Source organism: Suncus etruscus, chromosome 14, assembly GCF_024139225.1.
Source record: "Suncus etruscus isolate mSunEtr1 chromosome 14, mSunEtr1.pri.cur, whole genome shotgun sequence".
Lineage (NCBI taxonomy): Eukaryota > Metazoa > Chordata > Mammalia > Eulipotyphla > Soricidae > Suncus > Suncus etruscus.
In genome coordinates, this window is record NC_064861.1 from 39437167 (window position 1) to 39683092 (window position 245926).

General features: G+C 52.8%; 14 protein-coding genes and 2 non-coding genes across 17 annotated transcripts; 11 read left to right on the forward strand and 5 right to left on the reverse strand.

Annotated features, from left to right (window-relative positions):
* Positions 1-3868: 3868 nt before the first annotated feature.
* Positions 3869-25134, forward strand: SPG7 (SPG7 matrix AAA peptidase subunit, paraplegin). Its single transcript, XM_049786293.1, has 17 exons — positions 3869-4050; positions 7311-7413; positions 8783-8878; positions 14943-15184; positions 15360-15499; positions 16131-16233; positions 17212-17337; positions 17454-17616; positions 18031-18204; positions 20832-20956; positions 21613-21715; positions 22083-22193; positions 22851-22966; positions 23211-23367; positions 23979-24148; positions 24254-24331; positions 24701-25134. The coding sequence occupies exons 1-17, from the start codon at positions 3874-3876 to the stop codon at positions 24884-24886; spliced, it is 2370 nt and encodes a 789-aa protein (XP_049642250.1). The 5' UTR covers positions 3869-3873; the 3' UTR covers positions 24887-25134.
* On the reverse strand, positions 19862-20052 carry LOC126028900 (U2 spliceosomal RNA). Its single transcript, XR_007502585.1, has one exon. It is a non-coding gene; the product is annotated as a U2 spliceosomal RNA (small nuclear RNA).
* A 3459-nt stretch (positions 25135-28593) lies between the features above and the next one.
* Positions 28594-29970, forward strand: RPL13 (ribosomal protein L13). Of its 2 annotated transcripts, none has more exons than XM_049786302.1 (6): positions 28594-28640; positions 28830-28950; positions 29024-29165; positions 29354-29527; positions 29649-29705; positions 29796-29970. In XM_049786302.1, exons 2-6 carry the CDS (start codon positions 28847-28849, stop codon positions 29952-29954), a joined length of 636 nt encoding a protein of 211 aa, XP_049642259.1. In that variant the 5' UTR covers positions 28594-28640; positions 28830-28846; the 3' UTR covers positions 29955-29970. The 2 variants fall into 2 exon arrangements, with proteins under 2 accessions (XP_049642259.1, XP_049642260.1); XM_049786303.1 differs by having other exon boundaries at positions 28597-28634; positions 28818-28950.
* LOC126029321 (small nucleolar RNA MBII-202) lies at positions 29216-29299 on the forward strand. The gene has a single exon (XR_007502938.1). It is a non-coding gene; the product is annotated as a small nucleolar RNA MBII-202 (small nucleolar RNA).
* Positions 29971-75288: 45318 nt separating the features above from the next.
* DPEP1 (dipeptidase 1) lies at positions 75289-82297 on the forward strand. Its single transcript, XM_049786307.1, has 11 exons — positions 75289-75573; positions 79040-79192; positions 79934-80066; positions 80169-80303; positions 80529-80677; positions 80755-80824; positions 81177-81353; positions 81477-81561; positions 81661-81736; positions 81864-81999; positions 82071-82297. Exons 2-11 carry the CDS (start codon positions 79089-79091, stop codon positions 82236-82238), a joined length of 1233 nt encoding a protein of 410 aa, XP_049642264.1. The 5' UTR covers positions 75289-75573; positions 79040-79088; the 3' UTR covers positions 82239-82297.
* Positions 82298-85765: 3468 nt separating this feature from the next.
* On the reverse strand, positions 85766-89796 carry CHMP1A (charged multivesicular body protein 1A). The gene is made up of 7 exons (XM_049786304.1): positions 89717-89796; positions 88701-88720; positions 87921-87998; positions 86759-86905; positions 86504-86632; positions 86201-86388; positions 85766-86039 (listed from the first exon to the last, which is right to left on the reverse strand). The coding sequence occupies exons 1-7, from the start codon at positions 89721-89723 to the stop codon at positions 86018-86020; spliced, it is 591 nt and encodes a 196-aa protein (XP_049642261.1). The 5' UTR covers positions 89724-89796; the 3' UTR covers positions 85766-86017.
* Positions 89797-90123: 327 nt separating this feature from the next.
* Positions 90124-92217, forward strand: SPATA33 (spermatogenesis associated 33). The gene is made up of 2 exons (XM_049787388.1): positions 90124-90235; positions 91578-92217. The coding sequence occupies exons 1-2, from the start codon at positions 90124-90126 to the stop codon at positions 91766-91768; spliced, it is 303 nt and encodes a 100-aa protein (XP_049643345.1). The 3' UTR covers positions 91769-92217.
* Positions 92218-94556: 2339 nt separating this feature from the next.
* CDK10 (cyclin dependent kinase 10) lies at positions 94557-99627 on the forward strand. Its single transcript, XM_049786301.1, has 13 exons — positions 94557-94673; positions 96210-96282; positions 96773-96844; positions 97076-97178; positions 97304-97385; positions 97482-97549; positions 98138-98190; positions 98281-98350; positions 98628-98687; positions 98842-98965; positions 99043-99182; positions 99286-99338; positions 99503-99627. Exons 1-13 carry the CDS (start codon positions 94593-94595, stop codon positions 99607-99609), a joined length of 1086 nt encoding a protein of 361 aa, XP_049642258.1. The 5' UTR covers positions 94557-94592; the 3' UTR covers positions 99610-99627.
* A 246-nt stretch (positions 99628-99873) lies between these two features.
* SPATA2L (spermatogenesis associated 2 like) lies at positions 99874-103068 on the reverse strand. Its single transcript, XM_049786300.1, has 2 exons — positions 102673-103068; positions 99874-101346 (listed from the first exon to the last, which is right to left on the reverse strand). Exons 1-2 carry the CDS (start codon positions 102973-102975, stop codon positions 100390-100392), a joined length of 1260 nt encoding a protein of 419 aa, XP_049642257.1. The 5' UTR covers positions 102976-103068; the 3' UTR covers positions 99874-100389.
* A 2645-nt stretch (positions 103069-105713) lies between these two features.
* VPS9D1 (VPS9 domain containing 1) lies at positions 105714-115423 on the reverse strand. The gene is made up of 15 exons (XM_049786296.1): positions 115175-115423; positions 114784-114859; positions 111761-111853; positions 111521-111683; positions 110223-110334; positions 110062-110124; positions 109732-109784; positions 109542-109629; positions 109362-109447; positions 108824-109272; positions 107477-107606; positions 107087-107295; positions 106843-106939; positions 106300-106404; positions 105714-106216 (listed from the first exon to the last, which is right to left on the reverse strand). Exons 1-15 carry the CDS (start codon positions 115271-115273, stop codon positions 106123-106125), a joined length of 1917 nt encoding a protein of 638 aa, XP_049642253.1. The 5' UTR covers positions 115274-115423; the 3' UTR covers positions 105714-106122.
* Positions 115424-115845: 422 nt separating this feature from the next.
* ZNF276 (zinc finger protein 276) lies at positions 115846-125153 on the forward strand. Its single transcript, XM_049787389.1, has 11 exons — positions 115846-116023; positions 119957-120233; positions 120352-120398; positions 120481-120930; positions 121409-121487; positions 122087-122167; positions 123954-124064; positions 124146-124221; positions 124306-124423; positions 124547-124646; positions 124747-125153. Exons 1-11 carry the CDS (start codon positions 115846-115848, stop codon positions 124970-124972), a joined length of 1743 nt encoding a protein of 580 aa, XP_049643346.1. The 3' UTR covers positions 124973-125153.
* FANCA (FA complementation group A) lies at positions 125119-158285 on the reverse strand. The gene is made up of 46 exons (XM_049787390.1): positions 158060-158285; positions 157698-157829; positions 157401-157507; positions 155947-156037; positions 154101-154234; positions 153911-154006; positions 151742-151815; positions 151116-151225; positions 150832-150914; positions 150234-150267; positions 150163-150176; positions 149964-150058; positions 149325-149437; positions 146503-146579; positions 146017-146158; positions 145357-145490; positions 145062-145172; positions 144602-144697; positions 144472-144531; positions 143712-143800; positions 143278-143338; positions 143157-143206; positions 141123-141199; positions 137958-138059; positions 137614-137726; positions 137311-137381; positions 136914-137010; positions 136719-136776; positions 136523-136592; positions 136047-136143; positions 135343-135519; positions 133426-133499; positions 132799-132927; positions 130574-130658; positions 129769-129917; positions 129277-129379; positions 128926-128985; positions 128730-128834; positions 128306-128418; positions 127975-128116; positions 126285-126347; positions 126003-126105; positions 125743-125818; positions 125522-125669; positions 125354-125446; positions 125119-125275 (listed from the first exon to the last, which is right to left on the reverse strand). Exons 1-46 carry the CDS (start codon positions 158283-158285, stop codon positions 125192-125194), a joined length of 4518 nt encoding a protein of 1505 aa, XP_049643347.1. The 3' UTR covers positions 125119-125191.
* An 8386-nt stretch (positions 158286-166671) lies between these two features.
* On the forward strand, positions 166672-192202 carry SPIRE2 (spire type actin nucleation factor 2). Its single transcript, XM_049787391.1, has 15 exons — positions 166672-167039; positions 175806-175849; positions 179208-179573; positions 181732-181812; positions 181900-182064; positions 182912-182998; positions 183086-183194; positions 183426-183595; positions 183952-184278; positions 184757-184882; positions 185503-185637; positions 185713-185780; positions 189041-189068; positions 190960-191075; positions 191343-192202. Exons 1-15 carry the CDS (start codon positions 166763-166765, stop codon positions 191563-191565), a joined length of 2322 nt encoding a protein of 773 aa, XP_049643348.1. The 5' UTR covers positions 166672-166762; the 3' UTR covers positions 191566-192202.
* Positions 192203-194832: 2630 nt separating this feature from the next.
* Positions 194833-213180, forward strand: TCF25 (transcription factor 25). Its single transcript, XM_049786248.1, has 18 exons — positions 194833-195115; positions 199944-200111; positions 200524-200598; positions 201399-201517; positions 202001-202066; positions 202797-202879; positions 204158-204288; positions 204445-204544; positions 204824-204917; positions 205716-205808; positions 205947-206052; positions 207088-207247; positions 209296-209383; positions 209970-210128; positions 210211-210301; positions 210662-210741; positions 212658-212730; positions 212899-213180. Exons 1-18 carry the CDS (start codon positions 194924-194926, stop codon positions 213055-213057), a joined length of 2037 nt encoding a protein of 678 aa, XP_049642205.1. The 5' UTR covers positions 194833-194923; the 3' UTR covers positions 213058-213180.
* A 3055-nt stretch (positions 213181-216235) lies between these two features.
* LOC126028395 (tubulin beta-3 chain) lies at positions 216236-226029 on the forward strand. Its single transcript, XM_049787392.1, has 7 exons — positions 216236-217182; positions 218827-218998; positions 219043-219096; positions 219332-219493; positions 223354-223462; positions 224086-224196; positions 224693-226029. Exons 1-7 carry the CDS (start codon positions 216236-216238, stop codon positions 225766-225768), a joined length of 2631 nt encoding a protein of 876 aa, XP_049643349.1. The 3' UTR covers positions 225769-226029.
* A 7218-nt stretch (positions 226030-233247) lies between these two features.
* On the forward strand, positions 233248-243225 carry DEF8 (differentially expressed in FDCP 8 homolog). Its single transcript, XM_049786257.1, has 12 exons — positions 233248-233286; positions 235414-235547; positions 235957-236054; positions 236626-236775; positions 236997-237138; positions 237672-237836; positions 238782-238909; positions 239009-239122; positions 240083-240163; positions 240762-240902; positions 241019-241128; positions 242036-243225. The coding sequence occupies exons 2-12, from the start codon at positions 235424-235426 to the stop codon at positions 242136-242138; spliced, it is 1356 nt and encodes a 451-aa protein (XP_049642214.1). The 5' UTR covers positions 233248-233286; positions 235414-235423; the 3' UTR covers positions 242139-243225.
* The last annotated feature ends 2701 nt before the right edge of the window (positions 243226-245926 follow it).

The following is a 245926-nucleotide window of genomic DNA, read 5'->3' on the forward strand; positions in this document are numbered from 1 at the left end:
CATGTCCAATCCTTAGCGCCCTATGTGGTCTCCCAAGCCCCAACAGGAGTGATCTCTGAGCACCACTGCCAAAAGAAAACGTTTGAACAATTATGTAAAATAAAATAACTTGGGGCCCAGAGAGAAAGCACAATGGCGTTTGCCTTGCAAGCAGCCGATCCAGGACCAAAGGTGGTTGGTTCGAATCCTGGTGTCCCATATGGTCCCCCGTGCCTGCCAGGAGCTATTTCTGAGCAGACAGCCAGGAGTAACCCCTGAGCACTACCGGGTGTGACCCCCAAAAAAAAACAAAAAAAAAACTTAAAATTAATTTTTATACATATATGTTGGAGGGGGAGGTATTTGGATCACACCCTGCAATGCTCAGGAATTACTCCTAAGGGGCTCTGGGGCCATATGGGATGGTGGCTCAAGTGCAAGCAAATGCCCTATCCACTGTACTATCACTAGGCCCCATCGTTTTTTCTAATTCTGACTTCTTTTTTTGTTTGTTTTTTTGTTTTTGGGTCACACCCGGCAGCACTCAGGGGTTATCCTGACTCTACACAGAAATCGCTCCAGGCAGGTTCAGGGGACCATATGGAATACCGAGATTTGAATCACGGTCCTTCTGCGTCTAAGGCAAACGCCCTACCGCTGTGCTATTTCTCGGGCTCCTAATTCTGACTATTAAGAAATTAGGGACTGGAGCCGGAGCGATAATGCAGCTGCCCTGCACGCAGCTGCCCTAGGACGGACCTCGGTTCAATCCCCAGCGTCCTATATGGTACCCCAAGCTAGGGGCGATTTTTCTTGTTTGGTTTTGGTTTTGGTTTTTGGGTCATACCCGGCGGCGCGCAGCGTTTACTCCTGGCTCTACACTCAGAAATCTCCCCTGGCAGGCTTCGGGGACTATATGGAATGCCGGGATTCGAACCACCATCCTTTTGCATGTAAACAAACGCCTACCTCCATGCTATCTCTCTGGTCCCTAGGGGCTATTTTTTAGCTTATTGCCAGGAGTAACCCCTGAGCGACACCCGGTGTGGCCCAAAAAAACAAAAAAAATTAGGGGATATGGGAACCGGAGCGATAGTGCAGCGGTAGGATGTTTGCCTTGCACGCAGCCAACACAGAACAAACGCTGGTTTGATTCCCAGCATCCCATATGCCCCCCCCCAAGCCTGCCAGGAGCGATTTCTGAGCACAGAGCCAGGAGTAACCCCTGAGTGCTGCCAGGTGTGATCCAAAAACAAAAAGGGGCCAGAATGTGAGGGGACAATGAACCCCAAGAGCATGTCCCCCAAGTTGAGATGATTCCAGAGTGGGGTACAGCATTGGGAGCCGTGGTTTGAGTCAAACCTGGAGGTACTCACTATAACCAGCACCATGCAATGGGTAGGGCTCACTCCCAGCCATGGTCATTGAGACCATTCCTCCTTTCTGCTCTGGGACAGTGTGGGGCCAGGAATCTTTCTTTTGTTTGTTTTTTGTTTTTTGGGCCACACCCGGCGTTGCTCAGGGGTTACTCCTGGCTGTCTGCTCAGAAATAGCTCCTGGCAGGCATAGGGGACCATATGGGACACCGGGATTCAAACCAACCACCTTTGGTCCTGGATCGGTTGCTTGCAAGGCAAATGCCACTGTGCTATCTCTCCGGGCCCGGGGCCAGGAATCTTGTCTGGGATCTAACGGATCTCCTACATGCAAAGCCCTTTGATCTACTCCCCTGTTCTAATGTGTGCTGGGGGTGGAACTGCTGTGGAGAACATACCTGGCGTTTCTCATGGGCCAGTAAATGCTGGAAGTAAACCGAGCCCTCACCTTATCCAGCCCTTTGAGTCATCCCAGTCCTGTCACTGCAGGGACACCACAGTGAGCCAAAAGCAAGATAAGCCCCTTAGGGCTCAAGAGAGTACAGCAAAGTGGGGTGCTTGCCTTACACACAGCTGACTTGGGTTGGATCCCCAGCATTCCATATGGTCTCTAAAGCACCAATACATGCAGCACAGGATAGAACCAAAGTCAGCCACATGATTCTGATAGGAAAAAGGAAACCTAGATCTTTTTTTTTTTGGTTTTTGGGCCAGACCCGTTTGACGCTCAGGGGTTACTCCTGGCTATGTGCTCAGAAATCACCCCTGGCTTGGGGGGACCATATGGGACGCCGGGGGATCGAACCGCGGTCCGTTCCTTGGTAGCGCTTACAAGGCAGACACCTTATCTCCAGCGCCACCTTCCCGGCCCCGGAAACCTAGATCTTAAAACCAAAAATGACCCCAAGATGAAGCCTCTCTTCAGAGTGCAAGTCTTAGCACAACTACACTGTTGACTTTTTCGTTTGTTTTGGGGCTTACTCCTGGCTATGTGCTTGCTCCTGTAGGAATTCAGGGGACCATTCCTGATCCCAGGAATGGAACTGGGTCAGCTGTGTGCAAGGCAGTAATCCTGCCCCCTGTCCAATCTCCACAGCCTGCACCTTAACTAACAGGGAGCCACTGGGTCAGTCAGCAGAGGCAGGGCTCTCTGCTAAGAAGGAAGGTGGGGTGAGGGTTTTGCCTGCTCCACTGGTCTGGCACCATGCATTCATTCAAACCAGGGATTTTCCGATGTCAGCTTGCTGCCACATTACTGCAAGGAGGAGGGGCTAAGAGCCAGGCAGGGGTTTTGCACTCCCACATGGCCTCTCCTGATGCAGCTGCCCTTGCTTCTGCCCCACCTCTGACCTGAGGCCTAGGCATGTCATTGAATCAGCACTGTGAATCCAGTATCTTCCCAGAACCTCTAAAGGATGTGATAGGGTGGGATTGCCTGGACACAGCTACTGCTGGTTTTAATCTCCACGGGTGCCCCAGGGAAACCTGAGGCTACTATTAGCCCCACTTTCCAGATAACTATTATCCCTGTTTTACCAACAGTAAGATTGAGGCTTGAACAAGTTAGTCCCAGGCTCCAGGTCAGAGGCTGAGGGAGAAGCTAGTACTCTGGCTTGAGGCTTTTCCGTGACAGCCACCAGGACTGAGGGTGGGGCTTGGCTACTTCCTGCCAAAATATTCTCCACCCTCTCCAAACTGCAAGAGACTACCCTGGCCACGGGAGTCTTAACCAAACAAGTACAGAGCTAGAGACTGGAGCAGAGGGTCAAGGAAAATCCCGCCTGGGACCTTCTAAGGCACCGAAGCAGGACAGGCCGGCCCACCGCAGCCTCTCATGCAACTCTAAGGCCAGTCTGCTCCCCTACAGTTCCGCAAACAGCACGGTAGCCTGGCTCTCTCGGTGCAGGAAACTCCCACACACATCATCCTTCCTGGGCCACCCTACAGAGCACCAGAAATGAGTCAGCGGGCCCGCAAGGAGAAAAAGGCAGCGACTGCAGGGGAGTCGGCAGTTGCGCCGCAAAGGAGACCGTGGCTGCAGACTGACTGCTGAGACGGCCACAGCCACCTACCCGGAACCCAGGCGTCCACACGCCTGCGGAGCCTTTCGACAGGCGGCCAATAAGGCGGCTTAAGGGGCAGCGGGCAGGGCAGGCGGACTCCTCCCCTGCAGCCAGGAGTCCCGTTGGGGTCGGCCTACGGCTCGGGGCCTTAACACTTGCCTCCTGAGCCTCCCCAGTCGGGCCTGCCGAGCCCAGTTTCCTCGGTGCTGGCCAAGGTTGCAGCACACATCCCGGCAGGGCTCTGGGACACAACCAACCGTTCGGCACTACGGGACTGGGACCAGCAAAGAAGCAACGTTCAGAGCCGACGCTGCAAGTGGCTCGGAGAGGTCCCGACCACGCAGGCGCCCGAGAAGCCCAGGCCCCGCGCAGGCGCCTGAGGAGCTCCGACCGCGCAGGCGCCGGGGCCGGGGAGACCCGAGGCCCGCCCGCTCCGGCGCAGTTCTCTCGCCGACATGGCGGCCGTGCTGCTGCTGCTCCGCGCTCTTCCCAGGGGCGCGGGGCCTGGGCGCCTGCCGGGCCGATGGTGGAGCCGGGGCCTGGGCCGCTCGCCCGGGGCCGAGAGGAAGTGGCTGTATCCAGCCCACAAACCTCCGACTGCTCTTACCGGAGCTGGAGGCCGAGCCCTTCAGGTAACCCCCGACCCGGCTACCCAGCCTTAGAGACCCGGTGCCGAACGCCGGAGCCTCGCTCCCCCACGCTGGGCCCCGGCACCCCCCACCGCCAGAGCACCAGCTTTGTGGACGCTTTTGCTGATGGTGGGGAGAATCCCCACGATTCCCCCACCCCGGGAATCAGAGAACCCTGGTCCCCGAACCTTCTGGTCTGATGCCCGCCCCCGCCCCCCCCCCCCGCTACTCCGGAGCAGCCTTCAGGGTTTTTTGTTTATTTGGGGTCACAGCCAGCGATGCTCAGGGGTTACTATGGCTCTGCACTCAAGAATTATCCCTAGCGGTGCTGGGGGATCGAACTTGGGTAGGGTACCCGCTGTGCTCTTGTCAACCCCAATCTTCATGTGTTAGGTCAGATTACTTATTGGTACTTGTCCACCAATTTATCATGAGGCAATAACCTTTTTCTTTCCCCAAAAAATATTTGGGGGCCACACCCACCAATATTATGGGGTTACTCCTGGCAGTTTCTCAGGGGACCTATGGGATGCTGGGGATTCCCTGGTCAGCCACATGCAAGACTAAAGCTCTACCCACTGTACTATTTCTCTGGCCCCGATTATTTGAATTGTAATTCTAACTATTAACTAATGAAGAATCCCAGTGCTGATTGTATAGCAGATTCTGTGTTTGCTTTTTTGGTTGTGCTGAGAAAGGAAACTGTATTGGAACTTGGAATGGGCTGAGTGGTAGAGTACTTTCCTTGTTCATGGACACCTGGGCCTTGCCTTACACACACAGAAATCTCTCATTTTTGGCCTGACTTTATGTTCATTGTATGAAAACAAGGCTGGAGCAGCAACCTAGAGTTTAGTTTGGGGACCATCTCTTGATGAAGCAGCAGGTGGAGCCTGCAATAGGAATGTCCTTGCCTCATTTTTTTTTAGGGAAGAATGTTTCCTCCATTGATAACGAGACAAATCTGGTCAGTGTTAGTAACTAAAAGGGTCAGTGGGTTGCACTGGCCATGAAGTTCCATTCTTTTGGTTTTTGGGCCATACCCGGTAACGCTCAGGGATTACTCCTGGTGATGTGCTCAGAAGTTGCTCCTGGCTTGGGGGACCATATGGGACACTGGGGGATCGAACCGCGGTCCGTCCAAGGCTAGTGCAGGCAAGGCAGGCACCTTACCTTTAGCGCCACCGCCCAGCCCGAAGTTACATTCTTGACTTCAGGAACGGGCAGGTGGCCTGCTTCTTGCAAAAAGAACAGTAAGGAGGGGGCCCAAGTGGTAAGGCTTCTGCTATGCCGGTGCTAGCCTAGGACAGACTGCAGATTGATCCCCCGGTGTCCCATATGATCCCCCAAGCCAGGAGCGATTTCTGAGCGCATACCAGGAGTAACCCCTGAGCATCACTCGGTGTGGCCAAAAAATAAAAAAATAAACAAAAATAAGAACAGTAAGCAGGGGCTTCTTTCTCCATCGCAGTAGCAAAACAGAAGTCAGCCAAGGAGAAACAAAAAAATTAATCCAAAGTGAAGCACAGGCTAGAGAGAATTCGACCGACCTCAGACCTAGCCTCATCTCCAAAGTTTTGAGTGTCTCCATAGCCACTAGTGTAGTCCTCTGCTGTGGTGCCATGGGCATGGGCAAGCACTGGGGACACACAGCATTTGTGCCCAGCATCTCAAGTATGCATTTCTTTTTTTGTTGGTTTATTTTTATTTTGGGACCATACCTGGCTGCACTCAGGTTATTCCTGGCTCTGCGCTCAGAAATCTTCCTGGCAGGCTCCGGGGAACCATTTGGGATGCCGGGAATGGAACCTGGATCCATCCTGGGTCAGCCTTGTTGTGCTATCACTCTGGCCTCTCAAATGTGAGGAGTGGTCAGTTGCTTTTGATTTTATGCTAAGACTTTGCAGTAGGGCCAGAGAGATAGTATAATGGTAGGACCCTTGCCTTAAATGCTTTCAACTTGGGTTTCACCATAGTATTACATATTATCCCCTAAGCCCGGACAGGAGTGATCCCTGAGTAAAGAGCCAGGAATAAACCCTAAGCATTGCTGGGTGTGGCCTATAAAACATAAACTTAGGGGCAAGAGAGATAGCACAGAGGTAGGGCGTTTGCCTTGCAAGTGGCCAACACAGGACCAATGGTGGTTCGAAACCCAGCATCTCATATGGTCCCCTGAGCCTGCCAGGAGCGATTTCTGAGCACAGAGCCAGGAGTAACCTCTGAGCATTGCCAGGTGTGACCCAAAAACCAAAAAAGCAAACAAACAAGCAACATATAAATTTATAAAACAACTTTGTAGAAATACTCTGGCTGTGGAGGTGACTGTAGCAGAGCAAGTGTCGTGCATTTGTGAGGCCCTAGGTTGATACCTGGATCCACAAAGAAAGTAAAAATCTTAAAAAAAAAAAAAAAAAAAAAAAAAGGGGGGGCCGGGCGGTGGCGCTAAAGGTAAGGTGCCTGCCTTGCCTGCGCTAGCCTTGGACGGACTGCGGTTCGATCCCCCGGTGTCCCATATGGTCCCCCAAGCCAGGAGCAACTTCTGAGCACATAGCCAGGAGTAACCCCTGAGCGTTACCGGGTGTGGCCCAAAAACCAAAAAAAAAAAAAAAGGGGGGGGGTGGGGCTGAGAGAGGATGGAGGTAGAGCGTTTGCCTTACATGCAGAAGAACAGTGGTTCGAATCCCGTCATCCCACATAGTCCCCTGAGCCTGCCAGGAGCGGTTTCTGAGCGAAGAGCCAGGAGTAACCCCTGAGCGCTGCCGGGTGTGACCCAAAAACCAAAAAAAAAAAAAAATTTAAAAATAAGTAAAAATCTTTATTGGGTGCTCAGTAGCTTAGGAGCTACTTAATCTTGACTCAAGGATTATTCAAAGAGCATATGGTGATAGGGGCCAAACATGAGTGTCCTGCTGCAAAGTATGTGCTCAGCATTGAGCCATTTTCCTGGCCCTTTGAACAAAATACATGTATGCAAGATGCTCAGGCCATGACTTAATGTCTCAATGCATTGAACTAAGCATTGCTCTGCTATGCTCTGGTAATGGTAAGGTGACTGACCTGCGTTTTGGTTTTAATTTTGTTTTATTAGGCTTTTGGGCCACAGCCAGTGTTATTCAGGACTTACTTCTGGCTCTATACTCAGGGATCTCTGCTGGCAGGGCTTGGGAGACCCAGGTCAGCCACATGCAAAGCAAGCACCCTATCTGCTATACCATCATTCCGACCATCTGTGTGTGTATGTGTGTGTGCGTTTTCCCCAGAGCCTGCAGCTACAACTCCTGACCCCTACCTTTGAGGGCATCCTCAAGTGGTTGTTGAAGGAGCATCTGTTCCGGAATCCAGTCCAACTGTGGAAACTTTTAGGTATGTACCTGCTGACACCAGTGATGGGCGGCCTTTGTGAATAAGTTAGGAAGCATTGCTGGTTTGATCTGGACAGAAAAACAGAATTGCAGACAGGACTTTAGACGTCCCTTTACTGTGAGCCCATAGATGCTCTTGCAGGAACATAAAGTAAAGGAAGATTGATCAGCCTTCATGACCGTTCTTGCTTATCTTAAATTTCACTTAAATTTGTTCTGGGTCCAGAGCTGTGACTCGGCAGGTGAGCACATCTGGTGTGTGTGAGGTTCTGGGTCACATTCCTGGCACCAGGAAATCAATTTGGGCTGCTCTAGGAAACATCATCCACATTTTCTAGCTGCTTCGGAACGTCAAAGAGGGTGTATGGGGGACCAGGAGGGAGACTGGGAACTATGAGGGGACTATCCAGGGTCTATGAAGGAAACTGGGAACAGGAAGACTACGGAGGCCTATTAATAGTAGAGGATAGTGCAAGCCGATGTTGAGGACTATAGGAGGGACCCTGTGTGGGGACTGTGCGGGGTCGTCTCCCAGGGTTTGGGCTCATTGTGCACTGAATGGCCCCGAGCAGGGCTGCCTCCTCCGACTCTGCACTCAGCCATCTATCCCCTTGGCTGGGAGTTCAGAGTGATTCTCCATCCCTGTGAGCACTACATGGATGCTGCCCCTGAAGCCCATTTCAGAGATACTGTATGTGGCGCATCCTACATATTACAGGAATTGGCTCACAGGGAACTTGTTTTCTGACAGAAGTGCAGTTCAGTGATACCTCTGGGCAGAGACCCTAGGATGGGCCCAGTGCCCCTCCTCCCTGTGTTACTGGTGAGGGCACTGGGGTTTAGCACACAGTGCGGGCATCCAAGGCAGCTCCTCTTGCTCACACAGGCCTCATCCCAGCCTCCTTCAATCGAGAAGCAGTGGCACTGCAGGGACAGGCAGCACCGTCTGGATTCCTATTGCCTATGCCCTATGACATATGCCCATATCCAGGCCCAGAAGGCTGAGGGCCCTGTGGCTCTCAGCACTCAGGCTGGGAATGACAGTAGTACATTTTCCAGAGTATCCATCTGTGTGATTCTGACTATGAGTATGTGTGTGTCTGTTTGTCTGCCTGTGTCCGTGTGTCATCTTTGTGTGTGTTCTCCATTAGTCCAGTCCACAGCATTACACATGCAAGGCAGAATGTGCGGCTCCTGAGCACCTCCCAGCTCTCCTCATCTCCCCACCATCCTCCAGACCCCAGACATGTCCCCACTTTTCACATGCTGGCTCTGGTTTTCACTCAGTGCAATGGAGTTACTCAAGTGTGACTTTTCTTCTCTGGGTCCCTGTAACCGTCTGAGCTTTGGACACTCCCTGTTTCTTCTAGGTAGCACTTACTACTTCAGGGCATCACAGACCAGGACGAAGCAGAAGACAAAGGGTGATGAGAAGGGCAAAGGGAAGAGCCCTGAAGATGATGAAGGTGGGTTTGATGCCGAGGGGGTCTCATCACAGTACCCTGGTGTTGAATTAATTAAATTAATATTTCTTGATGGTGGAGGGATGGTGAGGCCTTTGTCAGCCTGCCTGGCGCCTGCAGCTTCTTTGGCTGGCAGGTCTAAGGGTTCAGGATAATGGCGAGAAAATGACCCACACCAGTCAGATTCAGGAGACATCAGCTTTATTACAAGGCTCTAACCACGAGGTGTATATCTTACATGGCTTCTAAGCTAAACTTTTAAGCAGCCTCCTTCAGCTGCCCTGCATCTATCTTGTCTCTGCTCTCTCCATAATCCTGCCTCCTGCTGAGGCTTCTTGCTGAATCTCCCTCTTTCACCCCTTCCCCAGATCTAAATGACCAACCTCAGACCCCTCTCAGCAGTGGGCTGGTCTGACCCTCAGGTAAGATTAGCATTTAGCCTAGGGAGGGGTGACATCCTGGAGCCATATCAGGAGGGCAAGTCTGGCAGTGGTCATACCTGCTTGTCAATTGGCATGACACCACCTCTCTCTGTCCTAATATTCCTTTATATGTCTCTGTGGTGCCAGGTCAGCTATGTGCAAGGCCATCACCATCTGCTCTCTCTCTTGCTCTCTCTCCTCTCACTTTTCCCCTCTCTCCCTTTTCTCCTCCCCTGCCCACCCCACCCCCCCAAACACCACACCACACCACCATCACCCCCCTAGTGCTGTTAGGAGGCCAGTACCAACTCCAGGCTCCTTCCTCCTTGGCCCTCAGCTCAGAGCTCACCTAGGTCCAGGTACTCTGGATGGGTCTATCTGATTCTCTGGGAAAAGCTGTGCACTAGTGGGTTAGCCTTGCAGGAGGCTTCTCTTGGTCCTGGCCCTTGGGTGTGAGCTCAGCCTGAGGCTAAGGTGGTGATGTGACAACTCAGACAGAACTGCTCTCTGAGAACATTTTAGAACCCAGTGGTCCCCTGCAGAGAGGGGTATAGAAATGGGTCAGGAAGCACTTGCCCCTTCATGCCCAGCATCCTGAGTGCCAGAGCCAACTAACTGCCAGATAGGAGCCCACACTGCCAGGGACCATAGGGATCTAGCAGACAAGATTCTGAGAAGATACTTAAAGCGTTTTGTTTTCTTTTTGAGCCACACCCAGTTGATCTCAGAGGTTACTCCTTGCTCTGCACTTAGAGAAATCGCTCCTGGCTCACTTATGGGATGCCTGAGATCAAACCCAGGTCTTCCTGGGTTACCCACATTGCAAGGCAAATGCCTTAGGGCTGTATTCCAACCCCTACTTCAAGCCTTTTTAGTAGAGATCCCAGGGGCTTTATGTTAAACTCCTAGGTGGGGTTGGGGTGGGGTGGGTTGGCGGGAGAGCTGGGCTTGCGACCTGAGTAAGGTCAGATTGAGGGCCAGGTAAAGAGGAAACAAATGTTCAAAGTAAAAGGTAACCAATTCAAAAGATACAGCCAAAATCTAGAGAAAAGTCATGGCCAGGAGTAGAAATAGCCTGTCATGCATCAAACTTCCTTCAACTGCTAAAACTACAAGACCTTTCTCTACCTCCTGGGAGGGGGTTTTATAGGTCTGTATGGCCAATAGCAGTTGGAGAGGCTCTTAAAAGGGACAATAGCAGTTGAAGCTGTTCTTCCTTTCTTTTTTTTGGGGGGGAGGGGGTCACACCCGGCAGTGCTTAGGGGTTACTCCTGGCTCTATGCTCAGAAATCGCTCCTGACAGGCTCAGAGGACCATATGGGATGCCAGGATTTGAACCACCGTCCTTCTGCATCTAAGGCAAACGCCTTACCGCTGTGCTATCTCTCCGGTCGGAGCTGTTCTTTCTTAAAGGGAGGAGCCCTTCCTTACACAGCCATCACTTAATGTAGGGTAAGATCTCCCCCTTCCTTTTGTATATTTAAAAAAGCTTTTAGCAGGCCAAGAGATAGCACAGAGCTAGGGCATTTTCTTACTTGTAGCCAACCCTGGTCTGGTTTGATTCCCAGCATTCATATGGTCCCCCAGCCTGCCAGGGGCGATTTCTGAGTGCAGAGCCTAGGGTACCCCTCAGCACCGCTGGGAGTGGCCCAACAACAAACCAACCAACCAATCAATCAATCAATCAATAAAGTTAAAAAAATAGTTGAGGGGTCAGACTGATAGCACAGCAGCGGAGCATTTGCCTTGCATGTGGCCAACACAGGAGGGACCCTGATTAGATTCCAGGTATCCCATATGGTCCCCTGAGCCTGCCAGTAGTGATTTCTGAGCACAGAGCCAGGAGTAACCACTGAGTGCCACCAGTATGACCCCAAACAAACAAACTAAAAAAGCTTTTAGGGTATGTAGTTCCATGTAGGTTAGATTCAAAGTGCTGCAGCTAGATGATGTCTTCAGATCTTTGCAGAGTAATCAGGGGATGGCAGGTTTTCTGTAAGGGCCTCAATTGATGATGTAATCAGAGCTGCACAGGAGAATCTAGCAGATTTCAGGATCCTTTTGCAGGTCATGCTTAACTTTCAGTTGTTTCCGTCTAGGGAGGTTTTTCACTCCGTTGTCAAGGAAACAGAAAGGGAAAATAGAAGCTTGTTTAGTAAGTTAGGATATCAACAAGAGCTTACTTACCTATAATTAGATTCCTATTTCTAAGTTGAATGTGGGCGTGAGAACTATCTGAAAGAAAGAAATCTTGCTCAGTGATTGCCTCTACTGCTTTTAGGACAAGGTCCATGGTGGCCTTCAGAATGCACAGTTGGCAGGGCCGAGTGATGGCGTGGAGCAGTAAGGCCCCAAAATCAAAAAAAAAAAAAAAAATCCAGAGAATGCACACTGGGTAGTCCAGAATAGCACAGTGGTAGGACATTTGCCCTGCACCCAGGTTCAGTTCCTGACATCTCATATGGTCAACCCCCTAAGCCTGCCAGGAGTGATTTCTAAGCATAGAACCAGGAGTAACCCCTAAGTGCAGCTGGGTGTGACAAAAATTATCCCCCACTGCTCAATTTGGCTTTAAAAAAAAATTTAACCTTAATTTTGGGGCCAGAGGGATAGGGCGTTTGCTGTGCATACAGCCAACCCAGGACAGACCCAGGATCAATTCCTGGCATCCCATATGGTCCCCCTGAGCCTGCCAGGAGCAATTTCTGAGCTCAAAGCCAGGAGTAACCCCTGAGTACCGCCAGGTGTGCTTCCCCCCCCAAAAAAAAAAAAAAAAAAAAGGAGAATGCACAGTTGGGCAGGCTCTAAATTCTCTCTATTAGTAACGTATTCTCCTAACTTGTTTCTGAACTGAATAAACCTCAAGGACATTTACTTGTGCCCGGTGGGAAATGGAATCAACATTCTAGCATGCTTTGAGGAATCCTATTAAGTCTCTACTCTCCCTTATATATAGCTTGACAGTCCTCATTTGCATTTTCAAGTGCAAGTTGCTTTATCAAATGGTCCTGGACCTCTTTTTCCTTAACTTGCCTCTGTGCCACCTAAGACAGCTTGCCAATATGTTAGGCAAACTGTAAACGTGCTCTTTTTTTTTTTTTTTTTGGTTTTGGGTTTTGGGTTTTGGGTCAAACCCAGCAGCGCTCAGGGTTTATTCTTGGCTCTATGCTCAGAAGTCACTCCTGGCAGGCTCGGGGAACCATGTGGGATGCTGGGATTCAAAACACCGTCCTGCATGCAAGGCAAACGCCCTACCTCCATGCTATCTCTCCAGCCCTAAAACTATTCTCTTTTTTATGGGTCACACCCCGGCGGTGCTCAGGAGTTACTCCTGGCTGTCTGCTCAGAAATAGCTCCTGGCAGGCACGAGGGAACATATGGGACACCGGGATTCGAACCAACCACCTTTGGTCCTGGATCGGCTGCTTGCAAGGCAAACGCCGCTGTGCTATCTCTCCGGGCCCTAAAACTACTCTTTTTTTTTTTTTTTTTTGTGGTTTTTGGGTCACACCCAGCAGTGCTCAGGGGTTATTCCTGGCTCCATGCTCAGAAATTGCTCCTGGCAGACACGGGGGACCGTATGGGACGCCGGGATTCGAACCGATGACCTTCTGCATGAAAGGCAAACGCCTTACCTCCATGCTATCTCTCCGGCCCCAAAAACTACTCTTAAATTCAGATCCACGTCTATTTTTTTCCTACACACATATGGCTATATCCCTGCTCTTAACCCTAGCTAATAGCATTTGGAGAAGCTCTTAAAAGGGGCAGTAGTAGTTGGAACCCTTAAACAGCCTACATTCACTTAATGTAGGGTAAGTTTTTGGGTTTTTTTTGTTTTGTTTTGTTTTTGTTTTTTTTTGGTTTTTGGTTTTTGGGCCACACCCAGCGGTGCTCAGGGGTTACTCCTGGCTATCTGCTCAGAAATAGCTCCTGGCAGGCATGGGGGACCATATGGGACACCGGGATTCGAACCAACCACCTTAGGTTCTGGATCGGCTGCTTGCAAGGCAAACACCGCTGTGCTATCTCTCCAGGCCCAAGTTTTTGGTTTTGTTTGTTTTTGGGCTACACCTGGTGACGCTAAGGGGTTACTCCTGGCTATGTGCTCAGAAATTGCTACTGGCTTGGGGGACCATATGAGGTGCCAGAGATTGAACCCAGGTTTGTCTGGGATCAGCTGCGTGCAAGGTAATGTCTTACCACTGTGCTATCGCTCTGGCCCCTTTGGAGGGTAAGTTCTGAGCACCGTTTCTCTGAGCTTTGAAAATTACTTACAGACTGAACAGTATTTCTCTCATTTTTTTTTTTTTTTTTTTTTTTTTTTTTTTTTTTTTGGTTTTTGGATTTTGGGTCACACCTGGCAGTGCTCAGGGGTTACTCCTGGCTTTGTGCTAAAAAGTTATTCCTGGGGGCTGGAGAGATAGCATGGAGGTAGGGCATTTGCCTTGCATGTAGGACAGTGGTTCAAATCTCAGCATCCCATATGGTCCCCTGAACCTGCCAGGAGCAATTTCTGAGTGTAGAGCCAAGAGTAATCCCTGAGCACTGCGGGGTGTGACCCCCCCCAAAAAAAAGTCATTACTGGCAGGCATGGGGGACCATATGGGATGCCAGGATTTGAACCACCTTTAGTCCTGAATTGACTGTGCAAGGCAAACGCCCTACCTACTGTTATGCTTGCTAGCTCTCCAACCCCTGAACAGTATTTCTTGGTGTTTTGTCTTGCTCTTAAATATTGGGATGATGGGGCCGGGTAGGTGGCGCTGGAGGTAAGGTGTCTGCCTTGCAAGCGCTAGCCAAGGAAGGACCGCGGTTCGATCCCCCGGCGTCCCATATGGTCCCCCCAAGCCAGGGGCGATTTCTGAGCACATAGCCAGGAGTAACCCCTGAGCGTCAAACGGGTGTGGCCCAAAAACCAAAAAAAACAAAAAACAAAACAAAAAAAAAATATTGGGATGATGGGGCCGAAGCGATAGCACAGTGGTAAGACATTTGCCTTGCATGTGGCCAACCCAGGACTGACCCAGATTCGATTCCCAGCATCCCATATGGTCCCCCGAGAGTGCCAGGAACAATTTTTGTGCACAGAACCAGAAGTAACCCCTGAGTACCACCGTGTATGGCCCCTCCAAAAAAACAAAAAACAAACAAAAAATACTGGGCTGATTAGGTTAACTGCTACTCATCCCATCATAGGTTCTAGGTAGTGGTTATAGACACCACAGGGCAGCTCGGCAGGAGGTAAAGGCCAGCCTGCTATTTTTCCTGAGGGTTTATCTGCTGAGAGACCTCAGACCACCTTCCTGTGCTGTGGGGGTGGGAGGGTGATAATCACATGATCTCAAGTGACTGGGAATGTGCTTGTCCTTTGTTTGTTGGTTTGGTTTGGGGCCCACACCAGGTTTTGCTCAAGGGTTACTCCTGGCTATACACTCAGAATTGCTCCTGGCAAGCTCAGGGGACCATATGAGATGCCGGGAATCTAACCCAGGTTTGTCCTGGGTCTTCACATGCAAGGCAAACGCCCAACCACTGCTGCGGATCTCTCCGGCCCCCTCCTATGCTTGTCTTGAGGGCTGGGCAGGAGCTCAGGGAATGGCCAGGACCATGGACCAAGGTCCCTTGTGGCCCTGTCTCTGTAGAAGGGCGTCGTCGCAAGGAGCGGGAGGACCAGATGTACCGGGAGCGGCTGCGCACCCTCTTCATCATTGCTGTTGTCATGAGCCTGCTCAACGCGCTCAGCGGCAGTGGGGGCAACATCTCCTGGAATGACTTCGTGCACGAGATGCTGGCCAAGGGCGAGGTGCAGCGGGTACAGGTGGTGCCCGAGAGCGACGTGGTGGAGGTGTACCTGCACCCTGGAGCTGTGGTGTTTGGACGGCCGGTGAGGAGTGAGCAGGCCTGGTTGGGGGCGGGGCTTGGCTGAAGAGGTGGTGTCTAGCCTGGAGCCTGCCCACCCTCCCCACATACCCACCCAGCAGCCCAGGTCACCTTTTCACTCTATCCTGATCCCTTTCCAACACCTTTGCTCCCTCATTCCTCCTGTTCACGGTGCCCAGCGCCTGGCCTTGACATACAGGATGCAAGTTGCAAACATAGACAAATTTGAGGAGAAGCTTCGAGCCGCTGAGGACGAACTGAACATTGAAGGCAGAGACCGAATCCCTGTGACCTACAAGCGCACCGGTTTCTTTGGAAAGTACGTGGCCACCCTCCGTGGTTACCCCTGGCCACTGCTAACAGACCAGTTAGGGCACATGTGAGGCTGCCAGTCATCCTTTTTGTGGCATGTGGAAGGAGGGATCCTTAGGCTCTTGGGAATTGGGGGAGCAGGAGGGGTGCATGTGAGTGACAGCATACTTACATGACTGACATGACTGCATGTATATTACAGTGCGTGTGTGATGGTGCGTGCATGACAGTGTACACGACCATGCATACGTTTGTGTCCATGACAGTGTATGCATGTCTATATGTGACAGCATGTGCATGACAGTGTATCCTATGACAATACTGCATAACTACATGGCTGCACATGTATGTGTGGCAGCTATGCAGGCTGTGTTCCTACAGTACACTGTACTAATTCTAATGCTCATATGCACTGCAATTGGCACCTGCCTCTGGAAACCTACTGACTCGGCATTCATTTAGGCTCTTGTGATGCTTCTTGCCATGCGGAATTGGGCACTTTTCCAGAAGATTTGGGGGTGGGTACACGAGCACTAAAGGAAGCCGAGGATAAATCCATTAGTCTCCACTGGGCTCCAACCCAGGGACAGCCACTCTGGTTACCCGACTGCACCTCTGAATTGCCTCTCCCCTTGCAGTGCACTTTATGCTGTGGGCATGACTGCTGTGGGCCTGGCCATCCTTTGGTACATTTTCCGCCTCACTGGGATGACTGGACGGGATGGAGGATTCAGTGCTTTTGTAAGTGGTGGGACCCACACTGCCCTCACAAGGTGAGAAAGGGACTTTATTCTGCTGAGCATCTTTGTGCCTCAGTTTGTCCTCTCAGATAAGAGGCTGAAAAATCTTTTATAAAAATTAGTTAGTACACTTATCAAATACTGTCGCACCCCATCTACCACCAGAGAGTTCTCTGAGGCAACAAGACCCCCTAAAAAAGATGATATCATGATGGCAAGAACCATATACAAAACATTGAATTGGGGGCTGGAGCAATAGCATAGCAGGTAGGGTGTTTGCCTTGCACGCGGCTGACTCAGATTCAATCCCCTGAGTGTGGCAGGACTGACACCTGAGTGCTGCAGGGTATGGCCATAAAACAAAACAAAACAATTATGCAAGGCCTAACCTGGGTTTGATCTCTGAGCTCTCTAGGTGTGATCCTTGAGCACTACCAGGGATGACCCAGAGGGAAAACTATTTAATTTTGTTAATTGGGGCACCAGGGTTGGAACCTCACACATGTAAGGCCCATGCTCTGTCACTCATCTCCTTCCTCCTCCCCACGAGCTTATTAGAGGTGGGGAGTTTATTGGGCCTCATCCATCTGTGCTCGGGATGACTCTGGAAACACTTGGGGTTTTTTTGGAGGGAGGGGTGTTTGTTTGTGGGCCGCACCCAGTGACACTCAGGGGTTACTCCTGGCTATGTGCTCAGAAATGGCTCCTGGCTTTGGGGGACCGTATGGGTCACAGGGAATTGAACCCAGGTTCGTCCTAGGTCAGCCACGTGCAAGGCAAATGCTCTACTACAGTGCTATTGCTCTGGCCCCTCCCTGGAAACACTTGGGGCTGTATGTAGAACCAGTCCTTGGCCTCTGCACTGCACCTCCAGCCCCAGGGAATCAGGATAAACAGTTCTTTTGGACTAAGAATGTGGCAGTGGCAGTGCAGCCTTTTGGGCAGTGAAGTATTCATCCAGTCTTTGTGTCCCACCTAGAATCAGCTCAAAATGGCTCGTTTCACCATTGTGGATGGCAAGTCAGGGAAAGGGGTCAGCTTCAAAGACGTGGCAGGAATGCATGAAGCCAAACTGGAAGTGAAAGAGTTTGTGGACTACCTAAAGGTGAGGCAGATTCTGAGTTAGGCCCCCCCTTGCCTCACATACTGGTGCCTGCTCCCTGAAGACCATGCTCCTGACTGGGCTGGTCAGGCTGTATTTTGAGCCTTGTTCTCTTCCAGAGTCCAGACCGCTTCCTACAGCTCGGTGCCAAAGTCCCCAAGGGGGCGCTGCTGCTGGGCCCCCCTGGCTGTGGGAAGACACTACTGGCCAAGGCAGTGGCCACTGAGGCCCAGGTTCCTTTCCTTGCAATGGCCGGCTCCGAATTTGTGGAGGTCATTGGAGGTAGGTGACACTGGGTGCTTGATGGTTGCCTCACACAGTCTGTCCCAGAACCCTAGGCACCTGTCCCCAGATTCGTGGAGTCATGGATATATCTGTGGGTTTCCCTGTGGCTGTATGTCCCTGGATCTGTGGTGTCGTGGATACATCTGTGGGATGTCTCTTTTGGATCCATGTTCTCAGATATTTCTGTGGATCCCTTATCTCGTGGGTCTGTCCCCAGGTCCATGTTCCTGTGGATATATCTGTGGGTCCCTGTGCCCGTGGCTATGTCCCTGGACCTGGGTGCTTGTGGAGCTGCCCTGTGGTTCCCAGAGGTATATCCAGAGGCATTGCTGTTAGTGAAGCACACAGCTGCCTATGCCTATAGAAAGATTCATCCCCTGCTGAGCTGTTCCCATCCCTTGGTGTGTGCAGGCCTTGGTGCTGCCCGTGTGCGGAGCCTCTTCAAGGAAGCCCGTGCCCGTGCCCCCTGCATTGTGTATATCGATGAGATTGACGCTGTGGGCAAGAAGCGTTCCACCACCATGTCAGGCTTCTCCAACACTGAGGAGGAGCAGACGCTCAACCAACTGCTGGTGGAGATGGATGGTCAGTGGCTCCCACTCCTTTGGGCCCTTCCCTACTTCCACCCCAGCATGCTGTATCATTCTCTACACCACGAAGAGTCCCATTGCTAGCCAGTGACTGGGAATGACCCCAGCACTTCAGAGCCAGCCAGTCTTGGTCTATGGGGGCATCTATGGCCCCTCTTGCCCCGAGATGGTGCTGTCCTCTGTCCACACTGACCTGGATGGGGCACCAGGGGGGACCCCACATCCTGTGCTTAGTGCTGGGGGCTGGTGGACAGGTACGCATGCTACACGTCCTCGTCAGGACAAACTGGGGAGTCTCAATGTGACAGTACAGGGTCTTCCTCCAGCCCCCTGTGCTCCTACTCTGTCTCCCCACCAGTCACCTCTGTGCTCCTGGTGTCTGACAGGCTACTCTGAGCTTCCTACACCCTCCCCTGGCCTGTGACTGATTTGGCAGCTGTGCCCTCTCACACGTTGCCGCACCCCTCCTGGGCCACTTCCTGGGCAGACCCATGGCAGCCACGCTCCTGTGTGCTCAGTCTCGTTCTGTGCTCTAGGCCACTTCCGCCAAAGGCTGACTGGGACCCAGCTCAGCACACAGGACCTTTGTGCTTCTGCCCGGCTGCATCTGAGGAACCTTTGTTCTACCCGAGGAGTAGCCTCATTCACTGGACACCCGGGAAGGGACGGGTGTGGGAACTGCCCGTGTGGATGTCATTCTTCCCTCCTAGTCAGCTGAGGCAGCCTCATGCAACCTACCAAGCCCATGGGGCCACTTACTTCACATAGGGGGCTGCCAGGCCAGGCTTGGGAGTGATGATGTCCTTCCGAGCCACAGCCATCTCTCCTCCATGTAGATAGAGGAGTACCTGGGTTGGTTAGAAAAGCCCATCATGAGTCACCCCAGGTTGATATAGTGGTTCAGATAGATGGTCAGCCTGGCCCCCTGGCTGAGAATGACGTCATTGGAGTGTGGCTCACATGCTTGAGATTATTGGGATGTGGCCCATGTGTGTGACATCATCAGGGTGTGGCTCACATGATTGACATTATCTGGAATGACATACATGTGACATCAGGGTTTAGTCCAGTGTGTGACATCAGGGTGTAGCCTCCATGTGTGACATTGTTGGGGTTTGGCCCACGTGTATCAACATGTAGCCAATGTGGCCCCTTGTGTAAGTGACTAATGTGGGGTTCAGTGGCCTCCCTGCTCATTCCTGTGCCGTGGGTTTCCCCCACCTGCCTTGGAGTTTCTCCCCTGTAGCTCCTCATCACTGCATAGGGACACTTGACGACTTGGGGCTCGTGTGCTCGTCACATGGCCCAGACTAGTCCGCAGTTCTGCCTCCCCTGCCTTGAAGTATGTGTTGCATCTATCTCAGTTCCTTGTAACTGTTCAAGGTTTTTGTTGATTTGGTTTGGTTTCTTTTTATTTTTTTTTGGGGGGGGGGTCACACCTGGCCTCGCTCAGGCATTACTCCTGGCTCTATGCTCAGAAATCGCTCCTGGCAGGCTCAGGGTACCATATGGGATGCCAGGATTTGAACCATTGACCTTCTGCATGAAAGGCAAACACCTTACCTCCATGCTATCTCTCCGGTCCCTGGTTTGGTTTCTGAGCCACACCCAGCAGTGCTCAAAACTTACTCCCAGCTCTTTTTTTTTTTTTTTTTTTGTGCACCGTTCCTGGAGGTACTGCAATACCAGGTCGATGCGTGGAATGGACAGAGCAAGCTCCTATTCCAGTTCCTAGTGCCAAAAATCCATTTAATATATTGTCGTTGGATAGATGACATATCAGATATTAAACTGATAAGAACAGATACTACACTTGATCTTAGCCAAAAGGCCAAGAAGCGATACTCCCAGCTCTTATGCTTAGGAATTATTCTTAGCGGGTTTGGGGAGCACCATTTGGAATATAGGAATGAAACTAGGATCAGCTGTGTGCAGGGCAAGCATTCTACCTACTGTCCTGTCACTCTGGCCCCTGTCATTGCTCATAGGCTTCCGAAAGCCTGTTCTCCACGCAGGTGTCCCTGCAACCACAGTGAGTCTAGTCTCTGGTGTCACACCCACTGTAGGCTCCAGCGAGCCACTGGGCTTGTCTGCTGTACTCTGTGATCAGAGATCACAAGAAAGCAGCAGATTGCAGTAAAAGTCTGGCTGCTGGGGCCGGAGTAACATGGAGGTAAGTCATTTGCCTTTCATGCAGAAGGTCATTGGTTCGAATCCCAGCATCCCCCGAGCCTGCCAGGAGCAACTTCTTTTTTTTTTTGGTTTTTGGTTTTTGGGCCACACCCTGTGACGCTCAGGGGTTACTCCTGGCTATGCGCTCAGAAGTTGCTCCTGGCTTCTTGGGGGACCATATGGGACACCGGGGGATCGAACCGCGGTCCGTCCTAGGCTAGCGCAGGCAAGGCAGGCACCTTACCTCCAGCGCCACCGCCCGGCCCAGGAGCAACTTCTGAGCATGGAGCCAGGAGTAACCCCTAAGCACAGCTGGGTGTGACCCAAAAACCAAAAAAAAAAAAAATAATAATAATAATAAATAAATAAATAAAAGTCTGGCTGTTTAGCACCGCTGCCCTCCCTGCTCTCCCTCATAGGGCTGCCCCATTGAGTCTCGTTCCCCCATAGGAATGGGCACTGCGGACCACGTGATTGTGCTGGCTTCCACCAACCGTGCAGACATCCTGGATAATGCGTTGCTACGGCCAGGCCGCCTGGACCGCCACGTATTCATTGACCTCCCCACGCTGCAGGTGCATTCCAGCTGTCGCCCTCAGTTCCACACATCTGGGCTGGTTCCTTACATCGGACCCCAGGAGGGCAATACTGCTTCCACTCTCCTGGCATAACCTATGGCCTTGTGGCATTTCCCTCTGAGCCATCTGGAGTTAGGGTGCTCTACGACTTTGGGAGTTATCAGAAACGGGTTGCAAAGGGATGTCCTCACCCACCTCATCACCTCTTGGCTCTGGTCAGATACTCTGTAGGTAGATGTGGTTCCTTGGGAGGGGTTTGTGCAGTGTTGGGGACCCAAGGTGGCCTCAACCATCACTCATGCTGAGAAGTGGAGTGCAATGACTTCACTGCTCAAAACCTGAGACCTCCTGTATCAACTTTGTTTTGGGGGCCAAACCCAGCGGTACTCAGGTATCACTCCTGGCAGTACCATATGTATGGCTGGGATCCAACAAGGCCAGGCAGGTGCCCTCCCACTACTCTTCCACTACTCTTATCTCTCCAGTCTTTGGGTTCTGGAAGGTCCCACACCAGAAGCAGCTTGGGGCTCCATCGTGAGGCCTCTTCCTACCTGAATTGTGAGGCCAGGTCATAGACACAGGGTACTTCTGGGCCTGATCACAGATGCAGGGTCCTTCCAGCTGTCCCAACACCAAGTCCTTGGCCCCTAAAGGAACGACGGGAAATCTTTGAGCAGCATCTGCAGAGCCTCAAGCTGCTGCGTCCCAGTGGCTTCTACTCACAGCACCTGGCAGAGCTGACACCTGGCTTCAGCGGTATGGGGCCCTAGGGGAACTTACCGGGTACTGGCCCCTCTCAATCACTCTGGCTCTTCAGATGCCTCAATTTCCCATTGCTGAAGGCCCTTTGGGGAGGGTCTTTCTTCACTGTGACAAGTCTCGGCCTCTGTGGCTTCTGTCACTTCAGCAGTGAAAGGGCTAAGACTCGGGGTGCATCTATCTACAGTCAGCGAAGATGGCGACTTGGATAAAAGAGCCACCTGCCCCTTTTCTACATGTGCCCTACCCCAGCACCAAGGGTGCAGGCACCCCTGGGTCCCCAACCCAGCATTGAGGGCACAACAACCCCCGGGTTCCCACCCCAGCACTGAAGCCCTAGAGCCACCCTTGTGATATGTGACAGGAGCTGACATTGCCAACATCTGCAACGAGGCAGCCCTGCATGCAGCACGGGAGGGACACTCGTCTGTGCACACAGCCAACTTTGAGCATGCTGTGGAGCGTGTCATAGCAGGTATGGGGCCCTGAAGAAGTGAGGTGGAGAAGTGGGAGCAGGCCAGAGCCATCCTCACTGTAACTGCAGACATGAGGAAAACCAGAAAAGAGCTTCTGAGCCCCTGTCCTGTCTGCAAAGGGGCTCACTGCCCCCCAGGAGTGCAAGCAGGTGCCAGTCCAGCAGAAACAACAGTACTTTAGCCAGCCATGCAGCCAGTAGAGCCTGGGCACACAGCTATAGTGTCACCCACAGATGGGACTGAACCCAGGATGTAGATGGTCTCTGTGCAGGGCAGCCCCTTTTTGCCAGTGCTCAGCCAACATTGCTCAGAGGGCTCTATGGGCTTTTGCAAACATCTGTGGGTTTCGGGAAGATTCTGTGGCCCTATGTGCTCAGGGCATATGTCCAGGTGGTGTCCACACTGTAGCTTGGGAAGGGTCCTAACAACGCCAGTGTGGGGGAGCACAGTTGCCATCCCCCAACCTAGGGTGCCTATCTCCCTTAGAGGGGCTGCTCTGGTAAGGAACTGAGCTGCTGTGTTTGCCAATCTAACAAGGGAGCCCTAAGAGTCAGGTAGGGCCTGCAGGGTCTCTTGAGAGGCTGCAGCTTCATAGCCTGGTTCTGGTATGGGGAGGGAGGCCCCAGTGTGAGTTCCACCTCTACCTCTTATTTCAGGCTCTGCCAAGAAGAGCCAGATCCTGTCAAAAGAGGAGCAGAAGGTGGTGGCGTTCCATGAGTCTGGTCACGCACTTGTGGGCTGGCTGCTGGAGCACACGGAGGCAGTGATGAAGGTACATCTGCAGTGCCCATGAACCAGTGGCTATCCTAGAACACAAGATACGCCAGGGACAAAGCTCAGAGCCAGAGTTGGTATAGGGCCCACGCCAGTAGCACTTTTCTTGTTAATCTGGAATTTTCTTCTCCAGCACAGGTGCCTTCCTCATGTCCTACGTCCCTATCCCCAGCTCTCTGCTCTCTGCCTCCCCTGAGTAGCAGGAACTAGGCTAACAGCTCCCTGACCCCGCCTGCCCACAGGTATCCATTGCACCTCGCACCAATGCTGCACTTGGCTTTGCCCAAATGCTGCCTCGGGACCAGCACCTCTTTACCAAGGAGCAGCTGTTTGAGCGCATGTGCATGGCATTGGGTGGCCGCGCAGCTGAAGCCATCTCCTTCAACAAGGTCACATCTGGTGAGTAGTCCCTGCCCCACCACACTCTTGATTTGTGGTTCTCAGGATTTACTCTTGGCTCTGTACTTCGGGATCTCTCCTAGCGTAGTTCAAGGGACCCTACTGGATGCCGTGGACTGATCCTCGAGTGACTGTGTGCAAGGCAAACCTTCCCTACTGTACTACTGCTCCAATTCCTTGTCATTCTCACTTTCTATTTTAAGTTTATTTAGATTTTGGGCCATACTTGGGATATGGGACTCCCCTGACTGGGACCCCAGTGGTCACACATGATAGTGCTTGAGGGACCAGGTGACACCTTACCTCACGGCCCCTGCACACACAGTCCTGGACTCAAGGAGAGACAGAGGCAGTGTAGTGACTGGCCCCTGCTCAGCCAAGTTCTCCAGCCAGTGGCTCACCAGGACAAAGTGCTTTCTTCCTTCTTCCAGTACTGGGGTCCCTGTCAGGAACAGAGACCAGTGTCAGGGCAGTGTGTCAGTGACCATGGCAGACGTTGGGGGTCTTTAGTGCCCCATTGTGAACCCCACTGTCAGACCAAGGAGTGGAGGATGTGAACCAGCCCTTGTAAACCAGCCTAAATGTCCAGTGTCTCCTTGCCTCACGCCCAGGAGCTCAGGATGACTTGAGAAAGGTCACCCGCATCGCCTACTCCATGGTGAAGCAGTTTGGGATGGCTTCAAGCATTGGGCCCGTGTCCTTTCCCAATGCTCAGGAGGCTACAACAGCCGGCATCGGACGGCGCCCTTTCAGTCAGGGTCTGCAGCAGATGATGGATCATGTGAGTGCATTGCCCCAACCATCCTGTTCTGGGGCCCATAAAACTCTTCCCCTCCTCCAGCCTCTGTGGCACTGGCCTTGACTTGTCTTTTCTTCCCACTGGCAGGAAGCCAGGCTGCTAGTGGCCCAGGCTTACAGACACACTGAGCAGGTGCTGCAGAATAACCTGGACAAGCTTCAGGCGGTAAGGCCAGCAGCCCTTCCTCCTGCCATTCATGGCACCCACTTAAACATATTCGGAAGACATTCCACCTTCCCTTTCAATCCGGCCAGCCCCCCAGCTCCCCATGTTCCAAGGAGCTATTCAGCTCTGTCCTCCCACATGCAAATACTGTGTCTGACACAGGAAGTGGAAATCGCCCCTCCCCCCCAGCAGAGCTGTGGTAGGGAGGGCCGGAGGGGAGCTTGTGCTGGCAGCTGGGCTGTGCCATCCAGATGGGCAGAGGACTCTGTAGTGGGCAGGCAACCTGTCATGCAGCCAGGCTCTTCATCCCTGCACTCAAAGCACTCTTGTCTGGGCTCTGTGTATACTCACACTGCCTTTCTGTCCTAGCTGGCAAATGCCCTGCTGGAGAAGGAAGTCATCAACTATGAGGACATAGAGGCCCTCGTGGGGCCACCTCCCCATGGCCCCAAGAAGATGATCACGCCTCAGCGCTGGCTGGATGCCGAGAGGGAGAGACAAGATGCCGGGGAGGAGGGGGAGAACCGGCCTGGCCCTGACAGTGCTCCTCTCTGATGCTGTCCATGCCATGCAGTACTCTTCCGAGTCACTGGGCCTTCAAGCACCCTCTGAAACAGGAAGATTCCTGCTGTTCCTGGACACTTACAACTCCCTCTTGTGCCTAAAGGACTTCAGGGAAGGGCCTTCAAGGGCCCTAGCCCACTTGACGTATGCATCCCTGCAGGGGAACATAGGCTGTGTCCCAGAGCCATGAGAACCACCTGGTGTCCTATTTGGGGACTTGGTGTCAAGGGGCTGTGTGGGGCTGTCAAATAAAATCTGATGGAGACTATACTGGGTGATGCCCCTATCTTGAAAGTGCCCTTCTGTCACAACAGGACCTAAGCCTGTCCCTACCTGCTCCTTTGCTGCCACCTCCCTTGGCCACTGGCCCTCAGAGCTGCATTAGGTTTTTTCCAGACTCTTAGGTCACACTTGGTGATGCTTAGGGGTTATTCCTGGCTCTGCTCAGGGATCTTATGGGATGCCAAGGATGAAACTCAGGTTGGCCACATGTATGGCCAGCACCTTAACCACTGTCTTCTAAAGGCCAGAAGTTTTTTCTTTGCGTGGAAATTGTGGGGGAGTAGGGTGCCACATCTGGTGATGCTCACAGTTGTCTGTTGGCTCTACATTACTCCTGGCGCAGGGTCAGGAACCATACAGGATAGAAGGGAATGAAGTTAGGTTGTCCACATTGGAGGCTAGCCCTGCCCACTTCACTATCACTCTGGCCCCAGAAGAGCTGTAATTTCTGGGCTGACTTGAGTCCTGGAACACAATAGTGGGCAAGGTACAATTGGGGTGTACTGCTCTTGGGAGGGGACTAGGTGAGCTCTGGAGCCTCTTCTGCTATTGGCTTAGGGTGCATGGATCCTCCCTACTGTGCATCTTCCAGGTGGATGTGGCCAAGGTCCTCCCTGCCCTTCACTCAATCCAGTGGCCCTTGGCTTCAATCCTCTTCACTCATTTGCCCAATGCCTGACAGGATGTGTCTGAGATAGGTGAGCAGGATATTTGCCCTTGGTCCAGAGCAGCTGAGCTTCCCATACTGGCTGTCGTGTGAGGTTGGGTTCCTCACATGCTGCTGTGCAAGTCTCCACTGCTAACTCCACAGGGATTCATGTACTCAGCACCTCCTGGCACAGTACAGGACACATATATGGGTTGTCTATGTACAGCATCTGGTCTCCCCTGTGGGGGTCGTGAAGTTGAGCTCTTCCTCTGGCAGCAGCTTTGTGGTCTTCCAACGATTGGGCTACCCAACAAATCCAGCACAAAACCACCAGACTCTCTTTCCGGAACGAGCTTCACCATGCAGCCTGAGACTGCACAAAAACTTGCTTATTTTTGCTTTGGGGCAGGTTTGGGCCTCATCTAGTAAGACTCAGGATCACTTCTAGCAGTGCTTGGGGACTCACACATGGCTATCGAGTTCTAAGTTAGGTTGGTCATAGGTAAGGCAACCATCCTACGCCTGAACTATCTCTCCAGGCCCAACAGATGAATTTAAATAAGTAGTTTAATCTTAGAAAGGGTAGATTAAAAAAAAGGGGGGGTAGATTTGGGTGGGAGCTATGGCACAAGGGGTTAAGGCATCTATCTGCCTTGCCCCTGCTAGCCTAGGATGGACCACGGTTCGATCTCCCAGCGTCCCATAAAATTCCCCCAAGCCAGGAACGATTTCTGAGCGCATAGCCAGAAATAACTCCTGAGTGTCACAGGGTGTGCCCCCCCAAAAAAAAAAAGGTAGATATAGGGGGTTTGGGCCACTCCCAGCGGAGTTCAAGGGTACTCTGGGCTCTCCACTCAGAATTTACTCCTGGCAGGCTCAGGGGACCATATGAGATGCTGTGGATTGAACCTAGGCTGGCCACATGCCAGGCAAACACCCTCTCCATTGTACCATCGCTAAGATAAACATTTAGGGCCCGGAGAGATAGTACAGCGGCGTTTGCCTTGCAAGCAGCCAATCCAGGACCAAAGGTGGTTGGTTCAAATCCCGGTGTCCCATATGGTCCCCTGTGCCTGCCAGGAGCTATTTCTGAGCAGACAGCCAGGAGTAACCTCTGAGCACCGCCGGGTGTCACCCAAAAAAAAAAAAAAAGATAAACATTTAATATAGAGGCCAGAGCAATAGCACGGTGGTAGGCCATTTGCCTTGCACGCAGCCACCATGGTCGGATTTAGGTTCTATTTCTGCCATCCCATATGGTCCCTGCACCTGCTAGGAGCGATTTCTGAGCACAGAGCCAGGAGTAATCCCTGAGTGCCGCCAGATGTGACTCAAAAACAACAAAATTTAATGTATATTTGTAAATCAGTATTGGTTCTCTACTACTCTAAACTCCCTAGTACCTGCAATACTTCCTTCCTGTGAATGTACTTGAGATTGAATTTGTGTCTAAACTGGAATTTGATGTGCCCTGAGAGTAAATGTTCACATTATCCCCTTAATCAGAGATCTGAAATGTTCAGGCGGTACTCTGAGCCATGGGCCACCCGGCTACAATCAGCCCATGTTTAGTTATTTGCAGTGTCAGGGATAGATTCCAGGGCCACGCATCTGCAAGGCATACTGAGTACCCAACATGACCCTCAGCCATTAGCATATTCATTTTCTTATTTTTGTTTTCGGGCTACACCCAGCTGTGCTGTGATTCCTAGCAGTGCTCAGGGGCCCAACTATCACTCAAACCCCAAGTATGTTCGTTTTCTACAGTACTGCGAGGGTGTAACTTTTCCTCAAAAGAAACCGTAAACTCATTTTACTGCGATAATATATAGGGAAGGGCGGGTTCTAAGCAGGAATAGGAAACTGCGGAGATCAATGACGTGCCCCTGCAGTTAATGCAGTGATAGAAGTGGGTCTAGGGGCCGGGCGGTGGCGCAAGAGATAAGGTGCCTGCCTTGCCTGCGCTAGCCTTGGACGGACCACAGTTCGATCCCCCGGCGTCCCATATGGTCCCCCAAGCCAGGAGCAACTTCTGAGCGCATAGCCAGGAGTAACCCCTGAGCCCTAAATCCCTATATTATCTCTCCTCTCAGATCCAAAGACTCAAATTTTAATAAAAGGAAACGCAAAGTTGAGTGTCATATTCCAGGTTCATTGGTGTCCTAGGCCGGGTCTCATGGAGGCGAGGCTGGTGCAAACTGTGCGACAGCGGCTGCCCTGCTTGCGGACACCGTAAAGCCTAGCAGAGCCATCCAAGGGGTTCCGCAGGCCCCAGTCCCGGCATTCGCCCCTCGGCAGGCTGGGCCGGGCTGTGCCTTCAGTACAACTAGCTACTCGGGGTTTGGAGGCTGCAAAAAGAAGTTCGGCGTCGGGGGCAGAAACTGCGCAGTCGGGGAGAGAGGGTGGTGGCATGAGAAGGCTACTTCCCGTGCCGTGGTTTTAGGGTGACCGGCCCGGCGGGGTCTTAATTGGGCTGCGCGCCTCATCCTGCAGAAAAATTCCGCAAGGAAGTGCGGCCTGTGGCTAGCCGTGTAGTTGTACGTGAGTTTGGAACCTAGTAGGCCGCAGCGGCCGCCACGTCCTCCGCACACGGCCACGAACATCCCACAGAGCTGCAGAACTGGCTGCCAGCGTGCGGCGCCATGTTCCCCGGGATGCAGGGCCTGCTGGGAGCGTCAGTCACTTCCGTCGAGTCCGGCGCGTCATTGGCCGGGACGCCCGGCGCTTCTCATTGGCCGGGCCCGCTTCATCCCGAGGTGCTTTACGGCCCCAGCTTCCTTTCCGCCGGCCTCTCTTCCCTAGCTGGAGGTGAGCGTTTGCTGTGTCTAGGTTGCCGGCCGCCATCCGCCGCCATCCGCCGCCTCCGGTGTGGCGCGGCAGCCGTCGCACCCATGTCCATGCGGCGGCCTCTTTTCTGCTCCCGAGGGCGGCGGGCGGGACGGTGCGCGGCGCCGTGCCGGGCCTTGACTCTGCTTTTTCCCCGCGACCCAGGCCGGTAGGCAGCAGAAGCAGCAGCAGCCATGGCGCCCAGCCGGAATGGCATGATCCTGAAGCCGCACTTCCACAAGGACTGGCAGCGGCGCGTGGCCACGTGGTTCAACCAGCCTGCGCGGAAGATCCGCAGGTATGCAAGATTGGGGCGGCGAACCTGGGGCCCCGATGTCGGGCCGGGCGCGCTGACGATCCTTTTCCCCCAGGCGCAAAGCTCGGCAGGCCAAGGCGCGGCGTCTGGCCCCGCGGCCTGCGGCCGGCCCGGTGCGACCCATCGTGCGCTGCCCGACCGTGCGCTACCACACCAAAGTGCGCGCCGGCCGGGGCTTCAGCCTGGAGGAGCTGCGGGTGAGTGAATGCAAGGCCGGGGTCGGCTGGGCGGTGGGCGCGCGGCCACGTGATGACAAGTCTCCGGAATCGCTGAGACCGCTGTGCTGAAAGCAGCTTGAACCCTTCCCTCTGACGGCCGCGGCGGGTGCAGTGCCGGAACGGGGCGCGGGGTCCCGGGGCACCCCTGCTCACTCCCTCCCCTGCAGGTGGCCGGCATCCACAAGAAGGTAGCGCGCACGCTCGGTATCTCCGTGGACCCCCGGCGGCGGAACAAGTCCACCGAGTCGCTGCAAGCTAACGTGCAGCGGCTCAAGGAGTATCGCTCCAAGCTCATCCTCTTCCCGCGAAGGCCCGCGGCCCCCAAGAAGGGCGACAGCTCGGTGCGTGGCCGCGGGGAACCTTGTGGGCTATGGGTGTGGGGGTGGAGAGGACCTGGACTCTGCCTGCAGCCAGGAGATGGCCCCCATGGAGCGTTTTGACTGTCCTGTTCTTTTCACACAGGCTGAAGAGCTGAAACTGGCCACGCAGCTGACCGGCCCGGTCATGCCCATCCGCAATGTAAGTGGCTTGTTGAAATGGGTGGGGACAGTGGACGTGGCCTCTGCCCAAATACACGGACTTGTCCTCACCGGGTCTTTTCCCCCACAGGTCTATAAGAAGGAGAAGGCGAGGGTCATCACCGATGAAGAGAAGAAATTCAAGGCCTTCGCCAGCCTGCGCATGGCCCGAGCCAATGCCCGACTCTTTGGCATCCGAGCTAAAAGGGCCAAGGAAGCAGCAGAGCAGGATGTTGAGAAAAAGAAATAAAGTGTGTGTGGTTGTAGCTACCTGGGATGAGCATTATCTTAGTCGATCGATTTTTTTTTTCTTTGCGGTAAAGGATGTAGTGGTGGGGAACTGAACTTGCCTGGGACTGAGATTGGGTTTACTGTGCCACAGAAGCACCTTAACAAGAAGTGCTGGGGCAGGGTTGGAGGCAAGCATCAATACAGAAGCCCCAGGTTGATGTGGGACTCTCCTGGAGATTGGTGTGGGAGGCCTGGGCTGAGTCCAAGCAGCCGGGAATGAGTGGGAAGTTGGATCCTCCTAGTTGTGTGGGGTACTTCTCACTAGTAATTGTTGGGAGTTGGGTGTGAGGCTCTGGAGTCAGCTCATGGGCAGCTATTTTCTGATCAGTTTTGAGTCACACTGGCGATGCTGGGGCCCATGTGCCAGGAATCAAGCCCAGATCAGTTATGCAAGGCAAGTGCCTTAAATGGAGCAGTTCAGCAGAGGATTGTTAAGGTTCAAAGCACATAGTGTCCAAGTCCTAGGTGTCCTTTAGTGCCAGGGCATTTCTGGCACTTAAGCTGATCTGTAAACTATAACTCTGGTAGTTTTGGGTACATGCAGGGGGTTAAAGAAGCATCATGTGCTGTTTAGGGGCTTCCCTTTGGTTCTGGCCTACTGGCACCTTCTGGAAGACAGGATAGACCAAAGTCCCCTCATTGCAGGACTATTGTTTCTACTGCTGTGTGACCCCAGGAGATCGGTAAGAGTCCCCAGTTCCATAGTGCAGCAGAGCTCCTGCCCATCAATCCCATAGAACTTTTCAAAGTACATTTGGACCAGGATGGGGCCAGACCAATAGCACAGCAGCAAGGCATTTTGCTTTGCAGGTAGCTAACCCCAAATGGACCCCGGTTCAATTCCTGGCATCCCATATGGTCCCCTGAGTACTACCAGTGTGAACCAAAAAAAAAAAAGTGGGCCAGGATGGAAATGACAGGTATCTGGTTGGCTACGTGCAAGGCTTTGCCAAGAATATCAAGGCCAGGGCTGGGTCTTGTCCGTCCAGGGTGCAAGTGATGGAGTGTGACCACTGTGTAAATTACCCAGGGATTGACATTAAAGACGAGCCAGAAGTAGACTGGGCCGGCAAGGTGGCACTAGAGGTAAGGTGTCTGCCTTGCAAGCACTAGCGTTGGTTGGACCGCAGTTTGGTCCCCCAAGCCAGGAGCGATTTCTGAGCGCATAGCCAGGAGTAACCCCTGAGCGTCAAAAGGGTGTGGCCCAAAAAAAAAAAAAAACGAAAAAGAGAAGTAGACTGTACCTGACTCCCATCCCAGGGTTTGGTTTTATTTTTTTCTTCCGAAGAACAACATCATCCCATTGTCCCAAGTGCTCCCTTTATAACAATTCCCCCTTTGTCTCATGCCTCCAGAGTTCCAGGTGCTACTGTTCTAACCCAGGACACCCCCTCTCATTGTTCCTGGGGCTGAGACAGGGCTTACTGTGCCACACCAGCACATTGCAGAGGCACTTCAACAGGGGGTGCCCGGGCCAGGGATTGGGGGACAAGCGCCAATACAGAAGCCCCGATTGATGTGGGGAGCACCAAGGGGCTCCTGTATTTTCCTGTAGAAATGAGGCTTGTTCTCTGCACATGCCCATGCCTGGTGGGCAGGTTCCTGTCTTCCTTGCAGAACTCAGCACCTGGATGTGGGCCTGAGCAGGGGCAGGCCCACACAGCCATGACATGTGGGGCCTTGTTCCCCTGAATATCAGACATCAGGTTAGGGGGCAGGTGGATCTCTGCTATCCTATCAAGCCTAAAGACCAAGTCATCTCCAGTAACCCTGGTCATGCAGCTGCACAGTGGTGTAGTCAGGGAGAGAATAATAGAATGGTGGCCCAGCCCTCCACTTAAAACACAGCTGGGTCCAAGTCGTGGTGGGAGATGGAGGACCAGTGAGTTGGAAAGTTGGAGGGACTTGTTTTTTTGGGTTTTTGGTGTGTGTGTGTGTGTGTGTGTCCCCTTGCGCCACCGCAGGTGTGTATGGAGGGTCCCTGTGAACCCCACTGCGTCTGAAGGAGCCTTTCTGCTCTCACCTGTTTTCCTCCCTCTTCCCCTTCCATTTCCACTTACCCTCTCCTCTCCCCTTCCTTACTTTCCCCTTCCCCCATCTTTCCCTCCCACGTCTAATCCCCCATCCCTGCTGCCCCAGTCACTATCATGTCCCCAGAACCCTGGACTTAGACATCTCTTCCATTTCCCTGCTTGGTTGGAAGCTGAAGCTGAAGCTCCACTTGAGCTGGGAGGCCCATTCCCTCATTTGTGTGGTGGGGATGGTGATTGTCCAGCAGGGTGGTGGGGTAGCTGAGGTTCCTGGTAATGTCACCCAAGGGTGCCTTATAGGATGATAGCCGCTACTAGCCCAAGACAAAGGTAGTCCCTCAATTTCCTCCTTAATCCTCTTCCTTTGATATGTAAAGCCTACTGGATAGGTACTTTTGTCTCATAACCTCCCCCCCCATGGAAGAATATTAGTATGATAAAGAAAAGTTGCAGGTCGGAGCAGTGGCGCAACTGACAGGCCATTTGCCTAGCATGTGCTAACCAAGGTGATGCTCAGAGGCTACTCCTGACTTGGCGTTCAGAAATCGCTCCTGGCTTGGGGGACCCCTGAGCACCGCTGGGTGCAGCCAACAAAAAAAAGTGAGATTTATTGTGAGAGCAGGACACTTAACACTAAATTTCTTTTTTGTTTTGTTTTGTTTTTTTGTTTTTTTTGGGGTCACACCTGGCGGTGCTCAGGGGTTACTCCTGGCTGTCTGCTCAGAAGTAGCTCCTGGCAGGCACGGGGGATCATATGGGACACCGGGATTCGAACCAACCACCTTTGGTCCTGGATCAGCTGCTTGCGAGGCAAACGCCGCTGTGCTATCTCTCCAGGCCCTTGAAATATTTTTTATTTGTTTTTTGTTTTGTTTTAGGGTCATACCTGATGGCGCTCAGGGGTTACTCCTAGCTCTGCACTTAGAAATTACTCCTGGAAAAATGGGGGAATCATTACGGGATGCTGGGGGTCAAACCTACATTGGCCGCATGCAAGGCAAATGCCTTATCCACCGTGCTATCATTCCGACCCCTTAAATCTGTTTTTATTTTACTTTATTTTATTGTAGGGCACCCCCAGTGGTGCTCAGAGCTTACTCCTAACAGGCTTGGGAACATGGTTCTAGGAATGGAGTCAGGGCTGGCCTTGTGCAAGAGAAGCATCCTACCTGTACTATCTATTTATGTGTTGTCTGTACATATACTATCTCTCTGGCTCCAGATTTGTAATCTTTTTAATTTTTATTTATTTATTTATTTTATTTTGGGTTTTGGGCCACACCCAGTGGTGCTCAGGGTTACTCCTGGCTCTGCACTCAGAAATCACATGCCTTGCACCCTGCTGATTTAGGACAGATGGTGGTTTGAATCCCAGCATCCCATATGGTCCCCTGTGCTTGCCAGGAGCTTGCCAGGAGCGTCAACGGGTGTGGCCCCAAAACAAAACAAAGGGGCCGGAGAGATAGATTGAGGTAAGGTGCTTGCCTTGCATCCAGAAGGTCAGTGGTTCAAATCCCAGCATCTCATATGGTCCCCCGAGCTTGCCAGCGGCGATATCTGAGTGTAGAACCAGAAGTAACCCCTGAGCACTGCCAGTGTTACCCAAAAGCCAAAAAAGAAAACACAAATGCTTGTAGCATGGCTTTTAGTGCATGTTGTGGTGGGGTTCATGGGTAAGGAGATATGCATGGCCATCTAGCGAAGAGGAGCAGCTGTGCTCCTTCCTCCTTGCTTCTCCATTTCCTGGTCAGTGAACCTTGATGGGATTAAGTTTGATGGGGTCTTCCTCAGCAGTCTCAGGAAGGTATCAGGAAGCCGTCTGGGGACTATATGGGATGCCAGAATTGAACCAGGACTGGTCCTAGGTTAGCCATGTGCAAAGCAAACGCCCTACCGCTGTGTTATCGCTCCAGTCTTCCTTCCCACTTCTTTCCCACTTCTTTTTTTTTTTTTTTTTTTTGGTTTTTTGGGCCACACCCGTTGACGCTCAGAGGTTACTCCTGGCTATGCGCTCAGAAGTCGCTCCTGGCTTGGGGGACCATATGGGACACCGGGGGATCGAACCGCGGTCTGTCCAAGGCTAGCGCAGGTAAGGCAGGCACCTTACCTCCAGCGCCACCGCCCGGCCCCCCACTTCTTTTTTTTTTTTTTTTTGGTTTTTGGGCCACAACAGGTAACGCTCAGGGGTTACTCCTGGCCAAGCACTCAGAAGTCACTCCTGGCTTGGGGGGCCATATGGGATGCCGGGGGATCGAACCGAGGTCCGTCCTAGGCTAGCGCTGGCAGGGCAAATACCTCTAGTGCCACCACGCCGGCCCCATCTTTTATTTCTTTTTTTTTCTTTCTATTTGGGGGGGGGGTTTGGTTCACACCCAGCAATGCTCAGGGGTTACTTCTGGCTCTATGCTCAGAAATCGCTCCTGGTGGGGCTGGAGAGATAGCATGGAGGTAAGGTGTTTGCCTTCCATGCAGCAGGTCGATGGTTCAAATCCCGGCATCCCATATGGTCCCTGAGCCTGCCAGGAGAGATTTCTGAGCGTAGAGCCAAGAGTAACCCCTGAGTGCTTCCGGGTGTGACCCAAAAACCAGAAAGAAAAAAAAAAGAAAAAGAAAAGAAAGAAATCGCGAGGGCCCGGAGAGATAGCACAGCGGTGTTTGCCAGGACCTAAGGTGGTTGGTTCGAATCCCGGTGTCCCATATGGTCCCCCGTGCCTGCCAGGAGCTATTTCTGAGCAGACAGCCAGGAGTGGCCCCTGAGCACAGCCAGGTGTGGCCCAAAACCCAAATAAATAAATAAATAAATAAATAAATAAATAAATAAATAAATAAATAAATAAATAAATAAACAAAAGAAAGAAATCGCTTCTGGCAGACTCAGGAGACCATATGAGATGCTGGGATTTGAGCCACCATCCTTCTGCATGCAAGACAAATGCCTTACCTCCATGCTATCTCTCTGGCCCCTTTAATTTTTATTTTTTTTAAGACTAGTCAAGTGAAGCAGTGGGAGTGGAGAAGGAACAAAGAAATCTGTTACTGGCTGTGATCAATTAATTGTAAATACCACTGCACTTGGACCAGCCACCTTCTTCCCACTTCTAAGCTCAGAGAGTTTCAGCTGCCTGGCATTTCCCCTGTGACTCTGCCTGGTTCCCATTTATCCAATCCCAGGGCACCCTTTGTTGGGGCCACTGCTCAGGGTAACAAGGAGTCTCCAGACCAAGGAACTCATTTGCCCCAGCTGATTCCTGACTGACCGGCTCCAGAACATTCTGTCCCAACCCCCTGAGCTTGTGTCATGAATCACAGCCAGGGTGGTGCTCGCCTTTCAGCAGCCAAAAGGCTCCTCTGGTCCATCCCACCCATCTCACTGCTACTGTCCAGCTGAGCCAGCAGTGCATGGGCAGCCACCACAATACCTTCAGGAACTCCCGGGGCTCAGCACAAATGGGCACACAAGGACACATGGCAGATACACACATAGATAGACACGCAGACACACAGAAGACAGACACACACATAGCAGAAGATATGCAGACACAGCAAGCACAGCAGATAGACATATACACACAGCAGACACATGTGTACACACAGAGCTGTACACACAAAGACACAGCAGACAGACATGCAGACACACAGACACACACGCAAGACTGATACCCTGCTTGCCATGTAAGTGCAGGAGCTGAGAGTAGTCTCTAGGCCCAGTGGGGCTGCACTCAGGACTAGCTGAGTCCTAAATGGCCTTCACTCTTGTTTCTGCTGGTGATTGAACCGGTAGCACCCAGGAAGTAAGTCCCACACTTTTTTAAATTTTGGGCCCCACCTGGTTGTGCTCAGGGGTTACTGCTGGCTCTGTGCTCAGAGCAGGGGAGGTGGAGGATCATACAGGGATGCTGGAGATCAAAACCGGGTATACCCTTCCCACTCTATGCTATCACTCTAGTCCTCACAAGAGGCCCTTTATTAATAAAACACACATTTCAGGGGGCCGAGAGATAGCATACTGGTAGGGCATTTGCCTTACACGCAGCCAATTCAGGAAGTACAGTGGTTTGAATCACGGCATCCCATGTGGTCCCCCGTGCCTGCCAGAAGTGATTTCTGAGCACAGAGCCAGGAATAACCCCCCTGAGCGCTGCCAGGTGTGACCCAAAATCAAAAAATAATAAAAAAAAAATCAAAACACATTTCTGCACTATGGTTTCCAGCACCGCTGCAGACACCCTGCTAACATACCTCATCCCTTCTGGCCAGAGTGTCCTTCTACCAGGGCCACTGCCCCTTCTGTCCTAACCCCTAGCCCCCTCACGACACCCACAGGATACCAGTTTTCCTGTGCTTTCTCACTGAACCCATGTTCTGACCCAGATTGTGGCTCAGAAGAAGATGCTACACCCTTGCTGCTCACACTTGGCAGGAGGGCTGGGAAGTCCACCATCACTATGGATGCCAGGCCCGGTGGGGGAGAGGTAAGGGGCAGAAGTAAGACAGGAGAGGGGAGGGGAGGGGAGGAGAGAGTGGGAGGGAAGGGGAATGAGAAAGAGCGGAGCAAGGAGGGAAGGGAGAGAAGGGGGAGTAAGAGTAGGGAAGAAGGAGGGAGAAGGGTGACCAGAAGAGGGAGAGTGAGAGGAGAAGGTGGGAAGGGGTTGGGGACATGAGGAGGAGGGGAGAGAGAGGGGAGAAAAAACTGGAGGGGGGGTAAAATAGGAAGAGGAGGGGAGTTGGGAAGGGAGGGAGAGGGAGGGGGAGGAAGAAGGATCTGATGGGAAGGGGACTGGGGAAAAGGAGCTAGGAGGGGAAAGGCGAGAAGAAAGGGAAGATGGGGAGGGTGGGGAAGGAGGAAGTGAGAGAGGAGGAGGGAGGAGGGTGACAGCTAGGGGAGATGATGAGAGGAGGAGAGCCTAGGAAGGGGCTGGAGACTCAGGAAGAGAGGAGGGTAATAGGGAGAGAGGGGAGAGGAAACAGAAAGGGAAAGGGGAATGGATGCCAGAGGAGGGGCATAAAGAGGCAGTAAGAGGAGGGAAGTTGTGGGGGAGGGGTGGTCTGTTCATCCTGCTGAACCCAGTTACCTGTTATCCAAGGGTCCCCCCAGGGTCAGAACTGTCTCAGCCTTACCCAGAGACCTGGTGCCATGGCAGGGCAGGGCTCTTTGGACATCTTCCCAGGACCTTTTCCGGGACCTGGGGGTGGGCTCTGCCCTATCCCCAGCCTTCATTGGTGGGCTTGCCCCTCTGCCCCAGGCTCAATGGGGCTGTGTGAACCCCAAGTACAAGCAGAAGAAGCATTACTACAAGAATTCCATTATGGAGCCGGAGCAATAGCGCAGCGGCAGGGTGTTTGCCTTGCATGCAGCCAACCCAGGACCGACCTGGGTTCAGTTTCTGGCATCCCATATGGTCCCCCAAAACCAAAAAAAAAAAAAAAATTTTCAGCATGGTGATCCTGGTCCAGCTGAAGGTAAAAGAAGCCCAGCCTGCAGTGGGGGTCCCTCAGGCTCACCTGTTGTCATCTATGCTGATTCTGCTGTTTGCACAGGGTCTATTCCTTCCTCAACTACATCATGGGCAGCTGCCAGTTCACTGCAAGGTAAGTCCAGAACTGTGTGCAGGAGGGTGGGGTGTTCAGGGGGGAGGGGGGAGGGCAGGAGTGCACAGAGGGGAGAGAGGGGTGAAGTGTACCCGGGAAAGAGGTGAGGTGTGCAGTGGAGAGGGGTGAGGTGCAGGAGAGAGGGGTGGGGTGTACAGGGAAGAGGGAATGGGGGAGGTGTGCAGGGAAGAGAGGGGAAAGAGGAGGGGGTGGGTGTACAGGAAAGCAGAGTTGGGTGTGCGTTTTGGGGCAGATGTGGCCATTTTCAGGGGAGGCTCCTGGCACTAAGGTTTCCCAGGGCTCCTCTCCTAATACAAGATCTGGGTGCCAACAGGGTCCTGAGCAGGGAGGAATTACAGCAACACTTGAGGTGCCCTGACTTTCTGCCCCCCCAACCCTTGGCTCCCATCTCTATGGCTGCCCCAAACCCAGCAGATGCCCAAGCCCCGAGGGACCCCAGACTCACGTGGTGGCCCCACAGGTGGCCTTAGACTTCACAAAGTCCAAAGGGGACCTTCAGAACAGCTTCTCCCTGTACCACCTTCACACTGCCCAGTCCAGGAGTACCTGCAGGCTCTGGTGGGTGTGGGCGAGGTCTGTCAGGACTACAGCAGATGCCATGGCACCCCACCCCGCACACCCCAGGTAGGTTCCCGCACCCCAATGTACCCTCACACATACACTCACATACACACACACACACATACACACATCTCAGACTGCCACAGCCACTCCTGAGGCAGCTGCAGAGGGTCCTGTCCTAGACTAACCCCAAGGCTCCATTCCTTTATGTTGTTGCCTTTGTGTAGTCCCTTTGTGCCATGGGCCATGGTTTAACCCACCTCCTGAAGCCAACAGCTTGGAATCCACCAAGCTTGGCAAACCATGGGGCTCTCCTAACATCCCTGTTCCTCAGTTTCTCCTTGTGGCATAAGAAGGGTCTCACATGAGGAAGAGGAGCCATGGCACTGGGTGGGGGTCTCATGTTAGGCTACGGACCATGGCACTGGGGATCTCATGGTGGGGTGTGGTGCTGGACAGGGGTCTCACTGTGTCAGTTGCTGTATGTCTGACTCAGTGGTTCTGTTTGTAAAGCGACAAGAGGTTCTCTCTTCTGGTATTAGGAGCTTGGACTCCCCCCAATTATGAGATAGGAAGGAGAGCCAGGGAACATCCTATAACCCTCCCTCTGCACCCCTCTTAATTCAGGAGACAGGCAGAAGGAGCCTGTGGGTTAGTGGGAGGAGCCCATAAGGTGTAGTGGGAGGAGCCTTTAGGGCAGTGAAGGAACTTTTTTGGGCCAGGTGAAAGGAGCCTGTAGGGCAACAGAAGCCTAAGTTTTTTTGGGGGGGTGGCCACAGTGGTGATGCTCAGGACTTACTTCTGGTCAGCCACGTGCAAGGCAAATGTCCTACCGCTGTATTATAGGCTCCATGTAGAAGCCACAGGAGGAGCCTTTCGAGGTAGGTGAGGCAGGTGCTCCCTATGAGGTCCTGTGCCCACCAGATATCCCACGACTTTGTTGTCAACATCAGCCCTGACCAAGATGAGTGTGAAGGTGGGGCACCCTGTGGGCAGGGATCACCCCATGTGTCCACAGACATCCAGGGTGTGGTGGACGCCTACTGGAACTGCCTGCCCATGGTCCAGCTCTGTGGCCCCATCAACATGGCCCCCATCATCTCCAAGGTGGCCCGTGCCTCCGCAGGAGAGTACAGCAGGGAGGCCTCAGTAAGTGCTGGGGGCACTCCTGGTGCTGGTCAGAACCAAACAGGGCCTGGAGCAGGGCGGGACCAGGAGCAGGGTGGGCATAGCTGGAAGTGGGGCAGGGCCAGAAGTGCGGAGAAGCTGGGAGAGGGGCTGGACCGAATTCGGGCAGGAAGTATCTGAGAGCTGGAGTGTGTGGCTGGAGGCAGAACTAGGAAAAGAGTAGTAGACAAGGTAGGTATCTCTGGGGCAGAGCTAAGAATAGGGTGGGTGGGACTTGGCCGGGCAAAGTAGGGTGGGCATGGTGGGGGCATGGCTGGCCCTGGGGGTATCCCGCTGATGAGCTAAAGTCTGCTGCTTGCAAGGTGAGTGCTGTTTCCCCTGGTTACCTTGTCCTGTGTTCCCATCTCACACCGGGTGTTGTCACTGAGGAGCTATATTCAAAATGCTTCCAGGCCATATGGATTCTATGCTCCGCTCCCTTGAACCGTGTGACTTGAGCCCCAGAGACCCTCTTCTGCAGACAGGTGTCACACACCTCCTTCTTTTGCTTCAGACCTGGGTCAAACCCCAGCACAGCCTTGAGGAGTTCCAAACCAACCCCCACATTCTCTGCCTATCTAGGAGTAGATTAGGGTTGAGTAGAGGCTGCAGGAGGCTGATAGGGCCCCCATAATGGGCTGAGGGCAGCAAAACTGTTTGGGAGAAACAGGAGGAGAGGGTCTGAACTGGCTTGGATGGGGCTGTGGGGATGAGACAACCCAACCCCACTCAACCGCCCCTGTGCCCAGCAATACTTCCTCCTGCTGATCTTGACAGAGAGCATGGTCACCAACATGACAGGCACATCCTGGGTGCCTCCCATATCCATAATCATTATGGATGTGGGCAACGCAGACTTTACAGACATGCATGTCCTGGAGGCGATGACAGCATCCTACATTCCCCGCGGGTTGAATCCACACTGCAAGACATTGTGCAGTATGTGCCCTTCCAAGAGCTGAAGCACATGAGTGTGGGGCTGGGGAGAAGAGAGTGTCTGGCCCAGAAGGAGGAGGCTGGTCCCTGACACCCAGCTGCTGTCCTGAGGGCTCAGACTTCCTGGTGGCAGAGCATGGCACATGCACAAGTACAGACACTTGCAGACATGGCACATAGATAACAAATGTGGTAACACATGAAGCTATGAGAATACACCCACATACTATCATATACATGTGTATATTTTAATTACAAATCACCACTCATTGCATATGAAATAATGAATCCACATGCACATCACGTGTATGAAACTGCAACGCTATCACACACATGTGACTATGAAGTCATGCATCTACACACTATCACACACATACATATGCATGCCACAATACCATCATTTATGTGTGAAACCACATATGCTGCAACACATGTATATGAAAGTATGCATACATGTTCCCAGGAAGCGCTATTACATGTGTGTGGACTTCATGTATGCCATCATACACATGTGTGAGACAGTGAATCTACACCATCATACGTGTGCACAAAACTATGCACAGACCTCACCCACATGTGCCCTATGAGGCCATGTATACACCCACAAATTATTATATACTTCATACGATGAAATCATGAACCCCCCATTACACATATGTGTATGAAACCATACACTCACACATATATGTGAGCAGATATGCTCCCACGATATGCACAGACACATAGGTATGATCAAGTGCTAAACACATGAACATATTACCCCTTTCTCAACTTCCTGTCTGTTACACCTGGATGGTGAGATCCTCCCACAGCTGGGAGGGGTCTTGATTGGTAATAAAGGGGTTGCCTGAGGGGAAGAGAGGGGCAGACGCAGCAAGGAGAGAGAAAAGACACAGGATGGATGCAGAGGAGCAGGAAGAAGGCTGCTTAGCTTAGAGGCCCTGAAAAAACACATGGCGATTAGGGCCTTGTAATAAAGCTGGATGTCTCCTGAAACTTTATCTGACTGCTGTGGATCATTTCTTTGCCATCACCCTGCTCCTACAGACCCGAGGGCCAAAGGGGCTGCAGGCGCTGGGCTGAGCAGAGAAAGGCCTCACCACCATCCACCACACCAGGACTCATTAATCTATAATTAATACAATAAACATGTAATGTATATGTGCAGGTGCATAAGCAGATGCACGCACTGGGTCTCACACTTACACACTCTGGCACACAAATGTACTGGTGTAAACTTCACACACAGACACACTCTTGCATATTCATGGTCTCACTGCTGCAAGAAAAAGAAACAAAAACAAAAACAAAAAAAACAGCCTCACTGCTGCGTATGGGAATGGAGCCTTGGTTCTGCCTCCTTGGAGTATCCCAGGACCCTTCCCCAATAGTGCCCAGAGTTGCTAACAGGCAGGACTTCAGGTCATGAACCTTCCACCTGAGGCCTCTTCTGAAGACACTAGGTGGAACCATGGGGACAGGGGGGTATTCACACTCATGTAGTGTATGCTGTTGCTCTTACAGGCCATGCTGGCCAAGTATGTGCTGGCTGAGGTGGTGGATTTCTACAGCCACAAAGGGCTGCTGCCGCCTCAGACCCCTGAGGATGCTGGAACCAGGGGAACACAGGTGTCCTCTTCCTGCCTCCCTATAGCTCTGTCCCTTGCCTGGGTCTATTTTTTTTTTTTTTTGTTTGTTTTTTTTGTTTTGGTTTTTGGGCCACACCCGGCATTGCTCAGGGGTTACTCCTGGCTGTCTGCTCAGAAATAGCTCCTGGCAGGCACGGGGGACCATATGGGACACCGGGATTCGAACCAACCACCTTTGGTCCTGGATCGGCTGCTTGCAAGGCAAACGCCGCTGTGCTATCTCTCCGGGCCCTACCTGGGTCTATTCACCCTTATGGCTGTGCTGCCTGCTCAGACCTGGGGGGCAGTGTAAATATATACCTCAGGTGCTATACTTCCGACTCTGACCAAGCAGGTCTAAAGCAGGGTCACCACACAAAATAATCTGAGGATGAAACACATGTAATCTGGCAATCTTCTACCTCTTATGGAGAGCAAGCTGCCTGCCAAAACTGTCGTGTTTTTTTTTTTGGGGGGGGGGCACTCACAGGTTACTCTTAGCTATGCACTCAGAAATTGCTCTTGGCTTTGGGGACCATATGGGACTCCAGGGGATCAAATTGTGGTTAGTCCTAGGTTAGCGTGTATAAGACAGATGCCCTACCACTTGCACTACCGCTCCAGCCCCAAGAATTGTCGTTTTTTTATTAGTACAGAGACCATCCCTGGATGGGTAAGGACAGATAGCTGAGGCTATCCTGAACCAGTCCCACCCAGGTTTGCATGTTTTAGTAAAACAAGACAGTAAACAAATATAAAGAAACCAGGGATGATCTTTGTTTTGGGTAAAACAAGGTGTAATCTAACAAGCCAGGGAAGAGGCTGAAAATGAAGCTGTAGAACCCCTGAGGGGGTCTGTGCTCCAACAAAGAGGGCATAAGTCCACTTGGTTCTGGTTCCCTCTTCACACACCAGTCCCCTCTTTGCCTCTGCTAATAACGTGTCTGCAGTTCTGGCCTCACTGTGTGTCTCTGTCCCTGCCCAGTGTGGCCACACATCCCTCTAGGGAAGAACCCAAGGCTGCTTGCAGGAGGAAGCGCCCCACAGAGGCAAGCCTGGGGGCATTTCTAATTTGTAAGATTTGTCTACATCACAGCTGTGTTCAGGAGGATCAGGGCAGTTTCCTCCAGGCAAGTCTTCAGACTTGGTTGGGTTCTAGAATGGCCTCTCCTCAACCACAGAAAAGTCAGTGTTCTGACCTTTCTGTGCCCACCCAGCTACTTTTCATCCTTTGTCCATCATTCCTTCCTTCCTTCCTTCCTTCCTTCCTTCCTTCCTTCCTTCCTTCCTTCCTTCCTTCCTTCCTTCCTTCCTTCCTTCCTTCCTTCCTTCCTTCCTTCCTTCCTTCCATCCATCCATCTATCCATCCATCCATCCATCCATCCATCCATCCATCCATCCATCCATCCAAGATCTATTCTACTCCAATATATCTTCGCTCCACATCCTTTCCTTCATAGCTGGGGCTAATTTTAACTCCTGATTCATCTCCAGTTAAACAGAGATAATGGGCATCACCATGGTAACGTGGACACTGTAGGATTCAGAGGGGCTGATGGGGTCTGGCTGAAAATGCCTGAGTACTGTCTTCCTTGCTTCCGCTCATGTTGGGACATGTACCAGGGGGGCTCAGCAGTGTATGTGTTGAGTCTGGGATGGGAGACAGGTAAGGGAATGAAGGAGTAAGAAGAGTGAGAGGGGTCAGAGAGATAGCATGGAGGTAGGGCATTTGTCTTGCATGTAAAAGGACGGTGGTTTGAAACACGGCATTCCATATGGTCCCCCAGCCAGCCAGGAGCGATTTCTGAGAGTAGAGCCAGTAACCCCTGAGCACTGCTGGGGTGTGACCCAAAAACAAAACAAAAAAGAGTGAGAGGAGTGCCAGAGCAACAGAATAGCAAGGAAGGTAGTTGCCCTGCATGTGGCCAATTCAGGTTTGGTCCCCCAACATCCTATAGGGTCCCCCCTGAGTACTGTCAGGAGTAAATCCTGATCACCGCTGGGGCTGGGTATGGATCAAATACCCCCCCCCCCAAAAAAAAGCAAAAGGAGGGTCCTGTGCTGTTAGTTGACACCCTGCTATTACCCAAAAAAAGATGTTCTCCGAATTTCCTCTTTCCTTTTCACCTATTCCTTTGATATGTAAAAGTCCTCCCTCCCGAGGTTGAATTTGGACTAGTCATTAAATAAAGAGGATTTGGTTTGGTGTGCAGAGAGATCATGAGACGAGAAGCCAACCAGACTCCATAATTCTCTTCTGACTGGATTGGCTTATTAATTCTTCATGTCTACCCTTCTTCAGACCCATCCACCCGGGGTTGGAAGTACAGTGTGTGGGGTAATTTCACAATGTGGGGTGATTTTACAACTGGTGACTAGAGAATGCCTTTGTTTTGGGTAGTAGCAGAGTATCAACAAACAACATGCCAACACCAGGATGTACCAGGCAAGGGGGCCCAAACAGGCAGATTGGAGCAGCTTCTTCCTGTCCAGTAAACTTCCCCAGTGAGCACCAGAGTGTAGGGTTCCCATGCCATCTGGGCCTGAGGATGGGCAGAGAGAGGCAGGGGCAGTGCCTTGTGGAGGTAGAAGGTCAAGGATCAGCAGTGTGATGGTCATTCACTTCCACAACTAAGCCAGCCTGAGGACCTTTCAGGTCTCTATCCCTGAGTGGTCTGACGTGGGGAGGGGCTGTGGCCTGTCCAGACACCCAGAAGTGGCATGGGCCATGCCGGGGTTAAGCTCCTGTGACCTGTGTGCTACTAGTCACTATCTGGCTGGTGGGTACACCACCCCATGGCTGAAGCCCCTCCGTGCTGTTTCCTGGCTGGAAAGCTGGCTGTTTCCTGGCTCTACCATGCAGTGCACCAGCGGTGCCAGCAGAGGGCAATGAGCCCCTGTGTCTCGCTGGACAGGTCCGTATGGCTGCCACAACAGGACCTGCCTAGCACTACGGTCAGGACAGCAGCACAGTCAGGGGGACCCTTGCTGTCCAGGGTGTGGTCTGGTTGGGAATCCAGTCAGGCCCTACAGACTGCAGATGCTTACCCAGAGGAGACTGTGGCCCACCCGAGGAGAAGGGGGATGGTCTTTCCTGCAATGTGCTCAACCACTAGCCCTGGGCAGCAGGAGTAAGATGATCAATGGCCAGCACCATCCCATCAGGCCAGTCAGTCTAGTCCTGTCAGTCTAGCTAAGGGACCTGGGCCAGCTCCGCTTTTGCTCCCATGTCGCTTGGAGTCTGGGTCTCTGAGATGTGATGCTGGCACCCCTGGCCATCCCCTCCTTCTCCTTGGAATGGGCTCATCTAGGGATCTAGCTGGCTTCCAGGCTGGCTGTAAGAACCTGGGTCCCCACAATTGTCACATACATGGAGCTTGGGCACCCAGTGGCCTACAGAGCCTGGCCTCACCCAGGTGTAGCCAGGGGCTACCTAAGAGCCTGGAGACCCTGAGTCAGAACAGCCACCAGCAAGACACACGTGTCCAGAACCTATACAGAAGCCTATGTTCTTGACCCACAGAAGTGTGGGCATTGCTGACACATGTGACTATTTTCACCCAATGTAGTTCATGTTCTTGACACAATGGTTTTGTGTTCCTGACCTACAGACATGCACAGGCCCATGTCCCTAACATGTGTGGACCTGTGTTTCTCACATGATGACTCTATGTGCATGATACATGTGGGTGAGCCCATGTTCCAGACCTACTGGCCTATGTTCCTCACACGTGTGGGCTTATGTTCTTGCACAGAGACACATGTAGATCTGAGCTCCCACCCATAAGCATGTGGGTTGTATGTTCCCACCCACAGACATACAAGGGCCTGTGAGTCCTGGAAGTCCATGTCCTGCCCTGTCCCACCTAACCTGACCTGCCCTGTTCCCCACCCCACCCCACCTCACTCCATCCTGCTCTGCCCCACTGTCCCTCCCAGGCAGAGGAGCACTTGTTGCAGCTGCTACCCTAGCCACAGCCAGCAGGGCTCCACAACATGTCAGCAGAAAAATGTCCATCTGCAGCTTCAGGAGAGTATGTACAGGTGGGAGAGGAAGTGTGAGCAGGAGAGGAAGTGTGGGCAGGAGAGGAAGTGCAGGGTGGAAGCCACAGCTCAGTGACACTGTGACGATGGAGGTAGCACCAAGCAGCAATGTCTCTTGCCGCTTGCGCTCCCTGGTGAGAAGTGGCGGTACTGCAAGACCAGCCCAAGCCCAGTTCTGGAATGGCCCTTCAGTGGGGGACTGTGCCCAGAAACACTGAGTGGGGTCCTGGAATTCTGAGCTTGATCCTGCATCCTCCACCCAGGCCTGCATATGCAGATAAAAAGCAAGCACTGCACACTGGTGCATCCCTGCAGTGCATGACATGTCACATATATGTATGTGGGTGAAGACATACGTATGACGTGGTGCAATATAATCTGTGCACACACCGGTAACTCTGAGCAAGCATGTAGACCACATGGGCCTGTTGTGAATGTAAATGTTTTGCTCACTCCTAGGTGGAACCTGTCCCCGCTGCTTCCCTTACCCAGTTATATGGCTCTTGCCTGCCCAGTGGCTGCCTTGCTGGGTGTGAAGGTGTCAGCCCAGGGGGGGTGGACATGTGTATTAGTGTAGGTGATAGAGGTTTGTGTGGAGGTCCAGGGCATTCCCTGGGTTGGGACCTCAATGGACCCCTGCTGTGTGCAGAAGGATGGCTGCTAGGGTCCTGTTGGGCTGTGTCTAGTGACTGCAACATGGATCTGGTGGCCACAGGGGTTATGCCCTTCCTGTCCCCTAGGTTGAATCCCAGGGCCATTGTTCTCAAATCAGGAGCACACAGCATTAGGGGCTTCCATGGGGGCCCTTGGAAAAAGCCCACTAGACACCTAGGAGTCCATGTGTGTGCTGGGAGCGGGTCTGCCAGGAGAATTGGATTTCTGAAGAAAGATGGATGGTTTTTGTGATGAGAGCTGGAAGTCTGAGATAAGATGGGGTATATGAGGTAAGTTGGAGGGTCTATGAGGATAGTTGAGGATAGTTGGATCTGTGAGGAGAACTAAGGGTTTTTGAGGACAGTTGGGTGTCTGTGAGGAGAGTTGTTTTTTTGTGAGAAAAAGATGAAAATTTGTGAGGAGAGTTGGATCTGTGAGGAGAGTTAGGGTTCTGTGAAGAGTTGGATCTGTGAGGAGAGCAGGGGGTCTTTACAGAGAGTTGGGGGCCTTTGAGGAGAGTTGGGGATTTGTGAAGAGAGTTCGGTTTCTGTGAGGAAAGATGGTGGTCTGTGAGGAGATTTGGGGGTCTTTGAGGAGAGTTGGGCCTGTGAGGATAGTTTGGGTTCTATGAGGAGAGTTGGGTTTATGAGGAGAGTTGGGGGTCTGTGAAGCGAATTGGGGTATTTATGAGGATAGTTAGATGGTCTGGGAGGAAATTTGGAGCGTCTGTGAGAGAATTGGTGATCAGTGAGGAGAATTAGAGGTGTTGGGAGAGCTGGGGGTTCTGTGAGAAAAGCAGGGGTCCATTTATGGTAGAGATAAATTGTCCTAGCTGGGAAGCCCTCCCCACAATCCTCCCATGCTGAACTGAGGTTCTAACCTGTACAACAGTGTCTGAGGTCAAAGAGGCATTGAAGTGGGGATAGGCTTTAAACTGGCATGTCACAACCTCTGGAGCTGTGTCAGGAGGGTTGAGGACTGTTAGGTTTGTTTCCTATGAAGGGAGAGCCTAGGCTGGGAGAGTACAGGGACAAGGATCTGGCTTTGTGTGGAGCTTACCCTGGCACTACATATGGTTTCATAAACCCACCAGGTGTGATCCTTGATCATTGCTGGGTGTGGCCAGAAAACTGAAGAAGAGGGGCCCGAGAGGTGGCGGTAGAGGTAAGGCATCTGCCTTGCAAGTGCTAGCCTAGGACAAATTGCGGTTTGATCCCCCAGCGTCCCATATGGTCTCCTCAAGCCAGGGACGATTTCTGAGCTCAGAGCCAGGAGTAACCCCTGAGCATCAAACGGTGTGGCCCAACCCCCCCCCCAAAAAACAAGAAAAACTGAAGAAGAAAGCAAACAATAGAAAAAGAGACCTGAGCTGAGCACTAGGCTGCAGGGATGCGGAAGAAGAGGTGAAGGCCTTCCGTGGGATCTGTGCTTAGTCCTTCCTAACAGTATCCTCTCCAGGGTCTTACCTGTTACAGGGTCTCACAGACATACTCAGAGTCATAAAAAGTTTACAAATTCCAAGGAGTTTTATTAGTCGGTTTGTCCCAGACCCAAATCATACAGCCCTGTATCTTTGTCTCACTAGGTCTTATAAAGGGCTTTTAGTGGCACAAGCAGGGAGCTATCTAACTGTTTTAAAGGCAAGGGAGTAATGACCAGCAAAAACAGTCAGTGATGAGAAAGAGAGAGGATAAAAGCATTTACAGTTTCTTATCTGTGGAGTGTCCTTGTGCCACAGGGTGATAGTCCTAGTTTATGACTCCTCAATAGCCCAGAACTTCCTTAACTCAGGGAAACTGAAGTCTTGATGTCTGACCCTCTTCTTCCCAGAAATCCCTCTGTCATGTTAAGGAATCAGCTGCTTATAAAGCAGAGGCCTCCCACCCTGTCCAACCACATCTCCTCTGACCTCCTGTGTGGACATAGCTCCCCTCCCTGGGCACATGCAGCTGCCTTCAGACCTGGGGTTCTGCCACCAGGAGAGGAAGAGCTGATACCTGTGACCCCATCTGCAGCAAGGTGAACTGGGCCTGAATTCCTGCCACTGGGATGGGCTTATGCCTGCTCTGATCCCTGACCCTAAGAGCCCCTGACTCACCCGCCCATTTGCCCCACCTGGAGAGATCCCCAAAGAGCAACATAGAGACCTGCACAGCTGGCCAGTGCACAGATAAGGTTCCAAGTGGCTCTCTGGGAAGAGGGGATGGGGCTCAGGAACAGCGTGGGAGGTGACTGTAGCTGCACAGATATGTAAGTTTTAGCAGGCAAGAAAACTCACACCAGGGGCCGGAGAGATAGCATGGAGGTAAGGCATTTGCCTTTCATGCAGAAGGTCATCAGTTCGAATCCTGGCGTCCCATATGGTCCTCCATGCCTGCCAGGAGCAATTTCTGAGCATAGAGCCAGGAATAACCCTGAGCACTGCCGGGTGTGACCCAAAAACCACACACACACACACACAAAAAGAAAACACACCACAAGCTGCTCACTTACAGGCCAGTCACTCCACCAAGTGGAACCACAAGCCTAGATGATAGCTCACCATTCAGCTAATCTGCCTCCCCTTTATTGAGCTCCAAACAAAGCCTGCTAAAATCCTCATATCTGTGTGGACTAGTTATTGTGGGGTATTACAACCATACCAGCTTCTCCCATCCTCCCCAGATAGGAGGTATGAGGTTTCCCTTTCCTCATTGGGGACTGTGGAATGTTCAACCTGTGCAGCTACAGGTGGACTCTGGGCACCTATTCTGCAGCTACCCCTCCCACATGGGCACATTCACATGCACACAAACATTAATGAGCAAGTGTGTGCTGTTGGCTAACACAGGATACAAATGTGCACATATTATATCGTAAGTGTGCACTATTAGAGATAATGTGTATACTAACATAAATGCATTTGTACATGTATGCCAATAACTATAGATGCACGCATCTACATGAATATAGCTGCACACATATATGTCCATGTGTGAAAACACTAATGCACGCACACATGTGTGTCTACAACACTGTGTGGTTCATGTGTGGTTCACAAACATGGCTGTACATCTACGTGCATACATGTTCATTGGCTTGCGCACAGACCAATAGTGGTGCCTGAGTGGGCTCACAGTGTGCTCACAACTTTTCAAATTAAGTGTATTTGCAGAAAGGTCCTAATGTTTATGTTCAGAGAAGTCTGAAAAAATTTTGCTTTGTTGGGGGGGGATCACACCTGACAGTGCTCAGGGGTTACTCCTGGCTCTGTGCTAAGAAATCACTCCTACCAGGCTTGGGGGGACCATGTGAATCCAACCTGGGTTGGTTGCATGCAAGGCAAATGCCATATCACTGAGCTATTGCTCCGCCCCCCAAAATTCTGTGATATGTATAAGATATAAAAAATATATGGAGGGGCCAGAGAGATGGCATGGAGGTAGGGCATTTGCCTTGCATGCAGAAGATGGTGATTTGAATCCCGGCATCCCATATGGTCCTCCGAGCCTGCCAGAAACGATTTCTGAGCTTGGAGCCAGGAATGACCCTGAGTGCTGCTGGGTGTGACCCCCCAAAAAATATATGAAGAGGGGCCGGCGAGGTGGCGCTAGAGGTAAGGTGTCTGCCTTACAAGCGCTAGCCAAGGAAAGGACCACAATTCGATCCCCCGGTGTCCCATATGGTCCCCCCAAGCCAGGGGCAATTTCTGAGCGCGTAGCCAGGAGTAACCCCTGAGCATCTAACGGGTGTGGCCCGAAAAACCAAAAAAAAAAAAAATATATATATATATATATATGAAGGGAGGAGCCAGATCGGTGGTGCAAGTGGTAGGGAGTTTGCCTTGCACATGCTAACCTAGGATGACCGTGGTTCGATCAGGACCCAGGGACCCAAGAAGACCGCAATAATGGTGAGTGTCTTGACCCTCTGGTGAATAATCACCCTCATGGCCTCCTTGAACTAGACTGAGTTTGCAGAGCCCATTACCAGAACATCAGTGCACATGACTTCTGTTCTGAGTATGGCAGAGGCCCCCTCAGGTGGTACAGAAGCAGGCAGTGAAGGAGAGAGAGCTGAAGACTCTGAATATCAACCCAGGGGCCAAGGTCCATAGCCTTTCTTCTACCACTGGTGCTTTGTGTGAGTAACGTGACCCCCCACCCCAACTTGCAGATGCTTATTGAGGTCACAGATGGGAGAAGCCAAAGAGAAAGCTCCACTGGAGGTGGACCAGCAGCGGGCAGATGAGCAAGTCGCCCCAACCCTGATTCTGGCTCAGGAACTGAAGGCCTTTCCATCCCAGACGACCTCACCAGCCTAACACAGAAGAAGGGGCCGGAGAGATAGTATGGAGGTAAGGCGTTTGCCTTTCATGCAGAAGGTTGGTGGTTCGAACCCCGGCATCCTATATGGTCTCCTGAACCTGCCAGAGGCGATTTCTGAGCACAGAGCCAGGAGTAACCCCTGAGAGCTGCCAGGTGTGACCCAAAACACAAAAACAAAAAACAAAAAAAAACAAAAAACAAAAAAAAAGGAGAAGAAGGTGGATACGGAGAATCCAAGCCTAGCCAAAGTTCAACTGAAGAGAAGGTTTTTCAGAAATCTCCTGAATCTGGGTTATCCTCCTAAAAATTAACTTTGTTTTAGGTTAATCTCTTGATGCTATTTGAATCAGTCACTATATTGCTGGTTAAAATGTATTTTATCTGTATGAATTTTATTTTTTTTACCCTCCACTTATTGTTCTGTTTTATGCCTCACTGCAAACAGAAAATTTTGTATCCAACTTTAGTATTTTAATATTAGTTTGCACAATTCTGGACAAATGCATATATATATCTTTAGAGTTTTAAAAGTTCTCCTTTATCCTAGTGAACATTTCCCAATTGCTATGATGTGTATATTATCTAGCCAATTATTCTCAAATTATGTCTGCAAAAATGTTCTAATGTCCACAGAAGTAGATGGAAAAGAAACTTGGATACTATATATATATATATATATTTGGTTTTTGGGTCACACCTGTGGTACTTAGGGGTTACTCCTGGCTCTGTGCTCAGAAATAGCTTCTGGCGGGCTCAGGGGACCATATGAAATGCCGGGATTCAAACCCCCATCTGATCTGGGTCTGCCACATTTGAACCAACCACCTTAGGTTCTGGGTCAGCTGCTTGCAAGGCAAACACCGCTGTGCTATCTCTCTGGCCCAATACTATAAATTCTTATGACAGTTCTCATTATAAGAATGTTTCGGGGGGGGCCCGGAGAGATAGCTCAGCGGCGTTTGCCTTGCAAGCAGTCGATCCAGGACCAAAGGTGGTTGGTTAGAATCCCGGTGTCCTTGGGCCCGGAGAGATAGCACAGCAGCCTTTGCCTTGCAAGCAGCCGATCCAGGACCAAAGGTGGTTGGTTCAAATCCCGGTGTCCCATATGGTCCCCCGTGCTTGCCAGGAGCAATTTCTGAGCAGATAGCCAGGAGTAACCCCTGAGCACTGCCAGGTGTGGCCCAAAAAAAAAAAAAAAACAAAAAAAACAAACAGAAAAAAAGAATCCCGGTGTCCCATATGGTCCCCTGTGCCTGCCAGGAGCTATTTCTGAGCGCATAGCCAGGAGTAACCCCTGAGCGTCACCGGGTGTGGCCCAAAAACCAAAAACCAAAAAAAAAAAAAAAAAAAAAAAAGAATGTTTCAGCAGGGGCCGGAGAGATTACGTGGAGGTAAGGCTCTGGCCCTGATGCTTTGAGTTCTGATCTGGAGTTCCTACCTCCGTAGAGAAAAGCAGAAAACCTGCCAAGGGCGATTCTGAGCACAGAGCCAGGAGTAACCCCTGAGCGCTGCTGGGTGTGACCCAAAAACCAAAAAAACAAAATAAAAAAAACCAGAAAGGGTGGGCTGGAGCAGTGGCGCAAGTGGTAGGTGTCTGCCTTGCCTGCTCTAGCCTAGAACGGATCAGGGTTTAATCCCCTGGCGTCTCATATGGTCCCCAAGCCAGGAGTGATTTCTGTTTTTTTTTTGTTTTGTTTTGTTTGTTTATTTGTTTTTGGGCCACACCTGGCGGCGCTCAGGGGTTACTCCTGGTTATCTGCTCAGAAATAGCTCCTGGCGGGGCTGGCGAGGTGGCGCTAGAGGTAAGGTGTCTGCCTTGCAAGCGCTAGCCAAGGAAAGGACCACGGTTCAATCCCCCGAGTCCTATATGGTCCCCCCAAGCCAGGGGCAATTTTTGAGCACATAGCCAGGAGTAACCCCTGAGCATCAAATGGGTGTGGCCCCAAAAAAACAAAAAAACAAAACAAAACAAACAAAAAAAAGAAAGAACTCCTGGCAGGCACAGGGGACCACATGGGACACCGGGATTTGAACCAACCACCTTAGGTTCTGGATCAGCTGCTTGCAAGGCAAACGCTGCTGTGCTATCTCTCCGGACCTGCCAGGAGTGATTTCTGAGTGCAGAGCCAAGAGTAATCCCTGAGCGTCACTGGGTGTAGCTGAAAAACCAAAACAAACAAACAAAAAACCCAAACAAAAAAACAGAAAAGGTGGAAATGAAGGTGAACCTAGTTAAAACTTTAAACAAAGGTGTTCCCCCAATTTCCTTTTCCCAGTAACCTTTTTCTTTGATATGTAAAAGCCCACTGGACAGTTACTTTTTATCTGATTTGACCTTCTCCATCTGGGTATTGGGAGTTGGTTTGAATAAAGAAGGCAGTTCTGGCTTTTGGTGGGCACAGAAAGAGCATGTGGCAGAGAAGCCATGAGGCAAGAGCCAGCTGACGCTAATGAATATCTTTTCTGACTGGCTTAGCATTATTTCTCCACTGCTTTTTTGTTTTGTTTTTGTTTTTGTTTTTGTTTTTGGGCCACACCCGACGGTGCTCAGGAGTTACTCCTGGCTGTCTGCTCAGAAATAGCTCCTGGCAGGCACGGGGGACCATATGGGATACCGGGATTCGAACCAACCACCTTTGGTCCTGGATTGGCTGCTTGCAAGGCAAACGCCGCTGTGCTATCTCTCCAGGTCTATTTCTCCACTGCTACCCTGGTTCTTCAGACCCATCTGCCTAAGTGGTTAGAAACAGTGTTTGGGGGCAGTCTCACCACACACAGATTTTGTGTGTGTGTGTGTGTGTGTGTGTGTGTGGTTTTTGGGTCATACCCGGCAGTGCTCAGGGGTAATTCCTGGCTCCATGCTCAGAAATTGCTCCTGGCAGGCACGGGGAACCATATGAGACGCCGCCGGGATTCGAACCGATGACCTTCTGCATGAAAGGCAAATGCCTTACCTTCATGCTATCTCTCCGGCCCCTGGTGTGAGTTTTCTTGCCTGCTAAAACTTACATATCTGTGCAGCTACAGTCACCTCCCACGCTGTTCCTGAGCCCCATCCCCTCCATGCTATCTCTCCGGCCCCCACACACAGATTTTTTACTTTACACACAACAGGTATATTCATATACAGGTGTCTATAATAATGAGGACACGTGTATAGGCACATACCCAGACATGCACTCATGGCCACAAACTCACTGTACACACATGCTGAGACACATGTTTAGATACACCAAACTGATGTCATTTTTTTCCCAAATGTTTGTCAGACAATGTGATTGTGGGATACACACTGGGCTTCAAATAATAGCTTGTTTTGGGGCCAGAGTGGTGGTGCTAGAAGTAAGGCCTTGCAAGCACTAGCTTAGGACGGACTGTGGTTCCATCCCCAAGCCAGGAGCAATTTCTGAGAGCATAGCCAGGAGTAACCCCTGAGTGTCAAACAGGTGTGCCCCCCTTCAAAATAACTTGTTTTTGCTTTTGAGCCATACCCAGCTTGGTCAGGGGTTACTCCTGTCTCTGCACTCAGGGAACATTCCTGGTGGTGCTTGGAGGACCATATGGGATGCTGGGATTCAACCTAGATCGGCTGCATGAAAGGCAAACAGCCTCCCGCTGGGCTATCACTTAGGCTCCATAGCTTTTTTCTGGGGGGGAGGGGAGTTTGGGCCATACCTGGCAGTACTCAGGGGTTACTCCTGACTCTGAGCTTAGAAGTTGCTTCTCACAGGCTTGGGGGACCATATGGGATGCCGGGAATTGAACCCGGATCTATCCTGAGTTGGCCCTGTGCAAGGCCTTACCGTTGTACTATCTCTCCGGTCCCAACCATAGCTTTTTTTTTTTTTTTTTTTAACTTTCCTGGTAAGATACAGGTTTGAGGAATAACCCTGGAATAACTCTGTAGCTGAGCACTGAACCAATCTGGTACATATGAACCAGTTGAATCAGAGTCTGGTCCCCATGAGAAGAGATGGCGCTTCCTCTGTTTGAGGTCAGAGACTCCCAGCCTGCACCCAAAGTGAAGATGAGAGTGTCACAGGGCCCTGGAGAACATCTGGATGGCATTCATGTTGCCTCAGCAGGACATTCAGGGAAAACTGGGTCATTGGGAGAGGACAGCAGGCAGGGGTTAGCCTTGCTGGAAAGTCCTGGGCCCAGGACGCCATTCCAAGGAGGCTGGGGAACATCTGGGTTGCAGCTGTTGAACTCCTTTGGGAGGGATTGTTGGCCATTAGATCTCTGGTTTCTGTCACTCCATGAAACTGAGGAACAGGAGACACTTAGGTCTCTGTGCTTCCACCTACAACACCACAACTTGCAGCCTGGGCTCACCGCCTGCCACCCCCAGTCTCCCCGCTGGGCTTGCAGGAGCTGGACTCTGAGCTTGAAGGCCTGATTCTTGGTTTTTCTCAACATCTGGAGCTCAGACTCCTGCTGCCCTGAAGTCATGGAGAAGATAGCTCCCTGCTTCTCTGTCCTCTGTGCTCGTGGCCAGGAGGTGAGTCTGACGTCCTACCCTTCCCCACAAGGACCCAGAGCCAAGAGCCCCCAGATAAGGAGGCAGCGTTGTCCACTCTATAATTCCCATGCGAGTCAGAAATCACTCCTGGAAGGCTCAGGGGATGCTGGGAATCAAACCAGGTTCATCCCGGGTCAGCCAAGTGCAAGGCAAGCGCCCTTGCACTGACTGTGCTATTGCTCCAACCCTTTTTATTTTCTTATTTCTTTCTTTCCTTCTTTTTCTTTCTTTCTTTCTTTCTTTCTTTCTTCTTTCTTTCTTTCTTTCTTTCTTTCTTTCTTTCTTTCTTCTTCTTTCTTTCTTTCTTTCTTTCTTTCTTTCTTTCTTTCTTTCTTTCTTTCTTTCTTTCTTTCTTTCTTTCTTTCTTTCTTTCCTTTCTTTCTTTCTTTCTTTCTTTCTTTCTTTCTTCTTTCTTTCTTTCTTTCTTTCTTTCTTTCTTTCTTTCTTTCTTTCTTTCTTTCTTTCCTTCCTTCCTTCCTTCCTTTCTGATCCCACCCAGTAGTGCTCAGAGGTTACTTCTGGCTCTGCACTCAGAAATTACTCCTGGCTTGAGGGACGATATGGGACACTGGGGGATTGAACCGCAGTTGGTCCTGGGTTAGCCATGTCCAAGGAAAATGTCCTATCTCTGCTCTGGCCTCATCTCTTCTTCTTCTTCTTCTTCTTCTTCTTCTTCTTCTTCTTCTTCTTCTTCTTCTTCTTCTTCTTCTTCTTCTATCACACACAGAGGTGCTTAATGCTTTCTCCTGGCTCTGTGCTCAGAAATCACTCCTGGCAGTGCTCAGGGGACCATATGGGATGTTGAGCATCAAACCTGGGTCAATCACATACAAAGCAAGTGCCCTCTCCACTGTGCTATCCCTCTGCCCCTTCAGAGCAGCATTTTCTTTTTTTTTTTTTTTTTTTTTTTGGTTTTTGGGCCACACCCGGTGCCGCTCAGGGGTTACTCCTGGCTATGCGCTCAGAAGTCACTCCTGGCTTGGGGGACCATATGGGATGCCGGGGGATCGAACCGCGGTCCGTCCGAGGCTAGCGCAGGCAAGGCAGGCACCTTACCTTTAGCGCCACCGCCCGGCCCCAGAGCAGCATTTTCATAAGCCCTTGTCCTTCTGATCCCTGGGCCTGCCCTCACCTGTCTCCCAGTGGAAGCCACAGACATTTTCTACTCCCCTCCCTAGTGCTCCTTGGGACCCCAACAAGGCATGCAGCTTGCCAGTGCCCTGGACTTGGTGAATAAATCTAGACTTGCTACCTTGCAGTCAGAACCATGTATTTGGGAGTGGCCTTATAGGAAGGAGATTCTTGGGGGGTGGTCCTAATCTGGGATGAGAGCCTCAGCCATGATGGTCCCGGAGACTATAGACAGCCAAAGTCCTCCCCAGCAGGGCTTCAGTTGTGTTTGGGACATGCTAACCTGTTTCCAATCCATCTCCACTTTGGGGATGTGGCGTAGGCAGCATAAGTGACCTGCAGTGTAGCCAGTGTGAATGCAATGTGGTATGGCAGGGTGAGTGCCATGTGACGTGGGTGGTGTAGGGGACTTGCAGTGTAGAGAGCGTGAGTGTCACACACAGTGGACTGTGTGGGGAGGTCCACAGCCCCCCTCAGGACCCACCCTGTGGTGTCATGACTCAGCATCAGACATGTTTTCTCAACAGGACCCTATCTGTGAGCTGTGCATGACCTCAGCCCTTCAGTGCCAGAATGTGAGACACAAGCACTTCAGGCACCCAGAGAATTCCCAGAAGTTATAAATGTCTGTGTTAGTTGGGATGGGGTGGAGCATGAAAGACACACATGTGAGCTCTGGGCTCAGTCCCCAGTAATGCAGATAAACAAAAGCACAGGAAGAGGAATGTGAATGTTCCTCTGGCCACCAGGGACTTTGCAGAGTGGGGTCACTCCAGGGCAGAAATCCCAGTCTCAAGCCTGCTGTTAGTGCCTTACAGACAGGACTGGGGGTTCACCGCCCCCTCTCCTGGGCTCTCACGTAGGTCCTGGGTTGGTAAGTGGTCGCAACCAAACTCAGTCCCAGTGCTGGACTCTGTCTCACTTCCTCAAACTGGATCAGCTGCTCTGGGCCTAGATAGAAGCTTCTCCCTCACCAACCCTTGAGGCATGGGAGTCCTGGGGCCACATCCAATAGCTTGGGGGTTGCAGAAGAGTAGAGAAAGACAGGGGGTCCCCAAAGTGTGGGTCAGAAAGGGCTCAAGCCTGGCCAGGTGGCTCAGCACAAGGGGCAGGTTTCTCCCTCCTGTTTACTCTCATTCTTGGGACCCAGTGCGGGGCACTGCTGAAAATGCAAATGAGTGGGCAGTTGGGACCCCATTCCCAGGGCACAGAGGCCAAAGTCAAAATTACACAGCAGGAAGTGCAGTCTGACAATCCCATCTGAGAACAGAGAGGAGGGAAATTAGACAGAGTACAGGGTAGGGACACCTGGTCACTCCACCACGTGGGATACCATCCCAGGCTGCCCAGTGCCCAACTCACCTCCCAGCACCCTCACACCAGCCACAGGCCCTCCCCCAACATGTGCTCTTCCAGCCCAGGGCCCTACAGGTGACAATCGTAGAGGAGCAAGGCTCTCCAGTCTGTCCCAGATCTAGAGCTGGGCTGGAATTTAGGGGAGCTAACTAGTACCCCAGAGCAGGCACCCACAGAGCCATCCACCCCTCCCACATCCAGGGTGTCCTTGCCAGGAATGAACCCTGGTGAGTAGGTCTGCAGCCAGGGACAAAGAGGAGAAAGTGAGAAGCAAAGGATTCTGGGCAGACAGGCTCTGGCTCTAGCATTCCTTCTGTTTATCTTGGACCCATCTTCCTGGAAGGAACCTCAGACAAACAAGGACAAGCACTTTCTGTCCATGCTGGGATGCCATGCTCAGCTTTTCAATAGCCAACGTCGCTCTTGACTAGTGGATACCCCACATAGGGCATGTCGAGGGGATAGGGCGTTCCCTGGGAGAAGAGCAGATGCAGCAATTCCAGGAGCCCTGTGGAAGCAGCTTTCAGATCAGAGAGTTGTGAACAAATTACCACACACCCAAACTCTCCCCTCAGTCAACTTGACTTAACTTTTTGATTTTCTCAATATCACTTATGCCTGGTGGATGCCAAGCACCCTCATCCCAGTCCCCACCCCACCTGGTGGTGGGTGCCTCTCAGCTGTGTGATGCCTATGAAGTGTCCTGGGCCCCACACCTGATACAAGGACAAGGCAGCACTTCCATACCTGGGTTAGGGGGGCTGCCTAGTAGGGTAGGTACCCTGCCTGGGTAGGGGGCAGGTCCAAGTCTTGCCACAGGGACTAACTGGCAGAGAGCCCTCTTGTGCTGATCTTCAGAGCAAAAATGGGGGCTGGAGCAATGACAGCACAGCAAGTAGATCTTGCATGCAGCCGACCCAGGTTCAATCCCAGCATCCCACATGGTTTCCTGAAACCCTCCAGGAAAAATCCCTGAGACCTTCCAGAAGTAACCTTTGAGCACATCTGAGTGTGGCTCCAAAACAAAAGCAAAAACAAAAATTCCCCCAAACTACTGGGCATGTCTTCCTGCTCTCCCCACAGCACTTAAAGGTCCCCTGCCCCAGTGGAAGATGGCCTGGAATCGCTGATTCTAGGTGAGGCACAGCTGTGTGGGGTGACAGAGCAGACCCTAGGCAGCCGAGTCCTAGCAGACACTGCCCTGCATGAAGGTCCAGGCCGGGGGGTCACCCACGAGTCTCTGTACCAGGGGAGGAGAGTCCTGTACCAGGGCTTCAGTACCCAAAGTCCACTCTGCTCAGTCACTCTGCCCAGCCTGCACCGTGCCCAGCCCCCTCCAGGACCTGATCAGCTGAGCTGGGAACTATCTTGTCAACAAAATCACAGCATGGATGAGTGGTAGTTTCCTGGAGTTTCTCTGGAGAGACACCAGCCACACATCCCACACCTCAGGAACAAAGGTCACACTGCAGGAGCATCAGAGACATCCCAGCAGGGAGGGCACTGGCCTTGCACACAGTGGAACATATGGTCCCCTGAACCCTGCTAGAAGTAATCCCAGAGTACAGAGCCAGGAGTCAGTAGCCCTGAGCTCACTGGGTGTGGCCCTGAAAAACAAACAGAGGCCTGAGTGATAGCACAACGTGGAGGGCGTTTGCTTTGCACAAAGCTAACCTGGATCCCATTCCTAGTATCTCATAGGGTCGTCTGGGCCTGCCAGAAGTAATTTCTGAGCACAGAGCCAGGAGGAACCCCTGAGCATCTCCAAGTGTGTCCTGAAAATCAAAATAAACAAATGAACAAGTCCCATTACTGCTTCCAAGTGGTATGTTCCATAACTGACCAGTCCTGGTCCTGCTGGACCCCATACCAAGAAAAGGTACATGTGATTTCTGGGTTTCCAAACCACAGCAATGAGAGGAGGGCCAGGCCACACCAACAGGCAAGCTTTGGCTCAGTACACTTAGTCCTGGACTCACACAGTGCTCTGAACTACAACCTTGCCTTCCGAGGCTCTCCCCCAGCCCGCAAATGCGCCACTGCTGGGGCGAGAGTGAGAGCACAGTAGGTAGGGCATTTGCTTTGCATGCAGCAGACCCAGGTTCAATTCTCTGCATCCCATATGGTTTTCTGAGCATGCCAGGAATAATTTCTGCACAGTCAGGAGTAATTCCAGAGCACTTCTGAGTGTGGCCCAAAAAACAAATAAACAAATGAAAAGGTTCTACTCCCCACCCACCCACCCATGACATCTATGCTTTAGGACTAGCGGGAATTCCACAAACTTCTTGGTACCCAGAAACCTGCTAACAGCTGACTCAGGGCATAGCTCGCCTTCCCATTGAACAGCCTGGGGTTCACACAGCAACAGGGAAAACACTGTGAGCCCCAGGAATGGACTTCAGGGACCCCATGACCCACTGTCATCTTCTGTGCAGGATGGCACTGGGTTGGCCTGCCCTGCCCTGTATCACAGCTGCCAGCATTCAAGGACATGACCAGGGTTCCTTGCCCGTGAGACCTGCTATAAATGGAGGCCACACCCCAGGTTGGGCAGGGTAGGAGAAGGACCTGTACTTGAGGCAGTGGGTGAGGCTGTTGGAGATGCCAACAGAGATAAACAGGACCCCTGTCTGCCACTGGGTGAGGCCTTCCCTGTTAGAAGGCACAGTCCAAGAACCTCTTGAGGCCACACATGGCACTCAAGCATTGGTGGCAGCAGTGTTTAGTAGTGGGCAGTGGTTGGCAGTGGTGGGCAGTTTTGTCGCAGCAATGAGCAACGAAGGGAAATAGTGGTAGCAGTGGGCAGCAATTGGGCAGTGTTGGATAGCTATAAATGAAGCCAAGCCAGTAAGGTCAAATCCCAAGACAGAAGTCACTGGTGAGGTTGGATCTCAGGTGAGTAAAGCACTCACAAAAAAGCATCTATCAGCCACTTCAGGAGAGTAACTCAGTTTATTGTAGATGGGAAATGGATATTTATTTATTTATTTATTTACTTATTTTTTGGTTTTTGGGCCACACCCATTTGATGCTCAGGGGTTACTCCTGGCTAAGCGCTCAGAAATTGCCCCTGGCTTGGGGGGGCCATATGGGATGCCAGGGGATTGAACCGCAGTCCTTCCTTGACTAGCGCTTGCAAGGCAGACACCTTACCTCTAGCACCACCTCACCGGCCCTGGAAATGGATATTTATATTAGGGGAGAGTAAGATGTGGACTCTGTCAGCCAGTTGGTAGGATGTGAGAGGGATTAATATAAGGTGTGTGCTTTTTTCTGTGTTTGGGGAAGATAAGGTAAAGGGATTAGGGAAAGTAATGTGTTCTCTGGATGTTAAAATAGGGTGTGTATGAGGGGCCAGAGCAATAGCATAGTAGTAGGGTGTCTGCCTTGCATTCGTCCAACCCAGAACAGACCTGGGTTTGATTCCTGGGATCTCATGTGGTTCCCCAAACCTGCCTGGAGCGATTCTGAGCGTTGGAGCCAGGAGTAACGCCTGAGTGCCACGGGGTGTGATCCAAAAAAAACAAAACAAAACAAAACAGGGTGTGTGTTTATGCTGATTAGCTACATCTCCACCTTCTTTTTTTTTTTTTTTTTTTGGTTTGGGCATTTGACGCTCAGGGGTTACTCCTGGCTATGCGCTCAGTAATCGCCCCTGGCTTGTGGGGACCATATGGGACGCTGGGGATCGAACTGCGGTCTGTCCTACGCTAGCGCTTGCAAGGCAGACACCTTACCTCTAGCCCCACCTTCCCAGCCCCATCTCCACCTTCTTTTTTTTTTTTTTTTTTTTTTTTTTTTTTGGTTTTTGGGTCATACCCGGCAATGCTCAGGGGTTATTCCTGGCTCCAGGCTCAGAAATTGCTCCTGGCAGGCACGGGGGACCATATGGGGCGCCGGAATTTGAACCGATGACCTCTTGCATGAAAGGCAAACACCTTACCTCCATGCTATCTCTCCGGCCCCCCATCTCCACCTTCTTAACTTTATAGAACAATACAGAAATAGGGGTAGGAGCGATAGTATAGCAGTAGGGCATTTGCCTTGTATGTGGACAACCTGGGAAGAACCCAGGTTCAATCCTCCTGGAGCGATTTCTGAGCTCAAAGCCAAAAGTAACCCCAGGTGTGACCCCCCCCAAAATAAACTAAAAAAATACCCCCCAAAATGCAGAAATATGAGGTAAAACAAAGTAATTTGTGTCCCAAGGTTCTAAGAAAAAGGTGATATCTCTATCTAAAAGATAAAATATGTGGTAGTTTTGGGGCCGGTGAGGTGGCGCTAGAGGTAAGATGTCTGCCTTGCAAGTGCTAGCCAAGGAAGGACTGTGGTTCGATCCCCCGGCATCCCATATGGCCCCCCCAAGCCAGGGGCAATTTCTGAGTGCTTAGCCAGGAGTAATCCCTGAGCATCAAATGGATGTGGCCCCCCCAAAAAATGTGGTAGTTTTTGGCACAGGTGCAGCAAAAGTTGGGAAAAATAGAAAGAAAAATCTTTTGGCCTAAAAATAGGATGTTCCTACCCATGAATCATCCTGCCATAAGACAAATGACAAGCTCCAGGCATATTAATTTGTCTAACCCCTTCAAAGTCTTTCTTCATGGTGTCAAGAAAATTTCTCTCCAATCACAATAGTTGTAGTCAGGCTTCAGTAATTAAAGATCTTAGTGTTTGCACAGATCCTATATCGAAGTCAGGGTGTTCTGAAGCATCTCCTGCTATCATCTTACTGTTAAGTGGCATGGCAGGGAAATCATCGGCCTTGAAAAACAGTTACTGCTGAGTTCCAAGGTGTTAGGGTAGCATATGAGCTCACCCTGGGGCAAGTAGATTCCAAGGCAGTTTTAGGGCCTGTCCTGGTAGAAGGTGCAGGTGCAGAAAGCCATGCCAGATCCTAAGATGAGACTAAAGGTTCCAGGGTGATTGGCTGATGTCTGAGTGACTAACGCCCACGTCAAGTCACTATGGCAAATGTTCAGGCTGGAAGCTCCCTTGTAACAAAAAAATTTGGAGACCTCATCTCAAGTGGATAGTAACTCCTCTCATATCTAAAATTTCCCCATTTGAAAGAACCCATGAAAAGAGAACAATGCTACAGGATACTATTGGAGCCTAAGGGGAAAATAATAACAAACCAAAAATAATAAAGGGCCAGAGAGATAGCATGGAGGTAAGGCATTTGCCTTTTATGCAGAAGGTCATTGATTTGAATCCCGGCATCCCATATGGTTCCCCGAGCCTGCCAGGAGCAATTTCTGAGCAAGGAGCCAGGAGTAACTCCTGAGCGCTGCCGGGTGTGACCCAAAAAAAAAAAACAAAAAACAAACAAAAAACAAAACTAAAACACACACACAAAAACAATAATAATAACAAACCAAACCAAATTATAATCTAGTTCTATCAGAAACACAAAACTTAAAAAACACTATCTATACTATTTACTGTGAATTCCTACTAGAAAATCCAAAGAGAGGGTCCAGAGAGATAGCATGGAGGTAGGGTGTTTTCCTTGCATGCAGAATAATGGTGGTTTGAATCCCTGCATCCCATATGGTCCCTTGAGCCTGCCTGGAGTGATTTCTGCTCATAGAGCAAGAGTAACCCCTGAGCACTGGTGGGTGTGACCCCAAAACCAAAACCAAAAAAAAAAAAAAAAAAAAAAAAAGCAAAGAAAAAGAAAGAAAATCCAAAGAGAAGGAGGAGGGAAAGAGGGAAACTACATTTATATAATGAAATACACAATAAAGAATTATACATATTGAGAAAATACACTTAAGAAATATACAAAGGGGCCCGGAGAGATAGCACAGCGGCGTTTGCCTTGCAAGCAGCCGATCCAGGACCAAAGGTGGTTGGTTCGAATCCCGGTGTCCCACATGGTCCCCCATGCCTGCCAGGAGCTACTTCTGAGCAGACAGCCAGGAGTAACCCCTGAGCATTGCCGGGTGTGGTCCAAAAATCAAAAAAAAAAAAAAAAAAAGAAATATACAAAGGAGTTATTCATATCTCCTTTAAGTATTACTGGGTTACTCCTGGCTCTGTGCTCAGAAATTGCTCCTGGAAGGCTTGGGGGTCCATATGGAATGCTGAACTAGGGTTCATCCCAGGTCCTTTGTGTGCAAGGCAAACATCCTACCTCTATGCTATCTCTCCACCCCCACCTTTAAGTTTTGTTTTTTTTTTTTTGGGGGGGGGAGGCTCACACCCGGCAGCACTCAGGGGTTACTCCTGGCTCTAAGCTCAGAAATCACTCCTGGCAGGCTCCAGGGACCATATGGGATGTCAGGATTTGAACTACCATTCTTCTGCATGCAAGGCAAATGCCCTACCTCCATGCTATCTCTCTGGCCCCACCTTTAAGTATTTTGAAATAGTCTGAGGGATGCATAAATTCCAGAACACATCTTCAGCCAGCAATGTGGAGTCAAAAATGCCTCACAGCAGTCACAGATCAGGAAATGTCCTAGAGCTGAAGGTCTCCAAAGCCAAAACTAGTTGTGTGCAACAGTTCATGGTGAAGGTAAGTGGGAGAAAAGGTGGTCACTGAGAAAATATAGTAGCAGTTGTGTCATCTTCTTCCCAGGAGAAAGAAATAGCTATATAGAAGAAGGTAGGGACCTTGGAATATTATATTCTATGTCTCAAGAAACCAAGTTTGCTGCGGACCTTTTATCCTGATAAGATAAAGGTCCCTAAGCAAAACTTAGTGGGTTCTTTTTCCACTGGGAATCAAGCGGAAGCACGAAGCGGGAGAATATAAAATATGAATTATGAAATATGAAATAAATGAGACCACACAGAATTACATGGTGAAAACAAGAGGGAGAGGCCAGAGAGAGGCTTTATTCCTTAAATTGGGCCTATATATAGACGGATTTTTGGGCATAGCCAGGGAGAAAGGAAAAAGGGATAAACCAATGAGATCAGAGCTAGAATTAGCATATGAAGAGACAGGTTAAAAGAAACCAGATACCTTTAAGGAAATGGGGGGAGAGAGAAAGATCACAAAAAGCTCAACAGGAGGGCCCGGAGAGATAGCACTGTGGTGTTTGCCTTGCAAGCAGCCAATCCAGGACCAAAGGTGGTTGGTTCGAATCCTGGTGTCCCATATGGTCCCCCGTGCCTGCCAGGAGCTATTTCTGAGCAGACAGACAGGAGTAACCCCTGAGCACCGCCGGGTGTGGCCCAAAAAGACCAAAAAAAAAAAAAATAGCATACAGGGGCCAGCGAGATAGCATGATAGCATGGAGATAAGGCATTTGCCTTGCATGCAGAAGGACAGTGGTTCAAATCCCAGCATCCCATATGGTCCCCCGAGCCTGCCAGGGTGATTTCTGAGGGTAATGCCAGGAGTGACCCCTGAGCGCTGCAGGGTGTGACCCAAAACCACACACACACACACACACACACACACACACACACACACACACACACACACAAAACACCATAAGGCAATTTTGCAATGTACATTTATATTTATCTGTAGATGTCAAAGAAAAGGATAAATCAGCAAAGATTTCAAATGTTCAAAATTCTTGGTACAGATGAGTCATTGAACTGTGGGTTTGAACTGGCCTTAGGAAAAATTTAGCAATAATAGGCTCATTAAAATGCTTGTGTTTCAGGCTCATTAAAATGCTTGTGTTTCTGCCAAGCTTGTTTTGAGACTTTTTTTTTTTTTTTTGGTTTTTCGGCCACACCCGGTGATGCTCAGGGGTTATTTGTGGCTATGTGCTCAGAAATCTCTCCAGGCTTGGGAGACCATATGGGACACCAGGGGATCGAATTGTGGTTCATCCTAGGTTAGTGCACTCAAGGCAGATGCCTTACTGCTATGCGACACTGCTCCGGCCCCATGTTTTGAGACTTTTGAGTCAACAAGATGATCTCTATTTTCTTCTTGATGATTGTCTGCCTATCAGATTTGTTCAAATTCTGATGAAGATCTTTCAGCAGGAATAGAAGTAGTTCATGTGGGTCTTGTTTTTGTCCTGAAAACTTAATATTTAACTTTCCAATGGTTATCTTAAAGTCTTTTGAGTTGATATACCTATTTTGCCTGCACACAAGGCTTTTATGATTTTACAGAACTCTTTTACCACTTTGCCTGTATGTCCCAATAGATTTGACCTATTAATGTCCTCATTGTAATGGATTTGGTAAAAATAAATAATCAACTTTGGAATATTATACACATATTGTCATTCTTTTTTTTGTTCTTGGGCCACACCGAGTGATGCTCAGGGGTTACTCCTGGCTATGCGCTCCTAGCTTGGGGGACCACATGGGATGCTGGGGATCGAACCATGGTCCATCTTAAATCACCCACATGAAAGGCAAAAGCCCTTCCACTGTGCTATTTCTCCAGTCCCCACGCATTGTAATTTTGATTTCATATATCAAGTGATTTCTAAATTATGAAGTCCAGTGAGAGCACTACCAGTTCTCTCATCTATAGAACTTAGGTCCTGGAAATGGTCTTTTCCACTCCTGGTAGTGTCTACCTCAGTGTGTGGTGTCAGCTTATTGTCCCAGTTGGAGTTACAGTTTGTTTCCATCTCTTGTTCTTTCAACTCTGTGTTGGGTCTGGGGGACAGCTTATAGTCTTATCATGCTCTGGTATCTAAATTTTTTTTTTTTTTGGTTTTTGGGCCACACCCGGTGACGCTCAGGGGTTACTCCTGGCTATGCGCTCAGAAGTCGCTCCTGCTTGGGGGACCATATGGGACGCCGGGGGATCGAACCGCGGTCCGTCCTAGGCTAGCGCAGGCAAGGCAGGCACCTTACCTCCAGCGCCACCGCCCGGCCCCTAATTTTTTTTTTATTTCTGAGAAACCTGCTTCTAACAAGGCATAGTGAAACCCAGGGGTTCTTGACAGTGTTGCTATCTTTAGAAACATAGGCATATCCTTTTCTTCAAATGTTGAATGAGGAGATTGCCAACAATCCATTCATTATCCTTTTTTGTTTATTTATTTCAGGGTCACACCCTTTAAGTGGCACTTAAAGGATACTCTTGGCTCTGTGCTCAGAAATTGTCCCTGGCAGGCTCAGGGGACCATATGGGATGCGTGAATCGAACCTGGGTCCATCCCAGGTCGGCCAAGTGCAAGGCAAATGCTCTACAGCTGGGGCCGGGTAGGTGGCGCTGGAGGTAAGGTGTCTGCCTTGCAAGGAAGGACCGCGGTTCGATCCCCCGGCGTCCCATATGGTCCCCCCAAGCCAGGGGCGATTTCTGAGCGCTTAGCCAGGAGTAACCCCTGAGCGTCAAACGGGTGTGACCCAAAAACCAAAAAAAAAAAAAAAATGCCCTACAGCTGTGCTATCACTCTGCTTCCTCATTATTCATTTTTACCCAAATTGGTGAATTAATTGTTTTTTGCACCTGAGCATCTTCTTTAAAGTGTCTTTCTGCAGCCATGTAGGGCTCTCTTTGAGGCAAATTCAGGAAGTATAGTGAAAATAATGTTAAGGATAAAATGTCTATTGATGGCATGCCCCCTTTCCTATATTTTAATAACTGAGTTTTGAGTGTTCTGTGAGTTCTTTCAACTATGGCATGTCCCTATGGATTTAGAGGATTTCAGTGACATGTTTGATTTGCCATTCTTTGCAAAATGATTGAAAAGTTTTACTGGTAAAAAATAAAATAAAATAAAATAAAATAAAATAAAAATTAAAAAAAAAAGAAGTTTTACTGGTATAGGGAGGCATTGTCTGTTTTTTTGGGTTTTGTTTGTTTGTTTGGTTTTTTGCATTGTCTGTTTTTATGGATTGGGAGATGCCCATGACAGAAAAGCATTGTAGCATGAAGCTGCAAGCAGTTTTGGCTCTTTTAAATGTCATTGGTATTCACCAGATAAAGTGTGAATATATATCAACGACCACATGGAGATAGGGTTTCTTTGAAAAGAAATTGACATGTATAATATTCATTTGCCATTTTACATTTTTCTGTAAACATTGGGGATCAGCCCCAGCTACATGTGTTCTTTTATCCAAAGGCTCACAAATGGTACACTTATCGACAATCTGTCTGTCTGTTCTTTATAAAATATGATAGTTTATATGCAGGCTGCAGGCATTTGTATGTAGAATGCATGTTCTTCTGCAGATGACTTAAATTTTGGCATGGCTAAGTAGACTGCAGTCTAATTTTCTTTTTTTTTGTTTTTTTTTTTTGTTTTTTGTTTTTTTGGGTCACACCCGGTGACGCTCAGGGGTTACTCCTGGCTATGCGCTCAAAAGTCGCTCCTGGCTTGGGGGACCATATGGGATGCCGGGGGATCGAACCACGGTCCGTCCAAGGCTAGCGCAGGCAAGGCAGGCACCTTACCTCTAGCGCCACCGCCCGGCCCCCAGTCTAATTTTCTTGATCCATAGCCCTGGGAGATCAAATTGGGCTTTTTTGTGAGTGATGAAAATTAGTTTAGAACATTTTTCGGGGCCACACCCAGCAGTACTTAGGTCTGCACTCATAAATCACTCCTGTCAGGCACAGAGGACCATGTGGGATGCTGGGATTTGAACCACCATTCATTCGGGATCAGCTGCGTGCAAGGCAAATACCTTACCGTTGTGCTATCTCTCTGGCCCCTTGATAGAAGTCTTGAACAATATGTTATGAGCATTTTAAGAGGCCGTTTCTATGCCTGGGAACAATTCTAACACATTTTCTGAATCGATTACTACATTGCATGGCTGGGCCCGGAGAGATAGCACAGCGGCGTTTGCCTTGCAAGCAGCCGATCCAAGACCAAAGGTGGTTGGTTCGAATCCCCGTGTCCCATATGGTCCCCCGTGCCTGCCAGGAGCTATTTCTGAGCAGACAGCCAGGAGTAACCCCTGAGCACCGCCGAGTGTGGCCCAAAAACAAACAAAAACAAACAAACAAACAAAAAACTACATTGCATGGCTCTGAAACATGTGATAGTAAGTAATTTAAGTAGCAAGTTCCACTTGTTGAGCAGACTTACAATTAGTATGCATTGTTGTGGTCAGTGAAGGGCCAGTGATATCGTTTTTTTTCTGATGACATCTCGCCAATATAAAATAAGGGAACATTAGGTATAGGGGAAGAAAGAATAATAGAAGAGATTACAAAATGTGTTCTTTTGAAGATATCCCAGGCCTTTCCAGCTGGGTAATGGGAGGAAACTTCTGAAAAATCTGAGAGAGCTCATTGAAGGGGCTCACTGAGAGGTAATGTGAATTCTACTTCCATTTTTGGAATTAGCCTGTCTGGAGCTGGAGCGATAGCACAGAAGAAGGGAGTTTGCCTTGCATGTGGCCAACCCTGGACAGACCTGGTTTGATTCCCAACATCCCATATGGTCCCCAAGCCTGCCAGGAGCCATTTCTGAGCTCAAAGCCAGTAGTAACCCCTGAGTACTGCTGAGGTGACCCCCCCCCAAAAAAAAAGGAATTGTTAGGACTATTAGTTCAGAATCAAAACCTAACAAAAAAAAAAAAAAACACCTCTCTGAGCCTTGCTTTGCAGCGATCAATTTGAAATAGGGCACAAATGTATGAGGTTTCTTGTTTTGTAAACAACCCCATTCTAGAGATTCAGACAGCTGAACAACAGCACCCATAGGAGAATGAGGAGTTGTAAAATTTAAAAGCCCCAACTTATCTCCAGGTATAAACCTGGTAAAATAGGACTTTTGAGCCAGTCCAGGAAGAAGTTTAATTCTGTTTGGTCCTTTTTAGCTAAACACCTAGGGCTATATAAGTCTATATCTCCCTCAGTGTGCTGAATAAGTTGCTGAGTTTAGAGTTTGAAATCTCAAGAGAGGAACTAATTCAATTTATATCACCTAAAAATTTCTGAAAAATCATTAAGAGTCCTTAGATTTTTCTGATAAGTAAAAACCTTTTGGGGATGCACTGAATACACTCCAATACAAAGCCCTTGTGTTGAAAGTCTAAATTTTTTCTGTGGCTATTGTTAAACCAGCAACCTGCGAGCAACTGATGACATAGTCATGGTAAATTCACCATGCCCTAAGGTAAAACAATCCACTGAAACTGCTGCATGGGGCTCTATTATTGAGAAAGGGAACTAAAAAGACAAAGCGCTTTCTGTATTTTGAATGAATGGAAGTATTATAAAAAGTCCTTTTTTTACTTTTTTTTATTCATAATTAAGTTTCAGACAATTTTTTCAACCCCAATCCCACCACCAGTGTCATCTTGTGCATTTTTAAAAAAATATTTTAACTGAAACTCAACTACAAACATGTCACATTCACAGTGTTTAAACAAAGACACTATTATAAGAAAAAAATTAAAAATAAGTCTTCAATCCATTTTCTTCCTTTTATTCCCCCTCTTCTTTTTCTTCTTCCTCTTTCTGAGATCAGAAAAGATCGGGCACTTTCAGGGTGGTATGGCTGTACACTCTTCTTCCTTCTCTTTTCTACTTCTTTTTCTTTCTCCTCCTCTTCTCCATTTTCTTCTTTCCCTTCTTCCTCTTTTTTCTTCTCTTCTTTTCCTTCTTCCCCTTTCTCCTCTTTCTCTTCTTTTTCTTCTTCCTCCTACTCTTCTTCCTTTTATTCTTCTTCCTTCTCTTCCTCCTCTTCTTTTTCTTCTTTTCTTACTATTCTTTTTTTTTTTTTTAGTTTTTGGGTCACACCCGGCGGTGCTCAGGGGTTACTCCTGGCTGTCTGCTCAGAAATAGCTCCTGGCAGGCACGGGGGGATCATATAGGACACCGGGATTTGAACCAACTACCTTTGGTCCTGGATGGGCTGCTTGCAAGGCAAACACCGCTGTGCTATCTCTCCGGGCCCACTTTTCTTACTATTCTTTGCCCTCTTCTTATTCTCCTTCCTCCTCTTCTTTTTCAGAAGAAAAGGATGAATCCTTTTCATCTTCCCCCTCTTCTTCTTACTATTTTTCACCATAATCTTCTTACTCCTCTCCGCCTTATTGTTACTCTTCTTTGCCTTATTTTTTCTTACTCTTCTTCTTTGCCTTATTCTTAAAATTCTCCTTCCTCCTCTTCCTGTTCTCACTCTTCCTCCAACTCGTTTCGGGGACTTCATTGATTCCTATGTTGTTTCTGTTGAGTTTCTCAAAGACTTCTATTTTCATTGGTTCACATTCTTTGAGTAGTTTAGATATTGTCTGTTCATTTGCTTTAAAGTTCTCTTCCAATCTCTTCTGTTGTATGGAGTTGTTCTGCATTTCATCCTCTGGCTCCCTGATCCCTTTTCAGCTGCCATTATTCCATAGAGAGGTTTTCCATTAAGGTTTTCAATTCATAAGCCGAGTTTTTCAATCCTGTTATTTCAGTGTGAAAATTTCTAATTTATTTTTTTTTGTAAAATTTCTAATTTTAATTGTCAAATCCTCTTGATGCTTATTTGTGCTCCATTCAAGTCTATCGATGCTTTTTTTTTTTTTTTTTTTGAGCTTCCTGAACATCTTCCATAATTCTACTCTAAACATCTTATTTGAGAGTAAACCTAACTGTTTGGTACTTTCAGAATTATCAGAGCAGCCATCTTGATTCTTTAAACATGGGGTTGTACTGCAAAATTTCCGCATTGTTTAAGGTTGTAGATTGCTTTTTACAATATAGAGAAGTGGGGCTCAGGGGTTAAAAATAAGCGCAGCAGCGGAGTGAAGCGGAGTGGCTGTGCTCCTCGGGTGTGGGTCCTGGAGAGATTCTGATCCTTGGTGTCTCTGGGCTGGTTCCCGCAGAAAGAAGGCAGAGAGCAAGGCAGCAGTCCTTTATAATGGCTCTGGGTGCCCAATCACACGACAGGAATTGGCCCCACACTAGTTGGGTGGGGACATCTTACCGGGGGTGTGTGTGTCCTAGAGAGATTATGATCCTTCGTGTCTCAAAGCTGGCTCCCGCAGAAAAAAGCTTAAAAAGTCTTAGAAAGCTTAAAAAGTCAAACGCCAATCTTTTGAAATGCCTATTGGTGAAGCTAAGCTGTTCCCCATGGAAATTACCTGGATGCATTGACAGCTCTTAAATCAGATAAAAGTCTCCAGCTGGGCCAGAGAGATAGCAAGGAGGTAAGGTGGTTGCCTTTCATGCAGGAGGTCAACAGTTGGAATCCTGGCGTCCCATATGGTCTCCCGTGCCTGCCAGGAGCAATTTCTGAGCCTGGAGCCAGGAATAACCCCTGAGCACTGCCGGGTGTGACCCAAAAACCACCACCACCACCACCACAACAACAATAAAAAAAAAGTCTCCAGCTAACTGATTTATTTTGTATTACAAATATAGAGGAATTTCATTAGGAAAAGGACGTTTCAATGTGTCCCAGTCTTAGCTGCTCATCACCTAAGTTTCTCAGCACCTCTAGTTTTGTGTTGTTTGTGAGTCACTGGGGAATCCAGTTTGTAACATTCTATTTCCATCTAATTGGAATGAATGCTGGGTACTTTCACTCAGTGCCCCAGTTAAAAAGGCGAAACCTCTGAGCTGGTAGGCTGGAAGGGGGTTGGGAAATAAGGCAAAACATCTGAGCTGGGAGAGGAGGTTGGGCAAGGGATGTGATATTCTGCCCTTCATTATTTGTGCAAATAGCACCCCAAAAGATTCATGGAAAGTGGAGCTACATGTGGTAAATAAAAATAGCCCGTTGATCTTCTGGTTCTAAGAACTTCAAAAGCCTAGCATTCTGGTGAATAGGCCCAGTGAATAGACGCCCCCTATTCCTCCCAGGCTATAAGGTTTATCCTGCAAAACCTAGTTGTGAGGCCATTGTTTTTTTTTTTTTTTTTTTTTGGTTTTTGGGCCACACCCGTTTGATGCTCAGGGGTTACTCCTGGCTATGTGCTCAGAAATCGCCCCTGGCTTGGGGGAACCATATGGGACGCCGGGGGATCGAACCGCGGTCCTTCCTTGGCTAGCGCTTGCAAGGCAGACACCTTACCTCCAGCGCCACCTACCCGGCCCCGAGGCCATTGTTTTAAAGCACAGAAACTTTAGGGCTTGATTCAAACAATCCTTCAAACTTCCTGCCCTGAATTCCAAGGTTTAACATTGAATTTCTTTTTCTTTCCCTTCCTTCCTTCCTTCCTTCCTTCCTTCCTTCCTTCCTTCCTTCCTTCCTTCCTTCCTTCCTTCCTTCCTTCCTTCCTTCCTTCCTTCCTTCCTTCCTTCCTTCCTTCCTCCCTCCCTCCTTCCTTCCTTCCTTCCTCCTTCCTTCCTTTCTCCGTCCTTCCTTCCTCCCTCCCTCCTTCCTTCCTTCCTCCTTCCTTCCTTCCTTCCTCCGTCCTTCCTCCCTCCCTCCCTCCCCCCTCTCTCTTTCTCTTCTTTCTCTCTTTCTCTCCTTTCTTTCTCTTCTTTCTTTCTTTCTTTCTTTCTTTCTTTCTTTCTTTCTTTCTTTCTTTCTTTCTTTCTTTCTTTCTTTCTTTCTTTCTTTCTTTCTTTCTTTCTTTCTTTCTTTCTTTCTTTCTTTCTTTTTCTTTCTTTCTTTCTTTCTTTCATCACACACCTGGTGGTAGGGTTACTCCTGGCTTTGTGTTCAGAAATTGTTCCTGCAGGTATGGGAGACCATATTGTTTGCCAGAATTCGACCACCATCCGTCCTGAGTTGGCTGTGTGCAAGGCAAATGCCCCACTGCTGTGGTATCTCTTCAGTCCTGGATTTTCTTCTTCAAGCTTAGCAGTAAAAACCCTAAATGGATTAGCAAAATCATCAAGGTTTATACACCTGAAACCTCCTTCCCTGATGTGTTCTTATTTGCCAGGCATAAGGAAGTAATAAAATTTGAGCTATATTTTCTTTTTTTTGGGGGGCGGTTTGGGTTTTTGGGCCACACCAGGTGACGCTCAGGGGTTCCTCCTGGCTATGCGCTCAGAAATCGTTCCTGGCTTGGGGGACCATATGGGACGCTGGGGGATTGAACCATGATCCGGTTCGTCCTAGGCTAACACAGGCAAGGCAGACACCTTAACTCTTGTGCCACCACTCCAGCTGAGCTATATTTTCACCTTTTTTAAGTCTAAACTGTGGAGCGAAAATAAGAACTATTATCTTTCCAACATGGTCCAAATCTATAATTCCCTGATGAACAAAAATACGCTTAAGAGTCAGACTGCTTCTACCCATGATCAGACTCACTGTTCTTGAAGGTATTGGCCCTTTTATGCCAGATCATATCTTGTAAGGGCACTGAGCTAGTAATGTGGTTAATTCTTCAGGGCAGGATATATCAAGGGCACAGCTTCCTGAAGTGGCAAGCTTATAGAACTTATGCTGTGGAGTTTTCCTGGGCTGGGCTGGGAAGCTGAATTATTGATGAGAAAGATCCCTAAATTTTGTGGCCTGACACTGGCCCCTGATCCAGTTTCCATAACAGAATGATAAGTCTTAGCCTCGAGGTCTGGCTGGCCTGGCCATGTTGAACAGGCCACCACAGACTGAGACAGGTGGGCCTTTCACAGCATGAGTCTCACTGGTAGAACCCCCAAGGCCAGTGCTAGGGTCCTGGCCCAAGAGCCCTCTCCATGACTGTAAACACAGAGGGTTCTGGGGGCAGGAGTAGATGGGGTGTGTGGAGCTCTACTTCCACACCTGACCTCGTTTCTCTTTCTCACAAGAGCCAAGGACAGTGGAGAATCTCCAACTCTGCCTCCAGCATCTGTTTCACCCCAAGGTGCAGCGTGCCAGCTCACCCTCTTCTGGCCTGTGAGCAACCCCGAGTCAGCCCTTCTGGGTCAAGGGGACAAAGGATCCCCTGTGATAACTGAAGAAAGGGGGATCTGGGAACACTTGACCCCTCACCCTGGATCCCCAGGTCTGGTGGCCGGCTCAAGACCCTTGCCACACAGGACTAAGCCCTGTCCTGGGGATGTTGCTAGATGCCCAGGATGGAGCGTGCAACCCTGAGCCCAAATGTCTGCCTCCTGTCTCAGGCTGGACCTTCCTGGCTTTGAAAGTGAGTATGGCCCTGCCAGAAACATTCTGGTTTGTATTTGCTCTGCTCTGTGGGCTGTGAGCTCTGGGGACCAGGTCTTACTAGGAGGGTTGGCCCATGGGCTCAGGATCACCCTGTGGTCAGGGGCTGGGGTCAGAGAGGGGCTGTGAGGTCAGAGAAGGGCTGTGGGGTCAGAGAGGGGTTGTGGGTTGTGCCATCTCCACACACTTCGATGGGGCTTTCCCACCTGAGGGACACCCTTCACCTCACAGCTCAAGCTTCCTGCCCCTGGGCCATTCACCCATCACCCCACAACACATGCAGGTCCCTGGGGGCTGAAAGGATACTGGACTTTGGGGAGGAGCATCGGGCTGGGTGCAGCATGACTGGGAAACAAGAACCAGCTGTCTGGATGGGACGGCCCCCTGGCCCCACTTCTGGGGATACACTAGGACCTAGTCATGCACTGAGGGAGCTGCAGGAGGGAAGCAGACAAACATCCCCCCTCAGACAGACCCCAGCTCAACTCCACACTGGGTCACAGGAGGGGAGCTGTGAGGGAGCAGGAGAAACCAGAGAAAGGAGAACCAGCTGTCTGGAGGGGACGGCTCCCGGCCCCACTCCTGGGGACGTGCTGGGAGGACACGGCTGTGCATCAAGGAAGCTGCAAGAGAGAAGCAGACGGACCCCCCACACATCAGACCCTACCCAGACTTCCCGCTCCAGCGGGGGCTGCTCTGTGAGTCTCATTGGGCCTGCAGCGACAGGTCCCCGTGTGGGCTGCACAGAACCTCACCAAGTGTCCAGCGGGCTTGGGCAGTGGAGGCTTGAGAGGCAGGTCCTGGGTTCTGAAGGCCAGGACATCCAGCCAACACAGTGGGATGGGAGTGGGAGGAGACCACTTACTGGACCATGGCTCTTCATCTTAGCTGAAGGGACGAGGAGCTTCCGAGGACACCCTGGTGCATTTATGAAGTTGTGCCCCCAGAGAAGCAGTGTTAGTTACTGTGGGGAGAGGCAGCCCCAGCCTCCAGAGAAAGGACTGTCCCTGTTCCCCAGAGCACTCAGCTCTGGTCATTCAGGGCTGTGGCCCTGAGGTGGACACAGGAGGGCCCAGAGCAGACTTGCAGTCAGGCGGGTCCCCTGTGCTGTGGGAGTGGCCTGGGGTTGTCTGGGTCCACATCTGAGCCTGATTATTCTGTGCTTGGGGCTGGTGTCTGATGGCTGAGTGCATGGAAAAAGCTGTGGGCTCTTCACACATTTGAGCACACTCATATGTACAGTGTGTATGCTTAAGTCTCTGCAGCACCAATCAGGCTCTGTGGTATGTGGACATGCCCATGTGCTCATCTGATGTGCACTTATGCACATGTGTTAGTCACACATGTCTGTGTACATGTGTGACTAATTTGCTGTGGTCATGTCTGTTGTATGTGCATTCACATGTGAATCAGCACATAGCACTGACTATCACATGTTCAGTGTTCACCTGTGTCTGTGAGTCTTCTGGTGGAATGTGTGGGTAGGGTGTTGGTTCCTCACTTGTCACACAGGCAGTTTCATGGGCTGGGCCCTGGGCTTAGCTATGTCCTGTGCTTCTTTCTGTGCTAGTTGGTGCATGGAACATTTGTGCTGCTGCTCCTCCCCAGCCCTGGGTATTGGCCTTGGCCCTGAGCACCCCCCCTCTCCAGGGTTCCCAGCTCCTGCCACACCCCAGGGTGTCTATCTGGGTCCTGCCTGAGGTCACACAGCACCGCCTGCCTGCCCACAGGCCCGGTTTCCTGTGTTTATTTTTATTGTAGCTTCTATTTATGGGAAACTATTTGTTGAAGGGTAAGTTCCAGCTTAGAAATGACTGGATGTGATTAAGTGGCTTCTCACACCCACTAAACCAAGGCACAAGAGGGATGGTGGCTCTGAGAGGGGACAGACTGAGAGACTGAGAGTTACTCAGGCTGGATCTTGCCTGCCTGTCCTTGGTGAGCAGGTCATGACCAATTAAATCTCAGGACCCAGAGTGAGGCGATTGAATACCAGGGTGTAATGACTGGTCCTGGGTCGGATGGTTGGATCCCAGTGTGATGACTAGATTTCCAGGGGTGTGATGATAAGATACCAGGAATGTGGGCCCGGAGAGATAGCACAGTGGCGTTTGCCTTGCAAGCAGCCGATCCAGGACCAAAGGAGGTTGGTTCGAATCCCGATGTCCCATATGGTCCCCCGTGCCTGCCAGGAGCTATTTCTGAGCAGACAGCCAGGAGTAACTCCTGAGCACCGTCGGGTGTGGCCCAAAAACAAAAACAAAAACAAAAACAAAAAGATACCAGGAATGTGATGACTGATCCCATTAGTGTGGTGACTAGATCCAAGTTTGGTGAGTGAACCCCAGTGTTTGGTGACTAGATGCAGAGGTGTTGTGCTGGATCCTGGACATGGTGATTGGATCTCAGGAGTGCAGTGACTGGATCCCATTAGTATGATGACTGGATCCCAGGAATGTGGAAACTAGATCCTGTGGTGTTGTGCCTAGATGCTAGGAATGTGGTGACTGGATCCTGGTATGTGGTGACTGAACCGCATGAGCTTGATGAATAGATCCCAGGGTGTGATGACTAGTTCCCTGGAACTTGAAGGCTGGAACCCAGAAGAGCTGACCCTAAGCAAGGGCAGACCCCTATGTCCACTCCCGTAAGTGATGCTGGGGCCTTTAAGGGTCACACACTCTCTCAAGTGCTTGTGGCTTTGGTGTTTTGATTGCGAGTGTCAGCTTCTTTTCAGAGCCTCTTCATTTCTGGTTTGTTTGTTTTTTTTTTTTTTTTTTTTTTTTTTGGGTGGGTGGGGGTCTTTCCTCCAGGCTTGTGGCAAATGTCTCCAGGGTTAAAGGGAGCCTGGAGATGAGGATAGGGGCCAGGTTAGAGCCAGGATATAGGAAAGAAAGTGAGAGTCACTGGGACAGGTCTCTCATTCCCCAAAACCCAGGGGGGCAGCAGCCAAGCACAGACACCCAGCAGAGCCTGTTCTTGGGGGTGACTCAGAGGGCACACAGGTGGGACCAGGTCAGAGGGAGACAGGAGAAGACCCTGGGGCGGCAGTGCACACAGGGAAGATCATGTGCAGAACTGGGTCTGGTGGGTACAGATGTTCTGGCCTGCCCCTGGGCTGCCCAGACTCTGGAAAGAGCTCAGGGCCAGGTTTCACTCTCCTATCAGGGGCTGTGGTATGTGAGGAACTAGTCGCACTGAGGGCACAAAGATGGGGGCTGGAAGGATTCCTACATTGAACCTGGAAGCCACAGAGTAACTCTGATCCCATTTGTAAACACAAAGTGGATCATGAGGGAAATTGAGGCTGCAGAACCCTGGAAATCCCAGGAGCTTGATGATCAGAAATCCTTGCCCAGGATACACTTTTTTGTTGTTGTTTTGTTTTTGAGTCACACCCGGCAGCGCTTAGGGGTTATTCCTGGCTCTACTCTCAGAAATCAGCCCCTGGCAGGTTCAGGGGACCATATGGGATGCCAGGATTCAAACCACCATCCTTCTGCATGCAAGGCAAACACCTTACCTCCACGCTATCTCTCCGGCCCCCAGGATACACTGTTGATGGCCAAAGACTGACTCGTGTCCTGGCATCTCAGCCCCAGTGGAGGTGGAGAGATTGGCCTGTAAGCCCATGACTGAGCAGTGACTTCCAGGCATGCAGACAGTCCCTGACACCAGAACTTTCCCTAACATCCATCAGCGGCTCCTGCAGTTGTGAGCAGAGAGCTTTCAGAAAACGCTGACACTCAAATCTCCTGGCCAATTCCAAAGTCCAACGTGTGCAGCCCAAGAACTTCCAGGGGTCAGGACCCCACTAAGATCCCTGCTGGGGGTGAAATTGGAAGCCCCTAGTGGCCCTGGTAGACAGTGGAGACACTTATATGAGGAACACATGCTGTACATGCGTAAGCATCTCAGTGGAAAGGCGTTTCTGTTGGCCAGTCTTGGCCGGGCCCCAGGCCTGCAGGGTGGTCATGTGTGGACACACAACACTCTGCTTTCTCAGCTCCTTCCTTCATCTGGGCTCCAGTCTGCCCTGGAGTGACCCTTAGTATGTCTACTTGTGGCGGCCCCGCCCACCCTGGGCTCGTTACTGATTGAACGGCACTTAAAGAAACACCTGTAGAATCCCCAGATAAAGGCTCTTCTCGGTCCTGTACACAGTGGCTATCCAGCTGGACACGGAGCACAACTGGCAAGCCTAACGACCACCATGCACCTCGCCTGCTGGCTCTGGATCCTTGTGGCCATTTGTGCTGCTGATGAGTTCAGGGAGAAGGCGCAGAATATCATGAGGAACACACCGGTCATCGATGGGTGAGCAGCTGGGTCTGTATGGGTTTTGGAGTAACATAGTGGTTACAGAATAGGGGTTGCTGGGTGACACAGTGGCCACCATTCCCAGGGTACCCTCACACCTTCAAATGGCTGCACCTGTTCCGGTCATCACCAGCCAGTTCAGCTAGGAGGAAAGAGCCAAGTGCAGCAGCTTCTCCAGAAGGAGAGAGGAACAGTGTGTCCCAGACACACCCCAGTTCCAGCTCCCCTGGACATATCCAAAGGCCAGGGCCTGATGGACTCCTGGAGAGAGGTGCTGGTTATAGGGCAAGTATTCTGGGTTTGAGCTAAAGGCAGAGACATGGAGCTGGCACTTGGCTGGGCAGAAGGGAAATTCCCTCAGGACTCTTCCCAGGGTCCTCTCATGAGCCCCTGTTCCCGCCAGCTGTGACCTGGACAGCTGCCCATGGTAGGTCACCCCTATTCACTGGCCACCCCTGACCATGGACCACCTAGGTCCACTGGTCACCCCTGATCACTGGTCGCCCCTGACCACAGACTACCAGTCCCCCCTCACCAACCTCCCTTCTGACTACCCCAAACTCCCACATGTCATGAGCCTCAGGCTGGGATGCTTCATCCATGCCCTTGTGAGCAAGGTCCCAAGTGCCTTTGTTCCCTGAGCCTAGCTAAGGGGTACTGAGATGTGCCCGGGCTGGTACCTGTGCTCAGGTAACAATCTTGGGGTCCCGGGCTTCCCTGAGCTACCTGTGCCCCTAGACACAACGACCTGCCGTGGCAGCTGCTGAAGCAATTTAACAACCGACTGCAGGACCCCAGGGCTGACCTGAACCGCCTGGAGAACACACACACCAACATCCCCAAGCTTAGGGCCGGCTTTGTGGGTGGCCAGGTAGGATGGCCTGCTCAGGGTGTGGTTAAACCAGAAACGGGGCCAGAGTGGGCGGCGGGGCCAGAGTGGGCGGCAGCTCCAGCCCACCCTGTGGTCCCCTAGTTCTGGTCTGCGTACACCCCCTGCGATACTCAGAACAAAGATGCTGTGAAGAGGACCTTGGAGCAGATCGATGTAATCCACCGCATGTGTGGCTTGTACCCCGAAACCTTTGCCTGTGTCACCAGCAGCGCAGGTGTGCCCACCCGTGGGAGCAGGTGGCTGTGAGAGCTATTCCCACTGCCTGTCCCCCATATGCTCCTGTTCCCCACAAAGGGCCGTTCCCTCATGTGCCCCGTCCCCCCCATGCCCCTGTCCCTCTGTGCCCCTGCTATTCATGCATGAGCCCTCCCCCCCCCACAAGTCCCTATCCCTGCTCCACTGCCTGCCTCCACATCGTCACATATTGTGCTATCCCCAGAGCTCAAGGAGGCCTTCCAGAAAGGCAAAGTGGCCAGCCTGGTGGGCGTGGAGGGTGGCCACTCCCTGGACAGCAGTCTGGGGGTGCTGCGGTCACTCTACCATCTGGGTATGCGCTACATGACACTGACCCACAGCTGCAACACACCCTGGTGAGTGCTCACCCACTGTCTCTGCCCTGGCTCTGAACAGGCCACAGAGAGTCGACTCCTCACTCTCTGTTCTGCAGGGCCGACAACTGGCTGGTAGATGACGGGTCTGACAAGGCCCAGAGCAATGGCCTGTCTCCCTTTGGGCAGGTGAGAAGGGGGCAGGTCACGCCCACCCCCTGGGATCCCAGGATCTGGGAAAGTCCTGGTGTTAGTGGGGCTCCCAGAGCAGGCGCTGATGAAGCTCTGTCCACTTGGGAATGGGCCCACCACAGCCACGTCCCCATCATCAGACAACCCTGACCCTCAACTCACAAGCCACACCCCCTTGCCTCACAAGCCACCTCCTTAAATCTCACCAAGCCACACCCTAATCCAATCAAACCTGCTCTTCTATAACACGGTGCCCTGTCCACCACCCCAGGTCTATAAAACCCGCCCCTTATCTCCCAAGCCCGGTCCATCCATACACACCCTGCCTTTCCCTGCTATGTCACTCCAGAGCGTGGTAAGGGAGATGAACCGGCTGGGCGTCATTGTGGACCTGGCCCACGTGTCCCTGGCCACCATGCAGGCAGCCCTGCAACTGTCCAAAGCCCCAGTCATCTTCAGCCACTCTTCAGCCTTCTCTGTGTGTCCCCACCGCCGCAATGTGCCAGACAACGTGCTGCAGCTAGTGGTGACAGTAGAGGGGCCCTTGCCCTGGTTCCCAGCCCTGCACCTCCCTCCCTATGGTTCCTTCCCTGGGGCTCTCTGCCCTGCGGTCCAGGCCCTGATCTCGGGGTTCCCTCTTCCCAAGCAGAAGCAGAAGGGTGGCCTGGTGATGGTGAACTTCTACAATGATTATGTTTCCTGCCAGAAGGAAGCCAACTTATCCCAGGTGGCAGGTGGGTATGTCCACCCCAGCCTGTCTTGAGCCCCATTCCCAGACCCCCTGCAATCAGGGCCTGCAATTGGGACCCTCTTGGGACGTTACTTCCCTCCAGACCATCTGGACCACATCAAGAAGGTGGCAGGACCCAACGCTGTGGGCTTTGGTGGGGACTTTGACGGGGTTTCCAGGTAAGGGGCAGGACTGGAAGGGAAAGGCCCTGGGTATCTTGGTTGGACTCTAAAGCTCCCCCACGTCCATGCCTTGGGTTGTGGGTTGTGGGGCATAGGGAGAGCCTGGATTCCTACCCCATCTCAGGCTGCCTTCGGGCCTAGAGGACGTGTCCAAGTACCCAGACCTTATTGCTGAGCTGTTACGGAGAGGATGGACGGAAACAGAGGTGCAGGGAGCCCTAGCATTGAACTTGCTCAGAGTCTTTCAGGATGTAGAGCGGGTAAGAAGGGGGGCAGCACCCACTTCCCCCAGCTGCCACGAGCAGACCCCCCAACCTATCCCTGTTTACAGGTGAGTGACCACACCCAGCCCCCTGAGGAGGAGCCCATTTCCCTGGACAAGCTGGAGGCTTCCTGCAGGACCAACTATGGCTACTCCGCTGCCCCCCACACCAACCATCTGTCAGGGGTCCTATTGGCCTCTCTCGGGCTCCTCCTTCTCAGCCTGTATGTGCTGTGATGTCCAGGAGCTCCCACACCAGGGCCTGCTCACCAGGCATACAGTGGGCCCACAATAAAGTACCCATTTAAAATCTCTAAGTCTTGCCCTAGAGCCGAGGGCAGCTGGGACTGACATCCACACACAAAGCACCTAAACCTACAGGGCAAGCAGAGATAAAGCCCACTGACACTCAGCAATGCTCAGTCTCTGAGGGATCAGGGCTCTCTGAGAACAGAGAGGAGTCTGTGGTCCCTTCGTTCATTGGTTTGGAGGCCATACTCGGCAGTGCTCAGAGTTTACACCTGGCTCTGCACTCACGTATCACTCCTGGCGGTGCTTGGGGGGGTCCTTATGGGATGCCAAGCATCAAACCTAGATGCCCTCCCTCCTACTGTGCTATCTTTTCAGCCCCTAGAGGTGGGTCTTTACCTGAAAGTTCTGACTCCAGCTGCCTTTCAACATGCATTTACACACCCATACACATGCATGCAGTCTTAACCTGTAATACACAGGCACACACATGTATGTATTCATTCACTGCACACACCCATGCACATAAGTACTCACATAAAGTGCATGCATATAAGGTACACACAATGTACTCCTTATGCACATGCATTCACACACATGTACACTGTGTGTTCATTCATGCACACACCCCATATATCAGACCACACATGCAAGTGCAATCACACATACAGGAACACTAATCACACTTGTTCAATGCATATATTCATTCCATGCATTCAACACATGAACACATAGTACAGTCCCCTAGCAGCCCCCAGGTACACAGACATGAACACATGCACCACTACTGCTGCACATGGATAAAGAGGAGATGCACATATGAGCACCTCTGTGTATGCACATACCCAATTACACATACTCTCAGCCCAATCCCTCCTAAGGAGGGGTGAGTACAGAGAGGGTGGGGTTGGCCTAAATCACCTCCTGAACTGTCATAATCATGTGGGCACCAGAGGCCCGGTCCAGAGACACACCAGAGGCCAGACTGAGCTGCCACTCTACTCGCTTCCCTGTGCCTGAGCGGTGTCCAGATTCAACAGGAGTCGACACTGGAGGTGTTTGGTTCCATGCTGGAGTAATGCAGCTGAGGGCACCAGCCCTCCTGTAGCCCGGGCCCTCTATGGCGACCATCACATTTAGTCCTGGATCGGCTGCATGCAAGGCAAATGTCCTACCGCTATGCTTTCTCTCTGGCCCCCAGCCATCACAATTAGTGTCACTTTTTTTTTTTTTTTTGGCCACACCCAGTGGTGCTCAGGGGTTACTCCTGGCTGTCTGCTCAGAAATAGCTCCTGGCAGGCACGGGGGACCATATGGGACACCGGGATTCGAACCAATCACCTTTGGTCCTGGATTGGCTGCTTGCAAGGCAAACGCCGCTGTGCTATCTCTCCGGGCCCTAGTGTCACTTTCAGGCTTGTCTGCAGCAAGGGCTCACAGAGGTCCATCACATGGCTGTGATGCTCACAGTGCCTGCCTGGCTCTCCCAGGCTCTAGGAGCCAAAACCAAGAGTCACAAAGCCTCGATCCATACCCTAGAAGGGGCACCTGCTGATAGGTTTCTGTGCTGCCCAACCCTGTCCATCGCTGTCTCCTCTGGTGCGGGAGGGCCCTCTGGTGGGCTGTGCTGGTACAGCCGCAGGCTGGTGTCTGAAAGGGCTGCGATGCTCCCAGGATGATTATGCCCCAAAGTACAACTCTGCACAGGGGCAGAATGAGCCCAAGTACTGCTGGGGGCTAGAAGTTGTAAAGACTGATACTGATTTTTTTTTCTTTTTTGGTTTCTGGGTCACACCCGGCAGCATTCAGGCCTGGCTCTACGCTCAGAAATAGCTTCTGGCAGGCTCGGGGGACCATATGGGATACCGGGATTCGAACCACCACCCTTCAGCGTCTAAGGCAAACGCCCTGCTGCTGTGCTATATCTCTCCAGTCCTGATACTGATTCTAAGGAAACAAATGTGGTCAGGAGTGCCTACAAGTTGTCTGAGCGTGGGTCCCAGTGTACAGTTGTCCGGGGTGGGTCCTGGTGTACATACAGTTTTTCAGGAGGGTCCAAGTATACACACATTGTCCAAGGGTGATCCCATTGTACAGACAGTTTGTTAAGGGGATCCCAGTGACACAGTTGTCTGTGGTGGGTATTGATATAAACACAGGTTGTCCAGGTGAGGGTTCCAGTATACACATAGGTTGCTCAAGTAGGTCCCAGTGTACACACAGGTTGTGGGGGTGCAGATCCCAGTGTGCCTCCTCCTTACTACCCTCCTTCCCAGTTCTGCTCTTTTTCTGAAGCACAGGTCCTGCCATTAGATATCTGTACCTGCAGGAATCAATCCCAAACTGGATTATCACAAGATCCAGCAGGTGACCCCAATGGCAGGACAGGTGAGTGCACAGGTACAAACAGTGACAGTGCTCTAGCATTAACACCAGCCTGCGGTAGCAGAGTGGCCGGGAAGTATTGGACATTCAGTGTGTAAGCCTGGGGGTGGCATAGACTAGGAATAGAGGTGGATGGGACAATGGCTGAATGGCCCAGATCCTAGAAAAGGTAGGCATGGCACCGGGAATGTGCTGGAACTTCCAAGATCATTTCCCTGACTCAGTTTTCAGCTTGACTTGAAGCTCTCTCTGTACCACTGCCCCCTCAGCCTCCCAATGGGGACCTGGACGGCCATAGATACCCCCAATCTCAAACCACCAAAGTCCAGGCGAGACAGGTACTGGGTACCAATCCTTTTATTTACAACAGCATTTAAGTAAAATGAACATCTCACTGCCTTTTATGAAGGCCCAGCATGTGGCTCCAGAAAGCTGAGCCCACTGGGGACCAGAGGGCTGAAAGGCCGTTCCAGTTTAGTGTCCTCAGAGCTTGTGGGGGTGGGAGTGGGGGGTGTGAGGGGGGTGAGAGGGGGGAAAGCAGACTGGATGATCACAGCCTCTTGGGGTCAGTCCACAGCTCACAGTCATGTGGCAGGTCCTGGCCTGGCCAGGTGGTCTGAGCACTCACTGCCTGGATCCTTTTATTTTGGCAAAAACAAAACTCAAAGGGAAACCCTGGAAGCTCTGAGGAAACCATGAACATGAAACTGTAGAGAGGACACAGAAATAGGCTGTGTTGCAACAGCCAGCAATAGGCTGGCCCAGTGGGCAGAGAGTCCCTGGCAGCATAAGGGTATCTGGGCAACCCCACCTGGCCTTCAGCCACTCCTGGCTGTTGAAATTTGGGTGCAGAGCAGGGTCAGGGGACACCTGCTCTCTAGTGTAGGATAGAATAATGACACCTCACTGAGGGCAGGCTGGAGGACAATGGGGGGAACAGCGAGATCCCGAGATACACAGGAGCCAGAAAGACACAGAACACCAGCCCTGTGGCAGTTGTGATGGGGCAGTGGGACCTAAGGGATACTGCCTAGACTTAGAAGAGGTCTCTGGGGGCTCAGTGGGGTAACCGCACCCCTGCAGCATCAAGTTGGCCGATCCACGTGGATACACAGGTGTTCATTCACTGGCCAACCCCTGTCCGTGCTGGGGGTCAGGGGATGAGGGGGAGGGCTGCAGGTCCACAGAGGCACAGAAATTACCCAGAAACGCCAGAAGTTTGTGCAATCCTGGAGACAGGGTCCCACCATGGGCTAACATCAGGGCGCCAGGTGGGACAGGTGCTGAGCAGCAAGGCCACAGTCCACAGAAAGGCAAGTGTGGGCTGACCTCCGCCTGGGCCTTCCCACGGCCAGGCCAGGCCAGGCCAGGTGGAATCCTGGCTAATTCCTCAGGGCGGCCAGCCTGCAAGTACACCATAGAGGCTTTCAGAGAAAGGCAGGGCTACATGCTGACCAGGTCACCTTCCCTGGCCCATGTCAGAGGCAGCCGGTGCAGCCTGTGGGGTCACACGGGCCCAGGTTCCAGCCTTTCCCTACAACCCTTCCCTGCCCCTGTGGGCCTACCTCCGTGACAGCTGGTCCTCCTGGCTACGCACAGAGCTCTCGCCCACTGCCGAAGCACCCTCAGGCAGCTGGCTGAGCTGGTCCAGCACCTCAAGGCCATTCTCCTCGGCAATCTGCACGATGAGGCTATCCACCTGCTCCTGTGGTGTGGTCAGCGTGGTCGCCGAGCTCATGGAGTCTTCCATCACCTGCGCATGCCACAGGCTGAGTAGCTGTACTTGGCTTCGGGGCCTGATGCTGGCTCAGGCCCCTCCTAGCACACCCTCCCATTCTGGACACTGCAGCGCACACGAACAGACCTACCGATGTGTGTACATCCAGGTTCTGCACCTGCTGCTCGAACTTGTCCATTACCGCAGAAACCTTCTGTAGATCCATAGAGCTCAGGGCCCTGTCCAGGGCTTTGGTCACCTGGGCCATGTTCTTGGTCACCTATAAAGCACATGCAGAACCTCATCAGCATCGCTCAGCAGGTAAAGCAGTACTGAGTGGCATGAACAAGTCCAACACTACATCTAAAAATCAAAAGGTCCTGCTGAGCCTGCGGCAAACACTCACCCCCTTCATGGTCACGGCCGTCTGCACCTTGGAAGCCACAGCATCCACACGGGACGACATTCGGAGCCAGTTCACACCTTCATTCTTCTTGCGAATGGCATTCTCGGCGTACACACGGGCACACTCTACGTTTTTCTGCTGAAGGGCCTGGTATAGGGGTGAGGGCCGTGGGAGAGGCAGAGTGAAGTGTCTCTGCCCTCCCTCTAACACAGTCCCACAAAGATTCCAATCCATGAAGCACCAGTGAGGAAGGAAACCACCCCCAAGGCATTGGACCCCACTATTTTTTTTCTTTTTATATATATATATTTTAGTTTTGGGGCCACACCTGGGGGCACTAAGGGGTTACTCCTGGCCCTGCGCTCAGAAATCACTCCTGGCAGGACCAGGGGACCATATGGGATACCAGGGATTGAACCATGATTGGCTACTTGCAAGATGCCCTACCTGCTGTGCTGTCATTCTGGCCACCTCCCCATGGCAGTTTTGTTTGTTTTTTGGCCACACACAGTGGCGCTCAGGGATTGCTCCTGACATGCTCAGAAACTGATCCTGGCAGGCTCGGGGGACCATATGGGATGTCAGGTATCAAACTTAGGCCTGTCCTGAGTTGACTGCGTGCAAGGCAAACACCCTACAATGTGCTATAGCTTCGTTCACCCCATTGCAGTTTTTTTTTTTTTTTTTTGTAGTTTTTGGGTCACACCCGGCAGTGCTCAGGGGTTACTCCTGGCTTCATGCTCAGAAATTGCTCCTGGCAGGCACAGGGGACCATATGGGACGCTGGGATTCGAACCGATGACCTCCTGCATGAAAGGCAAACGCCTTACCTCCATGCTATCTCTCCAGCCCCCCCATTGCAGTTTTAAGGTAGCACAAGGTTAGCCAGGAGCCTCTCCATTGAAGAGGAAGATTCAGCCAGGAGAGCCCAGCCCCATTCATGCAGCTCCCTCAAACACTGTGGTAAAGTGCCAGCGACAGTGGGGAAATGAGGAAGAGACAAGTGGTGAGGTGAAGAAGGAACAGGTGATAAAGGGACAAGTGGATTTCTGGACATCCCGCTGCCCCAAAACACAGAATAGGCAGAAGTAGAAGTGGAACCCCAGGGAAGGGGAGTATCCCTAGTGGCTAGGCCCAGGGATGGGCAAGGCCAGTATTTCACCTTCTTCACTTTGGCCTGCTCCGCTTTGGAGTCTTTTTCTGCCTTCTTGGCTAGTTTCTCCAGCTGCTTGGCTGTGAACTGAAAAGAGGCACCAGTGAGATGCATAGAGACACCTGCTCCATACCCCCGGACTCCATACCTCCAGATCCATACCCCAGCCCTGGTTCTCTGGTGCTGTCAGGGACCTTCTAGACTGTCATCTCTCTAACACTGCATCAGAATCCTCCCCCCAAAAAAGGCCATCTGGGACACTGATGAGACACCTGAAAAGGAGCCTAAAAAGGAACAGAGTCCCACAGGCAATGAGACTTGCTCCCAAACGGACTGGAGCACCCCTGGGAAAAGCACCCTCAGGAGGGAGGGGCATTTCAGGTGGAAGGAACACCCCAGGAGGAGCACCCTCAGGAGGAAGGTGCACTCCAGGGTAAGGAGCACCCATAGGAACCATACCTAGGAGGAAGATCAGCTGTCAGCAAGCTGTCCTGTGAAGCTATTTTTATCTTTTTTATTTTCCCAAGATTGTCTTTAGCATTGCTCAAAATCCAGGCCCACCCAGCAATACCTGGTCAGTACTGCAGACCTGACAGACCCTTGGGACAGCAAGGGTGCTGCTAATGCCCAGGCCGTCCTCTCTGGGGGTCATGCATGCCCTTCCTGGAGGAGCTGAGTGCTGTTCCGGCTCAGCAGACAAGGGCAGCTCAGCCAGCAGTGGAGGCCTGGCAGCACCAGCATTTCTAAGAGCAGGGAGAGGGCCAGGCAGAGCTGGCTCTTGGGACCTACCTTCAACTGAAACAGGGTGTCTGCAAAGAGAGAGAAGGATGGGGATCAGGACGGCACCTGACCAGCACCGCTGAAGAGGGCATCAGAACCGCAGCCACTGACCCTCTGGGGAAGCTCCACAGGTAAGAAAGATGCACTTTGGCTCCTGGAAAACGCCCCCCTGAACCCCATTTCTCATAGACAAGGGCATGTCAGAGTTGACCTCCAGCGTTGCAGTACAGAGGTAAACCAGGTTTCCCAGGGAGCATGACAGTGTGTGTTGGAAGCTAGACTGCCAAGCTCCTGCGATGCTCAGCTCAAAGCTGGATGCTGACTCTCTCCCGCCCTCGGATGAGAGAGGCAGAGAGCACGACTGGGGTGTGACATGCCTTGGCTCAACTCATGGCACCGTGGTGGAGGACAACCACGGGGTGTGGCAGCGACAAAAACCAAACAAACGAGAGCGAGAAGACCTGGAGTCAGCAGGCTAGACCAGCAGCCAGGGCAGGCTCTGTGCCTCTCTACACCAAAGCCCAGGCCCAAGCAAGGGCAGCGCTACTTGAGGCTGATCTCTCTCGTCCAAGAAGATCCAACTTAGGCCGACTATTCTTGGGGGGGGGGGCCTGCACCGGGCCCAGAGCAGTGGGCTTCCTTCCAACTGGGCGCCCCAACTGGGCACCACCTCTGCTGCAGCGCGCAGCTTTGCAATGCAGGGCCAGAGCCGACCTGACAGCCGAGATGCTGAGGGTCACACCCCTCTCTGCCCTGCCCCGCATTCCCGTGCGACCGATCGCAGAAGTAGCCAGGACGCAGGCTGCCAGGAAGGCAAAGGCAGGGCCCTGGGAAAGAGAAAAGGGACCCAGGCAGCCCGTCCCGCCCGTTCCTCCGGGTCCCCGGGTACAGAGTGCATAGGGCCGTGGCTGGGCCGACGCGCGGCCCCGACATTCTGGGACAACGGCTCTAGAAGGGACGGGGAGGTTCAGGCTGAAGTCCCGGGTTCCGTCCTGGGAGCGAGGGTCGGGGCGGCTGCCGCTTACCGTCCATGGTGGGGCAGCAGCAGCGCCGTGGCCGAAGGACAGTGAACTGGGCGGCGTCCGGGCTCTGCCTTCGGGGCCGCGGGAACTTCCGGGACCGACCACTTCCGGTCTCGGCCCGTTCTCGCGAGAGGACGTTACCTTGGAGACGCTTCTGTTGAGGTTCTGACAATGGGCTGTAGGGAACTTCCGGGACCGCCTCTTCTCGCCGCGGCGGCCCGCTCTCGCGAGAAGGCAGATAGGCGGCAGTACCTGGCAGATGCTGCATCGTCGGGAACTTCCGGAGTCGCTCTCTTCTCGCCGCGGCGACTGTTCTCGCGAGAGGTGGGCGGCGTCGTCGCCTAGGAGACGCTTTTGTGAGTTTCCCTCAACCCGCGCGTGGGGGCCTCCGCGCGGCCGCGCGTTCCCCGATGGGTCTTGGTAAAAGCAAACTCAAGCCCCGGCAGCATAAAGGGCTGATCAACTTCGGACGGAAACGGGCGACGAAAGGAAACGCGGCCGCCTCCCCAGGTGGAACCGTAGGTCTGCTGAGCCAGGGCGCCCGAGTGTCAGGCGTGGGCTTAGTGTGCGGACGGGGTGCAGGCGGGAGCGCCACCCGCGCCGTTTTCGTCTTCGGAAAAGCGATCGAGAGGTTGTCGCTAGCGAGAGAGCTTTGTGCATGGTAGAAGTGGCCCACTCTGAGTGTTCGGGATCATAGAAGGGTCGGAGCGACAGCACAGCGCCGGGGCGTTTGCCTTAGACGCGGCCAACAGAGGAACACAGGACGCACCCCGCTTCGATTCCTTGCCGGCATCCCATATGGTCCCCCAATCCTGCCAGAAGCGATTTCTGAGCGCAGAGCCAGGAGTAACCCCTGGAAAACGAAAAACACAGAAGTGTGTGCTCTCACGAGGCGTGGGCTAGCTACACTTCACAGCACGAGAAAGCTGCTGAATAGAAGTTGGGGCCTGGATGAGCCCCATTTCTTGGTTAGCCCCTAGGTCTTAGGCCTACACATACATGTATGTCCAGGACCGTGTTTAGTGGCCCAAGGAGTAGCACCGGGGCTTCAAGTGCCCACCTTGCAAGCCGTGGTCACACTTCAAATCCTGTCTGTCCCTTGTGTGATTCAGCTCTGCCCCTAAAGGAGCCAGTGAGTGGACAGTGTTGTTCTTGGGAAGAGACTGGAGGAAAGTGTGGCTCAGTGCCTAGGGCTTTAATGAGCACAGTGGAGGACTGCCAGGAAGGGCTGTTGGAGGAAGCAGCAGCTGCTGCCCTTGACATTCTGAAGCCCCTTAGTGGGGCAGAGAAAACCCAGGGTTGTGTGTGGCCATGCAGGGCTGGGGCTGAAATGGGGTTGGGGTGCAACCCTGGACCTCCTGCAACACAAGGCCTGTGTTCCAGGCACTTGGAGCCATCTCCTGACTCCTACTTGAAACGAAAACATTCCCTAGTCTGTCTGGGAATGGTCCAACTTTTCGTGTTCGTCTTTAGATGCCACATGTAGTGGTGCTCAGGGATCAGTCTTGGCGAGACTGAGGATCATATTGGGTACTAGAGATCTAACCTGAGTCAGCCATATGCAAAGCAAGCACCTTGCCTGCTTTACTCTTTCCAGCTCCCATTGCTAGGACTTGCTGTTAGGATAGGTCATGGTGCTCCACTGTTCTGCAGGGAGGGTGCTGGCAAGGATCAGGGTCCCACCTCTGGGAGAGGCTTTTCCATGTCGCTCACTAAAGCACCAACTACTCTCTTCCTCACTGGTTCTGAAGTGCAGCCAGGAACCCAGACAGGCTTCACACTCATGAGTGGGACTGTCTCTACTTTCCTAAAAAGCTGTGGTTACCGCTGACTTAACTGACCAGCCTGTGTCGCTTCCTTCCAGAGCAGCGTCCCTTGCAGCTGAACACCCCCCGCATCACTCTCACCCGTGCTTCCCGGGACAGTGTCATCAGCCTGAGCGCTGTCCCCAGTGAAGAGCAGAAGCCCATCCATGAGTATGCAGACTGGGGCCCCTACTTCCGACACAGGAGCCCCAGCACCATTGCTGCCTTTGGTTCTCCTTCATTGAAATAAGGCAGTGCCCAGGACAGGTGCCCTGAGGGATAGTGTGCATCACCCAGCATGCAGAGCTGGCAGAGGGCAGGAGTGACCTGGATCAGAGGCAAAGGATGCCATCCACTGTGGAAGTAGCCAGCTATGGCTGGAGAGGGATAACAGGCAGTTGACTTCTTGAAAAACTTGGAGACTGAGTGCCACAGCTGGAAAGTGAGTGGTCCCAGACAGCTGTCATCTGAGCTGGCTGGCATGTGAAAGGACTGGAAGGAGTGACCAGGTGGCTTGATCCTTACAATATGGGCCTGGAGCTGTCTGGGGAAGGGAGTGAACCATGGGCTAGTCCCTCAGGGGCTCCCCATTTACTGGCACCTGGCATCAAACCCACCATTCCAGTTTGGCTGTGGCACCTGGGTTGGTTTCTTCAGCTCCAAGGAGGCACCATTTAAGCATTAAACAGAACAAACTGACTTGAGATCAACTACTTCCACTTATTTTCTTTTGGTTTTTGGGTCACACCCAGCGGCGCTCGGGTTATTCCTGGCTCTGCACTTAGAAATCACTCCTGGCAGGCTCGGGACCTTATGTGATGCTGGGAATCAAACCCAGGTCCATCCTGGGTTGGCCAGTTTTCAAGGCAAACGCCCTACCGCTGTGCTATCTTTCTGGCCCCTATTTCCATTTTTTAAAAATAAATATATTTGGGTCATATCCAGTAGTGCTCAGGGCTTACTGCTGGCTCTGCACTCAGAAATCATTCTAGGAACCATAAGGGGGTGTCAGGATGCAAGCTGGATTAGCCTCGTTCTTGGCAAGCACCTATCCACTGTATTGTCACCCTGTCTTGTAATTTTTTTTGTTTTTGGACCACACCCGGTGACGCTCAGGAGATCAAACCCGGGTCCGTCTTGGGTCAGCTGTGTGCAAGGCGAATACCTGACTGCTGCGCTATTGCACTGGCCCCTGTAATTTACTTTTTTGTTTGTTTTTTGGGCCACACTTGGTGATGCTCAGGGGTTACTCCTGGCTATGCGCTCAGAAATCACTCCTGGCTTGGGGAACCATATGGGATACTAGGGGATGGAACCGAGATCCGTCCTAGGCCAGCAAAGGCAAGGCCTTACCGAATACGCCACCATTCCAGCCCCTGTAATTTACTTTTGGTTTTAAAAAAAATCGTATTGACCGTTTGCTGAGGTCTACTTGAATCTTCTGCTTACTGTCCCCTGAATGACATTGTGCAGAAATATGAAGCCCTGTGGGTTGGACCCCTGTGAAATTAGCATAATGTCACATTCTTGTACTTGATCTGGCACAGGCCTCTACCCAGCCCTTAGTATCTCCCTCTGAAAATCACCCTGGATAGCAGCCAGAGTGGTGGCTCTAGAGGTAAGGCGTCTGCCTTGCAAGCGCTAGCCTAGGACAGACTGTGGTTCAATCCCCTAGCGTATGGTCCCCCAAAGCCAAGAGCGATTTCAGCGTGTATAGCTAGGAGTAACCCCTGAGTGTCACCGAGTATGGCCCAAAAAACAAAAATAAATAAAATGAAAATCACCCTAGCTAATTTCACCAAAGGAACTCAAGAGGGAAAGAATTAATGGAACTAACGGAGCGTGGACAGTTTAGAATTCGGGGTTAACAAAGAGTGGAGAGTACAATTAGAGAAAGGTCTATAAAATGTACATGCAGAGCACCCCTTCATTAACAGTAGTACAAATCACAGTGTCTAAAAGGAAGAAAGTAAAATGCCTGCTCCAGAAGCAGGTTGGGGAGGGTGGGCATCAGGGCATCAGAGAAGAGGGCGTCAGGGCGGGGGAGAGGGAAACTTGACATTGTGGATGGAAATGCACACTGGTAAAGGTTGTACATTTATGATTGTAACTCAATCATGAACAACTTTATATGTGGAAAATACCTAAACAACTTCGTAACCATGTCGTTTAAATTAAAAATAAATAATAATAAAAAAAAGAATTCTGGACAAAGGGGAGTGATAGGACAGCGAGTGGGCGTTTGCCTTGCATGTGACCAACCCAGGTTTGATCCCCGGTATCCCATATAGTCTCCTGAGCCTGCCAGGAGAAATTTCTGAGTGCTGAGCCAAAAGCACTGCCGGGGGATATTTCGGGTCATACCCAGGGCGCCAGCCGTTGACGCTGCAGGGTCCATGTGGGCCAGGCGAGACCCTGCATTCACTGCATGCAAAACATGAGCTCAAACAGCCCCAAGACTCATCACCAGAGGGATGAGCTTTTTTTTAATAACCAGTCCCTTCCCGAATGTTAATGCGGCCCACTAGCCCGGCCGGCCCGTAGGAATCCGGCGTCGCAGGAGCCCAAGAAAACCACAGCGCCAGGCCGGGCAGCCACCCAGAGGCAGAGCTCGAAAGTCGCGAGGCCCCGGGTTCCCCGGGAGACACCGACCTATAAACCAGACCCCAGCGTCACGAGTCTGGCCTGAGCTAGAGGAGCTGGGCCAGCTGCAGGACTTTCTTTTTTTTTTTTTTGGTTTTTGGGCCACACCCTGTGACGCTCAGGGGTTACTCCTGGCTATGCGCTCAGAAGTTGCTCCTGGCTTCTTGGGGGACCATATGGGACGCCGGGGGATCGAACCGCGGTCCATCCTAGGCTAGCGCAGGCAAGGCAGGCACCTTACCTCCAGCGCCACCGCCCGCCCCCAGCTGCAGGACTTTCGGCGGCGTCCTTGACAACCGTTGCCAGGCAGGCGGCCGGAAGTGAGCTGCGCACTTGCGCGAAGCCACAGGCTCGGCGACGTCCTTGACAACCGTTGCCAGGGAGAGGAGCCGGAAGTGGGCTGCGCGCCTGCGCGAAGCTGCTCCTGCGGCATGGAAGAGCCGGAGCCCGAGCAGATCCGCTTGAAGTGCGTCCGGACTGGGGGTCACTTCACGGTGCCCCCCGAGCACAGGGTGCGACGGGCCAGGCGACCTGGGTGGGGAATAGGAGGCCTTGAGAGGTGGAGGGAGGACGGAGGGGGTTGTTGGGAAGACGTAGGGGGTGGGAGTACCCCTCTCCGGTGGATGGGCGGACCCAGGAGGCGATGGGCTGACCCTAGGGAGGGACGGACCCTCCGCGGGTCTGGAGGGAGCGTGTTTCCCAGGTTGGGTGCGCCACCGCTTTGCTCTTTTACGGCCCCCCGGTTCCGAGCGGGAGGCGGCTGTTGCCCTGGGAAAGGCCCGCCGGCCTGTGCAGCCTGCTCCCGCCGCGCCGCCCACTTGGGGCCGTAGATGCGAGATGCAGAAAGGAACCCCGCGGACCCTGGGCCGCCTGACCTGGCTGCTTTGCTGCCAGGACCGTGCAGAGGGCGTGCCGTTCTCTGGGTGCCGGGGAACCCCAGTTTCTGGGACCAGTCACAGCTCTTGGGTTCTGGGGCTTTTCCTGGGCAAGAACAGAAGGACTGGGTGCAGGCACGCGAGTAAAGGAGTCAGGAACCCTGTGAGAGGGGAGGGAAGGGCTTGCAGCACCCAAGCTGTGCTCAGGGAATTTGGGTTTGATAAGGAAGCTGGGGGCTAGAGAGGGGTCCTGGAACTGCATTACTGTGTGTGCTCTCAGCACCCCTGCCTAGAAGTACCACGATTTCATGTGGGCCATTCAATGGGCCCTTTAGTCTGCGAATATTCCAGACACATCACCGTTCCCATGAAGCACTAGGTCCTCAGATTGCCTCTCGGCCCAACACTAAAAGGAGTAGGTCCTCCGTTTGGTGCTCAGTTTCTTCTTGTGGCGAGACCAAGCTGAGCCTGGAGAGACTAGGATGTGCATCCCCTACAGTTTGTGACTCTTGGGGACAGTCTGCCACATCACATCAACGTTCAGCGACGTTTGGCTAAAAGTCCATGAGCCCTTCCTGGCCCACGAGGCATGGCCTGGGGCCCTTTGGGTGCTAGAACTTTGGAGGAAATGGCTTGTCGATTTTTATTTATTTACTTATTTATTTTTGGTTTTTCGGGCCACACCCGTTTGATGCTCAGGGTTAACTCCTGGCTAAGCGCTCAGAAATAGCCCCTGGCTTGGGGGGACAATATGGGACACGGGGGGATTGAACCGGGGTCCTTCCTTGGCTAGCAAGCGCCACCTCGCCGGCCCCTTGTCGATTTATTTTCAGTAGTTACCTGTACTCCACTTGACAGGGAGACCTAGACTGGCCAGCACTGCCCCCTCCAAATCTATTTCCCTCAGATGCACTTGTTCCAGTGCCTGGAGCAGAGCTGGTCTGTATCTTGTGCTTTGGAAAGCTTCAGATCAGTATCGCTGGGACCCTTCTTACTTTGTTTCCCCCCTTTGGGTGCCATGAGTGACAGGAGAGGGGGTTCCTGGGTGGCATGGTCCACCTGGATCATCTTCTGTGCACCTGAAAGGCAAAGTCTTTTTCTGCTTCATGGGCGAGATGTGGGTGTGGGGCTCCGAATGCTCTTGTTCCACTGCTCACTCTGCCACCCTTTCAGCTGGGACGATGTCGGAGTGTGAAGGAGTTTGAGAAGTTGAACCGCATTGGCGAAGGCACCTATGGCATCGTGTGTAAGTGGCTGTGATGGGATGCCTGGGCCCGAGGGACTGTCCCCAGATGAGCTGTGATGGGATGGAAGGATGGAATTATGTACCCCTGCTTCCCTGCCAAAGTGACCGGAAAGTGAGCACCCCATTTGAGTGTGGGTGAGGGCACCGTATGCTTCTGTGATGCTGCCTATGATTGACATCCCTGCATGAGGCTTGAATCTTCAGTGCAGACCTGGTGTGGCTTGTATGTACATGAGACTAAGAGGTGGGTACAAAAAAGGCTTTGGTTCCAAATTGTTGCCATTAGGACAACCCAGTTGACACCAAGGGACTGACCTGCTGGGCTGAGGAGGAACATGGCTCTGGCTCCTGGCTCCACATCTCTCTTTCTGTCATGGGAGAGCCCTGAATGAAGCCAATGACAGGACCAGTGTCCACCAAGCAGAGGACAACAGAAGCCCCAGCTTAGGGAGAAGCTGGGGAACGAGCTCACAGGAAGCTTCTCTTCTAGATCGGGCCCGGGACACCCAGACAGATGAGATTGTCGCCCTCAAGAAAGTGCGGATGGACAAGGAGAAGGATGGTGAGCTGAGAGAGAGGTTGAGTCTAGGGCTCCTGGGGACAGGTCTAAAGTGTAGTGGCAGTGGCCTCTGTATGAAGGTTAAAGGATTAATCCCAGGGTGTCCTGACTCAGCTGCCCTACTCCCAACTTCCAGCCCTCAGCTTCTAGGGACTCCCCAGAGCCTTCCTGTGTGTGTTGGGGGGGAGTGTAGAGCCAAGCCCTGTGGATGGACCCTGCTCTGTGTGGTTGCAGGGGTCCCCATCAGCAGCCTTCGTGAAATCACACTGCTCCTCCGCCTGCGTCACCCTAACATTGTGGAGCTGAAAGAGGTGGTTGTGGGGAACCACTTGGAGAGGTGAGCCCTTCAGGAGCTGCACAGCCTCTGCTTCCCGAGTGTTGGCCTCGCTCCTGTCTCCTGTTTCTGGTTTTAACCTGCAGAGCTGCTGGGGACAGACACTGTCATCTTCTTGTCCCTTGCAGCATCTTCCTGGTGATGGGTTACTGTGAGCAGGACCTGGCCAGCCTGCTGGAGAACATGCCGACACCTTTCTCTGAGGCGCAAGTGGGTACTGGCTGGGGCCCTTGCTGTTCTGTGGGTGTGTGAAGGTGGCCCTGAGTCTCTCCCTGAGTCCCTGAATTCCCCGATCTTCCTGTGCAGGTGAAGTGCATTGCGTTGCAGCTCCTCCGAGGTCTCCAATACCTGCACCGGAACTTCATCATCCACAGGTGGATCATGTTCCACAGGGTGGCACAGGGTCCTTCACAAGTCACAGTGGCTGCAGCTGTGGTGCTCCTTGAAGGCTGGAGCCGGCTGGGCCCAAGCCTGGCCACAAGGCTCCTACCTGTTGTATATCTGGTTGAACATTCCACAGTCCCAAATGGGGAAAGGGGAATCCCATACCCCCTATCCCGGGAGGAAAGGAGTAGCTGGTCCCGGTAGTAATTCCCCACAATAAATAATCCACACAGATAAGGACATTTTAGTTTAGGCAAGAAAACTCACACTGTAAGCTGTTCACCCACAAGCCAGTTGCTCCACCATGTGGACCACAGCCTTGATGGCATTTCCCAGTTTAGGTCTCCTGACTAGTATTTATTGAGATAAAAACCAGGTCCCACCTCCCAAGGGGAGGGGAAAAAGCCAGATGAAAGGCAATGGGGAAACAAGACCAAGGGATACAAATAAGACCAATTAAGATACAAATGAGGACTAATTCAAAGGCCTCTGTTTACATCACACCTTCCTATACACAGAAACAGCCTGTTCTGGGCCAGAAACCCCCAACCCCTTGACCCTCTGCTCTTTTTCTCCAGGGACTTGAAGGTCTCCAACCTGCTCATGACAGACAAGGGCTGTGTGAAGACGGGTGTGTGCTGGTTGTCAGGTTGGGGGGTGGGTACTGCTGTGCCCCATGACCTGGCTGGTGGCTGACACTTGCGCATTTCTACCGGCATAGCTGACTTCGGCCTGGCCCGGGCCTATGGCACCCCTGTGAAACCCATGACCCCCAAGGTGGTCACCCTGTGGTGAGTCACTACTTTCTGAAGGATGTGAGGGGGACTAGAGGGGCAGTGCCATGGCGAGCTTACCACTTTCTGGGTGAGATGCCCCTAAGACAGGTGGCTGAGAGGCACCGAAGGGCAGCTCTGAAAGGACCATGCCCTGGAATCTTCTGGGCTGGCTCTGGCCCCATGTGGGCCTCCCATCTGCCGCTCCGGGTCCTCAGGCCCAGTGGGGACCCTATAGTCCGTAGTCCTGGGTGCTACATGCTAGCTCTCTGTGCTAGGCTGTTTCTGTGCACAGGTACCGTGCTCCCGAGCTACTGTTGGGGACCGTCACGCAGACCACCAGCATTGACATGTGGTGAGATGAGGCTTCAGGGACCGAGGAGGGAGACATCTCCAGGTCTCTGTGGCCCTGGAGTGGTCAGTCCCTGGGTAGCCGCCCTGGTCTGAGTGGCTGAGCCAGGGTGCTGGCTTCTTTCCCCCTCAAATGGACACAGGCACTATCTCTGCAGGGCTGTGGGCTGCATCCTGGCCGAATTGTTGGCCCACAAGCCACTTCTCCCAGGCACTTCTGAAATCCACCAAGTGGACCTGATCGTACAGCTTCTGGGGACACCCAGTGAGAACATCTGGCCGGTGAGTGCCTGGCCTGGCCAAGACTGTGGGGCCCTGTGGCCTCACCGTCTCCCAGGCTCATGGCCCACTGCCTCCAGGGGTTCTCCAAATTGCCACTGGCCAGCCAGTACAGCCTGCGTAAGCAGCCCTACAACAACCTGAAGCACCGCTTCCCCTGGCTCTCCGAGGCAGGCCTGCGCCTGCTCAACCTCCTCTTCATGTACGACCCCAAGAAAAGGTGCCAGTATCTGTGGTTACCCCCAGGATGGGAGGGCATGGCCATACTGGGTGCAAGGCAGCCCCCCCCCCCCCGGGCCTGCTCATGTCAGATGTCCACTCAGGGCCACGGCTGGGGATTGTCTGGAGAGCTCGTACTTCAAGGAGAAGCCCCTGCGTGAGTGTCTGCCCAGGCTGGGCCTTGGGAGGTAGGGTGCAGTCTGTGGGCAGAGCCGTTTTGGAAGGGAGCCTGGGGCCAAGCAGCTCAGGACTCAATGTGAGTGGATGTGGAGATGGGCTAGGGCTGACACAGATCTGATAGTGACCCACCTCTATCCCTAGCCTGCGAGCCAGAGCTCATGCCCACCTTCCCGCACCACCGGAACAAGCGTGCTGCCCCAGCTGCACCCTCAGGTGCCGAGGCCCAGAGCAAGCGCTGCAGACCCTGACGTGTGGGGCATAGAAGAAAATAATCATCACTGACATCTAGTACCCCACAGTGGCCCCAGGAGCAGACCTGGCCCTGGGAGAGACAGACTAGCTCAGCATGAGGCCTCAGGCCTGGAGGGGTGCGGCCCTGTGGCCTCTCTTGGTCTGCAGGAGCTGCCCAGGGCATGGAGTGCCATGCTACTGCCTGGGTGGGGATGAGGGCTGGACCCTAGGGAAAAGCTGCTGCTCCCAGGACCCCAAGATAAATTATTTTCCAAACAACCTCGAACTCAGTGTCTTTAATGGTCTCCGACTGCCCACCCATCAAGCATCCTTGGGCTGAGGGGTCCAGCCCGCTCAGCAGTCAGTGATGACTCTTGTTGGGCTCAGGGCCGCTCCTGTGTCCCCTCCCAGAACCATCTCCAGAGCAGCAGTAGAGGGGACAAGGGTGTGCTGAGTGAGGTGGTGTAGACAGAGCTTGGACAGTGACGCCCTCTCACACGACTGGCATGGTGACCAGGCAGGAGCAGGCCCACTAGAGATGGGCCCTCTTAGAGTTCCGCTTCCTGAGACCATGGGGACAGTGCCCGGGGTATGGGTCAGTGGTTGCAGGGCCTGGAAGGGGCCCTGCTGGGGGCTGTGGCATCTGTGGGTCTGGGGTGTGCACTAGCTGAGGGAGGGCCCGAGGGATCCAACCTCTGCCAAGGCCCCTGGGGATAGGCAGGCCAGTGCCAGGGTGTGGGTGGGCTGTGCCCAGAAAAGCACCAGAGACCCCCTTACTTCCCCCAAAAAGGCTAGGCCTAGAGCTGCCCAGGGTTGTCTCGAAGCAGCGCATCCACCTGTGCTCTCCGCAGCCATAGGCGCCTCTGTGTGTCCCCCAGCAGCACGCGTAGTGCATGGCTTGGTCGGCAGGCGGATAGGGAAGTGCAGTGGGCGGTGTGTAGCTGGCGGCATGTATCACAGCACACAGTGGGCAGGGTGCCCGGCGCCAGGCACTTGTGTGCCTGGTAAGCAGCAGGCTCGTGGGCCACCCCAGGGCTCTGTGGAGGGCTGGCCCGCCTGGGACTCCCAGGGGCTTTGGGAGAGGCCAGGTCTCCAGGCTCATTCCACAGCCCCGTGTGCAGAGACAGGAAGGAGAAAGCTGCGGGCACCGGCCCTAGCTCCTCCAGGGCCCTGTATGGTGGGCTGCTAGTGTTAGGCAGGGTACCCCCCTGGGCCCCAGACTCCCAGGCCCCACTGTCGGTTCCCCACAGCTTGGCACTCTGAGCCCAGAGGTGTGGCTGGTAGGTCAGCTCCGAGGATGGGGAGTCCGGGCCAGGAGAGGACCCCCCGTACAGACTGGCCACCTCCGAGCCCTCATCCTCTGGCAGCTCCTGGTACAAGTCGAGCTGGGCCTGGTACATGGACAGGGAGCCCCGGGGCGGCAGAGGCGGCGGCTCCTCGTCCTGCACCAGCCGCTGCTGCAGCCAGGCCACGCAGGAGGCCACGTCAGCGCTGGCCCGGCGTGCTTGCAGCAGCTCTTCAGCCGGCAGCATGCTGGTGCCCAGCTGGGCCAATACCTCTCCCAGGATGTCACATTCCAGCCGCAGCGCGAAGCAGCCCAGGGCCACCTGCAACAACTGGCTGGCAGGGGGCAGGGCAGCCACCATGAGGCGGTGTCCAGCCCGGCGCTCGTAGCCCATCTTCCGGAAGCTCTGGAGGAGCAGGTCCTCGGAGAGAGCACCCTTCAGCACGTGCACGTAGCCCCCGGAGAAGGTCTGTGAGGGAGGGGCTTGGTCAGTGCGGCTCAACCCTGTGCCTCCCGCTGTCTGCTGACTGCTGCCCACTGCCTTTTCCCTTCTGCTTTTTTCCCCTATAAGTTTTTTTTTTTTTTGGTCACACCCGGCAACGCTCAGGGGTTACTCCAGGCTCTATGTTCAGAAATCGGCCCTGGCAGGCACAGGGGACCATATGGGATACCGGGATTCGAACCACCGTCCTTCTGCATGAAAGGCAAACGCCTTACCTCCAGCCTATCTCTCCGGCCCCCCATAAGTTTTTTTTTTGTTTGTTTGTTTTAGTTTTTGGGTCACACCCGGCGGTGCTCAGGGGTGTCTCCTGGCTGTCTGCTCAGAAATAGCTCCTCGCAGGCACGGGGGACCATATGGGACACCGGGATTCGAACCAACCATCTTTGGTCCTGGATCGGCTGCTTGCAAGGCAAACGCCGCTGTGCTATCTCTCCGGGTCCCCCCCTATGAGTTTTAAGTCAACTCAGTAATGACTTGTTTTTTTCTTTGGTGCCAGGTCTTGAACCCTGGACTTCTGTGGCATTAAGCTAAGTCCCAGCCCCAGAACTGACTCTCTGGGAGACAGGACTGGAAGGAGCAGAGGCGCAGCAGGTGGCAGCCCCTGACACCATCGAGCCCTGAAGCAAAGAGCGACACGCTGAGATGCCCTCCTGGGACTGAACTAACAGGCTCGGGCACCTCAATGAGGGACCAAGAGGACGGACCCCTCCACCACCATCAAGGCCTTCCAGCCGCTCAAGGTGTATGGGAGACACGGTCTGATCCTGTCCAGCCTAGCATCAACAAGCCGGGCTGAGTAACAACAGGGAGGATAATGCTTCCAAACTGGCCTGTGCCCATTTCAGAAGCAAGTGTGACTGACTGTGTGCCGTTCCCAAAACCACACGGGCAGGAGCGGGCAGAGCTGTGGCTGGGTGCCTGAATCAGGATGGCCCTGCTCTCCACCACCACCACCCCCCATCACGGAAACCCCCGAAGTCAGACGAGCAGGTGTCCCCGCCGGCCCGGAGCTCGCCTCCCCCAGCCGCTGCCACGGCAACGGAGAGAGGCCTCCGCCCCCGTGCAGTGACGGCAGCGCCTTCCCACTTCCCACTCGCCCGCTCCCAGCCAGGCTGGATCACGGCGGGTGCGGGGCTCCAGGAGTGGCCCAACTGGCATCCTCCCTCGGGGATGCGCGGCCCCGGTCTCTGGGAGGGAGGGACTGGAGGGAGACCGGGAGGGTGGCAAGGAGGCACCCCGGGACCCCACCCGAGCCCCCGGCCTCGCGGCCGCAAGCGCAGGCTGCCTGGCTACCTTGATGGTGGTGAACTCCTTCCTCCAGGGCAGCAGGTACAGGTGCACGGCCGCCAGCTCCAGCAGCTCGAAGGCGCGCGCCAGGCCGCGCAGCGCGGGCGCCAGGTCGGCTCGGCCCCATAGGCCGTCGCTCAGCAGCGCCAGCGCGTCGTCCTGCAGCGCCCCGTGTAGGTCGAAGTCCTCCACCAGGATCTGCCAGAGCACGGCGCGCAGCGACGGGTCCCCGCACACGCCCGCGCGGCCGTGCCGCAGCTCGCGCTCCAGGCACTGGCGGTAATCCTCGGACAGCGACGGGTTGCCCATGCTGGGCAGCAGCCCCCGCGCCCCTCGGCGAGGGGCCTCGGACTCCCACACCGCGCTCAGCCCCGGCGCCGGCCCAGAGCTTCCGCCCGCAGCTTCGCGCAGGTGCCTCGGCCGCGACGCCGGGCGCGGCGGGACGGGGCGGGGCTAGGGAGGCCGGGCCGAGTCTCGATTGGAGCGGGTCTGGTGGGGGCGGGATCTAGATGCCGGGGCGGGGCTTTAAGAGGGGCTGATTGGTCCGGGGCTCGGAGGGCGTGGCACAGGAGAGGCTCCGCGAGGAGCTGACTGGCACTGGGAAGCAGGGGGCGGATTAAGAGGGCGTGGCTTAGACGAGGTTCCGAGGGGCGGGGCTTGTTGGCCTAGGGCGGGTCTCGGGGCGGGGCGGTGCACCTTGGTACACAAGCTGCAGAGCCCAAACTGTGGACCCCTATTGGTGCCCTGGTTCGGAGTCGCAGGTCTTTTTTTTTTTTTTTGTGGGGAGGCCTACCCGGCTGTGCTCAGAAATCGCTCCTGCAGGTTGAGGGTTGGGGAACCATATGGGATGCCAGGAATAGAACCCGGTTCGTTTTTTGTTTTTTAATTTTTTTGTTTTTTTTTTTTTTTTGGGTCACATTCGGCAGCGCCCAGGTGTTACTCCTGGCTCTACGCTCAGAAATCGCTCCAGCAGGCTCGGGGAACCATATGGGATGCCGGGATTCGAACCACCGTCCTTCTGCATGCAAGGCAAACGCCCTACCTCCTTGCTGTCTCTCTGGCCCCGGTTCGTTTTGGGCCGGTGCAAGGCAAACCTCCTACCCTCATGCTATCACCCTGCCACCCCCACCCCGAGTCGTGGGTCTTTCCACAGAGCCCTTTGACCCAGGACTGGGTGCACAGTGGATTTACAGTAATCCATTGTTGTGTATGTAAACATTTTATGGGATTATTATGTTACTGACCCTACCCTGATGGGCACCGATCAGGGTAGGGTCAGTAACATAATAATCCCACAAAATGTTTACATACACAATCCATCACCCCTTGTACCCAAACATTGGGGCTCAGGTGGGCAGTTGTGACACCTTTGGAGGGTTGATGCAGTGGAAGTTCTGTGATTTCCTTCCCCCTCCTTTGGCCACACCAGGCTATATAATCAAGGTTTACTCCTGGCTCTGGGCTCAGGAATCACTCCTGGTGATGCTCAAGAGAACATATGGGATGTGGGGTCGTCTGTGCGCAAGGTAAGTGCCTTCCACACTATTTCTCTGGATCCATTTGCGGATTTATTTTTTGGTTTTTGGAGATTCTGCTCACCCTGGTTCTGCTCAGTGGTCACTCCTGGTAGTGTTTGGAGGAACCAGAGGCCATGCCAAGCAATCTAATCTGGTTCCATCACCTTACCTTACCCCTGTACCACTTCTTTGACTCCCAAACCCTGTGGTTTAAAATATCCAACCAGGGCAGGAATGCTCAATGACTAGGCACATGTTTTGCTGTGGGAGTCCAGGGAACCTTATGTCACCCCAGCATTGCCAGCTGTGAACCAAACACTAAACAAAAATGGCAACCTCCAGGTGTCTGTGAGGGGCATCTGGCCAATCTGCTGCCTGCCTGTCTTCACAGTCCTCAGACTGGGTTCTTCCAACTAGAGCCTCCTTGATTACTCAGCATGGCTTCCAGACACTCTGTGAAACTGACTGTCCTAACTTCATTTTCCTGCCACTTCCTCCAGCCTCATCCCTGCACCAGCCCTGGCAACACTGATTGTGGTGGATGTACCCCAGCCCTGGGTGGGTCCTGTCTGCAACCGTCCCTCCCCCTGGGGTTGCTCCATGAGGAAGTTGGTGCGCAATCCAGAAAACCTTCAGTGTGAGTGTGACTTGGGAAAGCTTGGCTCGTCTTAGCACTGTTGGTCCACAGAACAGAAGTAATGCTGAGTCCACAGTATGAGCAGGAAGTGCTCCTGTGTTGCAGAGAGCCACCAGCTGACATAAGAGAACAGAGCTGCCATAATGGACCCACCAGCATCTCAAAATACTTGCCCACATGGAGCTGGACAGCAGAAGCACCCTTGGAAATGAGTTTTTAGCTCTAATAACATTGAGATCATAGTTGAGGTGGAATATTAAGTCCAGCTGGTCATTGTGCCACAGAGGTCTGGGGGAGAGGCTTGAATCCCTGGGAAATTGTCAAGGAAGAAGCCAGAAATTACTTGCAGATCTTATTATGGGGAGTGGGCAGTGCTGGGAAATGAAGCCAGGACCTCATGTATGGAAGGCCAGCGTCCTACCATCAACTCACATCCCTGGCCCCAATTTTGTTACTTGTTTTGGGACCAAACCCTGCAGTGATCAAGGGCTTACTCCTGGCTCTGCACTCAGGGAATCGCTCCTGGTGGCACTCAAGGACCATACTGAATGTTATGCCAGGGATCAAGCCCATTGGGCCATTTGCAAGGTGAATACCCTCCCTACCTGCTTATTACTGCTTTCGCTCCACTTCTGGTTTTTTGTTTGTTTGTTTGTTTGTTTGTTTGTTTTTGTTTTTTTGGATCACACCCGGCAGTGCTCAGGGGTTACTTCTAGCTCCATGCAGAGAAATTACTCCTGGCAGGCTCAGGGGACCATATGGGATGCCGGGATTCGAACCAATGAACTTCTGCATGAAAGGCAAACGCTATCTCTCTGGCCCCTCACTTCTGTTATTTCAAGCCAACAAGTTGGTGGCGTTTTTTGCTGCAGCAGATCAAGAAGCGCAGACTCTGGTTCTGGCAACCAGGGATGAGCTGCCAGTAACCTTTAATTTCTGCTCCAGCTGGCAACTGCCTGTTCACATGTAAAAGAGGGTGGGGGGACTCCTGGGGGCTCTGACCCTCCCTGAAAGGTAGGCACTGGCCCACAGTCCAGGGTGTTTAATGCCTGATAGGAATGGGAAGGACACAGCCCTTCCCCTGGCGCTGGCAGAGACATCAGTGAGATGGGGTAGCAAAGTTTCTTCTTTCTCATGCAAGGACAGGTCAGGGGTAGCTGGGCCATTTCCTGGGAGCTAGTCCAGGGTCCCCCAGCATTGTCACAGGAATGGGAGTTATGGGTGGAAGGTCTTATGTCCGCTCCCATTGGCTTCAGTCTTGGAGGAGTCATCCTGGCCCTCAGCCAAGGCTGTGCTGTCACCCTACTTGTCCAGGGCTCCCCGTGGCAGTTGCTCCACGTAGCTGAGTGCACTCTGCAGAGATGTCAGGCAGTAACCCTCCTCTCCAATCAGGTACCTGCACACAGGATGGGCAGTTTTGCGGGGCAGGGCCAAGCACAGGGGCCTGGATGCATCCCCTTGGACCACCCCAGCTCTTACCCCTCATGGATGAACTCTTCCAGGGCCGCACACTCAGACACCAGCTGGGGTAGACCACTCCTCAGCACCACGAAGGACAGAATGGGGAGCAGGTCATCGGCACCTCTGCAGGGGCACAGAGAGTGGACCTGAGCAAGTCTGGAGTTGGGGCACAGGCAGAGGCTCAGGTGCCCTCAGGAAGAAAGGTGGAGGGACAATCCACTGTGCCTTGACTTAGGTGGGACTTGAGTCTGCTGTGACTCTGCTCAGAACTAGGGACACAGATACTTCCTGTACTCAGAGCCCACGCTTGCCCTGTCAGCTAACCTCTGTAGTGTGGTCCAGGGCTGCCATGGGGCCGAAGCCGTCCACCCTGCCCGCCAGGTAAGCCACTGACTGAACACAGCCACTGTGTTCAGGCCCTCGAAGGCCAGAAGTGTGAGCAAGAACAGGCTGTCTGTCAAGACACAGCACATGTGGGCATTGGGGCAGGGAGGAAGCATGGGCACTAGGACAGGGGACAGAGAGCAAGGACCTACCCTCGCCTGCCACAGATGTACTCACATGATGGCGGCACCAGGTAGGGGCCCAGCCACGGAGACAGTGTCATGGGCCCGGAAGTATTCCTCAGCAGACGCACAGATGCCTCTCAGAGCCCGCACTGAACAGAAGGTGCTTAAGTGAGGGATTGAGGTCAGAGAAGCCCCACCACACTGCTGGTCACTTGTAACCCTTCTATCCATGGGTCACTCACAGCTGGGCTGGGAGAAGGCCATGTCTGGGGCACCCTAGTGCCCTCTCCCCTCACCAATGCAGGCCAGCTTCCTCTGCGGGCAGGTCTCCAGGGCAAGAAGTCTCAGCTCCTGTGTGGCTGAACAGTAGGGGTAGGTGCCAGTGCCCAAGGCTGCAGACTCTGGGGGCAGGAGGCGGGCAGGGACGCCTACAGCGGTGGGGGAAGCATTCCTGTACAGCTCCAGGCTCCGGCTCAGTGAGGCCTCCCGGGCACGGTGCACAGCCCTGCCACAGACAAGCAGAGTTCAGTACCCAGGGAACTGGCCCCGGGATAGGACCTCCTTGCATGGGCCAAGTGGGTGTGCCAGGGACAGGGTGGGAGAGGAGGCAACACCCACCCAGGGGACTGATACATACTGGGACAGGCTATCCCAGTAGACAGGAGACTAATCAAGACAGGCAGTACCTGTAGAGGGCCAGAACTAGAGGCCACAGCGGGGAGAAGAAGGGCTCCTCGATGCAGGCTAGGCAGCAGTCCTTGGCAGCCGCTGTGTTCAGGCCTTCGAAGGCCAGAAGCGTGAGTGAGAGCAGCCTGTCTGCCAGGACACAGCACATGTAGGCATTGGGGAAGGGCGGAAGCATGGGCACTAGGGCAGGGAGCAGGGCCCACCTTTGCCTGCCACAGATGTAGCACAGGCAGGCAGAGGCACTGACTGAGCACAGGGTCTGCTCAGTCTCTCTACCTGGCCGCCTCCTCCCCATCTTCCTCCCCAGGCCCTTTCCCTATTCCCTTTCACTTCCTACTCCCCATGGTATCCTCCCTCTTTCCCTTAGTCCCCTCTCCCCTCCCGTGTAGCAAATCCAGCTCTGGGTCCTCCCTTCTAGGACTCAGCCCCCCACCCTCCCCATTGGCTCCCTGAGAGCCAAGGAACAGTACCAACTGTGGACCTGGGGGAGATCTGAAGATAAGCTCATCCAGATGTGAGAAACTGGAAGGCAGCTCCACTGAGGAATTCTTGAGACTCAGAGCTCTTCCCTAAAGCCTCTTCCCAGGCTCCCCTTGGCGCCACCTCAAGCCCAACTCAGGAACCTACACCCTAATTTCACTTGTGTGTGCTTCTAGGCTACACCCGGAGCACTCAGAACTCACTACAGTCCCTGTTCTGATCAGGGGTCATTCCTGGCGAGGACTTAGGTTCAGATGCAGCCAAAAATTTTTTAGCTTATTTTTGGTTTTGGGCCACACCTGGGGGTGGCGTTGGAGGGAGATGGAACCTGATGTGTGGGCAGTATGAGCACTCCACCTACCCCGGTACTCTCTCCAGTTCCTCAGGGCCCAGATATGGTGCTGGGGTGGAACTGGGTTGGCCATATGCACAGCAAGCATCTGGCCCTGTCCTGTCTCTCCAGCACAGCACATGATTTTCAAATTGCAAACAGAGAAAGGACAAGCCCACTACCGGCCAGTCCTCAGTTTAGAACCTGAGTTCAGGGGCAGAAGGTCCCAAGAGGCAGGTGGTGGTGCTGAAGTGATAGCATAGCGGTAGGGAACTTGCCTTGCATGTGGCCTATCTGGGATGGACTCGGTTCCATCCCTGGCACCTCATATGGTCCCCTGAGCCTGCCAGGAGTGATTTCTGAGCTTAGAGCCAGGAATACCTTGAGCACCACCTGGTGTGCCCCCACCCAAAAAAAAAAAAACACAAAATAAAAAAAGAGAGAGAGGTGGTCTCACGGCTGTGCTGGCTCATGCTTCTAGGCCTGTAGGACAGTAGGGATGCTCAGAGGGCCCTGGGCTGGGGTGTCGGCTCACCAATGGCATTGTGTATGTCCCTCACCATGCTCCTCAGCTGCTCCTTCGACACCCCTGAGCTCAGGGGCTCTGACTGCCCCCTGGAGCACCTGCCCAATTGCTCAGAAGCTGCCAGGAGCTGCTCCAGGTCCTCGAAGGAGCTGTCTTTGTCTGGCAGATGGGAGGAGCTGTCCATGAGGGGTGAGGGTGCCCCAGAAGGGCTGCTGTCCATGCTGTCCAAGGGTTCAGGCTGATGCAGGGCAGCAGGAGCGCTGGCTGGGGTCCCATCGGCGGGCTCCAGGGGGGACAGCATACAGTAGAGGCTCTGAGAGGGCCGCAGCCGCCGGCTTGCAGGGGTCCGCAGCCCATGGGAGTCAGAAGGCAGGGAGCAGCTAACCACAGGGTAGAGTGAGCGGTACACGTTGCACTGGAGCCTGCGCAGTTGCTGTGAGATGGGGTGGTCTGGGACGCTGCGGGAATAGCACGGGGGTCTGCAGGGAGGCCGGCAGCTGGCCCTGGCCCTGGCTCCCTCTCAGCCTACCTGCCGCAGCCCAGTTACCTGAGCAGATGGGAGACCAAGTTGGCAACCAGTGACAGGTCCCCGGGGCTCTGTTTGAGCTTGGCTCTCCAGCTCTTAGGCCAGTCCTGCAGGGCGAGAATCCTGGGAAGCTCGGTGGGTCCCAGGAGGGAGGGATGCCCCACACACACCAAGGCTCCCAAAGGACCCACAGGGACTTACGTGTTCCTGTTCGTACTCCAGGATGGCAGTGTACAGGGCCCGCAGCTCTCGCTCCTCTGGTGTCAGAGTGGCCTGACTGCAGAACCTCCTGGGGAGAGCTGGGCCTTCAGGATGGGGTATGTCGGGGCTGCCCCCACCCTACCTACCCGGCCCCCAACCCAACAGTGTAGTACCCCACACACAGACATACCTGTTGGCAGCTTCCTGGAGCCGCAGCCTGCGTTCCTCCATCTTCCTCTGTAGCTGGAGGAGTCAAGGCTGGCCCTTGTACAGGGCCTTGGTCAACTGTGTGACTATGCATGTCCACCTGTGCTTATCTGGGCCCATCTGTGCTAGGTCATGTCCATCTCTGACCATCAGTGCCAGCCATGCCAGCCTCAGCATCTGTGCCTGCCTGGACCAGCCTATGCCAGGCTCTGACTCTCTGGTGGAGGGTTGGGGAGTTGCCAGTGTGCCAGGCTGGGTATGAAGCTGGGGCCAAGTAGGACTCAGCCCTGGTGACAAGATGAGGAAAGGATACTGTCTCTTCCCGGGCCTTAGCGATCACCAGGTTCTCCATCATCTGCCGTTGCAAGGACAGGGTCTGTGGGAACAGTGAGGACAGATCCCTTATCTTCACTGTGGGAACAGTGAAGACACGACCTCCAGGTCCACCGACCCGCACCCTCTGAGGCTCCTGACCAGTGATGTTTTCTGCATAGCCTGGCTGGGGTCCAGTCGGGCCATTCGGGCCTCGTACGCAGCCTTCAGCTTCTGGTTCTGCACAGAGGCCTCCTCCAGAGGGGTCAGCTCCCTGGAAGCAGTTGGTAATAAGCTCTAAGTCCAGGAGCTGTTGTGATCTAGGATGTCCCTGTTTTATGCTGTCCTGGCTGGACAGTAAGCAGTGATTTGGTACACAGCCATGGATAGGGGTGGCATAGTGAGAGTGCTGGCTGTACCGGATAGAGGCCTTCATGCAAAAGCCATCACCTTTAGCAAGATGGAGATTTCTTGGCTACATTTTGGGCTGCTGACATGGTACCCAGGGCCTCACACCCAATAATGGGGCCTATTGCTTCTGCCTCAGTTGCTACAAGCTTCCTGTGTGCTTAGTCACACCTGGCTGTACTGATTGATCAGTAAGGCTGGACATGCTTTCTGCAAGGAGGGTCCACATTTACTTGTCAGACACAGTCTTGCCATGGGGCCCATCCTAAGTGATCTCAACATGGCCAGCTGGCTGTTTCAGCCTCCCAAAGCAGCCTCAGACACTGCCTCTGGGTCCCTCATCTTAATTTGTTTGTTTGTTTTTGGGCAGCACTCAATGGTTACTTCTGACTTTGTACTCAGAAATCATGTTTGGCAGGCTTGGGGAACCATATGGGATGTCAGGAATTGAACCTGGGTCAGCTACATGCGAGGCAAATGACCTACCTGCTGTGCTACTGCTCCTGCCCCTTAATATTTGGGGTTTTTTTTGGGGGGGCACACCTGGTGGTGCTCATGGTTTACTCATGACTGCAACCAAGAATCACTCCTGGCAGTGTTCAGGGGACCCTTTGGATTGCTGGTGATCGAACACAGGTTGGCTGCAGGCAAGGCAAATGCTCTCCCTGTTGTGCTATCACTCTGGCCCCTTTTTTTTTTGTTTGTTTGCTTTGGTTTTTGGGTCACATCCGGCGGCGCTCAGAAGTCGCTCCTAGCAGGCTCAGGGGACCATATGTGATGCTGAGAATTGAACTGGAGTCCATCCGGGGTTGGCCATGTGCAAGGCAAATGCTCTACTGCTGTGCTCTCCAGCCCCCCCCCCCTTTGGTTTTTGGGTCACACCCGGCAACACTCAGAGGTTACTCCTGGCTCTTACTCAGAAATCAATCACTCCTGGCAAGCATGGGGGACCATATGGGATGCTGGGAATCGAACTAGAGCCCATCCTTGGTCGGCTGTGTGCAAGGCAAACGCCCTATCGCTGTGCTATCTCTCCGGCCCCCACCTCTTACTTCTTAGCGCTCTGTGACTCGACCACCTGAAGCTTTTGGAACATCTCTGGTGGCAGGAAGGGACAGAGCTTCCCACCTTCGTCTGAGTACACCCGCCGGTGCCGGCTGACAGGGAAGGAGCCAAGAGTAGCTGGGGCTGGGGCTGCCCGTAGCTGCATCTTGCCTGCAAAACAGGAATAGCCAGGAGTGAGTCCTCAGAGCTCATGTCCACGAATGGCTCTGGGGCCTGTGGCAACATACCAAGTGTGGCAGCTGTTGACTGGGCCCGTTCTAGGCACTGCTCTGCCAGCCTCAGCATCTTTGCTGTGTCAGGGGCCATGGGTTCCCCAACATCTGTGGAAAAAGGAACAGAAGGTTTGTCACCATCCTTAGTCACAACTTAGACCCTTGCTTAGAAAAACAAGTTGCTGTGAGGCCCTCTCCACATGCCACCAGTCCTATTGGCCTCATCTGATCCCTTTACCTTTTATCCCTCACCCCCACTTTCTCAGGCCCAGGGTTCTGGGGTACCCTCAGGCTCTGCCAGCCCAGGGTCTGTGTCATCACCCTGCTGTGGCCACCATGATGTGTCCTGCTTCATGTGGGGCCCATGCTCAGTTTCTGCACTCTGGATCTGGGGATCCTGGTTCTTGCTCCATGCACCAACACTGAGGAACCCGTCTCTGCACTCCCTCAGGCCTCCAGGGTCCCTGCCATTGCTCTCACTCTTGTTGCATATTTTCGAGTTTGCTGGGGTGGGAGCCACTTTGGGCAGAACATGGGCTACTTCTCCCTCCCAACTCTGTTCCCCCATATCTCCAGCTCCCCAAGTCCCATACCCCTGTGACTCACTGTCATCTCTTTTCTCTCTTTGAATTTAGTTTCTGTCCACACCTGAAGGTACTCAGAGATCACTCATGCTGGGGCTCAGGAGGACCACATGTGGAGTTAGGGATGGAATTTGGGCTGGGTGCATGTAAGGGAGGTTCACTGATGTCCTGTCTATCTGGCCCCTTGCCCCTCTTTCAAGGTACCCACAGTACCTGGCTACCTACCCATGGCTCTCCTTCCAGCACCTCCTGGGGGTGCCTCATGCTGGTTTCTTTTCCATTTTTTAATTTTATTTATTGATTTATTTTGGGGGGGTTCACACCTGGCAGTGCTCAGGGGTTACTCCTGGCTCTATGCTCAGAAATTGCTCCTGGCAGGCACAGGGGACTATATGGGATGCTGGGATTTGAACCAATGACCTTCTGCATGAAAGGCAAATGCCTTACCTCCATGCTATCTCTCCGGCCCATATTTTTTAATACTTATTTTTATTGAAACTAGTGTGACTTACAGAGTCCTTCATAGTTGAATTTCAGATATACAATGAGTCAGGGCCCTTCCCACCACCAGCGTCAACCTCCCTCCATCACTGGACCCAGAGTGCATCCTATCCCACCACCCTCTGGCCCCCAGCCTTTCTTTATTCCTTTCTGTTTAGTTTTATATAAAAATGTGAGAATATGTGGTAAAATAGAGTAATCCATGTGCCAAGATTTTATGAAAAAGACAGGGGCCCCATTTTAAAAGATAAGAAATAAAAAAATATACAATAAAGTCAGGGCCGAAGCAGTGGCACAAACTGTAGGGCATTTGCCTTGCAACGCGCTAACCTAGGACAGACTGTGGTTCAATCCCCAGCATCCCATATGGTCCCTCAAACCAGGAATGATTTCTGAGTGCATAGCCAGGAGTAATCCCCTGAGCGTCACCAGGTGTGGCCCAAAAAGCAAAAAAGTAAAAAATAAAATGAAAATTAAAAAGGTGTGTGTAGCAGTTGTTGTTGTTTTTTGCATAGACACAGCAAAATATGGGGAAAATAGAAAGGAAAAACTTTGGCCTAAAAACAAGGAGACCTTACCCATGAAGCATCCTGGCATAAGGCCAGCTACAGGTTCCAGGCATACTAAGTTGTCTAACCCCAAAGTCTTTCTCTGTGGTCCCAGTAAAATCTTTTCACAGTTGCTGTCAGGTTTCTGTAGTTAGAGATTCTGGTTTCTGTTTAGATTCTATATTGGAGTCAGGTTAATGTGGAGCCATTAGGTGGCAATGCAGAGAACCCTGCCCTGAAAGTAGGTTGTTGCTGTTACCAAGTCATCAAGGTGTCTTATGAACCCACTCTGGACTAAGTCAATGCCAGGGTAGCATTAGGGCCTTCCCTGATAGAAGTCCAATTCCTGGTGTTGGTGTAGAAAACGGTGCTGTTTCCATAGATGGGATCCAAGGTTCAGGAGTGAATGGTCAATATCCAATCTTCTGAAGCCTAAGCCAAGTCACTATGACAAGTGTTCAGGGTATAAGTCCCTACTGCAATATAAAATTAATATCTTCCTATCTCTATTAAATAAGAACTTGCTTGTTTTTAAGATTTCCCCATTTAATGTGCTTATGCAAAAAAGAACAATGCCACATGGTACTACTGTTGCATATAGGGGTAAAAATAAGCTAAACAATCCTAATAACCTGGTTCTAACATGAACTCAGAGAAACTTATTTACTAGAACTTCCTACTAAATAGATCAAAAAACCAAAAACGAATGGGGGAAACTGTTGCTACATAAAAAGATAGCCCTCGATGGCGAACCTATGGCACGCGTGCCACGTGAAGGCCTTGCAGCTGGCACGCGGGAAGGTCTGCAATTAAGATATGTGGCTCAGCGGGAGGCAAGTGTGCTGGTGTCTGCTTTGCAGCTCACCTGGCAACAGGGCCGGACTGGCCATTGGGAGGACCGGGCATTGTGCGGCATTTTGGGCACTCGGGCTCAAAAAGGTTAGCCATCACTGATAGACCATAAGAATTATACCTATTAAGGGAACACATCTAAAAAAATATTCAAAGAATATATACATGTCCCATTTAAGTCTTTTGAAATAGTCTGGAAGGGGAATAAAATCCGGAGCACAGCTTCAGCTAGTGATACGATCTTGTGGAGTCTAAAAAATGGCTCCCAGTAGTCATACATCAGGAAAAGTCCTTGAGCTGGAGGTCCCACTCATGCTAGTTTCTATACAAGTTTCTCTCTCTCCTGGGCCCTCCTTGAACTCTCACTCTTGGACACCCACTCCAGACAGGGAAAACTGCCCGATCCCAGCCTCTGACCATCCTGCTGGGCTGCAGTGGTGCTGACCCTTCTTGCCGCACCTGTCTCATCCTCCTCATATGGGGTCCCCCCACGAAGGAGCAAACCCCCACACCTCACTAAGCCGGCACAGGCGGCGGGAGGTTGGAGCCCTACCTTTGCTGCAGTCCACCTGTTCCAGCAGCACCTGGGAAATGTACTGGATGCTCCTCAGGTATTCCGCGTAGGCCTCCTGGCAGGAGACAGGGGTGAGCGGCCACGCCAAGGGGCGGCGAGGCCTTGCCAGGACAAGATGCTGCTGTGCAGGTCCGCCCGAAGCACGCACCCCCGCTGCCCCAAATTCTTGTGGCAGGGGCCGCGCTTACCGCCCGCCCGTCCTCCCTTCCTCCCTCCCTGCCCGGCTTTCTTCTCCTGCATCCTCCGGCCGAGGCTCCGGGAGGCGACGCAGAAGCGCTGGGCGTCGCTTGCGGGCGTCGCTGGGGCCCGCGGCTGAGCCGCACCTGCTGGTTCCCCCACCCGGGCCTGCCCGTCCGCCCACTGCTCTCACCCGCGGCCGGTTGCCGGCGTCCAGCTCGATGGCCGCGTTGGCCAGCTTCATGGCCCGCTGCAGCGGCCTGGCCGCGCCGTCCCCGGCCGCAGCGGTCATTGCGGGAAGGGCGGCGAACCAGGGCCGCGGCCGCGGGGCCAAGCGAGCCCGGAACGGAAGGAGCCGACTGGGCGCGCAGGCACTTCCGTGGGCCCCACCTCGGCGCGCAGCTCGGCTCCCGCGGGGAAGGGCAGCGGCAACCCGTGGGGCCGCCGCGGAGGACAGTGCCGCCCTGGCCGCTGCGCAGGGGCAGGCAACCCGACGAGCCCCGCCCCTACGAAGCCCCGCCCTCGAGTCCCCGCACCTGATAGGCTCTGCCCTGATTCAGACCACGCCCCTAACAAGCCTTGTTCCTGATAGGCCCCGCCCTCCCACCTATCCGGATCCGTCCCTGGCTCGGCTCAGGCCCCGCCCCCAATTCAGGCCTCATCACCCCTTGACCTGGTTGGCCCCGCCTCCTAACCCGACTAGCACCGCCCCTTGGCCCTCTTGGCCCCGCCCCCGGACTTCGCCACGCCCCCGCGTCCATCTTTGCGCGGACCGAGGGATAGCCGGGCCGGCTGGACCGATCCAAGCGGGGCCGAGCCGGACCGACCCGAACCGAGCCTCCCTCCCGCACGGGCTTCTGCGCCATGAAGCGGGACCGGCTGGGCCGCTTCCTGTCGCCGGGGCCGCGCGGGGGCGGCGGGGCCGGCGGGGGCCGGGCGCGGGGACGTCCCTGCCGAGGCGGGCCGCGCGCGGACTGGCCAGAGGCCTCGGCGGCGCCGCCGGGCTGGGGGGACGCGGGCGACGGCGGCGCCGAGGAGCCAGGTGCGGCCGGCCGGGCGGACGGGTGGGCGCGGGGTCCCGGCCTTCATCCTCCATCCTTCTTCCTTCCCCCGCCCTCTGGCCTGGTCCCGGCCCCGCTACGTTCTGAAAGGCGCCAGTTGGGAGATCCCCGCTCCGTCCCCCAGTTTCCTTTGACCCCTGCTGCGTTGTGGATCTGGGGTCACCGGCGACACCTAAGCGGGAGGCCATTGGGCACCTGCGCCTGCACTCCTCTCCTGACCCTTCTCTGCCCCGGCCTTTGTGCTCCTGTCCTTAAGCCCTGATCGGTCTTGGCCCCCCTGCGCGCCTAGCCTTACCCTGGTCCGTCTCTTCCTTGCCAGTGACTTCCTTGGCGCTTTCCCCAGGTCAGGGGTCCCCATTGCTCAGGACCCTCTTCAGGCATGTGCCCCCTCCCCCTTAGCGGTTCCTGGGGACCGACATGTCCTGTTCCTGTTTGCTGACGTTCGAACCCCAGCTGTGGGACTTTCTCCTTTCTGTGGCAGTTAGTAATTGCATCTTTGGGAGTTGGAGATAAGACTGGCTAACAGGCTTGCTCCCTTCCCCCTTCATATTTGGAAACTATATTTGTGTTTCCTCTCCCTATTTTGGGGCCACCTCAGGCAGAGCTACTTCCAGCTTGGTGCTTAGTGGGTTTGGCCTGGTAGTGGCTCAGGAGACTATTCAGTGCTGAGGGTTGGACCCCAGTCCTCCAGCGTGCAAAGCAAGCTTCCTAGTCCTCTCTCCCCCAAGAGAGTAGCTATGTTCTTTTTCCCCTCACCTGGGGGTTGCAGGGGTCAGAGGTTCGTAGCGTTGGGCTACATGCAACAGGGCTTGGAGCTACTCCCAGCTTCATTATCTAAGGACATTCCCAAAGCTGCTTACGGGATCATGTGTGGCTGAGAATTGGCTCAGGTTCTGCTCCATGCAAAGCGAGTACCTTATTCCCTGTACTCTTTTTCAGTTCCTAGAAACTATTTTAAAGATGCAAGTGGAAGGTGATTGGAGACAGTGAAAGGTCAGGGCCTGGGGCCGGGAAGGTGGCGCTAGAGGTAAGGTGTCTGCCTTGCAAGCGCTAGCGTAGGACTGACCGGACCTCGGTTCGATCCCCCGGTGTCCCATATGGTTCCCCCAAGCCAGGGGCGATTTCTGAGCTCATAGCCAGGAGTAACCCCTGAGCGTCAAATGGGTGTGGCCCAAAAAAACAAAAAAACAAAAAAACAAACAAAAAAAAAGAAAGGCCAGGGCCTGTTGGCCTTGCTGTGCTGGGTGACCCAATTCTGGCTGTTTTTTGGTTAGTTGGCTGGTTGGTTGCTTTTGGAATCATACCCAGCAGTGCTCAGGGGTTACTTCTGGCTCTGTTTTCAGGATCACTCCTGGCAATGCTTGGGAGACCATATGGGATGCCAGGGATTGAACATAAAACAGCTGCATTCATGCAAGGCAAATGCTTTCCCCACTGTACTATGGCTCCTGCATTTGACATTGGCCTGAAGCTGGGTTTATTACTCTTGAAGTTTCTGGGCAGCTGGAGTTGCAGACAGGCTCCATCATATGAATTCCATACCTTATGCAGTGTTTGCATGTTCTCTGGGAGTTTTCACTATCAGGGGTCCTTGATGGTTTTTCTGGAGTAAACAAAGTGACTTGTAGAGGAAAAATTAAACAATGAATCTGTATGACAGTGCTTAGTGAATAGTGAAACTGTCTTGCGTGTTTAACACATTTGGGACATATCCCTCTCTTGATCTTTTTGTTTTGTTTTGTTTTTTTGGGTTACACCCGGCAGCGCTTAGGGGTTATTCCTAGCTCTATGCTCAAAAATCGCTCCTGGCAGGTGTGGGGGACCATATGGGATGCCGGGATTCGAACCACCATCCTTCTGCATGCAAGGCAAATGTCTTACCTCCATGCTATCTCTCTGGCCCTTTATCTCCTTTTTTTAACTGGAAATATGACCCAACAGTTGAACCTCCTATGTTCAAGTCTGCACTGTACACGATATCCTTCTGCCCACTTTAAATAGTATTTTCATCAACAATTCAGTGATCATTTATACTGATGCTGTCTCTATAAACATTTTTTGTTTGTTTTTTTCGTTGTTTTTTTGGGGGGCACACCCGTTTGATGCTCAGGGGTTACTCCTGGCTAAGCGCTCAGAAATCGCCCCTGGCTTGGGGGGACCATATGGGATGCCGAGGGATCGAACTGCGGTCCTTCCTTGGCTAGCGCTTGCAAGGCAGACACCTTACCTCTAGTGCCACCTCACCGGCCCCTAAAACATTTTCAAATTGTTAGATATCTTCCAAAATTTCTGATTCATGTGTTTGAAATAATCTGCATTTCAGTAGATGCCCACCCTGCTGCCCAGAAAATGTTTTTCTGAGTTAATGCTCACATCTCTGTTAGACAAAGACCCAGGAGTGAGCAGCTGCCGATGTTTCTCAGATGTGTGACAACTGGTGCTACTGGTCTATCTCCACATACCCTTGTCAGCACTTGTTCTCAGCATGCTTGGGCCCCACATGCCAGGCTGTTTCAGGGTCTTGCTCATGGAGAGCCAGGCCCATAACCAGGCTGTTTCAAAAGTCCTTCTAGCGACGTCCCCCCTTGAGTGCAGACTGAAAAGTTCCACATGGCTCTTGTGTCTTGTTTGGGTAAAAGGTCCCTTCCGGGCTTTAAACTGGTGCTGTGGTCCTCCTGCACCCAGTGATGGTTCCCCAGCTTCTTATTGCCCTGCTCTCCTTTTGTCTGGTCATTTCTTTGTTTTGTTTTGTTTTTTTGGTTTTTGGGCCACACCCGGTAATGCTCAGGGGTTACTCCTGGCTATGTGCTCAGAAGTTGCTCCTGGCTTGGGGGACCATATGGGACACCGGGGGATCGAACCACGGTCCGTCCAAGGCTATCGCAGGCAAGTCAGGCACCTTACCTTTGGTGCCACCGCCCGGCCCCCCTGATTGGTCATTTTTCAGCCCCACTCTCGTACTCTGTTTCACTAAACAATCAGAAGTGGCCTCCAGAGACCAGAATCTCAGCTCTGGGGTCTGCTCGGCTTTAGGGGCTTTCTCGAGACCTTGGCCCACCGAGTTTCTCTCCTTGGAGACTTTGCTGGTCTCTGAGGTTAGATTATGCTTCCTAGCAGTCACCTAATTAACTTTTGTTTGTTGATTGATTGGTTTTCGGGTCACAGCCAGTGGTGCTCAAAATTTATTTCTGGCTCTATATTCAGGGATCACTCTCGGAGGTTCTGGAGACCATAAGCAGGGTCAGGGATTGAGCCCTGGTTGGCTGCAAACATTACTCAGTGCAAGGTTTTCTTTGTGTAAAACCACACCTGCAAATACAGCTGTCTCTCCCTCTCATTAGTCTCTGCTTTTTTATTTTTTCTGACTTGATTGCTCTGAGGAGGACCCCAAGGCTTTGTGGTGTTAGAGGGGGCCGATGTCCTTGAAGTAATCGTGAGTGCAGAGTAAACGTTCTCAGTTTTACACCACAGAGCAGGGAAGGCAACCTGGTCCCTCTCTTGCCTCTGTGGCCTTCTGCATGGAGTGTGAGCAGGGCTGTGGTCTAGGGCCAGTGGGCTCATGGGGTCATGTAAGCTCTCACTGGCTTGAGACTTGTTAGAAACTGTGATGGATCTTGCAATACTGAGATGATTGTGATTCTCATCCCTTGTTTTTGCTTATTGGTTACATCACCTTTCATACATGACGGAACCCCTTGCACCCCAGAAATCATTCCTCCTAATGGGCAGGTCACGCTTTCCCTGCCCCTCCCCCAGGAGATTAGGGCTTCATTTGAAGGTGCCCACACTTGGTGGGAGTCCCTGAGGACCAGACTCACCATAGGTTGTCCGCAGGTACCCTCCACCACTGGGGCCCAGGGAAGGCTAAGGGGAGGTGCCTCCTGGTCTGACTCAGTCCCTCATATTCTGTCCAGGAGCAGGCCGGGCTATGGCTGTGGGGCACTGCCGCCTGTGCCATGGGAAGTTCTCCTTACGGAGCCTGCGGAGGATCTCAGCCTGTGCCCCCGGAGGACGCTTTTTTGTCAGGGACTTCCAGGGCCTATTGGGGGTGGCTGTGCGCCAGGATGCGGCCCTGTCTCCATTTGTCTGCAAGAGCTGCCTCGGCCAGTTCTACCAGTGCCATGGCCTCCTCACGACCTTCCTGCAGAGGGTCAATGTCTCCCCAGCAGGCCCCCGCCAGCCACGTGCCCAGTAAGTTCTGTCTTCCTCCTCGGGACTTGGGGCAGGGTTGCCTGATGGGCAGTTCATGATGGTGCTAGGGGAGGCGGCAGTTGGCCACTTCTCCTGGTGACCTTACTGGTCTGTGCAGGGCCGGTGCCCAGTCCCTGACAGGGCCGGAGGAGGAGTCATGTCTAGGTGAGTGTCCCTGTTCCTGAAGGATGGGTGGGCTGTATCAGGCCGGTGCTGAGTAGCCTCCGGGGTTTCTGCCTTTCCTCAGGGGACCTTGTGAACCCGGGAACCCAGGGCCTGTATGGCTTGGTGGGCTGGGTGCACGGACATGCAGCTGGCTGCGGGGCCTTGCCAAGCCTTCAGCACACGCTCTCCTCGGGGTACTGCGGTTCACTCCAGACCGTGTGGGCCTGCGCCCAGGGCCACCGCTACACCATGGACTCAGATACCAGCTGTGGGGCTCTCCTACTGGATAGCTCGCTGGCTGTGAAGTGTGCCTGGGACAAGGAGCTGGGTGCCCAAGCCAGCCAGCACCGGGGGCCCAACCCCACGGGGGCTGCCCCACAGACCTCCCCAGGTCGTTCAGCCTTGGCCACTGGGGCAGAGACTGAGATGCAGCCCAGGATGGACACGGCTCAGCTGCCTTCTGACAGCAGCCCGATGGGTCCTGGACCAGGTCCCCCACTTCAGCCAAGCCTCCCCTCAAGAGGGGGTCAAGGTAGGAGATGTCTACAGCCCATGGACTAGGAATCCTGTCTCATGGGGATGGGGCGGGGGACTGTACAGTAGGGCTGAGGACCCTGTCCCAGCATTTCTGTTGAGGCCATATGCCAAGGATGAGGCCTTATGGACATGGAGAGGACAGTGGGGCCCCTGGGCCTTATCTCATGGGGCCTGATTGGGGCCAGCGTTAGCCTGTACTGTGCCCCAGGCCCTGTATACACCCCAGCATTTCAGGTGGGGGCAGGACCCAGTGAGTCAGAGGTGCAGCTGCCAGTCAGTACAGCACAGTCGAACAGTCACCAATAGAGGGGTCCCAACGTAGCTGCTCCCCAGTCATCCTATCTCAATATGTCAATGGATCTGCAGGTCCTAGGGTCTTTGGAAAGCCTGGGGCAGAAGAAAGGACTTTGGAAGTCTCTTCCCCCCTGGGGAGTGCACACCCTGTAGTGATGAGGCTACTCTTTCTCTCTCAGGGCAGTTGGGGGAGACGCAGGTCCCGTCTTCAGCCTCGGATGATCGGGTAAAAGACGAGTTCAGTGACCTTTCTGAGGGGTGAGAGAAGAGGGGGTTTCCATAGCCTAAACTTTCTCCTGTCCCGGGGCCTTGGAGGCAGGGACCAGATCGGTAGCTGGGCCCAGCTGCTGGGGCCTGGTGGGCTCCCCTGGGTGGCAGTGGCCCCCTTAATCTCCAGAGGGTGAGGATCAGAGCCTTGCTGCTCTGCCAGGTACCAGACATTGAGAATGGAGCCTCCTCACTCAGTTCAGGAAACAGGCCTGCCCCTGTCCTGATACTACTTGAAAGGCCCCCTGACGGCTCTTGGGTCACTTCATACCCTTGAGCTGAGCCATGTGAAGCTTGCCCGCCAGCCCACACCACTCCTCCAGCACAGCCAGGCATGGTTGTGGCAGACCCTGGTCATAGGACAGGCTGCATTGCCACCAGCAGACAACCTTGACCCCAATTTTGGGGACAGGCCACGGTGGTGCAGATCTGGTCTAGCCTGTGACCTGAGCAGTTCCCTCAGGCCGTCAGCCCCCAGAGATACTTTCCACCTTGGGGTGGGTTTGGAGATGGTCAGAGATTTGGGGGTTCAGACAGAGTTGGACCGCGCTATCCCACCAGGTGGTAGTAAAGATTCCCTTCTCCACTAGAGGCTTCCCGAGTGAGGACGAGGCCGACAGGAGGCAGCCACCATCCTCAGATGAGTCCTTCGAGCCTTACCCAGACAAGAGGTGAGTGGGAGACAGCATCCGAAGATATGGGGCTCCTGTGAGCTGTGCAGACCCCTGGCCTGTCCAGCCACACATGCCATGTTGCTTTTCCTTTCCCTTCCCACTGGTCTTCATAGGTGGTTCTGGAGAACAGAGGTGTGGGCTTGGGGTGGTCAAGGTTTGTGCAGGACAGGACTGCTGTGTGGCCTCCCCATCAGGCTTCCTGTGCTGCCAGGCTGCCTTTCTAGCTCAGAAATGGGTGGGGGGAAGGTGGGTATACATCCAGGAAAGGCCTTTCCCAGTGGCCCCTGTATTTGAGGGGCTTTTGGGCCACACCTGGTTCTGCGCTCAGGGGTCATTCCCAATGGTGCTCAGGGGACCGTATAGAATGCCAAGGATTGAACCCAGATCAACTACATGCAAGGCAAACACTACCTGTTTTGCTATTACTCTGGCCCCATTCACTAATTGGTGTCCTACTGTCCCTGCCCATAACTGGTTGTTCTATTCAGCAGCCTTAGTACCAATCTCACCTCAGCCTCTCAGCCATTGCCCTCTGGCTGTGATGCAGGTGCCCCTGACCCAACTGGGCATGTGAGCCTTGTCAGGGCAGCCGCCTATTGTGGTGCTGATGCCATCCCTCATGCTGCCAGGACTTGGCTGTGCTTGCTTGGGGCCTTGGCTTGTGAGGAATGTTTGAGGGCCCTTCCCTGGAGTATGGGTCTAAGGGTTCCACTCCAGCACAGTACTTTGTGTAGTCTCTGCAGGGTGAGGTGGCTCAGTCCCTTGTCCCTCAGTCACAGGTTCTGCTGGGCATATGCTTATGTGGAGCCAATACACCTCTTGGTGAAATGGCTGTTCACCCCTTACCTGTATGTACTTAGGTATGGACTTTTCCTGGGAGTAACCCCTTACTTGGTATGACTAGAAAGTGTGTGTCCAGCAGATGATCCCTCCCTCTGTTCTCATATCCATATCTCAGAGGGACTCTTACTGGGAAGGGTGGCAGGGGTGCCTGCCCTGGGGTGTTGGCTCCATGAGGAGACCCTCTCCTATAGGCAGGAATTGGTCTGGGGATGCCTGTGCTTCACTGACTCAAGTGATATGCAGGAGTTTCCAGGTGGATTCTCCCCTGGTCTGTGTGATGGATTTTTGGTTTTTGAGCCTTCTCGCCGATGCTCAGGCATTACTCTGGTAGCACTCTAGACCCTGTGGGATGCCAGAGATTGTACTCAGATCAGCCATTTGTAAGACAAGCATCCTCCCTGCTATGCTGTGGCTCTGGCTGTGTGATGTTTGGCTTCAACCACTTCAGTTCTGTGTTTTCCAGTTGCTCAGACACTGGGGAATCCTGTTTCAATTTCTGCAGAAGCCATCCTGGGATTCTGATGTTGCCCCCTGTCAGCGGCTCTGGTGGTACATTTCCCCAGTCAGGTCAAGGCTCTGTTGGCAGCTTGCTGAGCTTGAGTTTGGTACTTGAGGGCTTGTTTAGACCTTCCAATTCATGACAGATTTGGTGGAATATTTGGTCCAGGAGAGACATGAGCACTTCAGTGCAGACCCACTGAAACACACTTCACATGTGCCCCATTTGGGATGGACGAGAGGGGAGCTGCTGGCAGGAGGGACCCAGGGTTCTGACAGCAGGTTCTCTGAGGACGGCTGCCTGCCCACTCCAGTCATCTCCAGCCCTAGACATTCCTACACTGCTCGCTGCAGGGTCTCAGTTAGCAGGCCAGAGGGAGCCTGGCTGTGTTTGTACATTGTTCAGTGTAGGGCATAGACCAGAGTGTCCACATCTCACCAGGCTCTCTGCTAAGAAGGGCGAAAGCAAAGATACCAAGAAATCTGAAGAACCAAGAATCCGAAAGAAACCAGGCCCCAAGCCAGGCTGGAAGAGCAAACTGTGCTGTGAGAGGTGAGTCTGGGCCAGGCAGTGCCGTGTGAGGTGGGGCCTGGCTAGGGGTGCCCAGCAGCTGACCTGGGCTTGGTGCTGCAGGGAGGAGCTGCCCACCATCTACAAGTGCCCACACCAGGGCTGCACAGCTGTGTACCGTGGGGCTGATGGCATGAAGGTGAGTGGAGCTGCAGAGGGTGAGGGTGCGGGCCATGATCTGGGGGAGGGAGGCGGCGTCTCAGGGGTTTCCAGTGTCCCACAGAAACACATCAAGGAATACCACGAGGAGGTGCGTGAGCGGCCCTGTCCCCACCCGGGCTGCAACAAGGTCTTCATGATCGACCGTTACCTGCAGCGACACTTGAAGCTCATTCACACAGGTGTGTGTGCCGCCACCCACCCTCCTCCCCGTGAGCACCTTTAGCCTGGGTGAGCCCATGTGTCCTGCTAGGGATCCTGGGGAAGGTGTCCTGGCAGGCCCAGTCTTACTGTGTGGCCCGCAGAGGTTCGGAATTACATCTGTGACGAATGCGGGCAGACATTCAAGCAACGCAAGCACCTTCTGGTCCACCAGATGCGCCACTCAGGAGCCAAACCCCTGCAGTGAGTGTGTGGGGTCCGGCCCAGACCACAGCTCCCCGTGGTACCCTATCCTACCCCAACCTGGCCCTGTCCTGCCCACTCACCCTGCCCTCCCCCCCAGGTGTGAGGTGTGTGGGTTCCAGTGCCGGCAACGGGCATCCCTCAAGTACCACATGACCAAGCACAAGGCAGAGACGGAGCTGGACTTTGCCTGTGACCAGTGCGGCCGGAGGTTTGAGAAGGCTCACAACCTCAATGTGCACATGTCCATGGTCCACCCACTGACTCAGGCTCAAGACAAGGCCCTGGAGGCCCAGCCAGGGGCTGTAAAGGCCGAGCCTACCTGAGTAACAGCCCCCACTCCCATCTGATGGTGGGACCAGCAGGTATTTTTCTATGAGCACTGAGTGGCTGTGGCCAGATTGACAATACCAATCCCTCTCCCCTCTAAAGCCATCCAGGAGTTTTATAATCATTTTAGTGCGACAGCAGCCCGGTGTTTCACTTGTAATAAATTATTTACAAGGAGTTGGTGTTGCCTGGTCCTTTCAGAAGAGCTGGGGTTCCTAGTGGAGGTTAGGGATGGCCTGAAGCTTGCTACGAAGGGCGGCAATCACCTCAGGGTCACAGTTCTCACCCACTGCCAGCAGCTGCAGGGAAAGAGCAAAGCTGGGAGTGAGGCCATGTGAGTGAATCCTCATGTGTGTAGGGTGTGGGCTTGCTGTTACCTCAGCCACGTTGGAGCAGCTCTTTGCTGGACACCGAGGTATGAATTGCAGCAGAAAGAGACGTGCTTTTGTGATCAAGCCCATGGGCTCTTCCTGTGGAAACAGGGCAGAGCTGAGCGGGAGAGGGGGTGGTACTGCCTGGTGAGCTCCGACATTGCCTGCACTTACCTGGTCCTGCCTGCTTCCACCAACGCCAGTCATGGGCTGTGTCTCTCCACCCACGAAGAGGCTAATCAGCTTCCAGTACATATCCACTGTGATGCGCAGGGAACCCTCTTCCTCCAGGAGGGCATCTCGACCAAAGTAGGGAAGGAGGCTAAAGAAAGGAGGTATGGTGGGAGCCCTGGGGGGGCAGAGTCCAAGGAGTGTACCTCTCATAGGGCTGTTACCTGTAGAAGGCAAAAGGCAGCAACCGCACGTGCTGATCTGGGGCCAGGCGGAGCAGGACACATCCCAGGCTGGTATCTGTAGTGTCGCAGGGAGGGGGGTTCTCAGCCCATCCCGGACACACAGTCACACACATGCTTAGAGAATATCAGGGCATCAAATTGTCTTGCTGTATTTATCTGGCTCAAACCCTAAGGAAGTTTGAACTGTTGGGAAATGGGCTCAGAACCCTGTGGGCACCCAGAGTCCCCAGCGCCCTCACCTGTCTCTCTCAGCTCAAAGAGCTGCAGCCAGGAAATCTTCCTCATCTCCAGACAGCTGAGGATCTCGGCACAAATGCCCAGAGCTCTCTTGGGGTGGGCAGTCTGTGGCCACAGAAGGAGCAAGTGGCCTCTAAGTGTTGCTCATGCATGGCTTCCACTAGATGCTGGGAGGGCCAGACCCACCCTGGTGGATAGCAGCATAGTGTGTATGGGGGGAAGAGGGGGCGGGCACACACCGGCACAGGAGACTCAGATCTGCAGCTCCAGGTGCCTTCACTCACCTGTGGACTCAGGTGTGAGGAGAGAAGGCGCATCAGGGAGAAGAAGAAGAGAGAGAGCAGCAACTGTGGTGATGAGATGGAACTCAGTGCATGGAAGCCAGTTGACCAGGAACACACCCATAGCCCCAGCCATCGTCATCCAAGGGATGGCCTGTTCTAGAGTACAGTGAGGCCCGTGTAGGGCCCTCTGGGTTAGTGAGGCCCTCAGAAGCAGTGAGGCCTGTCTGCGCCTCAGATACGAGGCGGTCATGATCAGAGCTCATTTCTTCAAGGCTCAGAAGTGTGTTCTGAGATAATACTTGGTGCCTTTAAAGCAGGTGGCAGAACAGGCAGTGGGCAACCACTGCCCACATCTGTGCCCTTCCCTGTACTGCAGTGTCTGAGTCCCAGAACTCCAGTGTGCAGCTGTTACCTGCTAGATGAAGGACACATGTAGGCCAGCAGGCTTTGGCCCCTGAAACTGACAGTGGTCCTTTAGAGATGTAAACTTAGGTAAATATTTCCCCTTACAGTTTTTTTTTTTTTTGTTTGTTTGTTTCTGGATCACACCTAGCAACGCTCAGGGTTGGCTCTACACTCAGAAATCGCTCCTGGCAGGCTCGGGATTCAATGTTGGGATTCGAACCACAGTCCTTTCTGCATGCAAGGTAAATACCTTACCTCCATGCTATCTCTCGGGCCCCACAGTTTTGTTGTTGTTGTTTTTTTTAATCTTTTTTGTTTTGGGGCCACACCTGGTGACACTCAGGGATTACTCTTGGCTATGCACTCAGAAATCACTCCGGGGCCGGCGAGGTGGCGCTAGAGGTAAGGTGTCTGCCTTGCAAGCGCTAGCCAAGGAACGGATCTCGGTTCGATCCCCCAGCGTTCCATATGGTCCCCTCAAGCCAGGGGCAATTTTTTCTTTTTCTTTCTTTTTTGTTTTTGGGCCACACCCATTTGATGCTCAGGGGTTACTCCTGGCTATGCGCTCAGAAATTGCTCCTGGCTTGGGGGGACCATATGGGATGCCGGGGGATTGAACCAGGTTTGTCCTACGTTAGCGCTTGCAAGGCAGACACCTTACCTTTAGAGCCACCTTCCAGGCCCCGCTAGGGGCAATTTCTGAGCGCTTAGCCAGGAGTAACCCCTGAGCATCAAACAGGTGTGGCCTGAAAATCCAAAAAAAAAAAAAATCGCTGCTGACTTGGGGGACCATATGGGACGCCGCCGGGGGATCAAACTGCGGTCTGTCCTAGGCTAGTGCAGGCAAGGCAGATGCCTTACCCCTTGTGCCACCGCACCGGCCCCCCCTTACAGTCTTTTTACATTGTTTTCTGGGCCTCACCCAGCAGTGCTCAGGTGTTACTCCTGAATCTGCTCAGTAATCACTCCTGCCAGCACTCAGAGGACCCTATGGGATACTGGGCATAGAACCCAGGTTGGCCACATGTACGACAAATGCCTTTCTCCCAAGCTATAGCTCAGCCCCCTTTTTAAATTTTAATACACAGAACTCTTAGCCCAGCTGTTGCTTTCCTATGCTGATGAGGCCCTCACAGCTGACTGCCCAGGGTATAGAAAAGCTGTTCTCCACAGGGACAACCACTAGGAGAATCAGTGATGCCAACATGAGACTGCATCAGGGTTACTAGCCATCCTGCATGGAGCTTCACCCTAGGTTAGTCTGGGCACTCAAATGGGCTCTCACCTGTTCCCCGGGGGATGAGGACAGTTGACACAGCTCACTCTGGATGCTGCCCTTCCCTGTGCGCTGGATGGTGAAGTGCAGGGCTGCAGCAAGGAGCCAGGCCGGGCTGGGTGGAGGGTGCATTGTGTTGGAAGACAGGAGGCTGTAGGAGACACAGGTAGGGTACACTGTGGGGACCTGGCTGCCTGTGCCCCCAAACCTTGGCTCCTGAGAGTCACCTCTGCCAGGGGCTCAGGTCAAAGGGAGCAGAAAGGCTCGATGTGGGGACAGGGTAGGTGTACTGAGCACGTAGAACCTGGGTCTGCGGACAGCCCACTCTGCCTGCACTGACCTCCCAGCAAAGAGTTGGGCTTCCCGTAGCCGCTGCAGCTCTCTGGGTTCTGGGCCAGGTGAGCATCTGGCCCAGCAGCTTTGGAGTTCAGCCTCCAGTCGCGGCCACCACAGCTTGGATAAGAGGGCCAGTCAGCAGAGGGAGGTACACTAGTTCACTCGCCTCCAATCTGGGGTCACGTCTGTAAATGCCTGGCAGAGCCACTGGGTGCCCCTGCCACCAGGCCAGCCATGGCCAGCAGAGCCGCAGTGATCAGACAGCCCCTCGAGCAGGGCTCAAACAAGGGACAGCTGCTGCCTAGCCCCCGAAGTGACTCAAGGAAGCACAGCACCCCAGTTCTCACAAGCCAATAGCACAGAAGCATGTCTGAGCTGTGATAACTGGGAAATGGTGGTCAGGAAAGGGGCCCCTGGGCCATCCCTACCAGTGCAGAGGTCACCAGTAGGGGGCACTTGGTCCGACATGCCACCAGCGTCTCATCCACTGTCAGGGCAGGCTCTCTGCTTCTGGAACAGGTGTTGAGGAGACCCTAGCAGGGGAGAGCTGGGGCCTCAGTGTGGATGCAGGAATTGGACAAGTGAATGTCCGAGGAACCAGCAGGCGCCACCAAAAGACCTTACCCTGAAGAAGTGGGCAGTGACAGCATGACTCAAAGCGCCTTCTCGGGAGCAGGCATTTCTCTGCAAAGCAGGACAGGGTGTGAGAGTTGTGATGTTCTAGAACCTTCTCAGCTCACTTCTCCACACAACTTCTCTGTGTAAGCGACCCCCAGCCCACTAGCTCTGTTTCCGCCTGGTTGCTGGGGCTGGCTCCCCTGTCAATCACAGGTTTGGAGTCAAGTGTTCTTCCAGAGGAACCTGTGGGAGCACTTGACACAGGCTTGTCCCAGTTCCCTGCTCTGAAGGGCCCAGACTCCAGAGGTCACGCCCTAAAGCCCTGGGGGACTCATGATAGGAGGGTTCCACACCTACCAGCTCTGAATTGACCAAGCGGAAGAACTCGGCACAGTCAGGGATGGGCAAGTCCACCCGAGGGCTGCCAACTAGCAGAGATGGAGGCAGGTTGACCAGAACCCTGGAAGGGGGCAGCAGGGAGACAGTCCTGGCTACACCCAGCATCTTGGGACAGAGCCTCTGACTTGCAGGCCTGGTCTCTGCTCTCCCCTGCACTCCTGGGGAAGAGATGCAGCTGACAGGGCTCCACAGTCTTCCTAATCTCCACCCAGACCTTCCTGAGTCACCTGAGCTGATCCTGTCAATTTGCCCAAGTTTGTTTTGGGGGCCACACCCACTAGTGCAAGGCTTGGGTCCCAGCTCTGAGAAGTGATTGAACTTACCTGTTTCATGCAGAGCAGGCCTCAGCCCATTAAACCTTCTTCCAAGATTGTACCCACCCCGAATCCCCAAGGGAGCAGCCATGCAAGCAGGAGCAGAGTGCGGCCTGGTGTGGGGACACTCCCATACCATTGGCACCTCAGCAGCTCCTGCTGTCTTTGAAGGCAGGTGGCTTCGTCCCAGCCCCTGGGCAGAGCCTGCAGCCGTTGGCACAAAGCCCGAAGAAGAAAGTGCCCTTGTGGATTGGAGGGGCTGTGGTCCAGATCAGTAACCAGCTCCTGGGGACAGACAGGCTCCCTTAGACTCGATGTACAGAGAATGGCCCAGGGATATCTACATCGGGCACTGAGAGCCGAGTCAAGGAGGGAAGGGGATTCCAGAAGTTTCTCATGTGCAAACTGTATAGATCCCATATGCTCCAATCCACCCTGCACCGTATCACTCTTGACCTCGTTTCTCCGTTCAGACACTTACAGTGCCTGCGAGGGCACCAAGCAAGAAGCCAACCCAGGACCCAGTGAGATGGGGGATGAGGCTGATGGGACACAGAGGGCTGAGCCCAGGCCCTGCCAGTGAGCAGCCTTAGTCCCTGAGCACAGCAGGTAATGGCATGAAAATCAAAGTGAGATGGGCCAGAGTGATAGCATAGCAGGAAGGGCATTTGCCTCACACATGGCAGACCCAGGTTTGATTCCCCGGCATCCCATATGGTCACCTGGGTACTGCCAGGAGTGATCCCTGAACAGAGTCAGGAGTAAGCTCTGAGCACTTGGGTGTAGCTCAAGGACTTAAACAAAAAATCAGATTTAGGATAAGGAGGCGCAGGACAGAGGTTGGGGGATGTGTGTATTTCACTCTGGTGCTCTATAACCAAGTCTCCACAACAACAACCCCTGAAAGGCAGTGAGCACATTGGGCTCTGCCTCTTACTCACCTGCAGCCTGGACAGAAGATCCCGATTTGCCAAAAAGCCACTGAGGCTCAGACCAGGGCTCTGTGAGCAGCTGTGGCTTGAGGAGCTGAAATTGAAACACAACTGAAGCTCCCTAAAAAAATCCCAGCATGGTGACCGCGAGGGACACTGGAGAGCAGTAAAACACCAAAACCTTCTCTAGTTCAGGGCCAACAACTCAAATCCAGAGATAGAGAAATCTCTGCTAAAACAGAGGATTTGTGGAGAAAGCAAAGATGGTGAAGGCACCAAGACACAGAGCAGATGAGCAGAAAGAAACCACACATAGGGCTGGAGATGGGGCAAGTTAAGATACCTGCCTTTCAAGGAGCTGGCCAGGTTCAGGCCTCAGCAGCCCATCAGGGTGCTTGAGTCCCCGCCAGGAGTGATCCCTGTGCAACAGGTATGGCACAAACATGTGACAGGAGGGGGGAAGAAGAGGGAAGAGGAGAGAAAGGTGGGGGAAGGAGAGAGGAGGAAGAAAGAGAAAAGATAGGAGAGGGGCTGGTGAGGTGGCGCTAGAGGTAAGGTGTCTGCCTTGCAAGCGCTAGTCAAGGAAGGACCACAGTTCGATCCCCTGGCATCCCATATGGTCCCCCCAAGCCAGGGGTGATTTCTGAGCACTTAGCCAGGAGTAACCCCTGAGCATCAAACGAGTGTGACCCAAAAACCAAAAACAAACAAAGAAAAAAAAAAAAAAGGAGAGGGGCTGGAGAGATAGCACAGCGGTAGGGCATTTGCCTTGCATACAATCGACCCAGGACCAATGGTGGTTCGAATCCTGGCATCCCATATGGTTCCCCATGCCTGCCAGGGGCGATTTCTGAGCATAGAGCCAAGAGTAACTCCTGAGCGCTGCCAGGTGTGACTCCCCAAAAACAAAACAAAACAAAAGATAGAAGGAGAGAGGGAGAAAAAAAGACAGAAAGGAGAGAAAAGGGGAAAGAAGGAAGGAAAGAACGAGAGAGGAAGTTGGTTTTTTTGTTTTTGTTTTTTGGGTCATACCAGGCAGCACTCAGGGGCCACTCCTAGCTCTACGCTTAGAAATCGCCCCTGGGATGCCGAGATTCAAACCACCGTCCTTCTGCACGCAAGGCAAATGCCCCACTTCCATGCCATCTTTCCAGCCCTGTTTTTTTGTTTTGTAACCCGGGCAGTGTTCAGGAGTTATTCCTGGCTCTGCACTCACAGATCACTCCTGGCAGTGCAAAACTGTGAAGACCAGCACTCCCCGCTGTACTGTCACTCTGACCCCACATGTTGCTGGCAAGAGTAAAACTTTGATGGGGGAAGGACACTTTTCTACAGATACTGCTGAGAAGTGGATCTCCACGTGCAGGGGAGGAAATGGGACCCAAGTGTCAGAATAAGGGGGCAGAGACTTAACAGCTAAACCAGACTAGATGAACGGGCAATTCAGAACTTCTGTGTATCAAAGTAGTCCATCGAGAAAGTGCAAGAGAATGCGCAGATCAGAAGCAAAGAGGCGAGTGAAGTTTCTAAGAAAGAGGCCTTGCGCTTCTACAGACAAATAACCAATTGTCCAATGGGAGAAACTCAGCAGCATTTTCCTGAGATGACACATGACCCTGAGCACCGTTGTGGTCAGGAATAGCCAGAGACTGCAGCCAGCCCCAAGCAGCTGGTCTCAGAGCCTAGGGGAACAAACCCCTCAGTGTGCATTGGGTATAGGAACAGAGTGCCAAGGCCAGCAGTGCAAAATCAAGTGTGTTCACAGGAGAGGATATCTGCTAACACACAAGACTGAAGGAAGAGTCATCATAGGGGCTGGAGTAATAACACAGCTGGTCTTCACACAGCTGACTCGGGTCCAATCTTTGGCATCCTGTAGGGCCCCCTGAGTACCACCAGGAATGACTCTTGAGTGCAGAGCCAGGAGAACCCCTAAGCACTGCTGGTACGGCCTAAACCCTGGGAAAAATAAAAGAGTCGCCACAGGCTGTAGAGACAGAAGGAAAAATCACAACGGCCATAGAGATGAAAGAGCATCACCACAAGCTATAGAGACGGAAGAGTCACCAAAGGCTGCAGAGATGCTAGACATGCTATGACCACCAGGAGTGTCCCTGGGTGTGTGTGTGTGTGTGAATGACCCTCCAGTCTGAGCCTGAGCTCAGATAAGACCTCCCATTTTACTCCTGGGCAGCCTCACACAGCTCTGCTGACTTGCTGGGCTGCAGCCTCACCTCTGGCAGGTGTCCATGAGAACGGCTGCCAGTTCAGTGCATGCCCTCTCCACGTCTCCTCCACAGCCACCAGCTGCAGGGGGTGTAGGCAGGAACCGCTCAAGGATGGCCCAGCGCTGGAAGTCAAGTCTGGACAGCAAAGTTGTGGTGAGGACAGGGCATGGAGGTACTCACCTGGCTCTAAGCACCCACAGCCGGTGATGAGATCAGGCCAGGGAGGTGCCTAGATGGCCCATCCCACCAGCAAAGCTGACCATGGCCTTGCTGCCCCTTTGGGCCTCATACCCTAGACATTGGTTCTCACTAGCCCTCACCTGTCTCCAGTGGAACACCTGACCATGAGGACAGGCCTGACTTCTGGCAGTGCTAGGGCACCATATGGGGTGTTGTGGATCAAACAAGGGTCAGCACAAGCAAGGAGGGCACCCTCCCCACCCTTCCCTCCATGCCTCCCTCCTAAAGGGAACTGTACCCTGATCTCTGACACAGTCTGAGAACATTCTGGCACAAAGGAAGGCCAGATGTGTGTGCAGATGTTATAGGTTAATATTATACATCTCTAATGACAAGCCATCCAGAGGCAATGGGGAAGTTGGGATGCTTAGGTCCGATCACAGAAACACTCACCTCTCTGAATCTGAAAGATAGTCAGCATGCGGCTGAATCTCCACTTCCAGCTGTAACCAGTCCCTGTAGGTTAACTGACAAGGCACCAGATGAATCAGTTTCATAGCAACGACCCTGGATGCGACTCAAGGGCCAGAGCATCCATGCTGCCTGACACCCACAGAGGTCAGTCCCTCAGTCAAAAGCACCTGCTTCCCTGCAGCGCTCTACATGAGCTGAGCTGCTGACTCTGTCCTGGGAAGGGCCAGTATTGGTGTCTCAGCACCAATGAAGGTGAAGCTAAGACAGTTTATTCTGGGAGGGAGGGAGGCCACTTTCTGTCCTATCTGAGACAAAATAAAAAATATCCAAGAAAATGTAATAAATACTTCATATAACAAAGGTGGCATTTGCGTTAAAAATTCTTGCCAGGGGGCCCGGAGAGATAGCACAGAGGCGTTTGCCTTGCAAGCCGATCCAGGACCAAAGGTGGTTGGTTCAAATCCTGGTGTCCCATATGGTCCCCCGTGCCTGCCAGGAGCTATTTCTGAGCAGACAGCCAGGAGTAACCCTTGAGCACCGCCGGGTGTGGCCCAAAAACCAAAAAAAAAAAAAAAAAATTCTTGCCAGGGCCAGGAGAGATAGCACAGCGGAGTTTGCCTTGCAAGCAGCCAATCCAAGACCGAAGGTGTTTGTTTCGAATCCCGGTGTCCCATATGGTCCCCCATGCCTGCCAGGAGCTATTTCTGAGCAGACAGTCAGGAGTAACCCCTGAGCACCATCGGGTGTGACCCAAAAACTAAAAACAAAAAAACAAGAAAACAAAAAAAATTCTTGCCAGGAGCCGGAGAGATAACATGGAGGTAAGGCATTTGCCTTGCATGCAGAAGGACGGTGGTTCGAATCCTGTATTCCATATGGTCCCATATGGGACCAGGAGCGATTTCTGAGCAGAGAGCCAGGAGAAACCCCTGAGCGCTGCCAGGTGTGACTCAAAAATCCAAAAAAAAGGGCCCGGAGAGATAGCACAGCGGTGTTTGCCTTGCAAACAGCCGATCCAGGACCAAAGGTGGTTGGTTCGAATCCCGGTGTCCCATATGGTCCCCCGTGCCTGCCAGGAGCTATTTCTGAGCAGACAGCCAGGAGTGACCCCTGAGCACTGCCGGGTGTGGCCCAAAAACCAAAAAAAAAAAAAAAAAAAAAAAAAATCCAAAAAAAAAAAAAAAATTCTTGCCAGCAAGGGGCTAGGGAGATAGCACAGTAGTAAAGGTGCTTGCCTTGCATGTGGCTGACCCAGGTTCTATCCTGGTACCCCATATGATCCTCTGAGCACCTCAGGAGTGATCCCTGAGCATAGAATCAGGAGTGATCCTTGACCACTGCCAGGTATGGCCCAAAACTAAAACAAAACAAAAACAAAAACAAAAAGCTTCTGACACACCATTCTACCGGTCAACAAACTACAAAACCTCCCACTGTGTGTTTCAAAGTACACCCAGAAGTATTGGAGCATGAAGACCATTATATGGAGATGAGTGTCCATGCCCAGTGTCCATCTCCCCACAATGGTGCAGCAGACACGGGGGTCATTGCCTGCCTCTTGTCAAGATCACCTGCCTTTCATGACCATCAGGTACAGGCATGAGAGGATAGTGAAAAACAGCAGGAAGCCTTTGTGCTTTCACACAGCACAGAGCCACAGAGCACAGTGCCCAGAGGTGGGGTGGCCAGGTCTGTAGGGGCGGGTTCCAGATTAGTTTCCTGGCCCCTGGATGGTCAGTTATCACCTGGTATATCAGTCACTGTGTGGGTGAGTCTACATGGCTGCGGCAGCGACACTATCCTGCCACACCATGCAACACAGTGCAGCCCAGCCCTGCAACCCCAAATCTGAACTGGGAAACCCAGAGAGCCCAGAGTGGTCAGGGCATGACATACGTGGAGTCCTTCTTCTTTGAGCAGGTCCTGGAATGGTCTCTGCTGCCATAGGGCAAAAGCCGCATGCAGCCAGTCTGTAGACGGGAGGCACAAGCAGCGCCAGGGAAGGCTGACATCTTCCTCCCAGTTGAGTGCATCCCGGGCCTCAGCAAGCAACCTGAGCACCAGAAACTGAAACTGCAGAGGGAGACACAGGCTGAGTTTGCTGAGATGCAGGGACTACATAGTGCATTTAATAGGGCCCTGACACGGGGACTATCCCAACTGCTCTCGGCCCACGACACTGCACATTGCTGTCTCATGCACATAGAACACACATGAGCCCGGATGTGCAGTGTCCTCATTCCCAACCCAGAGAAGCTCCAAGGCAATTGGGACCAAGGACCCAGGTGCACCAACCGACCAGGGCAGCCAGGAGGCACCAAACCAGTGAGTGAGTGTATGAGTGAGTTAGTGCATGGGTGACCGACTGTGTGAGTGTGTGAGTGAGTGAAGGGTGAGTGCATGAATGGCCAATGAGTAAGTGTACAAGAGCGTGCATGAGTGAGTATATGAGTGAGTCCCAACTAAGACCAGCGAGACTCCTGGGCCAGTTTTCACATGGAACCTAGACCAAGAGTCTGTCTACATAGGAACAGAGCCTCTCCCAGTGTCCAGAGCTCAAAGCTCTCTGAATAAAGAGAGAGAAGAGGGCCCAGGCTTACCTTTTTGATGAGGCCTGGACCCAGGCTGCTGCATAGAGCGCCCTGCAGCTGGGAGGGGGACTTGCAGAGAGAGTAAGAGACAGCCGCAGTGCAGAACCTGGACATAAGGTGCCGCTGAGACACAGCCCGCAGAGGGGAGGGGAGGGGAGGGGACAGAGATGAGGGGTGGACAGAGACATGGGCCCTATTGAGGGCTGGTACAGAGGCCAGGGACATGCAGATGTGAGTGATCCCCCTATGGTGAACACCCAGGAGGAATTTCTTCCATCAGAGATGACTGCTGTGCTAGAAATAGCAGTGGGACAGTGAGAGCAGGAGCAGGGACAAGGCCATCTGGACACAGCCCAAAGGGGGGAGGACATATGTCTGGCACATAAGGGCCCATATCCCACTGGCACCCAGGGGCCCTGGAATTTCTGAAGTGTCCAGACTTGGCACGAGCTGTGAGCTCTGCCAGGAGGGATGTGTCACCACACCTGCCCGCAGATGTGCCTATGACCTCTTGGAAGGTCATAGGTAATAAGGACCCAAATGTCATAGGCACATCTGCGGGCAGGCAGGCAGCTAACCTGAGGCAGAAGAGTGACGATTCCAGGCAGGCACAGGTCAGGAGACCATCCAGGAAGTCAGGGAGGCTAAGGACCTCCCTGGGCACATCAGAGCCAGACTCACCTAGGTGGACCACCAGGGCAGCCAGTCCCAGCAAATGTGCGGTGAGTAGGCCTGGGCCCTGAGGGAAGGAGAGGTGAAGGAGGTGAGGGCAGAGTAGATGAGGGAGGAGAAGGTGATGGTGGAGATGAATGAAGGAGCTAAGGGAGGAGGAAGAACTGATGGAGGAGGAAGTGAAGGAGGATGTGAGGCACCCACCTGGTGTCCGAGCAGCTGCCTGAGCCTGGTGAGCAAAGTTTGGAGAAGCTTGTGTCTGCACATGAGTGCCACGAATTGGGCTGCCCAGGGGCCCTGCCTGTGGACAGTGAGGAGGAAATGGCCAGAAAGGAAAATGGTTGGGGAACACAAGTCAAGAGCTGTTCTTGGGTGGGATGGGAAAAGCCCAAAGGCTCCCCGAGTTTTGTTAGGTTTGGGGCTACACCCTGTGGTGCTCAGGGCTGACTCCTGGCTCTATGCTCAGGGATCACTCCTGAGGGCTTGGGGGACCATAATGGGGTGCTGGGGATCAAACCCAGGTCAGCCATGTATTGTCTCTCTGTGTGCCTCCCGCTGTCCAATCTTTCTGCACCCCTTCCCAAAGTCTCCTGGCCACTACCTGTCGGGTGGTGCAAAGCGGCAGGCCACAACGAGGTTCTGACAAAAAGCTGTCAACAGGAGATCTGCCACCTGAGTTGAAGAGGCCACATATGTTGGGGGTAGGTCTGCCATACTTGCCCACCATGATACCACCAACAGGCGACAGTGAGTGGAGGCTAAAGCCCAGGGTAGGTTGTATTGGGCAAGAACAGCACCACGGGGGGTGTGGGAATCCTGGGCCAGCCCGGTGGTTGCTTGCACTCAGCCCATGCACTCCCTCCACAGCAAGGATCAGATCCCAAAGTGAGCTGGGCCCACTCACCGCCTCTCTCTGTGGCTCCAGCACTGAGGCCTGGTGAAACTGGGATGTGTCCCCACTGTGGCCCAAAGCAGAGTCAAGCTTTTCAGCGACCAGGGCCAGTTGGGGGGACACAGCTGTGAAAGGAGCCACTGCGGTGAGTGGGGGCTGCCCTCCAGGACCCAGGACAGTGGCCAAGCCCCAAAACTAGGGGCCTGGCTCTGCCCAGCCACCCCACTCCAGGGACACCAACCAGACAGCTGAGTGCAGTGTCCACCCAGCAGGTGGCCCCTGTCCTCCGCCAGGGGAGCTGGGCCTGACCATAAGGGAGCAGGGCCCCTGCCTTAGCCCCAATCCGGGTCCCTCACCTTCATGTCGGGTAGGATCAGACATCACAGCCCTGAGCCCCTGCAATGCAGCTCTGAGTGCCCCCAGCGGCTCCCCCAGTGGTACAGGTGCGGCCTCGTCTGCTGTGGGGGGATAAACTGTCAGACAGGCATGGAGCCAGCAGTAGACAGTGGCATGTATCCCTATGGCCTTTCCTCTAATACCTCACCACAAATCAATGTCAGGAAAAGAATTTGGTCCTAGTTATGTTCCTCCCCACTTGGGGAATTCATTTTTCTTCCTCTTCAACTTTCCAAAAATAAAAAAATAAAAGTAAATGGTCGGGGACAAGAGAGATAGCACAGCAGTAGAGCAGTAGGGCGTTTGCCTTGCACGCAGCCAATCTAGGACAGATGGTGGTTCGAGGCCTAGCGTCCCATATGTTCCTCCGTGCCTGCCATGAGCAATTTCTGAGTGCAGAGCAAAGAATAACCCTTGAGTGTTGCTGGGTGTGATCCAAAAGCCAATGAATAAACCAAAAAATAAATAAATAAATGATCAGAAAAGTAGTTCTGGGCCGGGCGGTGGTGCTAAAGGTAAGGTGTCTGCCTTGCCAGCACTAGCCTAGGATGGACCGCGGTTCGATCCCCCGGTGTCCCATATGGTCCCCCAAGCCAGGAGTGACTTCTGAGCGCATAGCCAGGAGGAACCCCTGAGCGTCAAATGGGTGTGGCCCAAAAACCAAAAAAAAAAAAAAAAAAGAAAAGTAGTTCTGGGGCTAGAGTGATAGCACAGCGAGTAAGATATTTGCCTTGTATGTGGCTAACTCAGGTTCAATCCCCGAATTCCATATGGTCCCCCAAACCTGCCAGAAGTGATTTTTTTTTTTTGGTGGTTTTTGGGTCACACCTGGCAGTACTCAGGGGTTATTCCTGGCTTCACGCTCAGAAATTGCTCCTGGCATGCACGGGGGACCATATGGGACGCCGGGATTTGAACTGATGACCTCCTGCATGAAAGGCAAACACCTTACCTCCATGCTATCTCTCCGGTCCCCAGAAGTGATTTCTGAGCACAGAGCCAGGAGTAACCCTGAGTGTGGCACCCCCAAAAACCCCCCAAAAAAATAAAAGAAAAAGTGTTTCTCTGCATGCTGCTATTGCAAGCAGGAAGCCACACAGGCCATGTTCACGCAGGATCTGAAGCAGAGGGGATGCCTTGAACTCAGCCTGAATCTAACTCTAAGTGACATCAGTACATTTCTTTACCTCACAGGTTTCTAAAACTCAAAGATTGGGGGCCGGGCGGTGGCGCTAGAGGTAAGGTGCCTGCCTTGCCTGAGCTAGCCTAGGACGGACCGAGGTTCGATCTCCCGGCGTCCCATATGGTCCCCCAAGCCAGGAGTGACTTCTGAGTGCATAGCCAGGAGTAACCCCTGAGCGTTACTGGGTGTGGCCCAAAAACCAAAAAAAAAAAAAAAAAAAATCAAAGATTGATGAGTAAGAATCAAGGAGCAAGAAATAGGACTAGCACACAACAAGCACTTCCCGGATTTACCAAGAGATTCCACGTGTCCCATTAAAACTTTTGAGGTTAACTTAAACTAGTAAGCATGTGCATGGAACTAGATAAATGTACTTTGCCCTCAATGTTTAAAGAGTTACATAAGTCTAATATCTTTAGATTATATGGTGTGCTGCTAAGAAACAATATGTACTACAACTGGGGATTTGAGGGACAAAGTAATTGTATTGTACATGGGTTCAGTTTTGTTTTTCTTAATGTTCTTTGGCTGAAAGTTCAAGGCTGGGATATCATCGATGGAACTACTGAGAATCCTGTTTATGGGTGATTGGGCTTCCACTGTAACTTTACCCTGTCCTCTTTCTTTGCATCTTTGTTGTCATAATTAAAATAATAAAAAAAATAATTAATAAAAAAAAAAAAAAAAAAAAAAAAAAGATTCCACGTGGTTGCAATTTGCCAAAGAAGTGTTCATGCAAACATTGATGTCACAATTAAAAGTGAGGCAGGGAGAAGGAGAAGGACGGTACCAAGGCCAATGGTCTGTGGGGATCACAGGTTCAATTCCCATTACTAAAGGACCCACTGAACCAACAACCAAAAAAAAAAAAAAAAAAAAATTCCTGAGCACCATCTGGTATGTCAAAAGGCAAACTAAACAAAATAAAAATATCACCACAGGGGCCGGGCGGTGGCGCTGGAGGTAAGGTGCCTGCCTTGCCTGCGCTAGCCTAGGACGGACCGCGGTTCGATCCCCCGGCGTCCCATATGGTCTCCCAAGAAGCCAGGAGCAACTTCTGAGCGCATAGCCAGGAGTAACCCCTGAGCCTCACAGGGTGTGGCCCAAAAACCAAAAAAAAAAAAAAAAAAATATCACCACAGCAGTTCAAGAACTATATGCCAGGGCCGGAGAGATAGCATGGAGGTAGGGTGTTAGCCTTGCATGCAGAAGGACAGTGGTCCCATATGGTCCCCCGAGCCTGCCAGGAGCGATTTCTGAGCGGAAATCCAGGAGTAAACTAAGAGCTGCCAAATGTGACCCCCCACTCCTTCAAAAAAAGAACTATATACCAGGGAAGATCCCAGGCTTAAGGTGAAGATCTCATGGTGTCACAGGTAAACCAGAACTCAAGGGGCCAAGGGCATGGCCCAGCAGTGGCCTTGTATGTGTGAGGTTTGGGTCCTGGCACAAAAACAAAGAACCAGGCTGGAAAGAAAGTGCAGGACTGAAAGAGGAGCCACCTTACATGTGGACAACTTCAGCCTATACCCACCAGATGCAGCCCTGGCACTGTAAGGTGCCAGCACAGCACTTGTGGGCCATTGGGGACTGCAGGCCCAGCAGGTTGAGAACTGAGAATCTCCACGAAGGGCACAAGACAGAAATCACTCTAAGGACTGCCTCTGGAAACATATCCCCATATAGTATGGAAAACAATCCAAAATCCTTGACTCCCAATACGAGTAATGGCGGGGGGGAAAGGGAACAGAAGAGCAGGGGCCATTGGCTGTAGTGGGCCTGTCTTGGATGGGTCCCTGGGGAACTTGAAGTATCCTGGCTGCACCAGGGAGGGGGCATGCTTCAATCTGTAGGGTCAGCTGTTCCAGAACACAGTCCTGGACAGACTCAGAGGACTGACAGGGCCTGGCTAGGCTGCGAGGCAGCTAGGCAGCTTACTTACAGTGTGGCTTCCCATCTTCAACTGCAGAACAGGCCTGGAGGTAGGTGGAGTACAGAGAAGAGGGGATTTTATCAGCTCTGGACCAGAAGGAAAGAAAAGATCAGTCAGTGAGGACCAATCCTTAAGCACAAGTGTCCCAACTGACAAATAGAATGTGATGATGCAAAGGCTGGAATGAGATAGCACAGCAGTAGGGCTTTTGCCTTGCACACAGCCAATCCAGAACAGATCCAGGTTTGATTCCCAGCATCCCATATGGTCCCCTGAGCCTGCCAGGAGCGATTTCTGAGCACAATAACCTCTGAGCCCCGCTGGGTGTGACCCCGCAAAAAAAAAAAAAATGATGATGCACACACATGTTGCTGGCCAGAGCAGACATGACCCGCCTCTCCCCTCTGAAATTGTGACTTTTCCCACTTTCATGACTTTCACATGGGGAGTGTGGGTGGGCTTTCTGCCCACACTCTCTTGAGCAAGTTACTCTTTCTCCTCCTCTCCCTCCCCTTCCTCAGAATTTCCAAATAAGAACTAATTTTGGGGCCGAGGCGCTAGAGGTAAAGTGTCTGCCTTGTAAGCATTAGCCAAGGAAAGATCACGACCACGGTTCGATCCCCTGGCGTTCCATGTGGTCCCCCCAAGCCAGGGGCAATTTCTGAGCGCTTAGCCAGGAGTAACCCCTGAGCATCAAACGGGTGTGAAAAAAAAACAACTAATTTTACTTCAAAAACAAATAAAACAGGGGCTGGAGAGATAGCATGGAGGTAGGGCATTTGCCTTACATGCAGAAGGACAGTGGTTCGAATCCCGGCATCCCACATGGCCCCCAGAGCCTGCCAGGAGCAATTTCTGAGCGTAGAGTCAGAAGTAACCCCTGAGCGCTGCCGGGTATGACCCAAAAAACAAAATAAAATAAAATAAAATAAAACAGGAATGTGTTGCGGGGGCCCTGAGTGTGCCACACAGACCCAGTCTTCAGGAAAGTGGCAGATGGGGGGCTGGAGAGATAGGCCTGCATACTCCCAACCCAGACTCCCCTGCACCACAATTTTCCCCAAGACTCTCACCAGGAGCAATCCTGGGCAGAGTCACTCAGTTCAGCTGTGCTTGAGCATTACTTTTGGCTCTGTGCTCAGGGATCAAACCTGGGTCAGCTGTGTGCAAGGCAAGTGTTTTGCCCTCTGTCCTGTTTCTCCAAGCCCAGGCTCTGGTCTCCTATTCCCCTAGTAACTAGCATTTCTGGTTTCCTGCTCCTCCCAAAGTCACCCACTATGAACTGGATGGTTAGCGCCACATAGGAGCTGGGTCAAGACCCCATTTGAGACCAGGCCTGGCACCTGAGCATCCCTCTTTCTTTTAACCACGCACTTTAACTTATAAAAGTCCACCTGGATCTCACTCGACCCTCCTTCTCCTGATTAGTAATTAAAGAGGTTTCAGTTTAGCTTGATATGGAGTGGGACTACAATATGAGCACAGTGAGACCATGAAGCAAGAAGTCAACCAACTCCATGATTCTCTCCTGTCTGGATTGGTTTATTAATTCCTGGTGACTACCTGCTTCAGACCCATTCAGCTAGGGTTAGAAATACAGTGCGGGGCCAGAGAGACAGCATGGAGATAAGGCATTTGCCTTTCATGCAGAAGGTCATTGGTTCGAATCCCTGCATCCCATATGGTCCCCCGTGCCTGCCAGGGGCTATTTCTGAGGACAGAGCCAGGAGTAACCCCTGAGCACTGCCAGGTGTGACCCAAAAACAAACAAACAAAAAAGAAATACAGTGCATGGGTGCATGGGATGATTTTACACCCAGTGATGCTCCGGGGTTATTCCTGGCTCTGCACTGAAAAATCACTCCTGCTCGGGGACCATAAGGGATGCCAGGGATCAAACATGTGTTGGCCACATGCCAAGCAAAAGCTCTCCCCACTGTTCTATAGCTCTGGCCCCAAAGCCTATGTTTTATGTCAAGCATCTGTAATAAACACAGCTCTCTGCGCTGTCAGAACTGTGGTGGGACTGCACTGTGGTCTTACCTCTTCAGGGCCTCGATAAATGCCACTCGGGAGTCAGGAATCTGTGGGAGCTGAGGGGAGATGGTCACATAAGGCAGCAGTAGGAGGACGCAGCTCCTGGGCAGGGTAAGGCGCTACTAACCATGCGCGGTGTGAGCAGGGTAGGGAGGAAGAGGGACACGAAGTAAGGTTTCCTGAAGATGCTGTGAAACAGGAGAAAAACATTTTCAAACTCACCTGATGGAGAGCCAGAGCAATAGTACAGTAGGGAGGGAGCTGACCTTGCACAAGGCTGACCTGTGTTCAATTCCCAGCATCTCATAGGGTCTCCTGAGCCCACCAGGAGTAATTTCAGAGTACACAACCAAGAATAACCCCTGAACACCACCAGGTGTGGCCAAAAAAGCAAAACCAAACCAAATGAACCTTGCCAGATGTCAGTCGGACAAAAAACAAAACCACACCAAAGGAGGTGCCCAGCTGCCTGTTTTCCTCTCTGTGGGAGGAGCTAGCTGTGGCATCCAGAACTCAAGGTCTCCCTTCCACAACATGTAGCCTAAGGCTGCAGGGTCTTACCTGGCCTCCATGACAGTGACAGGGACCTTCCCGGTCTGCTCAAACACCTCGATGGCTCTGTTGACATCCTGCTGGGCCTGGCAGTGAGGCTAGGTCCACAGGAATGGGGAGAAGGAAAGATTAAAAAAAAAAAACAACCAGGGCCAGAGAGATAGCACAGTGGTAAGGCATTTGCCTTAGACGCAGAGGGATGGTGTTTCAAATCCCGACATCCCATGTGGTTCCCCCCCACATACAATCTGCAAGGAGGGATTTCTGAGCATGAAGCCAGGAGTGACCTGAGTGCTGCTGGGTGTGATCCAAAACAACAACAACAACAAAAAATCAGGACCAGAGACCATGCTCTGCCTTGCCCAACTCCCATCTCCAGGCCACAAAGTGCACACATAGCCATGACCCACACTACGCTCACAACTGAGATCAGAAGGGCCGAAGTCACACCATACAAGTAGAAATGAGACTGAGGTGCCATGAAAATTCCAGACACTCTGACACTAGGTGTCTCTGCACCATCTGGAATGTCGTCCCACTCACCCATCAAAAATAGGGACCTTCTCTGCTATCCACAAACCAGGTATCCCTCCCTCCCCATCCAGAGCTGAGAGCCTCCTTCTTCATGTGCCACTGGGCAGCATGATTAGGGCAACTCAGATGGTTCCTGCTCTGCAGCTGACATGCAGGGTCAAGGATCAAGCCCGAGAGGGCAGAAGCCAGGGCTATGACTGGGACAAGTATAGTGGCCACAGCAATAGGGCAGTACCTTGGGGACATCCCCAGCCAAGGACAAGTCGTCATAGAGTCCCATGGTTTCCACAGGAACCTGCAACAGGAGCATTGTAAGTGGGGTGTGGGATAGCTGAAGAAAGAGGGTGGGGCAGGGCTGGACATGCCTGCAGGTCAGCCAGCCGGGTCCTGGCCAGTGAGGCATAGTCAGTCAGCAGGGCACGGTGCTTGCTGGGAACCAGGGGTGGGTGCAGGAGGTGTACCTATGACAGAAGGGGTTTTATTTTTGGAACAACAAAAAGGCCAGGACCCTGGGACCATTGGTCATTTCCACAACGCGCTGATGGAAGAGCCCAAGGGTGACTCAGAGCAAGGGGAGGGGGAACCCGCTCCTATGGGCAGTGGTCTGATCGAGGGAAGCAGACATCCCCTCCTCCACAGTCCACTATTCCTGAGGCCCCACAACTACACCCAGCCCAGGCTGGATGGAAGCTCCCCATGGCAGAGCCCACACGATGGACAGAAGTGCAGCCCCCATTCAAGCAATGTCACCTCCTGTCCCCCTGGGGCAGTGACAGCCACAAGTGCTGGTGCCCGAGGGGACCAAGGGCCGATCTACAACCTTACTTGCAGGTACCGGGGGGCCTCGTAGGGCACCAGTTCGGTCAGAAACTTGAATAGAAACACCAGAGTCTTCTTGCTGCCAGCATGGTGGCCCCGCATGCTCCCGAAAGAGGCCTGTAGGAACAGGGATTAAAGAGCCTGGAGAGATAAAGGAGCCTGGAGAGACAGGAGCTGGGAGACCTGAATCTGGTTGGGGGCAGGAGCAGGGAGGCACTTGGCTGGGCACTTGGATCCAGCCAGCCCTATAGAGCTTTTTTTTGAAGGGGTCTCTGGGGTCCTGTCACTCAGAAGGGCTGACCTGGAACCAGTCGGAATAGGATGAAGACACAGCAGGGCCCTCCAGTGCAGCCTGACGGATGACCAGGAATGCAGTGACCATGCTGTCCAGGTCACAGCTCTCAAACGCAGAGGTCAGCAAACGTGCCACCCAGTCTGGGTAGAGAACAAGGCCACCATCACTGCCATCTTGAGGCCACCTCATGGGGCCCTAAGTACATGTCACCCTCCTCCATGCCTGCTCCGAAAGCTGAGCACAAGCCACACTCCATTACTGGCACCACATACTCCCCACTCCCCCAAGGACTGAGCTGAGAACAGTCCTTTAGGATGCTGCCAGATGTTTTTGTTCTGGGACCATACCCAGTAGCACTCAGGGTTACTCCTGGCTCTGTGCTCAGAAATTGCTCTTGGCAGGCTTGTAGGACCAAATGGGATCAGAGATGCCAGAGATCAAACCTGAGTCTGTCCTGGGTCTGCCGCATGCAAGGCAAATGCCCTACCATTGTGCTATCACTCGGGCCCCAGGATACTGCCAGATGTGTTTCCAAAACAAACTGGAAAATAATAACCTGGGTGACAGCCAAGTGTGTGGATATGTCAGGGAGAGGCCAGCAGATGGACCAGATGCATTGGGCAGAGGAGCACGGGGCCATATCCAGAGGCCACACCCGGGACACACCTTGGACTATACGCTGGGCCTGCGGCAGGCAAACGACCAGGGTAGACACACAGGAAAGCACGTGCTTCCAGTTCACCTCCTGGGCCGCCAGCACAGATTGCAGAAGGTCGACCAGCTCATCTACGCTCAGGAACACGAAGAGCTGGGAGGGAAGGTAGACAGTGAGACAGGGATAAGGCAGGGGTGGAACAGGAGGTGAGATGGGGAGGGAGGGCAGGCAGTGAGGCAGGGGTGAGATAGGGATGAGATAGAGTGAGTTGGGGGTGAGGCAGGGAATGAGGCAGGGGTAAGGAAGGGTAAGGCAGCGGTGAGGAGGGGGTGAGGCAGAATTAAGGCAGGGGTGAGGTAGGGGTGAGGCAGGGCTGAGGAGGGGATAAAGAGGGGTGAGGCAGGGGTGCAGCAGGGGTGTGGCAGGGCCGTGCCCCACCCGTCTTCACTGACTCAGGGGAATCCTCTCTCCAAGCAGACACTCTGTCTAGGACTCACCCCACGGAACAGGTCTCGCAGCAAGGCTGGTGTCTTGGCGAAGCTCCAGTCTTTCTGCATCTGAAGTGCGTCGGACACTTGAGGGAGACAGACAATCAATCTAGTCAGCACCCACCTGATGCCTGCTATAGACTAAGCTCAGAAATGCCTTGGTTCCCTTTGCCTTGGTTTTTTTTGTTTGTTTGTTTGTTTGTTTTTTTTTGGTTTTTGGGTCACACCCGGCAGCACTCAGGGCTTACTCCTGGCTCTATGCTCTGGCAGTGCTCAGGGCTTACTCCTGGCTCTATGCTCAGAAATCGCTCCTGGCAAACTCAGGGGACCATATGGGATGCCGGGATTCGAACCACCATCCTTCTGCATGAAAGGCAAACGCCTTACCTCCATGCTATCTCTTCGGCCCCTCGCCTTGTTTTCGATGATTGTGAAAACCTCTCCAATTACACGTTTTATCATCCCATGTCTGTGTCTCTGGTTGTTACTTGCTGGGAAACCTTTATGACTTCTCTAGACTTTCTAACTCGTCAGGAACATTTTAGTCTTGCTGCTCTTCATGGAGCCGATAGGCTTCTATACACAAATGCTCAGGAGCTGCTTCTTTTTTTTTTTTTTCTGGGGGGGGGTCACACCCAGCAACACTCAGGGGTTACTCCTGGCTCTGCGCTCAGAAATCACTCCTGGCAGGCACAGAGGACCATATGGGATGCTAGGATTCGAACCACCATCCGTCTTGAATCGGCTGTGTGCAAGGTAAATGCCTTACTGCTATACTATATCTCCAGCCTAGGAGCTGCTTGACTCAGTGCTCAGAACAGTAGGCAGTGCTGGAGACCAAATCGGGCTTCCCCCACATGCAACAAATGCATTTGAACTCTTGCCTTCCTTGTCCTGGCACAAATTTTGCTACTTTTGTTTTATTTTTGTTTTCAGGTCATACAAGGTGCTCAGGGTTTACTCTTAGCTCTGTGCTTAGGGATCAATTCTGACAGTGCTTGGGGGAACCAATGTGTAAATCAGACCTGGATAGGCCAGATGCAAGGCCTTACCCACTGTACTACCTCTTCAAGTTTGTAAACTTGATCAATAGGAGCTGGCGCAATAGTTCAATCCCTGGCACCCCATATGGTCCCCTGAGCACTGCCAGAAGGGATTCCTGAGTGCAGAGCCAGGAGTAATCCATGAGCACTGTCAGGTGTATCTCATAAATAAAAATGAACAATAAAGAGCTTGAACCATCAAATACTTAGAGAGACTGGAGAGATAACACAGTGGTAGAGCATTTGTCTTGCACGCAGCGACCCTGGACAGACCTGGGTTCAATTCCTGGTATCCCACATGGTCCCCCGAGGCTGCTAGGAGTGATTTCTGAGCACAGTCAGGAGTAACCCCTGAGTACTGCCAGGTGTGGCCCCAAAACAAAACAAGACAAAAAACTCAGAGAAAGGGTATTTGCTGGTCGGTGGTTAAGACAGATACTGAAAGTTCAAAGTTAAGATATCAGCAAGGGGACTTCTTCTGAGAATTATGTTATGGCTGATTGTCCTTCCACTGTAACTTTACCTTGTCCTCTTTCTTTGCATCTTTTGTTCTCATAATTCAAAATAAAAAAATTAGAAAAAAAAAAAAAAAGACAGATACTGAGGGCCCTCGGAGCGGTGGTGCAACAGTAGGCGTTTGCCTTGCATGTGGCTGACCTAGGACAAACCGCGGTTGGATCACTTGGCATCCCATATGGTCCCCCAAGCCAGGAGCGATTTCTGAGCGCATAGCCAGGAGTAATCCCTGAATGTCACCGGATGTGGCCCCAAAACAAAACAAAACAAAACAAGACAGATACTGAACACACTGCAAAATGTGTTCCAACGGTGTCAGGATTAAAAAGCTTCAGATGACATGGCATTTCACTGCATATACTCAAAGCACATTTCTTGTAAAATATTTGCAAAAAAAAGTGGGGGTGAATTTTATTTTTTTTTATTTTTTGGTTTTTTGGTTTTTGGGCCACACCTGGCGATGCCCAGGGGTTACTCCTGGCTGTCTGCTCAGAAATAGTTCCTGGCAGGCACGGGGGACCATATGGGACACCGGGATTTGAACCAACCACCTTTGGTCCTGGATCGGCTGCTTGCAAGGCAAACACCGCTGTGCTATCTCTCCGGTGTGAATTTTATTTTTATTTATTTTTTGGGGGGGTGAATTTTAGATGAAGAATTTAGGGGCCACAGATGGCCATGTTCAGAGCTACTCATATCTTTGTACTCAGGGGACACGCCAGGCTAGGGATCAAATCCTTAACCAAGATTATTGAAAAGATGGTGCAACGATTAGGTGCTGAAACATAGTGGTATAGACACCTCTTCCACCACTTCCTTCCTTCTAAGCTTTCTGGGTTTTAATTTTGGGCCACATCTGGCTATGCTCAGGGGTAAGTCCAGGACCTCTATGGATCCCAATTTTGCCATGTGTATGCAAGCATCTCCCAACAAACTACCTCTGGTTTGAGTCTCAATTTTCTTTACAAGAATCCAGCATTTCCAAACAAAAAGGTGTGTAATGGGGGACGGAGCAATAGCACAGTGGTAGGGCATTTGCCTTGCACACAGACAACCCAAGATGGATCCGGGGTCAATCCCCAGCATTCCATATAGTCCCCCGAGCCTCCTAGGAGTGATTTCTGAGTACAGAGCAGGGAGTAACCCCTGAGCGCCGTCAGGTGTGGCCCCCAAAATAAAAAGTATATAATTTTCAAGGTTCACCAGCATCTCTGGCCCTCGGAGCACCCTCACTGATGGGAATACAAGGACATTGCCCACCACCACGGTTACCTCTCAGCGTGGGCTTGTAGGTGAGGACCTGGGTCAGGGTCTGGCGGAGAAACGTCTTTGGAGGTGCGGCTAAGATGCTGCCAGGGCAGGGGTGTGTGCTGAGGGCACAGAACCTGAAAGGCAGCAGACAGGTACGCAAGGGTCACTCATGCCCCACCAAGTGACAGCAACTATACCTACCAGGAGCTCCTGCCACACACGTCTGGCCACAGAACAGGATGCAGAGTCCCGTGTGTGGAAAGAAACAAGGCCACACGGCTGAGAGGAAACTCAGTGTCAGGAGGAGCCAACTGTGAACCCTGACATATGTGTGAGTCCATAAAAAGTGGGGGCAGAGACCCACGATGTCCCACACACTCAGAAGGCTATTCCTGGAAATGTCATGAGACTCCCAACGTTCCGAAAAAAAAAAAAAAAAAGTTCCAGAGCTGCACCCCCATTTCTCTGAGGCAAAACCAGACCTGGAAGAACCTGCTGACCAGTGTGAGCAGGAGTTGAGAGGAAGATGTTGCCGTAGGGAGCAGCAGGACAGACACTGTCCCCCAGACCCAGCCGTGACTGCAGACATGTGGGGTGGGGGGCTATGCCCCAGCTATCCCCACACTGCACTGCACGTGCCTGCAGATCACGGGGATTTACCAGGCAGATGCCACTGCGAGTCCCGAGTCCTCTGGCTCTACCACAGACAGGATGTCCAGGGCACCTATGCGCAGGATAAACATTGGCAGATGGACCTACAGTCAGGACGGTCGGAGGCCAGCATCTCAGTGACCCCAAAGCACCCAAACATCATGACCAAGAAATGCCCAGGGGTTGGGAGGGGCACGGGGACATTCACTCTGGGAAGATGCCCTGGTGGGCTGCAGAGTCCTCAGGAGCCCAGTGGCTGGGACAGAGTAGGGTTCTCACCCTCCAGCATCTGCTGAAGCACAGTCACAGCCACCTGTCAAGGTCAGGCAGAGGTCATAGAAGCTTAGGGAACTCAGACCGTCAAAAGAGAACCTTCCCTGCCCGAACCCTCCCCTAACCCAGACCCTCTCCCTGTTCTGCTCACTCTCCCTGCATATCCCTTCCCACCACCTCCCAGAGCTGTGCTGAGGATCAGCTGCCACATTTGGGGAGAAGCTCCCAGTTTCTGGAGGTCACACCCAGCAATGTCAGGTGACCTGAGAGGCCAGGGATTGAATCTAGGTCAATTCATGCAAGGTAAACATCCTCCTCACTCTACTATCTCTCCAGCCCCTTTATTTATTTTTTGGGAAGGTTTTTTGGGGGTGACACCCAGCAGCGCTCAAGGGTTTACTCCTGGCTCTATGCTCAGAAATTACTTCTGGCAGGCTCAGGAGACTATATGGGATGCCAGAATTTGAACCACCGTCCTTCTGCATGCAAGGCAAATGCCCTCCCTCCATGCTATCTCTCCGGTCCCATCTCCAGCCCCTTTAAAAAAGAGTCTTTCTCTCTGTCTCTGTCTCTCTCTTTCTCTCTCTCTCTACTTGCCCCCTACCTGGTGCACATGGTCGGGCTGCATGTTTCTTCTTGAGTCTGAGTCCTCCTGGAAACCCCTGGACACAAGTACTTGCACCAGGTCTGGAAACCACAGGACCACAGCATGACTTGCAGTGTCTGAGCAACTGTGACACAGCAAGGGCTGAGGGGCTGAGGCTGCAGCTGGCTGGTGCTCCTGCCACCCTCACACCAAACACAGAAGTCCCGCATCCAGAGATGATGTCCTGCCAGCCTCCCACTGAAGCCTGATCTCCGCCTAGCACCAGCCTCTCCTCAACATACCAGAAAGCAGGGCGGAAGACACCTGGGAGGGGCCAGGCTCCTGTGTCTGCTCACACAGAAGGTGCAGCTTCTCCATGAGCCATGTCTCCAGAGCCTGCACATCCGTGTTGCTGTGACACAAACAGGCATGTGACTGATTTAGAGGCCATGCCCAAGGCAGCTGGTCCAACAAGGCACCAGAGAGGCAGTGGTCAGCACGGGGAGCTAGTGGCCATCCCTGGGGCCACAAGGGTCCTGAGCACTACCAGGTGAGGCCCAAGAACAAAAACCAAAATGCCAATCACTTCAGAGTATCCAAATCCACTTAATTCAAACTCAGTGGGGTTGGGGAGGCTTGGAAACTGAAGGCTAGAGCCATTGGGGACGGTCATTCAGCTGTGTATAGGGATGTGAGATGCTTACTGCACTCCTTGGAGACAGGCCAGACCCCACCCCCAAACCCCTATAGCCCTGCAGGCCTCAGCTCAGGACATGTCCTGGCAATGGCCTGGCTGGCAATGTTCCCTGGCTGATGCCACAGTGCTCATCTGGGTCCTGACAGAGGGAGCAGATCACAGTCTCCCCAGACGCTGGGCAGCGGGTGAAACAGGACACAGGGTACCCACTGTCCCCAACTGCTATGGTACCTGTCCAGCAGCTCCTGAAAGTTCAGAATGTTCTGGGTATGGAGACGCCACACAGCCTCCATGGACAGCGATTTCTGGAGAGAAGACATGATCTGCAAACTCTCAGCCTCAGTCATGCCCTGGGCCCATCATCTCCACCCTACCCACCTCTGTCTGGGCACAGGGTCATACACCTGCTGCCTCCACACTCCACAGTTCTGGCTTCTCTCCATCTCACTCGCTTCAGGACCCAGAGGTCCCTTACGCCTCTCCAGACAGTCCCATCTTGTGGTTGTGCCCACCCTATGGCCAGGTCCTCATGTCTCACTCAGCCTGCTCTGCTTGGCACCACACATAGCAACAAGCACCACGCTGACCCACATGCACCATCCTATCTCTCCCTGAACCCCACACACCTCCCAGGAAAAGCCTAGTAAGCGCAGGTTGTCCTGCCTGCTGCCTGACTGGACAGAACCATTCACTGGACATGACACCAGCAGGCGTCTCCTCCTCTGGTTAGTGGCACCCAAGAACCAAGCAGGCATCCAGGTGAGGGTCAAAGGGCTGGAGGGCAGCTCAGCCTGTAAGAGCTTCAGTTCATGTCCTGACACTGCCCAGTGCTCCCAGAGCACAGAGGCCCTAGAACACTGTCAGATGTGGTTAAAAATGAGAAATAATAAAAATTAAAAACAGGGGCTGGATGGAGGCGCAAGTGGTAAGGCATCTGCCTTGCCTGTGCTAGCCAAAGACGGACTGCAGTTCAATCCCCCAGCATCCCATATGGTCTCCCAAGCCAGGAGCAATTTCTGAGCGCATAGCCAGAAATAACCCCTGAGCATCACCAGGTGTGGCCCAAAAACCAAAAATAAATAAATAAATAAAAACAAAGTAACTGGGGCCGGAGAGATAGCATGGAGGTAAGGCATTTGCCTTTCATGCAGAAGGTCATCGGTTCGAATCCCGGCGTCCCATATGGTCCCCCGTGCTTGCCAGGAGCAATTTCTGAGCATGGAGCCAGGAGTAACCCCTGAGCACAGCCGGGTGAGACCTAAAAACCAAAAAAAAAAAAAAAAAAAAAAACAAAGTAACTAAGGAATTAACAGTTCTCTTCACTGTTCAAATATCTGTAGGGCCTGGAGAGATAGCACAGCAGCGGCGTTTGCCTTGCAAGCAGCCGATCCAGGACCAAAGATGGTTGGTTCGGAACCCGGTGTCCCATATGGTCCCCCGTGCCTGCCAGAAGCTATTTCTGAGCAGACAGCCAGGAGTAACCCCTGAGCACTGCCGGGTGTGGCCCAAAAACCAAAAAAAAAAAAAAAATCTGTACATCACCAAAAACAACAAAAAAGCTCCATAATGGGCTGGGGTGATAGCACAATGGGTAGGGCGTTTGCCTTGCACATGGCCAACCCAGGTTTGATCTCTGGCATCCCATAGAGTCTCATGAGCCTGCCAAAAGTAATTTCTGAGCTCAGAGCCAAGAATAACCCCTAAGTGTTGCCTGGGGTGTCCCCAAAACCAAACCAAACCAAACGCTCCATAGGAGTCAGAGCGATTGCACAATGATATGGTATTTGCCTTGCATGCAGCCAACCCAGGACAGACCCTGGTGCAATTCCAGGCATCCCATATGGACCCCCAAGCCTGCCAGGAGTGATTTCTGAGCACAGAGCCAGGAGTTGAGTGCTGCTGGGTGTGGCCCAAAACCCCCACCCAAAAACAAACAAACTAAAAAAAGAGCTCCATAATAAAATTATAATTTCTATGGGAGGGGGGAACTATCAGGAGGTGCTTAGAGTCCCCATCAGTGCTTGGGGGACCGTGTAGTCTAGAGAATTAAAGCAACCACTCAGCCCACCGAGCTCTTTCTTCAGCTCTAAAGATCTTTTATTTACATTTCTTTCATTTGCTGGCACTGCCCTGGCCACTTTTCCATATTAACATGCTAAGGAGATAGAAAAATTTTATCTCTGTTGATATATTCCACTTTAATAACTTTTGCTAGTGATGGAGAAACATGTATTTATGAGAGTTACCTTCCTACTCACAGTAACACTGACTTAACTGTCCCTGCAGACCCGATTCTCTGTAATTATCACCATGTTGTGTGGAACTTGGGGAGCACAGAGCCAGAGCACCTCCATCCACTACAAGGCAAATGGGATTGCTGAATGGGACCCCTGGACCCACCTGCTCTTTCCATAGCAGCTGGCAGCAGTGGTTACGGGAGAGCATGCCACGTGCAGAGAAGCCCTGCGCCAACTCTAACAGGGGCTCCAGCTTGCTCTAGAAGAAGAGGCCTCCATGAAACCAAGAACACCCCATAAATGACCCATTTCCTTAGATCACCTGAGGACCCCTGGCTGGCACTGTGGCTTACTCTTTGCTCAGTGCTCAGCAGCACCTTGCCCACGTCAGATCCACAGATCTTCAGCAGGCGAGCGATCACCAGCTGGCTACACAGAGTTGGCACAGGCACCCCCAGCCATGCAGCCTGGTCCACCAAAGCAGAGTCTGAAAGGAAAGAGGAAAGGGAGACAGCATCAAAAAGAGCCATGGCTGCAGTGCTGGGCCACAGGACAGGCAGAGGGCAGGTGGGAGCCGTAGGTACTGGCAGTTTCTCATGTTCACAGCTATGGACACCTGGGCTGGAGAGAGCTGCTTGCTCGGGATCCCAGGCCCTAAGAACAGTCCCTGCAATTCTAGAGGAAGCAGTGAAACTGGCATATGTGCCCCATCAACTAACTCAGCTTTGCTTTATTTTGGTTTTTGGTTTTTGGTTTGGGGGCCATGTCTGGTGACACACAGATGTTACTCCTGACTCTGTGCACAGAAATCACTTCTGGCAGGCACTGGGGACCATATGGGATACCAGGGATCGATCCCAGTTTGCAAGGCAAACACCATCCCCACTGTGCTATTGTTCCAGCCTCCAACTTTAGCTTTGCTAGTGGAAGAGAGTCCGGGGTAGTTTCCAACATCTGTGTACATGCTTGGGGCCCACCAAGGGCCAGTGTGGTTAACCCTTGGCTGCCTGGTAGAACTGGGATGGGAGCCTGGACCCCACACACAGTGGCCAGTTTCTGCTATACATCTGATCAGGAAGTTGAGGGTGGGAGGGACAGGATCGACAGCACAGTGAAGAGGACACTTCCCTTGCACACAGCTAATCCAGATTCCATCCCTGGCATTCCATATTGCCCCCCAAGCCCCACCAGGAGTGATTCCTGAGTGCAAGGCCTGCAGTATTCCCTAAGCATCTGGGTGTGGTCCAAAAACAATAAAATATTGTGGGGCTGGAGAAAAAGTACAATGAACAGGGCGATTATCTTCCTCAAGGCCAACCCAAATTCAATTCCTGGCATTCCATATGGGCGCTGGAGCACTACCAGGAGTAATTCCTGAGAGCAGAGCCAACAGTAAGCCAAACATCATCGGGTGAGGCCCAAAAGCACCCCCTGCCAAGAAAAAAAATTACTGTGAAGTTTATGTCTTAATCTAATAACCTATTAAAGGAAGCATGTGGCTTGGCTTAGTCCAAGCAATGAAGCATAACCTGTGAATCTGTGAAAATCAAATACAGTTATTGCTAAAATATATATCCCTTCACTGAGATGACACAAGATCATGGATCCAGGTGAACCCTACACTGACATGGACAGAAATTTAAGGCAGGGGCCAGAGAGATAGCACAGTGGCATTTGCCTTGCAAGCAGCCGACCCAGGACCTACGGTGGTTGGTTCGAATCCCGGAGTCCCATATGGTCCCCCGTGCCTGTCAGGAGCTATTTCTGAGCAGACAGCCAGGAGTAACCCCTGAGTGCCGCCGGGTGTGGACCCCCCCCCCCAAAAAAAAAAGAAATTAAGGCAGATCTGGGAGCTGGTTCATCCTGAAACAAGTCATCACAACATGGAAATGAGTGAAGGGAAAGTGTGACACACACACACACACACACCCCGCTCTTACACAACAGGAGCTGGGGATGGACATACTTCTGGCACTCCAACTGCTCTCCATGTTACCATCTAGTCCGTGAACGATGGAACCATCAACCATTGCCTGGTTCCCAGAGGACATGTCTGACTTTTACAACAGCGTCGTCATAGGCCTAACTAGGACTTTTCAGCAGACAGTCACGACCATTCTTTGTGCAAATAAACCTAAGTGGCTCTGAAGAAAAAGTTCTTCTCTAACCTACAAACCCACAAGCTGGAGCCTTACTTACCTATAGACCAGCTAGAAAGGTCTGACCTGTCAGGCTTGCCAGAATCTGTCCAGAGGCAGAGGCTCAGCTCTTGATGTGGGAGTCTCTCCACCTAGAAACACACAATTCCAATTTTAGTATATGTGCTGCCGAAGCAAGCACAGAAGCACACAATTCCATTTCCACAGCTGCTGGCACTGGCACAGCCCTGGACACTGCCTAATGGCAGGACACGAGGCACTTGGACAGCGATTTGGGTCCAAGGCTGAGCATAGGCTGAGCATGTGAACCAAGTTATGGCTGCAGCCTCATACCCTGCCATCTCCACCACTGCTTCTGGTCCTTTTTTTTTTTTTTTTTTTGGGGGGGGGGCCACACCCAGCGGTGCTCAGGGGTTACTCCTGGCTGTCTGCTCAGAAATAGCTCCTGGCAGGCACAGGGGACCATATGGGACACCGGGATTCGAACCAACCACCTTTGGTCCTGGATCGGCTGTTGCAAGGCAAACACTGCTGTGCTATCTCTCCGGGCCCGCTTCTGGTCCTTTTTATTTTTTCCTTGTTTGGTTTTTGGACCACATCTAATAAATACATCTTTGTTTATTCCTGGCAGGGCTCAAGGGACATATCAGGTGCCAGGGACTCAACCCAATTTGGGCATATTCAAGCGCTACTATCAGCACTGTACTATCAGTCTAGTCTTGTCCTTACTTAAACAAAGTAGAGAAGGGCCAGAGTAATAGCACAGTAGGTTGGACACACCTTGCACATGGCTTCCCAGATTCTATCCCTAGCATCCCACATGATCCCCAGAATTTGCCAGGAGAAACCCCTGAACACCACTGAATGTGGCCCCAAAACCAAAATAAAATGAACATTACTAAAGTGAGAATTATTGTGTCTATTTCCCAATTTTTTTTCTCTCCAAAGACAGAAATGATCCCAATTTCTTTCTTGCCTGCTCAAAATCAAATGGGTGACTCTATAAGGCACAAATGATCCTGAGGTCTGGGGCAGAGGAAACAGTAGAGTCCTACCCCCAAAAGTTGCTTCACATGGGAGGGGTACCTACTGCTGGGAGACCCCCATCCCAATAAAAAATAAAACAACCCGGGGCCGGAGAGATAGCATGGAGGCAAGGCGTTTGCCTTTCATGCAGGAGGTCATCAGTTCGAATCCCGGCGCCCCATATGGTCCCCCGTGCCTGCCAGGAGCAATTTCTGAGCCTGGAGCCAGGAATAACTCCTGAGCACTGCCGGGTGTGACCCAAAAACCACAAAAAAATAAAAAAATAATAAAATAAAACAACCCAATCAGAGACAGAGTGGGGTAAGGCACTGGTTTTGCACATAGCTGTCCACAGCATGATCCCCAGATCCATACATGAAGCTCCAAAGGTGGTTCCTGAGCAGAGCCAGGCATGGCCACCAAAACAACAAACAGCTCAACCACCAGAGTGCCACAGCAGGCTCTCACCTCCAGCAGAAGGTCCCTCAAACACAGGTTCTGTCTCAGGAGGCGCACGGTAGCCCCTCTGAGCTCCTGGGCCCTTTTAGGGTCAGACCTCTGCCTTTTGACTCTTCCTGCTAAAGGAAAAAAAAATACGTTTAGAAAGCTCACAGCACCCCCAAAATATCACAGAGATCAGATTAGATAGAAAACACACACACACACACACACACACACACACACACACACACACACACACACACACGAAAGTCACTTTTATGGGAATCTTTCGAGCTAAGCATCTAGGAGCTGCGACAACCCCACCTGGGGCCAGCGCTATATGGAACACGCAGGAGGCAGAAAGGACCAAGGAGCTGTCACCCACTGGATGGACCAGCCCGGGGTCGGTTTGGGGTCCTGCCAAACGTGCCGACCCAATCGGCAGAACCGTCCTTCCTACAACAGGACACTGCGGGGCTCACCGCCGTGGGGGCAAAAGTGAAGGGCAGAGGATGTGCGGGGCCGGGATGGGCCGGCCAGGACAAGGCAGAGAAGCGGGGCCGGGGACCAGGGAAAGGCCGTGTGAGGGTCAGGACAGCACGCCGCGGGCGGGAACCCAAAAGAACGCAAGAGAGGGGTCGGCTGGCGAACGGGGTCCCGGCCACCTACCCAGCAGCTCTACCCACGTCCTCCGGCAGCCCCGCGATCCCGGGTCCGAACCCGAGCCCGACAGCGAGCACAGCGACATGCTGCGAACTCTGCGGCCGGCGCGCGCTTCAGGCTGATTGGCTGGGCTCTGCATCGCATGCGCATTGATGGCCCGAGGCGCGCGCGCTCATTGGCCGGCTGGCGACTGGACGGCCACACTGGGGCTGGGCCTTGAGGGGTAAAGCGGTGTCTCGAGGCTGCCATGCTGGTAGTGGCGGATAAAGGAAAGAGAAAGAGACAGAGAGAGACAGAGACAGAGAGAGGAGAGAGAAAACTAGAGAGAACCAGAGCGAGAGAGACAGAGAGACAGAGACAGGTAGGAGAGTGAGAGGAGAGAGAAAACCAGAGACAGGGGCCGGAGAGATAGCACGGAGGTGGGGCGTTTGCCTCGCATGCAGAAGGATGGTGGTTCGAATCCCGGCATCCCATATGGTCCCCCGAGCCTGCCATGAACGATTTCTGAACGTAGAGCCAGGAGTGACCCCTGAGCACTGCCGGGTGTGACCCAAAAACTAAAAAGAAAAGAAAAAGAAAAAGAAAACCAGAGACAGAGAACCATAGAAAGACAGACAGAGAGAGAGAGAGAGAGAGAGAGAGAGAGAGAGAGAGAGAGAGAGAGAGCGAGAGAGAGAGAGAGAGAGAGAGAGAGAAGAAAGAGAAAACCAGAGAGAGAACCAGAGAGAGAGAGAGAAAACACCAGAAAGAGAAAGAACACCAGAGAGAGAGAACACCAGAGAGAGAAAGAGAGAAGGGGGGGGGGAGAGAAAGAAAGAGAGAACCAGAGAGAGAACTGCATGGCCTGGGTGTTAGGGCCTGGAGTCAAAGGATGAGACCATACAATTGATGACAAGGGGCAGCGTGCCTCTAATGGCCTGGGAAGGACTGGCCATGGTTCTCCCTTTACTGTGTTCAAGAACAGCTCAGCTCAGCTCAGCTGACAGACTCCTCCCCTCCCAAACCTTTGTCCCCTGCTCCAGGCCTGTCTGTCATCTGCTGCAGTGTCCTGCCATCTGCACTGCTTGTGATTCTGGTGCTGCACAGCAGGAAGGAATGTCAAGAGTGACCCCTGGAGAGATCTCCTAGAATCCAGGAAACATCCACACAGTATTCTTTTTTTTTTGTGGGGGTGGCTACACCCTGTGGTGCTCAGAAGGTACTCCTGGTGCTGCGCTCAGAAATTAATCCTGGGGGCCCAGAGAGATAGCACAGCGGTATTTGCCTTGCAAGCAGCCGATCCAGGACCAAAGGTGGTTGGTTCGAATCCCGGCATCCCATATGGTCCCCCAAGCCTGCCAGGACCGATTTATGAGCATAGAGCCAAGAGTAACCACTGAGCACTGCTGGGTGTGACCCAAAAACCAAAAAAAAAAAAAAAAAGATATCATCACTTCTAGCACTTGGGAAACCATATGGGATATTTGGAGTGGAACCTGGGTCTGTCCTGGGTTGGCCTCCTGCAAAGCAAATGCCCTACAATTGTGCTATCACTCCAGCCTCTTGAGGAGAATTATTTTATTTTATTTTATTTTATTTTTATTTATTTATTTTTTTTGGTTCACACTCAGCAGCGCTCAGGGGCTACTCCTGGCTCTACACTCAGAAATCGCCCCTGGCATGCTCCGGGGACCTCATGAGATGCAGGGATTCGAACCTTTTGCATGCTACCTCTCCAGCCCTGAGGAAAAAATTTTAAGCTCTGTTTCCATTTGCTCATGAGTCATCCTGAGAAAAGCTTTTCTTTTTTGACTTCCCCAAAGTGCTGACTGGGATGGAAGCCTAATTATTTTCACAGTTTTAACTAGCTGGCAAGATCAGACTCATTCATGTTCTAGACTCCAGAGCTTGACAGATTCCAAACAGCAGATATAGGGGCTAGAGAAATAGCATGAAGGTAGGGAGTTTGCCTTGCAAATAGAAGGACGGTGGTTGAAATCCCGGCATCCCATATGGTCCCCGAGCCTGCCAGGAGCAATTTCTGAGTGTAGAGCTAGGTGTAACCTCTGAGCGCTGCCGAGTGTGACCCGCCCCCTAAAAAAAAAAACCAGCAAATATAGCAGGTTCTCATCAAGTTTTCCTAGTCCTGTGAAGTTACAAAAGAACTTTATAAAAATTGCCCAAGACAAGGGGGCCAGAGAGATAGCACAGCAGAAGGTCATTTGCCTTGCATGCAGCCAATCCAGGATGAATGGTGGTTTGAATCCCGGTATCCCATATGGTCCCCCATGCCTGCCAGGAGTGACTTCTGAGCACAGAGCCAGAAGTAACCCCTAAGTGCTGCTGGGTATGACCCAGAAGTAACCCCTAAGCACTGCTGGATATGACCCAAAGCCCCCCCCATCCAAATTGCCCACAGGGGCCAGAGCGGTGGCGCAAGTGGGTAGGACATTTGCCTTGCACACGCTATTCTAGGATGAACTGTGGTTCAATCGCCCAGTGTCCCATATGGTCCCCCAAGCCAGGAGCAATTTCTGAGCACATAACCAGGAGTAACCCCTGAGCATCCCCGGGTGTGGCCCAACCCCCCCCCCATATTGCCCAAAACAAGGGCTGTCTAGGGGCTGGAGCCACGGCATAGCAGTAGGGCCTTGAACATGGATGACTCAGGACAGATCGTGGTTCGATCCCCTGGCGTCCCATATAGTCACCAAGCCAGGAGCAAATTCTGAGCACATAGCCAGGAATAACCCCTGAGTGTCACCGAGTGTGGACCAAAAAAAAAAAAAAAAAAAAAAAAAGGGGCTGTCTAGGGAGGACTGGTAACTGGAAGTGACTGAACCTGCAAATTTCCAGCATATACAAAAAAAACATGAATACATGTATGTGCTAATTATGTATATGTACATACTCGGGCACATGCCTGCACACAAGCAAACACATGTACATGCACCAGTGATGTAAACAGACAAAATCACTCTCTGAGCTTTACAGTCCTCCCCATCTTCTGGTCACACTTGGCAGTACTCTGGGGACCGTGCAGCATTGAGAATCAAACCCAGGACTTCTTGTGCAAACTGTGTTCCAGCCCTTTGAGCAACCCCCTCCCATCCTAAACTTATAATAACAGCCCTTATCAGCGTCAGAGACATGGCTCTTAACTCAATGTCCTGAACACATACTTTGAATATGGGCGACCTGGGCTCACTCTCCAGCACAACGTGGTCCTTGGACTCTCTGAGACAGAATGCAAAGCTGGGAGCAGCCCCAGTAGCTGACATAGAATGTCCCTCCATCCCAGCTAGAAGAAGAACCTTCTCCAGTCTCCCTTAAGGCATCTGTTTGTGCCACATCGCTGGAAGGACAAGTGTATGGTGCCCCCAGTGAACAGAGCTTCCAGGAAGAGAAGTCACTGCAGAACCTCTGTGTCTGCCTTCAGTTATTAGATCATCCCCTAGGGGGGACTCTTGAGTCACATCAGGGGCACAGGGACACAAAGGTAGGGTGCAGGCTTATTCCTATATCCCCACATCCCTGAAAATGTCAGATCAGAAGCCAGTACTGACCTGAATGGGGATTTCACACTCCTCCTCTGGTCTCACAAGTCCCAGCCCACAGTTTTGAGGCTCCTGCTCTTCCCAAATAGAAGCTGGAGGGTCCAGGTGAAGAGGTCCTGGGGGACAGGCCAGACATCTGCAAAGTGTTCGCTCAGTTCATTCCTATTTGTTTCTGTGATGCTGGGGATTGAACAATGAACTTACACTTCAGACAGGTGTCATGCTGAGCCATAGCTCTAGACCCAAGAAAATGTTTAGCATTCTACAGAACTAAATTCTTTGTTCAAAGAATAAATGGCATAAATGAACCCAAACTCCATGCAGAACTTTAACATTATATGTGGGGGGGGGGCAGGTTGGTCACAGCTGACTGAGCTTACTCCTGACTCTGTGTTCATGGATTACTCCTGGAGAGAATTGGGGGACACTTTGGAGTGCTGAGGATTAAATCCAGGTCAGCATGTGCAAGGCAAATGCGTCACCTTCTGTACAATCTCTCTGTTTTTGTTTTTGTTTTTTTGTTTTTGTTTTTTTGCTTTTTGTTTTTGGGCCACACCCAGCGGTGCTCAGGGGTTACTCCTGGCTGTCTGCTCAGAAATAGCTCCTGGCAGGCACGGGGGACCATATGGGACACCGGGATTCGAACCAACCATCTTTGGTCCTGGATTGGCTGCTTGCAAGGCAAATGCCTCTGTGCTATCTCTCCGGGCCCTGTATAATCTCTCTGGCCCCATAAAACTTGAAATGTCTTCAGAAGGATGATGGTTTGAATCCTGGCATCCCATATGATCCCCTGAGCCTGCCAGGAGCAATTTCTGAGTGTAGAGCCAGGAGTAACCCCTGAGCGTTGGCAGGTGTGACCCCCAAAAACAAAACAAAAAAAAAAAACAAAACAAAAAATTACTCTTTACCTGCTCCCTCAGGTGACCAAATGAGATGCTGGGGGACCTAAGGAAAACATCCAAGGAAAATACCCTACTTGCTGTATTATGGTTCTAGTCTCCAAAACCACTGAGTATGTCCCTTACCAACAACCTTTGAGGCTATACCTGGTGGTTCTCGGGGAACTTATAATACCACAAATTAAATCCAGGTCAACTGCATGCAAAGCATGTGTTTCAGTGTTGTTCTCTGGTCCCTTTCTTCTGTAGTCTTTATTTTCAGTTCTGCTCCTCAATGTGGATTTTTGTTTGTTTGTTTGTTTTTGGGTTACACTCGGCAGCACTCAGGGGTTACTCCGGGCTCTATGCTCAGAAATCGCTCTAGGCAGGCTCGGGGGACCATATGGGATGCCAGGATTCGAACCACTGTCCGTCTGAATGCAAGGCAAATGCCCTACCTCCATGCTATCTCTCCAGACTCAATGTGAATTTTATTTTTATTTTATTTGGGCCACACCTACTGGTGCTCAGGTGTTACTCATGGCTCTGCACTCAGAAATCACTCCTGACAGGTTCAGGGGACCATATGGGATGCCAGGGATCGAACCTGGGTCAGCTGCGTGCAAGGCAAATATTGTACTATTACTCTGGCCCCAATGTAGATATTTTAACAGGTATATGCTTGAATTATTTGTTTGTTTGTTTTTGGGTTACACTGGCAGTGCTCAGGGGTTACTCCTGGTTCTACGCTCAGAAATCGCTCCTGGCAGGCTCAAGGGACCATCTGGGATACTGGGAATTGAAACAGGTCTGTCTGGGGTTGGCCACATGCTAGTCAAACACCATATCCGGCCTATGCTTGTATTTAATAATTTACATTTTTCTGTGATATATTTAGCTAATGAATTTTAATATTAGTAAACATATATTTTAATTCTTGAATTTTTATTTGGCTCCTTTTGTGTTACAAGCCCCCTCCCGTTGGCTCCCCAGCTGCTTGGCTTGCTTCTCCTTGGTTCTTCATCTTGCTTTTTGGTACTCCCTGTTTGCTCCTCTCCTGTGTCCCAGCTCAGACTTGCTTCAGTACTACCAGTCCTGGCCCTTCATTCTGGCGGTGCTAGGGTCTTTTTCAGAGAGACTCACAGCTCCACTCAGCCCAGCTTCCGCTGGGGATTTGCATCCCTTATCATCATCCCAAAATAACCCTGACACACAAAACCACAGCTCTTGAGTTTCAGCTTTTCCTCCCAGTCTGAGGAGTCCTGCTGGCCGCATAGAGTAGAACAAAGAGAGCATTCAGGCATTGAGTCAGGGAGAGGGACCTGGCCACGCAGAGGCAGAGCACTTGGCCCTTGGGAGACAAGATTTTGTCTGCATGGGCTAAGGCCAGCACCCACTCAATAGCAATGGAGTTCACTCTCATTCAGGAATGCCATGATCTTTCTTTTTTCTTTTCACTTTGTTTTGTTTGTTTGTTTGTTTTGTTTTTGGGCCACACCCAGTGGCACTCAGGAGTTTTCTCCTGGCTCTGTGCTCAGAAATCACCCCTGGCAGGCTCCGGGGACCATATGGGATGCCAGGGATCAAACCTGGGTCTGTCCCAGGTCAGCCGTGTGCAAGGCAAACGACCTACCACTGTGCTAATCTTTCTTTTTCCTTTTTCTCTTTCTTTTTTTTTTTTTTTCTATTCCAAGGAGAACCCAAGTCTTATGCATACAAGGCTGGCACTTTGCTCTGAGTTACACCCAAAGCACCAAATCTTCTGTGATCTTGGGGTACTGGAGTGAAAGTACAGAGAGTAGAGCATTTGCCTTGCATATGGTTGTCCCAGACTTGATCCCCACAACTCCATGTGGTCCCTTGAGCACCACAAGAAGTGATCCCTGGGCCCGGAGAGATAGCATAGTGGCGTTTGCCTTGCAAGCGGCCGATCCAGGACCAAAGGTGGTTGGTTTGAATCCCGGTGTCCCATATGGTCCCCCGTGCCTGCCAGGAGCTATTTCTGAGCAGACAGCCAGGAGTAACCCCTGAGCAATGCTGGGTGTGACCCCAAAAACAAACAAACAAACAAAAGAAGTGATCCCTGAATGCAGAGCCAGGAGTAAACATCGAGCATAGCCAGGTATGGCACCCCCCAAAAAAACCTTTGATATTTACTTATTTTCTTTACCACATCCAGCAGTACACAGGGTTTGCTCCTGACTCAGCACTCAGGAATCACTCCTGGAAGTGTTCAGGTGACTCTATGGGATACTGGAACATCAAACTCAGGTCTGCTGTGTGTAAGACAAGTGACCTCTTTGCTGACCTATCTCTGTGGTTTTAAATCTTCTTTGATGTTAAACCAAACCACCCATGTGCTGACTCACTAGGCTTTTGTGCTGTGCAAAACACTACAATCATTTTCAGGGCCCACCTGCTCCAGAGTTGTGAAACTACTATTTTTGGCATACTGGGACCAAGTATTTTGGCTTCCAGGAGCTAAAGTCGGGCCTCTCTGCGTCTGGTGTCTGTCTGCAGAGAAGTGGAGGTTTTCTGCAGTATTGGGTCACACAGTGTGGTGTGTGTGGTATGGACGTGGTCTGAGATACTTCTCTGGAGCACCAAGTATAGTGCACAGGATTGATTGGTGATGCTGTGTGGCTTGACTGTCACAGAGCTAAGATGGAGATGTCTTTTCCCTCTCTGAAAGTGGGTTTGGGGAAGTGGGAAGAGGAGGACTGTCTTCTTCCTGCCATAAACAGGAGCCATCGTTCCGAGAAGCTTCAAGAAGAGTTGCTCCTTCCAGTGAATATTGCCACAAAACAAATTAAAACAAACAACAATAAAAGTTTAGGGGGCCGGGAAGGTGGCGCTAGAGGTAAGGTGTCTGCCTTGCAAGCGCTAGCATAGGACAGACCACGGTTCGATCCCCCTGCATCCCATATGGTCCCCCCAAGCCAGGGGCGATTTCTGAGCGCACAGCCAGGAGTAACCCCTGAGTGTCAAATGGGTGTGGCCCAAAAACCAAAAAAAGAAAAAGAAAAAAAAAGTTTAGTAGACATTTTATTTTTGTTTTGGGGCCACACCCAGTGGTGCTTAGGGCTTACTCCTGGCTCCGCACTCAGGAACTACTCCTGGCATTTTCAAGCGACCATAAGGGACACCAGGGATCAAACCCGGGTCAGCCAGCAGGTGAACACCCTCCTCACTCTGACCTGAGTAGACGTTTAAAAAGAAGTAGGGATCACATCCAGCCAGCCACCACACACAATCCTGACACCATCCACATTCCTGAAACCACACATCCCACAACACTCTTTTTTGTTTTTTTGTGTTTTGTTTTTGTTATTCCTGGTTCAATGCTCAGACCATATGGGGATGCTGGGATTCCAACCACCATCCTTCTTCGAACCACCATCCTTCTGCATGCAAGGCAAATGCCCTACCTGCTATCTCTCCGGCCCCTCCACAACACTCTTTTTTTTTTTTTTTTTTGGGCCACACCCGTTTGACGCTCAGGGATTACTCCTGGCTATGTGCTCAGAAATCGCCCCTGGCTTGGGGGACCATATGGGACGCCGGGGGATCGAACCGCGGTCCGTTCCTTGGCTAGCACTTGTAGGGCAGACACCTTACCTCTAGCGCCACCTTCCCGGCCCCCTCCACAACACTCTTGACCTCACAGTCCCGAGGTCCCTTTACCCTTTCCCACCCCCTTACTTTGCAGCTGCCTTCAAGGCAACTTTACACAGTACCACCGCTCTGCTCTATATAACCATGCCCCTTTCTTATCCCCGACCCACCCCCGTTTATTTTTTGGGGGGGTTTTTGGGTCACACCTGGCAGCCCTTAGGGGTACTCCTGGCTCTGCGCTCAGAAATCGCTCCTGGCAGGCTCGGAGGACCATATGGGATGCCGGGATTCGAACCACCGTGCTTCTGCACGCAAGGCAAATGCTCTCTCCGATATCCATCCTGACCCGCCCTTGTCTCTCTCTCATTTCTTGGCCCCGCCCCTCCCCTCCCACCCTCGCTGAGTCCCGCCCCGTCGTCCATCTCCAAGGGTCTCCGCTCCCATTCGCCACGCCCACTGCCCCTCCCCTCCCACATCTCCTCTTCCGGTCCCGCCTCTTCCCGGCTCTCCTCTCCCGGCCCCGCCCTTGCCCTGCTGCTCTCCAGGCCCCGCCCACCACCGCGACCACGCCCCCTCTCCGGCCCCGCCCTCCCGGCCTCACCTGCGCGCGGCGCGGCGCGGCGCGGTGCTGTTATGGAGACGGAGCCGCAGCAGCCGGAGCCTGGCCGGGCGCGCGGGAGGCGATGATGGGGCGATGGCCCAGGCGGGAGGCTGCGGCGCTGGGGGCGCGGGCGAGCCGGAGCCGGCGGAGCTGTCCCTGGAGGCGGTGCTGAAGGCGTACGAGCAGCCCATCAACGAGGAGCAGGCTTGGGCCGTGTGCTTCCAGGGCTGCCGCGGGCTGCGGGGCGCGCCGGGCTCCGGGCGGCGCATCCGGGACACGGCCGACATCGTCCTGCGCAGGGACGGCTCGGTGGGCGCGCGGCCCGCCGAGGACGCGGCCGGAGGGGACGGGGGCAAGGAGGGCGCGGCGGGTGAGTGGCTGGCTGCGAGGCGGGGGGTGTGCGCGGGGCTTGGAGTCTCGGGGGGTCGGCGCTGCACGGCTGCACACACTGGGGTGTGGTCGCTGGCGGGACCGATGTCCCCCGAAAGGCCTCCTTTCCCTCTGCTGGGCGCGCAGCCCATGTCTGCATTCTTCCTGCGCACCCTTTCTCGGCCCTTCTTGGGGTCCCCCTTGCTCTGCCTGCCTGACCCAGGCTTCTCTTTCGTCTCTGATCAGAGTTGCAGCCACAGAAGTATCTTGTGTCTCTTGGGGTTCAGCATCATCGCCCCAGCTTGGTCCCAGCTCTTAGCCTCAGAGTAATGGTGAAGAGCAGGGAACTGTGCTTCCCTTCCGAAGTGGGCCTCTCTGTCCCCGGGATGTTCTCTGAAGCAGCTCCTAACACATATGTACGGTTCGGGGACTGCCTCTTGGTCACAGAATCCAGGAGAGCAGCAGCCCTCCGGAGCTGTTTCTGCAGCATGCATGGTTGCAGGTGTAAGCTTGTGAGGTGATTGAGCAGTCGAGAACACAGTTTATCCTTTCCTTCCCTGGTGAGCTAACTGGTAGTGGATGGGCACAGCTGGCACCTGGCAGAGAAAGCCCGGAGCTCTGCAGGGGTGCAGAGCGGTCCAGGCCAGGCCAGGCCAGTGTGCCCCCTAAGCTCGCATCTCTCCTCTCTCAGCATAATTCCTCCCAGCAGCTGTGTTTGCACCAACTGCACCTGGCACCGGCACCGGTATCTTTGCCAGGCGGGAATGAGAGTTGGGGGCTGGGGAGGTTTGGCTCTGGCTGGATTCAGGCATATACCATTTCTCCCAAAGCTGCGTTTTCCTCTCTGGAGGGAAAAAGCTAACATAGCCCAGGTGCTGCTGGCATACCCAAGATTTCTGGTCAAAGCCCAGGTAGGGTCCTGGTTCTGCCTCCAGTTGAGGGGAGGTCCAGTGGTGTATTCTCCATATTCTTGTGTGACTGTGCGGCCTCTCTACCTGGGAGTGGGGTTCATCTTCCTGGCAGTGGCCCACCCCGCTGCCACCAGTTCTCAACCCAGGCTAGGGTCAAAGCTCGCTCCTGAGTCACGCTTGCACCTGCCCTGGGAGGGACCAGCTATGACGGCACTCATATTTTATTTTCCATCATTCCTTGTGACCTCTGATTTCCCTAATAAACATGCCGTGTGAAGGTGGGCAGTGTTGGGACTTGCTGATTCTTTAAAGAGGAAGGAAAGTAGCTTCTGGAACTTTCCTCTATGTCCTCTATGAACTTTTGTGAATCAGCTGAAATTCCTGACCTGCCCCCTCCTTGCCAGAGGCCAGCCCTGTATGTCTCTGCAGCTTGATTGATTGGGAGCTTGCTGAGAAGCAGCTCGATTTCTTGCTGTAAATAGCGGCAAGTCTGCCTGCCAGTGTAGTTCCCGGAACTAGGTAGTAAGCAAGAGTTTAAGATGACTTTAAGGAGTTGGAGCGATAGCACAGCAGTAAGGCTTTGGCCATGAATGCGGCCCACCTGGGATAGACCTATGTTTGGTTCCCGGCATCCCATATGATCCCTCGAGCCTGCCAGGAATGATTTTTTTTTTTTTTTGGTCTTTGGCTCATCCCCTGGCAGCGCTCAGGAGTTACTCCTGGCTCTATGCTCAGAAATCGCTCCTGGCAGGCTCAGGGGACCATATGGGATGCCGAGATTTGAACCACCGTCCTCCTGCATGCAAAGCAAATGCCATCTCCCCAGCCCCTGCCAGGAGTGATTTCTGAGCACAGAGCCAGGAGTAACTCCTGAGCATTGCCTGGTGTGGCCCCAAAACAAACAAAAAGAATGACTTTCATTTGCAGGAGGGGGCACCATATCTGGTGGTGATTAGGGCTGACTCCTAGCTCTGAACTCAGGGTTTACCCCTGGTGGGCTCAGGGAACCTTGTGTGGTGCTGAGGATCAAACTAGTTGGCTACCTACAAGTGTACTGTCACTTTATACTGTCACCATTAGATGACTTTGTTGTTGTTGTTCTGTTAGGTTTAGTTTTGGGGTCATGACCCCCAACAGTGTTCAGGGGTTACTCCTGGCTCTGTATTCAGGAATCATTACTGGCAGGCTCAGCGGACCATAACGAATGCTCACGTGGAACCCTGGTTAGCCGTGTATAAGGCAAATGCCCTACTTACTGGGCTATCTCTCTGGCCCCAAGATGACATTTTTTTTTAAAGAAGTAAGAACACAAGTCACATTTGGGAGCTGAACAACTTTATCTGAGCATACACATTATCTGAAGCAGTGTGGGACAGACCACAGCAAGTTCCTAATGATGCTGAGGATGGCTCCATTATTGTGTGTGTCCCCCTTTATAAGAGGGACAGGTAAAGTTCTAAGAGGCCATTAGTAAGATCTCTAGCTGGAGAAAGGGGGCTGGATAGTGCTCAGTGGGCTTATCTCTGCCTTTGGGCATCACACGGGCCCCTTTCACAGAGCAGGGTGACTTAAGATATCCCACTCCTTACTGTGGCCCAAACTCTCTAACCCAGGGGTCTCAAACGGGCCGTTTTCGGCCCGCCACACAAATTTTGTGGCCCGCGGCCAGCCTTCAAATATCGCAGTATTCGCGATTATTCGCTTACCGAATAATCACAATAAAAATTGCATTAGTGGGCCTGGAGAGATAGCACAGCGGTGTTTGCCTTGCAAGCAGCCAATCCAGGACCAAAGGTAGTTGGTTTGAATCCCGGTGTCCCATATGGTCCCCTGTGCCTGCCAGGAGCTATTTCTGAGCAGACAGCCAGGAGTCACCCCTGAGCACCGCCGGGTGTGGCCCAAAAACCAAAAAAAAAAAAAAAAAAAAAAAATCGCATTAGTAAGAAAAAAATCGCATTAAACATTCGCATACCCCGAGCTGTTCCGTTTGGGGTATGCAAATGTCTAATGCGATATTTTGCGATTTTTTTCTTACTAACGCGATTTTTTTTATTGCGAATATTCGGTAGGTGAAATCCCTTATGCCGCCCTGCCTCACCCCGACTTTGCCTCCTGTGGCCCCCAGGTAAATTGAGTTTGAGACCCCTGCTCTAACCCCAGTTTACTTTTTTTCTTTTTTTTTTTTTTGGTTTTTGGGTCACACCCGGCAGCGCTCAGTGGTTACTCCTGGCTCTATGCTCAGAAATAGGTGCTGGCAGGCAGGCTTGGGAGGCCATATGGGATGCTGGGAATGGAACCACCGTCCTTCTACATGCAAGGCACAAACACCTTACCTCCATGCTATCTCTCCGGCCCCCAAGTTTACTTATTTTTATTATTTTTACTATTGTTATTATTATTATTATTTTGGTTTTTGAGTCACACTCGGCAGCACTCAGGGGTTATTCCTGGCTCTGCACTCAGAAATCACTCATGGGATGCTGGGATTCGAACCACCATCTGTCCTGGGTCGGCTGCGTGCAAGGGAGACACCTTACCGATGTGCTATCTTTCTGGTCCCTGATCCCAATTTATTTTTAAAATCGCTGAGGTTAGAAAAGCATTTGGGGGGCCGGGCGGTGGCGCTCGAGGTAAGGTGCCTGCCTTACCTGCGCTAGCCTAGGAGACGGACCGCGGTTCGATCCCCCGGCGTCCCATATGGTCCCCCAAGCCAGGAGCGACTTCTGAGCGCATAGCCAGGAGTAACCCCTGAGCGTCACCGGGTGTGGCCCAAAAACCAAAAAAAAAAAAAAAAAAAAAAAGAAAAGCATTTGGCCTTTCCCTGCTGCAGGAGACCAGGCTCCTTCCTTAGACGCACTTGGCTGATCAGCTGCAGTGCGGAGGGGAGGGAGGAGGCCTCGCCTTAATCCCTGAAGGCTGCCGCTGTTGTGTTTGGCTGCAGGGCCATGTCTGCAGGGTGTGTCTTTGTCTCCATCTCCAGGCAGCCCACCAGGTCGTGCTCCCTCACCAGGCCGTGCTTCCTTACTAAGAGCAGATGAGTCTGCCTGCCTCTCCCTTCCTAGGCTCCTTCTGCTGCTAATTCTCACACTGCCCTGCTTTTCGGGTGAAACACAGACCCCACTTCTCACACTCTTTGTGCCACGAGGTGGTGCCTGCCATCCAGCCCTCCTGCTCCTTTGCCTGCAGTGTTGAGGTCAGGCAGCCCTGAGCAGAGTGAGGGCATGCACAGAACCCTGATGCCTGTATAAGGGGCTGGGCTCTCTGGGACTCCCATTTCACTTTTACCTGCATCACCGTAGCTAGAGAAATTGCCTGCTGATAAACAGACTGCTGCCCCAAACTGGGGACAGCACCCTATGCCTGGGTTAGTGAGGAGCTGGCCAGGTCTCAGGGCAGCTGTGCCCAATCTGGAGAACTTTTAGCTACACCCTACACAAGGTTCCTCCTGCTGCCCCAACCATGTACTCTGGTGCTGATACTTGATGGCACTTGTGTTTTTTCATCTGTTTTTGGTTTTTGTTATGTTTCGTTTTGGGCCACACCTAGTGGTGCTCAGAGCTGACTCTTGGTGGTGCTCGGGGGCCCGTATGGGATGATGGGATGTTAGAGATTGAACAGAGGTTGGCTATGTACAAAGCAAGTGCCCTACCCACTGAATTATCTTTTTTTTCTTTTTTTGGGCCACACCCGGTGACGCTCAGGGGTTACTCCTGGCTATGCGCTCAGAAGTCGCTCCTGGCTTGGGGGACCATACGGGAGCCGGGGGATCGAACCACAGTCCGTCCAAGGCTAGCGCAGGCAAGGGAGGCACCTTACCTCTGGCGCCACCGCCCGGCCCCCCACTGAATTATCTATAATTCTCTGAGCCTAAATTTTTTATGGTTTTTTTTTTTTTTTTTTGGTTTTTGGTTTTTGGTTTTTGTTTTTTGGGCCACACGCGGCGTTGCTCAGGGGTTACTCCTGGCTGTTTGCTCAGAAATAGCTCCTGGCAGGCACGGGGGACCATATGGGACACTGGGATTCGAACCAACCACCTTTGGTCCTGGATCGGCTGCTTGCAAGGCAAATGCCGCTGTGCTATCTCTCCGGGCCCTTGTTTTTGTTTTTAACCACAATTGGCAATGATCAGAGTTTATTTTCTATTCTGCACTCAGGAATTATTCCTGATGTTGCTTGGGGGGACTATATGGAGTGACAAGATTGAATCCAAATTGGAACATGCAAGGCAACTACCCTAGCTGCTATACTATCTCTCTGGCACACAGACCCTCTTTATTTATTTAATTTAATTTAGTTTTAGTTTTGGACCATACCTGACAATGCTCAGGGATTGCTCCTGGCTCTGCACTGAGGAATCATTCCTGGAAGTGCTCAGGGGACCCAGAGTGCTGGAGATAGGACCTGAGTTGGCTACCTGAAAGACAAAAATCCTCCCACTGTCCTACCCCTCTGACTCCTATAGTCAAAAAAAAAAAAAACACCTTTTTTTTATTGGTTTTTGGTTTTTGGGCTGTACCAATGACTCTTAGGGATTACTCCTGGCTCCGTGCTCAGAAATTACTCCTGGAAGGCTTGGGAACCATATGGGATGCCAAGTATTGAACCCAGGTCAGCAAGGCAAGGCAAATGCCCTCCCTGATGTGCTATTACTCTGGCCACTAAAAGTGAAATTTTAAATTAGGCTTTAAGGATTTCACCTCCCTTTTGTTGTTGTGCCTGTTGGTTGACTGTTGTGTGCTGTTGTGTGTTCATGCTTCTGTGAGCAGATGACAGTATTCTTTTTTTTTTTTTTTTTTTTTTTTTTTGGTTTTTTGGGCCACACCCAGTAACGCTCAGGGGTTACTCCTGGCTATGTGCTCAGAAGTTGCTCCTGGCTTGGGGGACCATATGGGACACCGGGGGATCGAACCGCGGTCCGTCCAAGGTTAGCGCAGGCAAGGCAGGCACCTTACCTTTAGCGCCACCGCCCGGCCCGATGACAGTATTCTTGTCTCAGCCCGCAGATGTGAGGTGTGTCAGGGATTGAACCCATGGCCTTGCGCCTTTGAGGACCTGCTCTGCCACAGGCCTGTGCTCTGGCCCACAGCTACACGTTTCTTTAAATTTTTTTTTTTTTTTTTTTTGGTTTTTGGGCCACACCCGGCGGTGCTCAGGGGTTACTCCTGGCTGTCTGCTCAGAAATAGCTCCTGGCAGGCATGGGGGACCATATGGGACACCGGGATTCGAACCAACCACCTTTGGTCCTGGATCGGCTGCTTGCAAGGCAAACGCCGCTGTGCTATCTCTCCGGGCCCAGCTACACGTTTCTGAATAGTCTTGCATGATAAACCAGCACAGAGTTTGCATATGGGGTTGTACCATGTGGTCCCTCTGAGGGACTCATCCCCACCCCTTAACACTATAGGACTCACCCTGAGCTTGGTTTTCCATTGCCCTAAAGACCGAAATAAGCAGATCAGTAGTTGTTCCCAGCAGAAGTGCCTGGGAAGGGTGTCTACCCTTTTGCCTCCCTGACAGAAACTGCTTGTGGAACCCTGTCCAGAGACCCCGGGCTCTGCCCGTGGGCCACCGCAAACCCCATGAGAGGGAGGCAGCACTGAAAGTTGGGGCAAGGGAGGGCCCAGCTCCCATAGCTGTCTCTAAAATGGGAGTGTTCACAGGGCATTGGTGTCTGTGGATCATGACCAGGCTCCAAGCTTAGGATACCAATACTTGGGGGACTGTGCCCACTCCTGGAGGCTGCCATCATGCCCCAACAGTTTTGTGGGGGCAGGCTTGACAGTCCCACTCCAGTCCTGGTACTAAGGATGGTGCCTCTGATATGAGCTGGCAGCCTGCTGGGGTTCCTCTGGGGGCTATTCTGTGCTCCGACCCAGGTCCCAGTGCCTGGCAGGTCCTGTAGGTGTCAATCTGCTCTGCCCTTCATGTCCCTACACCTCTCAGAACCTATGCACAGTGTCAGCAATAACAGTCCTCCACCACAGGCCAGTCTGCACTGACAGTTCACCTTTCACCTGGAGCATGAACACCCATGGCCTCTGGCTCTTCATCTTCCTGTGAGGAAGTGACTGTTGGTGACTCTTGGACACAGGACTCATCTGATTCCAAAGTCTGTTTGCTCTGGGCCACAAGTTCTGCTTCAATCCTGCTCTTTTGATTTTTGGGACTTTTTTGGCCATACCCAGTGTCTCAGGGGTTACTCCTGGCTCTGCACTTGAAAAATCACTCCTGGTAGGGCTTGGGGGACCATATGGGATGCTAGGAAGGGGATTCTGTGCCAGGAAGATGACCTAGTTCTGATCCCACCTGTTTCATTTTCATTTTTATTTTTATTTTTTTTTGTACCATACCCAGTGATGCTCAGGGGTTGCTCCTGGCTACGTGCTCAGAAATTGCTCCTGGCTTGGGGGACCATATGGGATGCTGGGGATCGAACCCAGGTCCGTCCTGGATCGGCCATGTGCAAGGCAAACACCCTACCGCTGTGCTATCACTCTGGCCACAACCACCTCAGTTTCTTGACTCCATAGCATTCATTCTCCATGTCTCTGCGTGTAGTGTTTGGTGCTTGGGGGTGTCATGTAGGGGTATGGATACATCAGTGGTGCAGGGGCATGCAAGGATTAATGCATGTATATGTTCAGAGGGGGCATATGTGCAGGGTATACAGGGGTGTATGTCAGGTGTGTGCAGAGTGTGGAGGTGCATTAAGTGTACACAGGAGTGCGTGTCAGGGGCATGCAGGGGCATGTGTCAGATGTTCAGGGGTGCATGCGCCAGGACAGATATTCTCCCTCCACCCTCCAACCACATGCCAGCCTCCATGGGGACTCTTGGCTGCTGTTGTATGTGGGTATCCCTAAAGATGATTTCCTTCCTTCCTTCCTTCCTTCCTTCCTTCCTTCCTTCCTTCCTTCCTTCCTTCCTTCCTTTCTTTTTTTTTTTTTTTTTTTTTTGGTTTTTGGGCCATACCCGTTTGATGCTCAGGGGTTACTCCTGGCTATGCGCTCAGAAGTCGCTCCTGGCATGGAGGGACCATATGGGTCGCCGGGGGATCGAACCGCAGTCCGTCCTACAATAGTGCTTGCAAGGCAGACACCTTACCTCTAGTGCCACCTTCCCGGCCCCTAATTTTTATTTATTTATATTTTTTGGTTTTTGGGCCACACTCGGCAGTGCTCAGGGGTTACTCCTGGCTGTCTACTCAGAAATAGCTGCTGGCAGGCACGGGGGATCATATGGGACACCGAGATTCGAACCAACCATCTTAGGTCCTGGATCAGCTGCTTGCAAGGCAAACGCTGCTGTGCTATTTCTTTGGGCCCGTCTTCCTTCCTTCCTTCCTTCCTTCCTTCCTTCCTTCCTTCCTTCCTTCCTTCCTTCCTTCCTTCCTTCCTTCCTTCCTTCCTTCCTTCCCTCCCTCCCTCCCTCCCTCCCTCCCTCCCTCCCTCCTTCCCTCCTTTTTGGGCCACAGAGTTACTCATGGCTATGCACTCAAAATTCGTTCCTGGCTTGAGGGACCATATGGGATGCCGGGGGATCAAACTGTGGTTCGTCCTAGGTTAGCAGGTGCAAGGCATATGCCCTAGCGCTTGCGCCACTGCTCTGGCCCCTAAAGATGATTTTCTGTTCACTGTAGTAATAAGCTCCTGGGTTTCTAGTAGAGCTGAGAGTGCTGCTGGAGCCATGGTGATGGGTGTTGGTGGCTATGTTGAGGTATTGGTGGATGTGTTGGGGTGCTGATGGGTATGTTGGGTGCTCTGTTAGATGGGGTGATGATGGATGCGTTGGAGTGTTGAGGGGGCAGTGTTGGGAGTACCTAGACATGCCCTTATTCTCCTCTTTTCTCATACAGAGTCTGCAACAATGGTGGGATCACCAGCCAGCTCAGAAGCCCAGGTATTTGTATCTTTATAACTTCCTGATTTGGGGGGTAGCCAAGGCATTTGTATCTTTATAACTTCCTGATTTGGGTGTCCATGCACCCCCCGTTCCTGCTAGGCAGAGGAAGGAATTCTGGAGTCTGAGCTTCCTGAACAGAGGACGATGGGGAGGGAAGGTCTGGGGATGTCAGGGAGACAAGTCCAGTGCAGGGGAGTTGCTTCCTGCCTCACCTATCACCTTCACTGCTAATGCATCTCAAGCCATTGCCTCATCTTGGTTTGAGGTTCACTCCCACTGGTGCTCAGAGACCATGCAGTGCCAGGGATAGAACCCAGAACCTGCCCAAAGACCAGGCTCAGCCCTTGAACCTTCCCTCACAGCCCCTCCATTATGGGGGCACTAAACGGCAGTGGCTGGAGTTTCCGGGCTGGCTCTGGGCCCAGATTTCCCTACGGTTAGGAAAGTTCCCAGAGTCTAGCTGGGCACAGAGGACCTTTCAGCAGCAACATCAGATAAGCGACACTGGAGTTAACCCTTCCCTGCCTGCCTTGGGAGAGTAGGTCAGCTGGGCTGAGGCAGGTAGGGGCCAGGAGCCAGGCCTAGAGTGGGTGAGAAGCAGAGATGTTCACTCTCTTATTATCTGCTGAGCTCCCCCCTTGGTATCCAGAAAAGGTCCAGTTAGGGTCACCAGGGAAGGGATAAACCAGTCATCCTTAATGGTAAAAGATACCCTCTGGGGACCCCATTGTCCTCGAGGCTCACCAGGTGCAGGCCGAGCTGCACCTGTCAGCTAGGCTCATCCTTTAGTCTTTGTTCCTGAGTCCTAGGGTAGGGGGCCTGCCCCTACCCCACTCCTACTGTGGAGATAGTGTCGAGGGGCTCTCCCTGACCCAGGACCCAGCCTCTCCTAGGACAGAGTTTCAGAACTTGATCCAGGGGCTGGAGCGATAGCACAGCAGTAGGAGTGTTTGCCTTGTATGCTGTTGACCCATGTTTGAGCCCTGTCATTCCATATGGCCCCTGAGTTTGCCAGGAGTGTCTTTGAGCACAGAACCAGTTATGTCCCCCAAACAAAACAAAACAAAAAACTTGATCCATCAAGTGTAGTTTCTGCTGCCTGTTTGCTCCCCTCTGCTCAACCGGGGACACAGACATAAGAGGTGAAGGGTTCCTCTGTGTCCAGGTGGCCCTTCAGTTTAGAGTACCAAGAAGGCCAGAGAGATAGGACTCAGGACTCAGGGATGCATTTGCTGACTGTGTGCTGACCCCAGTTCTTTTTTTATTGTTGTTTATTTTGTTTTGTTTTTGTTCTTATGGGCTACAACCATCAGTGCTGAAGAGTTCCTCTGGTTCTGCATTTAGGAATCACTCCTGGCAGGCTTGAGGAAATCATATAGGATGCTGAGTATCAAACTCAGATTGGCCACGTGCAAGGCAAACACCCTACCTGTGCTATCACTCTAGCCCAAAGACTCCAGTTCCATGGCTAACACTGCCTATAGTTAGTTCCCCAGTCCTACCAGGAGTGATGTCTGAGCACAAAGCCAGAAGTCAGCCCTGAGCACAGTTTGGAAACCAAAATACAAAGATAAGTAAAGGGAAATACACAGAGAGTACAGTTGTGGATACCTGGCTTGGCCCTGGCTGGTAGCAGATGGTGACTGAGGCCTCCCTCTGCCTCTCTCTCCCTTCCTCTGCCTCCACACCATTGTGTGAGAATATCTCAGGGTTTTGTAGCCAAGCAGATCCAGCTCTTCAGACCCTCTCCCAACTGATCTGAGTGTGTCTCAGAAAGTAGGTTTCTGGGGCCAGAGTGTTAGCACAACAGTAGGGCGTTTGCCTTGTAAGCAAAGGACAGAGGTTTGATCCCCGGTTTCCATATGGTCTCCCAAACTTGCCAGGTGCAATTTTTCAGCACAGAGCCAGTAGTAACGCTTAAGTGCTGCATGTGGCCCATATGGCCACATGGCCCAAACAACAACAACAACAACAACAACAGAAGAAGAAATAAGGTTTCTGCCAAGTAAGATGAAACTTCTGCTAAGATGAGGATCTCCCAGTTGACGCACAGAACTTCCTAAAGTGAGCTTTGATGACTTACTGGAGAGAATTTTTTTTTATGATTTTTTTTTTTTTTTTTTTTTGGTTTTTGGGTCACACCTGGCAACGCTCAGGGGTTACTCCTAGCTCTACGCTCAGAAATCACTCTTGGCAGGCTCAGGGACCATATGGGATGCTGAGATTAGAACCACCATCCTTCTGCATGTAAAGCAAATGCCTTACCTTCATACTATCTCTCCGGCACCGTGAAGAGAATTTCAGTGCTGTGAAGAAAATTTTCAGCACTGTGGGTCGCTGACCTGGTTCGACCCCAAGTATTGGGGCACAGTTATTTTTTTCTGGTTAAGTTTTTATCAGTCAGGGACCAGAGCGGTGGTACATGCGCTAACCTAGGACGGACTGCTGTTCCATCTTCTGGCATCCCATATAGTCCCCCAAGCCAGGAGCAATTTCTGAGTGCATAGCCAGGAGTAACTCATGAGCATCACTGGGTGTGGTCCAAACACCCCCCCCCCCAAGTTTCAACAACAACAAAAAATTTCAGTCAACATTTAGATGTAGTTTAGAATATTTAAGCAAGAGGGGGGGCTAGACTGTAGCTCAGTGATAGGCCATGTGTCTCTTGTGAGACCTTCTGGTGTTAAACGAATACAATGGGTATCACTTAATATGAGTTCCAGGACTGTAGGACAAACTCTCAAGCTTTTATTGAATTGCTTGTCTCTGATTTAAGGTGGCTTTTAAATCACCTTAGAAACTAACAGTAGGTGGGTAGGTTGTCTCTTTTTTGTTTGTTTGTTTTGTTTTGTTTTGGGTCACACCCGGCAGCGCTCAGAGGTTACTCTGGCTCTATGCTCAGACATCGCTCCTGGCAGGCTCGGGAGACCATATGGGATGCCGGGATTCGAACCAATGACCTTCTGCATGAAAGGCATACAAACGCCTTACCTCCAATGCTATCTTTCCGGCCCCAGGTTGTCTCTTTTTAAATCATGTTTCAGGTTGATTATAACCATCTTCATATACACCAAAGAACATAGGCCAGCCAGACGGGTACAGGGCTGACCTGGATTCCATCACTGGCACCAAATAGGTTCCCCTGAGCTCTGTCAGGAGTGACCTTGGGCACAAAAGGAACACAGGCCTTTGTAGCCCCTGCTGACTCCCTCTGCTGGTCTGGGCAGGGGACAGGCATGTTCTGCTCAGCAAAGCTGCCCTATGGGGGCACTTGCTCCTCCAGCCCTGGTATCCTCCAGTGCCTATGTCTGTGGAGTCTGCAGCCTAGTGATACAAGATGGCTCTTGTCCTGCAGATGGTGCAGTCCCTGGGCTTTGCCATCTACCGAGCATTGGACTGGGGACTGGATGAGAACGAGGAGCGGGAGCTGAGCCCGCAGCTGGAGCGGCTCATTGACCTCATGGCCAACAATGACTGCGAGGATTCGGATGAGGATGGCTGTGGCGGTGCAGATGAGGGCTATGTGGCGGCAGAGGAGGAAGAAGAGGGCGCCGAGGTCCCACGCATGGTCCGCACTTTTGCACAGGCCATGAGGCTATGCGCACTGCGCCTCAGCGACCCCCGGGGCGCGCATGCCCACTACCAAGCCGTGTGCCGTGCACTTTTTGTGGAGACCCTGGAGCTGCAGGCCTTCCTGGCCAGAGTTCGCGACGCCAAGGAGGTGAGGAGCTGAGGGGCCTTGGGACCACCCTGTGCAGGGAGCCTGTGGGCCACGTGGGAGAGCCGAGCCCAGTGGGTATGACCTTGGAACATCCTTGACCCTTCTCCCATTCTAGGCAGCCAAGAGAAGTTCAGAGTTCATGGTGGGGTGGGCAGGAGAGCTGAGAGTCAGTGGAGCTGTAGAAACCACCCACAGGCTCCCCCCCAGGGGACTCAGATCAGACCCTCTGGTGCTTACCGTCCTCATGGATATCTTCCCGTGCACCCTGGAGGACTTTGAGCAGACAGCTGGTGATTCCGGGTAAAAGATTATAGTGTCTGTCTTGGTTGGGGAGAGGCCTCTAAGGTGCAGAGGCTCTTACTGCTGGGAAGAGAGGTAGCTGGATCCCTGTTGCCAGGAAGCAGCAACAGTGTTGCTACTCCTTCCCAGGTTCTTAGCACTGGATGTTTCCTTCATCCTTGAATGGTATATGCTGACCTGCTTTCCAGGTCCCAACATACATGCTTGAGGTTGTAAACAGGACTTGCTTAGTAATTCACCCTCTCACATCCACCCGTCCATTTATCTGCTCCCTCATTGTACTATCTACCCAGTCATTCTCCATAATCCAGTAACCATCCCTCCATACACCCACCCATCTATCTACCCACACACTATCCATCCTTTCATCTTCTATCCATCTATTCATTTATCATCTACTCATCTACCCATTGAACAGTCTATACACTATCCTTTCACTATCTAAATATCCATTCACAATGCTGCTACCTGTCATCCATCATCCATCTATCCATCCATCTATTCACTCTGCATCTATCCATCATCTATTCATCTATTTACCCACCCTTCACCTAGCCATCCATTATCCTTCCACTGTCTATCCACCCATCATTTATCCTCCATCTTGTCATTTATCTATATATCCGTTCACTGACCCATCCATCTATCCAACATATAGATCTAGGTGCCATGCTGTGCCAAGAAATAATAAAGTGAGAAGAACAGAAAAAGTGACTCATGGAGCCAGTAGTCCACACAGTAATCAGACCCAGACAACTGCAATGCCTGTTGGGTCATGTGTAGAGAAGCAGTTTGTTGAGAGGTTGAGTGTCACTGAGAGTCCTCAGAGAGCAGTGTTTCAGTGAGAGATGCAGTGTCTGAATGTGGGGTGCACTGTTGTCTGAGTATGAGGTGCCATGTCTCACTGAGAGATACAGTGTCTAAGAGTGAAGGTCAGTATGTGTGTGAGAAATGAAATGTCTAAGAGATTCATGGCTTAGTGAGAGGTGCAGTTCTGAGAGGCAGTGTCTGGGTATGAGGTGCAGTGACTTAGTGAGAGGTGCAGATTCTGAGTGAGGGGTTTAGTGTTTGAGTTAGAGGTGCAGTGTCTGGGCCAGATCGATAGCACAGTGGGTATGGCATTTGCCTTGCACGTGGCCAACCTAGGATGGACCTGGGTTTAATCCTCGGCATCCCATATGGTCTCCCGAGCCTGCCAGGAGTGTTCTGACTGCAGAGCCGGGAATAATCCCTGAGCACCTCTGGGTGTGGCCAACCCTTCCCTAGAAAAGAGGTACAGTGTCTGGGTGTGAGGTGCAGTGTCTCAGTGAGAGGCTGCAGTGTCTGAGTTTGAGGTACAATGTTTCAGTGAGAGAGAGTGCAGTGAGGGGCCTGAGAGATAACATAGTAGTAGGGCATTTGCCTTGCAGGCGGCTGACCCAGAACGGACCCAGTTCGATTCCTGGTATCCTATATGGTCCCCCGATCTTGCCAGGAGTGATTTCTGAGCACAGAGCCAGGAGTAATACCTGAACATCGCTGGGTGTGTGTGGCCCCAAAACAAACAAACAAGTAAATAAAAATAAAATAAAATCAAAAGACATATCCAACCCACCTGAATACACGTGGGTTGAATGAGGGGAGGTTTTTGGTTCTTTGTACAGAAGTTCCTCTATTGGCGCCACAGTCCCTGACTGCCCTGGCTAGGTGTAGGTGTCAGAGAGGCTGTAGGGTGTCATGTTGTATGTCCAGCCTAATTACGTGACTCCCCCAGGCGTACTCCTGAGCCTAATGCCCACCTGTGTTTTGTGGCCACTGGAATAGAAGCCTATAGAGGAGAGCTCAGGCCCTCAGAATGCCTCCTCTATTGCCTTGACAGATGCTCCAAAAGCTTCGGGAAGAGGATTCCCAGGCAGAGAAGCCCCTGGCAGAACTAGACCACCTGGGGCACACGGACTGGGTAAGCAGCCTCCCTGTGGCACAAGTGGGCACAGCCCCCTGTGGTATGTGTTGAGGGGCAATGGCCATTTTCATTTCTCTGGCCCAGACTCGACTCTGGGTCCAGCTCATGCGGGAACTTCGCCATGGAGTGAAGCTCAAGAAGGTTCAAGAGCAGGAATTCAACCCACTCCCCACCGAGTTCCAGCTCACGCCCTTTGAGATGCTGATGCAGGACATCCGTGCCCGGAACTACAAGTTGCGCAAGGTCATGGTAAGCCAGGGTGTGTCAAGGTCACGGCTAGATGGGAGTATGTCAAGGTCATGGAGCCTGGGAGCTCTAAGGTGAGACACTTGTCAAGGTCACAGTAAATCTGGGTTGTTAGGGTCACAGCAATTGGAAGATTTGTCAAGGTTATAGTGTGTTGATGGGGTTGTCAAGGTCACAGAGAGTAGAAGGAGACTTGCCAAGGTCACAGTAGCCAGGTCTTGATAGGCCCTTGTGCTCAGGGTCTCATCAGCTCTCCCAGAGGGTCTGGACCTCCTGTTGGGTTAGCCATAAACAACAGTGTTTGGATAAGGCCCAGTTCATAGGCTCATATGAGGGCAGATCCTGGGAGGGGGTTCCTGAGGGATGGGAGCTAAAACCATGCTGAGTCCTGGCTTTGGCATCATCTCTCCAGAAGGTCACTGAGATCTGAGGGCTGAGCATATGCTCTAATGCAGAAGACACAAGTTTGAGGACCACTAGGTGTGACCTCACAGCACAGCTACAAATAGCCCGTGCTACCACTCAGCATGCCCTAAACAAACAACAGCAAAAACTATCCTTTCCAGGGGCAGGAGAGGTGTTTGCCTTTTATGTGGCCAACCCAGGGTGGACCTGGATTCGATTTTCGGCATCCTATGGTCCTCACTCCCAGGAATGATTTCTGAGCGCAGAGCCAGGAGTAACCCCTGAGCGCCACCGGGTGTGGCTCCCCCCCAAATTACCCTTTCCACATAAACTTGGAGGTGCAGCTAATGGAGGATTAGGCCTCAGAGGCATAGCTGGGCTGGACCCACATGGCCTGTGGACTTTTGTCCTCAGCTTGACTGACCCCTCTCCCCAACCCTGCCAGGTCAATGGAGATATCCCCCCACGAGTGAAGAAGGATGCTCATGACCTCATTTTGGACTTCATCCGCTCAAGGCCTCCTCTGAAACAGGTGCTTTCCTGTAAGGGGTCAGGTCAGCAACACTGGACTCTGGGGTCATGGTCTGGGATCCTGTGACCCCCATGCTCCCTCCATTAGGTCTCAGAGAGAAGGCTGCGCCCCCTGCCACAGAAGCAGCGGAGTCTGCACGAGAAGATCCTGGAGGAAATCAAGCAGGAGAGACAGCTGCGCCCTGTAGGGGCTCGAGGTGAGCACTTCCTGACCCTGACCATGACCATGGAGAGTGTGTCTCCCTGACCTGGGGTAAACAACCCTGACCACCAGGGGGAGCACACCACCCTTATTCCCCCAAGGCCTCTGGTTCCTCACTCTCCTCTTGATCCCTGGGCTCTCTCCCAACCTCCCTTCCTGGGAGCCCCAGTGTCCCCCCATCTTCTCCAGCCCCACCTGTCCTACTCCCTCACCCCTTGTCCCTTAGGGTTTGGCTCCCTGCCCTGCATCCTCAACGCCTGTTCAGGGGCCCTCAAGGCCTCTTCCTGCATCAACCTGTCGGTCCCAGACGCGGGGGGAAGTGCCCTTCGCCCTCGGCCCCGTGTCCTGCTGAAGGCTCCCACCTTGGCTGAGATGGAGGAGATGACCACATCAGAGGTCAGAGTAGGGCCAGACTGCAGGCCCATGGCTGGGGGTAGGGGCAGGTCAGTGTCTGATGCTGGGCAAGTTCTGCTGCTCTCAGGAACCAGATTCCATACTGGCATCTCCCAAGGGACTTACTTATGCCAAGAGTTCTGCCAGGAACTCAGAGGACTGACATGGGAGGTGGTCAGGATTGCTGAGCAGAGCCTCTTGGGTGGGCATGCCACATTCCTCTGGTATCCTCTCTGAATGGGAGATGGGGGTAGTAGCCAGGCTGTTGAGTCTCTCAGGTGCTCTATGTAGGGGTGGGCACAGGTCTCCACTGGGCAGGGTGCTGGATGGGTGGCCAGGCTGCTCTGCTGTGTCCACAGGAGGAGGAGTCTCCATGTGTGGAAGGGACTCTGAAGCGGGACCGCTCCTTCTCAGAGCACGACCTGGCGCAGCTCCGCACAGAACTGGCCTCTGGCCATCAGCTGGCCGCTCTGCCCACAGATGCCCATCAGCCATTGCGGCCCCGTGCAGGCAGTGCCCACAGCTGGAGGCCCAGTACCCAGGAGCGCTGCAAGTGCCCCCGTGCCCACTTTCCTGCTCTCACCCACCTACCTGCCCCACTCTCCTTCCTTCTGCTTATAGGACTGTTTGGGACTGAAGTGCTAAGACAGGGGGTAGGGTGTTTGCCTTGCATGTGGCCAACCCCGGGTTGATCCCCAGCATCCCATAGGGGCCCCTGAGCATGCCAGGAGTGATTTCTGAGCAAAAAGCCTGGAGTAGTCCCTGAGCACTGCCTGTATGGCTCAAAAAACTAAAAATAAAAGCCTCATTGTGTGCTGCAAGAAGTCCTCCAAACTTCCTACACAGAGATCCCTGGAAGGACCCTGTCTCCCCACATTCCCCCCAAGACCCTGAGTGTTGGGTGTGGGTTTGCCCCATCTCTGGGGTGGTACCTAGACCTGCTGAGGAGACAAGTTGGAGCTTTGCTGCCTGCTGGACCCACTCATGGATTTGCCTGCTGACCTAAGTGTATCTCCCTGGGACAGCTATCTCCTCTCTGCCTGCCACAACCTTGCTCTGCTTGATATATTCCTGGCTCCCTCTGCCCACACCCTCGTCTCCCTGCTTGCACCCGCCAGCACCTTTGTCCCCCCTACCCGCACCTTCATCCACCTGTCAGCCTGACTTCGTGCTCTTCCCCCAGGTTCCTTCCCTAGGCCCGAGCCCAGCTCCCAGCCATGCAGCTCCCAGAGCACCACAGAGGACAGGCCCAGGGCCTGCACAACCAGTGACGCCAGTCACCAGTGGCTGGTGAGTATCAGAGAGCTGGTCTCCTGGTGTGGCACCTTAGAGGTATCACATCCACCCTCTTCGTCCTACCCTCTGAATTTGGCTGGGCTGCCCACTCAGATGATGATCTACTGCCACCCTCTGGGCTCTCCAGGCTCTGCAGCCCCACAAGGGGACTAGCAGAGGCAGGTCTCACATTCTTGGGTGTGACTTGGGGAGACCCGGATTCTTTTTGTTGTTTGGGGCCCCTGCTTGGCAGTGCTCAGGGCTTACTCCTGGCTCTGAACTCAGGGATCAGTTCTGGCAGGACTTGGGGTGGGAGCATATGGGGTACCAGGAATAGGATGCTGGGAATCTTACCTAGGCCTGCCTTCCCGAGTCCATGTGTGTGTGTGTCCGTGTGTGTGTGTGTGTGCACACGCGCGCTAGTGAGGCACAACACTGGCTAATTACCTAATGACACAGCTCCTCAGATCTGACCTGGCTCTGTCCATTCTTGAGGCAGATGCATGCACAGAAACTCCTGCACTCCTGCCCCACTTCTGGTGCCAGCACCACCTACCCTGGCACTGGGCACAATTTGAAGAAGGGGTGGGAAGCAGTGGGGAGGGGCCCTCAGAAGCTGCCTGGTCTGGCCGCAGGAGTTCAGCCACCCCGTGGAGAGCCTGGCCCTCACGGTGGAGGAGGTGATGGAGGTGCGGCGTGTGCTGGTGAAAGCTGAGATGGAGAAGTTCCTGCACAACAAGGAGCTGGTCAGCAGCCTGAAGAAGGGGAAGGTGAGACGGAGCTGGGGACGGGGTGTGGGGCGTGGGACGGACTGTGAGCCAGTCCATCACTGATTGTCTCTGCAGGTATGCTGCTGCTGCCGGACCAAGTTCTCCCTGTTTTCCTGGCCGCCCAACTGTCTCTTCTGCAAGAGGTGAGCCTCAGGATAGCAATGCCAGGCCGTGGAACATGGAGGGCAAGTGGTTTTTCTTTGGGGAGGAGGGCATGCCTGGCAGTGTTCAGGGCTTACTTCTGGCTCCGAGCTCAGAAATTACTTCTAGTGGTTCTTGGGACCATATGGGACGCCGAGGATCAAACCTGGGTCAGCCATATGCAAGGCAAATGTCTTTCCTGCTGTGCTATCGCTTCAGCCCAGCTTTTACTTTCTTTATCTCAGCCCCTTTATGTAAGGAGCTCCCACTTTCAACCACAGTGGCCAAGCACTAGAACGGTGCCGCCTTCTACCTGAAATAGTGACAGCCGACCTCAACGGCATGTGTGCCAGGACAGAGAGCAGGACAAGAACCAACATAAAACAAAGTGTGACTGAACCATTTTTACAGTGATCAAACCCCAAGGCCTGAGTGTGAGCCCCAAGCTGGACATGAGATGGAGAATGGAAGGCTGGTGGGGAACAGATCCTGATTGGAGTCCCTGCCACAGGGACCTGCTTGGCAACTGCAGTGGAGGGAGAGAAGCTGGGAACCAGGCCACAGGAGTCCTCAGCAGGCTTACAGGGAACAGCATGGCCTGCAGAGCCCTGGTGCTCAGAACTTAGGTCACATGGGTGGTCATGGAGGTCACACAAGGCTGAGAAGAACCAGAGTAGTGCTGGCTCAGCCTGATGGAAGGTTGGTTTGCACATGCATAATTGTGAATCCAGTTCACAGTGAGCACAGTGTGAGGAATGGGGAGGGACTAAAGAATTAGAAAATAGGAGCAGGGGCCGGCGAGATAGCATGGAGGTAAGGCGTTTGCCTTCCATGCAGAAGGACAGTGGTTCGAATCCTGGTATTCCATATGGTCCCCCATGCCTACCAGGGGCGATTTCTGAGCATAGAGCCAGGAGTAACCCCTGAGCGTGCTGGGTGTGACCTAAAAACAAAAAAAAAAAAAGAAAATAGGAGCAGAGCTATAATACAGCAGATAGGACATTTTGCCTTGCATACGACTGACAGGCTCAATTTTGAGCCCACCCGGAATGATCCTGTAAGCAAGTCAGCAGTAAGGCCTAAGCATCACCAGGTGTGGCCTAAAAATAAAAAACAAAATTTTGAAAATGGAAAAGGCGGGCCAAGGATGTAGCTCAGTGGTGGAGCACTGCATGTTTGAGGCCCTGGGTTGGATCTCTAGTGCTACAAAGTAAATACATACATTTAAAATTAAAATAAGAGTAAGAAAGGTGGAGCCGGCACGTTGGCGCTAGAGGTAAGGTGTCTGCCTTGCCAGCGCTAGCCTAGGACGGACCACGGTTCCATCTCCTGGCATCCCATATGGTCCCCCAAGCCAGGAGCTATTTTTGAGCGCATAGCCAAGAGTAACTCCCTCTGGCACAAAAACCAAAAAAAAAAAAAAAGAGTAAGTAAGGCACCAGTAAACTGTGGAATGATGTTTAGGCTCTAATGCAGATAGATGTTGCTAAAGACCCAAAAGAAGGGTGAGGCAGAAAAAACTGAAAGAATAATAGCCAACCAAAAAAAGGAAAAAAAAAAAAAAAGAATGGCCAGAAGTTTTTCAGGATCCAGAAGAGAGTTATCTAGGCTTAGCACATGCTTTTCATGGTGGAACCCAGATCTCTTCCCTGGCACCACATATGGGTCCCCTGGGCAGGCCTCCAGGTGGGACCACTGAGCATCACCAGGTGTGATATATAAACAAAAAATGTTTTCCAATTGGCTGAAACTTTTGTGTGAACTCCACACAAAGATTCATGAACTCAAGTATAAGAAATATGAATAAAATTACTCCAAGCAGATATTAAATGGGTCAAAACCTCTGATAGAGAAATTTTCCATTTTATGAAATTTAGATTTCAAAACTCAATAACTGGTAAACCTTGTAGACAGGAGGACAAAGGTTCCAGAAGATTTGAGCCCACTCCTAACCAGCTCCCCAGTCTATAGAGAATGCAAAGAACATGGTCACTCACCAAAACATGTGACTTTGGGACATGGCTGCAGTGCCAGTGTGTGAGGAGGCTGGGTCTGGGCCACCCTGCCTGCCACCACATTCATAGAGTCAACAATGGCATGTGGCAGGTGGCCATAGGCTCTCCTCACAGTGAAGTGAGTCTTGTTTGCCATGAGCCTGTGTTTGTTTTGCTGTGGTTCATCTGGGTTTGTAGCAGTCTCAAATAGCATCCAGGGGCCAAAGTGATAGCACAGTGGTAGGGCTTTTGCCTTATACGCAGCCAATCTGGGACAGACCTGGGTTTAATCTCCAGCATCCCATATGGTCCTCTGAGCCTGCCAGGAACAAGATTTCTGAGCACAGAGCCAGGAGTAACCCCTGAGAGCTGCTGGGTGTGCCCAAAAATCAAACAAACGAAAGCATCTAAATCTGTCCCAGATCTGGAACAGAGAGCATTTTCTTTTGGAGCCACACCAGATGATGCTCAGGGCTTACTCCTGGCAGTGCTTAGAGAACACATGGGGTGAGGTTAGAGAGATAGCACAGCGGTAGGACGTTTGCCTTGCAAGCAGCTGACCCAGGACTGATGGTGGTTCAAATCCTGGCATCCCTATGGGACTCCTCTCCACCCCCACGCCCATGTGTCTGCCAGGAGCAATTTCTGAGGACAGAGCCAGGAGTATTGGTCACTCACCAAACTGGAGTGAGCGCCACCTGAGTGCCACCAGGCGTGACCCAAAAACAAAAACAAAAACAAAAAAAAGAGAGAGAACACATGGGGTGTCAGAATTGAACCCAGATCAGACATGTCTGCTATTGCTCAGGCTCCATGGTTGCGTGTTTCTTTTTCTTTTTTGGTTTTTGGGTCACACCCAGCCGTGCTCAGAAATTGCCCCTGGCACGCACAGGGGACCATATGGGATGCTGGGATTCAAACCACTGTCCATCCTGGATTAGCTGCTTGCAAGGCAAAAACGCCCTACCGCTGTGCTATCTCTCAGGCCCCGGTTGCATGTTTCTATTGATCATCTAAATACCATCGGGTGACCCTGGAACTCAGAATTGGGAATATCCTTCTGGGTGTCCCTCCCCACAAAAAGAACAAATGAAACAGCATTGCAACCCATTTCCTCTGGCTTGGATGGTGCCGGGTGATAAGTGTCAGGCACATCTGCAGAGAAGCAGCCAGACATCCTGCAGAGCTGCAAACCTGTGTTGTGTGATGAGAGGTCAAGAGCAGGGACTTCTGTAGATCTCATCCTCATGTGCTTTTCTCTCTTACAGGGCCATGTGTGGCTCCTGCAGTGTCAAGGTGAGTCTCAGGGGCTTATGGAGGCTTGTCCAGAAGATGTTACCTCAAAGGTCCCTTTTATATCTCCTGTATTCAGGCTGCTCCACCTCCCATTTCTTGTTTTGTTTGGAGCCCTTACTTGGCGCTTCTCCCGGCTCCTTCTGACTCTGCACTGAGTGGCTTTGGGTGACCTTATGTGGTGCTAGGGATTGGACCTGGCTTGGTGTGTTCAAGGCCAGCACCCTTTACCTTCTGTGCTACCACTTGGGCCCCTTTATACATCCCATTTCTTTCTTTGTTATTATTTGGGGGGCCACACCTGGAGGCACTGGCACTGCACTCAGAAATCGCTCCTGGCGGACTTGGGAGACCATATGGAATGCCGGGGATCAAACCTGGGTCATTCCTGGGTTAGCAGTGTGCAAGGCAAACACCCTATGCCCTACTGCTGTGCTACTACTCCAGCCCCTCCACGTCCCCCCCTTTTTTTGGTTTTTGGGTAACACCTGGCAGCACTTAGGGGTTACTCCTAGCTCTGCCCTCAAAAATCACTCCTGGAAGGCACAGGGGGACCATGTGGGATGCCGGAATTCGAATCACCATCCATCCTAGATCAGCTGCTTGCAAGGCAAATACCTTACTGCTGTGCTATCTCTCCAGCCCCTCACAATCCCATTTCTTGGGTTTTTTTTTTTTTTGGGGGGTCACACCCGGCGGTGCTCAGGGGTTACTCCTGGCTGCCTGCTCAGAAATAGCTCCTGGCAGGCACAGGGGACCATATGGGACACCGGGATTTGAACCAACCACCTTTGGTCCTGGATCGGCTGCTTGCAAGGCAAACGCTGCTGTGCTATCTCTCCGGGCCCACAATCCCATTTCTAAGATTGTGTCTGATGGCAGAGCTCATATTCCCGTGTCCAAAACACCCACTTCCTCCTTGAAAGTCCATGACCTAACAGGACCGGTTTGTGAGTGTGTGCAGAGCTCAGAGAGAGTATTAGCAAGGGCGTCTGTATGCAGCATGCAGGGGGGCAAGAATAATGCCTTGAGATGAAGAAATGGGACAAGGAGAGTACTTGCCTTGCATGCAGCTGACCCGAGTTTGATTCCCAGAATTTCATGCAGTCCCTAAGAACTACCAGAAATAATTCCTGAGTGCAGAGCCAGAATTAACCCTGAGCATCCCAGATGTGGCCTTTTCTTTTCTTTTTTTTTTTTTTTTTGGGGGTTTTTGGGCCACACCCGGTGATGCTCAGGGGTTACTCCTGGCTATGCGCTCAGAAGTCGCTCCTGGCTTGGGGGACCATATGGGACGCCGGGGGATCGAACCGCGGTCCGTCCGAGGCTAGCGCAGGCAAGGCAGGCACCTTACCATTAGCGCCACCGCCCAGCCCCAGATGTGGCCTTTTCAAAAGAAGATACTTTTGATGTGTATCTGATGAATGTGCATCTTATGAGCGTGTATCTGATGTATGATTGATAAGCATTCATCTGATGAATGTGCAGTGTCACTAGAGAGGTCAATAAGCTGAGTGCAGGATTTGCAAATGGGAAGCCCGAGTTCCATTCCAGGCACCACATGTTCCCTCCAGCCCCCACAAAGTGGGATGTTATACCTCAGCCCCAAGGCAAGGCCCTGAGGGAAGGGCTCTGAGGAGCAGCACAGTTATCAAACCCTTCCTGCCTGTTCTGCCATGTCCCTGTGTGTGCCTGCTCATATTGCTCAAGGAAGTGCCTGTCCACTTTGAAGAGCAGCAGCTGCCCATGTGGGTGGTGGGAACAAGGAGGGGCCCAGAGGTAGGATGGGAGCTGGCTTTGCCCCTGAATGATTCCCCTCTCTCCCTGGGTGATGCCCCACCCCTCCCTGATGAAGCCCTGCCCCTCCTGAAAGTGACCTGCTCTTTTTCCCCAGATGAAGATGCCTTCTAAGAAGCTTGCGCATATTCCTGTCTACGCTCTGGGCTTCGATGGTCCTCCAAGGGGGTCTGCCACAAAAGCAATGCCAATGCTGAGAAGAGAAGTCTTCCAGTGCGTCCCTCTGCCCTCGCTGTGGTCACTGTGGTGGGCAGCTCTAACAGTGACCTCGGAGTTTGGGTGGGGATGGGGGTGGCTGCTGGAACACCCCAAGGTACCAGAGTCCCTGGGGTTCTGACAAATGTGTGCAGTGGATGCCCATGGGCAGTGCCAACACGCACACATTTCCAACAGCTGCGTTGGCTGGCATAACACCTCTGTGGCCTCCTGCCCAGTGGGTGCCGGAGACGGGGCAGCCTCCCCTAATTCTTGTCTGTTCAGATCCCTGCAGGGCCCGCAGTGGCAGAGCGTCGAGGAAGAGTTTCCACACCTCTACACACATGGTGGAGTACTCAAGGACGTCTGCAATGACTGTACCAGCTTCGTGGCTGATGTGGTCTGCTCCAGCCGCAAAAGCGTGGATGCCCTCAACGCCACTCCACGCAGGGCACGGCAGACCCAGTCTCTCTACATCCCTAGCACCTGGATGCTGGACTTCAAGTGATGCCCAAGAGACTGCTGTGTGCATGTACATACAGAGACCATGACAGAACATACCCGCAGCCTGACCCTTTATGGACGCTGGGGCCTGGCTCACTCTAAGGCCCTCCCAGGACCCCTCAGGTGGAATAGGGGATGAGAAGGGAGGAGTCTCTGCAGTGCAGTGAGGAGAACACAGGTTGGAGGTGGTACAGAACAAAGTGCTGGTTGTCAACCAAGTGCCGTACAGTCCCTGTGGGCCCCAGGATATCCCAAGTGGGCACGGCACAAGCACAAACCCAGGGGCCATAGGAAGGAAACAAGGTCCGGAAGACACAGACTTGGAGCAGAGGACTCTGGATAGAGCTCGGGGAAACATTCCCAGTGTTAGTGCCTCATCTCAGGGACCGACCATTGCCTGTTCCTCTTCCAGGCCCCATTGTTTCCATTTGCAGGGAAAGCTGGAGACACTGGTCTTGGTGAGCGGCACCTACTCATCTGGAAGGTGCAAGGCTAAGTGTCCTTGCTGCCACCCTGCCAGCACCACACCTCAGCCGCCTGGTGCATATTGGGTGCAGGGTAGCAGCACGGAGTGGGGTAGGCGCGCAGCTCTGTAAGTGTATGCACTCGTCCACTTGGCTGAATAAAGATGTTCTCCAGGGTCCAAGGCTTGTGCAGCAGGATGGAGCCAGACTCAATGCACCTCTCTCCCTCTGGAGCTGTCAGGCACATCCCTGACCCCGAGATCAGCTCTTGAGCAGGGCTCCTGGCCATAGTGCCTCTCCTGCCCTGTCCCCCTAGGCCATTCTCTTCTCCTGGATCTGTTCCCTGAGGTGGTGCCTGGCCACATGTGTCCTTCCCTAATGGGGAAGCTCTGGGATAAAGGGATGTGCTCATTGAGCACACAGCTTGGCTGGGACTAAACGAGGCCTTCACCCCGTCTTAGGGGGCAAAGCCTAACCCACCATGACACACAACACTCACAAGGGTACACATAGCCCCGTGAGCAGTTTATCGGCTACACATTACTAGTGCAGCCATCAGAACTGTTGGATGGCTTTTTGGGGTCCCCACACCACAAGGCCAGAGCGGCACAGCACTCTCGAGCCCTTGTATTGATCCACTTCAACTGCTGGTCCAGAAATGCCAGGAAATTACCGGGACACTCTGAACACTATTTAAAATTTAAAATAAATAACTCTCAACCCCAGTACTAGATCTTGTGGGCAGGATGCCTTATGATCACTTTGAAATTGAGTTGAGCGGGAGTTGAGTGGGAGCAGTGATGATGCATCTCTTGGGCCTAAGAAAACAAAGGCCAGGCATAGGTGTAGCCCAGTCCTGACAGCTAGAATCCAAGTCTGGAACCCACACCTGGTACCTGAACTCAGACAAGCCAACAGGGAAGCCAGGTGGGTGAGGTGTGTCTCCATGTATCCTAGTTGTTGGGGTCAGTCCTGCCTCCACTTATCTCCAGAAAAGGGGTCCATGAATCTTGCAGTTGGAAGTACCTGCTGCAAAAAAAAAAATACATGGGACCAGAAGCTATGATCCCTTCTTGCCAGCACCTTTGTCATTTGGATCCAAACCCTGAATACAAAGCCCCTTTACACCACTAGCAGCCTCCCAAAATGAGATCCAATGTGACCCTCCTCTTTCTTGGGGGGACACAACCAGTACTCAGGTACTACCCTCCAGAAGTGCTTGGGAGATCATGCAATACCTGGGATAGAACCCAAGTCATGCATATGCTCATCCATCTCCCTGTGCTGCACCCCATCTGAACCTCAGCAACATGAGGCTCTTTAGCCTGCTCCACACTGTTAATCCCTAAAGAGTTAAAAAAAAACAGGGCGCTCGAGGTAAGGTGCCTGCCTTACCTGCGCTAGCCTAGGAGACGGACCGCGGTTCGATCCCCCAGCGTCCCATATGGTCCCCCAAGCCAGGAGCGACTTCTGAGCGCATAGCCAGGAGTAACCCCTGAGCGTCACCGGGTGTGGCCCAAAAACCAAAAAAAAAAAAAAAAAAAAAAACAGGGCCGGAAAGATAGCACAGTGGTAGGACGTTTGCCTTGCATGCATCCGATTCAGGATGGACAGTGGTTCAAATCCCAGCATCCCATATGGTCCCCTGAGCCTGTCAGGAGTGATTTCTGAGTGCAGAGCCAAGAGTAAACCATTGAGCGCCATCGGGTGTAATAAACAAAAAACCAGGGGGCCGGAGAGATAGCATGGAGGTAGGACATTTGTCTTGCATGCAGGACAGCGGTTCGAATCCCGGCATCCATATGGTCCCCCGAGCCTGCCAGGAGCGATTTCTGAGCGTAGAGCCAAGAGTAACCCCGAGTGCTGCCGGGTGTGACCCAAAAACAAAACCAACCAAACAAACAAAAACTAACACTGGGGGCAGAGAGATAGCATGGAGGTAAATGCCTTGCATGTAGAAGGACGGTGGTTCGAATCCCGGCATCCCGTATGGTCCTAGAGCGGTGGTGGAAGCGGTAAGGCGTCTGCCTTGCCCGCGTTAGCGTAGGACGGACCGCGGTTCGATCCCCCGGCGTCCCATATGGTCCCCCAAGCCAGCAGCGATTTCTCAGCGCATTGCCGGGAGTAACCCCTGAGCGTCACCGGGTGTGGCCAGAAAGCAAACAAAAAAATCGGGGAGGAGCCGCACCCCTAGTACAGTGCTTTGCCCTACACGTGACTGACCCGGATTCACTCCGACACCCCATACCTGGGCACCCAGGGGTAATTGAGTGCACCGGTCGGCCTTACCTACTCCCCCAAAAAACATCACGGAGGCCAGGGAGTGGCCTGCGAGAGCCCTGACAGCTCATAGTGCCGAGAGCGACGAGCACGGAGCCCCCAAATCCCAAAAAGGGGACTCCAAGTCAGACTCTCGTCTTTATTGCAAAATCCTCCAGAGGTCCCGACCACAGAGGGGGGAGTGTTCGCCTAGGGAACTCCCAAACGCTAATGGTTTTCTACTAACTAGCAGTAGTTTTCTGGGTCCCTGCAGTAGCAGGTGACGGGGCGGCAGCAGCGCGCCCCAAGGCCACCCGCGCAGTTCTGGGAAAAGTATCACCTGGGAACAAGGTCGGGCCCCGAACCCCGCGCAGGCCACGCCCCCTGCGGGAGAGAAGGCGTCGACTCGGCCGGAGCGAAGGCTCAAATCGCGCGAGATCAATCGCGCGAGATCTCACCGGGTCGGGCCGCACCTTCTTTCACGCCTCCACGGGCGGGGAGGAGGAAGTTGCGGCGAGCGCAGCGCGCAGGCGCCGCACGCCCCCCTCGCGCCAGCGCGCCGCCAGTGCGCAGGCGCGCCGCCCCTCGCCTCGGCTCTTCCTTCTCCCGGTTGCCGGACGTCAGCGGCCGTTGGGTCCTATGTCGCGCCGGGCCCTCCGCAGGCTGAGGGGGGAACAGCGCGGCCAGGAGCCCCTCGGGCCCGGCGCCCTGCAGTTCGTCCTCCGTGATGACGACGAGGCGGAAGAAGACGGCTCCACACGGGAGCCCCCCGGCAGGCGCCGCCGCCCCTCGGGGAAGGACGGGGTCCGCGTCAACAACCGCTTCGAGCTGGTGGGTCCGGGCAAGGGGGCGACGAGAGGGGCGTGTGCCAGCCGGCCGTGACCTCACGGGGCGGGGACTAGGAGCTTGTGGGCGGGGCCTGTCGGGCGAGGTCGCGCTGAGGAGGCGGGGTCAGCCCTGGGCCCCCGCGATGGGCGTGGTTTGGACGGGCCCGGACAACCTAGCTGTCTTCTGGTGGGCGTGGCCAGCTAGACTTATGGGCGTGGTTTGGGGCGGGGTCACTGACTATCCTGAGCTGGGCGGGGCCTGACTGGCTTTCCTGGGGGTCTGGGGGTGGGTCCTTAGATTTCAGTATGGAGCACTAGGGGCTTACTAAGCTTCCTGGTTCACTCCTAACCTAAAACTTAGAGACCTGTTAGGATCTGGCCCCTTCTTCCTTCCTGGGGTCGGGGCACACCTGGCACTGTTTGCACCTCTGCTCTCCCTGTCCAGCTGTGCTCACCTCATTCCCAGTATCCTGTGTCCAGAGTGCAGATGGGAGAACAGCCCTCCTTAAACTTCCCCTTCAGTGTACACCTAGCTCAACGTAAAGTTGGCAAGTTAAGGGTCTGGAGCCATAGGACAGCAAGGATGGCGCTTTGCCTTGCATGCGGCCACCGCAGGTTTGACCCTGGTACCAGATGGATCGGTCACCTGGTTTTACCCCCCTACATCTACACCAGGAGTAATCCCTGAGCACAGAGCTGGAATAAGTCCTCAGTACAGAGCCATGAGTAAGTCCTGAACACCGCTACGTTTGGCCCCTATCACAAACAACAAAAATGAAGAAAAGATTTGTGAAACTTTTCACCCATTTGTGTTTGTTAACAATTGGCATGATGGGGCCGGGAAGGTGGCGCTAGAGGTAAGGTGTCTGCCTTGCAAGTGCTAGCATAGGACGGACTGCGGTTCCGCGTCCCATATGGTCCCCCCAAGCCAGGGGCGATTTCTGAGCGCATAGCCAGGAGTAACCCCTGAGCGTCAAACGGGTGTGGCCCAAAAAAAAAACAAAAAAACAAAAAAACAATTGGCATGAGAAGGATGGTTTGCAGTCTTGGACAGAATCCAGAGAGATGACTGGCCAGTTTAGGGCTGAAGTATAGCATGCAAACATGAGGTTAATTCTATGTTTATCTCCAATTTTCCATGATAAATAAAAAAGAAATGAAGGGGGCTGGAGTGATAGCACAGCAGTAGGGCCTTTGTCTTTTACACAGTTGGCCCTGATGGACCTGGGTTTGATCCCTAGCATTCCATATGGTTCCCAAACCTCCCAGGAGTGGTTTCTGAGTGCTGAGCCAGGAGTACCTTCGTTTTTGGGGTGTGGTCCAAAAACAAAACAAACAAACAAAAAAACAAGAAAAAAGAAATGAGAAGAAACAGGGTAGAGGGGAAGAAGTTCCTTCTAGTGTGAAACTGAGGAGGTGGAGTATTCAGTGTGAGAAGATGGGCTTCAAGGCTTATCCTTAAGGTGGTAGGTCAGAGGGGGCCATGCCCCAAAGCCTCATAATTGGCCCTTAACTTGCCAACTGTATTTTTATTCATTAAATTTTTGGCCACACCTGGCATTGCTCAGGTGTTACTCTTGGCTCTGCATTCAGGGATTATTCCTGGCAGTGCCCAGGGGACCATATGGGATACCGGGTATCTAACCCAGCCTACCACATGCAAGTCAATGCCCTATCTGCTGTACTATTGCTCTGGTCCCTATTTTAATTTTATTTTTGGTATTTGGGCCACACCAAGTGGTACTCAGACTTACTCTGTACTCAAGGATCACTTGTAACAGGCTCTGGGAACCATATGGTCAGTCTTGTGCAAGGGCTACTCCTGGCTCTTTGTCTAAGGGTCATTCCAGGTGTGCTCAGGGGACCCTAGGTGGTGCTTGGGATTGGCCTAAGCCGCTCATACAATTCCTGTCCTCTCTGCAACCATTTTTCATGAGCCCTTTATTGGGGACATATGGACCCTGAACAGCGAGCATAGTTGCTATGTCAGTTCCAAGGGAGGAGGCTGGTTTGTCCTCTGTGAAAATGGAGTGGTGGCATCTACAAAGCACATTTAGGGCCTCAGGCTAAACTTGCTGTACTTGATGTTTGTCTTTGAAGAAGAAGGAGGACGAAGAAACAGGTGAGGAGGTTGAGGTTTTTTTTCTTTGTTTTGGGGCCACACCCAGCAGAGCTCAAGGTTGATTCTTGGCTCTGCCTTGCATGCAGAAGGATGGTGGTTTGCATCCGGCCATCCCATATGGTCCCCGAGCCTGCCGGGGGCGATTTCTGAGCATAGAGCCAGGACTAGCCCCTGAGTGCTGCCAGCTGTGACCCCAAAACAAAAACAAAAACAAAAAAAAGAAATCGCTCCTGGCTTAAGGGGCCATATGGGACACTGGGGGAGCGAACTACGGTTCACCCTTAGGTTCCACGGTCCACCCTAGGTTTGCGCATGCAAGGCATATGCCCTACTGCTTGCACTATCACTCCAGCCCCTTTTTTTTTTGAGCCAGGCCTTCAATGCTAGGGGCTGTCCCAGGTTCTGAGGGGCCTAGTTGCTCAGGGTCCAAATAGTGTCTGGCGTGTGGGGCTTGTGCCCATTGTACTTACTGGCACTGGGAGAGATTTTTGTTTTGTTTTGCTCTGCTTTCTGTGCCACACCCAGCAATGCTCATGGCTGACTTCTGGCTCTGTGCTCAGGGAGCACTCCTGGTGGAGCTCAGAGAACCCCATGTGAGGCCAGGCCTTGAACTATGTCAGGTGTGTGTGAGGCAAATGCTTTCCTGCTGTACTGTCCCTCAGCCCCTTCAAAAGAAATGGGAATGAAAGCAGCATGATAGAACGTGTAGGTGTAAGTAAATTAAATTCGTGATTAGAGAGAACATTATACTCTCAGATCCTATGTCAGGAACACTTGGCTCCGAGTTCAAAACCAAGGTCACCAAATGTTTGTGTATAGAGGATAGGAGTGCGAGGCTGTAATAGCACCGGAGAATAGAGTCTGATGGAGCGTGTTAGCCTGGTGCTGGGAATGTAGGATGTAATAGCATCAGAACTAGAACTGTCAGTGTTACTGTAAACATTAACACACACACACACACACCCATATATATGTTCTTTTTTGTTTGTTTGTTTTTGTTTTTGGGCCACACCCGGCATTGCTCAGGGATGACTCCTGGCTGTCTGCTCAGAAATAGCTCCTGGCAGGCACGGGGGACCACATGAGACACCGGGATTCAAACCAACCACCTTTGGTCCTGAATCGTCTGCTTGCAAGGCAAACACCGCTGTGCTATCCATCCGGGCCCGGACCCATATATATGTATAACCATATGCACATATCCCCACACTTGTGCACTCCCTTCCATACACGTATGCTCACACATATACACAACATATATGCACACCCACGTACCCAAACACATATACACATATATGCACACATCTCTATACACCTTTTGTGTGTGTGTGTGTGTGGTTTTTGGGTCACACCCGGCAGTGCTCAGGGGTTACTCCTGGCTCCAGGCTCAGAAATTGCTCCTGGCAGGCACAGGGGACCATATGGGATGCCGGGATTCGAACTGATGACCTTAAACGCCTTACCTCCATGCTATCTCTCCGGCCCCTATACACACCTTTATGCACAGGCATACACATACCCATATGTGCATAAACATACGTATGCAGGTATCTGTACTCACAAACCTGATGCTATATTAGAAAAGGAGGATGCAACATCTTTTTTTTTGGTTTTTGGGTCACACCCTGCTGCGCTCAGGGGCTACTCCTGGCTCTAGCTCAGAAATCGCTCCTGGCAGGCTCGGGGGACCAAATGGGATGCCAGGATTTGAACCACCGTCCTTCTGCATGCAAGGCAGACACCCTACCTCCGTGCTATCTCTCTGGCCCCAGGATGTAACAACTTTAATAACTAGCTGAAGGGCCAAAGAGGTAAATGTTAAGTCATTTGCTTTGTACTTATCTGATTCCAGTTTTATTCTCATGATACCCCTAGATACCATTTGGACTGACCCTTTAACAAATAACACCAGGGAGTATTGCCCCCCAAATATCCCCTAAAATTCTGCCTTGAAATAGCGGAAAAGGTCAGTTAAATGACATTTATGTATTTAGATGGTCAGAATGCACAGTGGCTGAGCACATATGGGGTTTTGCACACAGGAGCTGGGTTCAGTTCATGGCACTGCATGATACCCCAGGAACCTACAGGTGTGACCCTAAAACCAAACATAACCAGTGTGTGTGAGAGAGAAATTAACACAGATAAAGTTAATTGACCATGAGGCTGGAGTGATAGTACAGAAGGCCAGGGCATTTGTCATTCATGCGGCTGACCCCAGTTTAGTCTGTGGTAGTCCTCTGAACCAACCAGAAGTGATCCTTGAGCACAGAACCAGCAGTTAACTCTGAGCATCACTGGGCATGTCCCAAACACACTCTCTCCTTGCCCCCCAAAAAAGAACTGATGAAATGATGTCTAGAAAGCTGGTGAGGTGGATGATCATGTCTGTGTGTGGCGATTTGTGTTTTTGTGTGTGTGTTTGTATGTGTGCAGTTTTGTTTTGTTTTAGGCCACACCCAGCAGTGCTCAGGACTGTCTCTTGGCTCTGCTCTCAGGGATCATTCCTGGTGGGGATCAGGAATGCTGATTCTTGGAGTGCTGCAGCTGCTGCCCTGTTTGTACAGCAAACAATTGTGGTCCTTCCTGCCACAACCTCTAAATGACCTTGAACTCATCCCCACCCTCCTCCCCCGCTCCGAGCCTCACTCTGTCTCTGTTCCAGGACAGAACGACCCCGGACACCCCGATCTCTCCCACTGATTTGCAGATAGATGTTGAGGACCTGGAGGAGGGCCCTGTGGTGAATGGGGAGAGGCCCGACTGTCTGCTGGTCAGCACCCCCGTGGTGTCAGGCAGCAAGAGGAGGGCCCAGAGCAGCAGCACCGAGCCCACGAACGACGGAGGCACTTCTGGCAAGACTGCAGCTATTGAGCAGGTGGGACCACATCAGAGCCTTATGGTGCTCCCCTCTCCCCTCTACTTTGCTGCATTCCCCTGGAGCTTCATTCTTGTCTGGAGTTCTCCAGATGTGGTGAAAGGTGTTCATCTGCAGGGTCCCTGCCCTGTGCTGGTCCTGGGTGAGCAATCCACTGCACAGTGTGGCACGGAAGAGAGTCTCTGGGTCAGCAGCCTCAGAGCCTCTGGAGATTCCCTGAGGAAGGAGGGCTGGGGAGGGACCAGAAATGCTGGGCAGGGCCGAGCCCTTGTTTAGATCTGGAGGTTGGGCTGTGTCTGGCTGCTTGTCTGTGACCAGTGTGAATGCTCCCACACCCTGCAGCTGGCTGCCCTGCTCTTGCTGCATTTACTGGTCTCTGACCTGCCGACTTAAAATGTGCTTTTTTGTTAAGTCTAATACCAGTAGCAAGCTCCGAAAGAAGAAAAAGAAACAGAAAAATAAGAAGAACTCTGTGGGGGAAAGTTGGGTGAGTACGTTTGCATTGGCCTGGGCTGTTTTCTGCCCCTGCTCCATTACGGGCTCAGCGTGGGGTTTGGTTTGGTGCTCTGGTACCTTCCACTGAACTCTGACTTGGAAAGCTATAGTTCGTTCGTTCGTTCGTTCGTTCCTTCCTTCCTTCCTTCCTTCCTTCCTTCCTTCCTTCCTTCCTTCCTCCCTCCCTCCCTCCCTCCCTCCTCCCTCCTTTCCTTGTTTTGGGGCCTCACTCGGCGATGCTCAGGGGTTACTCCAGACTTTGTGTTCAGGAATCGCTCTTGGCAGGCTTGGAGACCATATGGGATGCCAGAGACCGAACATAAGATCGAAACTGGGTTGGCCATGTGCAAGGCAAATGCTCTACCACTGTGCTATCGCAATGGCCACCCAAAACAACGGTTTCTTACCATATGTTGCTCCTGTGTTTTTTCATCCTCAGACTCGTTTCCTGCAGCCCCACAGAATGGGTTCCTGCATTGGGGTGGGAGGTGTCCTAGGGCCAAAGTCTCCCTTTGCCCTTGTCGCTTTGGCCCCTGTTGTAGCTCAGGCACCATCACAGTCTCTGCAGATGAGGCTTACTGCCTGGTACTTCGGCCTTGCTCATCTGCCTGTTGCTCCCTCCACAGTGATTTTTTCCTGAATGTGTGTTCCCTGCCTGGTGTTCACAGTGTGCCCCTCTCAGAAGTGAACATACCACAACATTATTATCAAAAAAAAATTAAAAGATTATCATCGCCACAATGCTACAGTGTCGCTGATGTGGCCATGTCGATGCACTGTTTGGAATCTTAGGAAAATGGGCTGGAGGACATTGATCGCATCTTGGAGAGGATCGAGGATAGCAGCGGCCTGGTCCGGCCTGGCCCGCCACCCCTGAGCACCAAGAAGCATGTCCTGCACGTGGAGCACAGGTACGCCCCCTCTGGGTTTTGTCAGATCCCGTGTTTGAGATCTTTGGAAGTGAAAAACAGGAAGATGAGGAGGGAAGGTGATGTATTGGCCTTTATTGGCAGACCCCTGAACTGTGAAAGGGAGCTGTTATCCTGGTGTGGATTCCAATCAATCTGCGCCCTTCACAGATACTGTTTTTGTTGTCAGCGGGGAAAGTGACAGGCCACACGTACACCCTGCAGGTGTCCTGGGTGGTGATGGGGTTGTAGGCAGGTGGCTCACTCCAAAAGGGTCCGGCCTCCTCCCCCTTGTTTGGGATCCTGGGAGCCTAGCCTCTGATGGCAGCGCCCACCCAGCAGGTGCCGCTCCCAAAACGCCAGGGCAGCTGTAGGGCCACATCAGAGCCTCTGCTTGCTGGATCTCTTTCTCTCGGGAAAACGGCTCAGAATCATCAAGAAACAACTCAACCTTTGTTTCTTCTTGTGAAACTTTTGGTTCTCTAGACACTTGAACCCAGATACAGAGCTGAAGAGGTATTTCGGGGCTCGGGCAGTCCTCGGGGAGCAGAGGTGAGTCCTCCCCTCCTTACCACCATGTCCTGGTGGCTATGAGTTCCAAAGGGTTGCTTCGGCCCATGCCCACCCTTATCTGGTCTCTAGTGCACTATCTCCTGTTGTGGTTCCAAAAGTGCCCAAGGTCCCAGCTTTAAGATCTGAGCAGGCTCATCCTTGCTTCACAGTCAGCTCAGGCTCACTTTTGGCTCTCTGCGTGGGGTTCACTCCTGGCTCTGTGCTCAGGGATCATTCTTAGCTCTGTGCTCAAAGGCTCATTCCCAGCTCTGTGTTCGGGGCTCACTTCTGGCTTTGTGCTCAGGATCACTCCTGACTCTGCTCAAGACTCACTCCTGTTCTTCTCGAGGATCACTCTTGGCTTTCTACTTGAGGTCACTCCTAGTGAGCTTGGGGACCCAATGGAGTACCGAGTTGGCATCTTCCCATTCTCTCTCTCCAACCCTGTGTGTCACTTTTTAACAAAAGCTTGTTACTCTCTCGAAGTCCAACACAGGAACCTCTCTCCTCTGTGGGCCAGTCCTAGGCACAGCAGCTTGTGCTCATCTGGGTGGTTCTCACCCTTTCCCAACCCATTGCTAATGATGAAGAGGCAATCTTTCCTTCCCATCTCGTGTTTTCTGGCACTGAGTCACTGTTTGCCTTTGGGTATGCCCCAGCTCTGCTGTGCCTATACTTGTCGCTCAGCAGTGAGTGGAGGACACAGCGGTATTTGGCCTCCTCTCTGCAGGCCACGGCAGAGGCAGCGCGTGTACCCCAGGTGTACATGGCTGACAACGCCCAAGAGCACGTGGCCCCGGTACAGCAAACCAGGTGAGCACTGTGTTGTGTTGAGGTGGCAGAGTCCCTCTTCTCCCACATAGGGTACCACTGGGATACAGAGATCCCATGTCTGGTCCAGCCTCATATTTCTCTGGCCCTGTTTTTTTTTTTTTTTTTTTTTTTTTTGGTTTTTGGGCCACACCCTGTGACGCTCAGGGGTTACTCCTGGCTATGCGCTCAGAAGTTGCTCCTGGCTTCTTGGGGGACCATATGGGGCGCCGGGGGATCGAACCGCGGTCCGTCCTAGGCTAGCGCAGGCAAGGCAGGCACCTTACCTCCAGCGCCACCGCCCGGCCCCCATCTGGCCCTGTTTTTATACCTCTTCTTTGCTCGTGCTTTTCCCTCTTGGAACTGCTCTGCAGGAGCAGCCAACTCACACTTAAGTGTGAAACTGTTTCATTACAAATTTGTAAATAATCATTTTTTTTTTTTTTGGCTTTTTTTTTTTTGGGCCACACCCGGTAACGCTCAGGGGTTACTCCTGGCTATGTGCTCAGAAGTTGCTCCTGGCTTGGGGGACCATATGGGACACCGGGGGATCGAACCGCGGTCCGTCCAAGGCTAGCGCAGGCAAGGCAGGCACCTTACCTTTAGCGCCACCGCCCGGCCCCAAATATAAAAGTGGTGACAGCACAGGAAGATTGAAGGAGATTTGGTGTGTGTGTGCAGAGGAACATTGACTAGCAGTCCTTGATTTCAGGGGCCAGATGTGGGACAGGGAGCCCCTACCCTCCCACCAATGTGCAGGAATCCTGCAGCCCTGCCCATTCTGGGTTCAGTTAGGGAGATTTGCACCAGCCATGCCCTCAGGAATATCTGCCTGTCATCCTCAACCACACCAGTAATGCTTGCCTTGTGTCTTCTCCCATTTGTTTATTGGAGTCACTCCTAGCTGTACTTGGGGGACTGCAAAGCGTTAAGGATAGAAGGGGGGACCCTGTGCAAGGCAGGTACTTTAACCTCTATGATGCATCACTCTCCCAGCCCAAGCAGACACCCCTGTAGTCACAGGCTGGTTGGATCTGTTGGCTCTGTGGTCATAGTGAAGCCTGGGGTGTCCTGATGGTTCTTGTGACACTGTCAGATAGAGACTGAGTTCTACAGTTTTCCCCTAAGAACGTGGCCACCCCCAGAGTAGGGTACAGGGAGCAGTGAGGAGTCAGTAGGGAAAGGTCAGGGCTCCATATACTGCTTGCCTGGAAGAGAGTGGGAGGATGAAATGCAGGCATCCAGGCTGTGGTCAGGCTCATTTGCTACCACCCTTTATAGGCTTGTCCATGCGGCTGCTGGAGACTAAGAAAGGCCTGTCGTCCTTTGCGTTCGAGCACAGCGAGGAGTATCAGCACACGCAGTACAAGTTCCTGGCTGCTGTGGATTCCATGGAGCCCAACAACATCGTGGTGTGTCTCTTGAGGGGAGCGTCAGGGTCACCTTTGAGCAATCAGGGAGGGGTTAGGCAGGCCCTGTCCATGTACCCAAGGGATGACTGGCAGGCCGGGGCTGCTGTGTATGCCTGGGGGCTCATGCAGCCTCCTTAGCGTTGCCCATACCCCCAGGTGCTGCTGCAGACGAGCCCCTACCACGTAGACTCGCTCTTACAGCTGAGCGATGCCTGCCGCTTCCAGGAAGACCAGGAGATGGCACGAGACCTCGTGGGTAGGAGACTAGCCTGGCCCTGTAGCCCCTCTCAGGTGGCCCAGAGCTTTCCAGGGCTGCCCCTGCTTGTCAGCCCGTTATTCCTTTTCAACTGACCCTGTCTAAGGGTGAGCACCCACTCTGAGTTCCATGCAAGCTGGTGAGCAGGAAGCTGGCTGTGCAGGCCCGATTGAGGGCAGGCGCATCTATGCACAACAGACAGAGCCTCTGTAGGGGCAGCTGCAAAATGGTACCTCAACCAGGGGCTGCCACTGACCCACCCTGCTGCCCTGTCTGCAGAGCGAGCACTGTACAGCATGGAGTGTGCCCTGCACCCTCTCTTCAGCCTGACTAGTGGAACCTGCCGGCTGGATTACCGCAGACCTGAGAACAGGTGAGCTAATTTTCTGGTTGAGCTCTGAGGCTCACCCCTGCCCTTGCTTCTCCTCCCATCCATGGTTTCCTGGTGAGAAGGGAGTGTGTCCCCTAATCCTACTTCATCCCCCTACTTAGCTCCAGATGTCTGCCTCTCTGGGAACGGACCCCTCAGCTCCTGCATATGCAGGTCTGGGTTTTCTCTCCCGCTTGTGTGGTGTCTGTTTTGTCTCCAGTTAAGGAGATTTTGGTTTTGTTTTTTTTGGGGGGTGTCATATCTGGTAGTTCTTAGGGGACAATGCAGTACTATAGAATGAGCCAGGATCAGTGGTAGGTAATGAGGAGGCATCTTCCCATCCTGGTTCTCTCTTGGACCCTCCCATTCCAATTCAGGATTTCAGTTCTTCAGCACAAGTTGAGACAACACCTTTTCGGTCATAGCTAATGCTAGACAACACCATTTTGGTCTTAGCTAATGCTGACAGTTCACTCTGCTGATTTGAGTCAAGACTTTCAGTTGCTGCCAGCAGGCACTGAGGTAGGAGTTGAGGCTACAGTTGAAGTTACAGGAGACACTTTCTTGGTTTCTTCCTTTATGCAGCAAAACGTAAACACACAGTAGAAAGCTCCAAGTACTGACGAGTGTAGTTGTCTCTTACCCACATGTAACCAGCAGCAGCACCAAGCAGCACCTCACTTCCCTGCAGACACACATGGGAGCACTGTTAGCAGTTGGCCCAGAGAGAGCAGCCAGCAGGAAAGGAGGCCCGGGTGCCCCATAGTTCCTCACACTCATGCAGAACTATCTTGGTCCTAGGAGCTTCTACCTGGCTCTCTACAAGCAGATGAGCTTCCTGGAGAAACGAGGTTGTCCCCGCACAGCGCTGGAGTACTGCAAGCTCATCCTGAGGTGTGTCCACATGCCTGTGTCTATATCTTACCCACCGCCCTGGGGCCCCAGCCTGCAGGTGTCCACTCCCACCCTGGACCCCTTGCTTGCCCTTGTCCACTGCCCACTCAGGCTTGTCTCTCCTCTCCTGCTCTGAAGCTTGGAGCCTGACGAAGATCCCCTGTGCATGCTCCTGCTGGTGGACCACCTGGCCTTGCGGGCTCGCAACTATGAGTACCTTATCCAACTCTTCCAGGAGTGGGAGGTGAGTGGGGGTCCTGGACTGGGAGGGTAGGGGGTACAGGGGGGCTCGTGCCCTCTTGGTGACTCCTAGTCCCAACATCCTGCAGTAGCTGTGTGCCCGCAGCCTTTTGGGAGTGGCAGGTGGTGCTGACTCACCTGAGGCTGTGGCTGCAGGGATATCTCCACTGACACAAATGCTCCTTCAGGTGCAGAGGGGTCCTCTAAAGCGGGGCCCCAATGAGTCTTTCCCCATTTTTCTGAATGCTGAGAACACACATAGGTGATCTGTGAAAAATGAACTGAATGGTGTGGAATTGTGACAGGGCAGAGTCAGCTGAGAAATACCCTCTGGGAATCCCATCCACAGAGACAATTCCCAGGAGGTGCTTGGGCAGTCCCTGTGGGGCTGAGAAGGGCAGAGCACGTGGGCTGTGATTGGATGACTTAGCAGGACTCGTAGGCTGGTGTGTCTCTGGAAGAGTTGGGGAGGTCCTTGAAGCACTCGTCATGTCTGTGCTGATGAGGGCATGTGGAGCCCCACCTTCCTCTCCTCGCACTGATTCCTTCTGCACACAGACTTTGGCCTTATTTTGTTTGATTTTTCTTTGGGGGTCATACCTAGTGGTGCTCAGGGCTGTCTCCTGGCTCTGCACTCACTCACTCTACTTCTGGTGATCAGGGAACTATTTGGACTGACTCTGGGTCACACCTTAGGCAAGGTCAGTGCCTTGTCTGCTGTACTGTGCTCCAGGCCCCATATTTTTTTTTTTTTTTTTTTTTTTGGTTTTTGGGCCACACCCTGTGACGCTCAGGGGTTACTCCTGGCTATGCGCTCAGAAGTTGCTCCTGGCTTCTTGGGGGACCATATGGGACGCCGGGGGATCGAACCGCGGTCCGTCCTAGGCTAGCGCAGGCAAGGCAGGCACCTTACCTCCAGCGCCACCGCCCGGCCCCCAGGCCCCATATTTTTAATGTCTTTTCTGGTCAGAGAAATGACTTCAGGCAGGTGGCACTCAGGCCTGGGAGCCCCAGACTAGTCCTGTGTCCTTCTACGCAGGCCCATCGGAACCTGTCCCAGCTCCCCAATTTCGCCTTCTCTGTGCCCTTGGCCTACTTCCTGCTGAGTCAGCAAGCAGACATCCCAGAGGAGGAGCGGAGCTCAGCTCGGGACCAGGCTTCCCTGCTGATCCGACAGGCACTCGTCATGTTCCCTGGAGGTGGGTGAGCACTGCCTGGGTCCCTGCGCAGAGCCTGTACCCTGCGCCTGGGATAAACCCTGTGGTTTGGAGGCGCTGCCCCAGTTGAATCCCAGTTGAACCCCAGTAGGCACTCAGTTGCTGCATGGGCAGTTTGAGGTCCACGTGGCAGTCAGTGTTATGTCACTGGGCTCCGGGGCTGCTTCTGGCTAGTGGTGCCAATTTGGCCTGAAGACATGCATTTCCTCTGGAGAGAGAGACAGGTGGAGAAGCACCAGGGCAGCCCCTGGATTGTGCATTGCTACCTTAAATCCATTTCCTGTGGGCTGCAGATCTGAGGAGCCTTTCCCCTGTTGTCATGGGGTCTTTTGCCCTACATTAAGTGACGGCTATATAAGGGGTCCGCCTCTTTAAGAAAGAGGAGATCCAGCTCTGTCATTGATCTTAAGAGCTGCACCAACTGCTAGTGGTCATAGAGACCTATAAAAGCCCCTCCCTGAGGAGGCTGAGAGAGGTTTTGGAGCTATTAGTTCTGGCAGTTGAAGGAGCAGTTTGGACTGCACAGACAGTTTCCATTCCTGGCCAGGATTTTTTTCTCCCTGATTTCAGCTGTTACTGAAAGGTTGGTAGTTTGTGCCCACCCAGGGAAGCCAAAACAGTGACTCAGACTGCTGTCCTAGTGTCCTGGGGAAAAAAGAGAGAGAAGAGAGGGGTAGAAACAATGTACCTGAGGCCGGGAAGGTGGCGCTAGAGGTAAGGTGTCTGCCTTGCAAGCGCTAGCGTAGGATGGACAGCAGTTCGATCCCCCAGCGTCCCATATGATCCCCCCAAGCCAGGGGTGATTTCTGAGCGCATAGCCAGGAGTAACCCCTGAGTGTCAAATGGGTGTGGCCCAAAAACCAAGGAAAAAAAAAGAAACAATGTACCAATTTATTCCCTTTCTGAAGTCTGCCACTTCCTGGGGGGAGAGTGAGGGGGGAGTGCTTCTGAGAGAGAAAGGGAGGAAGGGAGAGAGGGGATGGAGGGAAGGAGGGAGGAAGGAGAGAGAGAGGAGAGAGGAGGGAGGGAGGGAGGGAGGAAGGAAGGAAGGAAGGAAGGAAGGAAGGAAGGAAGGGAGGGAGGGAGGGAGGGAGGGAGGGAGGGAGGGAAAGAAGGAGGGAGGGAGGGAGGGGCCAAAGAGATAGTATGGAGGTAAAGCCCTGCATGCAGAAGGTTGGTGGTTCAAATCCCGGCATCCCATATGGTCCCCTGAGCTTGCCAGGAGCGATTTCTGAGCATGGAGCCAGGAGTAACCCCTGAGCACTGCTGGGTGTGACCCCCCTCCCCCCAAAAAAAGAAAGAAGGAAAGGAAGGAAGAAAAGAAAACGAGAATTTAATTTTCTGGCCAGAGAGGGTCAGGGGGAGACCTTTAAGTCTTGGCTTTGAGAGAGAGTAGAAAAGGGTAGAGCCTGGAGCAAAGCTTGCCAGCCTGCTACAATCCTTCCCCTACAGGCCTTCCCCTGCCCACTCTGGCTGGTAAATTACCTCTCTCTCAGACCCCCCACTTCCCTCACCCCTGCGTGGTCCAGGTCGTTGCTACAATAGGGGTCTGTTGCCTCTGTGCTCCCATGCATGTGGATCCTTCACCAGCAGCTGTGAGCTTCGTCAGGAGGGCAGAGACAGTGGAATGTGGCCAAGGAACTAGGGCTGGGGTGCATGGGATGTGAGATTCTGGGAGTGACAGCAAAGGCCAGAAAACTTGGGGTCTTCTCGGGGGTGCCAGACTCACCCATTCACACAATCTCCCCACCTTGGTGACTCGACTGCCCACTCAGGATGGCCTGGTGTGGGCATCCAGCCCAGGGAGAGGCTGCTCTCTGAAAGTCCTAGCAGTACTCAGGGTCCCTGAGTCTCAGTGTGGTTGGAGCATCCTCTTTCACTGGCATATGGACTGGTGGGTAGGCCATGCTGTGCTGCCCAGAGCGACTGCTTCCTCTCACCTGCCCGAGTGTCATACCAGAGACAAAGTTTTTTATTATTGGGCTCCTGGCCCCCAGCCCACGTGACAGCCTTTATTGCTCCCCCCACAGTGCTCATGCCATTGTTGGAGTACTGCAGTGTGCGACCTGACGGAGCCGTGGCCAACCACCGCTTCTTTGGACCTGAGGCCGAGATAAGGTAGAGGCTTTACGTGACCCTGGGTTCCCAGGCCAGAACCTGGCTGCAGTCCAGTATGTGGACTGCCCAGCCCCACTGTGGGGAAGGGCCTGCAGAGCTGGTGTGTGCTTCCCTGCAGGAAGCTCAGCTCAGCCCACACTGCTTGGTGCTCTTTTTTTTTTGGTTTTTTGGGCCATACCCGTTTGATGCTCAGGGATTACTCCTGGCTAAGTGCTCAGAAATTGCCCCTGGCTTGGGACCAAATGGGATGCCGGGGGATCGAACCGTGGTCCTTCCTTGGCTAGCGCTTGCAAGGCAGACACCTTACCTCTAGCATCACCTCACCGGCCCCTGCTTGGTGCTCTTGATCCTTGCCATTAGTTGTTTCTCTGGAGAATTAAGCACATAAGGAAGCTACTCTCTGGGACTCCGAGCAGCAGTGCTCAGGTCCCTGAGTCCATGCTACTGTGTCTGGGGGGAGGGGGGTGTCAGTGTGGCCCCTTTCCCTGCTGCCAGGCACACCCCAGGCACCCTCCTCACAGGTGCCAATGGCTGGTCCCTGGACTCCTGGACCTAATGTGAGCTTACCAGCCCTGCCCTTCCCCAGCCAGCCTCCTGCGCTGACCCAGCTGGTGAGCCTCTACCTCGGCCGGTCCCACTTTCTCTGGAAGGAGCCGGCTACTATGCACTGGCTGGAGGAGAATGTCCACACCGTGCTGCAGGCCGTGGATGCAGGGGACCCTGCTGTTGAGGCTTGTGAGAGCAGGTGAGGGGGTCCGGGGCCATGTGGGCTGTGCCATCCTGCACAGCCATACACTGACTAGCTGCCCCATTTCCCTGGGCACTAGGAGGAAGGTGCTCTACCAGCGTGCACCCAGAAACATCCACCGCCATGTGGTCCTCTCTGAGATCAAGGAAGCAGTGGCCACTCTGCCTCCGGTAAGGAACTGAGCTTAGGAGGGGCAACGTGTGTGGCCTTGGGGAGGGTCCTATATGGAGCCCTGAGTTCAGGTTCACTGTGGCTATAGGCAGAACCCCGCCTGCTGCTGCAGGTGACCTCAGGCCTGTGCAGTGACCCTGCGGCTAGGTTCTGCCATCCTCAGCCCCAGAGCAAGAGGCTGACGTGGGAGGAATCCTGGCAGGCCTGTGAGGAGCACGTGGTTTTCTACTGCCACCACTCTGCCCTGGCCGAGCCTGGCTACAGTCCTCAAAGGCGGTGTCCTTTTGGGGAGGGTTGTCCCACCCCACCAGCTCGTCCATGGGCAGTGTCTGAAATGCTTATTTTGTCCCTCTCTGAAGGACGTAACCACGCAGTCTGTGATGGGCTTTGACCCTCTGCCTCCTCTGGACTCCATCTACTCCTACGTCAGACCAGAGAGGTATTCAGACCATCCATCCTGCTCCTTGCTTAGTTGGTCAGTGTTCAGCCTGTGGGGGCTGCTCTCCCTCCAGACAGGAGCACTGTCCACCAAGGAGAGTCACCTGGGCCACGGTCTCCCCAGCACCTGCCAGAGATCAAACTCCGGACTTCACACTTGTGAGCACTCCAGCAGGATCTGTAGCAGATGCTGGAGCAGCAGAAGTGAGACCCCCTGCTCAAAGGGGGTGGAGGAAGTATGGTTGGCAAAGCAGAAACACAGATAGGAACACAGAATTTAGAAGTGTGAAGTCAGAGCTGTAGGGACTGGAGAGACAATGCAGACAGACTGGTTGGCTTGCTCATGCCAACCTAGATTTTATCCTGGGACCCCGTATGGCCCCCAGAGTACTGTCAGAAATGACCCCTGAGCACAGAGCCAAGAGTAAGTCCTGAGCACTGCTGGATTTTCCCCCTCCTCCCAAAACGTAAAGAAATCAACAGCAGGAGTTGAAGCAATAACACAGCAGTAGGGCGTTTGCCTTGTATGCAGCTGACCTGGGACGGACCCAGGTTCGATTTCTGGCATCCCATATGGTTCCCTGAGCCTTCCAGGAGCGATTTCCAAGTACAGAGTCAGGAGTAACCCCTGAGTACCATCGCATGTCGTCGGTCCCCTCCCCCCCCTCCAAAATAGCTGCAGCATGAAGCTACTAGGCTGGGGGAGATGTCTCAGGGACCGGGTGGTGTTTATGGGAAGCCTGGGTAGGGCTGGCACCACCAGGGAAAGCCCCTAAACAAAACAGGTATAAAATAGAATTGCAGTGAGAGGCCTCTAGGTGACTAGAATATAGGATAGTGGGAAGTCTATTTGCCTGCACCAGATTTGATCCACAGCACTCCTGATGGTCACCCAAGCTTGACCATGATGATTCTCAAACACAGAGCCAGGAGTAAGTCCTGAGAACACCGTTTCTAGGCTGCCGGGAAGCCGGGAAAATACCTTCGAGAGCTGAGCACATCCTTTGCACATGCAGCTTCAGTTAGTCCTAGCTCATGGGCCCTCAAGTATCACCCAGAAATGCCCGAGCCCCCAACAAGCAAAGCTCTATGGAGGAGTGTTCATGAAATGCTGCAGGAGGCGGTGCTCTGAGCAGTGAGGGGGCCTGGGCTTAGGGAGCATGGGGCAGCACTCCAGGCCATGTGCCAGGCCATCCTGCCACCCTTCTGTCCTATGTGGACAGCTTTCAGGTCCAAAGCCTACCCCAGGACACTGCCCACATGTTTGTCCAGTCTCCAGTCTGGAAAACTTCACTCCTCAGACTGGAGCCCAAGAATGTCCAGTGAAGTGTTTTGTGGACCCACTCACTTGGGTCCTTCAGGATGAGAATGATCCTTCCCATAGTGAGTTTAAGAGGCCACTGGTTGGTGCCCAGTGCTGCAGCCGCCTCTGTGGCTCGTCGGCATTAGGCTGTGGGTATGTGCCCTGGTAATGGCCCCAGTTAGCTCTTGCAGCTCTGTGGTTTCAGAGCCCTGGATCGATGGCTATGGCTAAGCTATGGCCAAGAGTGTGCCAACCTGTCGTCCAACTACAGCAGCAGAAAGGGAAGCAGAATGGACACAGGAGGTGGCTGCAGTGCCGAGTTAAGGCTTCCCCTACACGGCCCCTGCAGGGCCTGAGTGGAGCTGGGCTAGAGCCTCATGGTTCCCCTCAGATGCTCCAGGCTACCTGCCCTAAAGTCAGCTCTGTCTGATGTGCTTCTGCTCCTATCTAAGAGCAGGAGAGCTATGGAAGCAAACCACAGTGTCTGTGCCTTGGGCTCCCCACAGCCCACCCCACATTCCTCGGGCTCTCTTGGGAACTTCCCTTGGTTTTCATGGGGCTTCACATGACAGGGCAGCTCAGCTCCTGTCTCCACCCTGGGCGTTCTCTTCCAGGCTGAGCCCCGTGAGTCACGGGAACACAATTGCCCTCTTCTTCCGATCACTGTTGCCGAATTACACTGCAGAGGTAAGTCGTGTGGCACTGCCAGCCACTGGCACTGTGGCCTGCCAGAGACCTCCCCGCTGAGCTTGGGGTGGGGGTGTTAGCTCTTCTGGAAAGAGGTATGGGTTCTTGGGCCTGGGCAGAGGCTGCCCCAGACCCTGGCAGCCCCCCTTACAGCTCTTGTTGCTTCAGGGAGAGAGGCCAGAGGATGCGGGGGCTGGGGGCCCGGACCTCAACCACGGCTTGAACAGGCTGATGCTGGCCTTGCGGGACATGATGGCCAACTTCCACTTCCAGGACCCTGAAGCACCGCACGAGGACCACCCCGAGGGGGACGGGGAGTGGGACTGAGGGACCAAGCCCCAACCTGTATAATTATGTTCCTGATTTTTGTTCTGGTCGGAATTGACCAGTTCTCTGCAGTGGAGGTGGACTGTGCTTGGCCTCTGCCCCCATAAATGTGGATGGGTCAGACTCCAATGGCTTCTTTCCTGGCTGGGGGGGGGCAGCACACCCATCCAGGTAGTCACTGACTCTTGCCTTCATGGAATGACCACTGTATTGTGAAAATTGGGTGCCTGGTTGGCTTAACTGGGCATCTGACAGCCCTGTGCGAGATTCAGGAGAAGTTTGCCCAACAGACAGATGTAAGCCAAGGGCTTACATTGGATCCTCACATCTGCCCTGGGCCTTGGTCTTCCTTCAAGGAAGGATCCAGGAGTCCTATCCACTGGGCACTCCTCCCTCACCCCTAAACTGCAGAGGAGGGTGCGGAGAGGGAGGAGGCCATGATGCCCAGGGCAAGATAGGGCCCAGGCCTAGTCAGCTGAGGAGAAAGGTCCATCAGCATCCACCTGAGCCCTGGCCCTTTGGCCTGAAACCATGAGGCCCACAATTCTGGACAGGGCATAGGGACTCAGATCTGCATTGCCCCTCAGCCCAGCTGCAGGCCACAGACAGCTCCACATCTGAACCTGGAAGGTGTTCGCTCTCAGCACACCTGTCTGCCATTATCACTGAGTTGGTGAGATGGTGAGTGGGCACTATGCCTGTTCCCCTCCCACGAAGTAAAAGGGCATGTCACCTGTGCCAATACGTTAGTCCATGGGGTCTTGTGGGAAGAGTTTTGTCCTTGGAAACAACGAGCAAGCTAGGAAAACACACCACTCCTTCCTGCCTCAGTGCACCTGGTAGGTGTGTGACATCTGGAGCTGCTGCAGCTACTGTATAAATAAGAATTACTGGGGCCGGGCGGTGGCGCAAGAGGTAAGGTGCCTGCCTTGCCTGCGCTAGCCTTGAACGGACCGCGGTTCGATCCCCCGGCGTCCCATATGGTCCCCCAAGCCAGGAGCGACTTCTGAGCGCATAGCCAGGAGTAACCCCTGAGCGTTACCGGGTGTGGCCCAAAAACCAAAAAACAAAAACAAAAACAAAAGAATTACTTTAAAACTAAGGCTAAGGGTCCAGGAGCAGTAGTACAGAGGGTGGAACATTTCCCCTGCACTTGGCCAGCATGGGTTCAAGACCCAACATCCCATGTGGCTCTCTGAGCACTACTGTTAGTAATTTCTGGGTGCAGAGCCAGGGGTAACCCCTGAGCACTCAGCCAAATGTGAGCCCTGAGCACAGCCCAGTGTGTGGCATAAAACAAAAACAACTTCGGCTGACAGGAGGCTTAGTGTCAAAGTGTACTTTTTTGTGTGTGTGTGTGTGTGAGGTGCTGGTTTTGGTCATGTCTTCCTCATGCAAAATAATTTTAAAAAGAATCAAAAAATAAAATCCATGTTTCAGGGATAATGAAGCACAGAAGGGTGTTTTCAGTCTTGCTGTCCCAAGCAGCAGGGTAGTCCCTCACCCTCGCTTCTTGCCATGCACCCGCTGTGGCCCAGCCCCCAAGGCTGCCCCTTGCACCCAGGCATCAGCTGCTGAGGAGCAAGGCTGCTTCAGACCATAGTGGCTGAGCTGAGTTCCAGCAGCAGCAGCAAAGGTGGGCTGTGCTCCACAGGGCCACCACAGCTATCAGACCCAGCTGGTCCCAGGGCCCATTGTAGAACCAATAGGGTGGCATCGATCCCTGAGCTCAGCCTTCAAGACCTCACTGAGGACCAAGTACTGTAGCTCACTTCTTTGCACTCCTTGTGGTAGGGATGCTAGGCCATGGACTTAGCTCACTCCTCCCTCTGCATCATTTATTTCTTTAGGGAACCTAGAGAGAATTGTTAGGACAGCCTGAGTGAAGGTAAAGACAGGCCAGTCCTAGTGACTATAGCTGATGAAGAGGCATCTTCCTAACCCAACTGAACCCATCTGATCTCACACAATTGATGCCTCACACCTGCTGGGAGTGGCTGATCCTGGGAGAGACATTTGGCCAGTGCCTGTGGCTGCTCAATTCTCACACCTGATGAAATTTCAGGCTGGGTGGGAGAGGGCATGGGGGCCTCACTGATGGAGCCAGAAAGTTGCAATCTGCAGGAAATGTAGCAGGGCCCCTCCTGTACTACAGGGCTCTACCTTGGGCTGTTTCCCACCTAGGAGGTTAGGAGTGGGCTCAGTGAGACCAGGAAGAGATAGCTGGGCAGAAACTCATGTCTCTATGTCTGTTTCTGGGTGACGGCCTCAGACCAGAGACATTGGCATGCCTGCACAGAGCAACGTGCTTTGCTGCTTCTCCTGTCCCATCTCAGGTGTACAGAAAGTAACGCCAAGGAGAAGTTATGGAAACCTAGTGGTGTTGGAGATTTAGGCCAGGCTTACACATGAGAAGCTTGGCTCTGGCCTCTCAGTCCTCTGCCTGTTCTTAGGACCAGCTGGTGTTCAAGGGGGGGTGGGGTGGGAATGGGGAGATGTAGGAGTCAGCCCAACCTTCCACCTTTCTTTGGAGGATAGTCTGTGGTCTGGAACTTCCGTGAGAAAGTCAGTAAGGGCCTGGGCTGGGCTGGGCAGCCTGCGTGACTTGGGGATGCCTGACTGGCACCCCGTGACTGTTCATAAGCCCCCTTTTGAAGTGGTGCCTTGCCCCAGGCCCTCCTGTCCTCCCGCAGAGGAAGTGGGGCATCCCCGGCCCTTCTGAGGACTGCAAGAGGGTCATCAAAGCAATGTCTAGGGAAGAGGGGCACCCTTGGGGAATAGCGCGGCTCCAGGGAGAGGACAGCAGGAATTAAAGTTTGGGGGGGCCTAGCCAGCCTGCTGGGAGGAAGCAGGATGTTCCCCAGAACGTGCCCCATCACGTGAATATCCTTGAGAGGTGGGGCTTGGTGGACAAGTCAGAAGATGCACAGAAAAATTTTATTCTAGCCCTGAACCCAGGCAGGAGACAACTGATGCCTAAGACAGACCTGAACATCTCACCTGCAGGGAAGCGGTTCGGACCCCAGCCCACAGGGAGCAAGGAAGAGCTGCCCTAGTGCAGCCATGCTTGGGTTGACCTGGGTCCAGTTAGAGGGTCAGTGTGAGCCAGCTCTGCTGATGGTGTGAGTGGGACTCTGGAGATGCTGGCTGGTGCCCTTCCTGACTCTCCAGAACAGTGATGTCTGTGCAGGGAGCCTCGTTGGGACTGCTGGGCTCCCTCAACTCCAGCTCTCTCTCCCCCTACCTTGGGCTGGCTGCCAACCTGACGGGGCCCACGTGCCTGGAGGTGTCCGTTCCTGATGGGCTTTTCCTCAGCCTGGGACTGGTGAGCCTGGTGGAGAACGTGCTGGTGGTCACTGCCATCGCCAAAAACCGCAACCTGCACTCACCCATGTACTTCTTCATCTGCTGCCTGGCCGTGTCCGACCTGCTGGTGAGTGGCAGCCGTGTGCTGGAGACGGCCGTGTTGCTGCTGTTGGAGGCCAGTGTGCTGGCACCCCGGGCTACGGCCCTACAGCAGCTGGATGCTGCCACGGATGCGCTGCTCTGCAGCTCCATGGTGTCCAGCCTGTCTTTCCTGGGGGCCATCGCTGTGGACCGCTACATCTCCATCTTCTACGCATTGCGCTACCACAGCATTGTGACGCTATCTCGGGCGTGGCGGGCCATGGGCGCCATCTGGGCTGCCAGTGTCCTGTCTGGCACCCTCTCCGTGACCTTCTACAACCACACGGCCGTCCTGCTTGGCCTCATCAGCTTCTTCGTGGCCATGCTGGCACTCATGGCCGTGCTCTACTTGCACATGCTCGCCCGGGCCCGCCAACATGCCCAGGGTACCCCTCGGCTCCACAAGAGCAGGCGGCCTGTCCACCATATCTTCTGCCTTAAGGGCGCAGCTACCCTCACGCTGCTGCTGGGTGCTTTCTTCCTCTGCTGGGGTCCCTTCTTCCTGCACCTGTCGCTCATTGTGCTCTGCCCCCAGCACCCCACCTGCAGCTGCATCTTCAAGAACTTCACTTTGTCCCTGACCCTCATCATCTGCAACTCCATCATAGACCCACTCATCTATGCCTTCCGTAGTCAGGAGCTCCGACGGACCCTGTGGGATGGACTGTCCTGCTCCTGGTGAGGGTGTCCAGGAAGAGAGGGGAGCTTGTGGTCAGCTCCTGGACAGACTCTGACAGCCCTACCTACATCAACTCTGGGCTACAGCACGGCAGAGTGACAGGGCCGCTAGAAGGTGCACTGCTAGCCAAGAGGCTCAGACCAGCAGGAAGTTATCTTCTGGGCTACCTGGACTGAGGGACTCGACCTGGACTGGATCGAGAGTGGCCAGGGAGGTGGGTGCTCAGATCAATCAGACGGGCATCAGAGACTGAGTCTCAGAGCCAGGACATCGTGAGCAATAAATGCTGTGTTTGGGGCAGTCCTTGGCTATAGTACCTTTCAGAAATTGCTAGAAGCCGTCAGCAGGGGGCTGTGGCACTGGAGCAGGAATTGGTGTTCACTGGGAAAGATCCAGACTAGTTCAGACACCAGGGTGGGCTGGAGAGTGGAGCCCTTGACCCTGCACAATCCCTTCTGTACCCTTCCAAACTGCCAATCCAGGGGCTGGAGTGATAGAACAGTGGTAGGGCATTTGCCTTGCATGCTGCCAATCCAAATGGTCCCGGATTCAATCCCCAGCATCCCATATGGTTCCCCCTGAGCCTACCAGGAACGATTTTTGAGTGCAGAGCCAAGAGTAACCCCTAAATGCTGCCGGGTGTGGCCCAAAGACAACAACAAAACCCAAATCAACTGCCAATTCAAGAGTTGTACTGGGCTGAGATCTGGATCCCCAGTGAGCACAGAGGGTGCCTGGGCCTAGAGCAGAATTATTGGGAACATCAATGTAGGGACATTCTCTACTTTCTTTCCAGGTGCTGAAGGCAAGCATCCGAGCACTTGCTCAGCTCACTTGAGACCCCACTGCCTTGCCAGAGCCTGTCCTTTGTCCAGACCTGGGGCTCCTTACTTAGGGTCTGTAAGGGACCCAGGGACAAGTGGTGGGAACTGCCCAGCTGTGGCCTCCCAGGGGTGTGCGTCTGGCCCTATCCGAAGTCCCAGGACAAGACAAGGTTCCAATTACGTCCAAATCTAGGAGGCTGGGGGGATAGCTGGGTGGGCCAAGGTGGTGCCGAGGACTCGGTCCTTCCCCTGCTGCAGACAGGGACTTTTTCTGAGGAGAGGTACTGGGCAGTGCAGGCGGCACCATCATGGCCCGTCCCCACCCATGCTGGCAGCCTCAGCCCCATGTGCCCGTCCTGGAGCAGGAGCTGGTTCCCGGCAGACTGGGCAGTGAGTCAGCTCTGAGTCTGCAGCAGTCCTCTGGGATGCAGGGAGGTGGCCTGGTGCGAACTGCAGAGAGAGAGGCGGGGCGCTGCGTGAGCTTTTTCTCTAGCTTGCTGAGAGAAGAGGGACAGACAGAACGGTGGAGCACTCAGCTCCGAGCAAAAAAGAGACAAAGCTCCCCAAAGGTCCCAGACAGGGACAGGGAGGGGCCGGTGGAAGCAGAAAGGCGACCGGGCATTGTGGGGGAGGAGCATCTCCCGAGAACAAAAGACTCGTTTCCAAGTGCCCGAAGTGCGGGAGAAAGGCAGGCACCTACCTCAAACCCCGCACCCACCAGCATGCACTCACCACCGGCTTTTCTTCCTGGGGGGTTGCTACGGGAGCAGCAGAAGGGCCTTGTCGGGGTGCTCTGCAGTTTATGCTCGCTGTCCCCAGCCCCAAGCCACCCTCCTACACGGCCACCACCACCCTGGCGAGTCCCAGCGCGCAGGTGACAGGTGGGGACCGTGCCCAGCGCGCGCCACCCCTCACCACGGAGCAGCGGGGCATTCCTCTGCTCGTGTCAGCCGGCCAGACCCCCGGGGCCAGGCCGCGCCCGGCCTCCCAAGTGCTCGGGGGTGGGGTCCAGCGCGCTTCACTTTACCTATTCAGGCCCCACGACTGGACCCCGCACAGGGGAGCGAGACCCGCGCACAAAGCCGGGAGGTGGGGTTGTCGCGGTTGGGGGGACCGGAGGGTTCGGGTTGTGGGGGACCCAAGGGCGCGGGGTGCCCATTGTCCTGCCGGAGCCGCGGCCCAGCCCTCGGCGCGGGGCTCGGAGCTGAGGCTGCGGCGCCGCCCGATTGGATGCTTGCACTGACGTCACACAGAGGGAGCGGGGCCAGCAGCTGGAATAGGGCGGAGGCGGCACCCCATTGGCCGCTTGCTATGATGTCACAAGAGAGGGGAACGGCTAGGCCTTATAAGAGCGGGCGGCGCGGGCGGCGGCGCTGCAGCAGCTCGGCCCGTCGGCGCTTCCCGCACTCACCCACCCGCAGCACCGAGCATGAGGGAGATCGTGCACATTCAGGCCGGCCAGTGCGGCAACCAGATCGGGGCCAAGGTGAGGCCGGAGGGCGGGAGGGAAGAGGGGGACCCGACAGCCCCCCACCAAGGGACCCAAGCCGCCCCACGCCTCCACCCGTGCGCTCGCAGCAGCAGCAACAGCAGCGCCAGCTCCGCGGGCTCGTCAGGGCGTGGCCCCTTCTGGGCTCGCCCGGTGCGGGGCCGGTGTCGGGTGGAGACTTCCCCTCCTAGACCGACTCCCAGGGCCGGGGCACCCCAAGCAAGACCCTCCGAGCTCAGCCTCTCCGGCCCGGCCCCGCCCTGTTCCTTTGTTGGGGGACACTCGGGTCCGACTCCCGGGGTCACCTTGGCCTAGGACTCCATAAATCTCGGTGCGGCATCGACCCATCGAAGGAGCCAGCCACCCCTAGAAGGTCCGCCGGGCCTGGGTCTAGCCGCGGACCTGCCCAGCTGGTGCAAGCCAGGACCTGGGAATGAGGCTGCACCCACTTACCCGACACGTCCCGGGTGTCTGGCCCAAGGTCACCCGCGGGTGCACGGGCCCGGCCCCGAGACGGGAGCGACAGACAATGAGGGGGTCCCAGGTTTTGTCAGCACCAAGGCCAGGGACCGACGCTGGGCGGTGCCCGGGGGGCGGGGAGCGGGCTCTCCAGGCTGTCGCCATAGAAACAACCAGAACAAAAAGGCTAATTACCCCAGCCCCGCGGCCGCGTGGCTGGCGTGCAAATTGCTAGTCGGGCTCCGGAGGGACCCGGAGCCCCTGCGGGCCTCGAACAGCTGGCCGCTAGTGGGAAGCCTCGCCCCTGGTCTGGGCACCCGCAGCCCGAGACCGGACACCGCCCCTGGGCGCGGCCTCTCTGTTCTGCTCGCCGCTTGCCTGGCCTGCTTTTGGGGTCGCGAATTTAGTTTGTTCCCGGAGGTCTAAGATCTGGACCTTTGCACAGTCAGAGGCAGCAGCTGCCGGGCTGAATTGGAACGTTTTTCTGCCTTTTCCACTGCCGCCTTTGTGGCCGATGTCGGGCCCCAGCTGCGGGCCAGGGTCCTCGAGGACACAGAGCCCAGCGCCTGTCGCTCCTGCTCCCCGGCGAGCTGGGGCCCATCGAGACAGACAAGTGCCCGCGCAGAACTGACTTCGGGCCCGAATGGATTCGGAGTCCCCTGCGCCAGGGAGACCCTCTTCATCCCCCCAAACGGGTTCTTTGTCTGCGCCCTCTGGGGCTGGGCGGGGCTGAGGGGCGGGCCCTGCCTGGCTGCCTATGGCACAGGGACTTTCCGGATTTCTCCGCGGACTGGGACAGGAGGCTCTTAGGGGGCTTTTAAAGCCCCCCAAGCCGAGTGGTCAACGCCCCTCTGCCCCTACTGCCCCAATCCGCCTATCCTTCCCAGCGCGCTTCCCGGGGATGGATCAGCACCACAGACAGCGCCCAGCCGCCTCCTCCTCCTGTCCGGTCCAGTCCTTTCTCATAACCATCATCCTATTTGTTCTTTTTTTAACTTAACATTAATATTAAATATTAATATTAAACCTACTATATATTCATTTATTTTTTGTACTTAGTATCGTTTAGGAAACATAGTGTTAACCCCAGATACTGCCTCACTACTCCCAGATGCATATACATACCACTTATTAAATGTTACAAAATACGTTTTACAAGGAAGATATGCATAATTTTGAAGTTAAATCTGTGGGACCATAGAGTACAGAGGGGAGAGGCACCGCTTGCATAAAATTTGCCTGGATTTGATTCTCCTCGGACCCCGTATGGTCTATGGAACCTGGCCAAGAGTGATCCCTGAACACAGAAGGAGTAAACTCTGAGTACCACTGGGTGTGGCCCCCAAATTAAAAAAAAAGCCAATTAATTAATTTTAGTTTTTGGTGCTGGTGATGCTCAAGGGTGTGTGTATCTATGAGTGTGTGTATAAATGAACGTGTGGGTGTGTGTGCTCTAGTTTCAGGATTTATACACAGTGAAATGCAGCAGTGAGAAAAGGGTATGAAGGCAGAGACCAGCCTCCGGCTTCACCCAGAAATGCCTTCAGCAGTGGCTCTGGTGTTCTATAGTTTGTGATAATAACCTGTTTGGATTTCTCAGATTTAGCAAAATCGTTTTATTGCTTTGAGTTACTGTTATTATTTTGGTTTGTCTTGTGGGCCATGTCCTGGCTCTGTACTTGGGGTTGCCCCTGGCAGTGTTCTAAGGACCATGGATGCTATAAATAGATTCCAAGGCCTCCTATTCTCAGCCCACAGAGCTGTCTCTGGGCCCCCTCTAATTGTCTAATACTCATTTTTTTCTTTTCTTTGAAAAGTTAACATGTGCTTGACAACCCACATTCTCTCAAATTATCTTAAACTTGTCCTTTTTTTTTCTTTCTCTCTCTTTGAAAAAAGTTAACTTGGAGGCTTGAGCAATAGCATAGAAGCTTGGGCATTTGCCTTGCATGCAGCTGTCCTGGGATTGATCCCCGGTATCCCAGATGGTCCCAAACCTACCAGGAATGATTTCTGAGCACAGAGCTAGGAATAACCCCTGAGAACCGCTGACTATGGTCCAAAAACAAAAAAAGAAAAGTTAATACTTATCTGACAATTCCTGGCTTCAGTCCCTGGATCCTGGCTGGAGCTGAACCCTCTTGACGAAGGGCCACGTGGTGTCAGTGGTGGACTCAGAGCCATGATGAGTCTTCCAACCTCTGAGCAGTCACCCAACTCCTTGAATGCTATTTTTTGTTTGTTTATGGGTCACATCCAGTGGTGCTCAGAGGGTTACTCCTGGCTCTGCACTCAGAAATCACTCCTGGCAGGCAAAGGGATCATATAGGATGCCGGGAATTGACCCAGGTCCGTTCTGGGTTGGCCACATGCAAGGCAAATGCCCTACTGCTATGCTATCTCTCTGGCCCTAAATGCTATATTTTAATTAATATTTCACTCAGCAGCCTGCCAACATGTCACGCTCATACTCAAAGTTTTCCTGCTTCATGCCCTGAACTCCTCTGAAAGTGCCCCATCCTTGATGGAGCCTCTGCCAGCATGGCCTCTGCTCCAGGCTGTCTGAAGGGACAGCAGGGCCAGGGCTGCCTTGCAGCTTTCTCAGCTGAGTGGCAGCATTCAGCCCTGGTCCCATGATGCATACAGGGCAGCTCTTTGAATGAGGTGATACCAGGCAGAGTCTGGGAGCCTGTTCATGATTCCATACTGGGGAAGGGCTCTGCACTGCTCTGTGTTGCCTGCCAAGGGAGAAGGGTAGGTGGCAGCTGCTTTGGGTCAGAAGCTCTGAAAGTAAGCTGGGGAAGACCCTGTGATTTCATCTTGGCTAAAACTGCCAAAGCTCTGGGATCACAAGGTCACATCCTCCCCAGAACCCCAGTCTACATACACATCTGGAGGCAGAAGGGTGAAAAACACTGACCAATAGGGAAGGGGACTGTCCTGGTTCCCTGGCCAGAGAGTGCAGAGCTGGGTCTAGAGCCCAGTGAACACCCATCTACTTATTGCTGCAATTTTAGGGCAGTTTGGGGTCTTTTTCAATGTTATCCAAAGGGGCTAATGCAAACCCCTAATTTAAGAAAAACACTTGTGACTGGAGCAACACTACAGTGACTATGGTTCTTGCTTTAGCAAGAGCAGTATGCAGCCAATCCAGGTTCAATCCCTGGCATCCCATATGGTTTCCTGAGCACAAAGCTAGGAGTATTGTTGGGTGTGGCTCAAAGGCAAACAAAAAAATACTTTTTATCTTGTTGGGAGCCACACCTAGCAATGTTCCACCTCTGTGTGGCTTTTTCCAGAGTCCTGGCTGCATACCTGGGCTACAAGGCAGGGAGGGACAGTGCCTGGACATGATTTGGGCTGCTCCCTGATCTGTCTTCTCTCCCTCCGCTCCACAGTTCTGGGAGGTCATCAGCGATGAGCACGGCATAGACCCCAGCGGCAACTATGTGGGGGACTCGGATCTGCAGCTGGAGCGTATCAGTGTCTACTACAATGAGGCCTCCTGTGAGTCCCACCTCAGGGTGGGAACAAGGGAGGGGGAGATGGAACCACCTCTACCAGAAAGAAAGTCTGACAGTCACATTCACATGTAGATCCCAGAGAACTCCTTGCTAGGCAGGTAGAACAGGGGTCACAGGCTCAGGCATATTGGGAGACAGAACAAAGTGTCTGAACTGCACTAATCGGCTAAGGCCTTACACGCTACCAAACCTGGTTTGATCCTCAGCAACTTTGTATGGTCCTTGGCGCCCTGCCAGGTGTGATCCCTGAGGGCAGAGCCAGGAGTAGGCCCTGAGCATCTCTGGGTTTGGCTCCCAAACAAACAAAAATAATAAATTAAACTGAGCTGGTGAAATACTGACCTGCCCACAAAGACATGAACTTGTCCTGGCTGCCCAGGAACCCATCACAGATGGGAATGGAAATTGAGACACAGACTGACTTCAGTCCTGAAGTGTACCAGCTGCCTCTGAGGCTGGCAGGTTAGGAGGGGGTGTTAAGATAGAAGTAGACGTGAGCCTGGACCATTCACTCACACATGCACTCACATACACACAATCACACACACACAACTTACACATTCACACATACACACACACTTACTCATTCACTCCTTCTCCCCTTAGCTCACAAGTATGTTCCTCGAGCCATCCTGGTTGATTTGGAGCCTGGCACCATGGACAGTGTCCGGTCTGGGGCCTTTGGGCACCTCTTCAGGCCTGACAATTTCATCTTTGGTAAGTTTCCCTGGTGCCGTGCTTGGGGGTGGACAGTATAGGTGAACCCAAGTGGATGAAAAGGCACTTCCTCCCCTCCTTGCACCCAGAATTATTTCCTGTTTCCCAGCTGGCAGTGGAGGCCCCAAATGGTCATGCCAGTGAAAGCTCCATGTGTATGCCTGCAAACAAGGCACAGGGCTGGAGTCAGGCATGCAGCTGGATGAGGGGCCTGGACCTCTGCCTCTATTCCTGAATGTTCACTCATTAATGTCTTTGGGCCTCACACCCTGACCCACAGGCACCCCATGGTGTTGAGCCTGCCAAGGTTGGTGACTGCTTCCAACACGGGGCATGCGTACTCCTGCCTAGGTGCCCTGGTTCAGTTTTATCCTGAACATGGGGTAGGAACCCCAAGCTGCATGCCTGGGAGGGAGGTGGCAGCTCTGATCCAGGGAGCATCCCACTTTGTACTCTTTAGTAAGAGATGCTCAGGCACTTCCTTCTCCCGTGATAGGTCAGAGTGGTGCTGGCAACAACTGGGCCAAGGGTCACTACACGGAGGGCGCAGAGCTAGTGGACTCGGTCCTGGACGTGGTGCGTAAGGAGTGTGAGAATTGCGACTGTCTACAGGGCTTCCAGCTCACCCACTCGTTGGGCGGTGGCACAGGTTCGGGCATGGGCACCCTGCTCATCAGCAAGGTGCGTGAGGAGTACCCCGATCGCATCATGAACACCTTCAGTGTGGTGCCCTCGCCCAAGGTGTCAGACACAGTGGTGGAACCCTACAACGCCACCCTGTCCATCCACCAGCTGGTGGAGAACACAGACGAGACCTACTGCATCGACAACGAGGCGCTGTACGACATCTGCTTCCGCACCCTCAAGCTGGCCACACCTACCTATGGTGACCTCAACCACCTGGTGTCGGCCACCATGAGCGGTGTCACCACCTCCCTACGCTTCCCTGGCCAACTGAATGCTGACCTGCGCAAACTGGCGGTGAACATGGTGCCCTTCCCACGGCTACACTTCTTCATGCCTGGCTTTGCCCCACTCACAGCCCGGGGCAGCCAGCAGTACCGCGCCCTGACGGTGCCTGAGCTCACTCAGCAGATGTTTGATGCCAAGAACATGATGGCCGCATGTGACCCACGCCATGGCCGCTACCTCACGGTGGCCACTGTATTCCGCGGCCGCATGTCCATGAAGGAGGTGGACGAGCAGATGTTGGCTATCCAGAGCAAGAACAGCAGCTACTTCGTGGAGTGGATCCCCAACAACGTGAAGGTGGCTGTGTGCGACATCCCACCGCGTGGCCTGAAGATGTCTTCCACCTTTATCGGCAACAGCACGGCCATACAGGAGCTGTTCAAGCGCATCTCGGAGCAGTTCACGGCTATGTTCCGCCGCAAAGCCTTCCTGCACTGGTACACGGGCGAGGGTATGGACGAGATGGAGTTCACTGAAGCTGAGAGCAACATGAATGACCTGGTGTCCGAGTACCAGCAGTACCAGGACGCCACGGCTGAGGAGGAGGGTGAGATGTATGAAGATGACGAAGAAGAGTCAGAGGCTCAGGGCCCCAAGTGAGGCTTCTGAGCGCTGTGGGCAGGTGTCAGCCAGCAAGGCTCGTCCAGGCCCTCAGTCCACTCACCTGCCGCAGGCTACCAGCTCGCTCAGCGCTCACACTCCCTTCGAGTGTCCCAGTTTCCCCATTGAACCCCCTCTTCTTTTTGTGTTGTCTCTTTGCTTCACTGTTGGCTCCAGGCCTGATGTTTTATGGCAGTTTATTTTCTTTTTACTAGTTTATGTTTTTATGGGGGGATACTTAATAAATTTATTGCGGCCAAATGCCTCTGCTTCTTGGGAATTTCTTTTTATTTTGAGTTGAGTTGAGGAGGAACTGATAGGGAGGGCAGAGGGCCAGAGCTGTGTGTGTGTGTGTGTGTGTGTGTGTGTGTGTGTGTGTGTGTATGTGTGTGTGTGTGTGTATTTTGTTGTTGTTTTGGGTCACACCTGGTGGGGCTCAGAGGTTATTCCTGACTCTGCACTCAGAAGTCACTCCTGTTAGGCTCAGGGGACCATGCTGCCATCTCTTTCTGTCCAACAGCACCAGAGGACTTTGATGAATACACTTCAGGGGAGTGGGATGCACAAACAGGCAAGGAAATATGAAGAAAATGAGACCACACAATGAATGTATGGGGAAACACTTTCTGGCAAGCATGCTTCAAATTTAATCTCCAAACTAGGAATATTTAGAGGTAAAATGCCAGTCACACATATTAGAAGAATGCTCACATTTTGTTTCTTTGCAAAGTACAGAAACTTATCAGTGTCCATTGTTTAATATTTAAAACAATACACATGGCTTTAGGTGGTTTGTAATCTTAGAATATAATTCAGTTAGGAGCCCAGAGGATAAAAGGAAAGTAAATGTTTACATTTCAAAGCAGTTCCTCTCAGGCCTGGACCTAGGTGTCATATTGATCTAAATTAAAAGATTAGCAAGAAACCAGGTTTTCTATACAATTTTTCTTTAATTAAGGGAATAGGTTTCTAGCTCTAGGGGCTAAGACTAATTTCCCAAGGTCTGGTTTTGAAAGAGATAAACTATATGAAGGGGTACAGAATTTATACCTAGTAAAACTCAATAGCCCAATGCTATCCTGGCAAAACTTTTTTGGAGTGTAAATTAGTTAGCAGGTATTCAAAATGTCTAGGGGAAGTCTCTGAAGCAAATCAATCCTTTTTGTTACAAACTGCTATGGTGTTCAAAAACAAGGAGAGAAAAAAAATTTTTTTGATGCTGATTATTCCAGATAAAGATAAATTTAATCAAGGCTATAGTGCCTGTAAAAATCTTTATGTTAGGGGCCCGGAGAGATAGCACAGCGGGCATTTGCCTTGCAAGTAGCCGATCCAGGACCAAAGGTGGTTGGTTCGAATCCTGGTGTCCCACATGGTCCCCCGTGCCTGCCAGGAGTTATTTCTGAGCAGACAGCCAGGAGTAACCCCTGAGCACCGCCGGGTGTGGCCCAAAAACAAAACAAAACAAAACAAAAAAATCTTTATGTTAGAATGAGAGAGGTTTTACTATATACACACACAGCAGAAGGGAGCATACATACATACATATATATATATATTTAATTTATATATAAATTAAATGTTTGTAGTAAAGAAAGCAGAATGTCAGTTTCATTAACAGAATGTCTTATTCAATTTTCCACACGGAGAGAGAAGACTCAGTGGGCCTATTAGTGAGATTTCTCAGGAATCTTCCAGCCATCCACACTTGAGGGAAAAGACTTCTCAGTGGGCCTGCTGCTACTATTTCCTTGGAAATTTTTTTTTTTTTTTGGTTTTTTGGGTCACACCCGGCGGTGCTCAGGGGTTACTCCTGGCTGTCTGCTCAGAAATAGCTCCTGGCAGGCACGGGGGACCATATGGGACACCGGAATTTGAACCAACCACCTTTGGTCCTGGATCGGCTGCTTGCAAGGCAAACACTGCTGTGCTATCTCTCCGGGCCCTCCTCGGAAATTTTTTATCAGCTACCCACGCTAAGGGTATGAACATCCTAGCCGGTCTTCTGACTGACTTCCTCTAGAAATATTAAGATTCCTATTATGCTAATGCTGTGACAAGACCCTATGGGATGCTGGGATTTGAACCAGAGTCTGTCTTGTGTTGGCCGCATGCAAGGCAAAGGCCTTACCGCTGTGCTATCGTTCCAGCCCTGCTTGCCTTCCTTGTGACTCACCTGTTTTCAATCCCCAGGCCCCTTATCCCCTAATCAGTGCAAGCTTGAGTTTATGGTAGTCAAGTGTGGGAGCCCTGATGGTACACCAATAAAGGGTCTGGAAGTAGGAAAGTAAGAGCACAGCCCAGTTGGATTGGTCCACTCTCAGAGCAGCCCAGTACAATCCTTACCATGGGTGAGGCCAAGCACTTTCTCCCATAACTTTGCATCCCACACCTGTCAAGAGCTCAGCTGCCCTGACTCTGAACTTTAAGCTCAGAGGTAGACAAGGGCCTCTAGGCTGATAGAAACCCTATTTGCGCAAAAAGGCCTCTCCTCCAGAATGTTTCCACCCTGAGCCCTCCTGAAGATCCCCATTTCTGAGGTAGCTTTATTCTCTCTCAAAGTTTAGTTTCAACTGGTAGTTAAGGTTGCAGGTACTCAGATGTGGATATGGAGTCAAGGAGATGTGCTCACTTAAAAACCTACCTGGGGGCCAGAGTGACAGGACAGTGGTAAGGTGTTTGCCTTGTGTGCGGCTGACCCAGGACAGACCTGGGTTTGATCTTGATGTCCCAAGCCAGGAGCAATTTCTTTTTCTTTTTCTTTTCTTTTTTTTTTTTTTTTGGTTTTTGGGTCACACCCAGCAGTGCTCAGGGGTTACTCCTGGCTCTACGCTCAGAAATCGCTCCTGGCAGGCTCAGGAGACCATATGAAATGCCGGGATTCAAATCACTGTCCTTCCTTCTGCATGCAAGGCAAACACCCTATCTCCATGTTATCTCTCCAGCCCCCAGGAGCGATTTCTGAGCACAGAGAGGAGTAACCCCTGAGTGTCACTGGGTGTGGCCCTCCCCCCAAAAAAAAGCCTACCTGGGTCCACCACATTCAGTCACACCCTTCCTGATGCGCTCTCTCTCTATAAGATCCTCTTTACAAAGTTCCAGAAAATTCTACACAGAGCCTGGTCCATGTTGGTGCCTGAGGACAGGAATGAGATCAGGAAGCCCCAGTATAAAGGTAAGAATATTCTCTAAATATGGTGCCAGAGCCCCAACTTAGCAGACTTAGAGTGCAACTAGAATGTAGGCTGATGAAACATCAACTTCAAAATCATTAATAAAGGAAAAACTGGATGGAGAGATAGGATAGCACTGAGTATTGCTGGGTGTGGCCCAAGAAAATGAAACCAAAACAAAACAAACAAAAAAAGAAACTGCGAGAGATAGGGCAGCACTGAAATAGCTGGAAGTGGTCCACGGAACTGAAACCAACAACAAAACCAACAAAAAGAAGCTGGGGTGCCTGAGTGATAGCACAGCAGGTAGGGTAGGGTATTTGTCTTGGATGTGGCTGACCCATGATCCCTGGCATCCCATATGGTCCCCTATAGAGGAAGCCTCAATCCTGAGGGTATTGGGGAATGCTGGTCTGGAAGCAATACCGACACAAGAAATAATCCACACCAAATTAGAGAGATAAAACAGGCTCAGGATGGGGCCAGAGTGATAGCACGTGGTAGAGCTTTTGCCTTGCACACAGCCAACCCTGGATGGACCCAGGTTCGATCCCCAGCATCCCATATGGTTTCTTTGAACCTGCCAGGAGCAATTTATGAGCGCAGAGCCAGGAGTAATGCCTGAGTGCCACTGGGTGTGACTCAAAAACCAACCAAACAAAAAAACCCCCACCAGACTCAGGAACTTCCATAAGATATCTGCAAGCAGGCAAAAGGGCACCTGCAGGTATACAGACAAGCTCTGGGACCAAAATCACAAGAAGTCTCTCTGACCTGAAGCTTTTATTGGGAAGAATAGGACCACCCCTAAGGGTAGAGAACAGGTAGGGGTAGGGGGCCAAGCCAGGTTCTTCCTGCCCAGGTGGGACAAGCATAAGGAATAAAAATCCTGAATAGGTGAAAACTGGTTACTCCAACAGTCCCCTGAGCCTGCTAGGAGTAATTCCTGAGCATAGAGCCAAGAGTAACCCGAGTGTCACCAGGTATGACTTGAACCCAAAAACCTAGAAGGAAAAACCTAGCAATGGGCCCTGTTTTATCACACACCAGTCACAGGGTATTAAAGCCCTCAATACTTGCTGCTTTGACCAGACTCCACTGCTTACAATGTGCACAGCCTGTATGTATGTGAACACAACCCATGCATGTATGTGCACAGACCCTGCATGTACATGAGTGCAGAGACTCTTGTAGAAATGTGTGTACAGAGCCTGCGTGTATTTGAGTGTATAGACCCTGCATGGGTGAACAGACCTGTATGTATGTGTGTACAGACCCTGGATGTATGTGACTGTACAGACCTACGTGTATGTGAGCATAGACCCTGCCTGTATGCGAGCACACAGATCTGCATGTACATATGTACAGACTCCTACATGTATATAAATACATGTTAAGGCTGTGACCACACTTCAAGCACGTATGTGTTCCACCAGCATGGCCTGTCCTCAGGTGTGGTCTTTCCTTTCCCAGTGCCTGTCAGAAGCATTAATTACCCTCCTAAATGCCTTCTCTTGGCTCCTCTCTCTCTCCTCTCATTCTTCTCTCTCATCTTTCATCTTTCCATCTTTCTCTCCTCTCTATCGGGCTCCCTCTTACTAATCTAATCTCTTCTAAATCTTCTTGTTCTTTTTTTTTTTTTTTTTTAATTTTGGGTCACATCTGGCAGCTGTGCTCAGGGATTACCCTGGCTCTGAGGTCAGAAATCTATCCTGGCAGGCTCAGAGGACCATATGGGATGCCAGGAATCAAACCATGATCCATTGGGTTTGCATGTGCAAAGCAAATAAATATTCTACTGCTGCGCTATCTCTCTGGCCCTTCCTCCTTCCTCCTCTCCTCTTCTCTTCCCCCTCCTCCTTTCCTTTCTCCTCCCCACTCCTCTCTTTCCTTCCCTTCTTCCTTCCCTCCCTCTCTGTTCATCCTCCCTCCCTCTCTCCCTCCTTTCCTTCCTTCCTTCCTTCCTTCCTTCCTTCCTTCCTTCCTTCCTTCCTTCCTTCCTTCCTTCCTTCCTTCCTTCCTTCCTTCCTTCCTTCCTTCCTTCCTTCCTTCCTTCCTTCCATCCATCCATCCATCCTGGAATGTGGCCTAAAAACAAAACATAAAAGTTCATTAACTGTGAAGTGGTCTTGAGTCTGAAACAGCAAAAACTCCTCGGCATAGAGCTTGAGAGCTGCTTTGTCTTCTTAGAAGTGGGGGGGTCAGGACTGAGGGGACTGAGTGGCACTAACTAGCACATCAACAGTGTGTCCCAGGTTAGGTGGCCTGACCTTCTACATCCAGGGCCTGCCCTGTCTGTCTCTGTCCCTCCACAGGGAAATCTGGTCTGATTTCCAGACCTGACTTGAGGAACATGGGTGGGTTGGGGGATGTGGAGGACACAGAGAGAAATTCGTAGCACCTGAAGGGCGCAGAGGGGTGGGGTATGTGGGGGTACGAAGGCCCCGGAGTTGGGGGTTATCAGGAGTGGCATTGGATGAAATTGGTGGGGAGTGCTAATACAGTGACCACACAGATTATATCATGCAATCATACTTTGATATCTCTGGAAGGGTCCCTCGATACTGAGGTTCAAAGAGGAAGTCGAAGTTGAGGGAAGGCTTGATTAATTGGTGGTTGGGTTCTCTGGCATTCGGCAGTGGCAACACAGGGCAGTAACTGTCAGCCCTCTTACAGTTGAACGTGAAGTCTGCGCCTCCTTTCCGTCATAGCACTCTGCCAAATTGATTGTGGTCCTTTCCTTACTTTCAGCCTGTCTTTTATTTGTTTTTGGGTCACACCAGGTGGCGCCCAGGATACTCTTGGCTCTGTGCTCAGAAATTGCCCCTGGGGGCTGGGAAGGTGGTGCTAGAGGTAAGGTGTCTGCCTTGCAAGCGCTAGTGTAGGACGGACCGTGGTTCGATCCCCCCGCATCCCATATGGTCCCCCCAAGCCAAGGGCGATTTCTGAGCACATAATCAGGAGTAACCCCTGAGCGTCAAACGGGTGTGGCCCAAAAAAAAAAAAAAATTGCCCCTGGCAGGCTCTGGGGACCATATAGGTAGGATATTGGGATTTCAACCTGGGTCGGTCCTGTGTTGGCCCTGTGCAAGGCAAACGCCTTACCGCTGCGATAGCTCTGGCCCCATTATCCTATTTTTTATCCAGCCCAAAAACCTGATTGGGCTGGCCTGTGGCTTTCCTCATTAGCATTATCACTCACACACTAGTCAGCTCTTAGGCATTTCCCCTTAAACCCTTAGGCCTGGAGCTTCCCTGATTTGCATGTCATTTTCACACAAGGTCGAGCCTGGGGGGGGTCCAGGAGTGCTGTGAGCAAAATAATTTCATCCAGTTTGGAGAAATAAAAGCATGACTCTTGAAAACATCACTCAGATTTAACACAACTTCATTCTATCACAAACCTCACCCTGTTGTAAACATCATTCTGTGGTAAACATGTTTACTCAACTTGTCTCCACAGTACTCCTGTTACATCATTAGACCATGTGTGCCATGGCTGGGAAGATAACACAGTGGTAGGGCGTTTGCCTTGCACGCGGCTGACCAAGATGGACCTGGGTTCGATTCCTGGCATTCCATATGGTCCCCTATAGAGGAAGCCTCATATCCCAATCCTGGGGGTATTGGGGAATGCAAGTATGGAAGCAACACCGACACAGAAAATAATCCACACCAGGTTAGGGAGATAAAACAGGCTCAGGAGGGGACCAGAGTGATAGCACAGTGGTAGAGCATTTGCCTTGCATGCAGCCAATCCTATACGAACCCGGGTTCGATCCTAGGCATCCCATATGGTTCAGTTCCTTGAACCTGCCAGGAGCTATTTCTGAGCGTAGAGCCAGGAATAACACCTGAGCACTGCCGTGTGACCCCAAAACAAACAAACAACAACAACAACAAAGAGTTGTTGAACTTCATGGTGCCAGAGAGATAGCATGGAGGAGGCAGAAGGATGGTGGTTCGAATCCCGGCATCCCATATGGTTCCCCAAGCCTGCCAGGAGCGATTTCTGAGCGTAGAGCCAGGAGGAAGCCCTGAGCGCTGCCGGGTGTGACCCAAAAAGCAAAACCAAGCCAAAACAAAGCAAACAGACATACAAAGACCATGTGTGCCTGAGTTCCTTTGGGCCCCTTAACTATTGTCCGGCATTCATTACCGGGGCGCAGAAGGCGCAGAAGGAGGAGTCCGGGCGCGGGGGTCGGGGTGCGCGGAGTTGGGGCGCGGTCCGCGTGCCATGAGCCTCCGGGCCGCAGGCGGCAGCAGCGGGCAGGCCGCGGGCCGGGAGGCGCTGGCCGTGGCGAGGCGGAGGCGGAGAAGATGTGACCGGCTGCGGCGGCGGCAGGTGAGCTCGCGCGGGGCCGGAGCCGGAGGGACGCGCTGCGCTGGGGGCGGGCGGGCCAGGGCGGTGGGAACCCACCGACTGTCCCACCCCGCTGGGCCGGGGTGTCAGCGCTCGGGGCCTTCCGTGGGGTCCCGGGGCCCCCAGTGCTGTGTCACGGTTCCCTGCGCGCCTCCATTTCCTCGCCACGCCCAGCTCGGCTGTCAGGACGGGTCTATCTGGGCGGCGCCTGCAGGCCTGGCAGCAGGCCCCGTTACTGGGACGGGGTTCAGGGGGACACTCCAGGCCTCTTTGAGTCTGGGGAGGGTGTGAGTTTTCCCAGCAAGGGTCCCTGGGGGCCCCGAACTTAGTGACCCACTGTCGTGGCCCCTCTGTGTTGAAGCTCTGGGTGACTTCTGTGTCACAGCCTTCCGTCCATCGTCCCACCCTTCCCTCCAGGTACCCACTGCCCTGTCGTACCCCGCCTTTCTGGTCACCCTGCATTTCCCCCTTGTTTTATTTTGGCCCCTTGACAATGCTGTGCCCCGTGAGAAGGTTCAGAATGGGGCAAGGTTCTGGTTGGTCACCCGTATCTTCAATCAGTCTGTGGGAGCTGGTGGCATTTCCACGGCTTTGTTGTGGCAGGAAAGAGGCCGAGGGATGCCGTCATAGCATTGCTCACGGTCCCTGGGACGCTGGCCAGGCCTGGTGCTGGCCCTACCCCTCAGCCCTGCCTGTGTCGACCTGCATCCGAGCAGCCCAGGTGACCTGTAACTTCCTGGCTGCGGTGGGGCCCATCTTCACGATGACCCAGGCAGGCCCTCCCATGGCCCACTGCCACTTTCCCAGGCTAGAAAACCAGTTCACCTAGCTTGGGCCCAGAAGAACCAGAACTGATGTTCTGATGGCTGATTCTTGGGAGGCAGGCTAGAGCCACCACAAGTGATAGAGGGGAGGGACTGGGCCAGGGGCAGCAGGTCAGAACCTACCCTATATTCCCAACAGGCCTCGCTGCAGAGTAAGTCCCAGAGGCGGCCAGCTGGGTGTTCTGTGGGCAGGGTGGGTAGGATTCAGGGTACCATGTGCAGTGATGGATTTGGGGACTGGGGACACAGACAAGCCCATACCTAAACCCTGTGTTTGTGTGGCTGGGATGGACTCACCCATCATGCTGCTCTGGCCTCTCATTCCTGTACAATAGGCTTCCCGGAGGCAGAGAACTGAGAAAGTGGCCCAGCGAGGTGAGGGTGGGTGCTGAGCTGGCATGTGCCCCTGCCTGGGTGGGCCCTGTCGCTCGCTAAGCTCAGGAGAAGGTTGGTATCAGGTGAGGCAGGAGGCTCCTGTCTATTCCTGGTCCTGTGGTGTGGGCCATGCCATGCCAAAGGTCACAAGGGCTGTCAGTGGGAAAAGACTGCCAGACTAGAAACCAAGATATGAGATGCAAAGCTAGGCAGGCCTCTTTGTGATTCTGGAGACATGGTCCTGAGTCCTATGTGGAGCCCAGAGTCCGGCTTTTCACTATACAGGCCTTTATGGAGATGGGGGTAGTTGGGGCAGCCCAGCCAGGGGAGGGTCTGTATATAGAGCCTTGATGGCGAACCACTAGCATGTGAAGGCCTTGCAGCTGGCACTCGGGAAGGAATCTGCAATTAAGATATGCAGGGCGGCGGGAGGCGAGTGTGCCGGTGTCTGCTTTACAGCTCACCTGGCAACAGGGCCGGACTGGCCATTGGGAGAACCGGGCATTATGCGGCAGTTTGGGCACTCGGGCTCAAAAAGGTTAGCCATCACTGGTATAAGGTGTAGGCTGATGGGAGGGGACTGTAATGGGTGAAGGAGGCCTGTAGGGAGAAGAGGGGAGGGGGAGGAATGTGGGGGAGGAAGAGGAGGCCATATGGGGGAGGCTGTGCTGCTGTGCTGGGCTCCAGACTTCCTGGCTTAGCTGTTGGTCTGATGGTCACTGTGGGTGTCTGACATTCCTTGCTTTCTCATGTGACACATGCCAGGGCTTGGGGCCTCTTGCTTTTCTTGGGGTCTTTGTGATCAGGATGGGCCTGAGCTGGTCCCGGGAAGTAGAGGTGGGGAAGGTGAGGCGGTGTGGCCTCTCCTCATTTCGAGGGACCAGGCTGGGCTCAGCTGTGCCATCTGCAGGTGGGCTGCTATGGAATATGACGAGAAGCTGGCCCGGTTCCGGCAGGCTCACCTCAACCCTTTCAACAAGCAGCTGGCTCTGAGGCATCATGAGCAGGGGGCCGGGGAAGAGAGGCCAGGCAGCCCTTGTGAAGGTAGGTGATGGGGACACAGGGATGGATGCCCCCCCCCCTTGAGGTGGCCCTGACTCTGCTTTCTGCTTCCCCTGATATGGGACTGGCAACTGCCCTCCCTGTGGACCCGATACAGAGGGAGGGGCATGAGGTGTCCTGGCTCAGCTCCTCAAGGGCCAGAGGGTGTCAGCCAGGGATGGGGTGGGGCGGACATTTCCCAGGGTTCAGCCTACCCTGATTATCCTTTAGGCCTTTCAAGCCACCTCCTCAGCTTCCCAGGAATTCCCACCCACTTTCTGCCTTAAGGCTTGCTCCGTGTGAAGATGGGGTCCCCAGGGCAGGGCTGGCCTGAACTTCTGCAGCTCTGTAGTCTGGTTTACCCTGTTTACACCCTCCTTGCTGTCTGTTCCCCTCTTCCCTGCAATCCCAGAGGCCCCACCAGACCTGTCTGCTGAGGAACTAGAGTTTCGTTGCACGGAGCGCGTGATGGACCTGGGTCTGGCCGAGGACCACTTCTCTCGTCCTGTGGTGAGGTTGGGGGGACAGGGGACCCATTTCCTGTCACCTACTCTCAGGCACTCTGTTGACCTTCACTGAGCTTTCTGGACCCAGAAAGTGGGGCTGCTGTTTGAGGACCTGTTCTTGGTGGTTCTTGTGCCACCGTGGGGTTTCTCAGCCCTGCCTACCACCCTCCATGCACTAGCATGCAGCAGCCTATGGCTTTTTCCTGAGAGGTTTTGTACATCAGGGTTGGGGTGTTGAGTGTGGCTGACCTTGTCTTTGTCCCCCATGTCACAGCCACAGGGACCCATGAGGTGCTGGGGGATGGCAGATCTCTGGGCAGTGAGGCTGGTGGACTGACTCTTCTTCTGTCTATCCAGGGGAAATGGCCTGGCCTGAGCAGTGACTGAGTTCTGGCAGAGGGTAGTTCTGTTCTGTGTGGGCAGCCCATGCAGACCTCAGGAAGCTGGGATCCTACAATCTCCCCTAACTTCTTCAGGGTTTGGGCTCCTTATGGTCCACGGGATGGAATGCTGTGCTCTGGGCCAGGCTGCGGTGAGAGTCCTGAGGATGCTTACTTCTGCCCTCTCCCTGCCAGGGTCTATTCCTGGCCTCCGACGTGCAGCAGCTGCGCCAGGCCATCGAGGGCTGCAAGCAAGCCATCCTGGAACTCCCCGAGCACTCAGAGAAGCAGAGGGATGCCGTAGTCAGGCTCATTCACCTGCGACTGAAGCTCCAGGAACTGAAGGTAGACACTCCTTTCACACAGTGCAAGGCAGTGGGTGGGGTTTGGAGGCAGGTGGGGTCACCAACCATGTCTGGGAGAGTGGCCGCTCCTGTCACATGCAGGCACTAGGGGATGTTGGGTGGACTGAACCTCACCACCTGCCATGAGCAGCAGGAGTGGAGTCCGAAGGTCCAAGATGGTACCTGTGAATGGAGGGTGGATGGGACCTGCATCTCCCTCAGGACCCTAGTGAGGATGAGCCCAACCTCCGGATTCTCCTGGAGCATCGGTTCTACAAGGAGAAGAGCAAGAGCGTGAAGCAGACGTGTGACAAGTGCAATGCCATCATCTGGGGGCTCATCCAGACCTGGTATACCTGCACGGGTGAGTGTGGCCTAGACCCCATCTGCGGATTCTCTGTTTAGGGCGAGGTGGATCCTGGTCTGAGCCGGAAGTTCCACTAGGGGGCAGTAAAGCTGAGTCTTCACCTCAGGCATATCTGCACTGTTTGGCCTTTAAGGGGCTGAAGGTGGAGAGGCCTTGCTGGCATTTTGATGGGGAGTGGGGCCAAGGCCAGCACTCGCTGCTGAGGGACCAGAGTCGGGCTGTCTTGACAGTTAGAAAGATGATGAGGCTGGGGCAAAGTGTCCAGGTTCTGTGAGTGAGACTGGGAAGGAGCCAGGCCCCTTGGAACAAGGTGTCCCTGGTGTACTATGGGCATGCCCGGTCTATCCTATACTTGGAGTCTGGGACTGGGACTGTGTAAGGTGAAGAATAGGAGGGGGTCTTGTGGTGAGCACAAGGGGGCTCCAAGGTTTGGGTACCCGCAGAGAGACAGGAGAAACACTGGCATCAGAGATGGTCTCTGTCCGTGGCCCTCCTGTCTCCAAGAGACCCCTTGTTGGTCCCTGAGACAGGTTGCTACTACCGTTGTCACAGCAAGTGCTTGAACCTCATCTCTAAGCCCTGCGTTCGCTCCAAAGTCAGCCACCAGGCCGAATATGAGCTGAACATCTGCCCAGAGACGGGGCTGGACAGCCAGGATTACCGCTGTGCTGAGTGCCGGGCACCCATCTCTTTGCGTGAGTGCTAAGAAGGACTGTCAGGCTGGCAGCTGAACCAGGTCAGCTGTGGAGCCTGTCCGGGTGCTATCCTCCCATCCAGTGGCCCCACAGCACTGCCCCTGTCACTGCCAGATCCCACAGGGCACCTCACAGCTGCAGGGTGGGGCCTCACTCACCTTCCTGTGGCTGATTGTCACTCAATGCCCAGAGTTACAGGGACTGAGAAAGTACACAACTTGGTTATGGCCTTTTCTGAGGTCCCCCAGCCACCCACAGTGTGGCCTTTCATCATTCCTGTCACTGGTGAAAGGGGGGATGGGACACCCCAGGAGATTATGTGGGATGTGTTTACAGTCACATCTTTACATTCTGAAAACATTTTAGTCTAATTATTCGGGTTTTTTTTGTTTGTTTTTGTTTTTTGTTTTTTTTTTGGGCCAACACCCAGTAACACTCAGGGGTTACTTCTGGCTATGCTCTCAGAAGTTGCTCCTGGCTTGGGGGACCATATGGGACACCGGGGGGATCGCACCTCGGTCCGTCCAAGGGTAGCACAGGCAAGGCAGGCACCTTACCTCTAGCGCCACTGCCCGATTCGGGGGTTTTGTTTTTGTTTATGGGGGTGGGGCTGGGCCACATTTGGCATTGCTCACAGCTGACTACTAATTCTGTGCTCAGGAATTACTCCTGGCAGGGCTTGGGGGACAGATGGGGTGCTGGGGATTGAACCTGATCTAGTTTCATGCAAGGCAAGTGCCTAACCTGTCTTAGCCCCGATTTGGGTGTTTTGAGTTACACTCAGAGGTGTTTGGGGTCACTCCTGGTGGCACTTAGGGGCCCTTTGGTGCTGGGATTGAGCCCTGGGCTCCATTTGTGGGACAGGCTTGAGCTGGGTAAATACTCTGTGTACACCATTTATGTCTGCCCTGAAGCCCCGACTCTGTGCCCCTCTCTGCCACACAGGGGGTGTTCCCAGTGAGGCCCGGCAGTGTGACTATACCGGCCAGTACTACTGCAGTCACTGCCATTGGAATGACCTGGCTGTCATCCCTGCCCGTGTGGTACACAACTGGGACTTTGAACCCCGAAAAGTGAGTGGTTGTTAGTGGGGGAGGGGGAGGCAGGGATGTGGCCCTGAGCCTGGGGGGGTGGTCTTGGCGCAGGTGGACAGATGCAGGTCCTCTCCTCAGGTGTCCCGTTGCAGCATGCGCTACCTGGCTCTGATGGTGTCAAGGCCAGTGCTCAGACTCCGTGAGATCAACCCTCTGCTGTTCAACTACGTGGAGCAGCTCGTGGAGATCAGGGTGGGTGGGGTGGGGCAGGGTGGGCACACAGGGCTGAGGTGTGTGTGTGTGTGGGCAGTTCTAGTAGGATGTGGAGGTGAGTGTCGTTTGGTCTGGATGGGGTCTCCTGGGTGGTGCTGGGGAGTCTTAGAGGAAGCCTGCAGGTAGGCTTGGCTGATGTTCTGGGATCACCATCATGAGGGATCTTTAGATGTAGGAGATGCAGTTCCAGAGAACTGGAAAATTCATGGAGCTGCGTTCAGGAGAAAAAGAACAGGAAGGGAAAGAACAGAAATGTATTTTATTGGCCCTAGAGGGTCACCAGATAATTTCAGAAGAACCACTATATGTTATCACTGATATTTTACTTACTTTTATACTTCATCTCTCAAGACTGTGTGCATCCTAGTTACAGCAACCTGAGTTCTATTTTCTCATGTTCTCAGAGCCTGTCTGGGGGACAGTCTGTAGGTGGGGAGGAAGGGGGCCAGGTGGTAGGCAGGTGTGGGCTTAAGGAGAGTTTAGATACAGTTTTAGGAAAGAGGAGGCTAAGCACGTGAGTTTCCGAGGCCTCTTGGACTGGAGTTTGACTTGGAAGTCTGCCCTGATTAGGTGTGGCCCACATAGACCCAGAGCCTGAGTTTCTGCAGTATCCAGTGTGTCCAGTGGACTTCTAAGGGGCTGGGGTGGATGGATGGAGTGTAGATGGGCCTCAGGGGCTAGTAAACCAGGAAGCTGTGAGTTGATTATATTTTTGAGGGACATTGGCACGAGGCACATCCTCTTCACTCATCCCCTGGAAACATGAGACTTTACCTTACAGAGCAGCACTAGGCAGGCCCCTTACACACACTTGGGCCTATCTCTGCTCCTGCCTTGGCTAGAATGTGCTGCAGTTTTGGTGTAGCAATGAATATTTGCACTATTATAAGTTGCACTGCCTAGGGAGATGTTTCTAGTGCCCCTCTCTGCTGTCCACAGAAGCTGCGTCAGGACATCTTGCTCATGAAGCCGTACTTCCTCACGTGCAAGGAGGCCATGGAGGCCCGGCTACTCCTGCAGGTCTGTGTGGGGATGGGCCCTGGTAGATTCACAAACGGTGGCCTGGAGCTTGTGGCTGTGGCACTGTCACCGACAGCCTCCACACTGGCCTGGGACTATTGGTGTTCCATCTATAGGGGCACCCTTTGCTCATGTCAGTGTATAAAAGCTTCTGGAAATGGTCCTTTGCCCAAGTCTAGAAGGAGCAGGTGTAGTGCTACAAATTCTCCAGAGTCATCTGTTGGCCTGTGATATTGCACAGCGAGTAGGGCAGAGCATTGACAGCCAATCCAGGCTCAGTTCCCAACACCCCATATGGTTCCCTGAGTGATCCCTGAGTGCAGAGCAAAAGTCAGCCCTAAGTACTGCCAGGTGTGGCCCCCAAACCAAAAGCAAGTTACCTGTGTATTGAGTTGAGTGTCTGCAGTACCTGTTAGATTGTAGATTGTAGTTATAGATTCTGGGTCAGGGAGCAGAACTGGTGTCTACCTCAGCACAGCACAGCCAGGGAGGACATGGATACGTGTGTGTGGGAACTTGGGCCTGCAGGAGGGTGGGTCTGGGTGCAGAGCATGCTGCCTCTGAGACCCAGCTTTGTGTTCTCCCCTGCTGGCTGAAGCTCCAGGACCGGCAGCATTTTGTGGAGAATGATGAGATGTACTCAATCCAAGATCTGCTGGATGCGCACACTGGCCGCCTGGGCTGCTCACTCACAGAGACTCATACTCTCTTTGCCAAGCACATCAAACTGGACTGTGAGGTGAGGTCATGTCTTCAGCCCCTGCTCAGGGATGAGGGAGTAGCCCAGCCTGTTGCCCCACCCTTGGTGCCCTGGAACCCCTGAGCAAGGGCTTACTGCTTCCCTCTTGTCTGCAGCGGTGCCAGGCCAAAGGCTTCGTGTGTGAGCTCTGTAGAGAGGGTGATGTTCTGTTCCCCTTCGACAGCCACACATCGGTGTGCACAGACTGTTCTGCTGTCTTCCACAGGTCAGCCATGGTGAGGGGGAGTGGGGAGCCCAAATAGGGCTCCACCAGATGGGGGCACACAGCTGTAGGCTGCCTCTTCCTGCCCTCCAGCTCCTACCACTTTCTCAGGATCACCACAGCCCAGGGTCTTCAACTTTCTAGCTCTTGCAATCTGATTTGGTTGGTTTTGTTTTCAGACATCCAGAGAAGAGATAGACTTTGTCTAATGGTCAGGTTCAAACTTCTGTCTTTAGAGTTGGGGAAAGTTGGGAAGTGTGGTGTACATGAATTGGAAGAAAGCCTTTTTTTGTTTTGGCTTGATTTGGTTTTCGGGTCACACCCAGTGGTGCTTAGGGCTTACCTCTGATTCTGGGCTCAGGGATCACTGCTGGTGGGACTTGGGGGACCCTATGTGTACCAGGGATTAAACTTAGGAATCATTCCTGGCAGACTCAGGAAATCACATATGATGCTGGGAATGGAACATAGGTTGGCTGTATGCAGGGCAGATGCCCTCCCTGCTGTACTATGTTCTGGACCCTCTTGGCTCGATTTCAACTCTTTCTTGAGTGTGTCAACTCCCAGAGTCTCACATGGACGTGGCCACCCCCTTTCTTGTTCTGCAGCTCTGCCACTCATGGCAGGCCGAGTTCATCCCAAAGACTGGTTATGGACCCTGTGTTGAAAAGGGAGCTTCGGCTAGCTGGCAGGTGTCAGACACTACTGTAAGCTAGCCCATATCCCATGTCCCCTCAGTGCTGCTGAACAAAAAGTGAGGCTCTGAGCAATACTGTTCTCACATGTGGCAGCATGGTGACTGCTGTGAAGTCCCGGGCCTGGCACCAGGTCCTGCCGGGATAAAACTTGTCCTAGTTTTCCTGTTTGTAGAGCCACCTTCCTCTCTGGACTGACCTCTCTCTGCACACAGGGACTGCTACTATGACAACTCCACCACGTGCCCTAAGTGTGCCCGGATCACGCTGCGGAAACAGTCGCTCTTCCAGGAGAAATGCCCAGAGGTGGAGACCTAGAATCTTGGGCCATGATCCAGGCCCAGCTGGCACCTGCCCCACGGCCATCCCCAAGGTCACAGTGTTTCCTCCTCTCTGGACACCATGTGTGTAGTTCCTGGCTTCTCTGTTGGGCCAGATCTATATGAGCAAAGCCAGGACTGGGGATCTTGGGCATTGCTAGAACTCAGGAGACACACTGGGTATATGCTGCGAAGACTGGGGGAAGGCATCTTTCTCTTATGAAGACTCCGCCCTGTCGGTTCCTAGTAGCCCCAGGGTGAAAGTACAGACCACCAGAACCTCAAGAGCCAACTGCTGACTGACCTGGTGTCTATAGGTACAAGATTAGGGTTCAGCTTGGCTGTCTCTCCTTGGAAGCTTGTGTCTGTCCCCAGGGAGGTACCCAGCTAGAGGGGAGGTTCCTGGAGGCTGCCACAGACCTGTGTTTTCTGGAAACCACACTGCCCTTCCAGGAGCTGCAGCCTGCTGGCCCAGTTCCAAGGGTAGCTGGAATCTGAGGCTACTGGTGAAGGGTCAAGTGTTGAAATGTTTTCAAGGGGGTTCTCTATGCTCATAGTCAAGAAGTGGGAGTACTGCACTCTGAGGAAAAGGGGCTCTGGATGGAGGCTCTGACCATCGCCTTTCATGGCCCTCTCAATACCCATGTCTGGTTTTTGCCTTCCTGTGGCCCCCCTCGTCCTGCTCAGCTGTCTGTGCAGGTGGAGAGTTGCTGCAGATCCCATCTTTGACTGGGGCACAGACCCACCCAAGGTCAGTTCAGCTTACTGGCCTAAAGGGGCACCAGGAAAACCACTTGCATGGCCTTGGGCGTCCTTGCTGCCATCCTGACCTATGGCAGCAAGGGACAGCAAGCAGTATCTGAGAGGGCTGTGAAATCCAGTCAGTAGGCCACCTGCTTCCCATCCCTCCCGACTACCTCTTCACCTGAACTTATCCTCCCTCTCTGTCTGAGGCATCTGTGGTCACACACTGGCTTGGGTTGGCAGCCCAGTAGTCAGAAGTCAGTTTGCTTGACCTGCCTTGCGCCGAGGGTTGAAGGCCCCACCTTATAGGAAGTCAGTGCTGCTCATTAAATCCTTGAGTTCTTGGTTGTGTGTGGTGAGTCTGAAGGCTGAGGGAGGCCCAGCCTCCCCTTTCAATAGGTGGGATGGAACCTGGGGAGAGGCAACTTGGTGCTTTTTGTTTCATGGGCTCCTGAGAGCAGTGCCAGGGGGCGAGCACCTGTGGTACAGGCCATAAATACTGTTAAAACTTGAGATAAGCTCCTGATGCCCCCCTACCCCGCTCTGTGTGCTTCCCCCCTCCCCTACATGCAGTCTCCTTGGAAGAATGGAGTCCTGCAGACCTAGCCCAGACCTCCAGGAACCATTATGCTGTATACCTGGTCCCTCACCTGTCACCCATCACCTTTGGGCCTCAGGAGCAGGGTACCTCCTCTCCAAAGCTACGTCAGATGCTTTACCCAGAACCTGGAGAGGCTGAGTGATACCCCTGGTGCCTCTGCTCCTACAGCTGCCCTCAGAGGTTCTCTGTGCCTTATGCACTGCTTGAGGAATCAGAGCCCTGCTGGGCACTGACTGGAGTGGCTATTTGTGGCCACAGTGCTGGTATGCTAGAGGGTGCACCCTGGCTAATTGAAGCTCTCTGTTCCTCGATTTTAGAAAGTGCAGAGTTTTCTCCTTCAGTTATCTCCCTCCCTCCCTCCCTCCCTTCCTCCTTCCCTTCCTTCCTTCTTTCCCTCCCTCCCTCCCTCCCTCCCTCCCTCCCTCCCTCCCTCCCTCCCTTTCTTTTCTTTTCTTTTTTCTTTTTTTTTTTGGTTTTTGGGCCACACACACCCCCCCAAAAAAAGAAAAAAATAAAAAAAGAAAGTGCAGCCCTTTTAAGCTGTCCTGTTAAGATCTACTACAAACCATTTCCCTGGTCTCCTAAATGCCAACATTCTGCCATATTTTTTGGGGGAGGGTGGGACAGGTTGGGCTGTTCTTTTTTTGGGGGGGGGCACAATCTGTGAAGCTTAGGTTACTCCTGGCTGTGTGCTCAGAAATCACTCCTGGCTTGGGGGTCCATATGGGACGCCAGGGGATCAAACTGCAGTCCGTCCTAGGCTAGCTCAGGCAAGGCAGATGCCTTACCGCTTGCACCACCACTTCGCCCCTTGGGCTGTTCTTTTGAGGGGATCATCTGGCAGTGCTTGGGTATCATTCCTGTCAGGAATGACAGAACACTTGCAAGGCAAGAGCTCTACACTATGCCATTCTTTTTTTAATTTACTCTGACCAGTTTTATTTCTGGGTCTCAAGCAGTGCATGGGGATTTCCAGGGCTGCACCTGGAGATGCTGGGAGGTGTGTCTGTGGGGGGAGGAGGGGGGACCATTATGCAAGGCAGCACCTTAACTCTGTACCTCTCTCATGACTTGCATTCCTTTGTTTGGGACCCCTAATTGACTCATTTGTGTGGGATATCCAAGTTTCAAAAGTCAAGACCCTTAAACGTTACTGGAGCAACCACTCTACTCTTTTTCTTTTATTTTGAAGTTTTTGGGTCTGTTTTGGTGTCTGGGGGCTCTAATTGGCTCTGTGTAAAGGCCAAGAATTGAATTGGGGCCTCCCACATGTCAAGCATGTGCTCATCCTATTGAGCTCTGTCTCTTCCTATGCTTCATTTTGCACAAATCATTAAAATACATGAGTAGCCAGCCAACTGTTTCCCTTTTTTCCTTCACAAGATAGTAATATCAGTTTGTGGCTTCTCCACACTACTGGTTTTATCATTTATATCTGTTTTACTGTAGCATATGGAATTAGGTTCATGTCTAATCACCTACATATTGGAGTATTTAGGCTAATTTCTAGCTTTTGCAGTTACAAACAAGGCTGCTCTTATCTTTTTTTTTACACGGTATACTTACAGAGTACAATCATAAAATTTACTCTATCAAACAGAATCTATTTTGGGGCTGGAGAACTAGCTCAATGGAGCAGATGCCTGGCACACACAGGCCTGTGACCTCCAGCACCATGTGGCTTACTGAGCACAAGGTGTGGCCCTAGTGGTTCCTGAGACTGTTGGGAGAGTGGAGGTGGGGAAAAAAGACAAAAATGAAACAAAATATTTTTTATTAGTATCTAGTGTCACTTAGTAAGAATCATCAACTTGTTTCCCCACAATGCCAATCAAATGCATACTCACTTTTTGATAGCTCATTTGTGAGAAATGTCTGTATAACTTTAACTTGTAGTTCTCCAATATTTTTTGTTTGTGTTTTGGGTCACACCTGGCAGTGCTCAGAAGTTACTCCTAGGGGCCGGAGAGATAGCATGGAGGTAAGGCGTTTGCCTTTCATGCAGAAGGTCATCGGTTCGAATCCCGGCGTCCCATATGGTCCCCCGTGCCTGCCAGGAGCAATTTCTGAGCATGAAGCCAGGAGTAACCCCTGAGCACTGCCGGGTGTGACCCAAACACCACAAAAAAAAAAAAAAAAAAAAAAAAAAAAAAGAAGTTACTCCTGACTCTATGCTCAGAAATCTCTTTTGGCGGGCACAGGGGACCATATGGGATGTTAGGATTCGAACCACCAACCTTCTGCATGAAAGGCAAACGCCCTACCTCCATGCTATCTTTCCAGCCCGTATAGTTCTCCAAATCTGAGGGCAGACTTATGTTTCAAGGTTTAACTATGAGTCATCTCTAATTTTTTTTGGTTTTGTTTTTTTAGTTTTTGGGCCACACCTAGTGATGCACAAGGGTTATTCCTGGCTATGTGCTCAGAAATCGCTCCTGGCT

Coding starts and splice junctions, on each gene's coding strand:
- SPG7 (XM_049786293.1), top strand. CDS start 3,874: ATGGCGGCCGTGCTGCTGCTGCTCCGCGCTCTTCCCAGGGGCGCGGGG. Junction 21,716..22,082: donor GCTGACACCTGGCTTCAGCG/GTATGGGGCCCT, acceptor GATATGTGACAG/GAGCTGACATTGCCAACATC. Junction 24,332..24,700: donor ACCTGGACAAGCTTCAGGCG/GTAAGGCCAGCA, acceptor TTTCTGTCCTAG/CTGGCAAATGCCCTGCTGGA.
- RPL13 (XM_049786302.1), top strand. CDS start 28,847: ATGGCGCCCAGCCGGAATGGCATGATCCTGAAGCCGCACTTCCACAAG. Junction 29,528..29,648: donor CCAAGAAGGGCGACAGCTCG/GTGCGTGGCCGC, acceptor CTTTTCACACAG/GCTGAAGAGCTGAAACTGGC. Junction 29,706..29,795: donor CGGTCATGCCCATCCGCAAT/GTAAGTGGCTTG, acceptor TTTCCCCCACAG/GTCTATAAGAAGGAGAAGGC.
- DPEP1 (XM_049786307.1), top strand. CDS start 79,089: ATGCACCTCGCCTGCTGGCTCTGGATCCTTGTGGCCATTTGTGCTGCT. Junction 80,678..80,754: donor CACAGCTGCAACACACCCTG/GTGAGTGCTCAC, acceptor TCTGTTCTGCAG/GGCCGACAACTGGCTGGTAG. Junction 81,737..81,863: donor GACTTTGACGGGGTTTCCAG/GTAAGGGGCAGG, acceptor ACCCCATCTCAG/GCTGCCTTCGGGCCTAGAGG.
- CHMP1A (XM_049786304.1), bottom strand. Junction 86,906..87,920: donor AGCAGGCCAAAGTGAAGAAG/GTGAAATACTGG, acceptor CCCCTATACCAG/GCCCTTCAGCAGAAAAACGT. Junction 86,040..86,200: donor GAGGACCAGCTGTCACGGAG/GTAGGCCCACAG, acceptor GTGTACTTGCAG/GCTGGCCGCCCTGAGGAATT.
- SPATA33 (XM_049787388.1), top strand. CDS start 90,124: ATGGGTCTTGGTAAAAGCAAACTCAAGCCCCGGCAGCATAAAGGGCTG. Junction 90,236..91,577: donor CTCCCCAGGTGGAACCGTAG/GTCTGCTGAGCC, acceptor GCTTCCTTCCAG/AGCAGCGTCCCTTGCAGCTG.
- CDK10 (XM_049786301.1), top strand. CDS start 94,593: ATGGAAGAGCCGGAGCCCGAGCAGATCCGCTTGAAGTGCGTCCGGACT. Junction 97,179..97,303: donor GTGGGGAACCACTTGGAGAG/GTGAGCCCTTCA, acceptor TGTCCCTTGCAG/CATCTTCCTGGTGATGGGTT. Junction 98,688..98,841: donor ACCACCAGCATTGACATGTG/GTGAGATGAGGC, acceptor CTATCTCTGCAG/GGCTGTGGGCTGCATCCTGG.
- SPATA2L (XM_049786300.1), bottom strand. CDS start 102,975: ATGGGCAACCCGTCGCTGTCCGAGGATTACCGCCAGTGCCTGGAGCGC. Junction 101,347..102,672: donor AGGAGTTCACCACCATCAAG/GTAGCCAGGCAG, acceptor CCTCCCTCACAG/ACCTTCTCCGGGGGCTACGT.
- VPS9D1 (XM_049786296.1), bottom strand. CDS start 115,273: ATGACCGCTGCGGCCGGGGACGGCGCGGCCAGGCCGCTGCAGCGGGCC. Junction 111,854..114,783: donor ACAGGTGGACTGCAGCAAAG/GTAGGGCTCCAA, acceptor CTTTTTCCACAG/ATGTTGGGGAACCCATGGCC. Junction 110,335..111,520: donor GAGTCACAGAGCGCTAAGAA/GTAAGAGGTGGG, acceptor AACTGCTTCCAG/GGAGCTGACCCCTCTGGAGG.
- ZNF276 (XM_049787389.1), top strand. CDS start 115,846: ATGAAGCGGGACCGGCTGGGCCGCTTCCTGTCGCCGGGGCCGCGCGGG. Junction 121,488..122,086: donor TTCAGTGACCTTTCTGAGGG/GTGAGAGAAGAG, acceptor CTTCTCCACTAG/AGGCTTCCCGAGTGAGGACG. Junction 124,065..124,145: donor AGCAAACTGTGCTGTGAGAG/GTGAGTCTGGGC, acceptor TTGGTGCTGCAG/GGAGGAGCTGCCCACCATCT.
- FANCA (XM_049787390.1), bottom strand. CDS start 158,285: ATGGCAGCCTCGAGACACCGCTTTACCCCTCAAGGCCCAGCCCCAGTG. Junction 151,226..151,741: donor TTTCAGGAGCTGCTGGACAG/GTACCATAGCAG, acceptor TTTGTGTCACAG/CAACACGGATGTGCAGGCTC. Junction 128,986..129,276: donor GCTTGGTCAATTCAGAGCTG/GTAGGTGTGGAA, acceptor CCTGCTTTGCAG/AGAAATGCCTGCTCCCGAGA.
- SPIRE2 (XM_049787391.1), top strand. CDS start 166,763: ATGGCCCAGGCGGGAGGCTGCGGCGCTGGGGGCGCGGGCGAGCCGGAG. Junction 181,813..181,899: donor ACCTGGGGCACACGGACTGG/GTAAGCAGCCTC, acceptor TCTCTGGCCCAG/ACTCGACTCTGGGTCCAGCT. Junction 182,999..183,085: donor CAAGGCCTCCTCTGAAACAG/GTGCTTTCCTGT, acceptor TCCCTCCATTAG/GTCTCAGAGAGAAGGCTGCG.
- TCF25 (XM_049786248.1), top strand. CDS start 194,924: ATGTCGCGCCGGGCCCTCCGCAGGCTGAGGGGGGAACAGCGCGGCCAG. Junction 202,880..204,157: donor GCCCCGGTACAGCAAACCAG/GTGAGCACTGTG, acceptor CACCCTTTATAG/GCTTGTCCATGCGGCTGCTG. Junction 210,742..212,657: donor TCCTACGTCAGACCAGAGAG/GTATTCAGACCA, acceptor GTTCTCTTCCAG/GCTGAGCCCCGTGAGTCACG.
- LOC126028395 (XM_049787392.1), top strand. CDS start 216,236: ATGTCTGTGCAGGGAGCCTCGTTGGGACTGCTGGGCTCCCTCAACTCC. Junction 223,463..224,085: donor CTACTACAATGAGGCCTCCT/GTGAGTCCCACC, acceptor TTCTCCCCTTAG/CTCACAAGTATGTTCCTCGA. Junction 224,197..224,692: donor GCCTGACAATTTCATCTTTG/GTAAGTTTCCCT, acceptor CTCCCGTGATAG/GTCAGAGTGGTGCTGGCAAC.
- DEF8 (XM_049786257.1), top strand. CDS start 235,424: ATGGAATATGACGAGAAGCTGGCCCGGTTCCGGCAGGCTCACCTCAAC. Junction 237,837..238,781: donor CCGGGCACCCATCTCTTTGC/GTGAGTGCTAAG, acceptor TCTGCCACACAG/GGGGTGTTCCCAGTGAGGCC. Junction 238,910..239,008: donor GGGACTTTGAACCCCGAAAA/GTGAGTGGTTGT, acceptor TCCTCTCCTCAG/GTGTCCCGTTGCAGCATGCG.